The sequence below is a fragment of the Chiloscyllium punctatum genome, chromosome 6 (genome assembly GCF_047496795.1).
Source record: "Chiloscyllium punctatum isolate Juve2018m chromosome 6, sChiPun1.3, whole genome shotgun sequence".
Classification (NCBI taxonomy): Eukaryota; Metazoa; Chordata; class Chondrichthyes; order Orectolobiformes; family Hemiscylliidae; genus Chiloscyllium; species Chiloscyllium punctatum.
The window spans coordinates 32,098,802-32,387,159 of NC_092744.1; the positions used below are offsets into that span (position 1 = coordinate 32,098,802).

The 288,358-nt window shown below is 41.3% G+C and overlaps 2 protein-coding genes and 1 long non-coding RNA gene across 9 annotated transcripts; 1 reads left to right on the top strand and 2 right to left on the bottom strand.

Annotated features, from left to right (window-relative positions):
- Positions 1-868: 868 nt before the first annotated feature.
- On the bottom strand, positions 869-157,778 carry vwa5b2 (von Willebrand factor A domain containing 5B2). Of its 7 annotated transcripts, none has more exons than XM_072572310.1 (25): positions 157,080-157,778; positions 112,810-112,962; positions 98,229-98,390; positions 84,657-84,818; positions 78,123-78,339; positions 76,156-76,319; positions 59,438-59,569; positions 56,401-56,525; positions 51,609-51,785; positions 48,005-48,115; positions 43,758-43,960; positions 39,981-40,095; positions 38,392-38,577; positions 37,092-37,299; positions 34,201-34,496; positions 23,042-23,297; positions 21,760-22,095; positions 20,966-21,103; positions 17,728-17,856; positions 15,667-15,747; positions 10,968-11,051; positions 10,668-10,817; positions 3,528-3,597; positions 2,975-3,098; positions 869-1,943 (listed from the first exon to the last, which is right to left on the bottom strand). In XM_072572310.1, the coding sequence occupies exons 3-25, from the start codon at positions 98,365-98,367 to the stop codon at positions 1,176-1,178; spliced, it is 4,371 nt and encodes a 1,456-aa protein (XP_072428411.1). In that variant the 5' UTR covers positions 98,368-98,390; positions 112,810-112,962; positions 157,080-157,778; the 3' UTR covers positions 869-1,175. The 7 variants fall into 7 exon arrangements, with proteins under 7 accessions (XP_072428411.1, XP_072428407.1, XP_072428409.1 ...); XM_072572306.1 differs by having other exon boundaries at positions 37,086-37,299; XM_072572308.1 differs by lacking the exon at positions 157,080-157,778 and adding an exon at positions 156,383-156,664 and having other exon boundaries at positions 37,086-37,299.
- A 34,753-nt stretch (positions 157,779-192,531) lies between these two features.
- LOC140478645 (palmitoyltransferase ZDHHC19-like) lies at positions 192,532-209,517 on the top strand. The gene is made up of 7 exons (XM_072571861.1): positions 192,532-192,551; positions 199,646-199,767; positions 204,059-204,204; positions 206,089-206,261; positions 207,059-207,161; positions 208,113-208,201; positions 209,403-209,517. The coding sequence occupies exons 1-7, from the start codon at positions 192,532-192,534 to the stop codon at positions 209,515-209,517; spliced, it is 768 nt and encodes a 255-aa protein (XP_072427962.1).
- An 8,458-nt stretch (positions 209,518-217,975) lies between these two features.
- On the bottom strand, positions 217,976-228,993 carry LOC140478490 (uncharacterized). The gene is made up of 4 exons (XR_011960774.1): positions 228,903-228,993; positions 226,787-226,908; positions 225,250-225,378; positions 217,976-218,475 (listed from the first exon to the last, which is right to left on the bottom strand). It is a non-coding gene; the product is annotated as an uncharacterized lncRNA (long non-coding RNA).
- Positions 228,994-288,358: the final 59,365 nt, after the last annotated feature.

Below are 288,358 nucleotides of genomic sequence, written 5' to 3' on the forward strand. Positions count from 1 at the left end.
ATGTGTGAATGTCAAGCTTCCTGCCATCCTCGGAGAGTCGGCAGCATACACAAAAGGTGTGCTGTTTATCTTTACGTAAATGGGTCCGGGTGCTATCTGCTTGTCTCTCCGTGAGGGCTGGAGGCTAGCACCCCCCTTTGTTACTTCCAAAGTGTCTGTTAGGTTCATCCTGTTTGTTTGGTGTTTGCCTTTTGTGTAGGACTGTTTTGCATGATCAGGTTATGGGTGTGTGTCAGTTGGAACCTTGACGAGATTATAAGGTGGGTTTCGATCTGTGAGTCATGACCATTGTCTGGAGTCCTGACTAGTGTCTGGTCCGGTGTGTATTCGGATCTGTCTTTGGGCCCCCTTCTCCCGATCGCGTGGTCAGGCTGGCAGCTGCTGTCTTAAAATGAATACTGTTTGCTTTAAAATGGATACTGCTGGCTCTCCCGATGTGGGCCTTGTTCCACGGTAAACACGGGGCAGTTTATCATCCCCCTTCAACATGGTAATCAATAAAGGACTTGTGGTTCATCAGAAAATTTGGCTCATCTGTTTCATTGTCACCCAGAGTAAAGGTACGAATCCCAGCTTACAATCTCTGAGATCATCACATGTTTTCCTTTTAGAATTATAGGACCTCACTGAAAATCCCCTTCAGCTTGAGTTAAAATTAGTTTATAATGTCTGACATTACTGTTATGAAATATACCTCAGTTGGTCAATATGAAAACTGAAGCCTCAAAAGGTGAAGCTAGTAAATTATCAAAGTCAATCCTGAAAAATGAGAAGTGTTGATAACATTAAACTGACAAATGTCTCTAAACATTTTACAGTCGCATCAAAATATTTCCAACAAAAGCGATGTAAAATCAGTGTTGTCATTTATTTCAAGAATATTATATAAATCAAGGCCTGTTATGATATTTATAATTCAACAATCAGTATCAGAATCTTTTTCATATGTATGGTAGAAAGGAAGTATTTATTTTGAAATCTGCACCACATTTTTTTTAATTAATAGAATGCTACAGTCACAATGATCACTTAAATAGCAGATAGAGCTATAATTCATCCAAAGTCACAACATTTGTTTTTATGTATTTGCTTTTCAAGTCAGGCATTATAATTTAATTTTCTGTGCTGCAATTTAAATTTTTTATAAAGTACACATTTTCATTGAAGATGTATATTTACATATTATTGGGGTTATAACACAACATATTAAGCTTAATATTCTCATCCCAGTGACGAAGCAGGAGGAAAAGTTGTCGAGTTGCTCCCTTCAAACCATTGACAGTTTGATGTTCAGGAAGCTGCTGTGAGTGCAACCATGTGTCTGCCTTGGCAGCAATGAGCTCCCATTCCAGAAAGTAACCGGCACACTGATGTTCGAGCCAGCCCAGTGCCACAGCAGTTGCCCAGCTCATCCCTTCCACATCATAGCACTGCGTATTCAGATCACTTACCGACTCGTAAAAGGCACCACTGGTTTCTGAAGTGACAGGTGAGTTTTCGTATGGATCTGTTTCAGAGCCCCTGCCACTGTCATCTTGCTGAAGGCTGGTGCTCAGACCTTCAGTACTAGCACTGAATGAATTGTCGAGGCTTGCTGGAGAATTAGTACAATCTAAAACACCTTCAAGATGTGACCATGTAATTTTCTTTGAAATTTCTCTATTTCCTTCATTACTTCCTTGATCATTTTCAGACACTAACTGAAAGTTCTTACTAGCATTAGATTCAGTCTCATTTTGACTGTGGATAGAGGTCTCCATTTTGAGGGAAGTTTCAGTTTTGCTACTCGATGTATGTGATGATGTACATCGTGAAGTTGGGCTGAGACTTGCTCGGTGACATGGAAATGGTGAAGCTCTTCTCAGTCGATCCAGGGGAATCTGAACAGCTTCAGAAAAGGCTTCATTAAGAAGAAATGCTCCAGATGCCAATTGTAATTGCACCTGAAATATGAAAATCAAAATTAACTCTAGTCTTCTGCGTAAGTATTGTTTTTCGAAGCAGCCCTCTTGACCACACTTGTAGCAAGCAAGCAAAAAAGATTGTACGTAATTGGACCTTTGTAATGTTCATCTTTGAGAGATGAAACAATAAAAACAAATTACACCAAATTTAAATTCTTTCAGACAAAAGGAGAGCCATTTATCAGACACTCTTAAGAAAACCATGAATTTGGTCCAAATCCTAAATTCTATCACAGAAATTTCCTGAAGAAGGGTCACTGCAGCAATACTTCCAGCAATATTTGTTTTTATTTCTGATTTCCAGCATCCGCAGTTCTTTGTTTTATCCTATCTTCCGTCCGTAAGTGTTACAAAGGGATTTCTTTGGTGAGATGTTACTCCTGTCTTTAAATTCCCTTAATCAATCTGTCTCAAATCTATTCACAAGCAGTGTTCTAAGAAGATACAAATATAAAGCACTTCATGCATTACATAGCGTTTTCTGTAAATACATCATGTACATTTCCCATGTGGCAAATATTTGGAATAGTGTTATCAAAATCAGTTGAAGTTATGGTGTACAGTTATAAAGGGATTGATTACTATAGAGGTACTTGTACAATTTTGTGCTCAATGATCAATTCACAGACACATTGATCCCACAAGAATATCATCTATAAAAGAACATTTGATTATCAAACCAGTTTCACTTCCTGGAGTTTTCACTTGACTGTCTTCAGTGATCATGGTAAAATATCAGTTTTATTTGGATTAACTTTCTGGATATTGAATAAGAAACAATAAAATCCATGCTAAGGCAAATATGTGTGTTGTCTGATTTATGAAGCCGGAATCATTCTGATTGTCCTTACGTCAATAGAGAAATATACTTCAATCAGCAATGATGCAGTGATAATAACAGCATAAATTAATATTTGCTTTTGCAGCAACATCCCATGTTAAGCCTTAAATAAATTGTTACTTTAATTTATAAAAGTTAATCAAAGTAAAATATTCACAGTTTTTCTTACCAGTGGCAGATAATCACTAATCACTTCTTCAGGAGTGGTATCCAGTTTGGCAGACAAACAGTTGGGTTTTATTGGTATGTACTTCCCCGTCTGACTAGGGCTTCTGGATCTTCCCAGGTTAAATCTTGAGGAAAAAAAAAGGAGGGTTAGCAAGTTGAGTAAATCAGTGGATAGATTCAGGTCAAGGAAGTAGACATTATACATTACAGCCACGGTGTTTTAGCTTTAATTCTCTGGTGCTTGTATTTTTTGATAAAACCAAATCAATTGAGTCAATAAAGCCTAGACATATTTATAACACAACGTGCAGTCTTGCTTATCTATTTGATGGATTTTACCATTGACAAAGGAGTTGTTGTGGTTAGTTGTTGTGGTCAGTTTTCACTGAAAATTAGTACATGCTTTGCAATATTTTTTTCAGTGGAATGCCAAAAAATCATTCTCAATGAGGTGATATTTTATTCAGGTGGAAAGAATTCTGTATTTCAGTTTTTATAAAACATCTGACTGTCATTTGATTATAATCAGTTAAGAATAAGTTAAATTAGGATACCTGGATCCAAAGAAACTTTCAAATGATTTTTGTGATCGTACCAAGACTGTTGACGGACTTTGTGCATTACCTGGAAGAAGGCAGAAACTGTTGTTATTTTATTTACTGAAGTCAAACTGAAAATCAGTTAAATGTCAATAATTGGGATTTGTAGTTTTATACTCTTATTCAATGTAGAAAAGATGCTTTCCAATAATATTGCATAGAATAATGTATTAACTGGTTGTACTCAAAACAAAATGTAATCCTAATAAGACAAATCCTCATTGAAATTTTAATATTTTAGATTTAAATTAATAATCCATTTTGTTAGCCATATGCCTATGTCAAGATATCTCCACGACAAACGCTTGTGAAATTATGTGTCATTCAAATACAGTTCAAATGTCAGGCAGTGCAGTTTTTGGCTCAAAGATACAGATGTGTAACTGATCCGAGTCTTGAACACTACACATAGCTTGTTCCCCTGCCCTAATTATTGATTTTAAATAAAATATATCGGGATAAATGCTAACATAATTTGAAGATCTTATCTGGCATAATTTCAATGTTTGTGTATGTTTCTTAGTTGGGATGAATTGAATCTGTTGCTCAGTTGAGATACAGACAGTTCTTGGAGGAGGGAGATGGGCATAGATCGGGCCATAGAGAACAGAAGAAGACCCTTGGGCCCATCAAGTCTGCAGCAATCAAAGACAACCACCTAACTATCCTAATCCCATTTTCCAGCACTTGGCCTGTAGCTTTGTATATTTTGGTATCACAAGAGCATATGTAAATATTTCTTAAATGTCATGAGGTTTTCTGCCTGTAGCATCCTTATAGGTAGAGAGTTCCAGATTCACACCACTCTCTGGGTGAAGAAGTGTTTGCTCACATCCCTCCTAAACCTTCAGCCTCTGACTTTGAATCTATTCCCACCTCAGTCATTGATCTCTCCATCAAGGGGAAAAGTTTCTTCCTGTCTCCCCTAAGTGTGCTCCACATAATTTTACACATCTGAACCATGTCCCCTCTCAATCTCCACTGCCCGAAGGAAAACAATCCCAGTCTGTCCAATTTCTCTTCAGTAATTAAACTCTCTAGTTCAGGCAACATCCTGGTGAATCTCCTCTGCACCCTCACCAATGCTATCACATCCCTGTTGTCATGTGGATTCCAGATTTGCACACAATACTTCAGCTGTAGTTTAACTAATGTTTTATACAATTCCGCTACAACTTCCCTGCTCTTCAACACTAAGCCTCAGCAACAGTGGCAAGTATCCCATGTGCTTTCTTAACCATTTGATCCACCTGTTCTGACACTTTAAGGGACCAGTGGACAGGTGTACAAGGTTCCTCGGATCCTTGGTGCTTCCCAGGGTCCTACTGTTCTTCATGTATTCCTTTGCTTTGTTTGTCCTGCCCAAGTGCATCACTTCACACTTATTGGAATGAATTCTATTTACCATTTACCAGCCTATGTAAGCACCCTCTTGCAATCTAAAACAATCCTTCTCATTATTTACTACCTCACCAATTTTTGTTTCATCTGTGAACTTAACTGACCAATCTTCTTACATCCAAGTTTATATCATTTATGTAAGCCACAAACAGCAAGAGTCCCAAACTGAGACCTGTGCGGCTTCCAGTGGACATTTACCTCCAATCAGAAAAACACCTCGACCATCACACTCTGATTCTTGCCCCTCAGTTGATTGTGGATCCAATGTATCAAATTTTCTTGGATCCCATTGGCTTCTACCTTTGCTATGAGTCTCCCATGTAGGATTTGGTCAAAAGCCTTGCTGAAGTCCAAGCGGACTACAAAAGCATTGTTCTCATCTACACATCTGGCCAACTCTTCAAACAATTCAAACGGGTTGGTCCGACATGATATCCTCCAACATAACCGTACTGGCTGTTCTTGATTAATCCCTGCCTCTCCAAATGCAGAGTGATTTCTAAAACATCTGCAATCAACCTAGAGAAAATTGTAAAAGATCCATAAATATTTGTCCTGGATTTCCCTGAAACACTCAAGCCTCTAAATAAATCCACAAGCATGTTTAATAATGTATAACTGTACAAGAATTACGAAACAATGTTTGACCTGATAATATCAGATTGATCAAATGAAATTCAACAGTTTTGTTAAGGCAAGCACATATCTGATTAGTCTTAAGAGTAAAAACTTTAATTATTAACTTGATAATAGACATTGTGCTGATTGTGCTCCTTGTGTTGATCAAATCAGAGTTAACATTAGTTTTATGGAAAAAATCGCATTTCATTCACCTGGCCCACCAGTAGAGGGTGGTGAAAGCAACAAATGCTGGTGATCACAGCGGGTCAGGCTGCATCAATGGAGAGCGAGCAACCTAACGTTTCAACTCTAGATGTCTCTTGTTTTCAGTACAGATTCCAGCAGCTGTAGTAATTTGTTCAGACAGTAGAGGGTGGTGTTGTGCAAAAGCTTAGGGTTTGATGTTGGACTGAGGTATACAAAGTTAAAAATCACACCACACCAGGTTATAGTCCAACTGGTTTAATTAGAAGCACTAGCCTTCAGAGCGCCGTTCCTTCATCAGGTGGTTGTGGAGGACACAATTGTAAGACACAGTAAACTTTTGCTATAAATTATGTCTTACAATTGTGCACTTCACAACCATCTGATGAAGGAGCGGCGCTCCGAAAGCTAGTGCTTCCAATTAAACCTGTTGGACTATAACCTGGTGTTGTGTGATTTTTGACTTTATAATTCATTATTTTTATAATGTATAAAAATTGTAGTGTATAAGTTCTACAATTATGTGTTATCCAAGTTCACAATTCCACTGTACCAATTTAAAACCAAGATACTCCAAGTACTATTATATTAGCAGTTTCATCAAGGTCTTCGCCACACAGTATTTGATTCTTTCATTTTCCAATATTTTAAAAGGTTATATATTATCCCAAAATTGATATAAAGCTTCTCTAATGCCCTAGATTATACAGAACCAAGCAGTTTAATGGTAAGTGACATGTACAGTTGCATATAGTATATCCTGGCTAGAACGGAGAGAATTGAGTATTACCACAGTTGCATGTGACTGGGATTGATTTTACATGCATTATTCATGTGGAAAAATCCTCCAGTCACTGCAGTTAGCTGGAGAAATCACCTTGCTTTTAATAGGAGTTGTTGCTGATCATGTTCTGTTTATTGCAGCTTGTAAAAACACTCATTTGAAATAGCCTCGGCAGACAGCGTTAGGGTGTTGTTTAATCAGAGTCTGTTTATCGAATAAATGGATTTTATTTGCTGAGTTCAACTGTAAGTCCTGCTGCCTTTGAGTCAAATAAAATACTGCAATTTGAAAAACTGAAATAAAAACGGAAAATGCTACCAATACCGAGCAAGAGGGGCAGTAAGTGTGGAGAGAAACAAAGCTAAAGTGATGAAGAATCATTAACGTGAAGCATTAAAGTTGTTGTCTGACTTGCTCAGTACTTACAGTAGTTTCCATTTTTGTAAGTTGTTGGCTGATTAAGTGGTATCTATGGATACTATATGTAAACCAAAAGATCCCAATGTCAATACATGCTCAATCATAACTTAGCAGATTTCAGGTGAGCAGTACTTTCCTTTTAATTGCTCAGGGGGTATGGTTGTCACAGGCTAGGCCAGCATTAATTTCCCATCCCAAATTGTTAAGAGTTGACTACATTGTTGTGGGCTGAAAATGTGTTGCTGGAAAAGCGCAGCAGGTCAGGCAGCATCCAAGGAACAGGAGAATCGACGTTTCGGGCATAAGCCCTTCTTCAGGAATCATTGTTGTGGGTCTGGAATCACATGTGGGACAGACAAGGATGGCAGGTTTCCCCCAATAAGGGACTTTAGTGAACCAGACAGTTTTATGACAATCAACACAAATATCAGAGCACTAGCTTTTAATTCCCAATTTTTAATTGAAATAAAATTTCACCATCTATCATAGTGGGTCTTGAACCCATATTGCCCAAAATATGAGGCTGGGGCTTGGGATGACGAACCTAATGATTCCTGCTCCTCGGATGCTGTCTGACCTGCTGTGCTTTTCCAGCACCACTCTAATCTTGACTCTAATCTCCAGCATTTGCAGTACCACTTCTGCCGAACCTAATGATTATACTACCCCATGCCTAAGCAACCCTGCTTCAGAGACAGAGAAACATCAGTCAAAGATCTCAATACAGATCATATCCATTCACCCCTGTATTGTGCACATTCAGATTGTTAGTTGGTATTGTCCAGATTCACACATGCAGAATGGCTAACAAGGTGAGATATTGGAAAGATGTTAATGTATGTTGAAGTATATTATCATAAAGGTCACTAGAGAAAATCAGAAGAGGAAGGGGAGAAAATTGGCAACAACGTTCTTTTTTAAAAAGGTACAACCACCCGATGCGCACATTCCACACAAACGCATTTTATCTTCTGAGTTTTCCACAAATACTTCCTTAAATGATTATTGCTTCAGTGTAGTGCATTGTTTATTCTCATTAATAAAATGTTTTAAGAAATATCAATTAATTTAGTTATAAAAGTACAAATGCTTGACCACATAGAAATCTGTGAAACGTATCAATCAAAACAGTTCCAGTATACTGAAGAGCTGGAGACTGAAAACTGGGAGACAATGATCTTTTCTTCCCAGTTTCAGATGTTAGTTCCTGACCTCACTCATAAGACCATATAAGACACAGGAGCAGAAATAAGGCCATTCAGCTCATCAAGTCAGTTCCGTCATTCAATTATGGCTGATTCATTTCTCAATCCCATTCTCCCACTTTCTCCCCTTTGATCCCTTTGACAATCAAGAACCTATGTCTTAAATATATCTGTCTTAAATATACTCAATGAACTGGCCTCCAGAATTTCACAGATTCACCACCTGTGGCTGAAGAAGTTTCTCCTTATCTCTGTTCTAAAAGGTCTTCCCTTTACTCTAAGTCTCTGCCCATGGGTCCTAGTCTCTCCTACCAATGGAAACGTCTTTCCAACATCCAGTCTGTCCAGGCCATTCAGTATTCTATAAGTTTCTATTGAATCCTCCCTCATCCTTCTAACCTCCATCAAGTACAGTCCCAGAATCCTTAAACATTCCTCATATGTTAAGCTTTTCATTCCTGAGACCATTCTTGTGAACGCCCTCTGAACCCACTTCAGGGCCAATACATCCTTCCTGAGATATGGGGCCCAAAACCGTATAGAATACTGTAAATGTGGTCTGACTAGAGTCTTGTGGAGCTTCAGAGGTACATCCCTACTTTTATATATTCAAATAAATGCCAACATTGCATTTGCTTCCTAACTACGAACTTAACCTGCAAGTTTACCTTGAGAGAGTCCTGGACTAGAACTCACAAGTTTCTTTGCACTTCAGACTTCTGAATTTTCTTCCCATTTAGAAAACAGTCTATGCTTCCAATCTCCTTACGAAACGTTCCCACATTGTATTCCATCTGCCACTTTTTGCCCACTCTCCTTACCTGTCCAAATCCTTCTGCAGCCTCTTCACCTCAATACTATCAGAGAAACTAGCAGGAAACTTGCCAACAAGATACATGAACACCAACTGGGCACCAAAACCCACTATCATTAGTTTCCACACATACAGACAAAGAAGGACATCACTTTGACCAGGACAACACACACATCCGAGGACAGGCAAAACAAAGATATGCATGAGAATTCTTAGAGGCATGGCATTCTAACCAGAATTCCATCAATAAACACATCGATTTTGATCCTATCTGCCTTCCCTTGAAAACTAAGAACTAGAAATGACATCATCCACCGTAAGAAACCACGACCTATAAATAGAGAGGTGGGACATACCACAGTGCTTCTCCAGAGACTCTCACTGACAATGTTACCTAGTATGGTGACGAAACATCTGAAAACAAACCTTCAAGCTCAGTGCGCTAACTTACATACTATCTGTCCCTCTACCTATCATTGTATCATCTGCAAACTTAGCCAGAATGTCCTCAGTTCCTTCATCTAGATTGTTAGTATATAAAAAGTTGTGGTTCCAACATTAACTCTTGCGGAACATCACTTGTCACTGACTGCCATCCTGAGAAACACCCTTTTGTCCCAATTCTCTGCTTTCTGCCAGACAGCCAATCTTCTATCCATGTTAGCACTTTGCCTCTAACACCATGGGCTCTCATCTTACTCAGTAGCCTCCTGTGCAGCACCTTGTCAAAGGCCTTCTTGAAGTCCAGGCAGATAACATCCATTGGCTCTCCTTGGTCTAACCTGGTCATTACTTCCTCAAAGAATTCTTGCAGATTAGTCAGGCATGACCGCCCCTTGATGAAACCATGCTGACTTTGCTCTATTTTACCATGCACTTCCAAATATTCAGAAATCTCATCCTTCACAATGGACTCCAAAATCTTACCCATGAATGAGGTTAGGCTGACTGGCCTGCAATTTTTTGTCTTCTGCCTTACTCCCTTATTTAAGTGAATAGACTATTTCCCTATGACAAGTTCTGTGAATTCCTTTGTTGTCCCCAGTGTTTTAAAAACACATCAAGTTATACATTTTAAAATGTGAATATATGTCTCTTGGCTTACTCGAATAGAGTATCAGATTGTGCTTGCTACATGTGTGTCTGAGTTTAACCAAGCAAGATAGTAATTATGTCACTTGTTGATCAACTACAATTTGAAAGGCAGTGGCTGTTTGATATGTGCTAGGGGTGGAGATTGTAGCTAGTTGTAGAAATGGCAGCATTACTCAACCAGCTGACACAATGCCATATTGGAAGATAGCACACCTGTTCAATGTTGTACAAAGTTAACATTTATGAAGCAACACAGTCGGTTCGGCCATTAGCAAAGGTAAAGCTCACCATGAGCAAAAATGTTTTTATGCAACGCGTGGTTAGGGTCTGGAATGCACTTTCTTAGAGTTTGGTGGGGGCAGAAAAAAAATTGAAGGGCTACAGGGCAAAGGCAGGGGAAATGGACAAGGTGAATTGATCTTGTAGCAGGTCAGCATAAAATTGATGGCCCAATGGCTTTCATGCTGTTACCATTCTATGATTCTTAATAGCTGGTAGGTCTTCTTCAGCTACCACCTCTGTCCCTTCCTCAACCATAATGAATGACTCACACTGTGCCTCCCTCTTAAACTCAATAAAATTCTTTGAAGAATCTATAACCGGGATGATGTCTGGTTCAATTGTCATGGGAGGCTCAGAGAGTTGAGATAAGCCTTGCAGTGCACAGATACTTGATTCCTTTATCAGGGCATATGGGTATTCTGTAAACAAAAACAAAATAGCAGAGAATGACCGCACATGCATGTCATTGCATTGAAAGTACATGTATATTTTATGGAAGTGCAAAGAAACTAATCTAATCTTGACAAAATATAGATCATTGCTACATCAAAGTATATACTTGCACAAACCAGGATCATTGTTCTCTCCAAACACTTCAGCCTCCCAGTCAAGTATTTTCATGATGACCTCCTCACAGTGGGGATTAGCTGTGTCTTCATTAGCAAAGAAAAGAACAGTGTATCGTTTGAGAACATTTTTCACATAGAAAGAGCTACAGCAATGTATTGGTCACAGAGCAAAATGCACTGTTATGAACCACTACAGTTTGGAAGCAGGCCATTCAACCCTCCAAACAGCAACCCACCCAGACTTACCCCATCCCTGTAACCCTGCATTTCCCATGGCTAATCACCTAACCTGCACATGCTGGACACAATGGGTTAATTGAGCATGGCCAATCACCTAACATGCACACCTTTGGGCTGTGGGAAGAAATCGGAGTACCCAGAGGAAACCCCGCAGACACAGGGACAAATGCGCAAACTCCATGCAGACCCAAGGGTGGGATTGAACCAGGTCCCTGTCCCTGTGAACTACTGAACACCATACCACCCCTGGTATCTGACCAGGTGAAATTCAGAAAGGAGCATACAGAAATGTCCAAAGGTCCAAAGAAAAGTCACACTGGATTCTGCTTTAACTTCATTTCTCTCCACACATTCTGCCAGATCTGCTGCGCTTCTCCAGCACTTTCTACTTTTATGTCAGAAATGTCAGCGTGAGTAATGAAGTGACTTGTCAATTCTCTCCCATCATTATATCAGGGTCTGATAGTCTATTAGCTTACATTGCTCCAAATGGATACGGACAGAATTTTAGATGTCAACCATGTTTCTTGAATGCAGCTTTAAAAAGAAACGGTATTAACCTGAATTTATCTGGTCATTTTCTGCCAGTGGAGAACAGAGGAGGTAATGAAAAATATTCAGGAGTATTCAAACAGAATACAGCTAGAAATTACAGTCGTGAAATTGCAGTTGCAAAACACTGTTTGCTGACTGGTCTTATGCATGCTCTTCTTGACCACATTTCTATCCTACCATTCATGATAATTTGAAGACCCTGTTTTGTGGAACAGGCTTTTCTAGATTTCTACATCATTTCCATAATCTCCCATACTTTAAACATTCCACACCTTTCTTGATACACTGTTGCAAAATTACATGCTGATGAGATGCCAAAATGATGATTATCGGAAGCAAAGTAAAATAGCTGTGCATTTAAACCCCACACCTGTTCTTCAAAAAATTTTAAGTTAAGGTGAACTTGCAAGAATGCAGTAAAAATGGGAATAAAATGGATTCATCATTAACTCACCAAGTCTGATAAGCAGCTCATTAGATTCTGATATTCTGGTTTCTCATTATAGGTGAGACTCCTAACTTTCTGGTATCCAAAATCAGATGCTTTGTCATAAAATGGATACACCTCCCCAGTGGTTAATCTGATTGTCTGCTCTAACTTCAGAAAAGCTATACAAATCCTGGAAAATTTGTCTTTTAGAGACCAGACACCTTTTTGGCCATTCAGATTGTCTTTATCTAGTACCATCTAAGACTGTGGCAAAGTCCTGTAGGAATGTTTTACCCCCTCAACAGCTAGTAGCCCCCACCTGAATCACCCAGCTGATTCATATAAATGCACAAAATACAAGTGTGCTGATAGGGTGTAACTTGCCAGAGGCAAAGGTTCTATGTATGATTATTAGTGATAGATCGGGAATTAGTGCCAAAACCACTCAAGCTTACAGGCGTCTTAAACAAATTTGTTTCATTTCTATGTAGTCAAGCAGCTGTAACACCTTATTAAATCAGTTTCAAAACACATATTTCCATCAAAACTGCCTTTCCAGTCAAATGAAGAAATCGTTAAAAACATAATAGGACAAAATATATCCAATGCACAAAAATAGTCACTTTTAAGAAGGAATTCATAGATGGATGGGGTGCAAATGCATGAATAGAATTTCTATAGATGTGACTATATCAAACTTGCATTTGGTTGCTGGGCAGGTGACAAAACAAGCATCTCAAAAAACTGCTGGTTCCAGAAATGGAGTTGGGTAATCTCCTGCTACAGACAGTCTGCAACACAAGAAGGCAGGCAGCTGACAATATTACAGAGCTGACCAGTAAACAAGTTATCAGAAGTCTCTATTTCTCATCCTTCTAATAGTGCATCGGTGAGTGGATTAACTTGATTCCCCAGTATAGCTAATCTGAGGTGACAAAATGTTAAATATAATACAGGAAAATGTTTGCATTTCTAGAATACCTTTCACAATCACAGACATTCGAAAGCACTTTAAAATGATATAATTTTTGAAATGCAGTCACTGTTGTTTTGTAGAAACAGTAAGTTATATGATTAAAGCAATGCTCAACAATGGGAAGATATTTGTTGTCCTAATCAAAGATGTTATAACATACCTCCAGAGCAGGTAGGACTTGAATCCAGGTTGCTTTGTTCATAACCAGGGACACTCAATACCATTGTACCAACAAGAAGCCTAACAATGTTAATTAGCACTTTCTAATCAAGCTGTTCAGGGATGTTACTACACATCTGTAGAACAGGTGGGACTTGAACCCAGGCCTCCTGGCTCAGAGATAGGGACACCATATGGCCCCTAAAATTGGTTATATAAAATAGATGCATCATGGGAATGATGTGAAAATGTGGTATTTCCATTAATTGGTATTAAATAAGGATTTAATTAACCAACAATACCTTAACATACCTTCAATGTGACAAAAGCTCTTACACTTATACCCAAGTGTAATTTTAACAGTCTGGGCAATACTTTCAGACCTTTCACCTCAATGGGAAAAAATTCCATATCACAAAATTGGCAGCAGGAACACTAAAGCACACAAAATACTTTCACCCCAGATAGCAATTAGACATAGTTGTGCTTGAACACAAAACACACATTGTAGCCTGGTGGACCAGTGAAAGGAACAGCCCGATTTATATTTCAATTGATTTTCATACAAATGAAAATTTGGTGATTTGCATTTAGGTGGTTTATTCACAATCGGAATTTTGAAACTGAGTGGCAAGTTGAAAATTTAACCTGTTACTTTGTGCTATTTTTAACATGTTCAATGGTACATTCTCAGAAGCACATTTCAATAATACTGTGGCAAAAACAGAAAACATTAGAAAAATTTACTCTGCACATTAGGTAGCATCTGTGGAGAGATAAACAAAGTTAGGTCATTGATCTGAAATACCTAACTCTGTTTCTCTCTCCACAGATGCTGCCAGATCTGCTCAGAATTTTATGTTTCTATTTCAAATTTTCAACATTGACAACATTTTGTTTCAATCATGTTGTTATCCGACATGCTTAGTAGAATGAACATTTTACATTGCCATCTTCAATAATATATCACGGTTAATTATCTAATCTAGATGCATTCCTTTTATGTCAGTATTTTCCAAATATGTGCTGTTGATGAGGAAATTCATTGAGCAGCCTCTACAAAATAACAAAACGATTGTCAACACATACTCTGAAAGGTATTTCCATTGTAACAATGTAATAATTTAAACCATTGGTTTGCTTTCATTTCTACAGGTAGAAAAGCTGTCAAATGGAGTTCTGTAAGCAGAGGATGGTGCTTTATTTTATAATTCGTGTGAACCTTATGACTAACATTATTAAATACTTCACTTCAGCCTCTCTGGGCAATGGATGTCTGCACACACACTTTTACAGGCTGTTTCTTCACCACTCTTATTGATGGCCAACACTCCTGGTTTCATCTTCCATCCTGGAGTAAGGCTCTCTCACTTTCTGCAGTACTGTCGTTTTTTATTGATATTTATATATGACAGGTGATGAAACACAGCTCTCTAGTGATTAAGAGATCGCTGTTTGTGTGTTTCTCCTTGCCTTTCTGTTGTATCACCATCGTATGCATATTTTATGATATTACAACTCAGTTTCTGAATGCCCTTCTAAGTAAATGTATTTAAACTTTTATAAACTTGATCTTTCTTCACCTACTGGTGGGTTTTAAGTAAATCCTCAAACAAGTTCAGAGGAAGAACTTGGCTCTCACTAGGACAACATTGATGATTACATATAAATACTGAATTGATATAATCTTCAGGAACAGATAATCAAAATGATCAGTTACACTTACAGTTGGATGTATTTGTCTTGATTAGCCCTTCTTTAAATTCACTTGTGGGATGTGAGCATTGCTGGCTGGCCAGCATTTATTGGCAATCCCTCGTTGCCCTTGAAAAGGTGGCGAGCTATCTTCTTGACTTGCTGCAGTCCAAGTGCCTAGGTTGACCCACAATCTTCTTAGCAAAGGAATTTCAGGATTTTGACCCAGTAACAGTGAAGGAACAGCAATACATTTCCAAATTTAAGATTGTGAGTAGCTTGGAGGGGGATTTTCAGGTTGTGGTGTTCCCATGTATCTCCTTCTAGATGAAGTGGTCGCAGATTTGGAAGATGCTTCTATTTGGTGAATTTCTGCAGTACATCTTGTAGATAATACACACTGCTGTTACTGAGAGATGGTTGCTTTGTAATAACCTGCTCAGACTGAATCCTGCTAGGATCGTTCAATTCCTGACCTCATTATAGCATTAGTTCAAGTGTGGACAGAATAGCTAAATTCCAGAGGTGAGGTGAAAGGGACAGTCCTTGACATCAATGTCACATTCATCTAAGTTTGGCCTTAAGGAACCCTTGCAAAACTTGAATATGGCTAAAACATTCTTAAAGATAAACAGATTATATACCGTCTAAGACACTTTGTCTTTCCCAGCCGGAGGATGAGGAAGAGCCCATGCTGGTTGGTGAAGCTGGAATTTCCTCTTTTTCTGTAAAAAGCAGAAACATATCTTGTACTTTCAGTTTTGTTTCATTCAACAGATACTTACTTTTGTAATTTGCCCTACTTCATGCCTACCAAAAAAATTCTTGCAAGTTTTAGAAACTACTGGAATTAAAAATCCTTATATGCTAAAAATATAAGATTCCAAATTAAATCAACTTTTGTATCTTGCTACTCCTCAACAAATATCAAATATTAGTCAAGCACATATCACAGGAAAATCCTTGACTGGAAATCTAATAGAACTGATTTGGGTATCCTCTGAGCATGCTGCTGAATTTAGCTTTCACTTATAAATATTAGTACTTTACATTATTCTGTCTCCTTCATTGGCATTGTTGTTAAACTCATGATGATTATTTACCATCTGATAGAACTTATGGGACCTGATGTAAAATCATTAAGTCACTATTCCTTGTAAAGGCCAAGTTGGAGAGGAAACCTCTATCCCACTTTTACATTTTATAATAATATTGACTAAAGGAGATGGTAATTATTAGGACAAGATTACTTTACTGTTTGGATACTGACTCTTGTATAGATCTGATAACGTTTATTATCAGGAAGCAAACTGACATATTTTAGTCACTTCAGCCCACATTCTTGTGCTGCTATTATAAAATCTACCACAGAATGAAGAAAGTATTTATGACCTGAAAAGTACAGCAGTCTTCGTAAATTAATATCTGTTGATGGATAAGGAACAAAACAATGTGTTGCAATGAATGAATAAAAAAGACTTGCACTTAGACATGTATCTAGATCATGACAAAATGCTTATGAATCATTTCTTGAAGTGTAGTGATAGTTATAAGCTAACAACTGTAGCAGACAAATTGTGCTCTGGACAGTGTGAGAAATGAACGATTCACAGAAATGGGCAAGATTTTTCAAAGAGTGTCAGGCACACTCAGTTTGTCGCTGTGCTACTTTTTGACATTAAAAAGAGCTCCACATTACTGACAGAAGATTCTGATCAGGGATCCTTCAGAAATGTATAGTGCACTTAAATCTAACAGGTGCCTCATAGTGCAGAGGAGGCCAAACCATGCTTCCTTTCTCATAGCAGTCTGTTGTCTATTCTGTGACTTAAATGTCCAGAATCACCAACAGCCACTTTGACAGCCCCTGCAAATTTGGTAGGTATGCAAAGTAAGCATGATGTCAGGGTGTCGGGATGGGTCAGGTTCCAGGTGAGAAGGGTCCAGGTGAGTAAGAGATAGCATGCCAGCTAAGCAGCATACCAGGTAGGCAGAGTGCCACGATGCAAGGTGAAAAAGGGAGCCAGTTAAGGGGTGGTGTGTCACAGTGGACAAAGGACATCAAGTCTGGTGGTGGAGTGAGTATTGGGTCAAAGGAGGTGTGGTTGAGTGGGAGCACGGCAATTTGGAGGAGGGTCAGTTCAATAATTACCAAGGAGTTAGACTAGTTTTTAATTGCCTAGCTTTTCCAGGATAGCTCTCATTCAACTGCAGTAGAACCCTCAAGATTTTAATGGGTGCTTCTGCCTTCAATTTCCTGCTAACTTCCTTGGACCATGCAATGTTGGAGATTTTACAGAATCCTGAAGACCAACGCTGCTGCAGAAATGACTGTATGGCCATTGGAAAATACAGGCCACTGTATCTTAACTCATTTTCTGGTATCATCTCTAACTGTTTTTGGTCAATGCTGGAGCTGCTTACTAGATTCATACATACCTCACACCATTAGGGGAACTTGAAACAAACATACCCTTAAAGGAATTAACAAGTTAATGAAAAGGGAAATAAAGGCAAAACCACCTCTACAAATTCTGCATGGGTGCAAATGAAAGGGAACACTTGGATAGGTTGGCAAAAGTAGAACCAAAAATATAAAGCATAGCAGTAAGAAACTCTTTCTGTACTTTACCAACTTGAATAGAATTTGATTTGAGTTATAAAGAGTAGCTGATAGGATTATTTACCCATAGCAATAATAGTACCTGTTGATATGAGCAAATCATCCAAGTCCTCGGAATCTTGGCTTGAGTGCCTTCGGCCCAATCCAACAGAATAACTTCTCTGCCGCTTGGTTCCTGAGCAAAAGCCTCGAGTTTGGTTGAATTTACTTCCTTGATAAAACCAAGAGAGATTTGTGTGATCCATAGTGCACAGGAATGCAGCTCCATGTAGATATTCTACTGTTATGGTATAGTCCTAGCAGAAGCATTGTTACTAGAAAATTACTTGGTCACAGGGAAGTGCTTGTGAATATACATTTCTAACCTTGAGCATAAGCTTGAACTATAAAATCCATTGGGAAAACATGCACAATTTTGAAGATCATTTGTGGTTGGATTTGCTGACAGTCTTGCAAGTGACTGCCTCTATTGCTATTACTTTATTTTCCTCTTCTGTCTTTAAAGGTTGCCTAATGGCTCAGGATACATTCATTGCAAACACTTTCAAGTACCCTGGGACACTTTATTATACCAAAACTTGTTACATGGTATTTGCCTTGGTGCTGACGGCACTTCAAGCCAACATTTATCTTTCAATTGATAATATTAATCATACAATAATTCATCTATTGTTTTAATTTTTGTGATTCTGTTGTTCCCAAATTGGTAACCAAATTACCTAGATTACAACAGTGGTAATTCAAAGCTATTTAATTGGCTGTAAAGCACTTTTTAACATCTTGAGGTTATGAAAGGCACTATATAATTGCAAGCTCTTCATTTCCATAGATGCAAATTTTTGTCATTTGACAAGAAAACAATTGCAATATTAACAACTTTACATCAGTAGGTATTGACTTTCTGTAGATATAAATGGATAAATTAACAAACTATAATCATTTTTCTGTGAGCTCAAAAGTTACATTCAATCTTCACTGTCTCATGGGATTGAATGTGTTTTAAGAAGTGACATCCTCCGAGAAAATGCACTCGTCAAAAAATATTTTATTACCACAAAAAGAACAACGTGAATTGCAGTAAGTTTCATTTGAGTTGTCATGATGGTTGCAATGATGGACAACTGATCTTTTTTCCTTAACAAAGAGGTTTGCCAAAAAAGACATTGGTACATCAATCACATCATTATTACTGCTTCATCCTCTCATTCATAATTGGAAAAATTAAACAATTTTGATTCCAATTTCCATTTTTTTTTATTTTAACCCAGTTCATCTCTATCTCTTTCCTTCCTTGGACTTATTTGTTTTCATTTCTGGGGATAGACTGGCCACCAATGTCCACTACAAACCCACCAACTTCCTGTTACCTGACTACACATCGTCATACACTGCTTCCTTCAGAGACTCTGTTCCATTCTTCCCATTTCTCCATCATGATAACATCTGATTTAATGATGCCACCTTCCACAGCAGTGCCTCTGATATGTCCTCCTGTTCTCTCAAGAGGACTCCCCCAGAGTGGCTGACAGAGCCCTAAGGTGTCGGACCTATTTCCTGCAGCTCTCTTCTCAGCCTTTCCCCTCACTTCCAGAAAAAATAATAGGATTCCTCTTGTTAACATTATCCACCCCAGCAGCCTCCACATTCCATTGATCATCCTTCACTATTTCTGCCACTTCCAACAGGATGCCATGACCAACACATCATCCCTGCCCCCAAACCCCTCCCCACACCCCCACCTTCTTTGTCAGCATTCCACAGGGACCATTTTCATCCATGATATCCTGCTCAATTCTTCCATCATTCTGAACACTTGCTCACTATCCTTCACATGCAATCATGGGTGTAGTATTTACCCTTTTACCTCCTCCTTCCATACTTTTCAAACCTCCAAATATATGTTCCAGGTGAAGTAGCGGCTCACATATACTTCTTTCAATGTAGTCTACTGTATTTGCTATTCATAATACAGTCTCCTCTGCATGGTGAGACTAAACACAGACTGGGTGTTTGCTTTAAGGAACTCCACTCACACCTAAAGAATGACCTGACCTTCCAGTTGCATGCCATTTCAATATACCATCTCACCCTCACATTTATATGTCCAGCCTAGACCTGCAAAGTGCAAACAAACTGGAAGAGCAGCAACTCATTTTCTGATCAGGCACTTTCCAACCTTCAGGACTCAATATTGAGTACAACTTCACAGCATGAACAATATCCTCCATTTTTATTACGCTGCTCTCCCACCCCCTCACCCTGTCTTGTGTCTTGTTTGTATGGGTTAGCTCTCAGCAACACTGACCTATTCACACCTACCATTAACACCTAATTTGCTTCTGTAATTCTCCTCCACTACCAGTAGTACTCTCTTTCTCTTTTGCTTTGAGCACCTTTAACATTCATTCCACTTTGCCCTTTGTCAACAACATAAAAACAATTATTTTCTAGTTTCCTTCTGTTCTGAAAAAGTCATATTCAATCAAAATGTTCATTTTGTTTCTTTCTCCACAGATGATGCTAAATTGCTGTAGCACTTTCTGTGTTTTTTTAAATTCAGAGTCTCCAGTATCCACAATACTTAGCTTTTAAATGTATAACTGTTCTCTTTTGGATAATCTTTGCTATGATTGTGATGTATCTTTAACAGAATAAAACTTCTGTTAAAATGTGCTCCTAGTCCTAGCTTATCTTCAGTCATTTAAACACAGGAAGAAAACATCTCAACTTCTGTTGTACAGATCTTGATCGTAAAACTATATTCTGTTTCCTATTCGACAAATGCTGCCTGACTTGCTGTGTATTTTAAGCATTTTCTGGTTTTACTGAAGTGGATAATAAGTTTTTGCTTCAGAGTTTTAAATCCTACCTTTTTGAGGACTGCAAAGCATTGTTGTCATGGACAATGACCACACAGATAAATGCAACATGAAAAACAATTGTATTCAAACTGTTGAGTACTGGGCTTTTAGGCTTAAAGAACATCATTTGTGCCTAGAGTGATAATTAGTGGAAAACATCATTAGAGATTTTGGAATACTGACTTCTACATTTTTTTTCCATTCACCCGATCACAATGCACCATTGGCTTTTGGAAAATTGGAGGATGTGAGGACATAAAAGTGCACATACAAGAGCTCTAAGCTGCCCTGCATACTTCGCCTCCCTTAAAAAAATGGTGCAGAAGTTCAACAGTGAGCCAAATTCTCTGAACTATTGTCTGGTGTTATAATTCACTAAAAATTATTTTGGCATGCGAGCAACCAACACTTTAGGTGCAAGACTAGGAGACTTCAAAAGCGCTGGTACATTAACATTACCTGCGTTTCTCACTTCAACATACGACGGTAAAGATTTCTGTGTGACAGCATTTATCGGAATGATGGTTGTGTACTTGGACAGGCTATTACATGCTCTGCTTGTCTGAATGGTTTTCAGGCGGTATCTTCTAGATGATCCTCCAGAAAAGTAGACAACAAATTGTTTAGTTCAAATTTAAATCTGGTGCCTAATTTTAAGTCTATTATCCTATATAGTTCAGTTATTACCTTGCTTTAAATTGAAGTTTCTAGGAGATTCTAAAAGCAAAATCGTTTACTTCAGCATTCTTAATAAGTAACTGTTCATGTATAAAAAAGCCCATGTCCCTGCTTTATTTAAATTTCCAGGTTCAAAATACTGGAGCATTCGAGTATTTTACGAGTAAAAATAACTTTAGTTTGTATTGACCGTACTTTTTTTGTTTTCCAGGTTTCATTGTAGAAGATCACTTGGGTCCAGTAGATTGAGGAAGATTAGTCAGGAATATCACATTTCTATTGCAAAGATGGCCCACTCTTTCACCAACTAATGTCAAACCAAACTTAATTTAAGAATGTCAGAAAATAGAGATGGCAGACCCCTCAGAGCTATTCACAGCAGAATATTTAGTTTCTAGCAAGCATGAGAGCATTAACTATTTTTGTTGAGAGTTTGCACTCTGTATCCATTACTCTATAGGGGAAAGAAGTTTTCATCATTTATCCCTGACTTAGATCTTTCAAGGTGATAATTAATTATTAAAATTGTGGAGTCTAGTACAATCATTTTTACAAAGTTCTAGAAATGAATTTACCATATTCAATTTCACTCTCTTTCTCAGCCATATTTTCAAAGTCTCTGATAACCGATTGTGCAGTCAGCTGATGGAGGATCTCATCCCATGGATTTTCAGTAAGTTGTGTTGATTCCTGTTCTGACGGTGCATGGTAGAGGGAGGAAAGGTTAGCTGTTACCTCCCAGGTGACTGACTTCCCACAGATCAAGCCATGAATCACTGATTTACACTGCATTATGGGCACATCATTCACTTCACTTAAACCCGGATCCTCCGAGGCCACTGGGGAAAAAAGATTCTCAGGATCAAAGAAAGTGTCCCAGTCGGGAGTGGGCATTTGAAACAGCAGGTTGTCTGTAGAATAAGATAATCAGAAACAAGTTTAGACATCAAAAGTCATTTTATTAATTTAAATCAAATTAAACTTTTTTGATGCATTGAAATTTAGTGCTAACTTTATGATTGTACTAGGCACTCCTGTTGCTGGATGAGGTTATTACAATGTGTCATAGTCTCCTGCTAATTTTATGAATGGTGTTTCCTGTTTTTGCTGTTCCCTTCTCTTTATTCTGTCACAAAGGGAGATTTTGCAGGGTTGGGCAGTGCTGCAGGCTGGTATTTAAATGTCTCTCATGGCATTTTTAATTGAAATCACATGGATCTATGTTGTCCTCAATAGGTGTATTTCTTCACACATATACTTATAGGAATCACTGGATACCAAGAAGGAATAACAGAAGGCTTGACTGAATTTTTTTCTGTACACTAACCCAACTCAGAGTAATTTCATGCAGTGCTGCATGTACCTAAATTCATTCCGGAATTTAATCAGGAGACACCTGATCTTAAGAATCCATGTAACAGGTAATTATGCCAGACAGAGCCCATAATCGAAATATTCATCAAGTTGTTTATTTAGCATTTTCATCCAACTGGTTTTTCAAGTAGTTGTGTTGAGAAGTGAGATTTTGGCAGAACTTGCTAAATCTTCAAGATATGGAGGAGCCAATGTTGGACTGGGGTGGACAAAGTTCAAAATCACACAACACCAGGTTATAGTTCAACAGGTTTAGTTGGAAGCACTATCTTTCAGAGCACTGCTCCTTCACCAGCATCACCTGATGAAGGAGCAGCCATCCGGAAACAAGGGTTTCCAAATAAACCTGTTGGACTATAACCTGGTGTTGTGTGATTTTTAACTAAATCTTCAAGGCAACACTAAGGTTAACTCAGCATTTGAATGAGTCAATCAGATGACCAGATGTTTCATTTAAAAGACTGATTATCTGTGATCACTTACTGGAATCATTGAGGTTCCGCATGGAGGAACCATCAGCTTGAAATTGTTGGGATTCACAACCAATGTCATTCATTCTTCCCTCGACTGACCAATTTAGAATTTGGTCTGTGGAAACCTTCTCCAAGGCCTTGCGTAGATGACGCATATCCAGCTGACCATTTGGTGAAGAGAAACTCCGGCCAGACAAGGCTGCTTGTGCTATCAGTTTTCTTTTCCTGCTTGCTTCTTCTGAAGAATGGTCAATGCCTACTGCATCCTGAAATGAAGAAGAGAGTTTTTCTCACTGTAGTAGCTAAATGTATCAAGCAAATGGATTGATTTGTTTCTCTAAGTAGCATATGATATAACTGAACTTTGAGATATTATTTTCACAGGTAACCTATTACACAGTATGGTGCAAGAAATGGATTAGATAGGTGTTCTGAAGATTTTGTAAATATGGGCAGAAACTTCCTTCAGGATGTTAAATGAATTGGGTAGAAGTCATATTTGAGCACTTTGTTCATGGTCCATGGAAGGACTAAAGAAGGAGGCAACTTTTTCTTGTCACTTACATCCTTAGCATTTCATTTCTTTGTGACAGTTCTAATTTTTTGACTCCTACAACACCTCCTAAATAGAAACTTGAAATTATGTTTTTACATGAGAGTAAATTAGAACAGCTAGAATCCTTCAGTTCCCTTCATCAATAGTTGGCTATGGAATTTCTCCTTCCTTCCTTCAACCATGTTGAGAAGATTGGGAAACACAGAAAGTTTTTAAAAATCCAGAATCTCGATGTTGTTATCTTCCCCTCAAGCCTTAACCTCCCCTCAAGCCTCAATCGGCTGATTGGGCCATGTTCGAACAGTCCGCAGGTACCTTGGACGAGTACACCACCACTGTCGTAAATGTGTGAAGGACTACATACTGAGGAAGTCAATCTGGGTGTTCCCCAACAGGAAACCCTGGATGAATCAGGACTACAGAACCTGCTAAAAACCAGGCATGAGGGCTTCAGATCAGGAGACCCACTCACAAATGAAGAATCCAAATGTGACCTTCGCAGAGCCATTAAGACAGCCAAGGACCAATACCGATCCAAACTACAGACCCAGACAGACACCCGGCAACTTTGGCATGGACTGAATGACATCACAGGTTCTAAAACGATGACATATCCCTCCCAGATTATCTCAAAGCCTTCTATGCTCGCTTTGAGCAGCATTTCGGCAGAGAGGTAACACCTATTCCAACAAGTCCTGATGAACCTATCCCAACATCAGAGGTCAAATCAGTTTTCCATCGTGTGAATCCAAGGAAAGTAGTGGGACCAGACGGAGTACCAGGCCATTCTCTCAGAGTATGTGCAGATCAACAAGCAGAGGTCTTCTCAGACACCTTCAACCTCTCCCTGCAGCAGGCCACTGTCCCTGTCTGTATCAAGAGGGCCAACATCATCCCTGTGCTTAAGAAGACTCATGAAGCATGTCTCAATGACTACCGCCCAGTGGCCCTAACTTCGGTGGTCATAAAGTGCTTTGAAAGGCTGGTCATGGCATTAGTCAACCCTAGCCTCCCCACTACTCTTGACCCACTCCAATTTGCCTATCGGACCAACATGTCAGATGCCATATCACTTGCCCTTCACTCCTCCCTATAACATCTTGACGCCAAGAACAGCTACATAAGAATCCTACTCATTGGCTACAGTTCAGCCTTCAACACTATTATCCCCTCGACACTGATTACAAAGCTTAATGAGTTCGGACTAAGTCCCACTCTCTGCAACTGGATTGTCAGTTTCCTAACCCACAGGCCACAATCAGTGAAGATTGGGGACAATATTTTGTTGTCACCAACACTCAACACTGGAGCTCCCCAGTTATGTGTACTCAGCCCCCCACTGTACTCACTGTATAACCATGACTGTGTTGCCAAATACCAGACTAATGCCATTTACAAGTTCGCTGATGACACCATAGTCGGTGGAATCTTAGATGGTGACGAAACAGACTGCAGACAGGGGGTGGAAGACCAGGCAAAATGGTACACTGAGAACAACCTGGGCTCTCAATGCCAGCAAAACCAAGGAACTCATTACTGACTTTTGACTCATGCTCCCCTACACATTGACAGCACAGAGATGGAACGAGTGGAATATGTCAAGCCCCTGGGAGTGGTCATCCACAGCAAGCTTTCTTGGACCTCTTCATATAGATGCACTGGTTACAAAGGCCCAACAACACCTCTTCTTCCTCAGGCAGCTGAGGAAATTTGGCATGATGGCGAATACCCTTGCCAACTTTTATAAGCGCGCCATCAAGAGCATTCCGTCTGGATGTATCACTACCTCGTATGGCAACTGTACTATTCAAGATCAGAGATGGTTACAGAGAGTGGTGAACTCGGCCCGGACAATCACAAAGGCCAACCTCCCAACTACAGAATCCATCCACCAGGCCCGCTGTCAAGGAAAGGCCACCAGCATTCTCAAAGATCCATCCCACCCTGGCAATGTTTTTCTATAACATCTACCATTGGGGAGAAGGTACAGAAGCCTGAACACACGCACCAGCTGGTTTCGCAACAGTTTCTACTCTACTATTGTTAGAATACAGAATAGAATCACAAACGCTTAACAGTCGCCTGTCCCTGTGTTTTTGTTTTTGCAGCTGTTTACCTATTATTTACTATCTATGCTACTTAACTACGTGATCTGCCTGTATTGCTCACAAGTCAAAGCTTTTCACTTTCCCTCGGTACACGTGACAAGAAAATCAATTCAATTCAATTCAATACAATTCAAGTGATGACTTTAGAATCTTGTTATAATATGGTGACTATAATATTTTCATACATTTTAAAATTTTCCATACGCCTCTTTAATATCTGTACTGGCCTTATTTCTACTTGGCTTCCAATTCTTCTCATATTCCTGAGAAATTAGATGGAGCAAATTCCTAACACACAGGTTCGAGCGAGTGACTTGTATCCCTGGTGGCTGCAGCTTGCCAGTTACTTGTCCCAGTAATCATCCAACTCTGTCTTCAGCACAGTGTTTTGCTGGCATTGCTGGCATTGAGAGCCCAGGTTGTTCTCAGTGTACCATTTTGCCAGGTCTTCCACCCCCTGTCTGCAGTCTGTTTCGTCACCATCTAAGATTCCACCGACTATGGTGTCATCAGCGAACTTGTAAATGGCATTAGTCTGCATCAGCAAAACACCAGCATCAGCACATCATCACCCATTGAGACCAACTCTCACACCACCTCAACTCTTACAATACTTTACTTTGGAACTTAGCAAACCTTACAACTTGGCGAAAACAATGACTGCAGATGCTGGAAACCAGATTCTGGATTAGTGATCCTCTTGCAAGGATGCCTGCCTTGAAGAAGTTTTCCTTCTCTCTCTACAAGAATCTCAGGAAGTCCCTCTCCCACTGCAACTCCCAGGTCATTTATCACCTTCATCCCCTCCCCCACTCACCTACTGTACTCTATGCTACTTTCTCCCCACCCCATCCTCCTCTAGCTTATCTCTCCACCCTTCAGGCTCTCTGCCTTTATTCCTGATGAAGGGCTTTTGCCTGAAACGTCGATTTTAATGCTTCTCGAATGCTGTCTGAACTGCTGTACTCTTCCAGCACCACTAATCCAAAACCTTACATCTTGCAGACCCAGGTTATTTGCATAAGACCATAAGACCATAAGACATAGGAGTGGAAGTAAGGCCATTCGGCCCATCGAATCCACTCCGCCATTCAATCATGGCTGCTGGGCACTTCAACTCCACTTACCCGCATTCTCCCCGTAGCCCTTAATTCCTCGAGACAACAAGAATCTATCAATCTCTGCCTTGAAGACATTTAGCGTCCCGGCCTCCACTGCACTCTGCGGCAATGAATTCCACAGGCCCACCACTCTCTGGCTGAAGAAATGTCTCCGCATTTCTGTTCTGAATTTACCCCCTCTAATTCTAAGGCTGTGTCCATGGGTCCTAGTCTCCTCGCCTAACGGAAACAATTTCCTAGTATCCACCCTTTCCAAGCCATGTATTATCTTGTACGCCTCTATTAAGTCTCCCCTTAATCTTCTAAACTCCAATGAATACAATGAATACATGCAGCTACACACACAAATCTTATGCATCTACTCAGGATGGCTCTTCGTCTGATTTCTTAGTGCTTACTCATTTGATATTCACTTGCAGGTTGCCAGTGTCTGGATACTTTGTATTGTTTTCTTAGCTCACACTGACTTCAGCACTGACTTGTGAAGTATCAGACTCTGTCTGGGTCACACTGCCTTTTAGGAGACAATGTCTTCAGTGATCAGTTCCAGGCTGTCAGTCTCCATGATTTCCAATTCTTATAGCATGGAGGAACAGGCAGGCAGCTTGGCATTGTGAGGAACAATGAACAATCAAGGGGCAGACACGGCACTGGATGGCTCTGTGCTATACAATGTCACACTTGCAGGCTGTATTATCAGCTTAGACAGGAAACACTCTGCATGTACTTCAATCAAATGGCCACTATGGAAGTTACTTTGGCAGTTATGTAGTTAACTTAGTCTTGCAAATTATGCCCGGGATCTTTTACAGGGCTCCAGTAAAAGATAATGATGGTGCATTGTGATAGGTTAGTTAAATCACTGGGAGATGAACTAATGCTGAAGATGATGGTGTTGTAATGTTAAAAATCACACAACACCAGGTTATAGTCCAACAGGTTTAATTGGAAGCACACTAGCTTTCAGAGCGTCGCTCCTTCATCAGGCGGTAGTTGTAATGTGACAGGTTAAGTGTGATGGAAGGACCAGTGTGGCAGACAATGATTAGTTTAGAAAAATAAAGCAAGCCAGCATGATTGGTTATGCTAATGTTATCCAATAAACAGGGGACCAACAAATTGTATAAACTAGAGGAGAGGTGGGCGCCGCAGGGAGTGGAGTGCATCATTTCTCCCTCCAACTCTATTTTGATTTGATCCCTACCCTCCCCTTCACTGTTTTGCTCACACAGCATAAAAAAAAAGAAAAAAATAAGAAAAAATAAATAAATAAATAAACTAGAGGAGAACAAAGAAATTATGGGGAACCAGGGAAAGGCATTTTACTGGCTCTCACAGCCTTGATTTTGCAAGATTAAAGTTTAATTTCGTGAAGGATTTTCTGTGTCTCCTGGTAATTTTTTATAAAACGTAGAGTGATTCTTCCACAACATCACGTGTGCAAGTCAAAGGGAAGTAGTCCTTAGTGGGGTCAAGGGGGTCATCCAATTCCAGTCCAGGAGGGTTGGTCATGATCAGAATAGTATTTTGTCCTCTCAGAGCCCAGGGGAAGTATCCTTACTATTTGGGTATGTGCCATGGTCAGTCCTGCAGGTCAAGTACAACCAGTCTAAGGATTGCAGGTAGATCAGTTAGGGGCTGTTGAGACATGAAATAGTCAGGCCATCCCACCTTGAGCTTTGACAAAGGGTCAGTTCGATTCGAAATGTCAGCTCTTTTCTCTCCTTACAGATGCTGCCAGACCTGCTGAGATTTTCCAGCATTTTCTCTTTTGGATCCTACCTAGTCAATTTGGTTGAAGGCATCAAGGAACTTTCCAAGAGCAGACAATGAAGTCCTAAGGATAAGGTTCACTGCAGCATGATGCTGATTGGGCGCATCTAAATGAAGGGTGAGACATCATAGAGAAGAGTAAGGGACTGGGAGCTCTGGGGGGTGGTGGGGATGTGGGGGTGGGCTGGGTGAAGACAGAGCATCTATCACGTCCAGAGCATACTGACCTCTATATGAGGAGGGTAGAGGATCATCAAGAACATGGGAATTGCAAATTCATGACCTTTTGGAGTAACACAGATACATTCACGATATTATGAAGAGGCTCACAGCAGATGGAGGGAGGTTGAAAGTTCACAGTGAGACCAGCAAAGAAGGGAAAATGAAGAATGGGGTGGAAAAGTCTTGTGTAAAATGCACAGCCTGAAAATCACTCATAGAAAAGCATAGTTGGAACCTTGCCAGGTCTGTAGCAATGGATTGTAGATCGGTGTATGTATCTAACAAAGTGTGGGTCTCCATGGTGATTGTCATTCTCTCCATAGAGACAGCCAGATGCTACATGCCAAAGACAGCACAGCATTGACAATTTTGGTGGACTCCTGCCGAATGTTCCTGTGCCTGTCTGTGTATTTTTATAAAGACATTAATGGCTGTGAGAGTGGGGTTATCATGGGGAGTTTTAATCTACATGTTGTTCGGTCAAACCAGCTCAGTCAGGGTAGCCTTCAGGAGGAGTTTGTTCAGAGTATCCATGATAGTTTTCTTGAACAGTATGTAATGGAACCAATGAGGGAGCAAGCTATCCTCGATCTGGTCCTGTGTAATGGTGCAGGAATAGTTAATGACCTCATAGTTAGGGATCTACCTGGAAACAGCAATCACAGTATGGTTGAATTTAGAACACAGATGAAGAGGGTGAAGATAAAATCCAATACCAAGGTCCTGTGCTTAAACAAGGGAGTCTACAATAGGATGAGGGAGGACTTGGCTAAAGTAGATTGGAAACAAAGATTTGATGAATGGACAGTTGACAAGCAGTGGAGGACTTCCAAAGCAACTTTTCAAAGTGCTCAGCAAAAGTATATTCCAGTGAAAAAGAAGGACTGTAAGAAAAGGGGGAATCTGCCATGGGTGTCTAAGGAAATTGAAAGACAAAGCATATGAAGTGGCCAAAAATAGCATGAAACGACAAGATTGGGAAAACTTTAAAGGTCAACAGAAAGCCAGAAAACGAGCTGTAAAGAAAAGTAAGATAGAACATGAGAAAAAACTAACACAGACTATAAAGACAGATAGCAAAAGTTTCTATAAATATATAAAATGAAAAAGAGTGGTTAAAATAAACGTTGGTCCTTTAGAGGATGAGAAGGGGGATTTATTAATGGGATATGAGGAAATGGCCGAGGCATTGAACAGGTATTTTGTGTTGGTCTTCACAGTGGAGGACACTAATAACATGCCAGTAATTGACAAAGAGATGAAGGTAGGTGAGGACCTGGAGACAATCCTTGTTACAGAAGCTGTGGTGTTTGGCAAACTAATGGAGCTAAGGATAGAAAAGTGTTCTGGCCTTGATGGAAGACATCCCAGGATACGAAAAGAGATGGTGGGAGAAATAGAAAGTGCACTTATGTTAATTTTTCAAAGTTCACTGGACTCTGGGGCAGTCCCAGCAGATTAGAAAACAGCAAATGTGACGCCAGTGTTTAAAAAGGGAGGTAGACGAAAGATGTGAATTAGAGTGGTGCTGGAAAAGCACAGCTGGTCAGGCATCCTGCTCCTCGGATGTTGCCTGACCAGCTGTGCTTTTCCAGCACCACTCTAGTCTAGACTCTGATCTCCAGCATCTGCAGTCCTCACTTTTGCCTAAAAGATGGGGAATTATAGACCGGTTAGCTTAACCTATGTAGTGGAGAAGATTAGATTAGATTACTTACAGCATGGAAACAGGCCCTTCGGCCTAACAAGTCCACCCCGACCCTCTGAAAAGCAACCCACCCAGACGCATTTCCCTACATTTACCCCTTCACCTAACACTAGGGGCAATTTAGCATGGCCAATTCACCTGACCTGCACATCTTTGGACTGTGGGAGGAAACCGGAGCAAACCCACACAGACACAGGGAGAATGTGCAAACTCCTGGTGGGGTGCCTCAGGGATCAGTGTTGGGACTGCAATTATTCACAATTTATACAGATGATTTGGATTTGGAGACTACGTAGCGTGTCAAGGTTTGCAGGTGACACTAAGATGAGTAGCACAGCAAAGTGTGCAGAGAGTTATGAAACTTTGCAGAGGAACATAGATACTTTAAGTGAGTGGGAAAAGGTCGGGCAGATGGAAAATCATGTTAATAAATGTGAAGTCATCCATTTTGGTAGGGATAACAGTAAAAAGGATTATTACTTGTAAAACGGTAAAAAGTTACAGCATGCTGCTGTGCAGAGGGACCTGGGTGTCCTTGTGCATGAATCACAGAGGGTTGGTCTGTAGCTGCAACAGGTAATTAAGAAGGCAAATGGAATTCTGTCCTTCATAGCTAAAGGTATTGAGTTTAAAAGCAGGGAGGTTATGTTGCAGCTGTATAGGGTGCTGGTGAGGCCATGCCTGAAGTACTGTGTGCAGCTTTGGTCTCCCTACTTGAGAAAGGATGTACTGGTACTGGAGGGGGTGCAGAGGAGGTTCACTAGGTTGATTCTGGAGTTGAGGGGGGTGGCTTATGAGGAGAGACTATGCAGACTGGGATTACATTAATTGGAATTCAGAAGAATGGGGGAGAGATCTTGTAGAAACATATAAAGTCATGAAGGGAGTAGATAAGATAGAAGTGGAGAGGATGTTTCCACTGGCAGGTGAAACTAGGACAAAAGGGCATAGCCTCAAGATTAGAGAGGGCAGACTTAGGGCTGAATTGAGAAAGAACTTCTTCACCCAAAGGCTTGTGAATCTGTGGAATTCCCTGCCCAATGAAATAGTTGACACTATGAAAGTTGAGTCTACGAATAGATCAGCCATGGTCTTGTTGAATGGTGGAGCAGGTTCAAAGGGCCAGACGGCCTACTCATGCTCCTAGTTCCTATGTTCTTATGTTATTCTCTGTCTGAGGTTGAAAACATATGCTTAGTTTCTGGCAGTCCTCTGGGTGTCAGAGACCTTTGCTGCTTCTTCCTCCACCACCTGTGGAGACAATTCAATGATGCATTCACCAGATTGTGCTCCTGAGTCTAACTTGGAAAGAATGCCCACTGAGTTGAAGGCTCTGGGCTAGTGGAGAGTGCAGGTGAAAGCCTTGTTAGTGCATTCTCTCAGGTGGTGGTAGAGTTGAGGATCTCCAGCACTGGCTTATTCTTAGAGGAGGCTTTTTGTCACACAGCATATGAGAGGGAATTAGACATCTAACGAAAAGGAAGGCTTATGCAGATTAAGAATGAATTGGCATTGGTGGTAATAAGAGAGAGAAGGGCAGTATAGCACAATGAAGCTGGAGGGTTGGTAGGCCATTGTGGGCTCCCGGTCCATAGTTGAACAGTTGTGCTCTTCTCCAGCTCATTCTAATATTTTCTCCTCATAAGGAGTGAAGTGCCTAATGTCCACCACTGCCACAAAGAGAGGGGTTGAGCATGATGGAAATGAATGGAAGAGCAGTTAATGGTGACACAGAAATAGGAGAAGTGGTGAGATCTCCCCAGGGAGTTAGTAGGAAGTAGGGCAGGAAGGGTTAGTAGTTTGGGACAATGAGGTATTTGCGATCTGTTGAGTGCATGTGATGCATGCGATGAGGAGAATTGTAGTCAATGAGCCTTGGTGAGAGTTCTCCAGTGCTGAGAAAGAATGATCCTGTGAGTGTAAGGTAGCAGAGAGAAGATGGTGACATTACTCATGTCGAGTATTGAATATCATTGGCCATTCACCAGCTCTTCTGACTCAAGCAGCAGTACTGACCCAGGCTGCTATTTGGGTCCAGTTTGCTTTGGTCTGATGGTGTGGAGTCCTGTGGTAGTCACTTCTCCTCATCCACCAGCACCTTCAAGTCCCTGTCCATGAAGCAGGATGTGACCTTTCCTTTGTACGTGATAGTGGCCAAGTGCCGCAATGTGGGAGGCTGCACCTGGCTTGCAGCATCCGAGATAGTCTGCAGGTGGCGCTACCAGTAGGAACACTAGAATATCCCACAGTGATGAGAGCTCCTGCCATGTGGCTCCTTGAGAAGCCTGCAATTAAACTGAATGCATAACTAATAATGAGAAGAGCCAATTATTGTGTGATAATAGTATCTCACTCCACAAAACTCTTTAAATGAAAACAGGGAAATTTTGTCGATAATTTTATTTCAAAGCCCAGAAAATAAATCTTACCAGGCAGTCTTTTAACATGAACTTGGTCTTTCACGGACTCTGAACCATAATATTTGACCTTCATTTAATTGTAGCCCGATATGGAAATTAGTATTTTGCTTTGATTTTACCAATAGGAGATAGTGAACTTAAGGTAATGATGATCAATTAATCTTATCTCAAATTAATTCCACACTTCTTATCAGGCACATCTCCAACTTTTATCTAAAATCTCAAATCTGCATCTTCCTCAGAAAGTTATGAGCATGTTGACTTAGCTCTTTCTTCATCCTTCAGAAATACAGCAAAGCTTCTAATGCACAGATATACAGAAAGCTTCATGTTTGGGTGAAACCAACGAAACATATCAACCTTTTCATTTATAACTTGGAATCAAAATTATTAGGTACCACTGAATGTTCAATGTAATTATCACTATCCATACCCTGGAGGTAACCATTGAATAGAAATTTAACTATTTCACTCATATAACTACTGTGTCTATGTCTAAAGGAACAGGTCAGAGGAATTCTTCACAAGTTATTCACCTCCCAAACCTCCTAAACTGTCTGTCATTCATAAGGCACGAGTCAGGAGTATAATGCAATACTTCCCACTTGCCTAGATGAGTCCATATCCAAAAGCACTCAAACATCTCAACACTGACCATGAGAATGCAGTCTACTTGACTGACACCTCATCTACCAGTGTTAACATTCACTCCTCCCACCACTGGCTCCCGGCAGTAACACTGTGTTCCATCTATAAGATGCAGTGCAGCAACCTGCCACAATTCCTCTAGCAAAATCTTCCAACCTAAGAGCTTTGCCACCTGGAAGATCAAGGGCAGTAAGCTCATGGAATCACTGCAAATTCCTCTCCAAGTCATACACCACCTTGACATCAAATTATGTTGCTATTTCTTCACTGTTGCTTGGTCAAAATCCTGAAGTTCCATTCTTTAGAACCTACACCACACAGACTAGAGAGGATCAAGAGGGCAGTCTCCTGCCACTTCCTCAAAGGCAATTCCAGATAGATAATGAGTGCTAGACTTGTCAGTGATCCCATATATTTATTCCATAAATATAAAAAAGAAGCTACTGAGTGTTGAGGAGATGATTCCACTGTACAGAGAAGAGAGTGCAAGCTGGAGTGTAAAGGCTCAAAATTCATCTCACGTTTCAATTTAACAGAGCAACTTCATTGTTACTCATTGGGAGACCGTTCATCATGTAATAATATTAATTAAGAAAGCAGACAATTTACTTACTTTATCATCAACTAATTCAAAATTAGATGCTGCTTTTGTTGGTGATTCCCAGTGCAGCAAACCTTTCTGTACATGATGTGCAATGTTTTCCAAACCATACGGGAGGGATGTTGTTCCCCTGTCAATATCCTGAGGCTCTGTAGAGTCACTGCTATTTGAGCCACGGGTAGGTGTACTTTGCACCCCAATTCCTTTATCACTGCAGATGGAACAGTGTGTCAGTTTGTATTGCTCCTGGATGTATGAGGAATGGGATATACGCCTCCGTAAATCATTAAGTGGATCAGTCTCTGAGTCTGAAATTCCAAACAATAGATATGTATTAAAAAAATGATGTGTCTCTTAGCAATGGGCATACTTTTATTCCCCTCTCTCTTGTTCAGACAATGGCATTTTAATTTGGTAACTCTAAGCATTAACTACTTGGTGTGTAGTCAGGCATCTGGTGACAACCTGGTCATAGAGGTTTAGAACTAACACAATCATTAGCGGCAGAGTTGCCAATCTGATACCTGAACTAAGCAGATCTATATTCCAGTTTTGTGGGATACTGATGGCAATTTGCTGCTTAGAAACCGACTCATTGACTCATAGACACTTGCAGCACAGAAAGGACATTTAGCCGATTCCACACCAGTCAACAAAGATCTGACTACACTAAGCCCACTTTCCAGCTTTTGGCTCTGGAGGCTCAGCCTCCAAGCGAATATCTAAATATTGCTTAAATGGTGTGAGAGTTTCTGCCTCACTCTTTCAGGCAATGAGTTCCAGACTCCCACCAACCTCTGATAGAAAAAGATTCTCCTCAACTCTACCTCTTACTTTAAATCTATGCATCATGGTTATTGACGTTTCGGGTATAAGCCACAAGCCTCATTCCTGATGAAGGGCTTATGCCCGAATCGTCGATTCTCCTGCTCCTCGGATGCTGCCTGACCTGTTGTGCTTTTCGAGCACCACACTCTCGACTCTGATCTCCAGCATCTGCAGTCCTCATTTTCTCCTATCATGGTTATTGACCCCTCTGCTAATTGTAAAAGTAACTTCCTTCCCACAGTATCTCTGCCCTTCATAATACTACACTCCTCTGTCAGATCCCCTCTAAACCTTTGCTGCTCCAAGGAAGACAAGCCCAGCCTAATCAATCTTTCTTCATAGTACAGACCCTCCAGCCCAAGTCACATGCTTTTTTTTTCTAGCTACAATCACCATTGCTCAATGCAGGGTCACTTGGTGTCAAGGGAAGAATCTTAGTCACTAGTGTCAGATCCACCGCTCATTAACGAAGCATTAGCAGTCGTTCAACCCTCTGGTGCTTATCTATGGCCAGAAAGGATTTGAAAATTACTGCCAGGGCCTAAGATATCTCCTAATTGCAAATGTGTTGAAGGTTTTTGGATTTAACTTTTGCATTAGTAAATAATTTTAACCCCTCTGAAAATATTGCAAAAATGACTTGGTTGCACAGATTTCTCAGGAATGAACATGGCAATGGTTTCCATAAACTTCAAGCACCTAGGTGAAGAAGGAATTAATGGAGTCAGCAGGAGTATGAAACTAAACATGCGGTGTGACTTAATTGCGTCAGATGTGAAATTTTGATTTCCTGATCACAAGGTGAGATGCAGCAATAATGTCAGTGACACGTCTTTGGTATGTTGAGCCTTTTGTCAGCTTGCAGCCATTTCATACGCGGAATATATATGCATGCCATGGATACTGATTAATGTGACACCGAATTTTAAATAAAGCTTTACCCTCAAGATAAAACCAGCAGTGTGTGGAAATTTTGTGGCACTCAGTTCACAATCGTTTAAAGGTGGTGCAAACCACTCAGCTTTGTGCACTTGTTTGTAAGGTTTTCTTTATTTAACACTGGAACCAGTGCTGGGAGGTTATATGGAGGCTTGGGACTGACAAGAGTGTATCAGAGTGGTGCTGGAAAAGCACAGTGGGTCAGGCAGCATCCGAGGAGCAGGAAAATCGACGTGTCGGGAAGGAGCCCTTCATCAGGAATGAGGGTGGGAGCCTCTGGGTTGGAGAGATAAGTGGGAAGAGTGTATCAGAAGTTGGGGATTTGATGGATGGATGGATCTATAGTGGGTTTGAGGTATGGAGAAGTGGAAGAGGAATCTAGGGGAACAAAGCTGGCAGGGTCAGAGAAAGGAAGGAGTGAAGTGATGGACCTAGCATCTTGGGTTTGTGGGAGGGGATCAGTGGTCATGTGGAGATGGTGGGTCAACATAAGAAAGTAATCAACCTAAAAGGGAGTGTCAGTAGAATCTAAATGTGCACCTATCTCTTCTCAGTGTGTTGGCCAACAGGGCTATGAGCAAAATTGATCTATAAAAATATGGCCCATATCTTTAAATATTCTCCAACAATAGCTAAAAAAATCAGTGAGTCAAAGTACCAAAGCTTTGCTCTATTATTCCCCCAACAAACTCCTCGCTTCTTTTCACTTCAGTCCAACTTCAAGCTACCATGGGCTTGTGTCATGGAAATGTGCACCCACTATACACTCAAACTATAAGAAACACAAGAACACCAAAAATTCAGGGCAATTGCATTTGGGAGAAAATGCTATCGTTCCTGGACCAATTAGATAGACAATGGGATGTACCCATAAAATACAGGACAGTTGGTCATCCTGCTTTCAATGGTGGAGCTCTTCCTTCTCAGGAGATTGACAGCCACCATATAGTTTGACCTTTTGATAACAAAGCACCCATCGTGAATGAAGAGGAAATGACCCAGACCATTCTGTCCTTTGAATTCAAAAGACAACCTGAAATTGAGGAGCTTCTACTTGAAGGTAGGATAGAAAAAAAAATGAAGGATTAAAATTGGGTGAAAAAAGAATCTGATGTCCATATATACCTTACCCTTACATTTTTCATTCTCCTCAGCATTAGAACCTGAAAACTCTATTGAAATCTCACGAGAAATGTCCTTTAAGGCTTGCTCAATGTCATTCTTTTCAACCGGGAAAGATGGTTTGATTCCATCAGTCAAGATCGATGTAGAAGACTCATCTTGAGCCTGAAAAATTGAATTGGTTGACCCTTTTAGAGCTGTTTTCGAGATGTGCTGCTTCACCTAGAGTAGAGGGAAAATAGATTCACTTTTACTTCTCAGGGTTAATGTTACAGATTTACACATACATAGAACCAGTAAAGTTTCTCTTTGTTTTCATGTCGAATTGTTTTAGCACTGGCATTTTGTCTCTACTGAAGCATGGCAAAGAAAATCAACTTCAACAGAATATGTCTTTTGAATTAGAATCAGAAATTGCTGGAAAAACTCGTGGTTTGGCAGCATCTGTGGAGAGAAAGCAAAGTTAATAGTCCAGTATCTTTGTTCACAACTGATTGTAGCTAGGGAAAGGTCTTTTACTCAATCTAGTCTGCTATATTCGCTGCTCATAATGTGGTCTTCTCTACAATAGGGAGATGAAGCGCAGACTGGGTGACCACTTTGCAGAATACCTACGTTCTTTCTGCAAAAATGACCTTGAAGTTCAGGTTGCCTGCCATTTCAACACACTACTGTGTTTTCTGGTCAGCATCTCTGTCTCAGACTTGCTAGAGTGCTCCAGCAAAGCTCAGAGCAAGTTGGAAGAACAACACCTCATTTTCCACTTGAGAACTCTGCAATCTTTTGGACTCAATATCGAGTTCGATCCTTTCACCTGAGCACCTTCTCCCAAGTCCTTACCCCAATTCTCACACACCAGGCCTTGTCATCACATGGCCTGCTATCATGAACAACCCATTATCAACTACTAATGCCTCCATTTGCAGGTATTGATTCTCCCAGGCTGACCTTTACCCATTCTTATGTCTGCCAACTGTTTTTCTCTCTCTGCTCTCTGGGCTCTTTCTCCACCTATCATTTACTTCTTCCTCTAACCCATTACCACATGCCTAACTTCTCCTAGATACAATAAGTTATGAAAAAGTGTCACTAGACCTGAAATGTTAAGTCTGCTTTCTCTCCACAGATGCTGCCAGATCTGCTGAACTTTTCCAGCAATTTCTGATTTTATTTCTGACTTCCAGCATCTGCAATTCTTGTATTTTTTTATGTCTTATGAATTACACAGCCTTTCTGAGTCTCAATTACTGTCACAAACTGCCTCATATATACGTAAAGTTTCTTATGGACACACACACACACGACTTGACTTACCACGTTTTTCTTCCTCTGAAATCCAGAAAGATCATAAATGACACCATAGCCATTCAGATGGTCCCCTGGATACAAAGGTCCAATTTCATTTGGAGAAAGGAGAACTTCTAAAGTATCTGGGAGATACCATTCAATGGTAATGTCACTCAGAGCAGGCTCAATAGCTTTCTTTAATGATTTCATTAACTGTTGGAAAAAAGATTATAGAAGTAACATTCAATTATACCAGCCTAAACTCTTTACTGATACACAGCAGGCACATAGTCTGACCCACAGTGCATACCCAAAAACAGTCAATTTCAGTACGTTGGGATTTCATTCCTTGAAGAATTGGTCTAGTGGGGATTGAATGTGTAGCAAATTGTTGTACAATACAGCTAGTGCTCTCAGCCTATGAGTTAACAGCAGATATGTTTTATTAACAGTCTGTACAAACCCTCCCTTTTCCCAATAATACAAGTGTACTATTGAGGGTGATTTTGAAGAGCATAGTAATAAAAATGGTTGCTGAAAAACTTACGTCATTAGAATGAGAACAAATAAGCCAAAATGTCAACAGTAATTCCATGGTAACAGTTGCTTGTTATGACTATAATTTTGATTCAAGACCAGAATTATCTTATTGAAAAAAAAATCAGTTGCTAAATATTAAATACCTAACAAAAGAATGAGCATTTCATCAAATTTATTTTGAAATACTGCTGGAAACATATTATAATAAGTAGATATACCTTGTTCTTTGAATAAATATTGCACTAAAACAGCTGACAGCTGAGGAACGGCTTAAAGGAGAATGAAACCTTACCTGAGGACAGTGTGGATTTCATTATCTGTGTATTCATCTCTTTATTTTCTGATTCATCATTTTTAATTCATTTTATGGTTATGGAAAAGTTGTGAATAATAAAATAATTTCAATAAATTCAGTTGACAAAATGCTTATTCTTTTAGTTAGGTATTTAGTATTTAGCAACGCCATTCTGTTCTCATAACCAGGGTGAGAATATTTCAAATTGGAGATAAAGTTAAGTCAAATGGCTACATGCACAGGTGCTAGACTATTTAATCGAAATGTACAAGAAAGGAGGAGGAAGCTAATGAAGATTAATTGTCAGAGAACTGCAGGAGTAAGCTGTGAGGTTGCAACTGTAACTCTGCTTTTGAGCTGCATGATCGGCCATGATCATAAAGAATGACAGAGGATGCTTAAAGGAATGGGTGTCCTCAACCAGCTCCTATTTTCTATATTTCGATGAAATACAATTGCATTGTCAGATTAGACCAGTACAGTGAAATTCCAAGTACTATTAAATAAGATTTAAAACAAAATAACAAAACTTATTTGAAACTTTATTGTTAAATCGAGTTTCATTGCAGCAAACTGCATACTCAGAAAGTTATTCGACTTGATCTAGTACTTAGACAGCACAAGACTTATTAATTTGAAGAATTTGGTCTAAAGCAGGTGAAAAATACATGATGTAATGAAAACCAAAAGAGATATATACAGACTGATCCAAAATGGCCAATTGCAGAGTCAAAAGTGCCACAGTGCATGTGAACATTATTTATGACCATCAGCCACTTACCTTTGGTTGTAGTCGTTCACCTTCATTGAAAAATTCAACAGTTCCGCCCGTAGCCTTTGCAACACCATGCAACAACCGTTTGCAGGCATTAGGTCCCAGCCCATAACTGAAACATCTAATGAAATATTATGTTAAAATTCTGGCATTATAAATATATCCCTTGTTATACTTTATCTTTAAAATATTATAATGAAGCAAGATATCAATATTAGTCATGAGCTAGTTGAAACGTTTAGTTAATGTTTGAATGTGTAATGTGACTGACAATGAACTATGCCATCACTTTAACCTCTACAAATTAGCGTAACAGAACTAATTTTGCTAATAATGTTTTACTTGGAATCAGCAGCTAACGAATGACTGTTGGACCCCAACTTAATAAATATCCCTCCTGACAAGTTTTTGTTTAGCTTGTTGTGAAAGCACATGGTGAGGATGGTGAGTGCAGTATGACCTTCCCAGCACATCTCTCTCATATAACCAATTAATTAAAGGTACATTGTGAGCCAATAATACTAAACACTAATTGGATAAAGCTCCATGAATCATATTGAACTGCTTGGACCACTGCCAAACAGCAGGCAAACTGTAATAAAATACTTTACCACTACACAGTAAAAGAAATGTTTTGATTTTAAACAAATATTCTGAAGCAAAGGTTTGTATTTCCTCAGACACAAGCTGTTTTTATAACCTCTTTCAATCTGTGCTTTCTCTTCACTTTATTTTGATATTAGAATTATAGATGACAATTTGCTATTCATGCTTACATACACAAATACGTCATGTAAAAATAAAGTGATTTATTTTTTATAAGACCACAAGTAAACATTTTGACAAATCCAACTGAATGCATATATTAATCAGTATGAAATAATGGATTTTCTGATATCACTCAACTTTAATTAAGGAATGAGCTTTTTTCTTTAGTTTATGAAAATTATATAATAAGGAGAAGCTGGAAATGTTTGAGTGGAGCACTCAGTTACAATGTAATCTTTGTAATTTAATTTAATTTGCATTAGAAATTCACAAAATGGCCAACTTCATAAAGAAGAGATGATTGATCGTCTTGAGACTGTGTGTGTACTCCATAAGGAATACAGCGCAACTGTTCAGGGGTCCATCTCCTTTTTTTCTTTCCTCAACTTCACTCTCTACATTTCTAGAGGGTGAGATTCAATTTAAGGGTTGAATATTACGTGCCCCCACCAGGGATGTCTTTGACAAAACCTAGACAACTGCTTCCTCCCTACCCCACAGCCCACCTCCATAATACAGAGTGAATGTCAAAATCAGTACCAAATGTAGATAATTAAAGTTTAATCGAGCTTGCTAGAATTGATAGCAATAATATCTTCTCCAAGCCATAATATGATTGGCATGGGCAGGTGGTCACGGGTTGCCAGGCCTTATACTTTGTAAGTGTTTAAAATGGCAGTAAGAATGCCAGTATAATTTTGGATAGGATCTTTTGCCCATTGGGGTACCCATCTTCTCCTAAGAAGATAACACCCTCCATGCTTCCTAACCACCTGTACTTCAAAACCCCACCCAACTGCCCACCTCAATACTCTCCTGCGGTGGACAAACTCTTCGTGTCCACTACCACTTTCACTCTAGTATTGAAGGCTATTTTCTTCATGGGACTGCCTGTTTCCACTACCAGGTTCTGGCACTTCTAGGACCCTTGGCGAGCTACTACTAAGAGTGAGAATTACTGGGGAGAACTCCCACTTTCAATCTGTTATGTTGCCTGCACATTATTGACCAACTTGTAGTTGGGGTTGGGAGGGGGGATAGGTGATCCATCCTTTCTAAATCTCTGAATCTCATACCTACCTTCACAAAGTAGGTATAAACTTCCTTCCATTTCCTGTAAATACTCTGTTCCATTTTCCTAGCTTTTCTTTCTTCATCACATCTGTTCTAACAATTCTGCCTTTCTTTCCTGTGTTTCTATGTCTTTTCCCTCAACAGATGATTCTTTTCCAGCACAATTGACAGGTTTGTTCAGATTCCAATCTCATCCCTTACCCACTTTCCTAGTTCCACTTGTTCTAAAATTCTACTCAACCAGCTTTCACATTCTACATATCTGTTTCACCACTTCTATCACCACAAATGTATTGCTGTCACCAAATATGTTTTCCTATCTCCTTCCCTTTCAGCATTCCAAAAGAAGTATTCCCTCGATAATTTTTATCATTCCCCAAACAAACAGAAAACTCAATCCATGGCACCTTTCCATGCAAAAGCATGAAATGAACAACCTGATCTTAAATGTCTCGCATCTAACCGTTAAGGCCCTTAAAGAATCCTTCCAGGCGATTTACCTGTGAATTTTTCAAACAAGTAGATTGAATTCACTTCTCATAATCAGGCTCCTCTACTCTTGGAAGGCCAAATCCAGAATGAGCGACCACTTTGTTGGACACCACCATTCAGTGCAAAAGCACAACCCTGAGCTCCCAGTCAAATGACATTGTAATTCTCTGATATATTTTCACTCTGATCTCTCTGCCCTCTGCCTCCGATACTATTCCACTGAAGCATAAACATAACGTTTTGTAACAGCAGCTCACTTTTCGAGTTAGCATTTTACAGCTTTCCAGATACAACATTGTCTTCAACATTTACAGCACATGGCTTCCGCTATCTTGTTCAGCTAGCAGCTGTTAGTGATATCTCCGCTATTCTCAATTACACTTCTGCTAGACCCATCTATTGCTTCTTTTACTTGTCTGATTATCATTGCCTTTTCTCTTGTATTATCATCCCTCTGTTGCCCAATGTGTTTTGCTTCCTAGAGTCTCACAGATATTCCCTTTTATTCTTCTTCCATCATATCTATTTTCTCTCCTTCTGTATTTGCTTAAAACCCAGTTGCATATCAGAACTTTTCTTGTTATGATAAAAAGCCATCAATTGGAAATGTCAAGTTTATTTATTTCTTCACAGATTCTGCTGTATCTGCTGAGTTATTTACAGCATTTTCTGGTTTAACTTTTGATATTTTTATTTGCTTTTTCCCAAAAAAGAGCTTTAATGGGAAGAAAATAAGGTAGTCACCACTCAAGGGTGAAACTCTGATGTCTACATTGAAGGCTGGAGGGGAGCATTGAGAAAACATTCCTTGCCACCGCAAATCTGACTTTTTCATTTCAGCCACATTTTGTTGCATTACTCTCCATTATTCTCACCAAGCTCTCATAATTTTTTTCAGATTTGTTCATAAAAAATAAAACTAAAATATTTAAAATAAAAAGAATTGTAACAAATATGCTGGAGGATATCTTTGAGGTGTCACACTCTGAGTCACTGCAATGATATCTTTAGCCCTTCAGAAATAATCTATATCCCTTTTGCACTATATTTTCCTGCAATCTTCCTATAAGTTTATAGCATAAAGATAGCTTTTTGTTGTTAATTTTAATAGTTTCTGAAAAATGTGTTACTGGAAAAGCGCAGCAGGTCAGGCAGCATCTAAGGAGCAGGAGAATCGACGTTTCGGGCATAAGCCCTTCTTCGGGCTTATGCCCAAAACGTCGATTCTCCTGCTCCTTGGATGCTGCCTGACCTGCTGTGCTTTTCCAGCAACACATTTTTCAGCTCTGATCTCCAGCATCTGCAGTCCTCACTTTCTTCTAATTTTAATAGTTAGCCCAACACAGACACATGCTTAAGAAACGATTAATACAAATCAATCGGTGGTACAAAGAAGCTTAGTACTTCATCTGAAGTAACTTATACATAAAAGAAAGATGACAAAAGTACCTTGCAGAATTGGCATTTTTTCGCACCAGCTCGATAATCTTCCCAGCATGTCTGACTGTGGCATCCGTCAAAATAAAGAGCTGTCTTGGGTAGCCTCGACGCATTGGCTGCTTGAAAATCCAGGATAATGCGCCAAGAACATTAGTGCCACCCATGTCAGCCCTCATCCTCTGAATATATTCACAGGCCAAACATAAAGTCTCCTTCAAACAAGCAAAAGAAGTTGTTAACCAGAGAAGACAGAAAATTTGGGCAAGCTTATGGAAAAGGAATAAAAACACATAGTCCAGCACAGCAACAGTATTTTTATCGAGCAATTTTAAAACTGATCTTGTTGCACAGTGAAAATGCCCCTATCTCGGAGCCAGTTGGCACGGATTTAAATCCAGAGGTGTGTCCTAACATATCTGAACAGGTTGATTTAATTTATTTTTAGCACGTTTAATGTAATGAACTATTCTAAAGCACTTCAGCAGGGTCTTGCACAACAAAGAACAACATCAAGCCACAGAAATGGATATTAGGCCAGACAATCAAAAGTTTAACCAAATTAAGGTGTGCTGATCAGTGGTGAAGGAACTAAAACCCGGGAAGCTAATTTTGTGTGAGAAGGATATAATTTCTTCAGGTAGAGTTTGTGTGAATGAATGACTGGTGTGAATGTAACACGAGAATTGGACACTAGTGTAGAGCGATAGAATTTTGCCGCTACTTGATAACTGATCCTATTAATCTGCATCAATCTAAGGTTGACTTTTTTATATCGCTTCATTTTTTAAAAGATTGTTTTAACATAATATTTGCATTTCAGCGTTAGAATCGTTTCCAATATTGTCGATATTTTTGAAATAAATAAGATTGTATCCCTAAAAAAAACCTGGGAAGCTCATGGTATGTCAGATTTAGATGAGGGCAAATACTTTGGAGAGTTGTAGGGCTGGAGGAAAATACAGAGGTAGGGTGCAGCAAGATCATGGAGAGACCTGGAATTAAGCATGAGGATAGTGTCCAACAGTGTAATTTTTAAACATTTATTCATTGATGCGAGGTGGGAGTCTCTGGTTTGGTCACCATTAACTCCCCATCCCTAGTTGCCCTTGAGAATTTGATGGTGAGGTACCATCTTGAACTGCCGGAGGGAATTTCGGGATATTGACCCAGTAACAATAAAGGAACAGTGATATATTTCTTAGTCAAGATAGTGACATGCGTTGAAGGGAACTTGCAAATGGTGGTATTCCCATGTATCTGCTGCCATTGTCTTTCTATATGGAAGTGGTCATGAATTTGGAAGATGCTGTCTAAGGATCTTTGATGAACTTCTGCACTGCGTCTTGTACATAGTACACACTGCTGCTATTGAGTGTCAGTGGTGGGTGGAATGGATCTTTGTGGATATAGAGCCAACCAAGTGGACTGCTTTGTCCTGGATCTTGTCAAGCTTCTTGACTGTTGTTGGAACTGCACCTATCCAGGCAGTGGGAAGTATGTCATCACATTCCTGACTTGTATCTTCTAGATTTTGGACATGTTTTGGAGAGTCAGGAGGTGAATTCCTTGCCACAGTTTTCCCAGGCTCTGACCTGATTTTGAGTCACCATGTTTATGTGGCCAGTCCAGTCGAGTTTCTGGTCAATGATAACCCCAAGGATATCAGTAGTGGAGAATTCAGTGATGGTAACACCATTGAAAGTCAACAGGGAATTGCCTTTTATTGGAGATGGTCATTGCCTGGCATTTGAATCGTGCAAATGTTACTTGCCACTTGTTGCAGTTGAACATGGACTGCTTCAATACCTGAGATGTTGCAAATGGTGCTGAACTTGTGCAATCATTGGCGAATAATATTCCCACTTCTGACCTCATGATGGAGGCATGGTCATTGATGAAGCAGCTGAAAATGCTTGGGCCTTGGATATTGCTCTGAGGAACTCCTCCAGAGATATCCTGGAGCTGAGATGACTGACCTCCAACAAGCATGACCATTCTTCCAATGTGCCAAGTATGACACCAAGCAACAGAGATTTTTCCCCCCGATACCCAATGATTCCAGTTTTGCTAGGGCACTTTGATGTCACACTTGATCAAATGCACTCTCACCTCCTCTCTGGAATTCAGCTCTTTAGGTCATCTTTGAACCAAGGCTGTAATGAAGTCAGAAGCTGAGTGGCCCTGGTGGAACTCAAACAAGGCATCAGTAGGCAGGTTATTGCTGAGCAGGTGCTGCTTGATAGCACTGGTGATGACACCTTCCATCATTTTACTGAATATTCAGAGCAGATTGATGGCATGCTTGTTGGCTGAGTTGGATTTGTCCTGTATAGAGGACATACGTGGGGAATTTTCCACATTGTCAGGTAGGTGGTGGTGTTGTAACTGTATTGGAAGAGCTTGACACTAGGAGTAGCAAGTTTAGATGCACAAGACTTCAGTACTATTGTTGGAATGTCGTCAGGTCCCATAGCCTTTGCAGTATCCAGTGACTTCAACCGTTTCTTGAAATCGTATGAAATCAAATTGGCTAAAGACTGTTATCTGTAATGCTGGGCACCACAGGAGGAGGCTGCAATGGTGTTCAGACTTATCTTTTGCACTGATGTGCTGGATTCTTCCATCATTGAGGATGAGGATAATTGGAGACCCTCCTCCTCCAGTGAGTTGTTCACGCCATTTATGACTGGAAGTGGCAGAACTGCAGAGCTTAGATCTGATCTGTTGTTGGCTCCTTTGTCTATCACTTGCTGCTTATGCTTATTGGCATGTACCTAGTCCTGGTTCGTAGCTTCACCAGGTTGACACCTCATTTTTAGGTCAGCATCCGCAAGGGTATTTAGTGAATGGGGCTTAAAATGATTGGATATTTGATCCCAAGCCTAAAACTTCATGGGTACTGATCAGGTACTGAGCTAGATCTCAGGTGCAAGCAGTGCCTCAAATGACAATCAAACATTTCATTAAGCAGGGACCATAGTGGCCCTTCTTTGGCAGGCATTGAGGTAGAAAGATCAGACTCCATATTAGCTTCTCAGGTAACCAGGCAAAAAGTTTTAAAAATGTTTTTTTGAGAAAAGAAATGTTGTTTGCAAATGTCAACATTTTTACTATTCTCACCCGGACTGCAATTGTTCAAAGAAGAAGTTGGAATTTTTCCATTATGGACGAAGGGAAAAACAGGAAAATTCCTTTCCAAGCACATCACTGATCATGCTTGGATATGTCACTATTAAGTTTTATCACCCTTCAAGATAAGCTATGCTTTTTTGTCCAGTAGCTCATGTGTATGTGATAAATAAACTATTAATATTTGCTGGATAATTTTCAGATGGTGAGATTATTTTAATGAAAAATTAGAAAATGATTGATTATTTCATGTTGTGTAAATTAAAGGTTCTGAAGACACATAAGTTTAGTCAGCAGAACTTTTTTTACTTGTCTGCTTCATGATTTTGGAAAGGCTTTCTATTCAGAAATGTGTGTATTTTAAAGCTGCATTTTCCTATTCTTTAGATTAGATTAGATTAGATTAGATTAGGTTACTTACAGTGTGGAAACAGGCCCTTCGGCCCAACAAGTCCACACAGCCCCGCCGAAGCGTAACCCACCCATACCCCTACATGTACATCTACATCTACCCCTTACCTAACACTACGGGCAATTTAGCATGGCCAATTCACCTGACCTGCACATCTTTGGACTGTGGGAGGAAACCGGAGCACCCGGAGGAAACCCATGCAGACACGGGGAGAACGTGCAAACTCCACACAGTCAGTCGCCTTTGTTTAATATAATTTTACAACATTTTGTTAACGGATTAATTTTCTGAATAGTAACATTACAGTATAGTCAAATACTTTTGGTGTGCAAATACAACTACTCTGATATATGAAACCCACAACAATCTACCAGTTTGTATAGATTTTCAATAAGCCAACTGACATGTTTATCATAAATCTGAGGGTACACTGCGTTCATCTCCATACAGGGACAAATCAGACACTATCATTATTAAACAGAATAGGATTTTTGCAGTATATAAATCCAATAACTTCAGAGTGTCATAAAGCCTTTGCTATGCACTATGTTATCCTAAGACAAATAGGAAATCAAGGAAGCAAATAGCCTTTTATTATCACCAGGTTTATCACAAGTGTGCTGCTAAGTCCCCACATGACACTGACCAAAGATAATGGAAACTAAAGGTACTAATACCACTTCTGTACTCTCATCTGGTAACTGGAAAAGCTTACATCATTACACGGTCGGCTGGAAGAGAAGAGAGTCCGCACATTTGAGCCAAAGCCAATGATGTTCAATAATGTTCCAGGTGGTAAACTTTTAATGACAACTACCATGGCTTCCTGGAAATGAAGAAAATGGAAAGCAACAGAAATGAAATCATTGCCATGAAATGATCACTTCTCTAAAAATTGTACATTTAGACTTTAACCTATCAAGTAAAGATCAAATGGTTGATATACAATCAGTGGACACTGAAGTCTCTTATATTCTGTTAAAAATGTGATAACCTTGTAAACAGTTGAACAGAATGACTGTCCATGCCCCACAATGCAAACCATTGCCTTCCCCACTCCAGTATCTCTGCTTGCAACTTCAATGAGACTCTCATTATTCCAGCTACCCAGCTCCGAGCTGGCGGGTGGCAGTGTTCCCAGTCTTTCCCCGACCAGCAACCTCTTTATGTCCTCTTCCCAACAGGGGCATATGGACACTGGGGAGGGGAAGGTGGTCTAAGAATTAAGGGGTCACAGGGAATGAGGGGAGTCAGAAATTGCAGGGAGGTGTGGATTACAAGGGATGCAGGAATTGCTGGAAGAGATATTAGTTACAGAGCCATTAAACTGATGGGAGAAGAGTGGTGCATGAGATTAATGTAAATAATGAAAATAACAATAAGACAGTAGTTAAGGAAGTTAAAGTCTAATTATAGCTATTATATCATTGCCAAAAAGCCCATCTTGTTCACCAGTATCCTTAGAGAAAGAAAACTGTTGTCATTTTCTGGTTTGGCCCACATGTGACTCCAAACTCACAGCAATGTGACTGACTCTTAAATGCCCTCTCATATGGCCCAGCTAGCCATTCAAATATACCAAACCACTAAAATCTCAAAGCAATTAAACTAGACAGACTACTTTTCATTGACACAGACAATGGAAATAACAACAGCAAAACCAGCCCTATTGACCTTGCAAAGTATCTTTATTAACCTCTAGTGCTAAAATTGAGAAAGGTATCGTATGGATTAGTCAATCAACAGCTTGACATAGTCATATTCATGGCATAGTATCATACAATGTCCCAAATACCACCATCACCAGCTCTGGGTATGTTCTGTCCCACCGGCAGGGCAGACCCATCTGAGGACGTGGCAAAGTGCGTACAGTTAGGAAGCAGATGCTCTGGGAGGTCTCCAAACTGGCACTGGACCCCATGATGTACCTCATACCATCAGCTCAAACAGAGGTAAGAAACTTTCTACCAACACCTACTGGTCCACCACAGCTGATAAATCATCCTCATGATGAACACTACTGGGGTGTAGAATGATGTTCCCCAGCCAGAGCACAATGTGAGTACAAGAGTGGCTTGGCAGCACCACTATTGATAGAGTTGGTTAAGTCCTAAAAGACATAGCTGCAAGACTAAGTTTGTGGCACAGGGTGAGGGAACCAACATGATAAAAAAGCTTCGTTGACCTCATCTGCATAAACTGCCTGCCACAGTTGCATCTCTCCATGACAGTATTGGTGGTGACCACTGCACAGTCCTTGTGGAGATAAAGTCTCATTTTGACTTTGAGGATATCCTCCATTGTGTAGTGTGGCAGTACAGTGCTAAATAGGACAGATTCTGCAACTCAAGACTAGGCACCTAGTCCTGGGCAGCAGAGCATTATACTCAAAAACAGACTGTAACCTCATGCTTTATTCTTCCATTACCATTAAGCCAGGAGATCAATCACAGTTCAATAAACAGTGAAGGAAGGCCTGTCAGGAGCAGTGCCAGATATGAGGTATCAATCTGATGACACTACAAAACAGGACAACTGGCCTGAAAGCAGCATAAGTAGCAAGTAACAGACAAAACTAAGCAATTCTACAATCAACAGATCAGATCTAAGCTCTACAGTACTGATGCATCCAGTCATGAATGGTGGTGGATAACGAAACAACTCACAAGTGAAGGTGACTCCATAAATCCTCAATAATGGGGGAACCTAGCACATTTGTGCTAAAGATAAAGAAGCATTTGTAACAAACTTCAGGCATAAGTGCCTAATGGATGACCCATTTCAGCCTCCTCCTCATGTGGGCTTGAATCACATTCGCAAGTCACTCCAAATGTGGTATCAAGAAATGGCTGGAGGCACTGGATATTGTAAAGACTATGGGGTCTGAAAACATTCTGGCAACAAAACTGAAGACTTATTTTCCAGAACTTGACATGACCTTAGCTAAATTGTTCTAGTGCAGCCACAACACTGGCATCTACCCAACCATGTAGAAAAAAAAAATACACAGGTATTCCTTGTACATAAAATGCAGGACAAATTTAAGCCAGTCAGTTACCACCCCAACAGTTTATTATTGATCATCAGTAAAATGTTGGAGGGAGTCATCAATAATGCACTCAAGCAGCATTTGCTTTGTAATAACCTGCTCAGTCTGAGTTCTGCCAGGACCACTCAATTCCTGGCCTCATTACAACCTTAGTCCAAATGTGGATAAAAGAGCTGAACTCCAGAGGTGAAGTGAAAGTGACAGCCCTTGGCATCAAGGTTGCATTTGACCAAGTGGAGCTTTTAGGAGCGCAATCAAAACTGGAGTCAAATATCATGCTGATTGAAGTTATACCTACCACCAAGGGCTGGGACAGAAACGATCAGCCCCATGTCCCTCAATGCCCCAAACCCAGCACATCTGTCCCAGTTCCAGCCCTGCCCCCAAGCACAGTGGCCTCTCCTACAATCTGAGCACTTTGGGCCCCCCTAGAGTCCCAGACCTTGTAAATTGCACTCTGATCTACCCTACAATCAACATCATTTCCTCAGACAAATAGGCACAAGGGAACCACCAGCCACCTAGAAAACACATTTACCATCCTGGCTTAGAAATACATCACACGTCCTTTAGTGTCACTGGGTCAAAATCCTGGAACTCCCTTCCTAGTAGCATTGTGGATATACTTGCACCAAATGGACTGTAGCAGTTCAAGAAAGCAGCTCACCACCACCTTCTCAGGGGCAACTGGGAATGGGCAATAAATGCTAGTCCAGCCAACAATGTCTGCTTCCCATAAGTGAATAAATGAAAAAAAAATTAAGATGGAATTTCTCATCAGTTCAGTGACGTTGAATGGTTGCAGTTGTGGAGACTCCAACAGCACAGTTTGATTAGAGCAAAGAATCACTAACAGCAACTTCTAGAGCTCCATGTTTAGATTACCTACAGTGTGGAAACAAGTCCACACCAACCCTCCAAAGAGAAACACACCTAGACCCATTTCCCTCTAACTAATGCACCTAACACTAGGGGCAACTTAGCATGGCCTATTCACCTGACCTGCACTTCTTTGGAGCATGGGAGGAAACCCACACAGACATGGGAAGAATATGCAAACTCCACACAGTCGCCCAAGGCAGGAATCAAACCAGGGACCCTGGTGCGGTGAGGCAGCAGTGCTAACCACTGAACCACCATGCTGTACTGACTGCTGAAGCTGTTTTCAGTGTCAGAGGAGTAATGACAGTGAATATCACAAAATCTGGGCTATTACTAAAAGAAGTAGCTTGATTGATTCACAATTCATGCATATTTCTAAGTAACTCACTTTTATCTTCTCTATATTAATGCCACTCATGCTGCCACTTCTGTCGATAAGGAAGATGATTTCTCTGGTCACGTTTCCAAAATCCATTGGGACGCTTTGAAGGTCCGGGCAGAAGTTCAGCATCAGCACAGGATTAAATGTGATGTCTTTGTGAAAACGCTTCCGCACAAAATCAACCTGCAAGAAGACGGCACTCATTGTCATCAATATCAATACGGTTACTTTCATACTTGATAATAGGCAGCGTTATAAAGCAGTGTAATAAAATTTTAATAATGGCACTTACATTTATCTACCGATTTGGATCAAAGCATTTCAAAGCACACCACAAAATAAATTACAATTCAAATGTTAGTGTTTTGTCAAAAACAAATTCCACAAATTTAGGTGCCTTCCTACAAGTAGCAATAAAATGCCGAGTTAAGATGAAATTTTTATTGCATTATATATAAAGTCTTTGTCCTTATCCCCATAAACCCCTCTCTGTCTTTTCCTCAATCAGCTGTGTTATTTTCCTGAGCAGATCTTGAAACATGTAGATGATGGATGACAGAGAGTAGAGAAATGAACTTCAAGATCTATCCCCTGAGGTGCCTCCAGAATTTGAAGGTCCAAAAGCATCTCCATGTCTAAAGGCTCAAACACACAGTTTTAATGAGATTTCCATAGGAAACACAAGAGTTGTCTGTGCGCAACAAAAGTGGACATGTACTGCAATGATAATCACTGCGTGAACTTCAAGGGCCATCATTTAGGGACCCTTGACTCCATGGGGTCAAGATTGGTTCAATGAAAAAATGTGGGCAACCTTGAATCTACTGGAAGAGAATGATCACTCTTTAGGTTTAACCTCAATGATAAGTCATCAGCATTCAAGAAACATGTGTGGGATTGTCCATTGCAAGGTCTGAGAGCTGCAAGACACTTGCCTGAATTGCAAAGAAAACTCACGTCAGTCATATATTGACCACTAAGACTGGATGAGTTTCAATGATGTTTTGAAATCTGTCCACAGGAACCGGTCGACTGGTTCATTTCCATTTCTCGGTCTATCAGGCCAACAATCCTCACAGAAACAGCTCAAATTCCAAAAGCTGAGGAGAGCACTTTAAACTTATCCTTAACTGAGCTTCCTCTATCAATGAAACAGCATCAACAGGCTGCCTCATGTTGCAATCAACTGCTCCCAGCAGTGAAACGTATATCATTCTGGAGATCACTGTGTGGTTGAAAAGCTCACTGAACTCTTTCAGTCTAAATGGGTGATATGAACCAAAAAAACAAGAATTTTTGTTTTCTATATTCTTCCATGGGATATGAGCATTATGGCAAGGCCAGCATTATTGCTTGTGTTTACTTGCGTTTGAACTGATAATTTGCCAGTCCATCTCAAGTGTACTTACAAATAACTATATTACTGTAGGATGGAATAACTCTGCAGGCCTGACCAGGTAAGGGCAGGTAGGACATAGAACATAGAACAATACAGTGTAGAGCAGGCCCTTCAGCCCTCAATGTTGCGCTGACCTGTGAACTAAGCTCAGCTCATCCCCCTACACTATCCCATCATCATCCATGTGCTTGCCAAGGATTGTTTAAATCTCCCTACTGTGGCTGAGTGAACTACATTGGCAGGTAGGACATTCCAAATCCTTACCACTCTCTGAGTAAAGAACCTGCCTCTGACATCTATCTTAAATCTATCACCCCTCAGTTTGTAGCTATGCCCCCTCGTACAAGCTGACATCATCATCCTAGGAAAAAAACTTACACTGTCTACCCTATCTAATCCTCTGATCATCTTGTATGTCTCTATCAAATCCCCTCTTAGCCTTCTTCTTTTCAATGAGAACAGACCCAAGTCTCTCAGCCTTTCCTCATAAGAGTTTCCCTCGAGACCAGAAAACATCCTGGTAAATCTCCTCTGGACCTTTTCTAATTCCCGAAATATGGTGACCAGAACTGTACACAATATTTCAACTGCGGCCGCACTAGCGTTTTGTTTAGTTGCAGCATGATATTGCAGCTCCAGAACTCAATCCCTCTACCAATGAAACCTAACACACTGTATGCCTTCTTAACAGCACTATCAACCTAGGTGTCAACTTTCAGGGATCTATGTACATGGACTCCAAGATCCCTCAGCAAAGATGGTAGATTTCTTTCCCTAAACTCATTTGTGTACAAAATGTTTTCTATAATAAATATTCATAGTTTCATGGCCACTATTACTGAGATTAGCTTTATATTCCAGATCTATTATCTGAGATCAAACTCCACCATCAGACATAGTGGGATTTGAAACTATGGCCCTCGAGCATTAGCCTGAACCTCAGGGTTCCTCCTGGTGCTGTCTTATAGAGTGTAATAGGGCCAATGCAGTCAATTTGTTTCCCCTAGGTGGTGAGTGTAGAATTAGGGGACACAACCTCAGGATAAGGGGTAGGCGATTTAAGACTGAAAAGAGAAGGAACACCTTCACTCTGCAAGTGGTGAACATTTGGAATTCTAAACCCAGAGATTTTTGGAAGCTCAATAACTGAGAATTTGCAAGGCAGAAACTGATTGCTTTCTGAAGACAAATTATTGATACATTTTAAATCTGGGAAAGCACAGCCGGTCAGGCAGCATCCGAGGCGCAGGAGAATCGACATTTCGAACATAAGCTCTTCATCATCTTCATTCCTGATGAAGAGCTTACGTTTGAAACATCGAATCTCCTGCTCCTCAGATGCGGCCTGCCCAGCTGTGCTTTTCTAGCGCCACACTCTTTGACTCTGATCTCCTGCATCTGCAGTGCTCATGGCGGGGGGGTGGTGGGTGACAAGGTAGCTCAGTGGTTAGCACTGCTGCCTCACAGTGCCAGGGACTGGGTTTGATTCCAGCCTCAGTCCATACGGAGTTTGCACATTCTCCCCGTGTCTGTGTGGGTTTCCACCAGCTGCTCTGGTTTCCTCCCACAATCCAAACATGTGCAGGTTAGGTGGATTTGCCACGCTAAATTGCCCATAGTGTTCAGGGATGGGTTAGGTGCATTGTTTAGTAGTAAATATAGGGGAATGGTTCTGGGTGGGTTACTCTTTGGAGGGTTGGTGTGGACTTGTTGGGCTGAAGGGCCTGTTTCCACACTGTAGGGATTCTATTCCATGACGGAATTCTATGCACACTTTCTCCCACATTTTAAATCCAGTATGTGGATAACTAATATTTATGTTACAAAATAGAGGATTAAAGGTTGCATTGTTATACTGAGTTAAAATCTTTGTTATTATCTAATCTGTACATAATGTACTAAGTCAAGGCTGACATAAAACGTTCATACATTGCTTCTCTAGTGATTGGAACCAAGTGAGCCTCATTAACTGTGAGGTTCTTGATTGTTAACCTCTCTACGCGGTTATGTCCGAGCCTGGGTGTCCCTAGAGAAGGAGCACGCGGAGTCCATCAACACCCTTGAGATTTTCAGGGAGACATGGGCACTGCAGGAAGTGGAGTGAATTATTTCCTTCTCCAACTCTATTTTGATTAAATCCCTACCCTCCCCAACACTATTTGATCACTCTGAGAAGGGCACTGCTTGTCACTGGCCACCCGGGTGTTTCCTTTCTTCCTGGTAGTGGAAATAAAAAAACAAAAAAAAAATAAGCAGGTAATATAAGTACGACCACAGTTAGGCAGTATGTGGAGAAATAAAAGAAAAAAAACTGGAGATTTAGAGTCTCCTCAGTTAAGGGCACTAAAAAATATATAAGCAGGAGATAAACGGAAAAAAACTGCCCTTGAGGTGGCCAGAAGGTGTGTCAGAGAGGACTGAGAGCCGGAAGGTGTGTCTGAGAGGACCGAGAGTGGGAATGTGTGTCTGAGAGGACGGAGAGCCAGAAGGTGTGTCAGAGAGGACCGAGAGCTGGCAGGTGAGTCAGAGAGGACCGAAAGCCAGGAGGTGTGTAGGGATGGGCTGCCTTTCGGCTGGACGTGGGTAAGTGGTTTGCTGGGTTGCTGGGATGTCGGAGTTCTAGGCACTGTTTTATTGTTCATTTGATTAGACTGTCTTGTATGAGTTTGTTACTATTTCCTTTTGATAACCTAAGGCGGGATTTGAGGCCGGTCCACATTTCCCTGTTAACGGTGGGGTTTGGGGTTTGGCCTTGCTGACCTTTCCCCTGTAAATAGTAGCTTTATGTGAATGGCTGCTTATTGTTAACTGTTTGCATTTCACACTGTTTCATAAAATAAGAAAAAAATATAACCAGGAGGTTAATATCTCCTCAGTTGAGGACTGACTCTGAGCTGGCTGGACCAGAGGATGACTTGGTGATGGGAATGGGCCTCTGTGCAATTACTTCAGCTTCATTTGCATTATTTACTCTACATTTCAATATTAATGCTTGTTTAAGTTAACAGTTTGGACAAATGATACCTTCATAGTCCAGTCAATATCAAATTTATTTTGCTCTTCTATTTCTCTACTTTATCCATTAGCTGGAGACCTCAAGTTGTCCTTCACACAAGGGAAGCAATGATGATATAATTGGAACCATTAAGCTATCAATGTATTCTAGTGACATGGATTAAGTTTTCTCTGTCAAAGATCATTTTTCATACAGATGAATAGGGTAGACATAAAGTCTACTGCTTTGTGGATTTGTTGCAGTTGTAAAAGAGCAGCCATTTTTTTCAAGAAGTTTGGCCATGTTTCCAGAAAATGAGCTTACATCTCTTTGGAGTTAAAAAAACACAGACATGCTCACGGATTCCAATTTTGTCTAAGTTATTTTGAAAGGCTGGTTTTTACCTTTTTATCTGTGTTAGAGTCTTTCTTTATGACTCTGCTGAAGTCCCGTCTACTTTTAATATGCCGTTCATATTCCTCAAAACTCATGCTACCTTTCTCCAGCAAAATGTGTGGAACATGAGGCTCTGGTAAACCAAGAGAAAAACATTAAAAAAGTAAATTTCTACACCCACTTAAAAAAAATCTGTCTTGCATTCTAGGATTTCACAGCAATTAATGTTTGCCCTTTCCACAAGAATGTCAAATTCTGAAATGTCATTTTCTCCAGAAAAGTTCAGATAACTACCTCCGCATTTGTCCTACGATATTAAATGTGTATTTTAAACATACTACTCAAGAGATAGTTGAAGCTAAGAAAATTGGTGCCACTGCAATTAAAGAAAATGTTGCCCAATGTGTGAATTTTTCTAATGATCTTACTAATAGAAAATATTAGATTTAGTGATACTGATATTTCAAATGAAACATCACTAGAAAAATTAATTAAAACAACTTTCATCAGAGGAAGTTCTATACTAAACTCAACTTTTTGACTAATTCCCATTTATTCTCTTTTTCACCTCTCACCATCTCGAAATCTAATGTAATATAAATCAACAAATTAATGATATTTATTTCCTCAGATGATTCAGTGGGGAGATATTAGTGTAAGATTGAGTTACAGGCTAGTTTGAATACCAGAACAGTATTGAACTAGCTGATTTTAGTTGCGACAACAGCTGATATAGGGACATTTGAAATAAAAACTGAAAATGCTGGAGAAACTGAAGATGTTGGTCAAGTGGTTCTTGTGTGGAATGAACTTCCAGAGGAAGTGATGGGTGTGGGTACAGTTACAACATTTAAAATACATTTGGTACGTGCATGAATCCGAAATATTTGGAGAGATATAGGTCAAGTGCAGGCAGATGGGATTAGTTCAGTTTAAGATTATGGACAATTATGCACCAAAGGGTCTGTTCCCATGCTGTATGACTCTATGACTAAGTCATATTGGACTCAAAATATTAACTCTGTTTCACTCTCCACAGATGCTATCGCACCTGTTGAGTTTCTCCAACACTTTCTTATTTTAGTTAATATCTTTCAATTTGCCAGTATCCGGATGAAAACCTGATGCCCCAAATTATTTTCCCTACTTCACATAATTATTTACCAATTTATTTTATAGCAATATTGTTGAGTTAAGGAAGAGGAAAATCCAATACGATGATGAACGCATAAAGTGATCATGATGTGGAGGAACCGATGCTGTACTGGGGTTGGCAAAGTTAAAAATCACACACCAGGTTATAGTCCAACAGGTTTATCTGGTACCACTTCATGAAGGAGCAGCACGCTGAAAGTTAGTGCTTCCAAATAAACCTGTTGGACTGTAACCCGGTGTGTGATTTTTAACTGAACCCATAAATAACACTGGCATGTAAGGGAGCAATCCGAAACATAAACTATGCCTCACACTGCTGTAGTGATAATGTCACCAGGCTAATAATTGAGAGACCAGGAAAATGCTCTGCAGACATGGTTCAAATAGTGCAAAAAAAAATTGAATTCAACACAAAAGTGCTGGAACCTAAAGCTAGTCTCAATAATAGTCACCATGACGCTATGATCAACTGTTGCAAAATACTGTCTTGTTCACTAATGTCCTTTAGGGAGGGAAAGCTGCCAATCTTACCTGGTCTGACCTACATGCAGTTTCAGACACAAAACAACTGCCCCCTGAAAAGGCTAAGCAAGCCATTCAATTCAAAGGAGGTTAGGGATAGGTAACAAATGCAATCCTTACCAGCATCACAAATACATCATGAAAGGACTTTTTTTTCAAAGGTTTATTTGGATTTTCAAATGGATTTGAACAAAGTATGAAACAAATAGGAAAGTTTAAGGTTCTTGGAGCAGATAACAAATTTCCAAAATGAGCAGGCATCTGGTATGGCAAGAGAAAGGGAAATTGTTTCACTTGGTTGAAAAAGATTGGTGTGTGACAGAGATTTCCTTGGGACCACTGATATTTTCAATATTTGTGAGTGACATGAAAATGGGTAAATATCAGTGGAAAACATATTTTGATGCCACATATTACATGGTTAGATAGTAAGTAGACTGATTATATTCAAGGAGACTTTCGACTGCTAATTTATTAGTTGAATTTTGCAGACTAATTTGAAAGAAGCTATATAATAGTATGTGAATAAATATAGGCGAATATCATGTGCCATTGACTATTGACCACTAATGTTAAAATAATACTGATCTAAAAATGTGGCCTTAAATACGTAAGGCAAGAAGCATCTAATTCAGTAGTAGGCAAAACCCCACAAAATGTTTACATATTGGATTCACTGCTTTCAAGTTAATGAACCACACATGACTTGGGGAAGAAAGACCAATTCAAACTGACTTTGAAATATCGCAAAGCTAACTGAAAGAAACTTAAGTTACAAGATGTAATTTAAAAAGATAAATGCAAAAAGGGGTACAAGTCTCCCTGTAAATTTACACATTGATTCCAAGGGAAGATGCTGTCAAGGAAAATTTGGTGTATCTTGCAGATCTTGCACATTGCCGCTGTGAGCTGGTGGGGGAGGAGTGAATGTTGAAGATGGTGGATAGGATCATGTGCAAGTTGCTTTACATATTGACACAAACTAAAGTGTGAAACCTGTTCTGCTGACCTTATGTATGCAGTTCAGGTAGATATTGCCAGATTTATTTCTGAGGCAAAATGACAGAACTGCAGCGCTCAAAAGAATTCAGTCCCTCTTGAATGCATTGAGGGTTTGAATGGACATCTACGTTATACCTAGCCTGGTGCTGTGCTCCATTAAAATGATTGGAATGTAAAATTGAAAGGGGTGTGCAGTTAAATATCTATAACTCTGTTCTATCTGATCCAGCACAAACACTATGAAGAAAGTTAACTTTAAACTATTTCTTCAGTCTCAGAAACAGAAAGGAACATTGTGCACACAGCTGCAGGTGTTATTACAAGTATAATTAAATTGTGATTCCTGAAATAAAAGATAAAGCTTACCACATGGATGTAGAATAATTTTGAGGTTTCTATCGTACTGGTGTTTCTCTGCCAACGTGACATAAAGTGTTGAAGCTGACCTGGCAATAGGATCTGCACCAGCCCTCAGTGCATGTGTGGGACTCTCCACACCTACAAATCAAGACAAATTAAAAGTTCAGGACTTTGGGGGACATTCTGTGGCTTCCCATCAGAGGTAATACAGAAATGGGGGTGAATGACCATCCATCTCATTTCCCGTGTCATTGTTGCTGCTGCCAGAGCTTAGCAGCCTCAGTGTCTACCTGGACCAAGCAGCAAACTCTATTCATATACAAATCACAGAAGTCACACATAGGATATTGCTATGTATGAACAGTCATAGATGCTGCACAAGTTTTGCAGCCATTTTTAAAAGAGGTGGAGTCATGAGATCCAGGTGTCACTATTAAAATCAAAATTAATTGTTTACTGGCAGGTGCCCTCAAAAAGGTCATGATGAGCCACCATCTTGGATGGCAGCAGTCCAATGAGTAAAGAGCCACAGTGTGTTAAGGGAGAACTTTCAGGATTTTGACTCAGCAAAATATAAGTGATGGCAATCCATATGTCTAAGTAAGTTTGGTGTGTGACTGGAAAGGGAAATTGGAAATGGTGGCATTTCTATGCACTTGCAGCCCTTGTTCTTCTAAATGGTAAAGGTCACAGGTTTGGAAGATGCTGACAAAGGAAACTTGGTGCTTCTTGTTGATGTTGCACATTGCCACTGTGAGCTGGTGATGGAGGAGTGAATGTTGAAGATGGTGGTTAGGATCGTGTACAACTCCTCGAGTGTTATTGGAATTGCACTCGTCCAGGCGAGTGGAGAGTATTCTATCACACTCCTCACCCATGCCTTGTAATGTTGGATTGGCTTTGGAAAGCCAAAGTGAATTACTTGCTGCAGAATTCTCAGTCTCTGAATTGCAGTTGAAGGTTCAGTAATTTGGTGATTGATCAACTTAGGTTCTCATCAATGATTATCCCTAGGATGTGGAAGAGTTGAATGCAATTAAAGGAACAGTGCTTATACACTATGTTGGTTGAGACAGTCATTGCCTGCACTTGTGAGAGTGAATATTGCTTGCCACTTAGCCTAAGTCTGAAAGAGGGCCAGGGCTTGATGCATACAGACATGGAATACTTCAGTATTGAGATATGGAAGGAACTGAACACAATTCAATCATTAGAAAACATCCCAACTTCTGACATTAGGAAGCAGGAGCGGTCATTGCTGAAACAGTTGAAAATCATTGGGCCGGGACACTATTTTGAGAAACTGTAGTGATGTCCTAGGAGCAAGACCATTATTACCAACAGCTAATTCCTTTATGTTAGGTATGATTCCAAACGACAAAGGAGTTTCTCCAGGTTCCCACTGACTCTAGTTTTACTCAGGCACTTTGCTTAGGCAGGCTGTTGCTGAGTAACCACCTACTGGATAAAAGCAAATTACTGCGGATGCTGGAATCTGAAACCAAAAGAGAAAATGCTGGAAAATCTCAGCAGGTCTGGCAGCATCTGTAAGGAGAGAAAAGAGCTGACATTTTGAGTCTAACTGACCCTTTGTCAAAGCTATAAAAAGGGAGAAATAGGGAGGTATTTATACTAGGCTGAGAGAAGGTGTGACATAGCACTGGCTTCAGCCTTGGTCATTCACAGCTCCTAATCTCCCTATAACCTCTCTATGTACTGTCATTATCACCTCTTTATTGCTACCTTTGCTTCTGGAGCCATGACTCACCTTCTCTCAGCCTAGTATGAATACCTCCCTATTTCTCCCTTTTTTTAGCTTTGACAAAGGGTCAGTTAGACTCAAAACGTCAGCTCTTTTCTCTCCTTACAGATGCTGCCAGACCTGCTGAGATTTTCCAGCATTTTCTCTTTTGGTTTCGCCTACTGGATAACCCTGTTGATGACACTTTTCATTACTTCACTGGCATTTGAGTCTGGTGGGGCAGCAATTACTTAGATGGGATTGGTCCTGCTTTTCTGGGCAGGACTTATTTGGACACTTGGTTTGGGAGATGCAATAATAGGAGAAGGTTCCTCAAATTAAGCTGTATGGGTATAACTTAAAAACAAAAGAGCAATCGCATTGTTGGCAGTGTATTATAGGCCCCTTAACATCCAAGAGAAATAGTAAATTAGATCTGAAGGCACATTTCAGATAAGTGTAAATATAATAAGGCTATGATAGTAGAGGATTTCAATTTTCCCAACATTAGCTTGAGTAGTAATTGTGTGAGAAGTTTAGAGAGAGCTGAATTTTTAAAATACATCCAGGAGAGCTTTATAAACCAGTCATAGCAGGCCTGACTAGAGAGGAAGCAGTCCTCAGTTTAATTTTAGGTTATGAAGGCCAGGCAAGTGGTTAAAATATTAGTGGAGGAGCATTTTGTGGACAGTGCTTATGAACGAAGGAGCTGGTCATCAACTTCAGAAAGTCGAGTGGAGGACACACTTCTGTCTCTTTATCAATGGTGCTAAGATGGACATAGTCGAGAGCTTCAAGTTTCTATGAGTAAATATTACCAACGATCTGTCCTGCTCCATCCCTGTTGACGTTATAGTCAACAAGGCAGACCAACACCTCTACTTCCTCAGAAGGCTAAGGAAATTTGGCATGTCTACATGGCTCTTACTCATTTTTATCAATGCACCACAGAAAGCATCTATCTGGAGGCATCACAGCTTGGTATGGCAATTGCTCTGCCCAACACTGCAAGACTTTACAAACAGTTGGGAATGCAGCCCAGTCCATCAGAAAAAAAAAATCCTTCCTTCCATTGACTTCATCTTCAATCTCCACTTCTCAAAAAAGCAGCCAACATCATCAAAGGCCCCTCTCACCGTGGTTATATTCTTTTCCATCAGGCAAAAGAACCAAAAGTTTGAAAACATGTACCAATTGGGCAAACACTCCGCTGGTTAGTCATACCTGGCACAAAGGAAGATGGTTATGGTTGTGGAGAGTCAGTCATTTCAGCTCCAGGACATCTCTGCAGAAATCCCCCAGGTTAATGTCCTAGACCCAACAATCTTCAGCTGCTTCATCAATGACCTTCCCTCTGTCATAAGGTAAAATATGGGGATGTTCCCCAATGATTGCACAATGTTCAGCACCATTCGCAACGTCTCAGATACTGAAGCTGTCCGTGCTCAAATGCAGGATTGGGCCAACAAGTGGCAAGTAACATTCGTGCCACACAAATGCCAGACAATGACCATCATCAATAAGAAACACTCTAACCACTGGCCCTTGACATTCAACAGTATTACCATCACTGAATCCCCACTGTCAACATCCTTGTGATTACCATTGACCAGAAACTCAGCTGAACTCACCATATAAACACAGTGGCTACAAGAACAGGTCAGAGACTAGGGATACTGCAGCAAGTAACTCACCTCCTGACACTCCAAAGTCTACCCACCATCGACAAGGCATAAGTCAGGAGTCTGAGGGAATACTCCCCCGCTTGCCTGGATGGGTGCAGCTCCAACAATACTCAAGAAGCTTGACACCATCCAGGACAAAGCAACCCGCTTGATTGGCACCACATCTACAAACATTCAGTCCATCCACCACCGGCACTCAGTAGCAGCAGTGCGTACTATCTACGGCAGAAACTCACCAAAGATCCTTAGACAGCACCTTCCAAACCCACGGCCACTTCCACCTAGAAAGACAAGGGCAGCAGGTACTTGGGAACACCACCACCTCCAAATTCCCTTCCAAGCCACTCACCACCCTGACTTGGAAATATACCACCATACCTTCACAATCATTGGGCCAAAATCCTGGAATTCCCTCCCTACTGGCATTGTGAGTCAACGCACAGCAAGTGGACTGCAGCAATTCAAGAAGGCAGCTCACCACCACCTTCTGAAGGGCAATTAGGGATGGGCTATCGATGCTGGCCAGCTAGTGACACCCAAGTCCCCCAAAAGAATTTAAAAAACAGATTTAAGAACAACTTCTTTCCTGCTGTTATCAGGCTTATGAACGGGCATCTCATATTTTAGAATTAATTTTTTTCTGTACCTTCTCTGTAGCTGTAACACAATATTCTACATTCTGTTACCCTGCTGTACTTAGGTAAGGTGTGATTTGTCTGGTTAGCACATAAAACAATACATTTCACTGTATCTTGGTGCATGTGACAATAATAAATCAAATCAAATCAAGTCAACTGCATTGGATTCAAGATCATTATGGAAAAGGACAATGGTAGGCCTGAAGTCAAAGTGCTAAGCTGAGGAAAGGGAAATTTGAATAAGATCAGTTATGATTTGACCAGAGTAAACTGGAAGGAGATACTTTTCATAAATCTGTATCAGAGCATGGGATCTATTCAAGAAAAAAAAACAGGAAGAATACAGGGCCAATATGTTCTAGTCACGATAGAGGGTGGGACCACTGGATTCTGTGAACCATGAATATCAAGAGATATACAAGATTGGATAAAGAGTAAAAGGGAGGTTTATAGCAGATACTAAGTGCTCAAAGCAGCAGAAGCCCTAGAGGGGTATAGAATATGTAAGCAGACTCTTTAAAAGGAAATTAGGAGAGCAAAAAGGCGGTATGAAGGAATAATCTGAAAATGTGTTGCTGGAAAAGCGCAGCAGGTCAGGCAGCATCCAAGGAACAGGAGAATCGACGTTTCGGGCATCAGCCCTGAAGAAGGGCTGATGCTCGAAACGTCGATTCTCCTGTTCCTTGGATGCTGCCTGACCTGCTGCGCTTTTCCAGCAACACATTTTCAGCTCTGATCTCCAGCATCTGCAGTCCGCACTTTCTCCTATGAAGGAATAATGGCAGGTAAAATAAAGGAAATCCAGAGTTATTTTATGAGTATGTTAAAAGTTTAAAAAAAACTAATGTGGGAAAGAATCATGCACAATGCTAACTTAGGCATGGTATCGAAGGATTTAGGTGAGTTTCTAAATGAATACTGGCATCAGTTTTTTCTATTGAGAAGGTGATGGAGTTATTGATAGAGCAGAGGCTCTGAGTGGTCTGGGAGACTTGAAAGTTGATAACTCTCCATGGCAAAACAAAGTGTGGCCAAACACTTCAACACACCCTCACCAACCAACGCTACTTGCCCCGTGGCCAAACACTTCAACACACCCACACCAACCAACCCCACCACCCTGTGGCCAAACACTTCAACACACCAACACCAACCAACCTCACCGCCCTGTGGCTGAACACCTCAACACACCAACACCAACCAACCCCAGCGCCCATCGTCGAACATTTCAACACACCCGCACCAACCAACCCCACCGCCCCGTGGCCAAACACTTCAACACACCCGCACCAACCAACCCCACCACCCTGTGGCCGAACACTTCAAAACAACCACACCAACCAACCCCACCGACCCATGACCAAACTCTTCAACACACCCGCACCAACCAACCCCATCGCCCCATGGCCATCCAGTTCAACACACCAACACCAACCAACCTTACCGCCCCGTGACCAAACACTTCAACACACCCACACCAACCAACCCTACCGCCCCACGGCCAACCACTTCAACACACCAACACCAACCAATCCCACCGTCACATGGCCAAACACTTCAACACACCCACACTAACCAACCCGACCGCCCTGTGGCCAAACACTTCAACACACCAACACCAACCAACCCCACTGCCCTGTGGCCGAACACTTCAACACACCCATACCAACCAACCCTACCGCCCTGTGGCCAAACACTTCAACATACCCACACCAACCAACCCCACTGTCCCGTGGCCAAACTCTTCAACACACCCACACCAACCAACCCCACCACCATGGCCAAACACTTCAACACACCCACACCAACCAACCCCACCGCCCTGTGGTCGAACACTCCAACATACCCTCACCAACCAACCCCATGGCCCCATGGCCAAACACTTCTACACACCAACACTAACCAACCCCACTGCCCTGTGGCGGAACACTTCAACTCCCCCTCCCACTCCGCCAAGGACAAGCAGATATTTGGCCTCCTCCATTGCCACACCCTAACCATCAATGCCTGGTGGATGAATGCCTCATTTTCCACCTTGGGACCCTACATCCTCTGGCATCAATGTAAATTTTATTAGTTTCCTCATTTCTCCTCCCCCACCTTATCCTAGTTCCAACGTTCCAACTCGGCACCACCCTCATGACCTGAACATCTTCCTTCCCACGTATCCATTCCACCATTATCTTCGACCTATTACCATTACCCCCACCTCTGTATACTTATTGCACTCTCAGCTACCTACCTCTCCTCCACCCCCCTCTCCCATTTATCTCTCCACCTCCTCGGCTCACAAGCCTCATTCCTGATGAAGGGCTCTTGCCTGAAACGTCAATTCTCCTGCTCCTCGGATGCTGTCTGACTGGCTGTGCTTTTCCAGCATCACATTCTCAACCTCAAACAAGGAGCATGTCAGTCTATTCAGTAAGGAAATAGTTCTGCTGCTGGTGATAATTTTAAATTCCTCTCTGGTCACAGGAGAGATGCCTGAGGACTGGCGGACAGCCTATGTGGTACTGTTGTTCAGGAAAGGAGGAAGGGATAAACAAGGAAACTACAGCTTAAATCAGTTTAACTTGAGTGGTGGAGAAACTGTTGGAAGCAATTCTGAAAGGTAGAATTAACCTCCACTTGGAGAGGCAAGGTTTAATCAAGAACGGTCAGCATTGGTTTGTTATAGAAGTGTCATGACTGACCAACCTGATTTAATTGTTCAGAAGGCAATACGTTTAGTGTAGTCTTCTTGGATTTCAGCAAGGTTTTCGATCAGGTCCCGCATGCAGATTTATAGCAAAGGCAAAAACATATGGATTCCAAGGAAATTTGGCTAATTCGTTCCTGAATTGGCTGTGCGGCAGGAAGCAGAGTGATGGTTGAAGGATGTTCTTGTGACTAGAAGCCCATGTCCAGTCAAGTTCTGGAGGGATCACTGTTGGGACCCCTGTTGTTTGTATGTGTAAACAGTTTAGACTTGATTGTAGCAGGGTTTTCCACTACATTCATGGATAATACGAAAATCGGTGACATGGTAAATACTGAGGAGGAGAGCACTAAATTATAGGAGGATATGGACAGGCTGGTCAGATACGCTGATCAGTGGCAAATAGAATTCAACCCAGATAAGTGTGAGGTGATGCATTTGGGCAGGACAAATAAGGCAAGGGAAAACATGAAGAATAGCAGGACCTGGTAAACAACAACGATCAGATAGACATTGGTATGCGTGCCCACCAGCCTGTAAAGGTAGTAGGCAAAAGTAGGTACTGCAGATGCTGGAGATTAGAGTCAAGATTAGAGTACTGCTGGAAAAGCACAGCAGATCAGGCAGCATCTGAGGAGCAGGAAAATTGACATTTCGGGCAAAAGCCCTTCATCAAGGCTTTTGCCCGAAACATTGATTTTCCTCCTCTTCGAATGCTGCCTGACCTACAGGTAGTACGACAGGTAGGTGATGTGATTAAAATGGCATGTGGAATATTTGCCTCTATTAGGCAACTCATAGGATTTAAGAGCAGGGAAAGTATGCTGGAACTGTTTAAAAAATCAGGTAGGCCAGAGCTAGAGTACTGTACCCTGTCCTAAAATCCACATTATAGGAGGGATGCAATTGCACTGGAGAGGATGCAGAGAAGATTTCCCAGGATGAAGCCTGGGCTGCAGAGGTTTTGTTATGAGAGTGAACAGATTAGGATTTTTCCCTGAAGCAGAGGAGACTTATGAGGTACATAGACAGGGTAGATAGGAAGAAATCTTTCCCTTTACTGGAAGGATCAATGACCAGGGGACCTGGATTTAAGGTAAGGAGCAGCAAGCTTAAAGGCTATATGAGGAAGAATATTTCCATGCAGAGGGTGGGGGGAATCTGGAACTCATGGCCTGTCAGGGTGGTAGAGGCAGAACACGTCATAACATTTAACAAGTATTTATATGCACACTTGTGATGCCATGGCATACCAGGCTATGTGCCAAGTGCTGGAAAATGGGATTAGCATAATTAGGGTTGCTTTTGATCAGCCCAGACTCAGTGGGCCGACAGGTCTGTTTCTATACTGTTTTATGGTGTTATAACTCTGTGTTACTGAAAAGAAGCTCCAGGAAAATTTTGTTGCAGTTTTTAATGGCTAAAAAATCAGCTCCCCTCAACCCGCACCCAAAACCCCAAGCCACAGACCTACTTTAATATAACGCAGCCAGGCCACCCAATATTGCAATGGTTTGGAGTCAACTGCATGCCCTATTAGTCTTAATCTCCTCCTCCTGCCAGATTGCTAATGTTCACCCAGACTGTCTAAAATGAAACATTTTCTGAGGTAGTGTGATGAGCCATGAAGTATCTGTGCTACTTATATTTCCAGTCACATGCTCCTGCCATTTGTTTTTTTAATCATGAGTGTCTCCCTGACATTTTGCATGAAGTATTTAACCGGTCCTTTTACATTTCCCTTTACCACCACTACTCCCTCCATTAAAGTAATTGAGTTTTTCTGTAAAAGCAACCTCTTGTATATCCAATTAAATCTGCACTTCTAACGCCCAATACTTAAATTCATCGACAAAAACAACATTGCCCTTATTATTATGCAGAAGCATGTTGCACTCTGCTTAAACCCTGGGTGATTTATTGCATTATGCCTCAGATTGTCTGGAAACTCTTTCGATTCCTTCTGTCAGAAGCAATTCTGCTTAATACAGAAGCAGCAGAAATCAATCTGCAAGATTGACTTCAACTATTGATTATTTCTCCACTCATGTCTGTCTTGAATATTTAATAAAGATGATAAATAATTGCAGAACTGGGAAAAACAGAATTTCTTCCAGTTAAATTACGGTAAGTTTTTTTTTTCATGTTTTACAGTGACAGATCTTTAACTCTTCAACTTCTCTAACACACATTTTCATTAAAGTCCTAAAATAATTGGATGAGGGAAGGGAGCTGGAATAAAACACAAATTCATTTATTTATTCTGTAGCAGGGTAATTACCCATAGTATTTAATCCAAAACAGTTAACATACATTTCATTTGTGTCTAGGGTTATCAAGTCAAGTGCTACAAAGCAATGTATTTAACAAGGATTCTCTTTCAGTGATATAAAACATATATCATGGCATGTGTCCAAAGCTGCAAACCATAATCAACTATGTTGAGGGAGAGAAAAGAGGAACACAAGAGACAAGGCTCATCATAAACACCAAGTACAGGAAGAGTTGAGTTAGGTAGAAACAGCATGTTTTAATATAATGCTTTTCTTCTTCCTGTACTGTACCAAACGGAGCCGAGATAGTGGGTATGAAGCCAGATTGCACCCAGAAATTGTAGCAGTTGTAAAAACTATTATGGAGGCTATCTGTGTCTACAGTTGTAGGCTTTGAAAATTTATATCTGTTTCAGCCAGGTTACAAAGAAGTGAGAGCAGTCAAATCTATCAGTTGTATGCAAATAACAGCATGGCTTTTAGTTCAAGAGAAGCTGGTATGATTTCCCACTAACACAGCTGGCTTATCTGCTTCTAGCTTCACCATCTCCAATTCTACATAATTTCTCTTCCCCCTTTGCCACCACATTGTGTGGCATACTTTGAACTTGCCTTACCTATATTCACCTCTGTCTCTTCCCCGCACTCTCCAGCAGACCACAATTTGGTCCTCTGAACATCAGCCCTTTCATGCAAACAGTCTCTCATTTTCCCAACATTATCTGGTCCCACTGACTGTACCCTTTTATTACAGTGTCATCGGTCCCCCGACCACACTCACAGCTCCTCAGCTGCAGCCTTTATAACAGGGTGTAATCCCAAACTCCTTCACCCAAACCCTCCCCTTAAATATCAGCGTTAAAAGAGAAGGAATTCGCAATGGACAGCAAAACTTCTTTTCAAGTTTCAGATCAAAACTTCATTCATGACTTGATTTACACTTTAATATTTTCTTACTAAATTAAGAGCAGCTATCTAAAATACATGAGCTTGAATCATAATCTTTACCTCCTCAAAGTCTTTTAACCACCTAAATTAAATTAGAAGAACTTTTTTTCCTGCACACAGGTATCAATAGTTACTTTCAGCAGAATCCTGTTATTTTGGTAAAATCCGTGTCACATTGAGATAATTGTGAGGCCCAGCAACCTTTCTTGCCCATCTTACCAAACTCACCTCATTTAATGACTTACACCCCTTTATGGGTGTCTCACATACATTTCAGACCCGTTCCTAGACAACTCACCACTCAGCAGATATCCTCCAACACACAGCCCTTGTGACCATGCCATCTTTATAGAGTCATAGAGTTATACAGAATGGAAACATACCCTTCAGTCCAGCTCATCTGTGCCAACCAGATATCCAAAACCAATCTAGTCCTATTTTCCAGCATTTAGCCCACATCCCTCTTACCCTTCCTATTCATATAATCATCCAGTTGCCTTTTAAATTGTAATTGTACCAGCCTCCATTACCTCCTCCAGCAGCTCATTCCATACACACACACACCACCCTTTGTGTGAAAAAGTTGCCCTTAAGGTTCTTTTTGAATCTTTCCCCTCTCACCTAAAACTTATGCCCTCTAGTTTTGGACTCCCCTACCCTGGGACAAAAAACCTTGGCTACTCACCCCATCCATGTCTCTCATGATTTTATAAACCTCTATAAGGTCACCCCTCGGCATCCGACGCTCCAAAAATAAAACGCAGCCTATTCAGCCTCTCCCTATAGATCAAACTGTCCAATCTCAGCAACATCCTTGTAAATCTGAAACCTTTCAAATCTAGCAACATCTTTCCTTCAGTGGGGAGATCAGAATTCAATGCAATTCTAAAATTGTCCTCACCAATGTCCTTGTAAAGCCAGAACATGATGTCCCAGCTCATATACTCAATGTACTGACCAATAAAGGCAAACGTGCCCAATGTCTTCTTCACCATCCTGTCTACCTGTCACTCCACTTTCAAGTAACCATGCATCTGCAGCCTTACGTCTCTTTGTTGGGCAACATGCCCCAGGATGCTACCATTAAGTGTATAAGTACTGCCCTGATTTGCCTTACCAATATGCAACTCCTCACATTTATCTAAATTGAACTCTATCTGCCACTCTTCGGCCCATTGGCCCACACGATCAAAGTCCCATTGTACTCTGAAATAACCTTCCTTGTTGTCCACTACACCACTTACTTTGGTGTCATCTGCAAACATACTAATCACACCTCTTATATTAACTTACAAGTTATTTATATAAATGACAAAAGCAGTGGATCCAGCACCGATTCTCATGGCACACCACTGATCACAGGCCGCCAATCCAAAAAACAATCCTCTACCACTACCATCGGTCTCCTAACTTTAAGCCAATTTTGAATCCAATTGGCTAGCTCCCCCTGGATTCCATGTGATCAGTCCAATCTACCATGCAGAACCTTGTCGAACACCTTGCTGAAGTCTTCTGCTCTGCCTTCATCAAACTTCTTTGTTACCTCTTCAAAAACCTCAATCAAGTTTGTGAGACTTGATTTCCCATGCACAAAGCCAGGTTGACTATCCCTAATCAGTTGTTGCCTTTCCAAATACATGTACATCCTGTCCCTCAGAACCCCCTCCAACAACTTACCCACTACTGATGTCAGGGTCACCGGCATATAGTTTCCTGGCTTTTCCTTATCACCTTTCTTAAATAATGGCATCACATTATCCACCCCTCAATCTTCCAGCACCTCACCCATACCTTTTGATGTTACAAATATCTCAGCAAGGAGACCAGCAATCTCTTCACTAGGTTCCCACAAAGTTTTGAGTTACACCTGATCAGGTCCTGGGAATTTATCTACCTTTATGTGTTTAGCAATGTCCAGCATCTCCTCTTTTTTTAATATAGACACTCTTCAAGATATCATTGTTTATTTCCCCAAGTTCTCTATTTTCCATGTCCTTCTTCGCAGTAAATACAGAAAGAAAACTCACTTTGCCTGGGCAAACATTGTCAGTCTGGAGATGCCTGCACAATTTGTGACATATGCCCTGGAAATGACAGATTGGAGGACATGTACCTGGATGCCTGCTGGATATGATGTGCTAATCCTGGCCTTCCTCCTTGCCTAGGACTAACAGTAGAGACCATGAAACCAGACCATGACAGCATAGCCTGAGTTTAACATGCGGGCTATAGCAGCCTCAGCCATCTGCAGGAATGTTCAGCACAATGGGAAGAAGGTCAATGTCCCTGTCCACTAATTGAGTGTAAGACGGGAGGTTGGCAAACATGGTGCCACTGTTTAAGAAGGGCGATAAAGACAAGCCAGGGAACTATAGACCGGTGAGCCTGACCTCAGTGGTGGGCAAGTAGTCGGAGGGAATCCTGAGGGACAGGATGTACATGTATTTGGAAAGGCAAGGACTGATTTGGGACGGTCAACATGGCTTTGTGCGTGGGAAATCATGTCTCACAAACTTGATTGAGTTTTTGAAGAAGTAACAAAGAAGATTGGTGAGGGCAGAGCAGTAGATGTGATCTATATGGACTTCAGTAAAGCATTCGATAAGGTTCCCCATGGGAGACTGATTAGGAAGGTTAGATCTCATGGAATACAGGGAGTACTAGCTATTTGGATACAGAACTGTCTCAAAGGTAGAAGACAGAGGATGGTGGTGGAGGGTTGTTTCTCAGACTGGAGGCCTGTGACCAGTGGAGTGCCACAAGGATCGGTACTGGGCCCTCTACTTTTTGTCATTTACATAAATGATTTTGATGCGAGCATAAGAGGTACAGTTAGTAAGTTTGCAGATGACACCAAAATTGGAGGTGTAGTGGACAGCGAAGACGGTTACCTCAGATTACAACAGGATCTGGACCAGAGGTGCATATGGGCTGAGAAGTGGCAGATGGAGTTTAATTCAGATAACTGCGAGGTGCTGCATTTTATGAAAGCAAATCCTAGCAGGACTTATACATTTAATGGTAAGGTCCTAGGGAATGTTGCTGAACAAAGAGACCTTGGAGTGCAGGTTCATTGCTCCTTGAAAGTGGAGTCGCAGGTAGAGAGGATAGTAAAGAAGGCGTTTGGTATGCTTTCCTTTATTGGTCAGAGTATTGAGTGCAGGAGTTGGGAGGTCATGTTACAGCTGTACAGGACATTGGTTAGGTCACTGTTGGAATATTGCGTGTAATTCTGGTCTCCTTCCTATCGGAAAAATGTTGTGAAACTTGAAAGGGTTCAGAAAAGGATGTTGCCAGGGTTGGAGGATCTGAGCTACAGGGAGAGGCTGAACAGCCTGGGGCTGTTTTCCCTGGAGTGTCAGAAGCTGAGGTGACCTTATAGAGGCTTACAAAATTATGAGGGGCATGGATAGGATATATAGACAAAGTCTTTTCCGTGGGGTCGGGGAGTCCAGAACAAGAGGCCATAGGTTTGGTCTGAGAGGGGAAAGATATAAAAGAGACCTAAGGGGCAACCTTTTCACGCAGAGGGTGGTACATGTATGGAATGGGCTGCCAGAGGATGTGGTGGAGGCTGGTACAATTGCAACATTTAAGAGGCATTTGGATGGGTATATGAAAATAAAGGGTTTGGAGGGATATGGGCTGGGTGCTGGCAGGTGGGACTAGATTGGGTTGGGATATCTGGTCGGCATGGATGGGTTGGACTGAAGGGTCTGTTTCCATGCTGTACATCTCTATGACTCCATGACTCTAAGTGCAATGCTATCATCTTCTCTCTGATGCATCTCTATCTCTGTACCTCCCCCCCAAGGAACATTCACTCTCATTATTGCCTAGAGCATCTTCCCCACTCACTGTCACACATTCCCACCCCTGAAACCCCTAACCCTACATGCCCTCTGCACTGCTTACTCACACACTCAAGGCACTTCCACATCTACATTTACAGTAACAGCTGTGCCACCCACTTTCAGCTCCTATAATACCTGCTGCTCTTTCTATCCATGGGGGAAGCAGCCCACAATACACCAGAAATACTGAAACAGCTCACTGGCTGCCTGACATTCAACACTTCATCCCTAATGAGGAGAAGATCCTGACTCTAACTGCCTTGGGCAGGCCCCAGACTGGTATTGAATGCTATCCTTGACTTACTGTACAGGGACCCCCTGAGTGAAGGCTACCCCTTTGACTTGATTCAGTCTGCTGACAAATATGCCAAGTTTCCTGGCTATGAGTTCATGTAAACAGCAAAGTAAAACAGTAATACGATAAGTTTGGTAACAGTGGAAGTCAAGAACAGGTAATGCAAGTCATGGATGCTGAGACCATGTAGGTAGGCTCAGACTGGGTGAGGATCAATTAGGCGAAAGTGAGGACTGCAGATGCTGGAAACCAGAATTTTAGTTAGAGTGGTGCTGGAAAAGCACAGCAAGTCAGGCAGCATCCGAGGAGCAGGAAAATCGACATTTCAGGCAAAAGCACATAATCAGAAAAGGAGGCAGGAAGCCTCCTGGGTCGCGATATAAATGGGGGGGGCATGGGGCTGGGAGAAGGCAGCAAAGAGTACAATAGGTGAATGGGGGTGGGGATGGAGGTGATAGTTAATGCCTTAACCCAATCAACTGGCATCTTGCCACTGCCTAGCAAGAACCTCACCATGCCACCTGCAATAAAAGATGGAATAGGATGTTCTTAACAATAAGCTGGGCCTTGTCAGGCTCATTGCCCAATTCTATCCCTCATCTCACCAGATCCCAAGTCAATCAAACTGCTGTAAGATTCTGCCCATTATGTCCTTTGGTTGTAGAAGTCACATGAAGCAGCAATAAATGGGCAATTTTATGGGAAAAATTAGGAGATATTTCTAGTTTACTGGCTTTAATGGCTTTCTTTTCCAAACTCCATGTTTCCAAACCCACCCACACTTCCAAATTTCTTCACCTAAAATGTTTCCATATTAAATACTGCAGCTACTTTCACTCTCGCAACAAGGCAATGGATCTGCCAAGTGGATTCATCACAACCCTCAATATGCTCTGAAACTAACCTACCTTTTTCAACAGAGCAATAGTGAGTTTTAAAGCTGGATAAAAATGGGATGTGACAGTTGTGTGAACTCACCTCATACTCTGATTTTTCTTCATTTTTTTTCTCTCCACTTTTTTTATGTTCATGTTTTCTATATTGTGTAAAATTCAAATTCTCATTTCTGGTGATTTTGCATGGATGAGAAGGGTATTTGTTACAATCCCTGCAGGACCCATGAAGGAATCACTAATTAATCTCCCTCTAGAGGTAGTGAAGTATGAGTTCCCTTTGTAACAGGCAACGGCATGCTGGAACTCATCACCCAAGCACTTTTGGGCCCTTTTGTGGTGCAGTGGTAGTGTCCCTTCTCTGGACTGAGAGGACCAGGTTCAAGTCCCACCTGCACCAGTAGCATGTAATAATATCGCAGAACAGTTCGATTAGAAAATAAAAAAAAGCAGACATCTGGTCTGATTACTGAGGGTATTTAATAGCTTATAAAATAAACAAAAATGTCACAGTGATTTGATGGTGGCAACATCACTAAGTTGTGTGTGGTAACACTTCTGGGTATAAAAAATACCAGAGCCCCTACCTCTGAGCCAGGAGGTCAATGTTCGAGTCAATGTCATAGCATCCCTGAACAGGTTGAGTAACAAGGTAGCTCTTGTGGTGCAGTGGTAGTGCCCCTCCCTCTGAGCCTGAAGACTCAGTTTCATGTACTACCTACTCCAGAGCTATGCAATTGCATTTCTGAGAAAAGTTAATTAGGAAATATTTAAAAGTAAAGCAGAGCTAGAGTCATGGTGATTTGTTGGTGGAGGAAACTATTCCATTGTGTAAAAGAGCACTTCTCAATATAAAATGATAAAATCAATATAAAGCAGTAACAGTGGCTACATGAGTAGTGGCTAAAACAAAATGTCATGGTGATTTGGTAATAGGAGAAAAATGCCACTCTGTCACAGGCAAGAGCACTATAAGCTAAAAAAAAATCAGATTCACAGTATATTTAAAAAACAAACCGACGCAGTGGTGGCTCTATTTTCTTGTGGAACAGTAAATGACATTCCTTTTCAGTTGAGATTTCCCACTTATTACAATACTCTTCTATTATTCATTCATTCATGGGATGTATCACTGCTGGTTAGCCTAGCATTTGTTGCCCATCCCTCACTGTCCTGGAGAAATTGCTGGTGAGCTGCTTTTGTAAACCATTGCAGTACTTCCAGTGTAGGAATATCTACAGTGCTGTTAGGAAGAGTGTTGCATGAATTTGACTCAGTGATGGTGAAGAAATTATAAGTATTTAATCCTCCAATTAAAATTTCCTTGTGTATAATTAACTTTGAAATAAGCATGCCTTTTTTAAAATTATTTTCAATCAAGTAAAAGGCGTCATTACAAATTCAAAATCTGTTGATGCCCTTGAACACCAAATACTCAATAACTATTGAAACTAAACTATTTCAATTGATCGTGTATCCTATATTAGCTCCCATAAATAAAAGAATTACTATAAGAAAATGGCAATGTCCACTTAAAGGATTGTATCTATCAGACCATTTCTCTGTCATGTTATAGTTTCTGATGGAAAAAATGGATTTCTTCAGTGAGTATTCAATTAATGATTCTTTGCATCAGAAGAGAGTGATAAATATTGTTACTAAAAGGCTTTGATAGATTTAATACTGTGAAGTCTCTTACCTGCTAGGAGACAGGGACCTCGCACCAACATCTCAAAGCTAAATTCATATGGTACTGGGTTTAATACTTGTTCAGTTACAATCTCTGGTAAACTGCGGTGTCCACCAGTCGAGGACTTTTCTGTTTTCAATCCTCCTGCTCCAAAACAACCAGTTGAGCTAAAACTGTAAATTTATTTTAAAAATGTTAGTGGAGTGGTGGGGGAGAACACATACAAAAATTAAGTTGAACCTAACATTTAAAAAAAAAGTAGTTTTTCAAATAATCCTAATATATGCCTTTCCATGCATCGGCCTCCTGAATAAATGGTCAGAGAGCTGGCCATTGATTGTTAGCTCAAGGTTCTGGTTTGGAAACCTCAGGATTAATGATTGCTGTGTTGCCTGTATGATAAATAGTGGTCCCCAGATGAAACTAAACTGGGGCCTAAAGATTTAATGTGTCAGGTTCAGCATAAGAGGTAAAGCATAATATAGGAAAAGACAATTTTTAAAATTCTAAACTTACAATGGTCAAACTTTGTTACTTCAGCTAAGGCTCCCAATCTAGTCCCGACTTGAATATTTCTTTCTTTTAGTGTAGCAGAGATTATTTCCTGTTGGGCTTGCAGTGCTTTCAAATTCATGAACAAAACAAAATGTCTCCCATGCATTGTAATAATGTGGTCCAATATCAGAATCCCTACAGTGTGGAAACAGGCCCTCCATCCCATTAAATACACACTCAGACCCCCTTCTGAACAGCATCTCACCCAAACCCAACCCTGAACTTATGCATGTGACCCTACATTTCCCATGTTTAAGCCACTTAGCTTGCACATCCCTCGACACTATGGGCATAGCATGGCCAATCCATCTAACCTGTAGTGGCTCAGTGGTTAGCACTGCTGCCTCAAAGCACCAGGGACCCAAGTTTGATTCCATCCTCGGGTTTCCTCCCACAGTCCGAAGATGTGCAAGTTAGGTGGATTGACCATGCTAAATTACCCATAGTGTTCAGGGATGTGTTGGTTGGGTGCATTAGCTATGGTTACAGGGGTGGGATGCTCTTTGGAGGGTTGGTATAGACTCGTGGGGCCAAATTGCCTGTTTCCACACTGACTACTCCGAGGGAACCAATGCAGACAAGGGGAGAATGTGCAAACTCCACACAAACAGTTGGCCGAGGGTAGAATAAAACTTGAGTCCCTGATGCTGTGAGGCAGCAATACTAACCACAATGTCAGCCTATCAATGCAACAAAAAGTAAACACGTTTGAACAAGTGCATACTAAATGATATAATTCACCCAATTTCAGTTGCTTCCATCTAATGGAATCAAGGCAGTAGCGTTTACAGTGATGTTGGTTCATGTACCATTTGGTGAAACAAACACACAAACATACCAGCCATCCTCTTTTGGGTAGGACATTGAGTAGATTGGCTAAATCACCAAACTATTTCAAACAGGAAACCTTTTCCAAAATGCACACTGGGGCCCGATGCCACAGGATCCACATGACAACAGCATATGCCACTGGACAAAATGGGTTCCCAGGGATACTGCAAAGTCATGGGTGGTGGGGTTGGGTGGGGTGCACAAGAGTGGATTTGAACTCTCCTCAATCAAGGTGAAATGAACAGGGGAGTACTTAACACAGAATTCCTCTAATTCCGTTGGCTAATCTATCTCACAGAGATATGCATAGGACACCAAGCAGGCCTGAGCAGGCCACAAAACTATTAAAGTCTGAAAGATAAACGAGCTCTGTTCTCCTGAGCTCTTCCCGAACCCCAGCGACCACAATTTTCCAATTCTGTTGTTGGCAGCTTTATCTTGGTGCCAGTGAGTGATTTCCATACTGTCTAATCTTTATCCCTGATCTGCTTTTTGAGACCTCCATATGCCATTGAAAGGTTTTTCTGCATTAGATTCCAGGGATGAATCTGAAATCTGGGTATGAAACTTAAAAACGTTTTAAGACTTACTCTTGTTCATCACTTTTTGCAGACTCAATCTTCCCCTCATTGCTGCATACCAGAGGCATTAACACAGAAGAGAATACCACTTCCATTGTGCCATTTTGTTGTGTCTGAGGTTCCACTGTGGTACTGAGAAATATTGTCATGGTTTCCAGAGAGCCAATCATCCCAGTGCTAACGATGAAGGTTGTTCTCTGCATATCTTCATCCAATATCAGATGACCTATGCATTAACATGGTGAAGACTCAAGAATCCATAAACAAGTATTCATAAAATGTATTCATAAATAGGTTTTTTATGTCCAAGTCCTTAGAAAGTGAAACTAGGAATCTTAATTGGAAATAACCTGCTAAAAATATTTAGGACAGTGATTTGTTTTTGAAAGGAAGTGAAGGAAGAGTTAGATTGTTCACTCATATCACAAGCTGCTATGTTTGAATGCACATGTAAATCATAAAATCCCTCCAGTGTGGGAGTAGGCTATTTGGCTGATCAAGTTCACTACAACCCTGCAAAGAGCACCCCATGCAGACACACAGCATCTCTATAATCCTGCATTTCCCGTGGATGATCCACCTGACCCACATATCTTTGGACTGTGGAAGGAAATCCATACAAACACTGGAAGAATGCGCAACCCCCACACAAATAGTTGCCTGAGGCTGGAATTGAACTCAGATCCCTACTACTGTGAGGCAGCAGTGCTAATCACTTAGCCACCATACTGCCTAATGATGCCATACTCATTTTGGGCAACTGGCTTTGTATCTCCCTATGTTGCAAAGACCTTCAAATTCCAGGTACACATTACAGTGCATGTCAGAAGCTTGTGACTCACAGAAAATATATTTAAAAGACGGGAAAATGGTAAACTCAGACAAAAAGTTGGTTTGATTGATGCAATACATAAAGAAAATAAAATCAGACAATTCCTATCTGCTACATTAGGTTAATGCCCAACCAAGAAAATTAAAAAGATTCCACCTCCTCTATTCAGACAAACTGTCAGCTAAAGTTGGGCTCATAGAATTGAAAGCAAACTATTATCCTGGTTAAATAATTACCCAAGCAGGATACAGAGAGAAGGAATTATAAGCAGGTACTCCAACTAACAGAATCTATGTCTTGGGCCTCAACTATTCACCATACTTATTAATGACTGAGATGATGTGATAGAATGCCACATTTCCAAATTTACTGATGACACAAAGAATGCTGGCATTATAGGCAGTCTGGATGGAAAAGTAAAATGCAAAAAGACACTAATGGATTAAATGACTACATGAAACACGGCAAATGTATCTAAATGAGCTCATTCACTTTGGATCCAAAAAAATAGAACAGGGCACTTTCTAAATGATGGAAAGCTCATAGCAGTGGACATCTAAAGAGGTTGGGTTGAGGTATACAGATGATTAAGATGTGTTGACAAGGTGCAGAAAATTACCAACAAAGCTAATCAAATACTGCCTTTATAAGTAAAGGGAAATAAAATTGCACTGAAGACATACAAAGCCCTGGTAATACCAAATTAAGAGTACTGTTCTCAATTCTATGCATCACAACATTGGAAAGACATTTGGTCTTGGAGGGAGTACAGTATGGATTTATCAGGACAGCTGTGGACTCCCAGGTCAAATTATGATGAAATATTATTCAAACTAGGACTGTATTCCCTAAAATGTAAAAGGTCAGAGCATGGTTTAATTGAGGTTTTCAATATATTGTAATGTAAGAGGTTTCAGCCAACAATCGATAACAGACTTGTCTCTTCATAACAGAGAGACAATTGGTTATGTATAACTTGAAGGTGACCACTCCACAAGTATTGGATAAGGGAAGGAGGAAGGCCTCCATGACTACTACGGCCAGCATAGCAAGTGAACCCATACTGTTGGCTTTTACTCTGTTCCACACAATAGTTATCTCTATAAGTGAATTAAATGACACCCCCTTTCAAGGTCTCTCTGCCTTTAATAGACAATCCCTTATTTTGAAATGATCGCAGAAAGTGCAGGTTGTTGTTTATTCAGCCTTTAAAGGGACTATTCTACTAAGTACTGATGAATTATGTATTTTAAATTAGAGTGGTATGTTTTCTTTTCAGGCCGGTTTATTGCTGTATTTGCAACTGATCCATTACTGGATTAATATGTGCAAACACTTTAATTAACAATTCTAAGTATGCAAGATTGATTGTATACGGGAATTTCAGAACCTCAGGCAACTCCTTTAATAAATTTAGCATGAGATTTTAAACTGTAACCTAATGCAAATCTGTTTGAGATGAGAAACATAGTTTTGTACATGTTTCTTTAATGTTAATTGTTGAAGAAGGCAAAGTTCATAGGGGCTATGATTAATCAACAGAGATAAAGTGAAGTATGACATTTTGCCAAGAACAGAGAACAGGAAACTAAATGGAATAGATCATCAAAGGGATCTGGAGGTACAAGTCATTTAGCAGAGTGACACAGGTACACAAGGTCATGAAAGAAACCAAGATAAATCCTAGGGTTTATTGTGGAGAGATGGAATTAAAATGTGAAAAGACTATGCTACATTTATATCAACCTTGGGCCAGATCACACCTAGTATACCGCATACAATTCTGGTCAACATATTATATAAAATATTAAGGACCTGGAGAGGATGCAAAAAGGATTTACAAGAATGATACCAATAATGCAAGGTTATATCTAACAGGAGGGAGTGCACTGGTGGGGTGTCTTCTGGGAAAAAAAAGGATGATGGCTACATGAATTAAGCATCTTAGAGTTCTGAAAATCTTTGATACTTTGATTTTGCAGAATTTTCTCTACCTTAAAATTGATGAATCTTCACCAATGAATCTGACATTGTCTGGTGGATTTGATTTTCTTCATTCACAGAATGCGAGCATCATTGGCCAGGCTGGCATTTATCACCCAAAGGGCAGTTAAGAGTCAACAACATTGTTGTTGATCTTGAGTCAAATATATGCTAGACCAGGTAAGGACAGTAGTTTCCTTCCCTATAGGATATTAGTGAACCAGAATGGTTTTTCCCAACAGGCAACAATGATTTATGGTCAACATTAGTCTTTTCATCCCAGATTCTTTTTATTGAATTCAAAGTTTACCACGATAGGATTTGAATTTAGGCCCCCAGGATATTACCTGGGTCTCTGGATTAACAATCCAGTGACAATGCCACTAGTCCATCACCTCCCCATTTGCTATCACCATACTTTTTCAAGATAGGGATCTGTAGGGATTGGTAAGTCTAGTATGGGACAGGAAAACCACTTGGTAGTCTAATGTGAAGAGGCTCTTGTCTTAAACAAGATATGATTTATTGTATGATATCAGCGTCTGTTGAAGACGCATCAATGAACCCAAATGAACCAATGAACTCTCTTCAGTGTCGATAGCAGTGAAAACCATTTGTCTCCATCCAGTATAGTTTCCATCTTGCAGGCAGTATGAAACAAAGTTCTTCTGCTGATATTACTGATCTCAATGAATGCTGTCTTCTGTTTGGGTTCTGCCATGAGTCAAGAGAGCCCTATGAAATGTTTTATCTGTTGTCCTTTGACCAGTTGTTGCATAATCATTCAGTCACAAAATATTCATTGATCTGTTGCCTGTTCTACCTCATGAATCTCCTTATGTAAGTAGATGTTTGATTTCTTCTTGCTTTATGGCTGTGTCCTAATTGGCACGTTTTTACAAACCATTATTTTTAAACGCTGGGCCTTTCAGGTTTCCTTGTCTGACAGCTTTGACAATGACTGTTACCATCTGATGTCTGCTCTACTCACTGTACTAGCTTCTAATATGACTCTTTAGTGATTTTGAACTTCAGGAATACAATGGATTGACCTGTCTATTTCCAGACTTCTTCTTTGCTCATGAACCGTATGACTTACTCTTGAGTCAGTTCTTCTTTTGCCTATTGAAAGCTTCTGGACATCTTTCAGCGTTTTCATGCTTTGATGCCAATGACAGTTTATCGGACGACTACCCAACACTTTGAAATGGCATTTTGAGATATCAAGTAAGAATATTTGACATTTAAAAGAGCAGAAGAAGGGAAAAATGGTTCTGGTTGGAATTCCTCGCACTTTTCATTTTCACCAATGGTCATCTGAACCATGGGAACACCTCAGACTGAATCTTTTTATACTCAAGAATCAAATATTCCAAATCATAGTGAATTATTACTCTTGGTGAATCGTTGTCAAATGACTGCATGGCCCAGCCTCAGTAACATTTATTGTAATGCTCAAGGTAATTATTGCCAAACATGCATTGCTAATTTAGTTATATAGGATAACAGCAAAACGCTTGTAAATGACGGCTTAAATTACTTCACTGAGACCTCTCCATATCACCAGTTTGCCAGGTGCATACAGATCACTCTGAAGAGTTGAGGGGTAACCTTATAGAGATTTACAAAATCATGAGAGGCATGGATAGGATAAATAGACAAAGTCTCTTCCCTGGGGTGGGGGAGACCAGAACTAGAGGGTATAGGTTTAGGGTGAGAGGGGAAAGATATAAAAGAGACCTAAGGGGCAACTTTTTCACTCATTGGGTGGTATGCGTATGGAATGAGCTGCCAGAGGAAGTGGTGGAGGCTGGTACAATTACAGCATTTAAAAGGCATTTGGATGGTTTATGAATAGAAAGGATTTGGAGGGATACGAGCCAGGTGCTGGCAGGTGGGACTCGATTGGGTTGGGATATCTAGTCGGCATGGACAGGTTGGACCGAAGGGTCTGTTTCTGTGCTGTACATCTCCATGACTCTATGACTCTATAGCTCTATCAGTTAAATGGAGCTCTGCCCCACATAAGATAAAGAAGAATAATGACAACTCTTTAGCATCTGTTAAATTATCACTCTGAGCCATGGCAGAATGGTCTTATTCCAGCAGAAGTCTTGAAGGACATGAGTTTATGTACACCACCTGACCATTCCAATTGCCCTCAACCATGTCTTAAGGTGGTCACAAGAGCAAGGTTGCAGAATAAAGAACACCACCAAATGCCAACTAGATCATGAGTTATATTTATTCCCAAAAGGACAAGCCTTACCAGTATTTCAACTGGGGCTCACTGTGTGTCTGTGACCAGAAACTACAAGGTCACTAAGTTCATCAATTGGTCAAAGACAAGGCATTGTTTGTGCTGATGTAATGTAATTTGTTCCTCTAAATTACAGAATGTAAGGTACAAATTGTGAGTCAGTTGAGTTGGATAAAATCCCAATAAGCAAAATGAGACCATTTGAAGTCCTTATTTTTGCAGGTTAATTGAAATTATTTTGTCCTGTTGCACTTTTTGACAGTGATTTGCTTGTTGATGGACTTTCAGTACTCAGAGCGAGGGAATCTATTTTCTTTTTACTTGGAATGTGGGGATGTCTAATGGCTGTCCTCAAGCTTTGACCTTCACTGCAAACTACTCCACACCAGCACACAATGCCCACTGACAACCTCTTTTTCTGTATCTTCCTGCAAGGGTTAAATATAGTTCGATATATGAATAATTTGGGGCTCTGATCTGTCAGCATGACAACTGAGAGGGTTGACAAAATGAAGTGGCGATACTGATGCTACTGAAGGCCACAATCTGATTTCCACCATAAGCCATTTGATCCTCTTGCAGATGAACCATTTGCAAATGAAAGCATTCCCAGCAGGCAGGCTGTGAAGAATGATTTGATTCCTTTACTGTAACCTGAACACATGCTTGGCTTATTGCAGTGACCCCATCATATCATTCTTGCCTCATCTGAGCTGCAGACATAGTGGTGCTGAAGTGGTCAATGTGACATTTGGAAAGTAAGGCTATAGATGGGTAGCTGTTGCTCTCAATGGGAGCACATCTCTGGGAAAGGGGCATGGTGGTGAGACCAATTCCAAGGGATAATCTACCAAGTTTCTTTCAGAGTTTCCCCATACCTCTAAGCCCAACCCCACCTCCAAAGACATCTTACAGGGTCTGGGAAAAATTCCAGCCAGTATTTCCACATATGGAGAACAGGACTAGAGGCCATCAATATAGGATAATCAGCAAAAAAAAATCAAGCCGGATTCAGGAGAAACCTCAATCTAACGAATCATGAGAATGTGAAAACTGCTACCATAGGTAATAGCATTTAAGGAGAAATGGTTGAAAAAAAAAGGAATAGAGATTGATACTGAGGAAAGACAGATGCAGAGCAACAGAGCAATATAAACACTAGAACAGATGGCTTGGATAAAATGGCCTGCTTTTGTTCTGTATATCTATGTAAAACTGTGTTCTCCTGAGCTTGGCCCCTATCTAATGAGAATGATATAGAATAAGATTAATTAGACCAGTCTTGTACTCATGTTCTTACACAGGAACATCAATGAAGACACTCTGTACACATCCATACAAGCTTATTGTAATTATCAACGCACAAAAATATGCACTGCAATATATGAGCTTTGAATACATTTGTGGTCAAACATTCTATACAGCAGATGAGACTATGATTGGAATATAATCTCCCACCTTGACTTACCATTGTTACACTGTAGAGCTAGGTTTGCATGGCTGCAACAGTCAAAACAGCAATCTTCTGCTCTACCCCGATTCTTTATCTGAATCGTTACAGATTTTCCTGCTGTCAAAGCTTCAAAGGCAACCACTGTTTCGGATTCCTCCAGCAGGTAAACAAACACCCCTAAGAGAAAACAGGACATGGAACGAATAAGTATATGCTCATAGCTGCATTGTATCATCAGTCAGCTAACAGGTCACATGGAACTGGGGTCTGAGTGACGAAGGTTCTAGTGAAGTCCAGCTCAATCAGGCCTCTGTAAAACTGTAAATAGTCAATACATTTTCATCACTTTGCCCTAATATAGTGAGCAGTCCTTATCTCTTGAAGCCTCCCAGAACCTACTTGTGATATTTGAACACAGTGACAGTGGTCATGAAGATGTATGAGGGATGCCAGCAGATGCTGATAAAGGTGAGAGTGACCGAACCTTGCCCCAGCCCTGAGCAATGCCCACAGCAGTAATCAGCCTAACTCACAATTGCCAGATCCCCATGACAGCTGACTGGAAGTGCACAAAACGATGACAAACCCTTACTTTCATTCAAGCTCCTCGTGCATATGAAAAGCATCAACTGCATTACCTGCTGGAGAAAATGACATCATTGATTCAATCAGGATAGGGCCACATCCAGACTAGCTCAGAAGCCAGAAAGTGGGAATGTCATTATTCTCCAATTTACAATTGGCAACTGCTCTGCCAATATTTTAAGACAGCAAGTGATTAATGACAGATCCCCGAAATATCATAAAGTCCTCAAAGCCTTCGATTCCTATTGCTATTTTCAAAGGAAGGTTCCCATAAATCATAGAAAATTTGGCACAGATATTCAGTGCCCTGCAGCAAAATATTATTCCTACGCTAATAATCTCAACTGGGCCCCAGTTAAATGTGAGAGCCCTACAACAAATCAGAGTGAAAGGGCAGAGTGAAAAGGCACTGCCAATCATTGCCATTACTCCATGGCTGCACTTTGGCAAAGACCCTCACCCAGACATAAATGGAGACTGTCAACTTCTGCAGGGGGATTCTGTTGTAGCAGAAAACTTCCAGTACCAGCTCAAAGATTTAAAGGAACGCCCGTTTTATTGATCAGAGTCCATGAAATGGAAGGTGAATATGAAGTGCCCTTTCTGGATGAGGTCACAAAGTCTAAGCAGGATTTTTGGCATGTTGACATTATAATCAACCACGTAACAACTTGCAATTTAGACACTGAGCAGGGGTGGTAATTATTCCTGACACAGTACAGTGGCTGAAGCTTGATTTTCTCCAGACATCAACTATATAACACTTCAGTGCAGAGGGCCTTCAACTGAAGAAGTGGGAATGTTGACTGTTGCAATTCAATGTAATGAAGAGAAATTACAAAACTTGATTCAAAATCAGGAGTGCTTATTATTGAGCCAGGCAACTTGCTGAAACTTACAACTTGCCCAGAATGTGGAAGAACTAAACAATGGGGACAAATGGAAAAATTCAGGTGAGAATTTCCAAAATTATTTACTGGCCTGGGAAGCTGTATATGTCTTTCTATATTACACTAAGGCCAGATGCCAAAAGGTATGTCTATTCATTCCAAGAACGTTTACACACCTGTACTTAAAGGAGGGATAGAGGAAATTGATCCATTGCTACACCAAGAGGTAATGCCACTGGAAACTCAAACAGGCTTTGCTTATGACTCATTACGTTTGATGCATTGTGGAGTGTATCCAAGGTAAACAGCAAACCTCTGCAGACACATTTTCCCACATTCCCCTGGGGAAACCTACACAAAACAATGTACATTTCATTGAAGATGTGGAGTCATGTACTTCCTTGACTACCTTACTGGCCACAACCCAGAAACTAGAGGAAATATGAACAGCTCAGAAAGCTGATGCTAAGTATGCACAGTCACAGGAGTTTTTTTTAATTGCAGAATGGACAGCGCAAATTCCTAGCAACTATATTTGGAAAGAGTACTCATAACAACGTAGCTACCTCAACCTCCTACATGACTTGCTGGTCTACCACAAAAGATTTATAATTCCCAAAAATGTCTAGAAGTATATTAGTGACAATTTCAATGGAAATGGACTAGTGGTCAAATGTATATTGGCTATGGAGGACAAATTTGTGGACCTTTTTTTAATATTATGCGTCACAAAACTGACAAAAAATACTTTACGATCTCACAAACTTTGGTAGTTTATTTATTTTGTTATTATTCAGTAAAATTAGATCAGATGAGCTGGACCAAAGGTTCTGTTTCCATACTGTACATCTCTATGACTCGCTGACACAAGGATTTCTGCAAACCAGGCTGCACAGACAGTTCAACAATATGCAGGGTGGCCAAACTGTGGTAGAGGTGACTCTGATAACTCCTCAATAGGGGCTGGAGGCTGCTTCCTAACAAGTTTAACTTCCCTTGATATCTCCCACTCAATTCTAAATTCCTTCAGCTTGGGTTCCCCTTGATGTCTTCACCCATAACTATCACCCAGATTCATCTTAATCTCTCTCACTCTTGGTTGTCAACCAATATCTCTCTGTCATCTCCCTCTCTTTGTCCATCTCACCCTTGACCTCTCATTCTTGACCCCACACAGTCTCTTTATTGCTTTCCCTTAATTCATGCTTTTTCTTTCCCTCATCCTACATTCTCTATCTCCTGATATCTCGGCAGTGGAGGACCAGGAGATGGAAGTCAAGGAGGAGGAGGCTACAATGACAGAAGAGGAAGTCACAGTTGTGGAAGAAGAGATGGAAAGGAACACAAGGAACAGGAGAATGAGGTGAGGAGCAGGTGGAACCCAATGCAGAAGAGGAACAGGAGGACATTAACAAGAATGAGGAGATTTGGGAGCACAGGAGGAGGGTGAGGTGACATTGTAGAAGATGATTGTGGAAGTGCAGGAGAAGGAAGATATCGAGGTGGTGGAGAAGCTTGAGTTAGTTGAGGAGCAGATCAAGGGGCTGCAGAAGTGGGAGGAAGCTAAGGTGTGGCAGATAGCAGATGAAGGCTGAAGCAGTACAGTAGCAAGATGAGGTTGAAATGGCACAGAATCAAGTTGAAGTGACACCGGAAGAGTCAGTGTGCAGAAGGTATGAGTTGACCAAATCATTACATGCTATCTTTGCAGGGCTCATGAAAGAGTACCACTAAAAGAAGTGCCTGCAGAGCTCAAGCATATAATTAAAAGCACAATTAGGTTCAGATAACAGGAGGAATCCAGCTCATTAAAAACTGATGCTGATCTTGATTCAGATATTTTTTAGGGTTCTTATCACTTTTATGGTTTTCATTGTTTTAATTTATGGCCATTGGTGGTTTTATGAATCTCATCTTTTTTATTGAATAATGTATTTATCCTATTTGTTACCGATTTTATAGTTTATTTAATTCTCATTTTTATAATTTTTTTTTGGTTTTATAGATTTGCTGTAATAGGTCGTGGAGAGTGAAAAGTGTTTTTGTACTCAAAGGAAAATTCTTAATTGCTATTAATTTCCGTGCTGTGCTTTTACTATCGCCTATTTTCAACGTATAGGTAGCTGATTGCATTACATGTCAATTGATACCTTTGAGAGTTTTGACGATGCCTTTGAGAGCTTACCCAAGAACTTTGAAAGCTCCTGGATATCTTTCAGAGTTTTCATGCTTCAATACCAATGGCAGTTTATTGGACGCCTAACCAGCACTTTGAAATGGCACTTGAAAGTATCAAGCAAGTACATTTGTTAACTATGCTATTTACAAGGGCAGTAACAGCAAACATTTTTTGGTTGGGATGCCTTGCAATATTCATGAACAGGACCATAGGAAACCACTAATGGTGCCCTTGTTATCGTCTGAACATGGGGACATCTCAGACTGGATTGTTTTCATATTCAAGAATCAAACATTCTAAATCATAGTGAATTATTACCATCAGTGAATCATGATCAAATGGACAGGGTAAATCGACAAGGTCTTTGCCCCGGGTGGGACCCAGAACTAGAGTACATCGGTTTAAGGTGAGAGGAGAGAGATTTAAAAGGGACTTAAGGGGCAACTTTTTCACACAAAGGGTGGTGCGTGTATGGAATGAGCTGCCAGAGAAAATGGTGGAGGCTGGTACAATTACAACATTTAAAAGGCATTTGGATAGGTATATGAATAGGAAGGGTTTAGAGAGATATGGGCCAAATGCTGGCAAATGGGACTAGATTAATTTTGGATATCTGGTCGGCATGGACAAGTTGGACCAAAGGTCTGTTTCCATGCTGTAGATCTCTATAACTCTATGACTGCATTACCCCTGTACCAGTAACAGTTATTGCAATGCTTCAGGTAATTATTGCCAAACATACATTGCTAATTTAGTGATATAACAGCATGCAGTTGGTAAATGACAGTTTTAATTGCTTAACTGAGACCTCTAGCCTTCTCCACACAGGAGAAGGTACACACAGAGCACTCAGAAGAGCTAAGTTGGGGTCTACACCCCATAAAACAAAGAAAATGATGACAACTGTTTAGCATCTGTTAGATTATTACTCTGTGCCACTGCAGAATGGTCTTGAAGGAGTGGAGTTTATGTACAGAGCAACTGGCTATTCCAATTGGGCAATAGTGGACAATAGCAGTGGGCAATAGCAAGGTTGCAGAATAAAGAGGAACCCAAAATGCCAACCAGATTGCAAGCTATATTTATTACCACAAAGCAGAAGGCCCACCAGCACTTCAACTGGTGGGGGTGGGGGGGTGGTCACTGTGGGTCTTTGGCAGTGGTTGGCACTGCTGGCTCACAGCACCAGGGTCCCAGGTTCAATTCCAGCCTTGGGCAACTCTCTGTGTGAAGTTTGCACATTCTCCCCGTGTCTGCGTGGGTTTCCTCTGGGTGCTCCAGTTTCCTCCCACTGTCCAAAGATGTGCAGGTCAGGTGAATTGGCCATGCTAAATTGTCCATAATGTTAGGTGCATTAGTCAGAGGGAAATGGGTCTGGGTGGGTTACTCTTCGGAGGGTTGGTGTGGATTTGTTGGGTAGAAGGGCCTGTTTCCACACTGTGGGGAATCTAATCTAATCTAATCAATAAGGTCAGGTTTGTAGCCATGAAATTCATCAATTGGTCAAAGGCAAGGCATTGTTTGTGCTGATGTAATGCAATTTATTCCTCTAAAATAAAGTAAGGTACAAATTGTGAGTCAGTTGATTTGGATAAAATCATAATAAGCAATGTCAGGCCAACTGAAAGAGTTACTTTCATATTGCTTCAGTTTCACAGTAATTGCAGCATTACTAACAGATGTTAAAACCTACTTACAAAAGATTGCAAGCACTTGGTTGGACAGTCTGGGGACCTTTAAAATTCATTTTAAACTGCTTGATAAATGATATGATCTGACTTTGCTTCTTGGCTTTTATCAAATTTAATCAGATTATGGATAACAGTGACTGATGCACAATGCATTCAAAAATGCATATACAGAACTCTGATTTTCTTTATCAAAGAGCAGCACAGAGCTAGGATAATGCTCCACAGATACTGTGTAACCAGCTGAGGATTTCTAAAATCTTCTGGATTTATATTACTCAAGTTCACTGACTCAGAATCACTTTGAAGAGGTTTGAAATATCAATATTTGTAGCCAATTTGCACACAGCAAACTCCACAAACAGCAAAGAGATAATGAACAGATGATTTACTTCAGTGATTTTAATTGAGTCATTAATATTGGCAAATACACAGGGGACAGCGCACATTTTTGAGATAGCACATCAATTTTTTTAATGTCCAACTGAGAGAAGCGACACTGTTTTAGTTAAAAATCTCATTCAAAAGAGAACAGGCAGAATCTTATCGAGGCAAATGGGGTCTTGACCATGGGCCAATGTTGAAGAGTGGCCTTCATTTAAGTGGGTTCAGGGGTCAGCTGTGAGATTGAGGCCAGGAATATGGTAGAGAATTGCAGAGTCAGAGATTGGGAAGTCTAAGGAAGATGAAGCCATGGATAAGTGTCGGTGATGTGAGGGGACACCATGGATCAAGAGAATGGGGGTGGGGGCAGGCAGTAGAATAGGATGTTGAGGAGCATGAGATTGGGATGCATGAGAATCAAGAGCCAACATCAGGGGTCCAGGGATTGGAAGTCAAAAAACATCAAGGTTCAGGGACTGGGGATGAGGTTTCAGGGGGCAGAAATCTGCAAGATTACATGTGAAAGACAGAAATGGGGGATAACGGGGTTGGAACCAGGAATAACAGCAAAAGAGCAAGTGTGTTCTTCACATCATCAACTTCTTTGTTGGGCTGAGCAGGTGGATTGTAGGCATGGTCACCCTGAGAGAGAACTATACTGCTGTTGGCTGTCTCAGAGCAAATAAATCTTGGAAATCTTGGATAGGGTGTTGGTGTAAAGGCATGCCTAAAATATTTTGGATTCTAGAAAAATACCTCAAGGCACTCCATATATGCCAGATAAAAAAGAGACAGTATTAGAAAACATTTAATCAATATTGTGGATTTTGAGGAAGATCTTAAAAGATGAAACAAAATTGGAGAGGCAGAGAGCTATCGTTCTGAGGGTTGGTATGGACTTGGGCTGAATGACCTCCTTCCACACCGTATTCTATGATAACCTTACATTTTTCCACATTACATGTCATTTTCCATGTTCTTGTTTACCCAGTAAGCCTGTCGAAATTCTCTTGAGGAAGCATCTTTCTAACAACCCACATTCTGGCTTAGCTTTGCATTATCTACAATTTAAAAATATTACATTTGGTCCCCACAGCCAAGTTATTCCTATATTGTGAATAGCTACGACTTAAGTACTGATCCTTGTGGTACCACACTAGTTACAGCCTGCCGAAGTGGGAATGACCCATTTATTCCTACTCTCTGTTTTCTGTCTTTTAGCTGATCTGAATCCACGCCAGTGTCTTACCTCCTTTCACACGTGCATTAATTCTTCTGACCAACCTCCTGTAGACGTTACCAAAAAACCTTCTGAAAAATCCAGTATATTATGTCTATCAACAATTTTGTTAGTAGCATCATCAAAAGAACTCCAACATTTCATCAAACATGATTTCCCATTCCTAAATCAATGCTGACTGTACACAATCAGCTCATTATTATCCAGTTATCACTTCCTTTATATTAGATTCGAGCATTTTCCCTAGTACTGATGTGAGGCTAACAGGTTGAAGGTCATCCAAAATGTTATTAGAAAGCCACTGCTTTCATCCAGATTCAAGTAACCATCTTTTGTATGTAGTGAGATTTAGATTAGCGAACTAAAAGTAATATATCTACATTTGCCTTTTAAATGTTGTAATTGTACCAGCCTCCAACACTTCCTCTAATAGCACTTTCTATACACGCACCACCCTCTGCATAAAAAACCTCTGATACCAGGGCTTGGGATACCTGCTTTGAGCTGAAGAAGAACTTGTAGTGGGAAGGATGATCCAATCATTGTGGTCATGGAGTCACAGAGGTGTACAGCATGGAAACAGACCCTTCAGTCTAACTCATCCACGTCAACCAGATATTCTAATCTCATCCCAATTGCCAGCACTTTGGCCATATTCCTCTGAACATTTCCTATTCACATGCCTATCCAGATGCCTTTTAAATGTTGAAATTGTACCAGCATCAACCATTTCCAATAGTGTTTAACCTATGTTTAATTTAAAAGTTTATGTAATTACTGTCCTCGGTATAATTGTGTCAATTTCACCGTTTATTACAAAATATTTATTTCTAGTATTATACTTATATTTTGTATTTAAATAAACACAGAGTTTCTTTTACCCTAAGACACCTGACAACTGCTTTCTTCATTTCACATTCTGAAATAAGTCCAGGGTCAGAACCAGGGATCTAGGGGTGATTTGAACCACCTAAATATCAGAAAACTACTGATTGCAGAACCCTACACAGGTTAGATGCAGGAAAGATGTTCCCATGCCAGGGGTGTTTACACAGTCTGAGAATATGGGGCAAACCATTTAGATGCTTCTTCACTCAGAGAGTGGTGAGCCTATGGAATATGTTACCACAGAAAGCAATCAAAGCCAAAATATTGTACAATTTCAAGAAGGAGTTGGATATAATACTTGGGTCTTGAGGGATCAAAGTGTGGAGGAAAAGTGGGAAAAGGGCGACTGATAATCAGCCATGAAAACAAATTTCTCCTCTCTCAAGAGAATTGCTCTCGCTGCCGAATTGCTTATCTGAATGCAACCCCTCCATTAACTGGATCATCCTTCAGTGGTTCTAATTCACAGGATACATGAGTTGATATAATAAAATCACAAATTTATCAACAGGCTCTTTTCACCCTGGCCCCTAATTTTTAATACATATTGCCCATAAATTATATTCACTTAGGGTTAAAAGCACTCCATCAAGGCTTTCAGACTTTCTGCAGTCAGTTTTTCAGAGAGATTCAGGGTTAATCTACTTTGAAACAGTCTGTTCCCAACACTGATGGGAGTGAGACTACTCTTAGCTGCTCTGTCTTATTAATATTTTGTTATTTTGCCACTGTATGTAGAATAACTGCCAGTTTTGCTTCCTATCACCTGCATTAAAACCGGAGTTGGAAGAAAAGTTCCAGCCATTGTGTCTTATTCAATGTTTCAGCTCTGGTTCATTTTGTTTACTTTGTCAGTATCATTCAGTGACTTGCAGCAGCTTTCAGTGCTCTGAACATTCTGTGTCTTTCTAACAGTAGCTGTGCCTCTTCATTGCTCAATCTCAGCTCCACTTCTGTCACCATGATCTATGATCAACAAGGTAGCAGTCCGATCTGCAGTGTCTTGACAGAAGTGTTTATAAGATGGCTGCCTCCAGGATGGTTATCCCTGGTAGAGGTCACATGACTAAGGCAGAGCAGGAGGGGAATCTGACATGATTGCATTTAAATCCAAGAATAAAACTAATTTCACACTCAATACAGGTTTGCTTAGGTGATGGTTCAATACATAATACACAGCCCATTAGAAATGACACTATACTTACACATGTATATGTTGAAGGTCGCAGATTATTAAAACAATCTAGGTGAATGCACATGGTAATGAGCTCAGAATCATTCTTCCCCAAGAGACGGGGCAGATTAAAAGAAGAGTTCAGGGTGAGGTAGGTAGTCTTTGCAGGAGTTAAAAAAAGACTTGGGTTTGATTTCTTCCTTAGTTCAGCTTTTAGAAGCTCCAGTATGGCAGCTAATGATCTCAGGCAAGGAGGCCCATATGCACTATATGCATTCCCAGTTCCACATGTAGACCATACATTAACTTTGAGTGGCAAATGTCTAAACTGAACTTTGTCCTTGTGGGTGATGCAGAAAAAAGCAGGATAATGGAGATGGCATTTTCTTGCTGCCAGAAGCAAAATATATCCCCAGCGAATTTACTCTTGAAAGATGAGATCACAAACTGTGAAAATCTGTGCAATTAGCCCTAACACAACTTCCAAAACTGAAATAAAATAGCCCAATTAATTCACTGAGATGGCAGAATTTTCATGATTAGTATCACCCATCTTGAGGTTTACAAACCTGAATAATGAAAACGACTTTAGGTAGAATCTGCGCATTAAATGCAATCAGCAATCTGGGCAGAGTTTGCCTCTAAAACTGCACCAGTTTTGAAAAGCTTTCTTGATGTTCAAGTTTCTGCTCAAAATAATTTGCATATTGATGAATATAAAATCTGACATAAAGCAGTAAAATCAAGCAGTGGCTTAGAACATAACATAAAGTAAATGTTGCTTCTCAAGATATGCCTTGCTTTACTAAAGTGGGGCAACTTGTTTAATACAGTTAAAAAAGTTTTAACATTGAAATTATGCATTTTAATTAATGTGGCTAATTCACTACCTGTGAGTCATTCAATTAATATGATTGAAAGAGCAAGATGTTGCAAGATGAACACTCACCCCTGCTCATCATGTTATATGATCTATCTGGTATATTTGTTACTACCACCCTCTCTCTATTTAGGCTCATCGTATTAAATCAAGAGTGTTAGAGGAAACAAACAGTCTAATGAGGAAAGGTACTTCTTTTAAATATGACGTAGTTAATTGCATAATAGCAACAAAGTACAAGTTTTATTGATGTGATAGGCATTGATACAGAGACAATGAAGCAGACTCAACTGGTAGGTCTTATTCCTCTGAGATCCTGAGCTGGCGATAAGATGCCATCATAGAGGATGGTGCTTATGGCACTCCTCTGTATTCACACTTTCACACTTCTCACATTTATACAACAGAAGCTGTGGCTCAAGTCTTCCATAAAGCGGCATTCATCATCAGATTGCTGCTCCGCTCACATATTTACCATCTCAAAGCACTCCATATTTCCAGCCGGGTCTGTCAAGCTTGATTTCTTCAGAGTTGTGAAGTCCAGTATCTCAGAATCACTCCATCAAATTGTGTATGAAGGGGACACCAGCTGCCATTTTGTAAGTTTAAGTGTCCAGTGAATGTCAGCAAGTGGGTGAACAGCTAGGGTGGTACGTGACTATTTAGGAGATGCATAGGATAGAAAAGGTATGTATGATGACAGATGATGAGGTCATAGAGATGTACAGCATGGAAACAGACCCTTCGGTCCATGCTGACCAGATATCCCAACCCAATCTAGTCCCACCTGCCAGCACCCCGCCCATATCCCTCCAAACCCTTCCTATTCATATACCCATCCAAATGCCTCGTAAATGTTGCAATAGTACCAGCCTCCACCACATCCTTTGACAGCTCATTCCATACATGTACCACCCTCTGTGTGAAAAGGTTGCCCCTCAGGTCTCTTTTATTTCTTTCCCCTCTTACCCTAAACCTATGCCCTCCAGTTCTGGACTCCCCGACCCCAGGGAAAAGACTTTGTCTATTTATCCTGTCCATGCCCCTCATAATTTTGTAAGCCTCTATAAGGTCACCCCTCAGCCTCCGACGCTTCAAGGTAAACAGCCCCAGCCTGTTCAGCTTCTCCCTGTAGCTCAGATCCTCCAACCCTGGCAACATCCTTGTAAATCTTTTCTGAACCCTTTCAAGTTTCACAACATCTTTCTGATAGGAAGGAGACCAGAATTGCACGCTATATTCCAACAGTGGCCTAACCAATGTCCTGTACAGCCATAACATGACCTCCCAACTCCTGTATTCAAAACTCTGACCAATAAAGGAAAGCATACCAAACACCTTCTTCACTATCCTCTCTACCTGCAACTCCACTTTCAAGAAGCTATGAACCTGCACTCCAAGGTCTCTTTGTTCAGCAACACTCCCTAGGACCTTACCATTAAGTGTATAAGTCTTGCTAAGATTTGCTTTCCCAAAATGCCGCACCTCGCATTTATCTGAATTAAACTCCGTCTGCCACTTCTCAGTCCATTGTCCCATCTGGTCCAGATCCTGTTGTAATCTGTTGTAACTCTCTTCTCTGTCCACTACAGCTCCAATTTTGGTGTCATCTGCAAACTTACTAACTGTACCTCTTATGCTCACATCCAAATCATTTATATAAATGACGAAAAGTAGAGGGGCCAGCGCCAATCCTTGTGGCACTCCGCTGGTCACAGGCCTCCAGTCTGAAAAACAACTCTCCACCACCACCCTCTGTCTTCTACCTTTGAGCCAGTTCTGTATCCAAATAGCTAGTTCTCCCTGTATTCCATGAGATCTAACCTTGCTAATCAGTCCCCCATGGGGAACCTTGTCGAACGCCTTACTGAAGTCCATTTAGATCACATTTACTGCTCTGCCCTCATCAATCTTCTTTGTTACTTCTACAAAAAACAATCAAGTTTGTGAGACATGATTTCCAATGCACAAAGCCATGTTGACTATCCTAAATCAGTCCTTGCCCTTCCAAATGCATGTACATCCTGTCCCTCAGGATTCCCTCCAACAACTTGCCCACCACTGAAGTCAGGCTCACCGGTCTATAGTTCCCTGGCTTGTCTTTACTGCCCTTCTTAAACAGTGGCACCACGTTTGCCAACCTCCAGTCTTCCGGCACCTCACCTGTGATATCGATGATACAAATATCTCAGCAAGAGGCCCAGCAATCACTTCTCTAGCTTCCCACAGAGTTCTCGGGTACACCTGATCAGGTCCTGGGGATTTATCCACTTTTAACTGTTTCAAGACATCCAGCACTTTCTCCTCTGTAATCTGGACATTTTGCAAGATGTCACCATCTATTTCCCTACATCCTATATCTTCCATATCCTTTTCCACAGTAAATACTGATGCAAAATATTCATTTAGTATCTCCCCTATTTTCTGTGGCTCCACACGAAGGCCGCCTTGCTGATCTTTGAGGGGCCCTATTCTCTCCCTAGTTACCCTTTTGTCCTTAATATATTTGTAAAAACCCTTTGGATTCTCCTTAATTCTATTTGCCAAAGCTATCTCATGTCCCCGTTTTTCCCTCCTGATTTCCCTCTTAAGTATACTCCTACTTTCTTTATACTCTTCTAAGGATTCACTCGATCAATCCTGTCTATACCTGACATATGCTTCCTTCTTTTTCTTAAGCAAACCCTCAATTTCTTTAGTCATCCAGCATTCCCTATACCTACCAGCCTTCCCTTTCACCCTGACAGAAATATACTTTCTCTGGATTCTCGTTATCTCATTTCTGAAGGCTTCCCATTTTTCAGCCGTCCCTTTACCGGTGAACATCTGCCTCCAATCAGCTTTTGAAAGTTCTTGCCTAATACCGTCAAAATTGGCCTTTCTCCAACTTAGAACTTCAACTTCTAAATCTGGTCTATCCTTTTCCATCACTATTTTAAAACAAATAGAATTATGGTCGCTGGCCCCAAAGTGTTCCCCCACTGACACCTCAGTCACCTGCCCTGCCTTATTTCCCAAGATGGACAAGTGGGTGGTTGGATTGGGGTAGTCAGGTTGGGGAAAGGAGCGTCTGTTATTGGGTGATCAGATGGTCTTCGATTGAGAGCAGACGGTCAGATCAGAAGGGAAGTCAGGGTTTTGGTTTAGTTGGGTCGGGCTAGGCAGGTGTTTGAGGGACGGTTGGCGTGAAAGGTTGATTGAGGGTCAGGGGGTCTGCTTTAGTGATATGGGGGTGTCAGTTCTGTAGTTACCTGGAATTTAGACTAGGAATTTTCTCTCCATCATTTCCTGGATAACTATTCAGTTAAGTAAATTGAGTCTCTGACAGTGGCTCAAAGTGGAGTCTGAGGGTAAAGGGGCAAAGGGATTGCCCAATAGATGTTCAAACTTCCAAGGCAATTTTTACAGAAGTCAGCAGTCAAGAATTTGCCAGGGATTCAATCCACATCCGATGACCTGAGAACTGGAAGACCTGGATTATCATGTACACCAAACATTCTTTGCACTTGAAGCTATTTTACATTGGTTTGGCTGATTGTTGGAGAATTGACCAAGGTATCTCGCACAACCTTAGAAAAACTCTGGCCTTTCATCTATTACACAACAGTTTTATTAAATAACCATCTGATTTGAGATCTTACTTTGTCAGACCTCTTGCTCTTGTTGCTCAGTTGCTTACCTTCAATTGGTTCCGCTTCTGGGTTGGTGTAGGTGAGTCTTGCAGATACCCTGAGTGAGTAACCATTAATGCAGGCTTTGATGCAGGAAGCTTTCAAAGGGAGAGGTGCCCATGTGGATTGATTTAATAAGCCTGGCATTATGTTCCGTATGGATGGTAGTTCTGAAACATATAACCCCATAAAGTTAAACAAGCAGAGGATAAAATCAGAGATATTTGAAGATAGACATATGAAAACAAAAATTAGATTGGTCGTTCACATACGATAATTAACTCTATCTGCAAAGTAAATAACGCAACAGCATTTTGCCACGAATGTTCGAGATATTGTTCAGGCAGGTTACTTGTATAAGACAAATGCTAAAAATTATAATTTTTTGTTCTGTCGATATCTAAAATTGAAATTGTGTAACATGGCCTGGTTCTTTTTGTGCACAATTAATTTGAACAGAACATATTAAGTAAATATCATTTTATTTTTAACACATAAATATGAGAAAACCAACTGAAAGTGAAAATACCTTAGAATATAAAAATTTGATTTCTATCAATAAATTGATCAGTCACTGTTTCACAGTATTTAGGCACATAAACTCAATGTTCCAAACATTTTTTTTAGGAGACAAAGCTTTACAGTTCCCAGAAACTTTGAAGTAATATTCTATTTCAGCATTTGCCTCAGATATTCATTAGTTCAAAAAAGGCTATGTTACGCGGGAATGCAAAAATGTTAATTGTTGCTCCGTTAGTTTTTAGTTTTACACCATGACATTTGCAAATTGCTTTTTGAATTGCAGAAACATCATAAATTTACACAATAAATACAGGTATTTCCAATACTCAATCACAGAATGACATCTGCAACAGGGCTACATTGTTTACATGTCTGTGAATAATTAACAGTAACACCAACACTGACTTTCAGCTTTAGAGAAACCTGCATAACAATGACTATATATCCTTATTTTGTTGTTCCTCTTAGTATATTCATGATCATAGAATCCCAACAGTATGGAAACAGGCCCTTTGGCACAACAAATCCACACTGACCCTTCGAAGAGTAACCCACCCAGACCCATTCCTCTACATATACCTCTGACTAATGCACCTCACCTACACATCCCTGAACATTATGGGCAATCTAGCATGGCCAATTCACCTAACCTGCACATCTTTGGACAGTGGGAGGAAACCAGAGCACCCGGGGGGAAACCCATGCAGAAGGGGGTGGGAAAATGTGCAAACTCCACACAGTCGCCTGAGGCTGGAATTGAAACTGGATTCCTGGTGCTGTGAGCCACCATGCTGCTCTATATTGTATGCTAAAATCCAATTCTGAATGCCTAGATTATACATAAAGATAATAGTTCTTTTACTGGGAATTAAGTTGTGCAGTAGATTGGAAGGAAGATTTTCTGTTTCACTCTTTGCTGGAGACTGAATGGTAAAATGGTTTAACATATCTGAAGGAGTGTGGATGAAAGGATAGTAACGTTATAAAATCATTTTTATTTCCCAGACCCCTGATTCAAACATAGTCATATCTTTTAAAAACCATCTTTTTTTCTGTTAGCTGTTAAATTAAAATAGGTCTTTGCAAGCCAATTGAAACATGTATCCCGCCTTCCAAAAAATTAAATCTGCACTCAATGTAAAATGCTGCCTATTGCAAACGATATGTTTATCCTACAAGGGGCTGAAGTTTCAGGATGTGGATGGCGATAGATGCAGGAGAGAAGGGGCCTTAAAAATTACGAGGTAAAAACAATGCCACTAGATACGTGGCATTTCAATTTCAGAGTGCTGATTTGGCATCAGTAATAATAAGCAAGAAGACAGAGGGTAGGACAGGAATTTTGCTCTCTTTCCACTGAGAGCACGGACATTGTATAGCAGTTCATAAAGAGCCTGTCAGAGGCTAAAAGTTATCCTTCAGAAACTGGCCAGCTGAAGGTAATGTGGGTAAAAGTGACAAGCTGGACATCCCAGATGTCCTTTTTGCCAGAGATGGAGAGCACATTCTTTAATGACAGATAGAACCTAGCAGGGTCAAGGGCAGTTGGTTTTGCCTCAATCACTGGATTTCCAGTGTCATCAATTGTTTATAAGGCCATTAAGGCACTGACCAGACCGTGAGATCTACTAACTGAAAGAGACTCTATTCCACAGTCAACTGTCTGTGATAACACAGGAGATTCCACAATGTCTATACTCACTCACCTGGCAGCTGCTATGACCTCTTCATCCTCCAGCAGTCCAGAGAATTTCATATCATCCCCCATAAGGTATCACTGAACTCTAGGAGACAAGGTAGATCCCTTGAAGAAATGATACTCACCTTTCCATGGGAGTTCCAGTTTGGGACACAGAGGTGATACGGCCACTTATTTATCAGGACAACATTGAACAGGTCATCAGGCCTCTGAAGATATGAATCCAGTGACTACATTGTTCAGGTGGTGTCCTCCAATACTTTCCTGCATAGGTGTCAGTCATTATACTCACCTGTTGAACTTTTCATAACATGGCCCTCCATTGACATATGGACCTTGAGGACAGTAGTGTCCTGGAAGGAGTCAACACATCAGGGAAGGGGCAGAGCAGGAAGAGGGAAATAATGCTGAACAGAGAAGTGCCTCTGCTGCATGATGAGGTGATTTCCTTCCACCATGCTTCAGGAAGATGATCTCCCTTCTCTCCCTCATAGCCTCTCGCATTAAATCCAGCTCAGCATCATTGAACTGAGGATCTGCCCTGTCACAAGTGACAGGTTTCAGGCACCCCTCACAGTCCCACCTCCCTCTAATACAGTGGGAGACTTTGGTTGATATTGACTTCAAACCCACACTAATGTGGTTCTTACTTAACTGCCCCCGAAATGGCTTGGCAAGTCACTCAGTTGTAGGTGGCACATCACCTACCCAAGGGCAGTTTAGCCTTGCCAGTCATGCTCTCAACTCAAAAATTAATACAAAAGATGCAACAAACTGCTAGAACCAAAGTATTAACTAAACTGTTCCCTGACATCTTTAGAAAGCTGGACATAAGCACAGATAGTAAGATGAAGGCTCAATGTTCAGATCACAGATTTAAAAAAAGAGCCAAAGTCAACCATGGAGGAGATGTGCAACTGGCAGAAAATGACCAAAGCTAGTTTCTGCCAATGTTCCAGATACAAAAGATTGCCCTGATTATGCACTGAAATATGTTGGCAACAGTGAGATTTCACCTACCAAATGTTTATTATATTAGAAGTATGCACCTACAATTCTTCTGAGAAACAGTGACAATACGTGCAGGATATGGTTTTAATTCATATACAATAGACAGCTAAGGAAGGGAGAGGTAAGAGCCGGCAGATGTTTCCAACATCCTGCATCGGGTCAGACCTATAATGGTTCAGAAAGTGACCATTCAGCTCATCTTGCTGTGAGCTATCAAAATTGGCTCTGGCATTGGACTTCAATTAATGCATCCAAATTTCTCTGTCCCCCATTTGTTAATAAGAAAGGATGCAACATTTTTTGTTAAAAACTGACCTTCATGTTAGTGTGTAGAGACGAACTCCAGATTTCACATATTCCTTTCAAAGCCTTATTTGCTTCTACCATCTGCCGCTTGATCATGAGTTTCTTTTTGAACAAACGGAATAAAATACAAACACCTGATATCGCTGCCAGGTAATGTAAACCATATCTAATTTGAACCTGCCACTTGTGCATAATTAAAGTTCTATGAAAGGTCATCTATGATTGCCGTTCACAGATGTTTAGCCTTGATCATGGTACACAGCATCAGTTGCACCAGGAACAGTTAATCTCACTTTTTTCCATCTTCATATTTAAAACATGAGTAAGAGCAGTTTTGAACAGACAGTTGACCTAACTAGACCTCAAGTACAATAAATTCAAATTTATAATCAAAGCCATCCAAAAAGATGACATATGGCAGTTAATTAAAGTGAAAGCTATTTTTAAATGAGCCAATTTTTAAAAGTTTTTCACTTCAATTTATTGCTTTATATGCTTAAAAATGTTGAAAATGATTCCCTCTTTTAAAATGTAAAGAAGGTTAACACAAAGAGCACTCATCCTTAGAGTCTGTGCGGATGCATACTGTGAATGTACTACAGGCACAAATTGTGATTTGTGAAGATGGGAATGAACATGTTAAATGATAATTTAAATTAAATGCTTCTCTTTGAAGCTTAGGCTCCTTCCTATACTTAGAAAAGGTGAACAAAAAAACTATACAATTGAGTTGTAATTACGTTCCTCAATCTTCAGTGCTCAGACATGAGTGTTGAAATTCAAAGAATTTTTCATCAGGAGTCACAAATAATGTGAGTGCAAATTGGAGGGTCAGGTGTCTAGATCAACTGCTCAAACTGCAGTGCTCCACTTTTCTGGACAAAATCAGAGTCACCTGAAATTGGGCAAATTGAGCAAGGGCAAAGATCCCCAGTCATTTCTCAATTTCCCCTTCCTCAGGGCAAGGCTCCCTGCTCTAAGTGCACTTTTGTCTTTTCAGGAGCTTGATTACTGTCTGCATACTGTGAAAATTATTGTTTTTCTTCTTATTAAAATATGTTCTGATATTTTAATTAAAACAGTGCACAATGAAACAAACTGTAACATACCAATTTATACATCATTGTTTAAATTTGAAGGAATATTTAGTCAGGAATTAAAGTAAATAATAGAGTTATTTTCATTTCACAATTTAACTATATCTGATGCAATGTGTCAAGCACTGGCTTTTGATCTCTGGCACCTGGGTGAGATCTTCCCAGAAGGATTCCCTCTCTGCTATCAATGGATTTTTTTTACAAAGAGTTTAGATGGAGCCATTTCATTTTATATTAAACATAGGCTCACCACACAAGATTGGTAACCTATGCCCCTCCACTCATCCCCCTGCCCTCCCTTTACCATCTTGTCTACCCATCCACCATGGCCCTCCATACTCTCTTTTCTTACCTATCTCCTCTAGCCAACCCATGACTCTTTCTCCCCAATGTTGTATCAACTCATGCCAACATAGTACGAACATACCAACCTATGGCCCAATCTACCCCTTCTTCCCTCACATCTACCAAATCAACTCATCTAATCAACTAGAACCAATGCTGATATTAACTAAAGCTCTTAAATATCTACTGATTAATTCACTGTTTCCAAAATGCACTCTGGTTGTCAACAATCCATTCACTACGCTTAAACTCCTTTAATCTGTTATAAAAATAAGCAATGTAACTCACAGTTCCACTTCAAGGAGGCTTTAACCACTTGGAGCTTTCAAGCAAACTGTGAACTGAGAAGCTCCTAAAGTGACAACTGAAGTTTGGGAAATCAGTCATACACTAGTCCTGTATTCCTGATGAAGGGCTTTTGCCCGAAACGTCGATTTTACTGATCCTCGGATGCTGCTTGAACTGCTGTGCTTTTCCAGCACCTCTAATCCAGAATACACTAGTCCAGCAATGATAAAACTCAGGGCTATGTCACATAAGTGAAATATCAAGCATTGACTTTTGAAAAACACTGCAGGTAACTATTTGAATATTTAAAAGATAGGCATTTAAGTGCCTTGACAGCTTGACATGCACTTTTAATGCACATTTACAATCATTTTTAACAATAACAAAGGGCATTTTTCAAAAGTATTGTGGGACACTTTCCTAAAGGGTACCTTGCCTCTCCCATAGTGTAGCCTACCTAGCCAAACAAATCCACAAAGTTTATACGTGTTCCTACCAGGTCTAAATTGCACATATTGTGTTCCCCATGCCTGCCTAACCAAATTAAAACATGACTGGAGGCACCTACTGTTTTATATTGGCAGATGCTACCACAGTCCACAAATGTTCACTTTGAAATCCACCCCCAAATACCCTCTACGAAAATAGCAGGTGTCATATTGAGGGAGTAGGACTTCCAGAATTAGATCTTTGGAGCAACATTCACAATGAGGGAAATTAGGCTCACTATTACTGTGAAATGTAGGGCTTGATGTTTGCAATATTATTTATTATTTATTTTACAACAATCTAAGCGTGCCTCCAAATGTTGCATTAAATAACTACATTTTTGTTTTAATATATGAGCTAATGTAGGAATACTTTAAAACAGAAAATTTCAAATGAAAAACTTCAGATTTTACACTCTATTCAACATTGGATATAATTCGGCATAAATCTTTTGAACTGAAAGGATAAGATGGAAAAGGTCAGAACAAAACACAGAGTACAAGTTAGGAACCTGAAGCTGAGAATAAACCAGCCTTACTGAACCAAACAAGATGCTTTTAAAAACTGAACTGTCAATAGTTAACACTGAAACTCTGAAACATTAACAGTGTTGTTGCAGTTCCATCTGAGAGGTGGAGAATATAAATACAAAATAACTTCTAATTATGGAGAAAATGGAGCAAACTTCATATAACTGTTATCAGTCTAAATGCCCAACCAGTTGATTATGTTCCTTAGATCTATAAAGATAATTAATTGTCCTTCAATACAGCAGAGATTGATTGTACTTTGCACATAGAATGGAAAGGAACAAAGATTCAATTCTATTCAAAACAAATAAATTAAACATCAGGCTAATCACAGCCTCAACAGCAGACTCCAACCCTTCCAGAATCAAAGACAATCAAAGACCAGCACATCTGGGTCCTAAGGACTGTTGTTTGAGGCTTAGTCATCAGAAAATCCAACAGTGACAGGGTATGTCTTTTTTATTTACTTCTCATCGGGTAAGGACTGGGACAGGGATTTCATGAGCGGGAGCCACAGTCTGGTAGTGGATTTCAGTGCCAACCATTTGCTGTCCAACCTTGCCCCTCACTAGCCTCAGATTGGGTCAAATGGAAGTCACCAAGCCCAACCTGGAGGCAGGTCACTCCAGTTTTCCAGTCAGGAAACCAGTCACCTGCTTGTTGTGAGGCAGCTAGTCAGACTGGTAGTGAATTGAGATGTTAAGTAGCCATCAATTGACCATTTAGAGCTCTCAGTTGCTGATGAGTGAAGAAAATTCCATTGTGGACCTTCTCATCCAGCACCTAACTCTGAGGTGGCAAGAGAAGAGGGCAAAAATCTCACCAGGGCTATCTATCCCCAAATATTTTCCCTTTTTGGAACCTTTCTCACCACCAGTAAAACAAGCAAAATTGTGCCCCCGATCTATTTTACACTGAAGTAATGAGAATAAATTTATCTCTTCTTTAGGTCAAATATAGCCCAAGATATTCTGATGGTCATTTCTGCAAAATAGAGTTTTTTTGCTATGGCAGATATGGACACCAATCATTTGTTTGTTGGTAACTAACTGTTAGGCTACACTAACTACATGAATAATCAAAGGGACCATAACCTAATTGTTGACCAAACTTAAAAAGTAAATTGCTCCAGCTACAAATATTACACAATACACACAATATTTAATCCACAGAAATAGGCTGTTGGGCGCAAGACACTCTTTACCAGGCCTTATTCTCCACATATGTTTTCTACCATCCTCTTCATCGTCTCCCATCAGCATTTCCTTATATCTCCCACTCTAGTATGTATTTATCTAGCTTCCCCTTCAAAGATAGGTCATCTCAACTACCTCGTATGGTAGAATTTCACTTCTCAACATTCTCGTCTCCAGTGTCCCGACAGTCCATTGAGAATAGAGGTCAAAACTTAGACCTCTATTCTTTGTTCAGTCTGGATTTCAAACTAAAGGAATTAAGGGAAGGATATAAAGACAAAGACAAGGTCAGTGTATTCCTTCCAGATCAGTGACCTAATTCTCTGCGTACCAGGGAGCAAGGGACTACAAACCCCTGGAATGTTAATGGAAGATTGTTGATACAGTAAGGTTTATGACAGGAGAAGTAAACATTCACTTAATGAAGGAACAGTGCTCTGAAAGTTTGTGATTTCAAATAAACCTGTTGGACTATAATCTGGTGTCGTGTGACTTCTGACTTTGTCCACCCCTGTCCAACACTGGCACTTCCACATCTTGGTTTAGGATGATCAAGGTCTGATTTTAGCTTAGAGTTTGAAAGCATTTAGAGCAGTTTTGAAGGAGACTGGACTGGGGTCAGAAGCAAATACAATTTCTCTCCTAGTTAGGACTAAATGGCAGCTCCCGGAGCTTAGCTTCCTTGGTCTGAATGTTTAGATGATAAAACTTTGAGACCATTTGTGTTTGGTGAGAAATCTAAATGACTGAGAGTGTTTAAGATGTTGTTTTTGTATCCACCCACAGATTAGTTCACAGGGGAGCAGCAGTTGAGTCAAACCTGGAGATTTGATACAAAAGATAATTTTGTGGATTTGAGTGATTGGAACATGATGGTGTTGGAGATTAGATATGACTTCGTTTTGGTAGTGTTTAAAGATCTTTCAAATTATATTCTATATTTATTTGGCTTGTTTTATTTTGAAATGTTATAATTTGTTGACAAACCTTTACCTGTTTCTAATAAGGTAAACAGTATTATTTAAATGGAAAAAAAGTTGCAGAAATTTGTAACACAAAGGAACAGGGGGGTACTTGTACCTAAAACAGAGAAGCTTGCTTCATAGGTGCAGTAGGCAACGAAGAAGACTAATAGAATGCTGGTCCTTATTTCAAGGGAGTAGGAGCATAACAGTAGGGACGTCCTACTGCAATTGAACAAGGTGCTGTTGAGACCCATTATCTAAGGCAAGATATCATTTCATTAGAGTCAGTTCAGAGAAGATTCACTGGGATGATCCTGGTATGGAGAGATTGTCTTATGAGCAAAGGCGAAACAGCACTACTCACTGAAATTTAGAAGAATGAGAGGTGATCTCATTGAAACATAAAGGATTCTCAAGAGATGTGACACAGTAAATGCTGAGAGGACGTTTCCCCTCATGGGAAAGGGCGTATGATAAAGGGATGTCAATTAAGATGAGGAAGAATTTCTTCTTTCAGATGGTGCGAATCTTTGGAAGTCCTAGCCAAAGAGTACTGTAGAGGCAAAGTCCTTACGTGTACTTAAGGCTGAGGTAAACTCTCGATCAGCAGGGGAATCAAGGGTTATGGGAAAAACACAGGAAATTGGATGTGAGGAATGTCAGATGAGCCATAATCCTATTGAATGGCAGAGCAGGCTTGAGGGTCCAAAGGTAAAAACAATGACTGCAGATGCTGGAAATCAGATTCTGGATTAGTGGTGCTGGAAGAGCACAGCAGTTCAGGCAGCATTCAAATAGCTTCGAAATTGACGTTTCGGGCAAAAGCCCTTCATCAGGAATAAAGGCAGTGAGCCTGAAGCGTGGAGAGATAAGCTAGAGGAGGGTGGGGGTGGGGAGAAAGTAGCATAGAGTACAATGGGTGAGTGAGGGAGGGGATGGAGGTGATAGGTCAAGGAGGAGAGGGTGGAGTGCTTAGGTGGAAAAGGAGATAGGCAGGTAGGACAAGTCCGGACAAGTTATGAGGACAGTTACTGAGCTGGAAGTTTAGAACTAGGGTGAGGTGGGGGAAGGGGAAATGAGGAAATGGCATATTCCTGTTCCTATTTCTTATGGTCTGATGGTAAACTTCATTCTCTGAATGTACCAACTAAGAAAATTCTGCCCATTCTTATGAATACTATCAATAATGAAGTGTCTTCCAAGTTTACAATGTCAGCTTGATTAAAAAGCAGAATATTGGCATTGGAATCAGGAAGAGAATGGTCACTTGCAATCTGCAGCAGTTGCTCAAAACATTAACTCTGATTTTCTCTCTTCACAGATGCTGCCTGAACTACTGAATTTCTCCAGCATTTTTCGTTTCTATCTCCTTATTTGACAAGGTGTCAAATGCAGTCTCATAATGCTCCTGTGAAAGCTCTTTAGACATTTTTGCTGCATGAACAGTGTTATTAATTTTTTATTCTGATTGTTGTCAAGGCCAGCACTTGTTGTCAATCCCCAACTGCCTTGCTTTCTTGAATTCCTGAATTACTGCAGCTCATGTTGTAAAGGTATTCCCAAAGGCCTGTCAAATTGTTCCCAAAGTGGCCCAATAATAGTGGAAGAAATTGATGTAGTTCCATGTCAGGATGGTTTGTGGCTTCAAAGGAAAGATGCCCTCAACCTTCCAGAGTTTGGAAGGTGTTGACAAGTGTTAGTAGGAGTGTTAGTAGGTTACCACAATCCATCTTGTACATGAAGCACTCCAGTGAGCAGAAATTGAATATTTATCTTGGGAAGCAAATGTTTTGTCCTTGATGTTGTAGATGACACCACCAGAATATTCTTGAATATTGTAGGAGCTGCAAGTGGAGTGTATTCAATTACACTCTTTACTTTTGCCTTGTAGATGGTGGACAGGCTTTGCAGAGTCAGGAGGTGAGTTACTTCTTGAAGAGTTCACAACCTCTGAGCTGCTCCTGTAAACACAGTTTATTGCATTTTTTCACAGGAGGTCAGTTTTGCAGGTGAGGCAAATATTTGTTGCTCATTCTTAACTGTCCTTGAACTGAGTGTCTTGCTATTTCATAACAATGGACAGTTAGGGGTCAACCACACTGTCTGGGTCTGCAATCACAAGTAGGCCAGTCCAGAAAAGTTCTGGAGCACATGTAGAACATAGAACATAGAACAATACAGCACAGAACAGGCCCTTAGGCCCACGATATTGTGCCGAACTTCTATCCTAGATTAAGCATCCATCCATGTACCTATCCAAATGCTGCTTAAAGGTCGCCAATGATTCTGACTCTACCACTCCCACGGGCAGCGCATTCCATGCCCCCACCACTCTCTTGGTAAAGAACCCACCCCTGACATTTCCCCTATACCTTCCACCCTTCACCTTAAATTTATGTCCCCTTGTAACACTCTGTTGTACCCGGGGGAAAAGTTTCTGACTGTCTACTCTATCTATTCCTCTGATCATCTTATAAACCTCTATCAAGTCACCCCTCATCCTTCGCCGTTCCAAAGAGAAAAGGCCGAGAACTCTCAACCTATCCTCGTTCGACCTATTCTCCATTCCAGGCAACATCCTGGTAAATCTTCTCTGCATCCTCTCCAAAGCTTCCACATCTTTCCTAAAGTGAGGCGACCAGAACTGCACACAGTACTCCAAATGTGGCTTAACCAAAGTCCTGTACAGCTGCAACATCACTTCACGACTCTTGAATTCAATCTCTCTGCTAATGAACGATAATACACCATAGGCCTTCTTACAAACTCTATCCACCTGAGTGGCAACTTTCAAAGATCTATGTACATAGACCCCAAGATCCCTCTGTTCCTCCACCTGACAAAGAACCCTACCATTAACCCTGTATTCTGCATTCTTATTTGCTCTTCCAAAATGGACAACCTCACATTTGGCAGGGTTGAACTCCATCTGCCACTCCTCAGCCCAGCTCTGCATCATATCTAAGTCCCTTTGCAAATGACAAATGCCCTCCTCATTGTCCACAACTCCACCTATCTTCGTATCATCTGCAAATTTACTGACCCACCCTTCGACTCCCTCATCCAAGTCATTAATAAAAATTACAAACAGCAGAGGACCCAGAACTGATCCCTGCGGAACTCCACTTGTAACTGGGATCCAGGCTGAATATTTATATCTACCACCACTCTCTGACTTCGACCAGTTAGCCAGTTTTCTATCCAATTGGCCAAATTTCCCTCTATCCCATGCATGTATTCAATACCATGGCAGGAATGTTGGCAGGACCCATAGTCTGTGCAATATCAATGCCTTCAGCCATTGCATGATATCACATAGAGTGAACAGAATTGATAGCAGAGTGGCAACTGTGATGGTGGAGATCTCAGAAGGAGATCATTCTCAGATGGATCATTCACTTCTGCAAAAGATAATTGAATATATTTCAGCCTTATCTTTTGCACTGATGAACTTGACTCATCCCTCATGAAGGATGGATGTATTTGTGCAGCCTCCTCCTCCTGTGAGTTGATTAATTGCCCACCACCATTCACAACTGAATACAGCAGGACTGCAGGGCTCAGATCCATTGGTTGTAGAGATGTTTGGCTCTGTCTTTTGAGTGAAGCTTCTTTTGCTTGGCATGAAAACAGTCCTATGCTGCAGCTTCACCATGTTGACACCTCGTTTTGAGCATGTCTGGCATTGCTTTTAACATACTTTCCTTCCTTGAAGCAAGGTTAGTTACCAGTCTAATGGTCTTGAGGAATGCAAAATATTAGATCTTGGGATTCATGATCACAGCTACAAAACATAGATAGTTGACCATTTGCAAGCAATTTTCAGAGTGTTTTTTGAGTTAGTGAAGAAGCAACACTTTAAATATGATGCATTACTTAATTAGAAAAGAAAGGAAATATATGATCCTTGACAGATCAGAATGCCTTCCTAATCTCAAAACTGTTCTGTAGAATGCAGGAGCAGAATCATATCATTACAGGTGGCGTTTGAAATACAATTCTGTTTCTGGTGGCAGTCCATAGTGCTTAATGGTGACCAGTTCTGAGTTGCTCAGTCTGTTCTAACCCTATCCCATTTTGCACAGTGGTGAGTTTGCTTTAGTTGTTCATGAGATGAGGACATTGATGGCAATTCAGCAACATCCCATAAATTCTGGAATTAAAATCTAATTTAATGGTAATTGTTTTTCTCGTTCGAAGGACTCAGGTTCAATTTGTGTAGTGATACGGGTATCACATTTGGTGTCAGTCTCTCTGGATTAGAGGGAATATCTAGTAAGATTCCCATTCTGGAATATACAGAAATTTCTGATTGTTACCCAATAACCATTACTTAAAACAGTAGATGTCAAGCAAAGACAAAACTGTATTTGCTGTTCCCCACAACCAAATACACTGTTGCTGCCAGTGGTCCAAACTCATAATTGAATATTGGCCAGTCAGTGAAAGTACCAGAGGGAATGAGGTTCTCACAGAACAATATCTCTAGAGAAAGTCAATTGCCTGTGGAAAGAGAAGAGATTGGGGCAAATAATTGACAGAGATTAAGCTGGGAGTGGGTGGAAGAGGAAACAGAGGGGGAATCAAAATAACAAGGACTTAGTAAGGAAAATAAAAGATGCCTAAATTATCAATAGGATGGCATAAGGCCTAGTTGGTAGCAAATGCCTGGGCAATGGATTCGGTTTGGACAGTGATGTCCTTCCGTTGGATGCAGTAGATGCAGAGCCTTTAAATGATAGATGAAAGATTATCAGGGAGCATACAGAAAGGTAGAGCTGAGGTTAAATCAGATCAGCCATGATCTTGCAGAATGGTGGAACAGGCTGGAAATGCTGAATGGCCTACTGGTTTTCCTTGTTTGTGAATCACTCATTGATTTCCTGCCAATGCTCACTGCCTTGGTTATGAGGTGAAGAATTACCTATGGGGTGGCCATGGAAATAGGATCTTTTCTGAAATATTCTGTGTCTTATGATTCCACTAGCTACCTGATGAAGGAGTAGTGCTCTGAAAGCTTGTACTTCCAAAAAAACCTAGTGTTGTGGGATTTCTTACGGTGGAAATACAATGCCAGGTACAAATCTCACTTCAGGAGAAACATGTAAGGAGTGGACAGAGAAGGAGGGAGATGAATTATCAACAGTAATAAAGGAGGAATGGTGGCAATCATTTTGGATTCAGAATATTTTAATGAAGTGAATAACGCTTCATGCCAAGTTGGTTTCAGCTGGCAATGGTCAAATAAGCATTTGATCAGAAGGTAAATGAGTATTTAAATGAGTTAGAATATATTTTCACCTCTGGAGAATATGATAGACACTGTAAAAGTCAGATAATTAATTCAAGCAGACCCTGAAAAGTAAAGCGACAGTCAGGTAGTCTTTTTTTTGGAAGAAAGATTTCTCTCTCTCATGCACAGTCATTGATAACATCTGACGCTGTCAACGCTTTACGAAGGAAACTCGATGTCTTTTTTTTGTTCAAGGAAAATTCGGCCCTCAAATGAGGCAAATATTGATTGAATTGAGATTTGAGGACAGTTAAAGAGTTGTAACTCCAGATTAGGAAACAACTGTGCATACGTACATCCTGGCTGTAAACACGCACTGTTTGTAGAAAAGAAAACATCCTGAGCTGAAAGTGGCTCATGAATGCTTTATTTGCCCGGAGCTAACAAAAAAAATCTAAGCAATTAAGCCTTACGGGTGGGGGTTGGGGGGAGCGGAGTGGAACAAATCACATATACTGCATTATAAAGGTTCAAACAGTTCAAATAAAACAGCGAATATAAGAAAAGCAGAAATGGGTATTTAAGGGACTGGATTTGATGAGCAATGATATCAGAATGTATTAGTAATAAACTCATACTAGATTCCATCTGAGAATGTGTTGCTTACTCCTTATTGGGGAATATTCATCTCAGCAGCTGTCAGTGTTGAGATTCAGATTAAAAAGTAATATTCCATCAATTCAACAGTGTAACTAAAACCATTTTCAAAACAATTATTATTGTAGCTTTCTGTTGTTCCACTTGTATCATTTTCAAGGTTAGCTGTGGAAAGTTATGCAAAAAAAAATCACATCCGCTCTGTACCCGATTGTAGAAATGCCCAAACACGTCTAAAGGATGAGGTTTACCTTGCTGTTGATCAAATATTCCGCCTTTTATTTCCTTCTTTCAAAGAGTGATTCCAGCGTGGAAGGATGCTGCTCCTGTTGCTAACAACTGCCACGGATTTACATCCTCAATCGGACTCATTTGCTCCCATTGCAAGGACGTTTCCTGAGACTCTGGTGAGAGAGAGAAGGTTCTCTTTATTTGGACTCTGCACACGGCTGGGGGAGACACACGGTGCTGCTGGCCTTAAAGCCACAGCCACAAACTTTCGACAGAGAAGAGATATTTTTGGACCATGATAATTGTTCAAAGTATTCACAGGCAGACCATTCACCATCACCCCCACACTGACAGCTTCTTACCTTGCTCTTTACTCTCAACTTCCCAACCTTCCTCCCAGTTTGCCCACCTGCTCCAGAGGTGGCTCATACCATGCTAGAACAGGTTTAATTCGAAATATTTACCATCCCCTTATCCTTCCAATCATTTTGCAGTCTTTTCCACCCTTTGGTCTCCCATTCACATCTCTGCTCTTTAAAGCTTCTATTCTAGTTCATAATGACCTAGCTGGACATGCATCTCCCTTGCTAACTTCATCAATCTGAGTCTGTCACCCAGCACTGCCCATAGAAATGTGGGTGTAATTTTGATTTCACTTGCAGGGCACGTGACCCACAGGATCATGCAGAATGTCAGTCTGACTTCAGCAGACAGTAATTTTGGGAACAGTATAAACCCGTTTTTGCCCCAATCTCATCTGTCTTTCAAGGAATGGGTTAGGTGAAAATTGTCTCAGTCATCATTCCTTCTGAAGAAATCTACCCTTGCTCCTGGATCTCAAATCTCCCCTTTCTCTCCAGCACCTGGAGGAATGTAACTGCATTCCCAGCTTTCTCACCAGCCACTATGTGAGCCCCTCCAACTTGCCTTCTACCCTAACTGCATTCATTTCCCAGGTGCTGATTTGCCTGGTTGGTCTCTTATCTGCTTCAACGTTGCTTTACTTTGCTGTAAGTTACTTCTCTCCCTCTGCTTGTGAGATGCCCACAATAATTCTTTCAGGGAAGGCCCACTACATCTTGTACCACCCAGTTCCCAGCTCAGTAATGGACCTTCCCCTGGGATCAAGGTTACTGAGGGCTGCCTTTGGAATTGGAGGTTGTGTGCACACGTCAGAGTTACAGGGCAGCTGGTACATGCACTGAGGCCTTGGATTGAGGAGGGATCCAAGCACAGGAAAATAATGGTGCAAGGGGAATCAGCTGCATAGGGTCATGTCTGCAGTGGTAGGTGACGGGAGGACTTTCAGCAGCCCCATCTTTCCCATACTGGGAACCTTGATTCTGAGAGGCAAGCACACCAGGGTTTGTTTATTGAGTTCCCTTCATGGTAAGTCCCTTTAGAATAGGATGAGCATTTAACGGGAAATGAATGCCTAATGAAGGCTCTCACTTGGTGTCAGAATGGGAATGCTGCCAAGATTCCACATATCGTATGATTAACCAGAAAATAGAACCTTCAACATCCAAACACAGATTCTTCCTCACAAGTAATTTATCTCTCTCTGATGGGGTTAATGATGAGTCTAACTGATCCAAAATAAATGATTTTCACCTGGACTAAAATTCATAATCTATTCCTTTGTTCAACCTGTTGCCTTTGAATGGTATCCACCCATTCTCCCATACCTTGTGACTAAAGTACATTGTTTCAACATCATATTTTTAAAAATATTTCAAATTCCAATGCTCTCCATCTTGTTACATTGCGAGATTCACCACTTTTTAAATGTTTCAATATTTGTAGGTGGATATGCAGTGATGCATCATATTGGTCAGACCATCAGATGCACTTTTCTTCTGAAATAAAGTCACCTGAACTTACCAAACTGTTTAAGAAGGTTATACCGTCACACAAATCAGGAACATGTTTGTCACTGTGCTCAGGGATGACTAGGGATAGTTGGTTGCGCATTTTATTTTCTAAAAGACATTGCAAACAGATATAAAATAGAAAGGTTGCCTTATGTTTTAGGATTCAAACTGGAAATGAGAAGATATGGCAAAAAGCATAATCATTAAAAAAAATTTTGGTTATTTTCCAGTCAAGGAAATGAATCAGCAATGAATGTAACAAAAGAAAGTGCATGTGAAAATCAAAAACAGCAAAGACAAATTTTCAAGGACGGCTGCAAAAAAAGGCCATAGTTGGAAGAAAATGTAAAACAATGGATATTAGACCTGAGGGGAAATGGAATTTCTGTATCTAATGTAATGACTGTATGTGAAGCAAGAAGATTACAGACTTTGATGATGGAACATCTCAATGTGGATTCATTAGATTGTGTCCTGGAAATCAAACCCCACTTTTCACAGACATGTCATAAAATTTAAGGATGTTATAAAAGTAAGTAAAATTCCTCAACTTATGTGTCCTTTAGACCCAAATGTGCAGAAATCATCGACAATCTTTCTGTGCTTAATAAGAATGACTATTTATTACAAATAAGTATATTCTAGTTATAGATAAACAATTTTGATCTGTTGGCATATAACTGTAATAGTTAAAAATCAAATCCTTTTTAAACTCCTCCCTTGTACAAATATAGACAGATACTCACACAACACAACATGGACAGAGGGAAAGTATGGGAAGGGAGTTCAATGGTCTCTGTCACCATTTGCTGAGATCATCCTTTTGGTTTGTTAGGACTTGCTGCTCCCCAATCTTCCTTCTCCAGGTACTTTCACTTGCTTGCAGTAGGTGCAGGGTGACTGCCTGACACGCATAAAGTTTCTAATTTATTGATTAAGAGCAACAGCATACAGCCACTGATGAGGGAAAATAAATTGGCTATCTTCAGATTTGAAATGGTTTTCATTGCAGTTAAAGGACAGTTCTTTCTACAGTATTTTGGTCCAATGGCTTCGACCCAAATGTCATTCACTCCCATAAGTTGTTCAGCTTCCTAGGGATTACTCAATTGTTGGCAGGCAGAAGGCCTTTGTCATTACTGGTCACCACTCCACAGACCAATCAGCTACTTGTTGCCAGCTGAATCTTCTCTTCATGCGCAAACCACATCCCCCAATCCAACTGAGGGTCCAGCTCATCTAGCCCGCTTGGCAGACTTTCCTCATTGCTGAAGAAGGGCTCATGCCCGAAACGTTGATTCTCCTGCTCCTTGGATGCTGCCTGACCTGCTACGCTTTTCCAGCAACATATTTTCAGCTCCAGCTCATCTATGGTAATCTCCCCATTTCTTTAACAAAAACCACTATAAACAGCACTTACAATGAGTGTCAGATACTTTGCTTTTTAAAAGTGCAATAACCCTTTCCACAACCTTTGGTTTCTAAAACAGTCCTTTTCCCAAGTCAGTCCATAATTTAACCACGGTGGCACAGTGGTTAGCACTGCTGCCTCACAGCGCCAGAGATCCGGGTTCATTTCCCGCCTCAGGCGACTCTCTGTGTGGAGTTTGCACATTCTCCCCGTGTCTGCGTGAGTTTCCTCCGGGTGCTCCGGTTTCCTCCCACACTCCAAAGATGTGCAGGTCAGGTGAATTGGCCATACTAAATTGCCCGTAGTGTTAGGTAAGGGGTAGATGTAGGGGTATGGGTGGGTTGCGCTTCGGCGGGGCGGTGTGGACTTGTTGGGCCGAAGGGCCTGTTTCCACACTGTAAGTAATCTAATCGAATCTAATCTAATCTAAAAATATGGAAATATAAAAAGATAAGGTCTTTACAACACTACGAATATATAAAAAGGCGCAAGTAAAACCTGCCCACTAAAGCCAAGGCAGCACAGAAAATGTAGATTTTGATGACAAGTCATCGGCTTGAAAATTTATTCTGATCTCTGACCTCCTGACTCTTTATATCATCTTCCATTCTTATTTCGGATCTCAATCATCTGCAGTATTTTGGATTTAACTTCAGATAGAGTTTGTCTAAATTTTGTGTTGTGTTGAGATGGTACTATTTCACATGTGCGAAATGCTCACCTTGCTGCTAAAGTGTGATTCAAGTACTATCAATGCAGTACTGTGATCTGTCAATCCATTCTATAGCTATCAGGTTAATACAGTATAATCAAAATCCTTGCATCACATAGACATTGTTATTTACAGTCCATAGATATTATTCAGTAAGCATGCTCTGAAAGTATTTGATATGGCCATCAACACAAAAGACTATTGTTAACCAAGACAATATTTCTCACAAAAAATGTACTTACCCAAGATAAATCCAGCTTTGGAAATCTCCACATATCAGTAATGAGAGAATTATACTCATGCACACTGCACAAGCTCAGACAAAGGTACCTTTAGAACTCCAGGCACAGCAGATTGGTAACTCATTTTAGCTAATGAAGTAATCACTGAGAAAAATACCAGTGTTTAGTATTGGCGAATTCAAGAACAATATGCATGTCATTTTTCGTGATTGCCTTTCCTGTCTTTCACTTTTCAAACATAGCACTTCCTGTGCTACGCCTCAGATGTCAAGGACAAAAGATTTTACCAATGAACTATGGGAAGAATGTCACGAATCCAGTGCCAAAGAAGGCTTTTTGGCTGATTGTGCCTGTACGAGCTTGTTAAATAAGTATCATTACCTAGTACCAATATTTTGTTTTTCCCTCATGCAAATTATTGTTATCCAAATAATCATCCAACGTCTAAACTGAAAATGCTTCCAGCAAACACTGCATTGCATGCCCTAACTACATGCTGAGTGAAAAGAGTCTCCTTACTTCACCCTTGTTTCTTTTGTAGATCTATGTCCAATTGCTTCTTTAACAAATGGGAATACCTTTTACCTTTTTACTCTATCCAGCCTGCTCGTGATATTGAGAACCTCAATCACATTTTCTCTTAGCTTTCTTCTCCCTGAGAAGAACAGTTCCAACAATTTCAATCTGTCCTCATAATTGAATTTTGCTGTCCCTGGAACCATAGTTGTAAACTGCTTCTGCCTTCTCTAAAATGTGTTTGTATCCTTCTGGCAGCCTGAACTGTACCTAATACTCCAGCTGAGATCTAACAAGAGCCTCCACCTTCCTTACAATTGTACCACCTATTTTGTATCTTGTTTTAACACCACAAAACATCACACTTCTCTGCATTGAACCTCATCTGCCACCTTTCCATCTATTCTACCAATTTCCCTTTGTCTTCCTGTAATTCTACACTCTTCACAATTTACAGTTCCTCCAAGAATTCCAACATGTACCTAAACTTCCAAAATAAAGAACTAAATGGAAACAACCAAACCTGAGGCAGGATAATCTGCAAAGGAATGAAACAATAAATAACCACTAAAAGTTTTTTTCAGGTATTCTTGTCTGTTACTTGCATTACCTATTGCAATCAACTTAATCTTGCACATTGAAACATAACACTATTAAGAGAGTATATGTTTCCTTTACTTAATGAGCTGCTTCTTAGCAATTGGTGCAGTCTCAGAGGCAGAACTGCACACTGCTGCTTGGACCTTCTCGCACCACAGGCACCAGATTTCAGCATCAGCTATGGACCATTCAATAGCTGCAAGCCAGGAACTGACATCCAAAGTCTGCTGCTCAACTCTTATTATGGAGGAGTTGACCAAGAAAGGGAAGTTGGCATCCCAGTTTAGAGACATTTACATGGAAGTCCTGGTGAATGAAGTGCAGAGAAGAGGACATCCTCTTTCCTCTGCATTATGAAAGGAGGCCATGGCACCAGATACTACCAGCCCAGATCAAAATAGACAGAAAGGTCAGTGCAGTGTTATTGAAAAGAAGAAATACCAAGCAATGTGGAAAGAAAGGTCAGTGACCTCATGCTCCACAGGATAAGTACCACCACCTTCTCTCCACAAATCTGAGCACACCCATTACACATACCTTCCACTAAGGCCCACTCTCATTGCTGCACTAACACCTTCCCTCAAATGGCTCTCCCACTCTTATATTTGGAGTTGCCTCTGCCCTCCTCCACGCCTCACTTCACAATAATTATCCCTCTGTTTCCCAGAGTTTTCCACCACATAGTATAGATTGCCCGTTGATCATCCCTCTTGATAGTTACTGTCCAAACCGCCAGGTGTCACCATGTCCAAACCTTTGGACCAAGTGTGGTGGAATCCCTAACCACAATCCCCTTCACTAAAATAAGGGCTACTCTTCTCAGACTTTCCAAATAGGCCATTTGGTGAAGGACATACAGTCTGTTTGACATAGAACCTGCTATCACATGGACATTGTTAAAAATCACACAACACCAAGTTATAGTCCAACAGGTTTATTTGGAAGTGCAAGCTTTTGGAGCACAGCTCCTTTATCAGGGAGCTAGTGGGACACAGAATTTATAGTAAAAGATCAGGGTATCATACAACTGACGTGATAAATTGAACAAACCTAGATTGCTGTTAAGTCTTTAATTACTTGGAATGGGATTGCACGTTTCGATTCAGTAATATGTAAATCTCAGAAATTCTTTCAAGTCACATTCCCAAGATAACTTAAGGTTTTATGAAAAAAGGTGACATCTCATCTCAGACAATGCATTAAAGGTGTGAGATTAGAATCTGGCTATATTCAAACCTTGAGTCAGGCTGGCTCTATTTACAAAATAGGAATTTATAAAATGTCACATGGACTGACTGCCTACAGATTGTGTGCTTTTTGAATAAAATAGCACGTATCTGCAAATGCAAATTCACCCTTAGACTTATATAGAGTCAGAGAGTCAAAGAGATGTACAGCACGGAAACAGACCCTTTGGTCGAACTTGTCCATGCCAACCAGATATCCCAACCCAATCTAGTCCCACCTGCCAGCACCTGGACCATATCCCTCCGAACCCTTCCTGTTCATATACCCATCCAGATGCCTTTTAAATGTTGCAATTGTACCAGCTCCACCACTTCTTCTGGCAGCTCATTCCTTACACATACCACCTTCTGCATGAAAAAGGTGCCCCTTAGGTCTCTTTTATATCTGTCCCCTCTCATTCTAAACCTATGCCCTCACATTCTGGACTCCCCCAATCCAAGGAAAATACTTTGTCTATTTATCCTATCCATGCCCCTCATGATTTTATAAACCTCTATAAGGTCACCCCTCAGATTTGTTTATATGCACATACATGTGAGGAAGAGAGAGAGTGAGTGTGTGTGTGTGTTTGTGCGCGTGAGTGTGACAGTGTGTTTGCCTGTGAGAGGGTGTGTGCGTGAGTGTGAGTGTGTGGGTGTGTGGGTGTGTGTGTGCCTAAGAGAGCGCGTGTGTATGAGAGAGGGCCTGCATGAGTGTGACCGTGTGTAAGAGTATGTGTAATGTTGCAGGATAACCTGTAGTGTGACATGAACCTAAGATCCCAGTTGAGGCCATCCTCATGGTTTTTGAACTTGGCTATCAGCCTCTGCTCAATAATACTACACAGTGCCATGCAGCAACATGTCCACTGCTTGACTATCCAGCGCTGAAATCCGTGACCAGCTGCTGACCTCTCTATCTGTGCTAAAAGGCAAGCCAGGGCAGAGATGCTGTGAGTATCTAACTAAGTGCCATTGTGAGTGAGCTCTAAGAAAGCAAGTCACAGCCCTGCAATGCATTTTTTGCAGATGCATAAGATGGGTAAGGGCTCCTGCATGCACAGCAGCCTAGCAGGAACATTGCAACTTAAGATGTCATCAGAGTTCCATAGTGTAGTTGTGGTTTGCTGAAGAATCTTTGAATTAATTCAAGGTTGGCTGTAACAATGCGATGACTCTGATGTTTTACCGATGCCAGCTTCTGCTGACAAAGGTGAAGGCAGTCCCTGCCAGTGGACGTGAGATGTTGGTGAAAGGTGTTGAAAACATAGGCACAGAGAAGCAACCGGTGAGCTTCATCTGCCAAGTAACCACTCAGATTTTTAAGTTGGGAATTGGAGACATCTAGTTTCTTACCAGTGCCCAAGAGAATTATGAACTGCATAGAAATGAGATGAGATTAGCTAATTATGAGATACAACTGTAGGAACATATGACCCTCACTACTCACTAGTGAGATTCTGATCTGGATAATTATTTGGATCGAAATTATGTGAAAGATGATAGCGGGAAAACAGGGGCTTGGTAGCTAGTAATAATGTTCATTTGAGTAACTGGTGTAGACACGATGGGTCAAATAGCCTCCTTCTACATCATGCCATTTTATGATTCTGTGGCCAATGAAATCTTCAGGTGAAAATCATGTTTCCTTCTCCATGTCAAGAACCTCATCTTTTAATTTTCTCTTTGTCTTCCTAAATTTCTTATCATTATCCACATTAGTCAAGACCTGGGAAACTTCTGCTGGTTGCTTCCCTTTAGTTTGGTATTCTTGCAAATTATCAAAGACACTTGAAAAGCACAGCTGGTCAGGTCTGATTCGACTCTGATCCTCCAGCATCTGCAGTCCTTACTATCTCCTCATTGCAAATTGTTAAGATGACTACAAGACGAAAAGCATCAACAAAGTATTTCAGCCATACTCATGATTACTTTTGTTCTTTCATACCATTGTTTATGTTTACATTTGTTACATCTCAAATAGCTGAGGTCACAGTTGACTTTTTCTCACCCATCACTAGTTGAAACAGAGAGACTATGTGAGAGATTTAAAAGACAAAAAGAGCAAAATGCCTTTCTGATGTCTCTCTCGTAGGGAGAATCTTTCTTTGAATTAAGAGTTGACCAAGGGAAGAGATTGAAACTTATTGACAAGTGTGGAGGAAAGCGGGTTGGTGGGTAATCAAAATCAGTCTGGCAGTAAAAATCAATCAGGATATGTATAGCTAAAAAGTGGACAAGGTCCTATCACCCACAGTTTTAATCTGTGCACCTGCACAGATGTCTGGGGTCTTACAAGCATGGACACAATTCTAAATGCATGAAAATGATAAGCATCACTGGTTTATCAAGCTTGCCCAATACAGTCACAATGCCTGAATGGATAACTAAACACCTCCTCCCCACCAACAAAATGAATACACAGAGAAAGAAAACCTGGAAGATTTCTTTCTAACAGCCAAGATAGTTTCAGAACTATTTCCAAGGTAAATCTACCCATCTGAGCAGTAAATCTATTTAAATTGAAACTATTTCTGAGGCTTTCATCTGAACGTCATCCCAAGTCTCTTCACTGACCCACCAACAACCGAAACAGGACACAATTTTCCACAAGTGATTTAATGAAGATTATACTCAGAAAACGTGGTGTGCTTTGCTTTAGACTGAATAGTTCTGCTAATACCAATTTAAGACTCTTCTCAGCACTGGTCTTGAAACCTTTGAGAATTTTAATCCATAGTGCCACCACTAATTGGAAATCTATGTAAAATATTCTAAACTACAGAAAAAAATTTAAAACTGTGATTCTAATTTCTCTCAGCAACTTATTTAATTAAAAGCAAAGGCAGCATTTACACTTGCTGAACTCAGGTTAATCTTCGGCAGTTAGACAAATTAATTACTTGTTACTTGTATAGAGAGGAACTAACTACATTGCACAATGAAATACAGAGCCATTCGCAATAAAGGAGCATTAATATTCCATTAGGTTTGGAATTATATCTTGTAGATGGCAAATTGGTACAGTTATGTATAAAGCACTTCTAAATCCCTATTTATTGAATGTGCTACATTGCTATTGGTGGTATGTTTCTGCTGAAGCTATGCTGTGCCTACTATGTATCATGATCTTTACAATGTATTTTTTTTAAATTATGAAATTGTTTGAAGAAGATATTCTTTGTGGCATAATGCTCGTTGGATCCAATTTAAAATGTAATCATCTTTTTGTGGTTGAATTGTACACAGAAACGATTGTTTCTAAGTCAGTAGCATTTGAAGAAATTTGCCAACAAAATTTATGTATAAAATCCATGCTGTTTATGACAGGCTAAAACCATACATGAAGTTTCCCAAGAGAGGGATTTCAAATCTTTAGGATGGTGTTGTTTCCTCGATTAACATGCTTGGCTGGGTACTTTCACATCCCATACATTTAGTATCTTTACCTTGTTGCAAAGCAAGACTGAAAAGCTTGCTTCGTGGAATGGTGACAGAACAGAAGAGACCATTGGTTCATCATGAAATTACCAACTCTCTGAAAGAACAACTCTGCAATTTCTTTCCCTTCCAGATCATTAACTAATTCTCTTTCAAAGGCCGTGGTTAAATCTACCTGTACTAGCTCTATTGTTTTCTTGCTTTGTTTAAAATTAGGAAAACAACCAATATATGTTCTGATTTAGTGTGTATTTGCAAATTACATCAACTGTTTTATGTACTTTAATGTCCTTAGTAAGACATATTCACTTTAATGGTTTTAAGTTCAAACTCTGAAGAGTGCGCTGGATGTTAATATGACCATTTTTGAATAGGTCACCTGTAATTGAGTTGTTTAAATCAGGCAGAATCTTAATTAGGAGAAAGTGAGGACTGCAAATGCTGGAGGCCAGAGTCGAGAATGTAGTGCTGGAAAAGCACAGCAGGTCAGGCAGCATCCGAGGAGCAGGAGAATCGACGTTTCAGCATGAGCCCTTTGTCAGGATCCAGAATCTTAATTAAACATGTTCAACTTCCAACCCACCTTCCTTTTGTTTGAATATGTAAGAACGTAGGTCTAAGATGCAAAGGTATGTTACTAGAGTCTTCAAGCCTGTCTCCCTTATCTATCAAAAACCTTTCTAACTCTGCCTAGGATAAGTCATCTTAGTTGGCATTCCCAGCACATCTGAGGTGAGTGTTTTGAATGTAGGCGATCCAGCCTTCACTGCTTCCATAGACTAACAATTCTCTGGGGCAAAAAAAAATCTCATTTTACCTTAGAAGTTTGATCTCATTTGTAAAATTCTTTACTTCTATTCTCCACTATATGAAGAAACACCCTCCAGGAATCCACCCCATCAAGCACTCTCAGGAATGTATTGCTTTCGATAAGATCACCTCTCATTCTTCCTCTCTGAACAGTTTTTAAAGCAGTTATATCTTCTTTCAGATAAAGAGATCAAAACTGTTGAAGCCACAAACAGATCAGTCATGATCTTATCAAATTGAAGTTCAGGCTCCCAGGGCCAAATGACCTGTTCTTGCCTCTAATTTGCGTGTTCATATTTCCAAGTTAGGCTGACTAGGCTTTCACAACAACTTCATTTCTAGTTAGTGCAGTGTCAAAGCTACTGATGGCAAGTGCTCAATCAGCACCAAATAGTTGTTCGGCTAGGAATTGGATAGATGTCTGGTTGTAATGCAAAGTGACACCACAGCGCAGCTTCATATTTCTATACCAGCCGAGGTTACTATTAAGGTCCCACCTTCTCAATCTTGCTCTTTGCCTGAAATGTGGTAATCCTCAGATTAAATGACCACCAGCCACCCCTTTTAAATGAGGGACCTTAATTATGTCCTTTGGTACTATGATGACTTTAATTGATCTGCCATAGTCAATTCAGTTAGGTAGTGTCAATAGTCCTCAATCATAAACAGTGCAGTGCGGAACCGCATGAGGACTGCTGTCCAGTTCCTGTACGAACTTTCAGTGCTGGATACGCTAAATGTATATTAGTAAGAAAGAGCGAACTGTTTCTGGGCTTAAAGAGAGCAAGCAACTACATTCAAAACACCCATCTCAGATATACTGAGAATGCTAATTAATATGGAGCTATTACATCATAGCTGTTTTGAATTAGAAAGCAAGCCAAATTTAGATGGGGAGAAGAAGCTTCAAACCCTGTTTCATAGAGGCTGGCAAAAGCTTGCTTCAACTAAACATTTTTTTAGCTAGTACACAGTTACAATCTAAGTATGGTCAGAGTTTGTGCTATGATGTGTTCTTTCAGAGGATACTCCCATCTCTTTGATCCCGTTTAGATCAGACTTCCTCTTACAGAGCCAGCAGGATGTTATCCTAACTGTTCCAATCCATCTTTTTTTTCAAACTAACTTTTATTTTGAAAAGAGTAGATTATTTTAGATCTTCAAGATAAAGGGTCATTGGAGAATTCTGTTGGGGAATGTCATTACTGTTGGCACATATTTGCAGTGACATTATTGAGGTTAAGAACACTGAGAAATTCAAATTCCTCAAAAGAGGTCATACTGTTTCTAAATCTGCAGATGCAGATACAAAGACAACATCACATGTATGTTATCCTTAAGCCTGTTGAGAATACCAAGACTTGAACAACTAAAAGAAAAGGCTGAGTTCTCCCATACCCCAATGAATGCCTTCAGTAAATGCTGACTTTTCAAACCATGGTAATCTGTAATCTCAAAATGGTGATACCAGCATTTTATTTAAACTACCTTAAATTGTTGAAATATGCAGCAGCTCTTTACTTAACTGAGTAAATTTTCACAAACACACACACACACTACCACACACACACTACCACACATACCACCAACAACAACAACACCACAATTTCTGATGAGGGGTCACTGACCTCAATATGTAAACCCTATGTTTTTTTTCTCCACAGAGGCTGCCAGACCTGGTTAGTTTCCAACGCTTTCTGTTTTTGTTAGTTGCTTGTCAGGAAAAGTGAAATCAATTCCAAACCGTTCACGCTGCTAAATCCACAGCTCCTTCAAGAACAGCTTCCAAACTCACAACCTACATCACCTAGAACAGCAAAGGCAGCAGATGCCTGGGAATACTGCTCCCCTCCAAACTGTACACCATTCTGACTTAAGGTATATCACTATTCATTCAAGGTCACTGGGTTAAAATCTTGGAACTCCTTCACAGCACTGTAGGACTGCAGCAGCTCAAGAGATGGCTCACCAGCATTTAATCAAGTGCAATTAGGGTTGGGCATTCCTACATCCAAAAAAAAGATATTTTATAAAATACAGTACAACCTCTATATTACTCGTATTTCAACGTTTCTTAACCACCCTCAGCCCCTTACCCTACTGCTTTAACATTATGGAGAAAGTGAGGACTGCAGATGCTGGAGATTAGAGCTGAAAAATGTGTTGTTGGAAAAGCGCAGCAGGTCAGGCAGCATCCGAGGAGCAGGGGAATCGACGTTTCCTGAAGAAGGGCTTATGCCCGAAACATCATTTCCCCTGCTCCTTGGATGCTGCCTGACCTGCTGCGCTTTTCCAGCAACACATTTTTCTGCTTTAGCATTATATTTGTATTGTCAATTTAGTGTTAACCATCTGAAACATTTTGTTATCTTTCGCGGTATGGTTATCCAAACTACCTAAACCTTCATTTCTTCAAACCCTTCATTTTATTTGATATTCATTCCTGAAGCTCTCAAATAATAGATTCATGTAATTCAATTGAAATGTTTGATTGGGTGCGTGAATGAGGGGAGAGTGGAATGCCTTTCCTTTAACCTGCTCATCTGCCGAAAGATTTGAGCAAATGTCATTTAAAAAGTTTTTTTCTCAAAGGTGTTTCTAAAGTAGCGTCAAAGAATACTGTCAGTTGACGGTCTGTACTGATGACATGAGGCTGTACAACCGCGTAAAATTCTTAAATAAAATCAAGCACAAACCAATGTGTAAAGGTCTCATATTTATTTTGTGGTTATCTTGCATTTGCTGAAAACAATCTGGCTTACAGTCATCAAGTTGAATTTGTAGAGACCCTGACTAGGACAGGTGTGGAATTTTAATATGTGGTTTGGATTAAAAGCAATCATGAGGATATTTCAAAATTGTCTGCTTTGTTAATGGTAGATTTTGGCTTTTGCTTGTCATTGACTTATATTGTTTGTTTGAGTTTCCATAGAAACAATCTGTTGCACTTCTTGCTGTAAAGGAAATAATAATTAACAAAGAACTACTAATCCACATATAAAAGTTCAGAGAAAATGCAAGTGAAGCACATGTTGCTAAAGGTTTGGCATTTTATAGTATACTATGAAAATTAATTTCACACTCCTTTAGTTGAAGCGAGTGATTTTGGAAATTGTATAAAGCCATCAGTCCAACTTTATTTCCTAATTTTTAATTGTTTGCACAGATATTTAATCTTTTTTTCACCCTGTGGAAGGGAAAAAGGCTGTAACCTGATGATGTAAGTTATTGTTGAGCATGCACTTGTGTCTCTAAGTGATAAATACTTCTCCCAACTTAACAGATAATAAAGTAAGTATATTCCTCTTCTCATTTTCAGAGTTATACATTGAAATGACTCTTTCTCCATTTGCTTTTGCACATCTGGTTGATACCTGTAATTATATTGTCTAGGGAACCTAGAAGGGAGAATGATGTCGTGATATTTTGCATGACTAAATGGCCACCATCAGTGATACTCAGATGTTGTGGTTGGAATGAGTTTGTTCTGTCTGGCTCTGTTTTCTATTCATTCACAGAATATGGGAATCACTAGCTGGGCTAGCATTGATTACCCATCTTTAATTGTCTTGAAGAAGTTGGTAATGAGCTGGCTTCTTGAACTGCTCCAACCCATGAAGAGTAAAGATACCCAAAGTGCTGTTAGGAAGGGAAAAATTGACCCAGCAACAATGAAAGAACAGAGATATAGTTCCAAGTCAGGATGGTATGTGGCTTGAAGGGGAACTTGCAGGTGATGGTGTTTCTATATACCTGCTACTCCAGTCCTTATAGTGGAGAGGTTGTAGATTGGGGAGGTGGTGTTGGAGGAGCCTTAATGAGTTGTTGTAGTGTATCTTGCAGATGATACATACTGCTACTACTGTGTGTCAATGGTGAAGCAAGTCGATAGTGATGGTGGTGCACATGGTGCCAAACAAGTTTGCTGCTTTGTCCTGGATGGTGTCAAGCTTCTTGACTGTGTTAGCACGTTATTCATGTTTTACAAAGGGTAAAAGAGGAAAATCAAGGAATTTGGATCAGTTAGCCTAACATCTGTGGTACAGAAATTGTTGCAGTGCATCATCACAGATGGCATAACTGAACAATTTGAAATTTTTCAGTTAATCAGGGAGCGTCAGCATGAATACACGACAGGTAGATCATGCCTGACAAACCTAATTGAATATGTTGAAGAGGTGGCGAATGTTGTGGATAGGGGAATATTGATCCTATGGACTTTCAGAAGGCGTTTGATAGAGTCCCACATAAGACACAATTAACTAAAGTTGAAGCCCATGGAATTGAAGACAAATTACTGGCCTGGCTGGGAAATTGGTTGAGTGGCAGGTGACAGAAAGTTGAGATAATGGATAGGTACACAAATTGACAGGATGTGACCAGTGGTGTTCCTCAAGAATTTATGTTCGGACCTCAGCTATTCAGGTTATTGATTAATGACTTGGATAATGTCATAGAAATTCATCCATCCAAAGTAGCTGATGGCAAAAAGCTAGACAGCACTGTAGATAATGTAGTCAATAGAATAAAATTACAAGAAAATATTGATAGATTGAATAAACAGACAAAATTGTGGCAGATGGAGTTCAAAGTAAACAAATGTGAGGTTATACATTTTGGATTGAAATAGAATAAATCAGAGCATTTTCTAAATGGTATGAAGTTAAATACAGTGGACGTCCAAAGGGACTTGGGATTCAGGTGCATAGATCTGGTGGAGGGTTATTTTTCAGACTGGAGGCCTGTGATCAGTGGAGCGCCACAAGGATCAGTGCTGTGTCCTCTACTTTTTGTCATTTACATAAATGATTTGGATCCGAGCATAAGAGGTACAGTTAGTAAGTTTGCAGATGACACCAATATTGGGGGTGTAGTGGACAGCGAAGAGGGTTACCTCAGATTACAACAGGATCTTGACCAGATGGACCAATGGGCTGAGAAGTGGCAGATGGAGTTTAATTCAGATAAATGCGAGGTGCTGCATTTTGGGAAAGCAAATCTTAGCAGGATTTATATATTTAATGGTAAGGTCCAAGGGGGTGTTGCTGAACAAAGAGATCTTGGAGTGCAGGTTCATAGCTGTTTGAAAATGGAGTCGCAGGTAGATAGGATAGTGAAGAAGGCGTTTGGTATGCTTTCCTTTATTGGTCAGAGTATTGAATGCAGGAGTTGGGAGGTCATGTTGCAACTGTACATGACGTTGGCTGGGCCACTGTTGGAATATTGCATGCAATTCTGGTCTCCTTCCTATCGGAAAGATGTTGTGAAACTTGAAAGGGTTCAGAAAAGATTTATAAGGATATTGCCAGGGCTGGAGGATTTGAGCTACAGGGAGAGGCTGAACAGGTTGGGGCTGTTTTCCCTGGAGCGTCGGAGGCTGAGGGGTGACCTTATAGAGGTTTATAAAATTATGAGGGGCATGGATAGGGTAAATAGACAAAGTATTTTCCCTGGGGTCGGGGAGTCCAGAACTAGAGGGTTTAGGGTGAGGGGGGAAAGATATAAAAGAGACCTAAGGGGCAAACTTTTCATGAAGTGGGTGGTACATGTATGGAATGAGCTGCCAGAGGATGTGGTGGAGGCTGGTACAATTGCAACATTTAAGAGGCATTTGGATGGGTATATGAATAGGAAGGGTTTGGAGGGATATGGGCCAGGTGCTGGCAGGTGGAACTAGATTGGGTTGGGATATCTGGTTGGCATAAATGGGTTGGACCGAAGGGTCTGTTTCCAAGTAGTACATCTCTATGACTCTATGTCTCTATCTTTAAAATGTCACAGCCAGTGCAGAAATTAATTAAGAAAGCTAATGGAATGTTGGCCTTTATATTTAGAAGACTGGAATACAAGGATGCAGAAGTTATGTTGCAGTTATACAAAACCATGGTTAGCTTTGAAGTACTGTTCGCAGATCTGGGCACTAGCCTCTACAAAGGAGATATTGACCTTTAGGGAGTACAATATAATTTTACAAGAATGATACTTGGACTTCAGGCACTATGTTATGAGGAGAGGTTATACAAATTAGGTTATACAATTAGAAGGTTAAAGGAAGATCTGATCAAAGTCTTCAAGATATTAATAGAAATGGGGTAAATAAAGACAAACTGTTTCTATTGGGTTGGGGATTCTAGAACTAGAAGGCATAGTCTTAGAATTAGGGCCAGACCATTAACGAGAGATGTTAGGAAACATTTCTATACACAAACGGTGATACATGTTTGGGATTCTCTTCCTCAAATGATAATGGGTGGCGGATCAATTGCTGATTATAAATTTGAGATAGAATACTTTTTGTTAAGCAAAGGTTTTGTGGGACATGGGCCAAAAGACGTGGGATATGGAATATTAGGTGGGGATCGCAAAGTAAATTCCTGAGCGATATGTCGAATGCAAGGAGATTTCTAGCCTCTTTTTTTACGCTGAATTTGAATCCTGATACATTAAATTAATAATCCTCTCACTGAGATTAGTTATAGTCCAGTTCTCATTTATGTAAATAAATATGTAAGCCTCATCAATTACAGTTACAGTTTATAGCACATGGTTATTTCTATTTTAATATGGTTGAGATTGAAGTGATAAAATCTTGTAACATCCCAGAAGTCAGAAAGCATTAAAGTGGTTTATACTGCACAAATATTTATTTCTAAATCACAAGGTTAAATGTTGTTGGAATTCATGATCTCATATAATTGTATACATCTGACTATTTTTGATTCTTTTTAAAAATACTGTTAAATTAATGTGAGCATCAGGTAAATAAACAATTCTAAAGAGATGCTAATGAAAATCGTTTTTCTCATATATCATGCATGATCCTCTTAGTTTCCTTTGTAGCATTTTGGTATTATTGATAAAAAGATTTCCTCTCTAATTCCCTGTTGTCTTTAATTAACTAGTTCATTCATTCTGCTATGCACATTTAGCCTGAAATGGATTGAGTACAACAGAAGACAGGTCAATGATGTTAAGATTCCATTTATCAGTTCATAGGCTGGACCTGTGTGGAGAAATGGGGTGGACTTTTTTGCCAAAGTCTAATATAGATATTTATAACTCTGTGTTACTGATAATACAACAATATAGCAGCAGTTCATTTAATGAGCTCACAATATCTTGTTACAATTTAAGTAGAAAGTTTTACCGTCAAATAAATCCTGTTGCACTTTAATAGAACACCACCAGGTACAGCCTCAACTTTACATTATGTAGTGCATTGGGCACACAACATTTTGGCAAAGTTTCCAGGGGGTCCATACTGTGAGGGTAGTGTGCTTTCCTGTAATATGTGGTCATCCAGGAGATTTCAAAATCACTTACCTTTAAAGTAATTGAAAATACATGGGAAAGCCCTGTAGTCGAGTAGCACAGAACAGTAACATTAATATAAATGTAAAAGTAAAGACTTTTCAGGGAGGGAAATAAAAGAAGACATTCGGAAGACATAGCATCAGAAATAATGTTGACAGGAAGACTTAATTTCAAAGATAGACCCAATAGCAACAGATTTGCACATCTTGAAGCAAAAATTCATTAATACATAAACTAGCTTCTAATTTAGATACTCAATCAGAAGCTGGACAAGTAAATATATATTTGTATATAACCGTGAGTATAGATGATGACATTATAGCTGACAAGGTATAAAAGATAAACAGATACATTTGAAGAACTATTGTAAACTTCTGACAATGACTTCAAATAACAATGACCTCAGACAAGTCAAATTAAAGTAGAAGAGATGTTATGAATTAGTGGACCATGGATGAGAAAATACTGTTTATTGGACTCACCAAAAGCACAGTGGCTACAAAGTCATGTCAGAGGCTAGGAATATTGCAACAAGTAACCCCCCTCCTGACTCCCCAAAGCCTGTCCACGATCTACAAGGCATCAGTTCGGAGTGTGCTGGAATACTCCCCACCTGCCTGGATGAGTGCAGCTCCAACAACACTCAAGAAACGTGCCACCATTAAGCACAAAGTAGCCTGTTGATTGGCATTAATCCACAAGCATACACTCCTTCCATCACTGACATTCAATTGCAGCAGTACATACTATCTATAAGATGCACTGCAGAAATTCATCAAAGATCCTCAGATAGCACCTTACAGACCCACAAAACTTCTATCTAGAAGGAGAAGAGCAGCAGGTATATGGGAACATCATAATCTTCAAGTTCCCTTCCAAACTACTCACCATTCTGACTTGGAAATATATTTAGCTAAAAATCACATAACACCAGGTTATAGATCAACAGGTTTATTTAGAAACACTAACTTTCGGAGATTCCAAATAAACCTGTTGGACTATAACCTGGTGTTGTGTGATTTTTAACTTTGTCCACCCAGTCTGACAATGGGTCCTCCACATCATGGAAATATATTGCCGTTCCTTCAATATCGCTTGGTCAAAATCCTGGAATTCGTTCCCTGAGGGCATCAAGAGTCAACCCACAGCAGGTGGACTGCAGTCATTCAAGAAGGCAGCTCACCACCACCTTCCCAAGGGCAACTAGGGATGGGCAATAAATACTGGACAACCAGCGACACCCACATCCCAAAGATGAATTTTAAAATCACTTTTTCTTTCTCTACAGATGCTACCAGACTATTGAACTTCTCCAGCATTGTCTGTGTTTGTTTCAGATTTCCAGAATCTGCAGTGTTTTGCCTATATTATAGCAAGATATCATGTCCATCTTACACCAAGGACATATAAGTATTGAATGCACAAGACAGCTACAAAGTGACTTTGTGTACTGGCCATGGATGAATCAGTGCTGAAAAATGTGTTGCTGGAAAAGCGCAGCAGGTCAGGCAGCATCAAAGGAGCAGGAGAACCAACGTTTTGGGCATTAGCCCTTCTTCAGGAATGGGGAAGGTGTGCCAAGCAGGCTAAGATAAAAGGTAGGGAGGAGGGACTTGGGGAAGGGGCGTTGGGAATGCGATAGGTGGAAGGAGGTTAAGGTGAGGGTGATAGGCCAGAGAGGGGGTGGAGGCGGAGAGGTCGAGAAGAAGATTGTAGGTCAAGCAGGCGGTGCTGAGTCCGAGGGTTGGGACTGAGATAAGGTGGGGGGAGGGGAAATGAGGAAGCTAGAGAAATCTGCATTGTGTTTGGAGGGTTCCGAGGCGGAAGATGAGGCGCTCTTCCTCCAGGTGTCATGTTGCCATGGTCTGGTGATGGAGGAGGCCAAGGACCTGCATGTCCTTGGCGGAGTGGGAGGGGGAGTTAAAGTGTTCAGTCACGGGGCGATTGGGTTGGTTAGTGCGGGTGTCCCAGAGGTGTTCTCTGAAATGTTCCGCAAGTAGGCGGCCTGTCTCCCCAATGTATAGGAGGCCACATCGGGTGCAGCGGATGCAGTAAATGGTGTGTGTGGAGGCGCAGGTGAATTTGTGACGGATATGGAAGGATCCCTTGGGGCCTTGGAGGGAAGTGAAGGGGGGAGGTGTGGGCGCAGGTTTTGCCTGGTCCTTGGCCTCCTCCATCACCAGACCATGGCAACACGACGCCTGGAGGAAGAGCACCTCATCTTATGCCTTAGGAACCCTCCAACCACAAGGGATGAATGCAGATTTCTCCAGCTTCCTCATTTCCCCTTCCCCCTCCCTTATCTCAGTTCCAACCCTTGGACTCAGCACCGCCTTCTTGACCTGCAATCTTCTTCCCGACCTCTCTCTGCCCCCACCCCCTCTCCGGCCTATCACCCTTACCTTAACCTCCTTCCACCTATCACATTCCCAACACGCCTCCCCCAAGTCCCTCCTCCCTACCTTTTATCTTAGCCTGCTTGGCACACCCTCCTCATTCCTGAAGAAGGGCTTATCCCCGAAACGTCGATTCTCCTGTTCCTTTGACGCTGCCTGACCTGCTGCGCTTTTCCAGCAACACATTTTTCAGCTCTGATCTCCAGCATCTGCAGTCCTCACTTTCTCCATGGATGAATCAGTGACTTGTGAATGCATGTGAAACAGTGGAAGGGGCCTCTACATCCACACAATGTTCCATCATTTCTTGGGTGAAGATAGCAACAGACCAGTTCATGGTGTTTGGAGAAGATTGTACCCTTTTATTCCTGATGAAGGGCTCTTGCCCGAAACGTCGATTTCGCTGCTCATTGGATGCTGCCTGAACTGCTGTGCTCTTCCAGCACCACTAATCCAGAATTTGGTTTCCAGCGTCTGCAGTTATTGTTTTTACCTCTTTGTGGTGGATGACTCCTCCAAATTTCCCATTGTTTGATGATTTTGTAACTCAACAAGTACAATCATCACTGACAGAAAGACTGCTGTTTTCATTTTGTTCAGAGTCCTGCAATGTGTTCAGTCTGGCAACAGAACTCAGTTTGTTGACAAACTATTTAAAAAGTTTTATTTTAAGTGACCAGTGGCCTGTGTCATATTGTGAGCCCATTATCCATGCCTTAAACAGTCTAGCAGAATGCTTGGTACGTGCCATCAAATCAAAGTGTATCAAATGTCAAGCAACAAAGTAAGATTTCCACATTGCATTGTCCAACAACCATTCTGAGACATAACACATTCTTCGTCAAAGATGGAGGAGAACTAAAGAGAATGGATGAAGGGACAGAACAAGCAGAGAACTACCAAAACTGTTCATAAGACAGAATGTGTGACTTAGAAATACTAGCAAAATCCTGCAGGAAATGCAACCAGTCAGGCCATATGAAATCACTACTGATCATGATGTGACACTGTGATGAAATAGAAGTCAAAAGTGCAGCACACATATCACACACAAAGAAAATGAAGAAAAAAGCTCCAATTATGTCAACTGTGTGGTGATGCTGAATGACAGCAACTAGCACCAAGACAACCAGTGCAACAGAAAACAACACATGCTTCTCCAGATGGAAATGTGATCACTGGATCAGGATGAGTTGTCCAACCTCCAATGTGTTACAAGATGCTTGACTTGTTAATTTGGTCAACTCTCTTTTTTACCTGCTTATATAATTTTTAAATTGAAATGCCTATGAGTAGCCTTGCACATGCGTTTTTTAAAAATATTTGTAGAAAAGATGAACACTGTTGTGTCATGTCTCATTGTCATTAGTCAATGTAAGTTAAAGAGGCATGCCCGTGATATCATCACTGTTTCAAAGCATGTAACCTGAGGGCATAAAGGTCCAGCTCAAGCTACTTGAAGCATGAGAGATGTTCTCTCCAAAATGGGCTTTGGGGAGGGAATCTGCAATTGGATCAGACTGCTCTACACCAGCATTATTACTGCAGTCTCAATCAATGGGTGGGAATCAGATAGCTTCCCAGTCAGATCTGGAGTCAGGTAGGGCTGCCCTCTCTCTCCTGCCTTGTTTGTGTGCTGCATGGAGCCATTTGCCAAGTCCATCAGGAAGGATGCGAGCCTGAGAGGGGTGACTATTCCTGGCAGCGGGGGCCTGCAGGTTAAGGCCTCCCTGTACATGGATGACATTGCCGTTTTCTGCTCGGATCCGTTGTCTGTGCACAGAATCATGTGCATATGTGACCAGTTCGAACAGGCCTCGGGGGCCAAGGTAAACCGAGGCAAGAGCGAGGCCATGCTCTTTGGGAACTGGGCCGACCAATCCTCAATCCCCTTCACCGTAAGGACTGACCATCTGAAGGTGCTGGGTATTTGGCTCTGGGGGGCTGGGGCGTGCGCCAAGTCTTGGGAGGACCGTATCAGCAAAGTGAGGCAGAAACTGGGCAGATGGAAGCTACGGTCGCTCTCCATTGCGGGAAAAGACCTGGTCATCAGGTGTGAGGCACTGTCATTGCTGTTATACGTGGCACAGGTCTGGCCTATTCCCAGAACCTGTGCTGCTGCAGTCACCTGGGCCATCTTCCAATTTATATGGAGGTCAAAGATGGACCGGGTCCAAAGGGACTCGATGTATAAAGATCTGGGCAACGGGGGATAAAACATACCCAATGCCACCCTCACCCTGATGGCCACCCTTGTGTGTGGCTGCATCAAGCTGTGCGTGGATCCCCGGTACGCAAACACCAAGTGTCACTACGTACTGAGGTTCTACCTGTCCCTGGTGTTGCGAAGAATGGGCCTGGCCTCGCTGCCGCGAAACGCTCCGAGTAGTTGGACCGTTCCGTATCACCTGTCCTTCGTGGAGAAATATATGAAGAAAAACACCTTTGACCACAAGTCCATCAGGAAGTGGTCAGCACGTAGCGTCCTTGAGACCCTTCGGGAAAAGGAGAGGGCGGGTCCTATCGAGCGGTTCCCTGAGTAGACTATCCAAGTCATTTGGCAGAATGCCTCATTGCCAGAACTTTTCAACAAGCATCAAAACATGGCTTGGCTGGTGGTGAGAAGGGCTCTGCCTGTGGGATCCTTTATGCACGCCCGGACTCTCAGCCGCACCGCACGCTGCCCTCGAAGCGGCTGCGGGGGGGGACGAGACTGTCACATACCTCCTTCTGGAATGTGCCTATGCAGAAGAAGTCTGGAGAGGAATGCAGTGGTGTTTGTCGAGGTTCGTCCCGAGCAGCGCCGTGACATGAGACTCCGTGCTCTACGGCCTGTTCCCCGGGACGCACACCGAGCCGAACATCAACTGTACCTGGAGCATCATCAACTCGGTGAAGGACGCTCTCTGGGTGGTCCGAAACCTGTTGATCTTCCAACTGAAGGAGGTGACCCCAACTGAGTTTTGCAAACTGGCACATTGCAATGTCCAGGACTATGTGTTGAGGGACGCCCTGAAGCTTGGGGCAGCTGCTGCCAAGGTGCGGTGGGGAAAGACCACCGTGTAACATCTGCCTGCCTAAGAAGAACAGGGGGCCCACCCAGTCATTTGGACTCCGATGATGCCTCAGCTAAATATATGGATATATAATTGATAAACGTACAGACCTGTATATACAAATGATGAATTCTGATCTCTGAATGCAAAGAAATGGAATGTTTACATATGTATGGCATGACCAACTGTACAGACCATCAAAATATTTTATGAATAAAGTATATTTTTGAAATAAAAAAACACACCAATGAAAACATTCTACTCTTTATAACCAATAGCATCATGTTAGATTCCATCCTGGTGTGCTTGTGAAAGTTATACTTGTTTATATTTAGCAGCTATAGTAAATGATTCATCACTTCCTGGTGAAGGGCTTTTGCCCGAAATGTCGATTTTCCTGCTCCTCAGATGCTGCCTGATCTGCTGTGCTTTTCCAGCACCACTCTAAGCTTGAGCTATAGTAAATGTCTGTTGGGTCTTTCAATGCCATGCTAACCACATGCTAGTTTCTTATGTTAGGAGAGATATCTTAAGCATTGCCGCTTCAGGTACAGATACTCAGCTGGAGGCACAATCCAAATCAAACACTGACAAATGCATTCAGCAGACCTACTATAATATTAACACATGGACTTCTGAAGGAACAGCATAGGCGATTGACTGTGTGGAGTTTGCACATTCTCCCCGTGTCTACGTGGGTTTCTCCGGATGCTTCAGTTTCCTCCCACAGTCCAAAGATGTGCAGGTTAGGTGAATTGGCCATGCTAAATAGCCCGTAGTGTTAGGTGAAGGGGTAAATGTAGGGGAATGGGTCTGGGTGGGTTGCACTTCGGCGGGTCGGTGTGGACTTGTTGGGCCGAAGGGCCTGTTTCCACACTAAAAGTAATCTAATCTAATCTAGGTTCTTGAAGGCGTAAGAGCTGAAAATATGTTGCTGGAAAAGCGCAGCAGGTCAGGCAGCATCCAAGGAGCAGGAGAATCGACGTTTCGGGCATGAGCCCTTCTTCAGGAATGAAGGAGTAAGATCTAACACCTTCCTTATAGTCTCGGTAACACATTACATAAATGTAACTTGTAACTAGTTTCGAACAAGCAATAAACTACTTCTTTTTCAATACTAGAACCTCTTCTACTTAAACCAGTATGTAGTTTTGCTTTACCACACTGAACCAAACAAACTGTTTCGATCTCTTTCCTTTAAAAAGATGCAGACCTACCCCATTGTGAGGTGCAGTCTTAATTTGACTGCACATACCACAGTAGGGACTCAGCCAGAACTCAAGATAGCAGCTAATTGCCGCCAGATCCTTCTTTTCAGAAACTGACTCACAGACTGTTTGGTCTTCTAATTAATTGTTTTGATTCTGTGCCATTGACAACTCCGAAGTCCTAATTGTAGATTGCTAAATTATACAGAGTCACTACTTTCTTACAAGGTTTTATTTATGTAAAGAACAACCAGAGCTGATCACACAATGAAGGATGCAGTTTCCAATCATGATATCTTCCAGCAAACAACATCTCACTATGTAATCATATTGAGGGTATGAATTTAAGAATTGTTTTAGCCACAGTATGTAGTCAGAGAAGATTGCATTACTAAAATGAGATTGACAAGAAGAATCTTGACCTTTGTGATATGAAGACTGCATTTTTACTGATATGTTGTAGAAAAATTTGAATTCAGTACAAGTCACATTCATTAAATTTTACAATTCCCCAGCGATTAAGATACAGCAAAGTAGTCCTGTTTAGTCAAAGGAAAATAAATATAATGAACTCTGGATTTTTCAGAGACAGACTACTGCAATTGTAAAAAAAACATTTATGATGAATCTGTCAGTGCAATCAGTGAAAATGCTTTTACTATAATTTATGAAGGAATTATTTTTTACTCTTGGCTCAAGATTGTTCCTTGCACCAGCCTTTTGATTCTGGCTAAAGCCCAGTTTTAATGAAGTAGGTTTGTGTTAAATAATATTTCATTTCAACTATGTGCCCTGCCAGAATTAGTAAATGTGCAATCATCCCTTTCTGTTTGTTGCAACCCTATCCCCCAGGCTTGTTACATTTTGACTGTATAATTCTGTGATAACTGATTCAACACATTGCTGGAGTGCATGATGTACCATTCAATGCAGCTATGAAGCAGGATATGAGTCAATGCACAGGGAATAGTGTTGTAGTTACATTGAGCAATGGTTTGAAGAATGTGGGGTGGACTTACACTCGACTGTGTTGACTTCACCTAATAAAGCAACATCAGCTCATTAAAATAATTTTGGGCACTCATGACAGATTGTGTATGATGCACTGGAAGTGATGGAGTGAATGGAATGTCAGATGCTAGTAATTATGGGAAGATGTAGATTACCTTTAAAAAATCATTTTGATAAAATGTGGCTGCTCAATGTCAATAAGATGAAGGGGCATATCAGGCTCAAGTGCAGCAAAGGAGTACAAGGAAGACAAAAAAAGCACGCTGCTTCAACAAAAAAGCATGTTGGCTCAGTGGTTAGCACTGCTGCTTCACAGCACCAGGGACCTGGGTTCAATTCCCACCTTGGGCAACTGCCTGTGTGGAGTTTGCACATTCTCCCTGTGTCTGTGTGGGTTTCCTCCAGGTGCTCTGGTTTCCTCCCACAGTCCAAAGATGTGCAGGTTCGGTGAATTGGCCATGCTAAGTTGCCCATAGTGTTGGGGGAATGGGTTACTCCTTGTGGGTGGCACGGTGGCACAGTGGTTAGCACTGCTGCCTCACAGCACCAGAGACCCGGGTTCAATTCCCGCCTCAGGCGACTGACTGTGTGGAGTTTGCACGTTCTCCCCGTGTCTGCGTAGGTTTCCTCTGGGTGCTCCAGTTTTCTCCCACAGTCCAAAGATGTACAGGTCAGGTGAATTGGCCATGCTAAATTCCCCGTAGTGTTAGGTAAGGGTAAATGTAGGGGTATGGGTGGGTTGTGCTTCGGCGGGTCAGTGTGGACTTGTTGGGCCGAAGGGCCTGTTTCCACACTGTAATCTAATCTAAATGATTTTGTTTTACATTTGATGCCATTGTTGTTTGGTTCATTGTTGTCTATGTCAGAGAGTTACCATAAGGTTGGAATCAATAAAGGGAGGATCTTAGAACAGAACAATGTGTGGAATCTGTCGAATTACAAAATAGCAGGAGGTGGGATACATTGGTTGGAGTTACCTATATGCCACCAATTGGTAATTTTGGGTGACTTCAATCTATGTGTAGGCTGGGTAAAACAACCAAGCTTGAAAGCTGAAAAGGATGAGTTTCAGGAACATTTCTAAAACAGGATGTTGAAGACCCAAATGAAGGCTATTTATCATTTAATATTATGTAACAACAAATCGCTAATTAATAATCTTGTCATAAAATAACTTTTAGGGATGACTAATCCCAGATATTCACAATATCTACCAATGATTTGGACTGGGGACCAAATATAATATTTCCAAATTTGTGGAAGTACAAAGCTAAGTGGGAATGCGTGGGACAAACGTGCAGGTATTCCTTAAATGGTAAGAGGTTGGGAAGTGTAGATGTACAAAAAGACCGAGATGTCCTTGTTAGTAAGTCACTGAAGCTAATGCGCAGCAAGCTACTAGGAAGGCTAATGGAATGTTTGCTTTTATTACAAGAGGATTTGAAGACAGAAGTAATGAAGTCTTACTTCAATTGCGTAGAAGTTCGGTTAGTTTGCACTTGGAGTACTGTATGCAGTTTTGGTCTCTTTTAATGAGGAAATATCTTATTGGCACAGAGGGAGTGCAGTGAAGGTTCACAAGACTTTTTTTCCAGGAAGTTAGCACTGTCTTCTAAAGGTGAGATTGACCAAACGAGGCCTGTATTCTCTAGAATAATCTAATTGAAATGTACAAAATACTTAAAGAGATAGATGGGATAAATGTAGATAAAATGTTTTCCCTGGCTGACTCGTCTAGAACCAGGGGAATCATTTAATAATTAGAGAAATACAATTTTGGACTGTGAGTTTTTTTACTCAGAGGTTTATGGATCTTTGAAATTCTCAGTCTCAATTTGTGAGTATCTCAAAAGTCGAAGTTGACAGATTTCTGTTTGCTGAAAATGTGTTGCTGGAAAAGCGCAGCAGGTCAGGCAGCATCCAAGGAGCAGGAGAATCGACGTTTCGGGCATCAGCCCTTCTTCAGGAATCCTTGGATGCTGCCTGACCTGCTGCGCTTTTCCAGCAACACATTTTCAGCTCTGATCTCCAGCGTCTGCAGTCCTCACTTTCTCCTCGAAGATTTCTGTTTGCTAACAGCAGAAAGGAATTATTGGGATAATGTGTTAAAAGGTGTTGAAATATTTAATCAGACATGATTGTCTTAAATGGCAAAAATTAGTTCATGGACTCAGTGGACTACTGTGTTCTGACGTTCCAAAGTTAAGAAGAATAAAAGTGCGGAATCTCATCCCTTAGGTTGTGATTGCTGTTTTTGATTTTAAAATCTTAATTTTTATTTTTCTTACATTTTCTTTCTGTCTTTCTTTGCTCCTCTCTCCTAATCTAGTCTTTCAGACTCTTCAGGTTTCTTTCTGTACCCTACATGAAAATTCACCTTATTTCTCAATCCTCTTCCTGCTTAGTTCTCAGTCATTCAGTGCCATTAATTTCAGAGTTATGTTATTTATCCCATCGTTCACCAAATTCCCAGCTTCCCTGATGCTCTCAAATGTCCAGAACATTTGTGTGGAAAAAGGGAAAAAACCTAACAAAGAAGTCTAACTTCTAGGGCATTTCACAATTGAGCCGTCAAACTCTGGACTATCATGTTATGCTCAATCATCATGCCAAAGAAGCAATCTAAAACCTAAGCAGAATATCATATTACTTCCATAATTAGAGACGTAGAACTGTACAGTGTGGAAACAGATCCTTCGATCCAAACTCATCCATGCCGACCAGATATCCTAAATCTAGTCCCACTCACCAGCATTTGGCCTATTCCCCTCTAACCACTTCCTGTTTATATAATCTTCCAGATACCTTTTGAATGTTGTAATTGTACCAGCCTCCATCACTTCCTCTGGCAGATCATTCTATACACGCACCATGAAAAAGTTGCCCCGTAGGTCCCCTTTAAATCTTTCCCCTCTCACATTAAACCTATGTCCTCTAGTTTTGGACCCGCCCGACCTAGGCAAAAGATCTTGTCTATCCACCCTATCCATGCCCCTCATGATTTTATAAACCTCTATAAGGTCACCCCCAGCCTTCAACATTGGAGGGAAAATAGACCCAGCCTATTCAGCCTCAGGTTATAGCTCAAACCCTCCAAACCTGGCAACATTTTTGTAAATCTTCTCTATACTTTTTCAAGTTTCACAACATCCTTCCTATGGCAGGGGGGCCAGAATTGTATGCAATATTCCAGAAGTGGTTTGACAGTCTTTGGAATAAGCTGGCTTCCTTAAGATGGTAAAACCCAGTAACAATAACTGAATAACACTGCGGTGGCATGATGTGTTAAATTTGGGGCTATGGATCGCGCTGATACTTTCTTTCATGGCTGAGTAGGAATCTCTGTCACTGTTACCACCTGCTATTAACATGTGTGGAAGCATTTACAAGTTAATAATCAACTTTTTTAGCCATCAATTCCTTCAGTGTGATTCAAACCTGGAGTTTCTAGCTCTTATGGAAGGCAGCTGATATTATGCTGCAAAACTTCCTCCACAGAACTTTTGTCCATTATGTCAATAAGTTACATTTGTCAAAATTTTAGTAACGATGCCCTTGAGAGTTTGAGGAACTGATTTTAAAAAGTAGTTGAATATCTATCAAATAACGGAATGCTATGAATTAACTTTCCATCAATGGCAGCTAGTCCTTCAGCATGCTAACCCTTTATTCAGGATCTCTAGCTTTCTGCCTCTCCAATTTCCTTTTCTCTTTTAAGACCCTCTTCAAAACTCAGAATATTGACTACGTTTTGGTTACCTCTAATGCTGCCTACTTTATCTAGTTCGTATTAAGTACCTTGAGATATTTTCCTGGATCCAAAACATTTTAGCGCATACCTTTGCATCAACATCTCTATGATGTTCCCTCTTCAAGATTTATTTGGTCTGAGATAGTCAACAGCAGTGTGGTTCCCTCTCAGGGTACCCAAAGCTTACAAATAACCTGCTCAGCCCAACAAAGAGGCTGGTGATGTGAAGAGTATACTTGCTCCTTTCCAACATTCTTGGCTCCAATCCCTGAGATCCCCCATTCCCGACCTTCACACCCTCTCGTTGATTTCTATCCACTTACACCCCTCCTCGAGTCCCCAGACCTCAGTATTCTTCAACTCCCAACCCCAGGATCTCTGAAATTGGTCCATGATTCTCACCCCAATTCCTGGGCTCCCTATTATCCTACTCTAACACCTCCTGAAACCCAACCTCATGATCCATGATGTCCCCTCACCCATCAATACTGTTCCATGGCTTCATGTTCCTTGAAAATCCCAATCCATGATCTTGCAATTCCATATGAGATTCTTGGCCTTAATCTCAGAGCTGACCCCTGAATCCACTTACATGAGGACCACTGTTATACAGTCTAGACAATAACTGAGACCCCATTTGCTTCCGTATGATTCTGCCTGCTTTCTTTCAAATGAGATCTTTAGCTAAAATTCTTCTCTCAGTTGGCAATTAAAAGAACTTATGGTGCTATCCCAAAGATGTGTGTGGTCCCCCGTATCTTTGCCAACATTTATGATTCGAACTAAAAGCAAATCATCTGCTCATTATCCCTTTGTTGTTTATGGGGTTTGCTGTGTTTAAATTGACTACAGATATTTATATTTAAACCTCCTCAAAGTGATTCTGAGTCACTGAACCTGAGTAATATTAAATCAGAAACTGTTGGAAATACTAAGCTGCTGAGACAGTATCTGTGGAGTATTATACTAGCTCTGTGTTGCTCTTTGACAAAGAAAATAAGAGTTCTGTCTGTGAATTCTTGCACAAATGCAGAATGCATCACTCATTGGTATCCATGATCGGATTAAATTTGAGAACCAGAGTCAGATCTTATTTAGAATGAATATTAAAAGTCCCTAGACTGTTCAGCCAAGCACTTACAATCTTTTGTAAGTAGGTTTTGCATCAATTAGTAATGCTGCAGTTACTGTGAAACTGAAACAACATGAAAGTAACTCTTTCAATTGGCCTCTTATTATAATTTTATCCAACTCAACTGACTCACAACTTGTACCTTACATTCTGTATTTTGGAGGTGTAAATTGCTTTATATCAGCACAAACTATGCCTTGTGTCTGACCACTTAATCTATGAATGTTATTGGAATGCAAAAACATAGCATCGACAAGTGAAGACAAGTTCTTGGATCATGACACCCAGTTGTAGACAATCAACTTTGGATTCATCTCTAGGGCGGCCACTGTCATGTACTTGTATCGTCATGTAAAGTCAGTGCAACTGATGGGAGAGTTAAGTGAGCACTCCAAATTTTAAATTGCCTTCCCTCCCAGGGTAAAGCAATATTTCAATCTCAAAATTATTATGCCATTAGAGTTCAATATCATGACTACCTTCAGGGCTAGTTTTAAAATTGTTTGAGCTATATAACAAGCATATTTTATTAGATTCATGGCACACTATTTCTTAGTTCTAAGGCCTCATGGAGAATTAGATGGTTCTAAGTGTTGACAGGGTTACTCTGTACTGAAAAATGTGTTGCTGGAAAAGCGCAGCAAGTCAGGCAGCATCCAAGGAGCAGGAGAATCAACGTTTCGGGCGTAAGCCCTTCTTCAGGAATGAGGAGGGTGTGACAGCAGGCTAAGATAAAAGGTAGGGAGGAGGGACTTGGGGGAGGAGCGTTGGGAATGCAATAGGTGGAAGGAGGTTAAGGTGAGGGTGATAGACCAGAGAGGGTGTGGAGGCGGAGAGGTCAGGAAGAAGATTGCAGGTCAAGATGGCGGTGCTGAGTCCAAGGGTTGGAACTGAGATAAGGTAGGGGGAGGGGAAATGAGGAATCTGCATTCATCCCTTGTGGTTGGAGGGTTCCTAGGCGGGAAATGAGGCGCTCTTCCTCCAGGCGTTGTGTTGCCATGGTCTGGTGATGGAGGAGGCCAAGGACCTGCATGTCCTTGGCGGAGTGGGAGGGGGAGTTGAAGTGTTCAGCCACAGGGCAGTTGGGTTGGTTGGTGCGGGTGTCCCAGAGGTGTTCTCTGAAACGTTCCGCAAGTAGGCAGCCTGTCTCCCCAATGTAGAGGAGGCCACATCGGGTGCAGCGGATGTTGTAAATGATGTGTGTGGAGGTGCAGGTGAATTTGTGACAGATATGGAAGGATCACTTGGGGCCTTGGAGGGAAGTGAGGAGGGAGGTGTGGGCGCAAATTTTGCATTTCTTGCAGTTGCAGGGGAAGGTGCCGGGAGTGGAGGTTGCTCCTTGGATGCTGCCTGACCTGCTGCGCTTTTCCAGCAACACATTTTTCAGCTCTGATCTCCAGCACCTGCAGTCCTCACTTTCTCAGGGTTACTCTGTAATCTACAGTTTGGTACTCAAGCTTCAAGCTTTAAGATCTTGACAATCTTCATTGTCTGAGAGTACTGAAGAGCTGCTGGGTGTGAAACCAGTCAGAGGCTCAATTTACTGATAACTATTCCTGGTTTTCAAAAGTGTTTGAACTTAAACTTAAAACTTAGTTATTTTCTCACATTAATGTTCAACACAAAAGTGATTCTTTACAGAATTGATATTGAAAGAAATTCTGTTATCGTGGTGGTAGTTCCTAGAAGAGGTTATGACTTGGTGGAACCAAGAGAGACTACAAGAATCTAAACTGGTAAGATTATCTTTATTTAACATTCATCTAACTATTTCCCCTATTAAGCTTGGCATATTCTGTGTGCAGAATCATCTCTCTCCAAAGTCTGCTGTTCTGTGTTCCAATATATTTTCAGTGATGCCCGCTGACAATTTACCTATTTGAGTATTAACCCTTTACTCCCCACAAATCAAACAAGAAAATTCCAAATATATCCGTTTTATAAGTCGTGAGTATTTGATAATGCTTTATGAGAAATAAAAACTACTGCACAAGCTGAAATCAGTGAGGCTTAAAGATTAGAACCTGGGATTGAAGGACAATCAATTTGGGTCTGTTTTAGAGGATTTGATAGTGTGTTGGTTTGGTAGTGCTGCTGGAAGGAATATAAATGCATTCAGCAGGGAGAGGAGATACAGTGACAGTATAATCGGTACACAGCATATTTTAGTAAAGGAATCAAGACAGAGAGAATTCAGTCATGATTGAGTTTTGAGGGAGTAAGGCGAGTCTGGATGGCCTCTGCTTTAAAGCTAGGAGTATTATAGTTAACACAGATGAGGTAAGGGTGTGGACTGGCATGTAGAATTATGATATTGTTGCCATCACAGAGAAGTGCTTGAGGGAGAGGCAGGACTGGCAACACAACATTCCAGGGAACAGAATCTTCAGTTAGGACCAGAAAGGGTGTAAAAGAAGAGGGGGGGTGTTACATTATTCATTAAGTTGTCAGTTAATGCAGTAAAGAGAAATAATATCTTAGAAGGATCTTTAAATGAGGCTTTGTGGAGAGAGCATTGGATTATAAATGGGGGAGGGGGGAGTCACATTGCTGGAAGAGTCAGCCGATAAAAGAGGAATAAGTATGTAGGCAATTCACTGAGGGAGTAATTGAACACGTAATTACACTGGGGGATTTCAGCTTCCCAAAGATTAATTGGGATAGTCATAGTGTAAAGAGTTTAGGAGAACGTATTTAGATTAGATTCCCTACAGTATGGAAACACGCCCTTTGGTCCAACCAGTCCACACTGACCCTCCTAACACTATGGGCAACTTAGCATGGCCAATTCACCTAACCTGCACATTTTTGGACTGTGGGAGGAAACCAGAGTACCCGGAGGAAACCCACGCAGACACAGGGAGAATGTGCAAGCTCCACACAGACAGTCACTCAAGGTTGGAATCGAACTTGGGACCTTGGTGCTGTGGGGCAGCAGTCCTAACCACTGAGTCACTGTGTATTCAGGAGAGATTTTTACATCAACATGTAGAGCGTCATAATCATAGAGATGTACAGCACAGAAACAGACCCTTTGGACCAACCCACCAGATGTCCAAATCCAATCTAGTTCCACCTGCTAGCACCCGGCCCATATCCCTCCAAACCCTTCCTATTCATATACCCATCCAAATACCTCTTAAATGTTCCACCACTTCCTTGGCAGCCCATTTCATACATGTACCACCCTCTCTGTGGGAAGGTTGCCCCTTAGGTCTCTTTTATATCTTTCCCCTCTCACCCTAAACCTATGCCCTCCAGTTCTGGACTCCCCGACCCCAGGGAAAAGACTTTGTCTATTTATCACATTCATGCCATTCATAATTTTGAAACCCTCTATAAGGTCACCCCTCAACCTCTGACGCTCCAAGGAAAACAGCCCCAGCCTATTGAAACTCTCCCGATAGCTCAAATCCTCCAACCCTGGCAACATCATTGCAAATCTTTTCTGAACCCTTTCAGGTTTCAAACATCCTTCCAATTGGAAGGAGATCAGAATGACATGCAATATTCCAAAAGTGGCCTAACCAATGTCCTGTACAACCGCAACATGACCTCCCAAGTCCTGTACTCAATACTCTGACCAATAAAGGAAAGCATACCAAATGCCTTCTTCACTATCCTATCTACCTGCGACTCCACTTTCAAGGATCTATGAACCTGCACTCCAAGGTCTCTTTGTTTAGCAACACTCCCTAGGGCCTTGCCAGAAAGCATATAAGTCCTGCTAAGATTTGCTTTCCCAAAATGCAGCACCTCACATTTATCTGAATTAAACTCCATCTGTCACTTCTCAGCCCATTGGCCCATCTGATCAAGATCCTGTTGTGGTCTGAGGTAAACCTCTTCGCCGTCCACTATACCCCCAATTTTGGTATCATCTGCAAACTTACTAACTATACCTCTTATGCTCACATCCAAATCATTCATACAAATGACGAAAAGTAGTAGACCCAGCACCGAATCTTGTGGCACTCCACTGGTCACAGGCCTCCAGTCTGAAAAACAATCCTCCTCCACCATCCTCTGTCTTCTGCCTTTGAGCCAGTTCTGTATCCAAATGGCTAGTTCTCCCTGCATTCCATGAGATCTAACCTTGCTAACTAGTCTCCCATGGAGAACCTTGTCAAATGCCTTACTGAAATCCATATAGAATACGTCCACCACTCTGCCCTCAACAATCTTCTTTGTTACTTCTTCAAGAATCTCAATCAAATTTGTGAGACATGATTTCCCATGCACAAAGCCATGTTGACTATCTCTGATCAGTCCTTGCCTTTCCAAATACATGTACATCCTGTCCATCAGGATTCCCTGCAACACCTTGCCCACCACCGACATCAGGCTAACCGGCTTATAGTTCTCTGGCTTGTCTTTACCACCCTTCTTAAAGAGTAGCACCACACTAGCCAACCTCCAGTCTTCCGGCACCTCACCTGTGATATTGATGATATAAATGTCTCAGCAAGGGACCCAGCAATCATTTCTCTAGCTTCCCACAAAGTTCTCAGGTGCACTTGATTAGATCCTGGGGATTTATTCACTTTTATGCGTTTCAAGACATCCAGAACTTCCTCTTGTGTAATATGGACATTTTTCAAGATGTCACCATCTATTTCCCCACATTCTATATCTTCCATGTCCTTTTCTCCAATAAATACTGATGCAAAATACTTGTTTAGTTTCTCCCCCATCTCCTGCTGCTCCACACAAAGGCCATCTTGCTGATCATTGAGGGGCCCTATTCTCTCCCTAGTTACCCTTCTGTCCTTACTGTATTTATAAAAATCCTTTGGATTCTCCTTAACTCTGTTTGCCAAAGCTATCTCATGTCCTCTTTTTGCCCTCCTGGTTTCCAGAAGTTCCAACAGTGAAACAGTGTGGTGCTGAACCTCATTCTGAGCAATCAAGTTGGACAGGTGTTTGAGGTGGCAGTGGAACAGCATTTTAGTGATAGCAACCGCGGTTTAAGTTTGTTATGGAAACGGAAAAAGAAGGAATTTGTGTTGCAGTAAGGCAGATTTTATTAAAGTAAGGCAGTTCTGGCCAAAGTAGATGGGAATAGTTGTTTCTGGGTAAATCTATGGCAGAACAGTGGGGTAGGGTTGTGGAGAGAGGGTGGGTGTGCAGGCCCAACATGTTCTCTTTCAGATATAATGTAGGAGCAACAAGCCCAGAGAACCCTGGATGTCTGGGAACATTGAGTATTGGATAATAGGGAAAAGAGGGAGTTTTAGCAGATGCAAAGGGAGAAAATCAACAGAGGCCTTAGCGGAATGTAGAAAATGCAGGGGGATCTTAAGAAAGCAATTAGAAGAGCAAAGGGGATCCATGAAAAAGTAGTGCTAGATAAGATTAGGGTGAATCCCAAGATATTCTGCAATAATAATGGGAAGAGAATAAAGAGGTCCAAAGAGGGGGTATAATTTTAATATGAAGGTGAGGAGTTTTAAGGGAAATTAAGGAAACTTGATTTTACTCTGAGGGTGGTGGGATTCAGGAATGCACTACCTGGGGGGCTAGTTGTGATGGGAAACCTGACAAACTTGAAAAGGTACTTGGATGCAAATGTCATAACATTCAAGTCTATGGGCCAAGTGCTGGAAAGTGGGACTAGTATAGATTTAGAGGTGTTTGTCGATGCAGACTGGATGGGCCAAAGGGCCCCTTTTGCCCTGTGTGATTTGATAATCCTGTAATAGACCTGTGATTTACGTGAAGGTGGAAAGAATGAGCCATTGTCCATCTCTGATTTAAATCAATGACAGTGATTCCATCTATTATCCACAGAAAAGAGCAAAATAACAGAACAGGAGACTCTAAGGAAACAAATCAAAAAGGAAAAATAGCCTTCAACTTCTACAGCTGAAAATTTGAAACTGATGATTGAAAAAGTGATAAATCACTGACCAATATGAGCTTTGGAAACTCTATCATGTATTCACCCATCATGGAAGAACATTTGGCTCTTCTAAGATGTCACATCCAGAGGCATTAGGTCAGGTGACTGAAAGCTTGGTCAGGGAGGCAGGCGATAAGGAGTGTCTCAAGGAAAGGAAATGATGTAGAGAGGTGTGGGAAAGGAATTTCAGAGGCTGGTGAACGCACAGCCACCAATGATGGAGCAGTTAAAGTAAAAGATGCTCAAGAGACTCTCATTCGAAGAATGAAAACTCCTTTTATAATGCACCTGTGAAGCAGCTTAGGATGCTTATTGTACTAAAGATGCCATGTAAGTCTCAATTGTTCTTGTTTTAAAGACTACTATCAAGACTCCTTCCACCATCCTTTCAGTTAGTGACAACTCATTACGTTAAAGTTCTTTTACCAATTACGTTAAATCAGTGTAATCTCATGACCACCATCAATTCTGGCAGAAACAAGTTCTCTCTAATCAAGAAAGCGAATAAAGTTAGAGTAAAGTCCTCACAGTCCTGTCTAACCATAGGACTGCTCACATATCAGACAGAAAAGATTGCTGGCACCTCAATCTGAGGGTCACCATACGTCAGACAAGGGGGAGAGGTTGTGAAGGAGAGTCCTCCATAGCAACCTCAGCAAGTGAACACAGTTAAAAATCACACAACACCAGATTATAGTCCAACAGGTTTATTTGGAAGCACTAGCTTTCGGAGCACTGCTCCTTCATCAGGTAAGACACAGAATTTACAGCAAATGCTTACATTGTGATGTAACTGAAATTATATATTGAAAAAGACCTGGATTGTTTGTTAAGTCTCTCATCTTTTAGAATGACCATGTTGGTTTCAGTTCTTTCATATGTAAAGCCCAGAACTTTTTTAAAAGTTACATTCTCAAGTGAACATTAACAATAAGGTGCCATCTCAGCCCAGATAATGCATTGAAGGTGGGAGGTACCCTGTGTGAGGTTGTCTGTGTCCAATGTTCAGACTAATTCTATTTCTAAAAAAGGGATTTATGGAATCTTACATGGATTCATGCAGTTTTTGAGCAAAATAAAATGCAATTCTGCAAGTACAAATTTACCCGATAAATGTGTGTGTGTGTGTGTGAGTGAAGGGGTATAAATCTGTGAGGGGTCCATGTGTGCATGTGAATGTGGGAATCAAGATCAAAATCCTGATGAAGGGATTTTGCCTGAAACGTCGTTATTATTGCTCCTTGGATTCTTCCTGACCTGCTGTGCTTTTCCAGCACAACTCTAATCTTGACTCTAATCTCTAGCATCTGCAGACCCCACTTTTGTCTCGTGAGTGTGGGAGTGTATGTGTAAGCGTATCAGAGCTTGTGTATGACAGATGGTCTGCGTGAGTGTATGGATCTGTCGGAGTGTGTGTGTGTCTGCAGGAGTGTCTGTGCATGCGCGCGCGTGTATGTGTGAGTGTGTAGTGGAGTCACCTGTAGTTTGACATGAACCCAAGGTCCCGGTTGAGGCCATCCCCATGGGTACCGAACTTGACTATCAGCCTCTGCTTGGCCACTTTTCGTTGTTGCCTGTCCCGAAGTCTGCCTTGGAGGATGGTCAACCGAAGGTCTGAGGTCGAATGTCCTGAAATGCTGAAGTGTTCTCTGACTGGGAGGGAACATTCCTGAGTGTTGCTTGTTGTGCGGTGCCCATTCATCCGTTGCCTTTGCTTGGTCTCGCCAATGTACCATGCCTCCGGGCATCCTTGCCTGCAGCATATGAAATAGATAATATTGGCTGAGTCATATGAATACCACGTACACGATGGAAGGTTTCCCCACGTGTAATGGTGGTATCCGGCTTGCAGTGTCTATGGTGACAAGGTTATATGGTGTTGTCCTGAAAGCCAGGCAGTTTGCTGCGAATAATGATCTGTTTGAGGTTTGGTGGTTGTTTGAAGGTGAGACGTGGAGTGGTGGGGAAGGTCCTCATTGATAAAGTGTTGCAGTCTGCAAAGAGCATGGCCCAGGTTTTTGGCTCCCGGAAAGTACTGGACAACGAAGGGTACTCTGTCAGTTGCAGTTTTCGTGTCTGTCTCCTGAGGAGGTCATTACGGTTCCTGCTGTGGCACATCGAATCTGGCGGTCAATGAGTTGAGCATCGTACCCCGTTCTTATGAGGACATCCCTGAGTACTTCCAAGTGCCCGTCACGTTCCTCCTCATCTGAACAGATCCTGTGAATGCATAGGGCTTGTCCATAGTGGATGACTATTTTAATATGTTTCAGGTGGAAGCTGGAGAAGTGCAGCATCATGAGGTTATCCGTGGGTTTGTGGTAGAGTGAGGTGCTGAGGTGCCCATCCTTGATGGAGATGCATGTGTCCAAGAATGAGACAGATAAGAGAGTAGTCCGTGATGAGTTTGATAGTAGGATGAAACTCATTGATATCACTGTGTAGTTATTTCAATGACTCTTCGCCATGGGTCCAGAGGAAGAAAATGTCATTGAAATATCTGGTGTTGCATGTTGGTTGAAGGTCCTGCATAGAGAAGTCTTGTTTGAACCAGCGCATGAAAATATTGGCATATTGGGGTGTAAATCTGGTCCTCATGGCTGTTCTGTGTGTCTGGATGAAGAACTAGTTGTCAAAGGTGAAAACACTGTGGTCGAGGATAAAGCGGAAGAGCTCCAGGACGGTGCTCGGAGATTGGCAGTTGTTAGTGTTGAGTACTGAAGCTGTTGTCATGAGGACAACCAGTTCTTCATCCAGACACATGGAACAGCCACGGGGAACAAATCTGCACCCCAATATGCAAACATTTTAATGCACTGGTTCGGACAAGATTTCTTTTCTACGCAGGACCTCCAACCAACATTACACACCAGGTACATTGACGACATTTTCTTCCTCTGGACCCAAAGTGAGGAGTCGCTAAAACAACTACACATGATATCAATGAGTTTCATCCCATCATCATACTCACTGTGGACCACTCTCTAGTATCTGTCTCATTTTCGAATACATGCATCTCCATCAAGGATGGGCACCTCAGCACCTCACTCTACCACAAACCCACGGATAACCTCATGATGCTGCACTTCTCCAGGTTCCACCTGGTGGTATATTAAAACAGCCATCCCCTACGAACAAGCCCGATGCATACATAGGATCTGTTCAGATGAGGAGGAATATGAAGGCCACTTGGAAGTACTCAAGAATGCCCTCATAAGAATGGAGCTAGATGCTCAACTCATTGACTGCCAGTTCCGACGTGCCACAGCAAGAAACTGTAATGACCTCCTCAGGAGACAGACACGAACTGCAACCAAAAGAGTACCCTTCGTTGTCCAGTACATCCCAGGAGCCGAAAGACTACGCCATGTTCTTTGCAGCCTGCAACACATTATCAATGAGGATGAGCACCTCACCAAAACCTTTCCCATACCTCAACTTCTCACCTTTAAACAACAACCAAACCTCAAACAGCTCATTGTTCGCAGCAAACAGCCCGGCTTTCAGGACAACAACATGCAACCTTGTCATGGTAGATGGTGCAAGACGTGTCAGAGTGTGGACATGGATACCACCATTACACATGGGTACACCTCCCACCATGTACGTGGCAGGAACTCATGTGACTCTGCCAATATTGTCTATCTCATACGCTGAAGGCAAGGATGCCCTGAGGCATGGTACATTGGCGAGACCGAGCAGAGGCAGCGGCAACAGATGAATGGACATGACACAACAATCATCAGACAGGAGTGTTCCCTCCCAGTTGGCAAAGACTTCAGCGGTCCAGGACATTCGACCTCAGACCTTTGGGTGACCATCCTCCAAGGCAGACTTTGGGACAGACAACAACACAAAATCGGCCAGCAGAGGCTGATAACCAAGTTTGGTACCCATATGGATGGCCTCAACTGGGACCTTGGGTTCATGTCACATTACAGGTGACCCCATTTCACTATAAACAAACAAACACACACGCACACACACACACACACACTACAGACCCATACACTCATGTAGACCCTCTCTTGTACACAAGCTCTCTTTCATACACTCACACATACATTCTCACACACACACCTGCACACGAACCCTCTCACAGACCTATACCCCTTTACACTCATACTCTCACACAGACAATCATCCACCTCACACACACACACACACACACACACCCACACACACCCACGTGCACACACAGACATGAGTTTGTAGGGTGAATTTGTACTTGCAGAATTACATTTTATTTTGCTCAAAAACTGCATGAATCCACGTAAGATTCTGTAAATCTCTTTTTTAGAAATAGAATTAGTCTGAACGCTGGGGCACAGACAACCTCACACAGGGTACCTCCCACCTTCAATCCATTATCTGGGCTGAGATAGCACCTTATTATTAATGTTCACTTGAGAATGTAACTTTAAAAAATGTTCTGAGATTTACAGATGAAAGAACTGAAACCAACATGGTCATTCTAAAAGATGAGAGACTTAACAAACAAGCCAGGACTTTTTCAATACATCATTTCAGTTGCATCACACTGTAAACTTTTGCTATAAATTCTGTGTCTTACAATCTTATACTCCACAACCACCTGATGAAGGAGCAGTGCTCCGAAAACTAGTGCTTCCAAATATAACTTGGTGTTGTGTGATTTTTAACTTTGTACACCCCAGTCCAACACCAGCACCTCCAAATCAGCAAGTGAAGGAATTGAACCCATTGTGATGGTGACACGTGGTATTGCAAACCAGCCATCCAAACCACAGGACTGATTATCAACAGCCAATAATTAAATTGTGAAGAAAGACTGGAAACATTTTGTTGAAAGAATCCAGCAAGGCAATCTCATAGAACTTTGCAAGAAACGACCAATGTAACCAATAAACTGTGACAGTGATACAAGCAGCACAAATGGTTACATTTGTCCTGAGTGAGAATACAAAACTGATAATGAGGACATCAATAAAGAGAAACTCAAGCAACTATGAAGTGAGTTACGTAGATGCTTTTATCTAAACCATTCCCTGCAATAAAACTGATAGCTATTTGATAGCAGCATTTTTGTGGTTCATCCAAAATTTTCTCTTTCTTCAGTAGAAGCAAATCCGTACTGGGGTCCAGTTCATGGGAACATCAGCACTGGAGCAGGTCATTCAGCCCCTTGAGCCTGTTCTGGTATCCAACGAGATCATGGCTGATCTTGTGGTCTAACTCCATGTACCTGCCTTTGTCATGCATACTTTAATACCTTTGCTGAACAAAACTTTTGGTCCAAAATGAATAGCCTCACCTTTATGTTGGACTTTATCTCCCACAGTTTTGCCCATTCACTTTGTCTATCAATATCCTTTGGTAATTTTATATTGTCATCTACACTGTCTGCAATGAGTCATCAGCAAATTTGGATATATGACTTTCTATGCGATTATCCAAGTCTTTAGTAAATAATGTGAATAACTGAGGCACTAACACAGATCCTTGTGGAACACCACTGGTCACATCCTGCCTATTTGAGTACCATCTCATCATCTCTGCTTTCTGTTGGCCGCCACGCAATCAATTAGTAATTTGTCAATAATTTGTCCTTGTATCCTTGGGTTTCTATTTTAGTTAACAGTCTGTGATATGGGACTTTATCAAGTGCCTTCTGGAAGTCTATGTAAACAATATCCACAGACATTCCCCCATAGTGACCTCTTTAAAAAATTCAGTGAGATTTGTCAGGCTTGACCTACCTGTCATGAATTTATGCTGTGCCTGCCCCCCATGATTAAATGAAAATTTTCATTTTCAGTTGCCCTATCCTTGATTATAGACACTAACAATTCCCCACCACAGATGGTCTGTAATTCCCTAGCTTTCCTCTTTCATCTTCTTCAAAAGCAGAATGACATTTCAGATAAAACAGCAAGTACATACCTGAGATGACAGTTTAAGATCCTCTGACTCTGTCAGGTCCAGTTTTAATTTTGCTGTTGCAAGTAATGCCTTACAGGAAGCCTTATTGCGGGTAAGCTTCAGTATGTCATCCTATAAGAATGACTCAGGTTTCAGTGAGGTAGAAGTTTGGAATTCACACCACAGCCAAGGCCAAAGTTGTACAAATTTCCCTGATCACTCATTTGGTGAATGCACTGGCTAATCTTGACCTGAGCTGCACCAGACCAGGATTAGGGTCAATGCCCATTCTATGTTGAGTTGGCTAATCTCACTCCAGTAGTAGGCTCGTAGGAGGGTGACTCGAATTGTTTCTGGGCCAGGAACTGGAAATCAGCCAGTGAACTTGTTCTGATCCAGTAGTTCCTTCTGAAAAAGGAATTTCACTTGAGATCATTGGAGATATTTTCAAGTCAAGTAATGATTAGTTTTGTATTCCGTCTGATGTACAATATTAAAGGGGGAACTACTTAACATAGTAAAAGATCAAAGGATTTGAATAGGTTTGCAGAAAGAAATTTTAACAGGGCTGGGTGTTAAGTTGCAGAAAAGGGGTAATATCTTAATTGTCAAACCAGACCAATCAGGTCTGGCACCAAGAAACACTTCTTCACTGAAGCACCCTTGAAAATATCAGACAGTCACCCCAAAACTCCAAGCTGTTGAGGTGTAGTCAATTGAGAATTTTAATTTGAGTTTGATATGTTTTTGATAGGCAAAGTTATTAAGGCTTCCAGAACCAAGTAAATCAATGCTATTGTGCTCTAGATGAGCCATGATCTAACTGCATGATAAAATAACTTCGAGGGGCTGATTGGCCAACCCCTTTTTATATTCTGTGTCCGTGTCCCCCAGACAAGGCCAAGTGAATATCCAAAACATTCGAGTCTTGTGTAAATTTTGAGGGCAAGAAACCGGCAGCTTTAGTGCAGTGAAAAATTGGTTAACTGTTGCGTGGAGGTGGCTGGCTGATGATCAGTTGTGAGCTGAGAGGTGGAGAGCTGATCCATTGGGAAATCATAAAAATATTTTAAAGAAAGCAAAAGCTTACCTGCCCAAAATGGTGGTGGTGGTCCATTTAAAGCTGTTTCAGCTGTCCAACCCCATCATATCGATTTATCATCACTACTTTTCGAAGCCACAGCCTTACATATAAGTTGTCATATTTTGTAATACAAAAAATGAGCTCAGTGAGAAATGGAGATTCCCCCAAGGGTAGGAAGCAGTGCAAATCCCTTGGTAGTGATCAAGGATGGAGGTCCTGGCTATGTTTATCCTCCTCACAGGTCCCACTAGCTGAGATCAATTAGTTTTTGTATAGATCAGGTTTTCGATCATCCAGCTTCTAGTCTCTGTCTTTCACCCATTGACGCAACTCATGCCCTCTTAGCAACAATTTATTACAAGTGATAACCCTGCATGAGAGAGGAGGGAAATCTTAATGTCTCATTGACGTCTGAGTCTTCAGTGAAAGGAATCCTGCTTATCACATTCTGAGATCATATTTCAATATGTTTCTCAGCACAAAGTTACTCCATGAATGCAAAATCCACATAGCAAGCACCAAACATCAAAGTATTTTCTTTCCGCTTGTTCAACATTTTCCCTCAAGCATTTCAGGCGTTCTTATCAACCATAAAGGCCAAAGAGCTAGAAAACTATTGGGTTTGCCCAGCAAATCAGACAGCAACACCCAGACACGGCAAAACAAACACAAACAATTAAATACATTACTAAAAAATACCTACTTATAATCCAGGTCTTCTCTTTCTTTCATAAGCAGATACGATTTAAATTCCACAATACATAAAAGTTACAAGTCAAAGCTATTTTCTATTGTAGGTAAAGCTGTACATTTCTTCGGCAAATCTTTGGGCAAATGAATAATGTAGCTGCTGGTGCTGTCACAGAGACATGTGTTCAGACAAGATTTAATTGTTAAATGTGACGCAACGTTGTACTGAAATATTTTGGTCTTCCATGGTGCACCAGCACAATCTTTTGTACATTCCAATGTAGAAAACAGTCATATGCATGTCGCCAAAGTAAAGGTTTTGAGGTGGGGGTGGGGTAATACGATGAGAGAAGCAGAAGCGATATGAAAATGTCCTTGTAAATTGAACAGCTTTATGAATGGATTAGAAGTCTAGTTAAGTTTCAGATCTTAAGCATTCTTTTGATGTCCTGAAAAGGAATTGTGTGAATTCCAGAATCATTTTAAACTGATTGTCTTGGCCAGAGTGCATAAAGAGAAACCCCAAACAAAATGGTATTCTTTTTTATCGTTTTGTGCATATATGCTGTTTCTTCTAAAGATAGACAATCTCGCTGGACTCATAAAATGACCCAGACTAATTACACAATCAAAAGCTCCTGAATCCCCTATGTTGTACAGACATTCCGGCTAAAAGCTGGATTTGAAGACGGGCCGTCGACTTTCAGCCAGCATCAGCTGAAGGAAGCCCTCTAGACCCATTATGCAAAAATGAGCACTAATGCTTTTGTCGTTACCTCTTCACCTCGCAGTGAAAAGTGGTTGGGGGGAGGGGAGGGAGGAAGGAAAGCTACACTGTTCATTCAACATCCTCCAATTAGCTCATGAGGGTGGTTCCTCAGCAGCTGCAATGCCTCTCTGTCACATAACTGAAATTGAAGCTTGTTAAATTATTGAAACGCACAAATCTGGAGTTTGAAGTTAGTTGTTGCTTGACCACCTGAGGATGAGCAGGACTGAGTCAGCAGGACTGAGTCAGCAGAAGAACTTTCGCAGAGTCACTTTTATTTGGGAGAATCCACTAACCATTTACTCAGTTTTATTTGCACATAGGATGTGGGTGTTGCTCACGGAACAGCATTTATTGCCCATTTCTTCCTAGAGAAGTTAATGAAGAGCTACATTGGAATCCCTACATAGAAGATCATAGAATCCCTACAGTGTGGAAACAGGCTGTTTGACCCAACAAGTCCATACTGACCCTCCAAAGAGTATCCCATCCAGACCCATTCCCCTACTACTCTACATTTCCTCTGAATGATGCACCTAGCCTACACATCCCTGAACGCTATAGGCAATTCAGCATAGCCAATTCACCCCTAACTTGCACATCTTTGAACTGTGGGAGGAAACCGGAGCACCTGGAGGAGACCCATGCAGATGGGGAGAATGTACAAACTACACATACAGTTACCTGAGGCTGGAATTGAACCTGGGTCCCTAGCGCTGTGAAGCAGCAGTGCTAACCACTGAGCCACCATGCCACCCTAAATTCTTGAATTTCTGAAGTCCATTTGGGATGTAGGTACACCCACAGTGCTATCAGTATTGTTATTAGTAATGAAAAGATTTTGACCCAGTAACATTGAAGGAATAGTGATATAGTCAGGCCAGTGAGGAAAATGATGTTCCGAGAACAACAACATCAAATCCGACACCAAGATCATGAGCTGTGGTAGTTCCTGCCCTCCTATTTGGCTCTGAGCAATGGACTGTCTACAGCAGGCACCTCAAGTTGCTGGAGCAGTACGACCAACACTGCTTCTTCAAGATCCTGTGAAGCAGCTGGGAAGAAAGATTCACCAACACCAACACCCTTGACCAGGCCAACATCACCAGCATTGAGTCACTGAACCATACCTTGATCGGCTTCGATGGGCGGGGCATGCCATCTGCATGACCGACATGAGACTCCCCAAGCAGGTGCTCTATTCCCAGCTTTGAAATGGCAGGCGAGTCCAAAATGGACAGAGGAAGTGCTTCAGGGATACCCTCAAGGCCTCACTGGTGAAATGTGACAATCCCAAAGGTACCTGGGAATCACTGTCCCAAGACCATCCAAAGTAGAGGAGGAGCATCTGGGAAGGCATTGAGCATCTTGAGACATTCCGTCAGGAAAACATGGAAGCCAGGCAAAAACAGCGAAAGGAGCGCACTGCTGCACCAATGCCCCAACCACCCCCTTCCTATGCCTCAAGTGTAACAGCCTTATCAGTCTGTCTGGCCACTTACAGATTCACACCGAGAGTGGAAGAGAGTCATCCTCATTTACAAGGCACTGCTGATGATGAATTAAGACAGTATGTAATGTCATTGTTCAATGTGATGAACAAAGCAGAGATGGAATGAATTTAAATTCTGATTGATTTTCCTCTCTTAATTCCAGTACTCTGATGTACTATGGGTGATGGTGTTTGCATGCATTTGCTGCCCTTACCCTTTTCAGTGGTAAAGATCACAGATCTGGAAGGTGTTGTTGCTAATAAAACTATTTCTAATGTGCTTCACAGCACTAGGCAGAGTGGCCTTTACATTTTTAATTTCCTCAACACATCCTTCTGCAAGCATTTCTGATTTGCAGCATTATGAGAATGTGAACGATGGAAATGTATTGCCTGATTAGCCTATTATTTGAATATGAGTTGGTGTATTCAATTCTTGTCATCATTTTCAATAGAAAGTATCTAAGTGGGGAGTGCTCACTGACATGCCAGTGGCTTCCCAAACATATGCAATGCCTGAAAGCGAAAGAAAACAAACACGCAAAATCTATTCCCCAATTTACAATTAGCTCTGAAAATATGCTGATTCCTTCAATGAACAGAATCAACCAGTAATGTTCTCAGCCGAGTTAACAGATTTAAGAGTAAACATGGGATTCCTGCAGTGCAGATGTAGGCCAGTCAGCCCATTGAGTCCACAATGACCCTCTGAAGAGCATCCAGGGAAAACAGCCCCAGCCTGTTCAGCCTCTCCCTGTAGCTCAGATCCTCCAACCCTGGCAACATCCTTGTAAATCTTTTCTGAACCCTTTCAAGTTTCACAACATCTTTCCGATAGGAAGGAGACCAGAATTGCACGCAATATTCCAACAGTGGCCTAACCAATGTACAGCCGCAACATGACCTCCCAACACCTGTACTCAATACTCTGACCAATAAAGGAAAGCATACCAAATGCCTTCTTCACTATCCTATCTACCTGCGACTCCACTTTCAAGGAGTTATGAACCTGCACTCCAAGGTCTCTTTGTTCAGCAACACTCCCTAGGACCTTACCATTAAGTGTACAAATCCTGCTAAGATTTGCTTTCCCAAAATGCAGCACCTTGCATCTATCTGAATTAAACTCCATCTGCCACTTCTCAGCCCATTGGTCCATCTGGTTCAGAACCTGTTGTAATCTGAGGTAAACCTCTTCGCTGTCCACTACTATCTTTGGACGGTGGGAGGAAAGCCAGAGTGAACCCAGGCAGACATGGGGAGAACATGCAAACTCCACACAGTGAGTCACCCAAAGATGGAATTGAACCCAGGTCCCTCGAGCTGTGAAGCAGCAGTGCTAACCATTGTACCACTCCTAACATCAAGAGAGCAATATTGAAGCTATCATAGCTAATAGTCTCAAAATGTTGCCTCTTTCTGCAGAATGAGTCTGAGTGGTGACTTGATAGAGGTTTTTAAAATTCAGAAGGTGTTTGAGAGAGTATGCAGAGAGAAAATGTTTCCATTTGTAGAGAAGATCTAATCCCAAGGTCATAAATGTAATATAGTTATTAATAAGTACAGGAAGGAGAAACTTGTTTACTCAGTGAGTTGTGAGAATGTGAAATACATCACAACATGATGTAGTTAGGGTGATAGTGTTTTTGTATTTAAAAAATATTGGGCAATAAATGAAGGAGAAATGGATAGAGAGTTATGTTGTTGGGATGTCTTTATTATGAAGGGAGTGCAGCTAAGGTTTATCAGTCTGATTCCTGGGACTGCAGGCCTGATGTATAAGGAGAGGTTGAATCATTTGGGATTATATTCGCTGGACTTCAGAAGAATGACAGGTAGATGTGGTTCTCATGGGAATATATAATATATATAAAACTCTAACAGGACTAGACAGGGTCAAAGCAGGAAGGAAGTTCCTAATGAGGGGGAATCCAGGACCAGGATCACAGTCAACTGAGTAATATAGGGTGTTACAGCGTAATATAAGGCAAACTGAGTTAAGGAGAAATTTCTTCACCCAGACAGTGTTGAATCTGTGGAATTCATGACCACAGAGCAGAATATGTGAAGCATAAATATCTGTCAAGAGGTTTAATGCTAATTTGTAAAGTCTATGAAATTCATAACATCCATTGTTAAAGAGCAATAATATTTAGCTGAGACAACTAGAAAACCAGTATCACATTTATCCCAGAAGCTATCCGATTTTGAAGGATGCCCTCATAAGAATAGGATATGATGCTCAACTCACCAATTGCCAGTTCCAATGTGCCATAGCGATAAACTGTAACAACGTCCTCAGAAGATAGACACAGGATCTGACCAATAGAGTATCCTTCATCATCCAGTACTTCACCGGTGCAGAGAGACTATGCCATGTTCTTCACAGCCTTCAACATGTTATCGCTGACAATGAGCATCTCTCCAAGATCATCGCTAAGCCTCCATTTCTCACATTCAAGCAACTGCCAAACCTTCAACAGACCATGGTTCGCCAGGACAACTACCCAGCCTTCAGGACAACATCAACCACAGTATCACACAACCCTTCCACGGCAACCTCTGCAGGACATGTCAGAGTATCAACATGGATACTACCATCACACATGGGCAAACCACCTACCACATACATGGCAGATACTCATGTGACTGGGCCAAAGTTGTTGACCTCATTGACTGCAGGTAAGGATGCCCCAAGACATGGTATATTGGTGAGACCATGCAGATGCTATGACAATAGATGAATGGACACTGCAACAATCGCTAGACAGGAACATTCCCTCCCAGTTGGGGAACACTTCAGTGGTCAAAAACATTCTGATCTTTGAGTAAGTGGTTCTCCAAGGCAGCTTTCGAAATACACAACATTGCAGAATCGCCAAGCAGAAACTGATAGCCATGTTCCGCACTCATGAAGGCAGCCTCAACCATGATCTTGGGTTTATGTCATGCTACATGTAACCCCATGACGCTGGTCTGTATCTATAAGATATTCCTTACTGTCCTGTCTTAACACCATCACCTTGATAAATTGTTATGATCTCCCTACCTGAATTAGTTTGTACAGTTTTGGATCACTCGTTACTTTGGTTAGACTGTTGGCATGCAACTCTTATATCTATCATTGTTATTCCAGTCATTTGGTTTGTCTCCAGCACTACCTTATTTTTAATGTCTTTGTAATTATCTCTCTGCCTCATTTAATTGGAATAAGAGGTCATCCTTTCACTTGCTATTCAGCTGTTGACTTTAGTCACACCATCTGACACTTTTGATCACCGGCAAAGACTTATTATTCAACCATCCACTCACACCATTTGTATGATCTCTTGATCTCTCTGCCCTTGATCTCTCTGTCTATATACAGAGGAACCTTGATTATCCAAATATCAATTATCCGAATATCAGATTATCTGAAGGACATCTCGAGGTCCCAATGGAAACATGCATCAAAGAGCTGTTTCGGCCCCGAGCATGTCTTTTGTTTACGATGATTAAAAATGATCTCGGCTCACTGAAATGCTGCCGAGAACAGTCCTGGACATCAGTGGGAGCCCAGGCACCGTCTCCAAATGACTGACCTGCTCTCCCTCTCTCACCCCACACTTTCCCTGGAGTTCTGCATAGGAGTGAAGCCTAAAGCCCCCTTCCCCAGATATTCTCTCTAATGTTGTCTTGCACAGGGCAGAGGTGGAACTTACCAAAAAGTTGTGTCTGTGCGTGTGTGTGTGTGTGTGTGTGGCTATCTGTGTGTGACTGTCTATGTGTGGGTGTGTGCATGCATGTGTGTGTGTGGCTGTCTGTGTGTGTGTTTGTGTGTGTGGCTCTGTGTGTGTGTGGACGTGTGTGTGCGTGTGTGTGTGTATATGTGTGTGTGTGTGGCTCTGTGTGAATGTGTGTGTGTGTCTGTGTGTGTGTGTGTGGCTCTGTGTGTCTGTGTGTGAGGCTCTGTGTGTCTGTGTGTGCACGTGCGCGCGTGTGTGTGTGTGTGTGTGTGTGTGTGGGTGTGTGTGTCTGTGTGTGTGTGTGTGTGTGGGTGTGTTTGTGTGTGTGGCTCAGTGTATGTGTGTGTGTCTGTGTCTGTGTGTCTATGTGTGTCTGTTTGTGCGTGAGTGTGTGTGTGGCTCTGTGTGTGTGTCTGTGTCTGTGCGTGCGCTTGTGTGTGTGGCTCTGTGTGTCTGTTTGTGTGTGTGTGTGCACGTCTGTCTGTGTCTGTGTGTGAGTGTGTGTGACACCACGGAATTGCACACAATATTCCAATAGTGGCCTAATCAATGTCCTGTACAGCTGCAATGATTAGATTAGATTCCCTTCAGTGTGGAAACAAGCCCTTCAGCCCAACAACCCCACATCAACCCTCTGAACAGTAACCCACCTCTGACTAATGCACCTCCCACTACGGGCAATTTAGCATGGCCAATTCACCGAACCTGCACATCTTTGGATTGTGGGAGGAAACCGGAGCACCCAGAGGAAACCCACGCAGTCACGGGGAGAATGTGCAAACTCCACACAGAGAGTCGCCCAAGGCTGGAATTGAATTGGTGTCCCTGGTGCTGTGAGGCAGCAGTGCTAACCACTGAGCCACCGTGCTGCCTGAATGAAATATCCAAATGAAATAGTGCCCTCCCATCTTGTTCGGATAATCGAGGTTCCTCTGTATTCAGTGTCTGTGTGCTTCTCTTTCACTTCACCTGATGAAGAGGCTATGCTCCGAAAGCTTATGATTTCAAATAAACCTGTTGGACTATAACCTGGTGTTGTCTGACTTCGGACTATGTCCACTCCAGTCCAACACTGGCATCTCCACATCTTATGTTTTTTGAGTTCTGGCTGCTGAGATTACTATGCCAGTTATACAGAGATTTTATAAGCATGCGTTTTCAGGGAAATTCTAATCGATATCTCGTGCCTGACCTCAATTCCAACTTCAGGTATGGACTTGATTAGTTCTTCCATTGAATAAGACGAGGCTGATGACCTCTACTTTAAAGCAAGGAGTGTTATAGGTAAGGCAGATAGGTTTACAGCTTGGATTGACACACGGAATTGTGATGTTGCTGCCATCACAAAGAGGCAGTTGAGGGAGAGATGGAATTGACTGTAAAAGAGGAGTTAATGTTGTATTATTAAGAAGTCAGTTCCGGCAGTCAGGAAGGACAATATCTTGGAAGGGTCTTCAAATAAGGATAGAGCGTAGGATTAAAAGACGGGGCAGTCACATTGCTGGGAAGATATTATAACCTTCAAACAGTCAGTAGGTAATGGAGAAGCAAATGTGTAAACTGTTATTTGAGGTGTGTAATAATAACAATAGAGCAGTTATATTTGGAGATTTTCAACTTCCCCAAAATTAATTGGAATAATCATTGCATCGTGGTTAGCACTGCTGCCGCCTAGGAAACTGACTCTGTGGAGTTTGCACATTCTCCCCGTGTCTGCATGGGTTTCCTCCAGGTGCTCTTGTCTCCTCCCACAGTCCAAAACAATGTGCTGGTTAGGTGAATTGGCCATGCTAAATGTAAGGCAATGGGTCTGGGTGGGTTGCGCTTCTGCGGGTCAGTGTGGACTTGTTGGGCCAAAGGGCCTGTTCCACAATGTAAGTAATCTAATCTAATCTAATAGACAGTTTCAAGGGAGCATGTAAGGTAGATAGGATAGTGAAGAAGGCCTTTGGTATACTTTCCTTTATTGGTCAGAGTATTGAGTACAGGAGTTGGGAGGTCATGTTGCAGCTGTACAGGATATTGGTTAGGCCACCTTTGGAATATTGCATGCAATTCTGGGTCTCCTTCCTATTGGAAGGATGTTGTGAAACTTGAAAGGCTTCTGAAAAGATTTCCAAGGCTGAGGGGTGACCTTATAGAGATTTTAAAAATCATAAGGGACATGGATAGGATAAATAAACAAAGTTTATTCCCATGTGGTGGGGGAGTCCAGAACTAGAGGGCATAGGTTTAGGGTGAGAGGGGGAAGGTATAAAAGAGACCTAAGGGGCAACCTATTCATGCAGAGGGTGGTGCGTGTATGGAATGAGCTGCCAGAAGAAGTGGTGGAGGCTGGTACTATTGCAACATTTAAGAGACTCGGCGGTCTCAGGCTGGTCTCTCTGCAGTCTCAGGCTGGTCTCTCGGCAGTGTCTGGCTGGACTCTCGGCAGTCTCAGGCTGGTCTCTCGGCAGTGTCTGGCTGGACTCTCGGCAGTGTCAGGCTGGTCTCTCGGCAGTCTCAGGCTGGACTCTCGGCAGTGTCAGGCTGGTCTCTCGGCAGTCTCAGACTGGACTCTCGGTAGTTCATGGCGTTGTCTCAGCTTAGCGTGCAAGTGGATCCTGTCTGGGCATGTTCTCAAGGCACCGGAGAGAATGGAGAGGCAACAGTTTCACCATCAGCAACGGTGCCTGTGGTGGCTGCTTCGAGAACAGATAGCTGTGATCTCCCAGAGAGAGATAAATGGAGGACTCATCAAAGACAGTTGAAATTTTACCTTATTCCTTTATTTTACTAGTTGGAACTATGAAAGACTTTAAACTATAACACCTATCTCTTTATTTTTCTACTATTCTGTGAAATAATGCTTAATGTTTTAACTCTCATTTCTCTTACTACATTTTACCTAAGCTTTTTTTGTACCTAGGTGCTTTGGTATCTAAGATGGCATCATGTGTGCTGACATTATGTACTTTTCGCTGAATTCCTGTACTTGAGTACCACCAACAATAAGATCTAAAAGGATGAAGGGCTTATGCCTAAAATGTCGATTCTCCTGCTCCTCGGATGCTGCATGACCTGCTGTGCTTTTCCAGCCCCACACTCTCGACAATAAAATCTAAAAGCTAAATCTAAAAAATGAGACAGCTGGTTGAGGTTGCAGTGCAGAAACCTTTTAGCGAGAGTGACCACAACACAATATGTTTCAAATTTGTCACAGAAAAGTAAGAAGACGGCCTGGAGAAAAAGGCTTGAGACTGTGGTAAGAGTTGGTTTTATTTCTTGTTTCTGGATTAGTGGTGCTGGAAGAGCACAGCAGTTCAGGCAGCATCCAAGTAGCTTTGAAATCGACGTTTCGGGCAAAAGCCCTTCATCAGGAATAAAGGCAGTGAGCCTGAAGTGTGGAGAGATAAGCTAGAGCTCCTCTAGCTTATCTCTCCACGCTTCAGGCTCACTGCCTTTATTCCTGATGAAGGGCTTTTGCCCGAAACTTCGATTTCGAAGCTACTTGGATGCTGCCTGAACTGCTGTGCTCTTCCAGCATCACTAATCCAGAATCTGGTTTCCAGCATCTGCAGTCATTGTTTTTACCTCGTTTATTTCTTGTTTGTCCATAACATATCACTAACTCCTGATCAGGTTTAGCAGAAATATTTCATTTTATTAATTTATTATGAAAAATATATTAAATTTTTATGAATTTATTATATTAAAGTAAGGTAGGATCTGGCTAAAGTAGGATTAAGTGAGTTCTGCAGATGCTGGACAGTCAGAGTTGAAAAGAATGGCACTGGAAAAGCACAGCATCCAAGGAGCAGGAGAGTTGGCATTTCGGGCATAAGCCCTTCATCAGGAATGGGATTGATAAGTCTGATGAAGGGTGTACGCCAGAAATGTCGATTCTCCAACTGTTCGGATGCTGCCTCATCTGCTGTGTTTTTCCAGCACCATCCTTTTCAACTCTCGCCAAAGTCCTCTGGGAGTAGTCACCTCTGAGTAAATCACTGGCAGAACAGTGAGGGTCATTCAAAGTGGAATTGTTGAGTGTACGGACCCAATGTGTTATCTTTAAAGTGAAATGTAGGCGATCTTTGGTTGTCTGGGAATATTCTGATGAGGGGTCGGGAGACTCGAAACGATAACTCTGCTTTTTTCCCACAGAAGCTGCCAAATGTGCTTAATTTTGCCAGCAGTTTCTGTTTCTGTTATAAGAATATTCAGTCCTGGATTAAGAAGGAATGTTTTAAGAAGAAGAAAGCTGTAACATGTGTAAAGGAACAAATCAACACAGGTCCTAGCATAGAAAGTGCAGGAGAGAACTTCAGAAAGTAATTAGGAAAACAATGAGGGTGTGTGAAAAAAACACTGGGGGTTATGATTAGGCAGAATCCCAAAGTATTCTATAAATATAGCAAAGAAACAAGAATAACCAGAGAAAGAGCAAGGTGCAATAGGGATCAAGGGAGCAATCTACGCATGGATTGGAAGACATTGGGAGAGTATTAAGTGAATAATTCACTTCTGTCTTCACTTCAGGAGAAGGAAAGTATAGGTGTAGAATTTGGGGAGAGGGACTGTAAGGTTCGTGATTATTTTGAGCAAGGACTGGGGAGTTAATAGAGTTTCGGCAAACTTAAAAATGAACAAATTCCCATGAGTTGTGTCTCAGGCTGCTGTTGGAAATGAAAGAGGAAATTATAAGGGCTCTGACCCAAAATTTTATTTCCTCTGTGGCCGCAAGGGAGGTGCCAGATGACTACAGGACATCTAATGTGGTTCTACTTTTCAGAAGGTTGTTAGAGATAAACCAAGGAATTACAGACTAGTGTGTTTCACATCAGTGGTAGGGAAACTGTAGGAGAAAATTCTAAAGGAGAGAATTAATCTCCATTTGGAGAGGGTTTGATCAGTGTGGTTTTGTCAGAGGGAGGTCATGCGTAACAAAGTTAATTGAACTTTTCACAGAGGTGACCAGGTGTATTGATGATTTGAATAGTCAGGGAATAGATGTGAAGGCCAAAAGGATTTTAGGTTAGAAATACATCATGTGTCAGTGCAGTCTTGGTATGCCGAACGACCTTTCCTGTGCCATGCTGTTCTTCGTTCTTTGAGAGTAGTGCAGCTTCTCTAGTTTATATGGATTTAAGCAATGCCTATGTCAAGGTCCAACATGAGAGACCAATTAAGAAAAATTTATGGAATCCAGAGTAACTTGGCAAGATGAATTGAAAATTGGCTTGGTGGTTGGAAACAGGGGTGGGTGGTAGAAGGCTGTTTGTGTGACTGGAGGCCAGAGTGTAGTAGTGTACCATAGGGATCATGACAGTATCCTTTATTATTTGTGATATATAGAAGTGATACAGAGGAAAATGCAGAGATGGATGATAAGTGAGTTTACAGATGACATGAAGATTGATTGGGTGGATAATAGAGAGCAAACAGACTATATGAGGATATAAAGAATTTGGTCCGATAGGCAAATTGGTGGCATATGGATTTAACCTGCTGAATGGGAGATGATGCACTTTGGATGAAGCAAAAAGACCAGGGAGTGTTCAATAAATGGCAGGATGCTAGGAAGCTCAGGGGAACAGAGAGATCTTGGTGTGCTTGTCCATCGATCCTTGAAGGTGACAGGACAGGTTAATAGGATAGTTAAGAAAACATACAGAACACTTGCCTTGATCAGTCGTGGCACAGATTATAAGAGCAGGGAGGTTGTGTTGAAGCTGTAGCTGAAGTATTGTGTGTAGTCCTGGTCACCATACTATAGGAAGGATGTGATTATATTGGAGAGGGTACAGAGGAGGTTCACCAGGCTGGGATGCTGAGATGGAGCATTTTAGATATAAAGAGAGGTCGGAAAGGTTCAGGTTGTTTTCTTTGGAGCAGAGAAGACTGAGAGAGGATTCAGCTAGAGGTATATAAGATTTTGAGGTGCACCAACAGGATGGATTAGAAGCAGTTTTTCCCCTTCGGTGAAGGATCTATAATAAGGGGCTGTAATTTTAAGGTGAAAGGCAGGAGGTTTAGAGAGCATTTGACCAGAGGATAGTGAGAATCTGAAATGGATAATAGAGGCAAGAAAACTCACACCATTTAAAATGTACATGGATGAAGATTTGAAATGTCCTAACATTCAAGGCTATGGTCCAAGTACTAGAAATTGGGATTTATGTAGTTAGGTAAGTGCAGACTTGATAGGACCATAGAATCCCTATAGTGTGGAAGCAGGCCGTTCAGTCGATTGAGTCCATAGTGACCCTGTGAAAAGCATCCCACCCAGATCCAATCCATCCCTGTAACCGTACACTTCTTACAGTTAATCAAAGCAACTGACATCCTTGGACACTATGAGCAATTTAGTATGATCAATTTACCTAATCTACACATCTCTGAAACTAGAGCACCCAGGAGAACGTAAAAACATAAGAACTAGGAGCAGGATGAGGCCATTTGGCCCTTCGAGCCTGCTCCTATTCAATAAGATCATGGCTGATCTTTTTGTGGCCTCATCTCTACTTATCCACCCTCTCGCTACAACTCTTTATTCTTTCTCTGTTCAAAAAATTATCTATCTTAGCTTTGAAAGCATTTCCTGAGGAAGTCTTATCGACACCATTGAGCAGGGAATTCCATAGATTCAAATCCTCTGAGTGAAAGTGTTCCTCCTCAATTCAGTTCTATATCTGCTCTCCCTAACTTTGAGGTTATGCCCTCTTGTCCTAATTTCACCCACCGGTGAAAACATCCTCTACACTTTATCTTATCTATTCCCTTCATAATTTTATTTGCTTCTATAGGATCCCCCATATTCTTCTAAATTCCAATTAATATAATCCCAGTCTATTCAGTGTCTCCTCATAAGCCACGCGGATATGGGGAGAACACACAGACAGTTGCCCAAGGATGGAATTGAACCTGGGCCCATACCGCTATAAGGCAGCAGTGCTAGCCACTGATCCACCCTGCCATCCCCTTCATGGATTGAAGAACATCTTTTGTGCTATATGACTCTATAAGGAGCTGGAGTAGTCAGGAGCTCCTTGAGCCTGCTTGACCGTTCAATAAGATTATGACTGATCCCATCATGTTCCTACGCGATCCCATAACCCTTGATTCTCCTTTAGTTCAAAAGTCTATTTGATTCAGCCATTAATATATTCATTGCCTCCTCAGCCTCTATAGTAGTGTAATGCCATAACTAAATACACATCATGCAATATGACCTTATAAAACAACATCATAACCTTTGAAATTGATATATTCCTGAAAACAATCATACAATACACTAGGTATTTCTGATATGAGCTGCATGTTACAAGAGTAAGTATTCTCAAGCTGAACAGGACAGAAATATTAATTCTTCAGTCTAACACAAACTTGTTATATTATGGCCTGTACAGTCATCCGAATGAGTGTTGGATTTTGGTATTGACTTACATTTTCTCAAAACAGTTTTGGAGAGGATTGATTGTCGAATTGTCTCTGATTGGCTGAGCAATAGGGAACTGTATAAACAACAGGTTCAGGCAACAGGAAACTATAGGATTCTCAAGCTCCTCAAGCTCATAATGTGATTTATTTTCACTTGTTAGAAGTAATATTCATTCATACACAGGGACTCTGTTCTCTGTAAATAAAAGGAAGATGTTGAAGTCTTGTAACTTTTTGAATTACCTTGCTGCTTCCAGTTGATTCCTCCGTGACAATGTCACAGCCAATTACAGTTGACTTGCCACCAAACAGCAGCCTTTGTCCTGGAGAATAAATTGTCAGAGTTGTTTGACATTTGGCATCCTTCAGCTTTTCCTGGCAAGTGCAAAACAAAAAAGCTTTAGCAACATGTATTTTTTATTAGAAAATTAATCAATTGTTAGCATATTTCTTATTCAAACATCCACATGAATATATGGGGATAGGCCTCATAACATAGTGACCCATTCAGAGGACAATGATGAAAGCTGTCACCTCTCTTTTCCTTTCCCATTTGATAAAGCCATTTGATTTTGAAGCAAATGTTTGAGTCAATTTTGTCTTATTTATATTTGCATTGAGTACAAGAGTCAGGATGTCATATTGCAGCTTTCCAAGACTTTGTTAGGCCGTATTCAGAGTATTGTGTTGAATTCTTGTCACCACATTACAGGACAGATGTGGAGTCTTTGGAGAGGCTGCAGAAGAGGATTACCAGAATGCTGTCTGGGTTAGAGGGTGTGAGCTACAAGGAGAGGCTAGAACATCTGAGGTTGTTTTCTCTGGAGCGGCAGAAGCTGAGGGGACTGAAGAGGGGACAAAATTATGAGATGCATAGATATGATTGACAGTCAGAATCTTTTTTCCAGAGTTGAAATGTTTAATATTGGGAGCATGCATTTAAGGTGAGGGGTAAAGTTCATCAGAGGTGTGAGGGGCAGGTTTTTTACAGAGAGTCTGGAGGGAACATGTTGTCAGGGCCATGGTGGAGGCAAACACAATGGGGGCGTAGAAGGGGCTTTTAGATAGGCACATGAATGTGCAAGCTATGGACTAAGGGGAGGCAGAAGGGATTAGTTTAACTTAGCGTCATGTTTGGCACAATATCATGGTCCTAAGAGCCTGTTCCTGAGCTATTCTACATTCTATATCATGGAGGACAGGCAAAGTCCTTGTGGCTTTGGTTGTCATCCTGAATGCCAAAACTAAATACAAGATTTGATACACAGAACTGTTATCATGGAATGCAAGTGTTGAGAGATTAAAGCACAAATTTCAGACAAAATAAACTGCACGAGAAGGGCAAGACCACTCAAGGTAAATTTGTGAATGCTAGATTGACAAAAATGTTTGATTTGTGTTTATATGCTTTAAAGAAAATTATTGTTAAATTTCATCAGTTTTTCCAAGAAACAGTAAACCTGCTCGATCCAACACTGACATATTGCTTTCTTAACATTTGCTTATGACAATCAAAAGCTGAATCCATGTGTCCAGAAAATGTTTGTTTCCTGGTCATTTTATTTCCAATTAGACTTAAGCAAAAAGTTTGAAATGGCTCAGAGTGACAGCAGTTACCTTTGGCTTCTCACTAAACTATTGCAACATGGTATAAGTTGCTTGTTAGATTAGATTACTTACAGTGTGGAAACAGGCCCTTCAGCCCAACAAGTCCACTCCGCCCCGCCAAAGCACAACCCACCCATACCCCTACATTTACCCCTTACCTAACACTATGGGCAATTTAGCATGGCCAATTCACCTGACCTGCACATCTTTGGACTGTGGGAGGAAACCAGAGCACCCGGAGGAAACCCACGCAGACAAGGGGAGAACGTGCAAACTCCACACAGTCAGTTGCCTGTGGCGGGAATTGAACCTGGGTCTCTGGCGCTGTGAGGCAGCAGTGCTAACCACTGTGCCACCGTGCCGCCCACCGTGCTGCCCGCTTGTGTGACAGCTTCACTGCTGAAATCCAGATACAGTACGATACAAAATATCCGAAGTTTCCATGGAGCACGATCACTTCTAAAAATCATGATGAAGAGGTGCTAGTGTTGGGCTGTGATTGACAAAGTTAAAAATCGCACAACAGGTTATCGACAACAGGGTAATTTGGAAGTACTAGCTTTTGGATCGCTGCTCCTTCATCAGGTAGCTAGTGGGTCAGGAACATAAGACTTATGAACCTACCCCGCTAGCTATCTGTCAAAGGAGCTGTTGTCCATAACCTGGTATTGGGTGATTTGTAACTCAAAAACTCAGGCTACACTGCCCAGTAAATGCTAATTATGAGGAACAGAGCTATTGGGATTTCACAGAATTAGAAAATTAACATGTTTGCAGAATCAAATAGGATAGAACACTTAGCTGTGACTAAGGCAATTAATGTGGGCATAATAAAAGCACAGCCAGTACAATTAACTCTTTTCGTTGTCATCCTGGGATTTGTGCCAAAGTTGAGAGAGGTGTTTCATCGACTGCTCAAGGAACAGACTGACATAATCATATTCACCAAATCATATGTTTGGACAATATCTACACTGGCAGTGTGTCTGGACCTGACAGTACAGTAGTCTACAGTGGTGAGGGAGTAGCTGAGGGAGTCGTAATATTGACTCTAGGCTGAGGACTTCCTAAATACTCATGGCTTCAACCCATACTAGGACAAGGAAACCTCTTTAATTCAAATTGCCACTCTTCATTAGCTGATAAATAAGTATTTTTACTTGTTGAATAAGAGCTGGAGGAAGCACCAAATATACCAAAAAAGAAAAACAATGTATACCACCTTGAGTGAATCTTTCGGACAAAGCCTGATCAAACTGACTGGATACTGAAGGTCATTACTGTTACACTGGGCTAGCGCCAAAGTGGTGAAGAAACCAACATCTTGATCTTCCTCTCACCAATCTACCTGTTGCAGACATAAATATCATGGTATCAAGAGTTAAAATGACCATCACACATTCCTAATAGAATGTAAGTTATGACTTCACATGGAGGCCACTCAGAGTCACAGAGTCATAGAGATGTACAGAATGGAAACAGACCCTTTGGTCCAACTGGTCCATGCCGACCAGATATCCCAGCCCAAACTAGTCCCACCTGCCAGCACCCGCCCCATATCCCTCCAAACCCTTCCTATTCATAGACCTATCCAAATGCCTCTTAGATATTGCAATTGTACTAGCCTCCACCACATCCTCTGGCAGCTCATTCCATACACGTACTACCCTCTGCATGAAAATGTTGCCCCTTAGGTCTCTTTTATATCTTTCACCTCTCACCTTAAACCTATGCCCTCTAGTTCTGGACTCCCCGACCCCAGGGAAAAGACTTTGTCTATTTATTCTATTCATGCCCCTTATAATTTTGTAAAACTCTATAAGGTCACCCCTCAGCCTCCGACGCTCCAGGGAAAACAGCCCCAGCCAGTTCAGCATCTCCCTGTAGCTCAGATCCTCCAACCCTGGCAACATCCTTGTAAATCTTTTCTGAACCCTTTCAAGTTTCACAACATCTTTCTGATAGGAAGGAGACCAAAATTGCATGCAATATTCCAACAGTGGCCTAACCAATGTTCTGTACAGCCGCAACATGACCTCCCAACTCCTGTAACTCAATATTCTGACCAATAAAGGAAAGCATACCAAACGCCTTCTTCACTATCCTATCTACCTGCGACTCCACTTTCAAGGAGCTATGAACCTGCACTCCAAGGTCTCTTTGTTCAGCAACACTCCCTAGGACCTTACCTGATGAAGGGCCTTTGCCCGAAACGTCGATTTCGCTGCTCGTTGGATGCTACCTGAACTGCTGTGCTCTTTCGGCATCACTAATCCAGTACCTTATCATTAAGTGTATAAGTCCCGCTAAGATTTGCTATCACAAAATGCAGCACCTCACATTTATCTGAATTAAACTCCATCTGCCACTTCTCAGCCCATTGGCCCATCTGGTTCAGATCCTGTTGTAATCTGAGGTAACCCTCTTCGCTGTCCACTGCACCTCCAATTTTGGTGTCATCTGCAAACTTACTAACTGTAACTTTTGCCCTAGATGCCGACCTCTCTCACCCTTTCTGGAGTTAACCCATCTATGTGACTGTATCTGAAACATCCCCCCTTCCTATAGCTGCCCTATTTATACTGTTTATCACATACTGTTGCTGTTGCAATTTCCTCATCGCTTCTATCTGTCTCTCCAACCGATCCACTCAATCTGATAAGATTCGCATCCAACAGCATTTATGGCAGATATAATCCGTAGTAATTCCATAATGCTGTGTGATACTACCATTGTGGTAAATGAAACAGAGCAAGAACAGACTTAGTCGTGTAAATCTAGCTATCCATGACATTTGTGTATTATCATCTGCATTAGAACTGAGTACCAGCATTAACACTAGCCTCGTGACCCATACTCCTCCATCAGGGTCAAACTAAATGATCATTACAGATGCGCTGAACAATATAGAAAAGCATATCAGGAGCATCATCAGGTATACCCGATACCAGTCTGGTGGAGTCACTGTACAGAAATTACCATTCAAAAAGGCTTGGACTTCCATAAAACTGCTTAGAACCACAGGACATCTCAATGCCGCTGTCCTGCTGTCTCCTTACATCTCTTAATGTTATCATCCTCCAGGTAAAAACAAGGACTGCAGATGCTGGAAACCAGATTCTAGATTGGGGGTGCTGGAAAAGCACAGCAGTTCAGGCAGCATCCGAGGAGCAGGAAAATCTCGGATGCTGCCTGAGCTGCTGTGCTTTTCCAGCACCACTTTAATCTATTATCCTCCAGAAGCCTTGAACTTGGTGAATGATTGAGCTTCCACAGCCCTCGAGGGGATTCATCAACCATCAATCACTCATCAACCTCAGAGGGAAGGAATGCCTTCTCTTCTCAGTTTCAAACGGCCCGGCTTTATTCCGAGACTATGTTCCCTGGTTCTACTGTCACCAGCCCGGGGAAAGATCCTATTTGTATTCATCTTGTCACATTTTGTAAGTATTTTGTTAAGTTTCTATGAGATCACCTTTCATTCTAAAGAACGATCTTCTCCAAATCGAGTCATGGGATTATTAACACCTAACAAAGACAGAAGACAGGACCTTGATTTAAGACTTTATTTAAGAAATAATACCACTGACAATGCAGCACTTAAGAATACCCTTGGAATGAAGTTTGAACTTTTAGCCTTCGAACACAGCATTGAGAATACCCCAACTGACGCATACCAAACACATGCATATTAAATATTAAAAGCAATATGGTAATTTATTGAGATGTGTGCATGTCACTGTGTTGTATGACTGGCTTTTTCTTGTTTCACAACTGTTGTACTGCCATGCAACTTCCATTCAATCCTCAATATTCCTTACATTTGTTTACAGTGCAATAGCATCATCTTGTGGCTAATATGAAGATTACAGAAATAAATACACAACATGCACGCATACTACAGTATAATATTTTGCTAATGGGTCTGAATTTGTGATAAGAATAATAGTAACGCAGTACTCTTCCGCTGAAGAAAATCTGGAGCATTTTCTGGAGTACACACATTCACAGTTAAATATGGAAATCTGGGAGTTGTTCTCAGTGATACTTTCTTGTCCTTTATAGGCTGCACTGTTGGAGTCCTTGACTGTGGATTCAGCCTTGAGATAAATGCAGGGGTATTGTCCATTAGTTCCACTGTAAAAATAGCCAATAAAGTTAGGACTGCTGGAGTAAGCAATAAAAGAATTTAGCTTCTAGTCTCTCGTACTTGCAAAATGACCACAATATTTCTATCCATTTGTGGCGCAACTTACACTGAAGTGTCTGGCTGAAAGCATTAGCACAGGCTAATGTGCATGCATCAGATGTATGGAGAGTAGACAGATCATGATCATGGTTTCAGTGAGTGGCTAATGCCGACTTGATGCCAACAATGTTTCAAGTAATGCAGATTGCACCAAAAAACATTTACAGTAGAAAGGTAGAGATCACTTGATTATGGCAAACCAGCGAGCAATCTAGGGGAAGAGTTCTCAAAATATCCAGCTTTTCATTAAAAAATGCACATACATTATCACTTACAGTTAAAATCAACACGTTACCCAACACAGATAGTCACATAGAGTCATAGAGTCACAGAGATGTACAGCATGGAAACAGACCCTTCGGTCCAACCCACCCATGCTGACCAGATATCCCAATCCAATCTAGTCCCACCTGCCAGCACCTGGCCCATATCCCTCCACAAAGAAAATGATGATTCATTAACAAAACAGTATATTCAGTCCAGTCATTTCTACTTTTTTCAATCTCTGCATAGGCATTACATATGTAATCTTCATTTTGTCCACGTCTCCAAATGGTACTTGATAAATCTTTGTTGGCTGTTCCTCTGGTACCTGCTTGTTCCTAGAGTGATGATCTTTCTCTAGGCAGTACCATTCCTGTGGCAAGTGCGATTGCTGTGCCAACCCTTGCTGTTGATTCATTTATGTCATTGGGAACCAATAAACCTCTGGCACTGAATATTTTCTGTGTTCTATGCAAGTGGTGGATTCTTTCTGACCTGCTAGCTGCAGTAAAGGCACAGAATCATGAGCCATACGTGTGTGTCTGCATTTGTGTCAATTTGCCTCATTGCTTAGATTCACTGCATACAATTAAGGTGATAACTGAGCTATGCAGGTTTCAAGTTGCCATGTGAGTTGATTTCTGCCGATAGCATTGAATGTTTGCATTTTGTCTGGGAAGCCTCCTTCACCGCCGCTCCCTCACCACCAGACGCCTGGAGGAAGAAAGCCTCATCTTCCGCCTCGGAACACTTCAACCCCAGGGCATCAATGTGGATTTCAACAGCTTCTTCATTTCCCCTTCCTCCACCTCATCCTAGTTTCAAACTTCCAGCTCAGCACTGTCTCCTTGACTTGTCCGGACTTGTCCGACCTGCCTAGCTCCTTTTCCACCTATCCACTCCACCCTCTCCTCCTTTACCTATCACCTTCATCTCCTCGCCCACTCACCCATTGTACTCTATGCTACTCTCTCCCCACCCCCACCCTCCTCTAGCTTATCTCTCCACGCTTCAGGCTCACTGCCTTTATTCCTGATGAAGGGCTTTTGCCCAAAACGTCGATTTCGCTGCTCCTTGGATGCTGCTTGAACTGCTGTGCTCTTCCAGCACCACTAATCCAGTATTTGGTTTTCAGCATCTGCAGTCATTGTTTTTACCTCTTTGTTTTATCACTCTATTGTTTACTGGCTTTGCAACATGGCTAGAGCCATCCTTCTATTTTCTCCATGCTTTTGGGAAGCTCTACTTTGTATTGACTGATCTTGTCTATGGCCTTGCATTACCTTGCTATCTGTCAATTCAAAGCAGTACAAAAAGATTTAGGTAAAGGCAAGCAGCAACAAAGTTTGCAATTTATTTGTCATCAGAATGATTATTCATTGCTTAAATCTTGAAGGTGATCTTTTGCAATTTGCACATCTGGCAGAATATCAGCTAAATAGGAAGAATGTAATTGAAATGATGCCCAGCCTCAGCTTTACTCCACCCTGTTGGCATATTCAGTACATTCAAACACTTCCTGTAATTTCCACAGTTCTTTAAAAATCAAAACACACCTTGTGAAAGAGTGTGCATTGGTGGAACATAGAAACTCGTCAGATTCACAATTTATTGAGTGAAAGCTTCTGTTTCAAAATGTTCAGTGGAATGTTTCAGTGATTAGCAGGATAGTTATTGATGGTTTTGTAGCCCTATGACGCATAACCATCATTCGTACTTTTAAGACTTTTCCTGAGAAAGCAAATGATGCATTTATTCGTATATCTAATTTGAATTGACAGGCATAATAATTCTTTATTTGCAACCTTTGGTGAAGCTTCTATTTGAAACATCAATATATTAAAATGGTTCTGTTTGACAAACATACCCAGAAAGAGAAGTCACCAGTCATTACAATACAATGTTCAATGTTCATGGTGCATCGTGTGTGTGTGTGTGTGTGTGTGTGTGTGTGTGTGTGTGTGTGTGTGTGTGTGTGTGTGTGTGTGTGTCATTTAGTCAAATAGTATACAATGCTCATTTACTTCATACTTGCAGCAAATAGACTCTTATATTTTTAATTCTAAGTGAGATCAAGAGGACAGAGGCAGGGAAAAGTGAAAAATTGTCTTGACTTCATTAGTAGGACAGCCATGTTCAGTTCTGATGAAAGGCTTTTGCCTGACACGATTTCCCCGCTCCTTGGATGCTGCCTGACTGCTTTTCCAGCACCACTCTAATCTAGACTCTGATTTCCAGCATCTGCAGTCCTCACTTTTGCCTAGGAGATTTTAACTCTTAGGTTTCATCTTCTTGCCTTTCATCCTCCTGCCTGTAATCAGTGGGCAGCAGTTCTGGGTTTGACTGTGACGTTGGGTGCCAAGACATCATTGCTGTTCCTCCTCCCGGTGCCACAAGACAAGTGAACAAAAAAGTTTTAAAATTTGATGTGCTCAGCCACTTCTAGCTCCAGCTCTTCTTTGTACTTGGTGGGTCTGGCTGGAAAGATGCAACCAATTCTCCAAGGCCCTTGGGAAGTTTGTAATGCAGTGGTAATGACACCGAATGAGTGATCTAGAGGTAGGGATCCATCCTACCATCATGAATCATAAAATTTGAATTCGGCAAAAATCTGGGATAAAATAAAAGCCATCTTAATGGTTGCCTTGTAACTGCTGTTGATGACAGTAAAACTGAACTGGTTCCATAATTTCCTTTCGAGAAGTAAATCAGCCATCCTTACCTGGTCAAACCCAAGTATCTCCAGTCCCATAGCAATGTGAATACTCCTTAACTACCCTCTGGTGATTAGAAATGGGCAATAAATACTGGTCTAGCCAGCAATGCTCATGAGTGAGAAAAATTTGTTCAGGATCCCCTTTAAAAACCATTGGAATGCAGCACACATATGTAAAGAAGGATCTTCTCAGTTCCACAAATTGACCATCTCACTCTTAGAAGACATGATTTGGAGATGCTAGTGTTGGACTGGGGTGTACAAAGTTAAAAATCACACAACACCAGGTTATAGTCCAACAGGTTTAATTGGAAGCACACTAGCTTTCGGAGCGATGCTCCTTCATCAGGAGATAGCGGAGGACTCGATCGTAAGACAGAATTTATAGCAAAAATTTGCAGTGTGATGTAACTGAAATTAAACTGAAATTGTATAATTTCAGTTACATCACACTGCAAATTTTTGCTATAAATTCTGTGTTACGATCGAGCCCTCCACTATCACCTGATGAAGGAGCATCGCTCCGAAAGCTAGTGCTTCCAATTAAACCTGTTGGACTATAACCTGGTGTTGTGTGATTTTTAACTTTGTACTCTTGGAAGAGAATGATGTGGAGGTGCCGATGTTGGACTGGGGTGTACAAAATTAAAAATCACACAGCACCAGGTTATAGTCCAACAGGTTTATTTGGAAGCACTGGCTTTCGAAGTGATGTTGCTTCATCAGGTGGTTGTGACGCAGGACCATAAGATACAGAATTTGTAGCAAAAGATTACAATGATACATTGAACAAACCTAGATCGTTATGTCTTTCATCTTTTAGAATGTGTTTTCCGTTTAAGGTTCTTTAATATGTAAATCCCAGAAGATTAAATTCGTAGCCTGTGGCATTAGTGTGGGATGTTGGAGGGACATTTGTTTTTTATATGTGAATACGCAGCACAAAAGTAACAGGTCAAGTTACAACAGATTAAGTTTCTCAAAGTTTCTCACTATCTGGGAAAACTACTTCCACTAATGACACTGCCAAATTTCTAAAACGTCACCTCTTCCCATTTGAAATTCTATCGCATATAAAGCATTAATTAATATTCACTGAAACATGTATGCAGTCACATGTGCACACAACAACAAAAAAATTAAAATGTGTTGATGCTTCAATGCTTAAACTACCAAGAGAAATGAAGCCCAACAACAATCTGCAACAAATCAAGAGATACACTATAAAATCATGTTTTTTAAAGCCTATTTAATTGTTCAAAAACTTTGCAGATAATCGTTACCAACATGGAAAGGAATCCTTAATATGGTTTCCTTAACATCAAAGGTATTGTGGCCTTTCTCCAAGGTATTGATTTTAGCACATAGTTAAGGCTTTACATTGTGTGATACAACACTATGGTGTCGGATGATTGGGCCACTTGAATGGTTAAGGGCCATCATTGTGGTATGGATGGTTGTCTTATATTTCTGTTGTAATGTTAATTGAAAGAAGGGTCTTCAGCTGTTTTGATCCTGATAGTATCATTAAGATTTGTGCTATCTCTTCAGTAATAGGTGACAATGACAGACCAGCAGTATTGCTGACAATAGTAATTTCTATTCCTCCTCTGTAACATATTGTCTCATTTTCTACTTTTGAATTGTTGTGGTTGATTGTATGAAATCTGTGGGAAATCTCAATGAAACCGAAGCACCTTGACATAATGAGTTATTGTGACACACCTCTGCAGTGATGATGTTTGTAACGATCTCTTTGTTGGTAGTGATTGTGATGTACCATCAGTGTGTTGTATGAATCACTGCGGGTTCTATTTTACTAAGCACATGCTGGGGAAGAAGAGAAATAGCTTTCCTACCAATCCATGGCCTCAAAACCAGTGTATTCATCAGTAATGGAAAATGGATGAAGAACAATGGTGGAGAAATTCCTGCCACAAGAACCTGATGGTGTGTTTTACCACCTGCATGATCCTAGGAGGAAGCAGCTTGTTTTTTACTTTCCCGTAAGGTCCTCTACATACAGAGATGAACTGTACCATTTGCTTTGAATTAGTCATGAAATGTTTTAAATTTTTTATCATTTTTAAAGTAGTGCCAAATATTTTAAAATATTAGAAAATCATTCTTAACTTTGAAGCATTTTAGAGGGCTCCAAGAAAAATAAATATAATTAATAAGAAAGTGGAGTTGATCAAGTGGGAGCTTACATCGGTTCCACCATTCAATAAGATAATCAGTGCCCTTTGTTTATGACTCAATCATGGGATTTGGGTGTCTCTGTCTGGCCAGCATTTATTGTCTGTCTCTAGTTGCCTTTGAGAAGGTGGTTTCCTGATGAAGGGCTTTTGCCCGAAACGTCGATTTCGTTGCTCGTTGGATGCTGCCTGAACTGCTGTGCTCTTCCAGCACCACTAATCCAGTATTTGGTTTTCAGCATCTGCAGTCATTGTTTTTACCTTTGAGAAGGTGGTGGTGAGTTACCTTCTTGAACTGCTGCAGTCCATGTGCTGTACGTAGGCCCATATTGCCATTAGGGAGGGAATTCCAAGATTTTGATCCAGCAGCTGTGAAAGAATGATGATATATTTCCAAGTCAAGATTGTGAGTGGCTTGGAGGCAAATTTGCAGGTGGTGGTGCACCCATGTATCTGCTGCCCTTGTCCTTCAAGATGGGGGTGATCATGAGATGGGAAAGTGCCATCTAGCAATCTGTGGTGAACTTCTGCAATGCACCTTGTAGATAATATACACTAGTGCTACTGAGCATCAACAGTGAATGGAGTGGATGCTTGCAGATATGGTGCCATTCAAGTGAATTACTTTGTCCTGGATAATGTTGAGCTTCTTAAGTGTTGTTGGAGCTGCACCCATCCAGGCAAGTGGGAAATATTCCCTCACACTCCTGACTTGTGCCTTGGACAGACTTTGGGGAGTCAGGAGGTGAGTCATCAACAATGCTTTCCTGCCATAATCCCAAACCTCTTCATTTCTTGAATATCCAAATTCTATTGATCTCAGTCTTGAACACACTCAGTGACTGATCATCCACAGTTCTCTGTGGTAGAAAGCTTCAGATTCACAATCCACCCTTTGTGTGAAGGAATTCCTGCTTAGCTTGGTTCTAACTCAATCCATGATCAATGCTTTACTCTGAGACTATAGTCCCTGGGGATAGAATATGGCGGGATTGAAACATGAATCTTAATGACTCACTTTCATGAATGTGAAATGATAACCAGTCTTTGATGACTGGCCAAGGGCAAACATCTGATGGTATTTTTGGCTGGGCATTTAAAGAGGCCAGAAACCTGCTTCATATCCTAATGAAGAAATGATTGGAGCAACTAGCACACTGTTGAACATTCCACTTCACCCAGCCGCCCCCACATTCCCCAACCAACACCACCAGAATTTATATTGGAGCTGCTACCAGATCAAGTGGCATGACATTCAGGTATTTAACTATGTGCCAACTCCCTTAATGATGTAAAAATGACTCCAAGCTCAATCTCAGAATCTTATGGGAACTGCAGTTCAGGCAGGTATTTATGGTGCATGAATATTTATCACAGTGAATGTATCTTATTTTTTATTCATTTATCTCATGAATGTCATCGGTCAGCTCAATGTTTATTGCCCTAATTGAAAAGTGGTGGTGAGCTGTGTTCTCAAATAGGTGCAGTTCATCTGCTGTAGGTGCAGTCACAATGCTGAGACTATCTTGTGGCTAAGTGGTAATGGCCACACATAAAAGCTAGGAGGCCTGGCTTCAGGCTGCTTGAACTGCTGTGCTCTTCTAGCACCACTAATCCAGAATCTGGTTTCCAGCATCTGCAGTCATTGTTTTTACTTAGTTGATTTTAACCCTACTGCGAATCCTCTTGCAAAGATACCGGCCTTGAAGAAGTTTTCCTCCTCTCTCTACAAGAATCTCAGGGAGTGCCTCTCCCACTGCAACTCCCAGGTCATTTCCTCTGCCCTGAAACTCTTCCTATCTGCCTATCTCCTTTTCCACCTATCCACTCCACCCTCCCCCCCCCCGACCTATCACCTTCATCCCCTCCCCTACTCACCTATTGTACTCTATGCTACTTTCTCTCCACTCCCACCCTCCTCTCACTTATCTCTCCACCCTTCAGGCTCTCTGCCTGTATCATTGGTGAAGGGCTTTTGCCCGAAACATCGATTTTACTGCTCCTCGGATGCTGCCTGAACTGCTGTGCTCTTCCAGCACCACTAATCCAGGCCTGGCTTCAGGGCTCATCTCCCCTGAGATGTGTCATAACATGTCTGAGCACGTTGACTTCTTCAAAAAAAAAACTCTATAGTGCTGTTAGGGGTGAGGATCCAGGAATCTTGTCGAGCAACAAATGTTGTTTCTAAGTCACTTTGATACACGGCTTGGAGAGAAACGTCCAAGTAGTTGTGTCTGCCCATTCATTTCTTCTAGATAGTGTTCTGGTTTGGAAGTTGCAGTGAATGCATTTTGATGCATTGCTGCATTGCATCTTGGAGATGCCTCACACATAATGCAGTCACTATGTATTAGTAACAGAGGAACGCATGTTTCCGCATGCCAGATTTGGGTCCCATCAAGCCAGCTCCTGGATGGTTTTGAACCTCTTAAGAGTTGTGGGACAAGGACTCATTCAGGTAAATTGAGAATATTCCAGTGCACTGCCTTTGTCTAACTTGACATGGAGATAATGCGCAGGCTTTGAGGTGTCTTCTTTAATTGATTCACAGATGAGGGCATCACTCCCTGGGCTAGGATTGATTGCCCATCCCTAACTGCCCAGAGACCAGTTAAAGTCAACCATATTGCTCTTGGTCTGGAGTCACAATATAAACCAGGCCAGGTAAGGATGGCAGTTTCCTTCCCTAAAGTGTACTGGTAAAGTAAATGGGTTTTTCTGTCATTCAGCAACAGATTTGTGATCATCATAATTCCACGTACTTATTGAATTTAAATTCCACTATCTGCCACGGTGGGATTTGAACCCATTACCTGGGCCTCTCTATTAATAGTCTAGCAAGAATACCACTAGGCCATTGTCTCCCCAAGAGATGTGCTATTGGCCACAGAATTCCCAGCCTCTGGCATGCTTGCGATCGTGTTCCACTGGTTCAATTAAGCTCTGGTTAATGGTGACCCAGTACATTAGAGATGGTCATTGCCTGGCACTTAAGACCATAAGACCATAAGACATAGGTGTGGAAGTAAGGCCATTCGGCCCATCGAGTCCACTCCGCCATTCAATCATGGCTGATGCGCATTTCAGCTGCACTTACCAGCGTTCTCCCCGTAGCCCTTAATTCCTCTAGACAACAAGAATCTATCAATTTCGGCCTTGAAGACATTTAGTGTCCCGGCTTCCACTGCACTCCGTGGCAATGAATTCCACTTCTCTGTTCTCTGAAGCAAATGTTTTGATCCATATCACTTCAAGTCTGAATGTTTTTCCAGGCTTCTTGCATACTGGAATGACTTGCTTCAGTAACAGATGAGTCATGAATTGCACAGACACTTTGCATCATCAGTAAACATCACCACTTCCGACTGTATGATGGAAAGTACATATTGACTAAATAACTGAAAATAAGGGCACCATCAGAAAAACTAAACAGGGATGTCCTGAAACTGAGGCAACTGACCTCTAAAAACTAAAACCATCCTGCTTTGTGTTCGTTAGGATTCCAACTAGAAGAGAACTTTCTCTCCAATTCCCCTTGGTGTGAATTTTATTATTGTTCATAGGTCAAATGCTCTATTGATTTTGTGTTTAAGGCTCGTAACATATTAAGGTAACTTACAAACCTAGGAAAAATGGGGAAAAAAAACTGTAAGAACTGCGGATGCTGTAAATCAGAAACAAAAACAGAAATTGCTGGAAAAGCTCAGCAGGTCTGGCAGTATCTATGCAGAGAAATCAGAGTTAATGCTTCAAGTCCAGTGATTCTTCCTCAGAACTGAATGGTAGCTAGGAAAAAGTTTTTTTTTTATGTAGAAGATAGGATGGCGGTGGGGTAAGGAGTAAATGATAGGCGGAGATAGAACCCAAAGAGAGAGGAGGACATTTAGACAGATAACGGAGTAAGTAATGATCAGACTAGGAGGGTGAATAGCTATTAATAGGGACCGTTAGTGGCTAACAATGGATTGTATGTAATAACAAGACCTGATGTGTTGGGGTGAGGGTGAGGACATGGCAGAAGCTCAAGCCCTCAATATAGAGTTCAGAAAGCTGGAGAGTTCCCAAGCAGAAAATGAAGTGTTGCCCTTTCAGCTTGTACTGAGCTTCGCTGGCCAGGAAACAGGGTGGTGTGTTGAAGTGGCAGGCAAATGGGTCCTCAGGGTTTTTTCTGCAGATGTTCTGCAAAGTGGTCATCCGGTCTACACCTCGCTTCCCGAATGTAGGGGAGACCACATTGTGAGCAGCGACTGCATTAGACTAGATTGTGTGAAATGCAGGTAATGCGTTGCTTAATTTGGAAGCTGTGTGTGGGCTCTTGGATACTGAGGAGGGAGGTGTTACACCTTCTGTGGTTGCAGGGAAGGTGCCCTGAGGCTGTGGGGGTGTTGGGATATGACTTCTCCAGGACTACAATCAGCTGGGATCATAACAGTGTCTAGGACAGTCACTTTCATTCACCTTCATTGGAGCACGTCAAGTTGCTATGATGTTGTACAAGGAGGTTCAGGGCCAACAGCAAACTCTCAAGTGAATTAGGGTTATATAGCAGGTAGTTAATTGGACCGTAGAACATTGCAGTAACATTTTTAATAAAATAAAAGCAATGTTAGCAATCTGAAATAAAACATGTTTTTATTAAAACATTTGATTATGTAATAATCACCCAATGGAGTTGATGGAAAGTCAGAACAAGACCAATTTCCCTCAGAGTTAATTATTGTAGATATAATAATTATGCTTTACTTTGAGGATATAAAATATTGAAATATAACTTCAGGGCAACATTCAGTCAGTTGATAGTTGAATCCTCGTGTTTTGAAAATGTGCTGTCTGAAAGATTGAATGTAGTATAATTGAATGAGCGTATATCTATATTTTGTACTTTCTGGAAGGGCAGTTTACAAAGCAAAGAACACAAGTTTCTTGACTGGAGTCACTGAGTCTACAATATACTCTAAGAGCTTACAAGGCCCAGTTTTGTCCGGATGTATTAAAGATAATCTTTTCCCCGGGGTCGAGGAGTCCAGAACTAGAGGGCATAGGTTCAGGGTGAGAGGGGAAAGATATAAAAGAGACTTATGGGGCAACTTTTTCACACAGAGGGTGGTACGTGTATGGAATGAGCTGCCAGAGAAAGTGGTGGAGGCTGGTACAATCGCAACATTTAAGAGGTCTTTGAAGGGGTATATGAATAGGAAAGGTTTGGAGGGATATGGACCAAGTGCTGGCAGGTGGGACTAGACTGGGTTGGGATATCTGGTCTGCATGGACGGGTTGGACCGAAGGGTCTGTTTCCATGCTGTATATCTCTATGACTATTGAATTTGGAAAACAGAGATTCAGAGAAATAATTTAACTGGAGCAATAGACTCTACCCTTTCTCTCCCTTTCTTTGCAACCCCCTCATCAAAATTTGTGAGTTGAAAAACCACTTCTCACTGCAGATGAAGGGGCCCTAAAGGGAGATTCAGAATCTACAGCACTATGCTAAAAAAATCAAATTTAGCCAAACATACAAGATCAGGGAAGACACCCCACTATCAATGGTTTTTGTGCCAAGTCAATTTAAGTGCAAACTAGCATTTGAGACCGTCTCAGAATAATACATTTTCCTCTTTTTAACTACTACCTAGCCAAAATACTTTTAAGAGCTTTACATTTCTTTTTCCCAGACTTTAAGTTTTGTATAATAAATTACTTCTTTGTTACTAAAGGAACCTGGCTGAACTGCTTCTGATACTGAGATGTATACAATCATATACATAATTAGCAACACCGATTCCCTTTTTTAAAAATGCATTTTTATTGAAAAAGTAGATTTTTAAATATTATAACAAATACAAAACAATACAATTTGAAATAATACAAAGAAAGAATACAAAAAAAGTAAAAGACCCAACCCGCCCTCATATACAAATGTATAAATATATGTAGAAAAGTATATAATAAAAAAAACCAACTAACTATTTAACTAAATAAATAACAACCAACAATAAACTAACAGATAGCAATAACTCAACTCAGCCAAGCAAAATACTCATATGGTCGCAGTTCCTCTTCCCTGGATATTGGACTCATAAAACGCAATCGTCACAGTTATATAAAAGCCCTTATTAGTGAGGCAGATAAATCTGTGTCCAGGTATTCCAAAAAGACCTGCCATGTCTTGTAAAAATTCTCAGTTTTGTGATGTATTATACTTGTGAGAAAATCTAAGGGGAGGGATAATCTTCCATCAACCCGACAGACCCCGGGGGGGGATTTTTGGACACCCAACTTAGCATGATACTCTTTCTTGCGCATAAAGTGAGGACATTGCAAAGTTTTTTCTTATGCGCATCTGCAGGGAACACACTGGGCAGGCCAAAAAGAAAAGAGATCGGATCCTTCTTCACCCTTGTACCCAAAATTCTCTGCAATGCACCTGCCATAGCGCTCCAGTATATTTGAAGCCTGCCACAGGACCAGAGACAATGGGTAAAAGTGCCCGCACAGACCTTGCACTTGGGACATACTAAAGATACCCCTGGTTTAAATTTTGATAAACAGTCCAGAGCTAGGTGGACCCTGTGGAGAATCTGCAACTGTAAAGCCTGGGTGCTATTGCAAATTGATATTTTCTTGTGTTTTCCCAAATACCTTCCAATGCCTCTGAGGAGACCTCATGACTAGCTCTCTCTCCCACACTCTGCAGAATATTCCCTAACTTTCCTCATCTGAGGCATGCCCTCCCCCCAATTGATGATATAAAGTGCTGACCGAAAGTGTACTCTTAGCACTGAGCACCCTCCTCTCTGTCAGATTTGCAGGGATCAGTCAAAAGTGTTGTCCTTTTTTGAATAAAATCCCTAACTTGAAAAAAACAAAAGAGTTCCCTGTCAGATAGCTTGTATTTGTGTGCTAACTGATCAAAGGACATCTTTGTGTCTCCCTCAAATAAATCGCCCAAGCAAGACATGCCCAGAGCTGCCCAACGTTTGAATCCTGAATCTATCATCCCCGGTTGAAAACCCACCATACCCACTATGGGTATAAGAAAAGATGTTTTGCCGATATTGCCTTCCCTCTGCCAAATTGCCCTCCATGCTTTAACAGTATTGGGTTCTGGCAATATTCCCTAACTGCCCTCATTTTGTCCAGAAACAGCAAGCCAATAAGGGGGCACCCTGCCTGAGAGGTTTTGATATCTAACCATATTGAAAGAGGCTCCCCACAAACCCAGTCACTCACGTAGGATAAAAGCAAGCTGAGTTGGTAGCTTTTCATGTCCGAAAGGTCCACTCCCCCAAATCTGTAAGGCAATTGCAGTTTAGGTAATTTAATGAGGTGCCGCTTATGATGCCAAATAAAGGAGCTGAACCAGCCTTTCAGTCTGGTTTGATTATTGAAAATTGGGGGAGCATCTATACAGGGTACAACAAACCAGGGAGAATATTTATCTTAATAAGCGCTATCCGACCCAACCACGAAACTGGAAGCGCCTCCCATCTTTGAAGACCTTGTTTGATTTTGTTAAATAATTGAACAAAATTGGCTTTGAGCAGCTGATCCAGAACTGGAGTAATGAATATGCCCAAATACACAAAACCCCCCTCTGACTATGAGATAGCTTTGGCAAATAGAATTAAGGAGAATCTAAAGAGTTTTGACAAATACATCAAGGACAAAAGATTAACTAGGGAGAGAATAGGGCCCCTCCAAGATCAGCAATGCGGCCTTTGTGTGGAGCTGCAGAAAATGGGGGAGATACTAAACGAGTATTTTGCATCAGTATTTACTGTGGAAAAGGATATGGAAGATATAGGCTGTAGGGAAATAGATGGTGACACTTTGCAAAATGTCCATATTACAGAGGAGGAAGTGCTGGATGTCTTGAAACGCATAAAAGTGGATAAATCCCCAGGACCTGATCAGGTGTACCTGAGAACTCTGAGGGAAGCTAAGGAAACGATTGCTGGGCCTCTTGCTGAGATATTTATATCATCAATAGTCACAAGTGAGGTGCCGGAAGACTGGAGGTTGGTTAACGTGGTGCCACTGTTTTAGAAGGGTGGTATGGACAAGCCAGGGAACTATAGACCAGTGAGCCTGGACATTGGTGATGGGCAAGTTGTTGGAAGGAATCCGGAGGGACTGGATGTACATGTATTTGGAAAGGCAAGGATTGATTAGGGATAGTCAAAATGGTTTTGTGTGTGGGAAATCATGTCTCACAAACTTGATTGAGGTTTTGAAGAAGTAACAAAGAGGATTGATGAGGGCAGAGCAATAGATGTGATCAAAATGGACTTCAGTAAGGCGTTTGACAAGGTTCCCCATGGGAGACCGATTAGCAAGGTTAGATCTCATGGAATACAGGGAGAACTAGCCATTTGGATACAGAACTGGCTCAAAGGTAGAGAAGACAGAGGGTGGTGGTGGAGGGTTGTTTTTCAGACTGGAGGCCTGTGACCAGCGGAGTGCCACAAGGATCAGTGTTGGGCCCTCTACTTTTTGTAATTTACATAAATGATTTGGATGCGAGCATTAGAGGTACAGTCAGTAAGTTTGCAGATGACACCAAAATTGGAGGTGTAGTGGACAGCAAAGAGGGTTACCTCAGATTACAACAGGATCTTGATCAGATGGGCCAATGGGCTGAGAAGTGTGAGATGGAGTTTACTTCAGATAAATGCAAGGTGCTGCATTTTGGGAAAGCAAATCTTAGCAGGACTTATACACTTAATGTTAAGGTCCTAAGGAGTGTTGCTGAACAAAGAGACCTTGGAGTGCAGGTTCATAGCTCCTTGAAGGTGGAGTCGCAGGTAGATAGGATAGTGAAGAAGGCGTTTGGTATGCTTTCCTTTATTGGTCAGAGTATTGAGTACAGGAGTTGAGAGGTCATGTTGCAGCTGTACAGGATATTGGTAAGGCCACTGTTGGAATATTGCATGCAATTCTGGTCTCCTTCCTATCAGAAAGATGTTGTGAAACTTGAAAGGGTTCAGAAAAGATTTACAAGGATGTGGTCAGGGTTGGAGGATTTGAGCTATAGGGAAAGGCTGAACAGGCTGGGGCTGTTTTCCCTGGAGTGTCGGAGGCTGAGGGGTGACCTTATAGAGGTTTACAAAACTATGAGGGGTATGGATAGGGTAAGTAGGCAAAGTCTTTTCCCTAGGGCCGGGGAGTCCAGAACTAGAGGGCAAAGGTTTAGGGTGAGAGGAGAAAGATATAAAAGAGACCTACAGGGCAACGTTTTCATGCAGATGGTAGTACGTGTATGGAATGAGCTGCCAGAGGAAGTGATGGAGGCTGGTACTATTGCAACATTTAAGAGGTATCTGGATGGGTATATGAATAGGAAGGGTTTGGAGGGATATGGGCTGGGTGCTGGCAGGTGGGACTAGATTGGGTTGGGATATCTGGTCAGCATGGATGGATTGGACCGAAGGATCTGTTTCCATGCTATACAGCTCTATAACTCCATGACTATGACCACTTAACTGGGAATCGATATTCACCCTGAAGACCCGAGCACCTTCGTAAGACCACCCATAGGCATAGCCTTTAATTTTGCAAGATTAATCTTGTACCCCAAAAAGGTGCCAAACGCACTGATGCATTGTATCAGGCAAGCTACCAAAACTGCTGGATTTGACAAAAAATTAGGACATCGTGGCGTACAACGAAATCTTATGTAATTTTGACCTCACTTCTGGAGCTGATATATTTGGGTCCCTACAAATGGCTTCCGCCAATGGTTCAATCAATGGTTAAAGGGGACAGCCCTGCCCACTGATCCTAAAAATGTTAAAATATCTTGATCATATCCCATTGGTGATGACATCAGTGAAAGGGTCACTGTAGAGAACCTTTACCCATCTTATAAAGACTTCGCCCAAGCCAAACCACTCCAGAGTATAGTAAAGATACGGCTACTCAACTCAGTCAAATGCCTTCTCTGCACCGAGAGAAATCACCAGTCCCTGTATTGACTGTTGTTGGCATGCTTGAATTACATTAAGCAGCCTCCTAACAATTTTGGAGGATCTGCGGCCCTTTATGAAGCCTGTCTGGTCCTCTTTAACAATAGAAAGTAACACAGCCTTATGCAAAAGTCTTAGAGAGGATTTTAAAATTCACATTTAAGAGTGAGATGGGCCTGTACAAAACACAGTCCTCCAGGACCTTCCCGTTTTTAAGAATAAGTGAAATGTTGGCCTCTCTCAGAGATGGTGGGAGACAATCATGGCTGAATGAGTCATTAAACATATTGACCATTGGGCTTGACAATATGTTTATAAATTCCTTATAGAATTCGTTGGGAAGTCCATCAGGACTGGGCAGTCCATCAGGATTGGGCGCCTTTCCACTTTGAAGCTGCCTCACAGCTTCCTGCACTTCTTGCTTTGATCAGGGGGCATTGAGAAAAGACTCTTTTTTGGGGGTCATGCCCGGGAGCTCCAGATCCTTAAAAAAAACTCAATTTTGGCCCACCCCTCCTCACAACCCTCAGATTGATATAACTTAGAGTAAAATCTCTGGAATGTCACATTAGTCTTTTTGGAATCACATATAAGATTCCCAGACCATTCCCTAATCGCCATAATGGCTTAAGGGGGGCTCCTTTTCCTAGACTGTCACCATGCTCATATGATCTTTGCAAAACTAAGCTCCTTCTTTGCTGTCTGCGTGAGCACAGAATTCAATGCAGATCGCAGCGCTGTCATCCTCTGTAGCTTGACCAACAAGGGCCTGTCAATGTAAGCCTTCACGGCAGCCTTCAACCGTGCTCCAAGGAAACGTTGCTGTTCATTCTTCTGCCGCTTCCTCCTGGCAGAGTAGGAAATAACTAACCCCCTGGAATAGGCTTTGACACCTTCCCAAAGGACGGATGGGCTACTAACTGAGCTTGAGTTAATGTCTAGGAACATCTGAAATTCCCTGGAGAAGTACTCCACAAACTTATTATCCTTGAGGATAAAGGGATTCATTCACCAGTGCCTTGGGCCCACTGTAACGTCCTTAATCTTAACCAACAGGAACATGGGGCGTGATCAGAGATGGTAACGTTACCAATCGTAAAGATTCCATTGAGTCCAGAGTTGCCACGGGGGTCAGAAAAGAATCAATCCTAGTGTGATATCTGTGTGGATTGGAAAAAAACATAAATCCCTGTCAGTAGGGTGGAGATGCCTCCACACATTTACCAATCCTAACTCCATACACAGATCCACTAATTGTTTAGGTTATACTCAGGGTATCAGGGGGCCATTGGGTAACCTGTCTACTGTGGGATCCATGAGACAATTAAAATCTCCCCCTATAATGATATGCCGGAACTCAAGACTGATCAGTTTAGAAAACACATCTACTAGAAATTTGAGGGGATGGGCCAGAGGGCAATAAACATTGAAAACACCAGATTCTTCCCCATTTATCAGGGCTTTGAGAATTACAAACCTCCCGTGTGTGACTTTAACACACTCTAATAACTTAGCCTAACTAATATTGTGACTCCTCTACTGCTGGTATTAAAAGGTGGAAAGTAAACCCGATCAAAACCATTCTGCTATAGTTTCAAATGCTCCCTATCATCCAAATATTTCTCCTGTAACAAAGCAATATCCACCTTCTCCTTTCTAAGACTCAAAAGTACCTTCTTCCTCTTAATTGGTGAGTGACTCCCCTTGATATTCCATTTAATCAAGTCATTAGCCATAACCTTCTGCAGTAACATTGAGATTCCAGAGAGGAGCAACTCAAACCACAATTCGCCGAGCCTTTGTGTCACATGATCCATCGAACATAAAAACTATATAAACTAAAACCACTACAGTTAACAAACCTACAAAGCTATCAAAGATTATATACACCAAAAACCAAAAAACAAAACGACACATAAAGCGCCAGTGGCTCTGAATAGGTGAACTCACCTCCTGCCCAAAGGGGGCAACTACCCATCCCAAAACCCAATTACCCATCCCACTGCTAAGACTGCAGGCCAGACATTTAATTACCTAAACCGGGTATAAACTGCCCGTAAGTAGGCACCTAGTCATCCCAACCATTTTCCCTTCTCCTAGCTAGAGCTGCATCGCAAACACATGCAGAAAAAAAAGAAAATACACCATGGAGTAGCAATATGAATAAAGAAATTCTTTTCTTAACAAAAAAGGGGTAAATACCCCACCCATCGTTTGGTATAACTTAGAAATTGAAAGTACCATCTCAACTGCTGCCAAGCCGTTTAAACCAGATTATTACCAATAAAAAAGATAGGAAAAGAAAGCCCCAACTGGACTTCCTCTGTTTTTAACAAAATAAAAATAAAAAAGACATACCCAAACAACACTACTATTTGTACATACTAAATTGTTCAGATTAAGTTAATTTGACAACAAAGTCTCTTGCCTTCTCCTACGTGTCAAAGAAATGTACAGATCCATCTAAGGCAATTGAAGCACTGCCGGATACCTCAGAGAGTATTGGATCCCAAGCTCCCTCTGTCTTCTCTTGACGCCATCATAAGATTTTCTTTTCTAGATAACCGCCACTGAGAAGTCCTGGAAAAACATGATCTTAGAGCCCTCGTAAATTAGGGCCTTCGGATCTTTCCCCTGGATTCCACGATTCTCTCATCTCTATAATGATGAAACCGCAGCAAGGGAGGACGAGGACATTGACCCAGACCTGATCTCTGAACAGTGACCTGGTAAGCCCTCTCAATCTTCAAGCCTCTCATGCCAGCCTCCAAGTTAAGGAATTTCAGCAATCAGTCCTCAATAACTTCTGCCAGCTGCTCACCTTCCTTACCCTCCTGCAGACCGATGTTCCGAATATTTTTTCTCCTGCCCCTGTTCTCAAGATCATCCACTTGGTCACACCAATTACGGGCCTGTGTTTCCAGGGCTTGGATCCTAACCTTGGAGGAACAGGTATCAGCTTCCACCACTGTGACTCTGTGTTCTACCTCATCTGTCCTTTTCCCCAGGTCTCAAGGTTCATGTTTCTGCAACATGACAGAGATCGAGGCCAGCTTCTCCTCATCTTACCCAATATCTCGAGAGATAGGTATTCGAGTCCAAGGATCTTGCAGGCTGGGCCATGGGCCTGGCCTTGGACGCTTCTCCTCCCTTCTTCGGCATCTCCAGATGGCGAAAACGCAGCTAAGTTGATTTTTTACAGTTTCCTGGGACTGCACAACCTTTCCCAGAGTCCCAGGATATTACAATGGTCTGGGTAGGGTGGGTTAGAAGTTCGTCCTGCTTGTGCTGAGGTGCGGAGTTCTGTAACGCGATCGTCCTAGATCGCCGTCATCATGGATCCCCCCACCAATTCCCTTTTTAAATTTAAACTTTGCTGTTGTCAATGGAGGAGTTGGACTAGAAAAGGCATCAGTTCACCCCTCTTAATTCTGTTGTAGCACTAACTAATAAATATTTTTACAGAATGATATGGTCTGGTCTGGTTACTTGTCAGCACCATTAAAGTTGGTTTCTTATTTCTCAGTCCTGAAACGATAACTGTTTATGGCTATGCAGATGTTGACAGACCAGCCAGATATCTCGAGAACGTTTTGCTTTTGTTTCAAACCTTTATTTGTACACTGCCAGGATCCTTTGCTCTCCACACCTACTTCAGGAACTTCTCTCCTGCAATTAAATATTAATTGAAAGAATTTTTAGCCATGCAACTATGACAGTGTTAATAGAAGGTAGGAGATAGAGGATGGTGGTGGTGGGTCGTTTTATGGATTGGAGGCCTGTGACCAGTGGTGTACCACAAGGATATATGCTGGGTCCACTGCTTTTTGTCATATATATATAAATGATTTGGATGTGAATATTGGAGCTATGGTTAGTAAGTTTGCAGATGGCACCAAAATTGGTGGTGTAGTGAACAGCAAAGAAGATTACCTTAGAATACAACAAGACCTTGATCAGATAGCAAATGGGTGGAGGAGTGACAGATGGAGTATAATATACATAAATGAGAAGTCATGCCCGAAACGTCGATTCTCCTGCTCCTTGGATGCTGCCTGACCTGCTGCGCTTTTCCAGCAACACATTTTCAGCTCTGATCTCCAGCATCTGCAGTCCTCACTTTCTCCTCGAAGTGTTGCATTTTGGTAAGGTAAACCAGAGCAGGACTGATACAGTTAATGTTAGGGCCCTAAGGAGTGTTGCCAAACAAAGAGATGTTGGGGTGCAGATTCATAGTTCCTTGGAAGTGAAGTCACATGTAGACAGGATAGTGAAAAAGGAGTTTGATATGCTTGCTTTTGTTGGTAAGTGCACTGAATATCGGAGTTGGGAGGTCATGTTGCAGCTATATAGGACATTGGTGAGGCCACTTTTGGAATACTGCATGCAATTAGATCTCCCTGCTATAGGAAGGATGTTGTGAAACTTGTAAAGACTCAGAAAAGATTTACAAGGATGTTGTTAGGATTGGAGGATTTGAGCTATAGGAAACGGCTGAATAGATGGGGCGATTTTCCCTGGAATGTCGGAGGCTGAGGAGTGACCTTTTAGAGGTTTATAAAATCATGAGGGGCATGGGTAGGATAAATAGACAAAATCTTTTCCCCACGCTAGAGGAGTCCAAAACTAGAGGGCATAGGTTTAAGGTGAGTGGGGAAAGATTTAAAAGAGACCGTAAGAGGTAACTTTTTCATGCAGAGGGTGGAATGAACTGCCAGTGGAGGTGGTGGAGACTGGTACAATTACAACATTTGAAAAGCATCTGAATGGGCACATAAATGAGAAAGATTTAGATGGAAATAGGTCAAATCCTGTCAATTGGGACTAGATTAATTTAGGATAGCTGGTCGACATGGACAAGTTGGACTCAGTTTCTGTGCTGTACATCTCTATGACTCTACGACTCTGTATGGAGAAACGCCCAGGCAATTACAAATGCACCTGAATGGATCTAATTTGCAAAAATTTGCACATTCTCTCAGATACCGCTGCTGAGTAGTTGAGAAATAGAGTTTGCTACCATTTGCAAAATTGAGGCAACCATCATGTAAAGTAATTCAATATCTGTCCACCATAACTTTTCCAGCTGTTTCTATAATCTCACTAATTATAATTCTCAACCTATTGAACGACTGCCCTTCAAACACCATGTTACATTTTGCTATCCCACCTGGGAATGAAGAAAATTTCTTACACAGTGGGATACAAGAAAGGAAAGGAAAATCATCAAAAAAGATAGGAGAGACTGGAATAAAAACAAAATTCAAGGTCTTCTTTTACTTACTGTAAAATCTTACTGTTTCTGTTTGTGAATAAAAAGCAATGGATAGCTTTACTCAGTGGGAAATTCACCTATAATTGACAGCTCTAAAACAGTCCTCGATATCCGAAGCAAAAGTTCGCCTATTCCATTGTAAACAAAATAATTGTTTTTCTCATTTTGCACCTATTATAAGAATGGGCAGTGTTGCCAGGCTTTGGGTTTTCTGTGTTCATATTCCTAATGCACCACTTTAGTTTAGACAGAGGTTTACATTACAGCAACTCTCAGGATCAAAACACTAAAGAATTTGCCAAATAAATTCTGCTATTCAAAAACAATTTTTTGCAGCAGTTACTTTGCCATCCTGCCTTTTCACACTTGGACACTTGTTCACTAACTATCTGACTGAAGTTTTACAGGTTCACTTCAGAGAACCATTGGCAATCTCTAGAACATATCTGCCAAATTGTAGCATGAGATTCAGCAAGTCATAGATGCACTTTACAGGAGAGTTGGTCAATTCAGATTAGTTTTGCTATCATGGATAGCAGAATTAATATTTACAGGATTATTCGCTTTGCCAGAGTACAATAAATGTCATGTGCATCGATTTGTAGCTTTCCACAATTAGTAATCTGTCAAGTACTCAATGTGCAGATTTTGTTTGCATACATCCAGAGGTTACCATGTGATAACACTTGCTTAGTTGGAAGTTGTCATGATGTTTTAATTGTTTTCACTTCAACTCAATCCATTCTTGTGCTTTTTCTTTAAGTTTACAATGAAAACCTTAGCTCTATTATCTGGAGCCACTTCACTACATCTCCCTATTTTTCCATAAACCTCACAAAACTAATCTCATATGGTCATATCTTTTAATTTTCCCTTGTTAATCTTGGTTTCCATTACATCAATGTGCATCTTACAATATCCTGGTGTGATCTATACAACAAAAATAATTGCTCACAATACTCTAAATGTGTTCTGACCAGAATCTCAAAAACCTCAGAAGCACATCTCTGCTTTTATATTCTAGTCCTCTTGAAATACATTCGGAGAAAGTGAGGACTGCAGATGCTGGAAATCAGAGTTGAGAGTGTGAATCCTGCCCTCCTGACGAAGAGCTTATCCCCAAAATGCCGATTCTCCTGCTCCTCAAATGCTGCCTGGCCTGCTGTGCTTTTACAGCACCACATTCTCGACTCTTGAAATAAATGCCAACATTGTATTTGCCTTCCTAATTATTGTCTCAACCTGTAAGTTTAGCTCAAGCGAATCCTGGACTCAGGCTCTCAAGTCCCTTTGTACTTCTGATTTCCGATTTTTTTCCCCCATTTCTCCCCATGTCTCTATTCTTTCCACCACAGAGCATGACCTCACATTCCCACTTTGGACTCCATCTGTCACTTCTTTGCCCATTCTCCTAACCTGCCCAAATCCTTCTGCAGTCTCTCCACCTCCTCAATGTTACTTGTCCCTCCGCCTATCTTTGTATCCTCTTCAAACTTAGCTAGAATGCCCTCAGTTCCTTCATCTAAATCATTAATGTATAAAGTTAAAAGTTGTGGTCCAACACTGACCTTTGCAGAACATCACTAGTTACTGACGGTCATCTGAGAAAGACCTTTTTATCCCCACTTTTGGCTTTCTGCCAGACAGCCAACCTTTTATCCATGCTGGTTCTTGCCTCTAACATCATGGACCCTTAGCTAACTCAGCAGCCTCCTGTGCAGCACCTTGACAAAGGTCATCTGGAAGTTCAAGTAGATAACATCTATTGGCTCTCAATCTAACCTGTTTGTTATCTCCTCAAAGAATTCTGACAGATTTGTCAGGCATGACCTCCCTTTTATGAAACCATGCTGACTTTTTGCCCTGTTTTACCATACACTTTTGAGTATTTCTATGAAAATAAACATTGACATTCAATGGCACTACTGTTACTGAATCAACATTATGGGGATTATGATTGAGCAGAAATTGGACTGACCTAGCTATGTAAATGCTGTGGCCACAAGAACAGATCAGAGACAAGGAATCCTTCACCAAGTAACTTAACTGATCACTCTCCAAAGCCTATCCATTGTGTATAAGTCAGGAGTGTGATGAAATATTCCCTTTTTGCAGAATGTGTGCAACTCAATCATCAGTCAAGAATCTTAACTCCATCTGGGACAAAGCAACACACTTGATTGGCACCACACCCACAAATATGAATTCCCTCCACCATCAATGCCAATAGCAGCAGTGACTACCATCTACAAGCTACACTTTAGAAATTCACCAAAGCATCCTTCCATAGCACTTTCAAACCCCCAAAAAACTACCTTAGGAAGTCAGAAACATGGGGACACCAATATCTACAAATTCCCTTCCAAACCACTCACCATCCTAAAATGTATTCTTTTTTCCTTCAGGGTCACGAGGGTAAAATCCTGGAAGTCCCTCCCCAACAATCTTATGGGTGTCGGGAGACAAAATTGACCACAGCAGTTCAAGAAGGCAGCTCACCACTACTTTCTCACTACTTTCTCAAGTAGTGGTGCTCCTGCTCCTTGGATGCTGCCTGACCTGCTGAGCTTTTCCAGCAACACATTTTCAGCACTACTTTCTCAAGGGCAACTCGGGATGGGCAATAAATGTTGGCCCAAACTGTGAAACCCACATCCCACAAATGGTTTAAACAAAAGAGAGAAAGAGCTAAAAGAAGGAATTGGCTACTGCGGACAATTGCAAGAAGAAATAATGAGAGGATTGTTTTGTTGGTGAGCAGTTCAAAGTTTTTTTTTTAAATGGCAACCAGGATCTACTGACAGCAACTCTGACATTTTTCTGTGTATACAAGGCATACACTTGCTGTCTTTTTAACTCCAGATTACAAAATTCATAAAAAATTGCCTCTCTTTTTCAGTTGTGCTTTCTTGGCTGTTAAAGTTTCCTTGGTCTTCCCAATTACTACCGGAATCTTGTTCATACTGTGCTTTACAAGTTTCATTATCACCAGCTTCATGGATCCTGGAATTCTACAACAAGGTAAAGCAATTTAATTTTTCAAAGAAATGGACAAACCTTGTTCATTTGGAGTGAGATCCATTCACTTTGAAGTCTGTTTTGTATAATCTCAATCTTTACAATAAATCATTCCCCATTAACTACCGTGGAGCTCTGTATAGAACTTGCTTTTCAAGCAGTATAGAATACCCTTAAAAACCAAAAACCAAAAAAAAACATCATTCATCTGTGATGGAAGGAAGACAATTTACATATACTAATATCATTTTTGTAACTTCAGTCACAAAGCAGAGGTAAATCGATGTTGACTATTTCTGTGAAGGATTTTCTTTTTAAAAGCAAGGTCAAAGTTCCTTCTAGAACAGTCACCTAAATTCAGCACTTGTTACAAAGTTTACCTTACTGGTGCAGACCCTTGTGGTAATCGGAAATATGCTTATATTGATGGATTTACAATAGGCTAGGTAAACATTTAAGGCTATTAGCTTTGATTTCATTTAAGAAGAATCTCAGATTTTTAAATTCATTTCAGAAGACAAGATGCACCAAAATTGAACAAGTTCAGTCTATTATTTTGAAGGAATTCAGGGCAGTTCAGGGAAACAGTTACCTTGGCAGAAGGATTTAGGTTGTAAACTTTCCAAACCAGAAGAGTTTGGTTAGAAGTCTGCAGGCTATTAGACCTGAGAAAGGTTAGGTGCTCAGATTTATGAAAATTTCATGTCGGTAGACATAGAAAGGAATTAACTCCAGAGTCAATGGCAAAGAAATTATAAGAAGTCAAATGGTCTTAAATCTCTGTGACAGTCAGGACAGATTAACACTGTTTTCCTGTGTGTTTTAAATTTATTCTAACTGTTTTCTATGTTTAATAGCTTGATATTCTTTTGTTGTTAGTGAAATTGGCAATTTCATATGAATATACTTTAATGACTAGCCATTCACATTAACTAAATCAACAAAAAAAAGCATGATTTATCGAATGAGATTTCATTCTGGGAGTTGACTTGCCAGTATTATCATAAACTGGTACATTATTTTGATACAGGCAGTAGTGCTCGCAATCAGAAGTCAGACAACACCGGGTTATTGTCCAAGAGGTTTATTTTAAATCATAAGCTTTCTCCTGATGCTCAGAAAGCTTGTGATTTCATATAAATCTGTTCGACTATAACCTAGTGTCGTCTGACCTCAGACTTTGTCCACCCCAAGTCTAATACCAGCACCTCCAAATCATAATTGGATGCTGATAGCATTTAATGTAAAAGATAATTTATGCTGATCAGGGTTATCTGGTGCATGAGGGATGGACAAAGTTCTTGAAACCCACATGGATGACATCACACAGCAGAAAGGGACACAAATTGGTGCAAGTCTTTTTGGCAGCTAAATTAAAAGGGATCATTCAAATTTGCAGATTAGCTGCCAGCTCAGTAATTCTAGCTACTGTACCAAGTTTTGGCATTTTTAGTTGGTCTCTACCAGTCCTTAGATTTCATTTTCTCTGTACGGCAAGTGGCTTGACTACCTGGCACTGCTGTCAATGTCAGTAACAATTACACAAACTGTTAGTTTTCATCACTGATAAGTCAGATCTCATGCAGCTGGAATCTGTGATTCTGATGAAGGTCTCTGACTATCTACTTTGTCAGTAATGTCTATAGCCAATAAATAATTTGTACTTTATAAGAGTATGATTTCCAGTTCTCCCCTAATGAAAATCTGCAGACCCCAGTAGTGGTATTAGTGCAGCTCACAGATAGCTGGCCTGCAAAAATAAGTGGCCTGGTAGGGCTGGCTTTGGGAAGGAAGTGTGATTGAGAGCATCAAAGAAGCTCCACACAAGCTTCCAAAGAAGGAGGAGGAGACAGTAGGTTTCCGACAGGAACGACATCCACAGAAGCTTCTCCGGCAGCAGTTCTCCCCCTTCACTAACACTGTCAAGCAATGTCCAAGGAATCTTTACTTCATCAAGAAGCTTACTGGCTCAAATCAGCTTTTGCAACCAGAGTTGCTGCCTCAAACCTGGCCAAGAACATCATTGTCTTTGGTTGTTAATGTTACTCACACTCTGTTTCCATGCCACCCGGGTCCTTTCAGATAATAACTGATGACATCTTATAGTACATAGTTCACTGATGAAGTCAGTACGACACTGAGGCCTTCTACACCAAAAAAATCTTTAAAATTCCCTTCCCTATTAACACAAATAAACAAAGTGAAATAATACATGCCATTATTCATCTGTTAGATTTTCTATTGTCACTAACTGCCTGTATGTTGCCTTTGTGTTCTCTACAGTAATGCCCTGGGGTATTGTTAAATTGCATGGGATGTGGGTATTACTATCTGCAACAGTGTTTATTACCCATCCTTAATTATCTAGACAGCAGTTAAGAGTCAATCACATCATTTAAGAGTCAATCACATCACTGTGAATCTGCAGTTACTTGTGGGTCAGATCAGGTAAGGATGGCAGATTTCCTTCCCTAACTGACATTGATGAAGAAGATAATTTCTTACTACAATCAACATTGGTTACATGCTCATTATTAGATTGTCATTTTAATTACAGACCTTTTGTTTTATTGAATTCAAATATCACCATCTTTCATGGTCGGATTTGAGCACATTTACCCAACCCAGGGGTCTGCATTGCTTGTCTGGTGACATCACCACAACTTTACCCCTTCCACTCATAAGGAATTGCCTCAACCTATAACTGGTTAATGACCACAGGAAGCCCATCATTCATACTGAGGGAATGAACTTCCTGAGGAAGTGGTAAATGTGAGCATAGTTACAACTTGTAAAAGATACTTAGATAAGTACATGAATAGGCAAGGTTTGGAGGGTATGTGCCAGGAGCAGGCAAGTGGGACTAGCTTACTTTGGATTATGTTCGGCATGAACTGGTTGGACTGAAGAGTCTGTTTCTATGCTGTATTACTCTATGACTCTAAGGAGTCATGTACCTGTCATCCTGGTCACAATCTCAACTCTTTAATTCTCAACAAATTGTCTATTGCTTGAAAAGATTGTACTATGGGGATAAGGCTCCTGACTCCCTGTTAGAAGCTCATGCCATCTAAAATGTGGCCATGTTGCCATAAGGGAAATCACTGAGAATGCAGCTAATATACTAAAGTAACACTTCTGATCCCCCACCATTCAGGGCAGCTTTGTAATACGGCACTGAGCACTTATTCATATCTATGGTTATTTGCTACAGGCCTCATACGAGGGAGCAGCTCTAACTACTTTTTGCAAATTGACTTATTCAGGAGGAAAAATATGAAGAAGAGAGTGAGAAGGAGGAAGAGAACAAAGATAGGCAACAGGACATCAATTATGCTCAAATTATCAGCGCTCAGTCCACTGAGACATGCATTAAATAGATGTCTGACTACCCATTAATAATCAGCCTAATTATTCTCTCTTTTTACAAGCAGTATCACATCGCCTTCCATCATTTTATATTTACTATCTTACACCCACTTCAAAATAAACACTAATTCCATCTCCTGACTGAAATCTAAGACCAACCTTACCAAGTCAAGATGTTATAATTTACAAAAGTCTGCTCATCCTTGTGCACATCCTTACAACCTGCCCTTCATGTGTTCCATTGCCTAGGAAAGTTCTTTAAAATGTGCCCTGCATTCTGTCAAGATCTGAGTTGGTTGCTTTGAGGGTTAGATCAGTCATGGTGGCTCAGTGGTTAGCACTGTTGCTTCATAAGCACCAGGGTCCCAGGTTCAATTCCAGCCTTGGGTGACTGTCTGTGTAGGTTTCCTCCCACTGTCCAAAGATGTGCAGGCCAGGTGAATTGGCTATGCTAAACTGCCCATAGTGTTAGCTGCATTAGCCTGAGGGGGACTGGTTGGGCTGAAGGGCCTGTTTCCACACTGTAGGTAATCTAATCAAGGTGCATCTTCATTGTTCTTTTCTCCTTCCTCCACAATGAACTTTACAGTATAGAGAGCTAAACTGAAAAAGCAGCATGAGAAACTGTGTGATGTAGTGGGTAAGAAAAGGCAATATGTAAATGCAACATTTTCCTTCTTGAAAAAAAGATTATGAACAAGGATGTGGGTAGCCTATATTTATTACAGTATGAACAGGCCTCTCTTTCAATTGGTTAACTTGTAGTTTCTCCCCAACCCCCCAACTTCATGGAATTTTCCGACTCATCTCCAGAATTGTGAATATCACTGGAGGGCCTCACCGCTGTATCCCATAGGTACCCCCTATGAAATGTTTGCTTTTCAAATTCAATGCGATTCTAAATATTTACTCTTTCTAATGGCAGGCTCACATATATCAATGCATGAAAGTCTTGACCCTAAAGTTGTGAAAGTCAATGGCAAGATATTTTGTTTGAAATGGTGCAGAGTGTGTCAATTCTATCGCCCACCCCGCTGTTCACATTGCAGACTCTGCAACGTCTGTATAGAGGTGAGCAGTTCAAACAGATAGTCTGTAAATGGGCAGTTGATCTGGAACTGAGTCACAAAAAAGGCATAGAGTATTTTAAAAATCTTTCAGCTTTTCATTTAATTCTTTGTTTTGCTTAGCTCTTTGTTGCTTATTTCTGCATTCCTTTCTCTTCCATTTACAACAAATTTTGTGCTTAATTGAGAAGTCAGCTGAAATGTTCATTTCACAAGATATATGGCCGACATAATAAATTTGTTTGATTAAATCCAAAGAGGAAACTATGTAAATAAATAGATTATTAATACTTTGATTCAATAGATTGTTAATAGGTAGATTATTCCTGGTACTCTATGCATAAGGAATGGACATAACAAATCCAGCAGATTTAATCATCCATGCTTTCTCATGTTCCAATATTCTTGACAAAAATGTTACCTATAGACCCCAGGACATTACACATGTTAAAGATTTCCTGTGCATGCTGTGTGCACGGTGAATAATTAAATGTTTGATATGAATTTGTTACCTCCTGATTTACAGGGTTGTTGAAAATGTTAACTTTTAAATATATGCTGTAGAATATTGCTGATTTTGAGAAACTTATCATCGAGGCTCACTCCTAATTGCTATATGTTGGCATCTGCCGAATGTGAATGTGTAGATCCAATCCAGATGTACAAATACATGTATCATGGGATACACCCTTTCTATAGATACTATAAACAAATTACCTAAACTCACCTAAAAATACACTTAAGGGATTAGGCAGCCTGGTCATTTAATATACGTAATTTCACTTTCCATTTGGGAAGGACAAATGTAACACTGATAGTTAACGGTAAAAAGATAAAGGCACCATCATCCCATTCTCTCATTCAAGAGAGTCAGCTCGTGGTGGATGATGGCAAGGGGTAATGTTGAGAACTTCATGGTGATCACAGTTGATATAGGAATTGAACTGATGCTGTTAGTGTTACTCTATATCACAAACTAGTCATCCAGGCAACTGAGCTACCCAATCTCCTAAAGTAGTCAAAGCATAAGAAACACACATAGAGCTTATTGAGTGAATCTGCTGTATAATCACCTGAGAAAATGCCTTCAATTGGACCAGGGTCTCAAGTGCTACTCATACATTAATAATTATTTTCTTGACCCATGAATTTGAACAAACAGAGACTGTTAGCGTTAGAATCATAGTCAAGGAACCAGGGTCATTAATGAAATTGACTTTTGATTTTAAACTGTTGACACATTGAAATGGATAAAAATTTCCCATCAGTACAATAGCAACTTCTGGAATTTACTCCCAGAAGTTTCTACATGTTTACTAATCATATATTCATATTTAATCATAAAATTAATAGCAAATATTCCTAATTTATTGAATTAATCACAATTAATCAAAACATTAAATTAGCTCGAAGTGACATATAAACTGAAGATATCTTCTTCCCTGTTTTTAACTGTAAATTTTCACCATTAATTCATCCCCTGAAGACACGTAATCCTTACTGGTTTAACTTTCTAACCCTTTCTTTATTTCATTCATGTGCTTATTATTTGTGTATTGACCAAGAGCATTAGTTGAATCTGATTTCACCTTCCTCTGACATTTGCACTGATATCTCTTAAACAAGATAATTGGAAAACAATAAAGAACAAGAAACAGAGATTACTTTTTCTTCCCTTGACCCCAAGCCAATGAAACCCTTCTTTTTGGCCTAGTCACAATGGGATAATACAACTCAGATCAAGGGTCATGCCTGGAGTCTAATAACTTGGTTGAGTTACTAACTGAATGACTGTATTATTGTATACTGCGATCAATAGAGCATTTTTTTTAAGAAAAGAAGAAAGTACAGATTAATAACTGCCTTTAACTGCCTTCTCTTGTTCCAGGATTTCGATCATCATTGCAAATGGGTGAATAACTGTATTGGGAGAAGGAATTATCGCTTTTTTTTCCTCTTTGTCTTCTTTCTTGTCCTTTACATGCTGACTATTTTGGGATCCTGCATCACGTACCTTATTCTCAACCACCACGAGCCAATGACAACAGAGAAGGGCACCACGTATCCTTGCATTGTGACTTAGAGTTGTAGGTAGCATTTCTGCGACTGGGGATCCCACACTTGTTAGTGGTTGTTAGGCACAGAAAGCTTCCAAAGAATTCTCAAGGACCAGATCAGCACTGCTGAGGAAATGTGCAAATTTGCTCTCAGCCTAGTCAGAACCATGGATGGGAATCCTGTTGGAGACTCACATCCAATCAGTTGGTTTGCAACTTGACATCAAATATTAAGACTATTCTAGGTCGGCTGTTCAATATTGAAACCAGCACTGATGTAAAGGAAAATTAAAACTAGGGCTACTTCTATCACAAGTGCTTAATTCACAGCATGAACAATATGTTCAGATAGAGAACTGACACACTTAGGCACTCAAGACACACTTGAGCCTTCTGTGGGTATACCTTTAAATTTCAGTTGTTCATCTCAAACCAGTGAGAATAATTGCCATGTGTTGGGTTAATAACTAAGAAGGGAAAAAGTGAGGACTGCAGATGCTGGAGATCAGAGCTGAAAATGCATTGCTGGAAAAGCGCAGCAGGTCAGGCAGCATCGAAGGAACAGGAGAATCATTCCTGAAGAAGGGCTGATGCCCGAAACATCGATTCTCCTGTTCCTTGGATGCTGCCTGACCTGCTGCGCTTTTCCAGCAATACATTTTCAGCTCTTAATAACTAAGAATGCCAGTTCATGGTTTACAATAGTCTTTAAACTCTGCTGCTCAACATTTCAATTCATCAGCCAAATCGAGTTATAAAGCTTGTTTACAAAATTGAATTTTCCTTAAGAATAACTCTCAGTTATGCTGTTATTGTTCCAATTGCTTTTTTCCTCTTTCCAGTACTTTTCCTATTCGGAGCTCATATTGAACTCATTGCGCTGGGAGAAACTATGTCTGAAGAGGTAACACACAAAATACAATCGACAGAGGATGGTGTGAGCTAAATCTTTCCTTCAAACAAAAAAACAGTTGATCATTTGGTAGCTTTTTCTGTTTTCTTACCTAAGCCTTCTGGCCAAACTCCTTCACTGGTTCCAACTTAATCAAGGGATTTGCAAAACCTCAATGAAAACACAAAAGGAAAAGTACACTGACCCAGTTATGGACAGGCTGTCCTGGCAGTCAACTTTACACCTGCTTATTAAGACACAAAGGGAATTGGAACATGAACCAAAGAATTACATAGGGACTAAACAATGAACAGTATTAAATTGACTGTCCATTAAACACCACATAGTTTCCCTTTACATTGACTTTAATGGTCAAATTTATCTGTCCATTTGGTATTCTCATCAAGTTGACAATTCCAGCAAATGCTTTGGCAGAAGGAGTGGTCAAGGAAGAAGCCATTGTTTATTTTAACAGAAAATCAGATAAGTATTTGAAACAAGGAAAATCGCAGTCTTCTTGTACACAGGTAAGGTACAAGGAAAGTGTAGGCCAGTGCTGTTATTTACATTTATCTTGCAAAGAGTTGACACAAATACTTTTGTACTATAAACCTTTACAGTTCTGCACATCGTTTGTTCAGTTACAATATGCTGTTGATGATGTTTACATTCAATTCTGCCTATTGGCAGCTGTCTAGATACATTAAATCTGCTGGCAATGTTAGAAGTGGAGGAATGTATCAATAATTGTATGATGTTTCTGTTCAACAATACCATTTTGGTTGATAATGATTTGTTAGCGATGAACATTTGGTGCAGTGAACCAATTTTATTGTCATGCTAGCATCAGGTAATACTGGACAAATATTTGGAAAAAATCTGAATGCCAGTTTCTCTGCAAACATTTGTTAGCCTATTGTAATTGGATTCTGCTGCATAAAGCCATTTTTTTTCCCCTGACAGTACAATGATGAGGAAGAGAGAAAAAATCCCTTCACACAGGGCTGGAAAAAGAACTTTTTCAACATGCTGTGTGGACGCATTGTGCCAAGGTGAGTCTAAATTTAAAGAATGGTCATCCTCAAAATTGGTCCAGAAATGATTTCGTCATAAACCAGCTACTGGGTATTACAAAGATTTACATATAGATGGAAAGGTAAATCATGTGGTTGTCACCAACCGCATATTGGTAAAGTTGGGTGAAATTCATAGGAATTTTCCTGTTCATCCTCTGTAATTGAGATAAAGACCAAGTCAGACTTAGAGGCCAAATGTAACACATTCTATACAAACTTCATAAATTTCAACTGTTTCTAATGACCAAATTATATGATTAATCTTACTTCTGTGACCCTTCTGCTGTGCTTAGCATGAATTGCAAATGATCAGTATTAATTCGAAACATAGTACAAGTTATTAACACTCAGACAGTCAATGAAATGGATCAAAAATTACTGCACTGACTTCCTTGTTAGTTAAAGTACAGAGCTCTTAGAGTGACAATCTGTCCCTACCCTATTCCTGAAGGTATTGGTCCTTGCTTGACAATGTGCTTCAGTCAGTGAATTTAGACAATCATTCCAGCAGTGTATTTAAATGTAACGAACAATGCAGTCCCACTGAAGTTAAAGCCTAATCAATGCCCATAAAATACACATATTTGACTGGATGTCATTGGATAACAATGAGAAGCTGATGTTATCCTAGGAGCATCCTTTGGGAATTGCCAAGCATTCATTCAGAAATATCCCTAATTGGATTAAATATACAGAGAGAGTGTAAATAACATGACTGATTAAATGTGGTCTACAGAAGGAAACTATCTGGTATATTTTCAAGAGTTGCTCATGTTCTTAAAACGTATTTAGAAATAGGAACCTACATACAATTCCTTTTTTCACTATTGTACAAGTTCCTGATCTCAGTTTTCCTTGTGAGTAAATAAAAGAAGATATAGTGCCCTTCAGTTAGCATTTTGTTCAGTAATAAGTTTGAATTTCTATTATAGTAGTATTAATGCCCTTGAAACTACTTGGGACATAATCCAATAGATTGCAGTGTCATTGGGAGGATAGCTGATCATTATGAGAAGGCAGGTGGACGATAGCACCAATCTTATTCAGCTCTAGAGAGCATTTAACATTTGTTCTTCCATTTGCCTCAATTCTTTCCGATGTCAGTCATTTACAGCTCAATCCCTTAGCAAGTGACATGATCTGCAAATATGTTTAACCATTGCTTTTGCTTCTTCAGGGATTGCGTTTTTGTCCAGGACTTTTGGCGTCTGATCCAGATGCAAACCTCTGGAACCTGGTGTATTTCCATCTGTTCAGTATGCCAGCTTCCAAAACCCTCAAATAGCCAATGACATAGAGATTCATTGCTTAGGAAGTTGTAAAAATTTACTATACGTCCCGTTATCACTTAAGAGGGTTTGAGAAGATTCCTGGCAATGGCAGAGCATCCAGACAACTGGGTCTCTGCTGATTTCCTGCTGCTCCTTGTTGGAATTACAATAAGAGATCAATTAAATTCAGAAGGACTTACAGATCAGAATCATGTCAAAGGGTCTGTGCAATAACATCAGTGAGGAGTTTACAATAAACACTCAGCTCCTAATTTTAGTTGGGCTGAGAGATAGACACTGATTACATCTAGTGACCTCTAACAAGGGAAAGTGAAATGCACATGAAGCCCTGCTCCGATTTGCACTTTCACAATTGAACAATGTCAATATTGTCAGCCATGTTGTAGAGTCATAGAGATATACAGCATGGAGACAGACCCTTCGGTCCAACCTGTCCATGACGACCAGATATCCCAACCCAATCTAGTCCCACCTGCCAGCACCCGGCCCATATCCCTCCAAACCCTTCCTATGCATATACCCATCCAAATGCCTCTTAAATGTTGCAATTGTACCAGCCTCCTCCACATCCTCTGGCAGCTCATTCCATACACGTACCACCCTCTGTGTGAAAAGGTTGCCCCTTAGATCTCTTTCATATCTTTCCCCTCTTGCCCTAAACCTATGACCTCCAGTTCTGGACTCCCCAACCCTGGGGAAAAGACTTTGCCTATTTATCCTATCCATGCCCCTCATAATTTTGTAAACCTCTATAAGGTCACCCCTCAGCCTCTGACGCTCCAGGGAAAACAGCCCAAGCCTGTTCAGCCTCTCCCTGTAGCTCAGATCCTCCAACCCTGGCAACATCCTTCTAAATCTTTTCTGAACCCTTTCAAGTTTCACGACATCTTTCTGGTAGGAAGGAGACCAGAATTGCATGCAATATTCCAACAGTGGCCTAACCAATATCCTGTACCGCCGTAACATGACCTCCCAACTTCTGTACTCAAAACTCTGACCAATAAAGGAAAGCATACCAAACGCCTTCTTCACTATCCTATCTACCTGTGACTCCATTTTCAAGGAGCTATGAACCTGCACTCCAAGGTCTCTTTGTTCAGCAACACTTTGTGACCTTACAATTAAGTGTATAAGTCCTGCTAAGATTTGCTTTCCCAAAATGCAGCGCCTTGCATTTATCTGAATTAAATCCATCTGCCACTTCTCAGCCCATTGGCCCATCTGGTCCAGATCCTGTTGTAATCTGAGGTAACCCTCTTCGCTGTCCACTGCACCTCCAATTTTGGTGTCATCTGCAAACTTATTAACTGTACCTCTTATGCTCGCATCCAAATCATTTATGTAAATGACAAAAAGTAGAGGGCCCAGCACTGATTCTTGTGGCACTCCACTGGTCACAGGCCTCCAGTCTGAAAAACAACCCTCCACCACCACCCTCTGTCTTCTACCTTTGAGCCAGTTCTGTATCCAAATGGCTAGTTCTCCCTGCATTCCATGAGATCTAACCTTGCTAATCAGACTCCCATGGGGAACCTTGTCGAACGCCTTACTGAAGTCCACATAGGTCACATCTACTGCTCTGCCCTCATCAATCTTTTTTGTTACTTCTTCAAAAAACTCAATCAAGTTTGTGAGACATGATTTCCCATGCACAAAGCCATGTTGACTATCCCGAATCAGTCCTTGCCTTTCCAAATACATGTACATCCTGTCACTCAGGAATCCCCCCAACAACTTGCCCACCACCGAGGTCAGGCTCACCGGTCTATAATTTTTGTCTTTAAGACCATAAGATCATAAGACATAGGAGTGGAAGTAAGGCCATTCGGCCCATCGAGTCCACTCCGCCATTCAATCATGGCTGCTGGGCACTTCAACTCCACTTACCCGCATTCTCCCTGTAGCCCTTAATTCCCCGAGACAACATGAATCTATCAATCTCTGCCTTGAAGACATTTAGCGTCCCGGCCTCCACTGCACTCTGCGGCAATGAATTCCACAGGCCCACCACTCTCTGGCTGAAGAAATGTCTCCGCATTTCTGTTCTGAATTTACCCCCTCTAATTCTAAGGCTGTCTCCACGGGTCGTAGTCTCCTCACCTAACGGAAACAATTTCCTAGCATCCACCCTTTCCAAGCCATGTATTATCTTGTACGTCTCTATTAAGTCTCCCCTTAATCTTCTAAACTCCAATGAATACAATCCCAGGATCCTCAGCCATTCCTCGTATGTTAGACCTACCATTCCAGGGATCATCCGTGTGAATCTCCGCTGGACACGTTCCAGTGCCAGTACGTCCTGAGGTGTGGGGACCAAAACTGGACACAGTACTCCAAATAGGGCCTAACCAGAGCTTTATAAAGTCTCAGGAGCACAATGGTGCTTTTATATTCCAACCCTCTTGAGATAAGTGACAACATTGCATTCGCTTTCTTAATCACAGACTCAACCTGCATGTTGACCTTTACAGAATCCTCGACTAGCACTCCCAGATCTCTTTGTACTTTGGCTTTATGAATTTTCTCACCGTTTAGAAAGTGGTCTGTGCTTTTATTCTTTTTGCCAAAGTGCAAAACCTCGCATTTGTTCACGTTGAATTCCATCAGCCATTTCCTGGACCACTCTCCCAAACTGTCTAGATCCTTCTGCAGCCTCCCCACTTCCTCAGTACTACCTGTCTGTCCACCTAACTTCATATCATTTGCAAACTTCGCTAGAATGCCCCCAGTCCCTTCATCCAGATCATTAATATATAATGCAAACAGCTGTGGCCCCAGCACCGAACCCTGCGGGACACCGCTCGTCACCGGCTGCCATTCTGAAAAAGAACCTTTTATCCCAACTCTCTGCCTTCTGTCAGACAGCCAATCCTCAATCCATCCCAGTAGCTCACCTCGAACACCATGGGTCCTCACCTTGCTCAGCAGCCTCCCGTGTGGCACCTTATCAAAGGCCTTTTGGAAGTCTAGATAGACCACATCCACTGGGTTTCCCTGGTCCAACCTACTTGTCACCTCTTCAAAGAATACCAACAGGTTTGTCAGGCATGACCTCCCCTTAGTAAATCCATGTTGACTTGTTCTAATCAGACTCTGCTCTTCTAAGAATTTAGAAACCTCATCCTTAATGATGGATTCTAGAATTTTACCAACAACCGAGGTTAGGCTAATTGGCCTATAATTTTCCATCTTTCGTCTTGATCCTTTCTTGAACAATGGGGTTACAGCCGTGATCTTCCAATCATCCGGGACTTTCCGTGACTCCAGTGACTCTTGAAAGATCTCAGCCACCTCTCTCAGAACTCTAGGATGTATCCCATCGGGGCCAGGAGATTTATCAATTTTAAGACTTTTTAGCTTTTCTAGCACTATCTCTTTTGTCATGACAACCATACTCAACTCAGCCTCCTGACTCCCTTTAATTGTTGGGATATTACTCCGGTCTTCCACTGTGAAAACTGATGCAAAGTACTTGTTAAGTTCTCCTGCTATTTCCTTATCTCCCATCACTAGGCTTCCAGCATCAGTTTGAAGTGGCCCAATGTCTACTTTTGTCTGTCGTTTGTTTCTTAAGTATTGAAAGAAACTTTTACTATCACTTCTAATATTACTGGCTAGCCTACCTTCATATTTGATCCTCTCCTTTCTTATTACTCCCTTATCACCACCCTTCTTAAACAGTGGCACCACGTTTGCCAACCTCCAATCTTCCGGCACCTCACCTGTGACTATTGATGATACAAATATCTCAGCTAGAGGCCCAGCAATCACTTCCCTAGCTTCCCACATAGTTCTCGGGTACACCTGATCAGGTTCTGGGGATTTATCCACCTTTAACTGTTTCAAGACATCCAGCACTTTCTCCTCTGTAATCTGGACATTTTGCAAGATGTCACCATCTATTTCCCTACAGTCTATATCTTCCATATCCTTTTTCACAGTAAATACTGATGCAAAATATTCATTTAGTACCTCCCCCATTTTCTGTGGCTCCACACAAAGGCCACTATGCTGATCTTTGAGGGGCCCTATTCTCTCCCTAGTTACCCTTTTGTCCTTAATATATTTGTAAAAACCCTTTGGATTCTCCTTAATTCTATTTGCCAAAGCTATCTCATGTCCCTGTTTTTCCCTCCTGATTTCCCTCTTAAATATACTCCTACTTTCTTTATACTCTTCTAAGGATTCACTCGATCTGTCCTGTCTATACCTGACATATGCTTCCTTCTTTTTCTTAACCAAACCCCCAATGTCTTTAGTCATCCAGCATTCCCTGTACCTACCAGCTTTCTCTTTCACCATGACAGGAATATACTTTCTCTGGATTCTTGATATCTCATTTCTGAAGGCTTCCCATTTTCCAGCCATCCCTTTACCAGCGAACATCTGCCTCCAATCAGCTTTCAAAAGTTCTTGCCAGTACCATCAAAATTGGCCTTTCTCCAATTTAGAACTTCAACTTTTGGATCTGGTCTATCCTTTTCCATCACTATTTTAAAACGAATAGAATTATGGTTTCTGGCCCCAAAGTGCTCTCACACTGACACCTCAGTCACCTGCCCTGCCTTATTTCCCAAGAGTAGGTCAAGTTTTGCATCTCCTCTCGTAGGTACATCCACATACTGAATCAGAAAATTGTCTTGTACACACTTAAGAAATTCCTCTCCATCAAAACCTTTAACACTATGGCAGTCCCAGTCAATGGAAAGTTAAAATCCCCTACCATAAATACCCTATTATTCTTACAGATAGCTGAGATCCCCTTACAAGTCTGTTTCTCAAATTCCCTCTGACTATTGGGGGGTCTATAATACAATCACAATAATGTGATCATCCTTTTCTTATTTCTCAGTTCCACCTAAATAACTTCCCTGCATGTATTTCTGGGAATATCCTCCCTCCGCACAGCTGTAATACTATCCCTAATCAAAAATGCCACTCCCCCTCCTCTCTTGCCTCCCTTTCTATCCTTCCTGTAGCATTTGTATCCTGGAACATTAAGCTGCCAGTCCTGCCCATCCCTGAGCCATGTTTCTGTAATTGCTATGATATCCCAGTCCCATGTTCCTAACCATGCCCTGGGTTCTTCTGCCTTCCCTGTTAGGCCCCTTCCATTGAAATAAATGCAGTTCAATTTATTAGTCCTACCTTGTCCCTGCCTGCTCTGACTGTTTGACTCACTTCTGTTCTCAGCTGTACCCGTCTCAAATCGATCTCTTTCCTCGCTATCTCCCTGGGTCCCACACCCCCCCCTCCCCCCCACCTTACTAGTTTAAATCCTCCCAAGCAGTTCTAGCAAATTTCCCTGCCAGTATATTAGTCCCTTTCCAATTTAGGTGCAATCCGTCCTTCTTGTACAGGTCACTTCTACCCCAAAAGAGATTCCAATGGTCCAAAAATGTGAATCCTTCTCCCATACACCAGCTCCTCAGCCATGCATTCATCTGCTCTATCCTCCTATTCCTGCCCTCACTAGCTCGTAGCACTGGGAGTAATCCAGATATTACTACCCTTGATGAACTCCTTTTTAAATTTCTGCCTAACTCTCTGTAATCTCCCTTCAGAATCTCAACCTTATCCCTTCCAATGTCGTTGGTTCCAGTGTGGACAATGACCTCCTGCTGGCCCCTGTCCCCCGTGAGAACATTTTGCACCCTCTCTGAGACATCCTGGCACCAGGGAAACAACACACCATTCTGCTTTTTCTCTGCTGGCCACAGAAACATCTGTCTGTACCTCTGACTACAGAATCCTCTTACACAATTGATCTCTTGGAAGCAGACGTACCCCTCATTGCATTACAGCCAGTCTCAATACCAGAAACTTGGCTGTTCGTGCTACGTTCCCCTGAGAATCCATCACCCCCTACATTTTCTAAAACAGCATACCTGTTTGAAATGGGCATATCCACAAAAGACTGCTGCACTAGCTGCCTACCTCTCTTACCCTCCTGGAGTTAACCTATCTATGTGACTGTATCTGAGACTTCCCCCCTTCCTATAACTGCCATCTATCACATACTGTTGCGATTGCAAATTCCTCATTGCTTCTGTTTCTCCAACCGATCCACTCGATCTGATAAGATTCGCATCCAACAGCATTTATGGCAGATATAATCCACAGTAACCTTTAAACTCTCTTAAACTCCCACATCTGACAAGAAGTATATATCACTGCAAAGGCCATTTTTGCTCCTTCACAATCTACAGACCCAGAAAATAACACCGTTTTATTCCTCTACAAACATTGCCCCAGGTTAAATTAATAGCTATGGCTTTTATTTTAAGTTTAATCAAGAGACTTATCTCCAAAAACATATAATCAAGAAAGAATCCACTATACTCACTACTGCAGCCTTTCTCTTGGACAGATTTAAAACAACAATTAACTTATCTGATTCTGTGCTGTGAACTTCACCCAACAGTTCCTCCAAGATTAGTTGTGAATTTCACTGTTTGTTACTTTTCCCAGATGCACTCCGATGGCCAGCGATACACGATTTCAAACAGCAAAGGCGGTAACTGTGCAGGCTGTCTCTCTCTCTCTCTCTCTCTCTCTCTCTCACTCTTTCTCTCTCTCTCTCTCTCCTGCACTGTCCTCACCATATGCTTCCTTTGTCTGCTCTTCTCCCTTTTAAACTGCTGTTGTTTTGACTTTTTTTTCCCGAAGTTCCAAAACAATGCAACAGCATATAAAACAGTAATTGCTGCTCTTGGAATTCAAAGAAATCACCTCCAACACCTAAAATACCTCAAAAAAAAGGAGCAGCTCTTACAGCCAGAAATTGTTCCTGTCCTCCATCTTGGATTAACCAGAATCCTTTTCTGGGGGTGCCAGTGATGGACTGGGGTGGACAAGATCAGAAGTCACACGACACAAGGTTATAGTCCAACAGCTTGTGATTTCAAATAAACCTGTTGGACTATAACCTGGTGTCATGCGACTTTTGACAATATTGTCAGTGGTCATAGGGCTTGGGCTGTCCCTGCGACTTAGTTGTTGTGTGGAAGGAGAAGATCTGGAAGGGTTGGTAACAAACTCTGCTAAGCGAAGACAGTTGGATGGGAAGAAAAAAGGATGATGAAATTCTCAAAAGTGAACCAAAAACATTTACAAGCTGTGCTAATGGTCTTATGGTCTTATGGTCTTATGGTCTAATACAGACTATGCTAATTTTGAATCTATTTATTTAATCTCCTGAAAATGGTGTTGAACATTAGGCAAAAGAGAAAGCGTTTTAAAATTTGTTTCAATGTGGAATTATTTAATACCTTTATGGTAAAGGTTGACGAACAAGCAAGTCAATACTCAATGGAATAGATTGGAATGTGAACTTGAGGCCACAATCAGATCAGCCATTACCTTATTGCATGACAGAGCCAGCTATGGAGCTGAATGAACCACTCCCATTCCTACTTTGTACGCTAATGTGTTCATTAATCTCCAAAACAAAGATCAAACTCTCTAGTCAATGGATCTTAATACAGATTGGTTCCCAATGTATTATTGGGCTTTATTACTTTAACCAGTGGACTATGCAAGTGAGCCATCTGGCATCAAGAGCAGCAGAAACATGACTCTGGCCTCAAGCAGAAAAGTTTTGCCTTCCTCTACCCCTGGATTTCCCTGCTCCCCTGATCATGAGATGCAGAAATTAAAGTTTCCCCAACATTGTAGTGATCTGCTACCATGATGTATAATTGTTTTGTTGGTTTTTGTCTTCAACAAGTTATTTGTATCTGATGAGGCAATGAACTAGTCATGTGAAATGTAATATTGAAATGTTCAATAAATGTTTATTACAGCTCCTGGTATATACATGTATATGACAATCACAGTCACTTCAGTGTCGAGGCTAATAGTAAGGTATTCATTTGTAAGCAGTGATATGCATCCATCGGGGTGGCATGGTGGCTCAGTGGTTAGCACTGTTGCCTCACAGTGCCAGGGACCTGGTTCAATTCAAGCCTTGGGCAGCTGTCTGTATGGAGTTTGTCCATTCTCCCCGTGTTTGTGTGGGTTTCCTCCCACAATCCAAAAGATGTACAGGTCAGGTGAATTGTCCATAGTGTTAGGTGCACTAGTCAGAGGGAAATGAGTCTGGGTGAATTAGTCTTCAGAGGGTCGGTGTGGACTTGTTGGGCCAAAGGGCCTGTTTCCACACTGCAGGGAATCTAATCTAATCAAATCTACTTCAAATTACCCCAGTTAGGATGGAGACTGAGACCTTTATAATCTTGGGTTACATGCTGTCATGATAATATGAACATGTCATTTAAAGTTAAAAATCACACAACACCAGGTTATAGTCTAATAGGTTTAATTGGAAGTACACTAGCTTTCGGAGCGATGCTCCTTCAACACCTGATGAAGGAGCGTCGCTCCGAAAGCTAGTGCTTCCAATTAAACCTGTTGGACTATAACCTGGTGTTGTGTGATTTTTAACTATGTCATTTAAAGGTTGTCTGCATACTAGCTGTAAGACAAAACACAACATCCCTCTTTTTCACAGGAAAGAAAGGAATTCCTAACAGATATACTGGTTGTACATTGACACTTGTCAATATGATAGTTATACACTCAGATAAACACAGAATTATCAAAACTAACAATTGCAATCTCAATATAACATTTTAGAGGTTTGACAACTTGTCCTGATCTTGCAATTGTGTACCTGTCGTGAGAGCTACATGCTGTTTTCATTTGCTGTGAAATTGTAACTTTCCTGATCTCATAGTGTTGCAATAAATAGGATTTTGTTGACAGAACCAACTTGAGAGAATCAAAGATATTTTGGTGAGTGTCTTGCCATACATCCTTCTTGACCAAATCTCTCAGCAGAAATACCCAACTTCACATGAAGGTTTGATGAGGGAACGTTGAAAAAACTTCTGTCCTCTTTATCCTGCAGGAGCAGTATTTGTTCAGCATCCTTAATGTTTCCTGGATTGGGATCAACTGCATAGGTAGATTATGTGGACATGAGAATGTTTATCTATTTGACACTTACTGACAATTCATACCACTAAATACCAACCCATTTTATTGCACTTCTCCCATCAGTGAAAGTTGTGATCATGCTCTGCCTTTGTCTTACCATGACTGCTATCATCAGCTTTGCAAACATTGCCAGGCATATTTTGAATAAACCTGTCCACCTGCTGCTGGAAAATGCCTTGGCTAACTGAGAATCCAACACGTAACTTTCAGAAACAGTACCATTTAAATGGTGTCCTAAAGGTTATAGACTCTTGGGATTGTTCTGCTAGATGAACAAAGAAGTAACCTTGTTTCGAATTCAGTTTCAAGGAGAATCTGGCCCCACAAAATTTAGCATTTAACTCTTCCAGTATCATTATTTTATGTGAGCACCTTTTTCAAGAGAGGTTGGGGCATCTTGGAACTATCAAGGTGCCATTTTACTTCAAGACCCAAGTGGGGAAGCTGCACCAATCTGTGTGTTGGTCATCAACGAAGATGGAGGCTGAGACCTTTACAGATATCTTCTGACTAATCTATTCAGATTATTGTACACTTCGAAAAGAGGTGGGATTTGAACTCAAGTCTCCAGTGCAAAGGTAGGAACACTACCATTGTGCCACAGAAACCCCATCCTGAGATCATTATAGTTTTACATCACAAACTATGATATGGTAATGACATCATCAGCATGTCTCCTAAAGGTATGCCATGCTGGCAGTAAGGCATAACATACACACTGCTAAGATTGGGATACTTCTCCCAAACTAAAATCAGAATTGTAATGTTTACAAGAGCATTTAATCATTCTGCATGTAAATTTATTCCTATTAGCTTTAATCTCATTCTCAGTTGTAAGTATATATTATACTTTGCCAGAAATATGTTTGCTCTTATTATTTGAGTTTCTCGATATTCAAGTGCATAACAGCATTACAGCGCATGAATTGGAACTACAAATCAATGGATTGGAGGGACAAGAATGTGCAATCATATTGGCATTCAAAAAAAATTATAGGGATTGAATGTTTTCAATTTCATTAAGTTGTGGAACAATGTGGATCACAATTATTGTTCCTGCAGTGTGGTCTAACCTGAAAAAAACTGGGATAAATTAAAGAACACCAGAAAACCACAAAGCAACTTATAAAAGTGGCAAAAAATGATTATAAAGAAATGTTATAGTTCCATAAAGGGAAAGCAGCTGTTTAAGGGTACTAAGCCCATTGAAGGCTGAGAGTGGAGATATTGTCAATGACCAAGGGGAAATGGCAGACATGCTGAACAATTATTTTAACTCAATATTCAAAGCAGGGAAGGAGGATAACTTGTTGGAAGTCCCAAAGAAATCAACAGAGGATGAGGGATAGGGTCTAAATAAAATTAGCTTAAGTAAATCATCAATAATGGAGAAATTAATGGAACTGAAAGAAAAAACAAATCTTCACCAGGACTTAATGGTTTCCATCCATGGATGTTAAATAAGGTTGGAGAGCACATTGCCAATGCTCTAACCATAACCTTTCAGAATTGCCTGGATGCAGGAACTGTACCTTTGGATTGGAAATTTGTTCATCTCTCCACTCTTTATGAATGGTGACAGAGGGAAAGGAGGGAATTATAGACCAGTTGGCCTGACATCTGTGGTGGGGAAATTGTTGGAGTCTACCAGCAAGTAAGTGATCACCATGAAAAGTTTCAATTAATCAGGGAGCATCAGCATGAATTCATGAAGGGGAGGTCATGCCTGAAAAACCTCATGGGGTGTTTTTGAAGAGTTGACAAGGGTGGTGGGCAGAGGTAGGTCAAAAGCCGTATTTTGTATAGGCTTCTAGAAGGCTTTGATAAAATCCCACACAAGAAAATGTTAACTAAGGTGGAAGCCCATGGATTTGAAGGCAAATTACTGAGATGGATAGGAAATTGATTGCATGGCAGTATTCAAATTGGAATAATGGGTAAGTATTCAAATTGGCACAATGTGACTAATGGTGTCTGTATTGGGGCCTCAATTATTCACAATATTAATTAATGACTTGGATAATGAATAAAAAGTCAAATATCCAAATTTGCTAATGACACATTATTGGACAGCATTGTATTAAGTGTTAATGATGGCATAAAATTATAACAGGATATTGTTATATTAGGCTGTTTTTATGAAAGAAACAGGTCAGGAAATACAGGGTTAAAGGGGATGGGTCTGGGTGGGATGCTGTTACAAGGTTAGTGTAGACTCAGTGGGCTGACTGGCCTGCTTCCACACTGTGGGGATTCTATGAAAGGTGAATTGACAAGACTATGGTGGATGGATTTTAATATAAGCAAGTATGAGGATATCCATTTTGGATCATGAAACTATTGTCCTTGTTTAGAAGGCACAACATTAAATAGTGGATGTCAAATAAGATTTGGGGTTCAGGTGCATAGCTGTTTAAAATACCACACACATTTGAAGAAAATAATCAAGAAAGCTAACAGAATGCTGGCCTTCATATAGGGTTGCAGATGCTATGTACAAAACCCTAGATAAACCCTAGATAAACCCAGAGCAGATCTGGGCACCACACCTGAGGAAGGATGGTTTGGCCTTGAGGGAGTTAATCGCAGGTTTACATGGATAATACCTGGACTTCATGATTAATTTGTGAAGAGTGATTAGACAAATTAGGTCTTTAATCTCTAGAATTTAGGAGGTTAAGCGGTGATCAAATCAATGTCTTCAGGTTATTAACAGTGAAAGACAAGGTTGATATAAAGATAGACTATTTGCACTCGTTGAAGGTTCCAGAACTAGTCTAAGAATTAGGGCCAGGTCATTCAGGAGAGATGTTAGAAAGCACTTGTATATGCAAAGAGTCATGGAGGTTTGGAACTGTCTATATCCAATAGCAGTTAATGTGAATTCAAATGTTAAATTTAAATTTGAGATAGGCAATTTTTATTAAGCAAGGGTATCAAGGAATATGGACCCAAGGCAGGTACATATAGATAGCCACAGATCAGCCATGACGTTATTGAATGGTAGTGCAGGCTTAAGGTGTCAAGGTTTACTCCTGTTCCTATGTTCCTATTTACTTGGTTACTCTATGATCTAATCCTTAAGATACCTTGGATCACTTGACAAACTGGAAATGAAACGAACATCAAGAAAGAGAGATGCGCAACAGGTTAGTGAAATCTTACACATGTGTTGTTCAGTATGTGCATTTACATACTCCCAAAGACATTGATGAAAGAAATAAAAAATATAATGGCATCTTCGTCATCAAGGTCCACAGATCATATTAGTGTTTTTGAGGAGATATTTAATTTTTAGAAGATTAAATCTGTATGGGCAAGGTAATTAAAATGTTGGACATTATGTTATGTCAAATATCCTTCGATATGGCATTTCAAAGGATTCAATGATAAGGTCAAAACCAGGAGGGTGAAAGACATAAAGGCAGATGGCCTTTTCATCTGGAAAAATGCAGACCATATGTTTGGGAACAATTGCCTTGACTTATTAGAAGACTAATCAAGTAGATCCCAGCGTTAAGTGGCTTAGTGTTGAACCTATAAACCTGCCGATCATCTCAACCAACCTCTGCTGCCATCAGGATAAGCAATCCAGGATGGAGACATTATTGGAATTCTGAGATATTGTGAGATTTTTCCGCAGGAGTTTTGAGTTGGAATTGAAAGCACCTAAGTTGTTTGGGGTAAACCTTAAGCTCAGTAGACAGAGAAACAAACATGTCAGCTAATGGCAGTAAAGCAGCTGTTGACCAGAAGAAATAGGACTTTCTGAAATCGGTAGTAGTCCTGAAGTGGAGGCTGGTAGAGATTGTTCATATTTAAATAGAAATTTGGCCACCCATTGACTAGCTAAGGAATTATATCACAAGTCACTATGGTGTAAAAATAAGCACATTTTACTACATGAGAAAGAACTAAACCAATTACAATCAAATAAACACTGTCTTAAGCAATTCTTTACACATTACATTGAAAAGTATAATAAAGCACAATCATACATAGACTAAAATTCTCATGACTTCACTCCTTATGATAGCCTGCGCCTATTCCAAAAAAGTTCATTCCTTTTCTTTGGGACCAGCCCAAAAGGTATGCCAATGCTCTCAAAAGTTCATTTTGATTTCTCCTCGATGTTCCAGCTGTTCTCAAAGTTATGTAATTTTATTCAGACCTTTCCACTAGCTTTTGGCTAAGCGAACCTCCAATTTCTCTTTAAAACCTCATGATTGTGAATTCTTGGGACAAACTTCATTTTTACTTCATTCTTTCTGAGAAAGCCTTACCAAAGACACTTGCTGCCACAAATCAAATGTCTTGCCAGACTTTCTGAGGACAAAGCCTTCAGGACAAAAGAAGTTCCAGTTGACAATTTTGGTCTAAAGTGTATCTGACAGATATTGCAGGATGCAAGTTAGCACCAGTGTCACAGATGCTGGTATATCGTGGGATATACCAGAAGTGACAAGCACTTCTGGCTATGGCAAGTCCAAACATCGGGCTAGTATCAGCTGATACAGGAATGTGATGTAATTAATGAGCTGAGTTTGGGATGACAGCATAAGAAAACTCGCTAGGCTTCGGGGAGTGAAACCTGACAAAATCGGCACTTTGCCAAAATACGGCAGGATTCGTCCCATGATATGAAAAATATTTATTCTATTGTTTTCTATTGAATATGATAATTTGCTGTAAGTTCTACTCTGCCTCCAATTTATTCACCAATAGAAGAATGTCAAAAGGAACATGAGGAATCTGAATACAAGTCAATAATTCAGACCATCAAAACTGCTCTGGCAGTCAAAGCAATCACAGCTGGTCCCATCACTGCCTCAACCTTCACTTCCCTGCCTGCTCTCTGTAGCCCTTCCACACCATTACTATTTAAAAACTAATCTATCTCCCGCATAAATTTATTCAATGTCCTAGCATCCACTGTACTATGGAGTCATGAATTCCCATAGATTCATGACCCCATTGATAGGAGCAATTTCACTGTAGCTCTGTTTTTAATCTGCTACCCTATTTCCTCAATGTTCTCTTGTTCAAGATTGCCTCATGACAGGAAATATCCTCTTGCTGTCTGCTTTATTAATCCCCCTTAATATCTTATATACCTCAATTGGGTCTCCTCTATAATAATAACAAACACCCTGACTTTTTAACTGGTTCACATAAAAAAGGAACTATTCTGTGATAAAAAAGAATAGAAACATTCTCCAATAGCACAGAATAATAGGCAATGCCTGGAATTAATGCTGGTCTAAACACAATAAGTTCCCTGACCATAACTGACCCAAGTGGCTGACTGACTGTATCTAAGTCCCGGATTGAGATAGGATGCTGACCTTGATTGACCTTGACTGTGGTGGGACTCCCTCATTGATGAGAATCCCCATTTATTTAACAGAGGACTATTTCCTTTAGGCTTGAGACACGGCCCTTGATTCAATTTATGACATTGACAATAGCTGTACAAAAACATGTCTATCCCCTTGACTGATCACTGCTGGAAGATGTGAGAAGTTGCCTGACTTTGTGACTGCATTAAACTGCATTGGGTATATGAATAGGAAGGGTTTGGAGGGATATGGGCCGGGTGCTGGCAGGTGGGACTAGATTGGTTTGGGATATCTCGTCGGTGTGGACAAGTTGGGCCTGTTTCGGTGCTGTACATCTCTATGACTATATGACTCTAAGTACAGTGAGTATTGTTCTGAATGAGTAGTAAAGTGAAAAAAGGCAAGACACAGAAAAATAAAATTGTTGTGAGCATTCACGTAAGTGAGTGCTAAGATAGCAAGAGAAAATCTCTGGAATGCACTCTCCTCTGATGCATGAGATGGGTGTCTGTCGTGTAGTGACCTGATGGAGCATGGCAATGAAAGGTGTTGGTGCTCTCCTAACTGCAAACAAACATGAAGAATTGCATTCCCACTGAGTCAGAGACGTTCCATAATAATGTGGTGAGGCTTATCCGATGTCAACCTCCATAGACGGGTGCACCTGGTCATTGCTGGTGGAGTGTTCATGGAGATGTTGGGGATTGCTTACCAATATGGTGGCTCAGAAGAGCATGTGGCTGCAGCTGGGGCCTCCAGGTACATGCTCTGACTCTCATGTCAGGAATTGTTGCCATCTTGTTTTACTCCACCTTATGGGAGAATAAGCACTTGCATATACAAATAGCTGAGATTTGGTAAAATGACATGCGAGTGCATGCAAATTTGCCTTGTGGCACTCACTAAAGAGATTTTCATCCTGCTGTTAAAACCTTGGTGCAAAATTGAACCTCTTCTCAAAGTCAAGGATCTCATTTTTCTAATCTCACTATAGTTTCCCAGACCCAGGATTTTATTCCATTGATAAGCACATGTGGATGGTAATCTATTTTTTGCATTTATAGGCTAACATAGAAGCTGAAAATCGAATTACAAGTAAAAAGATTACGAAAAAGGAAACTACCACAAAGGCAATGCGAGGTACATCAGCCTTTTTGAAAACCATACTATTAAATTACTGTTTTTTCGTTATTTTTCTTACCTTCAGGTCACAATGACCAACAAAACTTCAGTTCCCCACAATACTTTGGGGCAGGTTTTAAAAGCAATGACCAAAATGAACAGTTCCAATATTTTAAAAGCTCATGATTTAAATCCATTTTTATCTTTCTAGGTATTAAAGCAGAAAGTTGGCTGCACTGAATTGAACTTGATAATTTTCTGTACTACTTACATTCCACGTGTCCCTCTCCACCATGATGGTCACAACATTATGCTGCATGGCAGGATATCTGAAAGGACGTCTGCCATTAATACAGGTCATGAGTTTGAGATTTCAGGCTTGATTTCTCAGAATGGGACTCTGTGACCAAGGCAGGAAGATTAGTTTTAAAGAATAAAACAAGTTACTACTGCAAATGAGCCTTAAACCTTTCTTTCTACAAAGGTTTACAAAAAAGAGAAAATAATATGTTCAAGTAAATCCAAAGTTTATTTTCTTGGTGACTGATGTTTCAATCTAAGTCCCCTTAAGGTATTTATGGAAAAAAGGCAAACTGCATTTTAAGACATAATTTATGCAGTGTTTTTTTAATTTGCCATGTATCAACAATCTATGAAGACCCTTGAGATTAACATTCAGGTTTGCAAGGTCTGTGCCCAGAGGCACCAATCAAATATCAGAATCCCAGTACAAGTCACTTTATCTCAGCAAAGCTGTGTACAGCTGTTAGATCAAAATATTCTCACATTTAAAATTGTGATTATGGTTTAATTTCTTATTAATGAGACATATTCATATTCTAAGAGTCTATTTTTGTATATCTTCTCCTATATGTGTTTTAGTGGTTTTAGCAGGGACTGTGTTGAGAGAATCTGAATGTTCTTTTGCCTGAAGCCATTCGAACAAATAGTGCCATGGATTTGCCCTGTTGGATAATAGTCATTCCTACTCATTTTAAATGGGCACACACTTCAAAAAGAAGGGAAATTTGAACAAAGATATCAGAAATGTTCGAGCAGTCAATGTGTTTCATGGTTCATGCAAGAATCGTATATAATTCCATTAAAATAGGTTTTTCAAGCTTTTTAGATGTTTTTCAGGTATAACCTTCCAAGTACTTAATTTATCACTTTCCGTGAATAGATTTTTAAAAGTTGTGGCTTCTTCCATAGAAAAATATAAGCAGATTATGATTCACAGTGAAACTTCTTTGGAAGGAATAAGGTTATGTCCAGCAGGAAGCTTCCATTTTTCAACTCAGAACTCCCAATGTGTCTGCAACTTCCAATTATGAACCAGTGCTTTCTAGTGCACTGCATCAGAAATTCCACTGAATAAGTCTTTGTAATAAAAATGCTATGAGAATGTCAAGATCAAATTAGAAAGGACTTAGAACCACATGAATTAGTCAAATGTTAGTATTAATGTGTAAATCTGATTTATTTTAAGAACTTTTTGATTAAATTGATAACAGGAATTCAGTACATGTAATGTTTATGGATTGTCAGAAGGTGCTGCTCATGTGTATAACAAGAAGCTCTTTAGAAAAACATAGTGGTATCATAAAAGAGAGAACCTAGTAGTATGGATAAATTTGACAGACAGGAAGCTTTTAGGTAAATTGTGCTGCCCAGCTTGGATAGTGACATGTCCCAGGGATCATTGCTGAGTCCATTAATTTTTCTGGTGTATATGGATCATTTGGATTTACATCAGCAATACAATATCAATATTTGTCGATTACTTAAAAAGTAAAAGCTTTACTAACCCTGAGCAGGACTATGAAAGATTTCTGTTGGTGACATGAGCCATCAGGTGGTCAGGTGACTTTCTACGAATTAGTGTGAAATAAGTTCTTTTTGTACACAGAAGAAGGAATGCAGGTAGATCCTGTAAGGAAAAACACAGAGATCTGAATAGTTGAAAAGAACTGAAACCTCAAATAACATTTCTCTGAAAGAATAAATGCAGATCAATCAAGATCCAAAAGAGGTCAAAGGAAGTGGGGTCTTATAAATCGAGCCACAGAGACCAAAAGTGCCACAACATTTGTGTATGGAGTCTGGGTTTTATGTTATTAAATCCATGTAGACTACACAAAGTGATGATGCTGCAGTTGTTATAAAGACAGACTTGACATGTCAACTATTTCTAATGGGGCAAAGGTAGCAGGAAAAGTATTTGAAGTTTTTGAACTTATAAGAATGTTGAGATAGTGATTGAAGCTATAGCTATTTTCTTTAGTGAGGAGATTAATGATAAGAGAACATCAACTTAAAATTAATATGAGAATGAGGAAAGAATTGAGGAAACAACATAGATAAAGGAGTGCCAGTTCATTGAACAGCTGCAGTGCAGTTTATTTTAAGGGCAACATGGATAAATATTTGATGCTGATAATAATGTAAGGCTAAGTGAAGAAAGCAAGGCAATGCAATTAATTTTCAATTGTTCCAGTAAAAAGCCTGCACAGATGTGATGGGCCAATTAACCACAAACATATGTGAAATGTCTAGCAACTTTATTTTACAACCAAAGGCTTCTGTAGGTCATTTTTGCCTCTACATCTATCTAATTACAGTGTGTCCACTGCCATCAGCAATTAAATGAACAATATATGAACAGGACAGAATATTTTTACAAAACTGTCAGATGCCAGCTTGTTTGTCATTTGTGTAGTGTTTATGTATTCAACATTGCTTTCTTTATTAACACAACTTCAGCAAAGGCATTATACAATAAAATTATAATTTTTATGATGATACCAAATTATATAATCTGAAAGTTCATATTTGCAAATGAAATATTTCTACACCATTGCTCCTTTTTGATCACATTATTTTTAGAAAAAACAACATATTTAACATCAAGTATCATCATTGCAGGTACTACAGGTCTTCAATTGAGATGAATGCTATAGAGCTTTAATGAAATAGTAAATATTGACTCATTCCCCTTTATCATCACAGTTTCCAAAAATGTCAAACAAAATGGGAATCATAATTGGGGTATAGGCAGAAGTATCACTAAAAGGAAAAACATCCAGTGTGCAAATGATAATACAAGACATGGTCCTTAATTTATGCACAAAATGGCACACAGTGCAACACTCAACACTCAGAGCAGAGTACAAGAACAATACAAAACTGACACTTTTAGAATGTATAAGCATGGGGAGGAAAATATCTTCTTTTAACTTGCAGAGGAATCTCACGTTTGGGGTTCAAGGTGTTTGCGGCTTTCAGGTCAAGAAACCAGGAAAAATGTGCTATAGCATTTAATTGCAAGGTTCCTTTAAATAAACAGGCTGGAGGCCTTTCAGGAGGGAAACCCGCTTCACAGGCCCAAGGCCTACAAAAACAGCTTTGAAGTTCTGACAAATATCGTGAGATAGAGGTTTATTATTTCTCAGTGGCGGGAGGGGGAGCTGTTAATTTGAAAAGTGGGCAGTCCTGATTGCAGGCTGGGGTGAAGGCTAGATTTCAAAGGTTGGTCTCAATTCTGTGATGGGGTAATGTCTGGAATGTAGGAAGTGGCCCTAAATTTGGGAGGGGATCAATGTTGATCTGCAGGAAGAGCCCTTATTGAAGGGGCTGTTCATGCTGTTTGGGGAGCACAGTTCAGTGGTGATCAAGGGTGGGGGCAGACGGATTGCTGTGACAAGGTCAGTGGCTTCCTGAGTAGAAGTTTGGGCCTGGAGGAAGTACTGCTGTTCCTTCTGTCCCATAACCGATGCTGTATAGACAACCCTCCTTGTCGTCTTGCAGCTACCAAGTTGCAAGAGGCCTAGGAAGCCCAGCTGACAGTAATTAAAACAGCATGGCTGTTAAAACTAAGGCACAAAGACGTCTTTATAACATTTAAATTATGAGTAGATCGCTCACCTTCATGTGGGCAGGTTCAAAGTGTGCTCAAGCTTCTGTTCCAGTGTTTTTACATTTTAACCTTTGACATGACTGCAACTGTCCCATCCCCATTTTGGGGAGTTATGATTCTGTTCTCTGAGTGTCCTTCAGAGATTAATAGTTTGCTTATCCCACCTTGGAATAAACAAGCACTGCAGCCCCTTATCTCTTACAGATGTACAGAAGGTCGATCCCAGTTCAGCCTTGGAGAACAGCAATTGGACTTTGAAGATGAATGAAAACAAGTTAACACCAGCCATCAGTTACATCCTTAATGAGAGTCATGTTTAAAAAAGCCATATTTAGCAAACCTCCAATCCGACTTCTTTTAAACTACTTTACTCAGCAAACATGTAACATTCATTTTACTACTACAGCTATAAGCCAACTACAATTCTTTCATCAAGTATTTATCCTGAAATAATCATCCCATTACTGATTTTAGTCCGGATTTAAATAATGATTTGATAGTTTGTCTTTTGATTGTACCTCAAACTTACAGAGAATTTTTCTGACAATGCGGCAAATGAAGTACTTTTTCCTATGTTCTTTTAAGTCTACTTATTCAATTATTACTTCCTAAGCATGAGTCCCAATCTTTTTAAATGTGTCAGACATGAGATGTGAAGGTGTGAAATGACATGACTTTCTCCTGTCATACACTTTGCACTTTGAGTTTTCTTTAAACTGTAAATATGTCATGACCACAGAGCCAACAGTAAGGTTAGACAATTCTGTCTTGTATCATTTCATGATTTCTATGATCTATGATATTACCCTGTTGAGAATCATAGAGACAAACCCACATCATATTATTCACTGTCCCAGTCTTCTGTTTTCAGGACAGTTTGTTGCACAGATTTACAAATCTTCATATTAATAAAGCCACGCGCAAAGAGTATAAGACTGATGTCACTAGTCAGCATAATGGTCGTTGCCATTAACATTCTGCAAGGTCAGCAGCTGTCACCTTGAGCTGCTAAAATATTTTACTTTCCAAAGAGCATCCCAGCAAGTTAGAAGAAGTCAAACCTTTTTCCAAAATATGTGACATTCTGATTGATATCGCAGAAGTAATTTTAGCTGGTCATACAGATTAGTTTGACAGCTCATGTGGCTTTAAAGTAAAGGGATTTTGTTCACCTTGATATTGCTCATCCATCACAAAATAAAAAATCAGAATAATAATTTCCATTTAACAATAACATTAATAAACAAAATATAAAATGCAAAACTCAGCATCCAATTTGAAAAGGATCCTATTACTGTGTGAAAATTGTTTGAATGATTGCAAGTTGTAATTGGTAAATGACACAAAGCTTGACTTCACATCCCCTCTGCATGATCTCATTTGGGCCAAATTTAATCATATGAAAACTTCCAGATGTTTCCTCTAAATATCCAAAATGCTATCTTTATATAAAGTGTATATAATTGAGTATATGTAAAGCTTTCCAGTAAAACAAGTTGTTCCAGCTCTGAAAATTTGCTAAGAATTATAATATGCACTTCTTTAGTGTAGATGAATTAATAATTGAATGAATAAATGCCTGTTTTGAGACATTTGTAACTTTTATGCTTAAACATTTGCTGTTATGTTAGCTGACAAAATGTTGATTGAAGCCAAAGAAAATGTTGTTTATTAGTATTTCCTGTACATTGACTGTTGATGTATCATTAGAAAATTACAATTTCTAAAACTCATGAGGCTAATTATGGATTTGGATTTTATTCTCTCATTTGTAAAAGAGAGAAGTAGCTAATTTATTATTATATAAAATATTTAACTTTCCTACCATTTGTAATTATGAAAGTGAAATATAGCATGTAGGTTTATAAACAAACTCTTTATGAACTATTATTCATTTAACATTACACCTCCATCCTCATTAATTCCATCTTGGAGGCTTTTGAAACAGTTTGCATTTATTCTTGGTGCATGACTTGCTTTTATTAGTTTTCGAAAGCTCCTTCTCTTCCTTGTTCAAGAACTTCACGGGGAGGCAAAAACAGCTTGCTTTTCAAGAGATATGTTAAATGGTTATTTCTTCTTCTCCTGTTAGAATATACTTGTCTTACATAACAGTTCCCTCCTCTTCCTGCCTTTGTCCGTAGGTGGGGATCAAATAAGCAGAGTCATGGTGAAAAAGCAAGAACTGAACATTTTGTTGCCAGTAGGTGTGAGCAATGAAGTGGCCTGCTTCTGATTGGCTCTTCAACTTTAATAGCCTATCCATTATTTAATTGGAAGGCAAGCCTGTCCCTGTGGCCCTTAATTGACCAATTTAGGGGAGATAGCAGCTAGGTGACATTCCCCATATAGTGCAGTCTCACCCTCCCATCTGCTATACATTTGACCCTGACATTAGGATCCCAAAATCCCAACAAATTTGAGGTGTCAGTTGAGCATCCAGAAGTAAATTCTCAGATGTTATAAATGATGAATTTTTACTTCTTCAATACATTTGACCCTGACATTAGGATCCCGAACTCCACATGGAAAATCCCAATAAATTTGAGGTGTTAGTTGAGCATCCAGAAGTAAATTCTCAATGTTATAAATTATGAATTTTTACTTCTTCAAACAATTGATTCACCACTACATTAGATAAGATGATGCAATAGATTATGCTCTGGCTTTTACCTGTGTCGTTCCAGTTCCAATTTAGCCTGACTTGGAGGAACATCTATTGTAATTAGCTTTCAATCTAACTGAAACTAGCTGGAGGTTGTTCAGGATGTTGTTAGCAGTAATGTGATTCCAGAAGTGGTTTACTACCCTAATCAGAGCAGTAAAGCTGAGACACATTCAACTATATTCTGAAGTGTGTATAAGTCCCAAGTTTCTTCCAACACATTACTCTCCACACATAATTAACCTTGAAGATATATCAACCCAAATGAGGAGGTGAGAGAAAACAGGAGAAAAGAGGAGAAAAGAGGTTAAAAGAGAAGAAAACAGGAGAAAACAGGAGAAAACAGGAGAAAAGAGGAGAAAACAAGAGAAAAGAGGAGAAAAGAGTAGAAAAGAGGAGAAAACAGGAGAAAAGAGGAGAAAACAAGAGAAAACAGGAGAAAAGAGGAGAAAAGAGGAGTAAAGTGGAGAAAAGAGGAGAAAAGAGTAGAAAAGAGGAGAAAACAGGAGAAAAGAGGAGAAAAGAAGAGAAAAGAGGAGAAAAGAGGAGAAAAGAGGTTAAAAGAGGAAAAAAGAGGTGAAAGGAGGAGAAAAGAGGTGAAAACAGGAGAAAAGCGGAGAAAACAGGAGAAAAGAGGAGAAAAGAGGTTAAAAGAGGAGAAAAGAGTTGAAAAGAGGTGAAAAGAGGAGAAAAGTGGAGAAAACAGGAGAAAAGTAGAGAAAAGTAGAGAAAAGAAGAGAAAAGAGTTGAAAAGAGGAGAAAACAGGAGAAAAGAGGAGAAAACAGGAGAAAACAGGAGAAAACAGTAGAAAAGAGGAGAAAACAGTAGAAAAGAGGAGGAAAGAGGAGAAAAGTAGAGAAAAGAAGAGAAAAGAGGAGAAAACAGGAGAAAAGTGGAGAAAACAGGAGAAAAGATGAGATAAGAGGAGTAAAGAGGAGAAAATAGGAGAAAAGAGGATAAAACAGGAGACAAGCGGAGAAAAGAGGAGAAAAGCAAAGAAAACCGGAGAAAACAGGAGAAAAGAGGCGAAAACAGGAGCAAAGAGGAGAATAGAGCAGAAAACAGTAGAAATGAGGAGAAAAGAGGACAAAAGAGGAGAAAACAGGAGAAAACAGGAGAAAAGAGGAGAAAAGAGGACAAAAGAGGACAAAAGAGGAGAAAAGAGGAGATAACAGGAGAAAAGAGGAGAAAACAGGAGAAAAGAGGAGAAAAGAGGCGAAAACAGGAGAAAAGCAGAGAAAACAGGAGAAAAGAGGAGAAAAGAGGTTGAAAAGAGGAGAAAACAGGAGAAAAGTGGAGAAAACAGGAGAAAAGTGGAGAAAACAGGAGAAAACAGTAGAAAAGAGGGAAAAAGAGGAGAAAAAAGGAGAAAAGAGGTGAAAAGAGGAGGAAAGAGGAGAAAACAGGAGAAAAGTAGAGAAAAGAGGAGAAAACAGTAGAAAAGAGGAGAAAACAGTAGAAAAGAGGAGGAAAGAGGAGAAAACAGGAGAAAAGTAGAGAAAAGAAGAGAAAAGAGGAGAAAACAGGAGAAAAGTGGAGAAAACAGTAGAAAAGAGGAGAAAAGTGGAGAAAACAGTAGAAAAGAGGAGAAAAGAGGAGAAAACAGTAGAAAAGAGGAGAAAAGAGGAGAAAAAAGGAGAAAAGAGGTGAAAAGTCGAGAAAACAGGAGAAAGAGGAGGAAAGAGGAGAAAACAGGAGAAAAGAAGAGAGGAGAAAACAGTAGAAATGAGGAGAAAAGAGGAGAAAACAGGAGAAAAGAGGCGATAAGAGGAGAAAACAGGAGAAAACAGGAGAAAAGAGGGGAAAAGAGGAGAAAAGTGGAGAAAACTGGAGAAAAGAGGAGAAAACTGGAGAAAAGAGGAGAAAAGAGGAGAAAAAAGGAGTAAAGAGGAGAAAATAGGAGAAAAGTGGAGAAAAAAAGGAGTAAAGAGGAGAAAAGTGGAGAAAAGAGGAAGAAACAGGAGAAAAGAGAAGAAAAGAGGAGAAAAGAGGGTAAAGGAGGAGAAAAAAGGAGAAACGAGGAGAAAATAGGAGAAAAGAGGAGATAAGAGGAGAAAAAAGGAGGAAAGAGGAGAAAAGAGGGTAAAGGAGGAGAAAAAAGGAGAAACGAGGAGAAAAGAGGTTTCTGACAGTCGTGATTTGACAGAGGTTTATCACAAGAAAATAATCCATTTCCATGGGTTTTGCGAAAAACAAAAAATGGTTTCTAAGCAGATGTAGTAAAGCATAGGTGTGAGCTCCCAGTCCAACTGTTTATTTCATGCTGCTGTGCAGTCCAGGGAGCATGTATATGTTGTTGTGGATGGTTACACTCCCTTTGTAGTTATTTTGTTTGCTCTTTAGCCCCCACTCCTGATGTTTGGGCACCTAGTACAGAAGGGCTAGGCAGATGGCCTCCTTGTGGGCCTGGTTTAAAAGAAACAATCAAAAGACTGGCAGTAGATCATGGAAAGGGTCATAATATCTGATGCCTGCCTCTTTTCTGTAGCTGCATTCATAGCTGGGAAACATTCGAGAAGGAACATGTGGTGTCCACCAATGTCCTCGAAGACTTTAGTGAGAATTGAGCACCTCAAGGTGTTCATTCTCTCCTTCTCTAATTCCATTCTAACTCAATCCCCTCCCTCTCTTCCTGCCCTTCCTTTACTTGTTGTTGCATTGCCCTTGGTGGGCAGTGCTTGTAACATGTTGTTTGCTTTAGTATGTTTACAAGGAAATTTGGAACAGCCGATCAAGGTAAGAAATAAGAGACGAGCCTCAACCAAATAATGGCCATGCACATATGCATAAATCAAAATGATGTAATGGGAAATATTTTCAAGTAAAATTTTAATTTTGAAACACACCTAAGCCAAATTTTTTGCTTTCAAGTATTATTTACTGACAATGGAGTTGGGCAGGAAAGTTTTAATTGTGATATAGTGAAGTGGTGCACATTTCCCAGTTACACTATCAGGGGCGGCATGCAGTTAGCAAAATCTCCTACCCCTCCCCTGAAGGGTCTGTACATTTGTTTCTTTCTGTAAGGTTTCTAAATAAACCTTAAGAATATGATAAATCATTAAATGGAAAAAAGTAATGTGACCTACCATACCACTATTTCTTATAAGCCACACACTCAATAAAGTTATGTACTTTTACGAGACAAATTTAATCTCATCATGGAAACAATATGATGAATGCTTAGTAATGCCCAAAGTTTTAGCATTGCTGAAGTTACCTAAGTAGTCAAATCTATGCTGAATCAATTTCGAGTTGTGTTTAATGTTTCTGGTTCTAAACTAGGAGAATCGCTGTGGTTGGGTAAGCTGCAGGTCAGGTCACCTTCAAGCTTTCTGTATCATCCGCCACAGAGGATATAGGAGCAGTGAGGAGAGGCAGCACTAAGCCAAGAAATATCTTGAGAATGCAATAAAAATAAGTTGCTAGGCAGGTCAATTCTCAGAGGCTGGACCTGAGCACTTAGCAACAGTACTGTGGGAATTTCAATGATATTACATGGATGGTCAAGAGCAGGGACACATTTTCCTAATGCATCCTCTATCAATCGCACCCTCACGTATTCACACTATGGAATTCATTGCCATTGTGTTGGAGGCCAAACTTCACTTTTTTTCCCATGTTAATTGTTTCTGCCTGCTACCTGAGCAACCTGCACAACATTCCTTCAGGACTATTCACCATGTTCCCATTGAACATGCAGCACTCTCTAGCATTCAGATATCCTTCCTACTATCTAGATATCCTATCTCAACGTTCTTACCACCGTTGTTAGATTCATATCCACCCTCACAGAACTACAGATATTCAGCTATCGAGATACATAACCCAAACTGTGGTGAATTGAAGGAAATGGTGACAGAGTGTTACTGTCACGTGCCTAGTAACTCAGAACACCAGGAAAATATTCTGGGGCAGTGGGTTTGAATTCCACCATGGCAAATGCTGTGACAGAAGTCAGAAAACTAATTGTGACCATGAAACCACTGTTGACAGTGAACCCTACTGTTCTTGAAGGAAGAAAATCTACCATCCTTATGTGGTCTACTCACATATGACCCCAGATTCACAGCAGTCTGCAAGGTCTGAACTTCCCTCTTAGTAATTGGGAATGTGTAATAAATGCTGGCATTACCGGTGACACCTGCATCCCCAAATGAGTAAATGAAAAAAAACACAATCAATGAAGTTATTTTCTCTCTCCTGCAGGACTGGATCACATTGTAAAAGGGAGCAGAACAATGCATTCAGAGGACAAAGGGCACCTTATGAACCTTACAGAGGAGGTGGCTCTGAATATCATAGAGTGACCGAGTTTGTACCATGCAGTAAAGTTGACAATGTTAAAGATGAGGTTATGTTTCCATATTATATCCCTTCTCAACTCCTACTAAACACTCATAATGCGACTGAATCGAATGAGCAAGTGTGACTATGGACCTCTCCCTTCCCACCCTATGCTGCTCCTTTCACCTGAACTTTCCTTCTGTGATTTTCTATTTTCAGGCACCATAACCGTAACAACCCAAGAAAGGAGAGATAAAATAGCAGTGCTCTTGAAGATGCTCCATCACTTGATGTGACACTTACAGTCACCAAGTCCGCGATTGACATTACACCTTACCTGGTAAATGGTACAGTTGGGATCATTGCTGGGTGTATCATCTGAGTACAAGTGAACTGTAGCCAGATCGGGTTGGGGGGGGGGGATGGCAGGGGGATAGTTTAATTGCCACCTCCATGAAGGTTAAAATTGCAGATGAATTCTGTTGTAGGGGGCTCAGATGAGAACTTTGATGAGATGGCACAGGGGAGAGCCCTGATGGGAATGTGCACAGTGTTATCTAGCCTGCCAAGCAGCCTCCTGTCACTGTCCATGGAGAAGTATGGACAAGTCCAGCTAACAGAGAGCATGCACAGACCTTCCACTCTCTGCAGCTTCTCCTCAATCATCCTGCCAAATTTATTGCTTGGATGAGCTGGGTGGTCCCAGTATGGAATCCTGGCATTAGTTGGTTGGACCATATGTCGTGAGGATGGTATGCATTCACAACTTCCCATGGACAGTGGGGGCACTCCACATGCTTTCCTGAGAAAACATTACATGGGCTGTTCAGGAAACAGGCAGAGGAGCCTCAAGCCACTAGCTTCTGGCCTCCCACATGATAGCAATGTATATCACACCCATGATAACTGATTTACTCTTGTACCATTACTGCACATACAGTTTCCTTTCAACAATAGAACATAGAAAAATACAGCGCAGTACAGGCCCTTCGGCCCTCGATGTTGCGCCGACCGAAGCCTACCTAACCTACACTAGCCCAATAACCTCCATATGCTTGTCCAATGCCTGCTTAAATGACCATAAAGAGGGAGAGTCCACCACTGCTACTGGCAGGGCATTCCATGAACTCACAACCCGCTGAGTAAAAAATCTATCCCTAACATCTGTCCTATACCTACCACCCCTTAATTTAAAGCTGTGTCCCCTAGTAACAGCTGACTTCATTAGCGGAAAAAGGTTCTCACTGTCAACCCTATCTAAACCCCTAATCATCTTGTACACCTCTATCAAATCTCCCCAAACCTTCTTTTCTCCAATGAGAAAAGTCCCAAGTGCCTCAGCCTTTCCTCATACGATGTTCCTACCATGCCAGGCAACATCCTGGTAAACCTCCTCTGCACTCGTTCCAATGCCTCCACATCCTTCCTATAGTATGGCAACCAAAACTGCACACAATACTCCAGATGAGGCCACACCAGAGTCTTATACAACTGCAACATGACCTCAGGACTCTGGAACTCAATTCCTCTACCAATAAAGCCCAGTACACCATATGCCTTCTTCACAGCACTATTTACCTGGGTGGCAACTTTCAAAGATCTGTGTACATGGACACCAAGATCCCTCTGCTTATCCACACTACCAAGTAGTCTACCATTAGCCCAGTAATCCATCTTCTTGTTACTCCTACCAAAGTGAATGACTTCACACTAAGCTACATTGAATTCCATTTGCCACCTTACTGCCCAGCTCTGCAGCTTATCTATATCCCGCTGTAACCTGCCACATCCTTCGCTGTCCACAACTCCACTGACTTTCGTGTCATCCGCAAACTTGCTCACCCAGCCTTCAAGCCCCTCCTCCAGGTCATTTATAAAAATGACAAACGGCAATGGTCCCAAAACAGATCCTTGTGGAACACCGCTAGTAACTGGGCTCCAAGATGAACCTATACCATCAACTACTACCCTCTGTCTCCTTCCAGCCAGCCAATTCCTAATCCAAACCTCTAATGCACCCTCAATGCCATACCTCCGTAGTTTTTGCATTAGCCTGCCATGGGGTACCTTATCGAACGCCTTGCTAAAATCCATATACACCACATCTACTGCTTTACCCTCGTCCACTTCCTTGGTCACCTTCTCAAAGAATTCAGTAAGGTTTGTGAGGCACGACCTGCCCTTCACAAAACCATGCTGACTATCCTTGATCACATTATTCCTATCCTGATGTTCATAAATCCTATCCCTTACAACTCTCTCTAAGACTTTGCCCACAACAGAAGTGCGACTCACTGGCCTATAGTTACTTGGGCTATCCCTGCTCCCCTTCTTGAACAAGGGGACCACATTCGCTATCCTCCAGTCTTCTGGCACTATTCCCGTAGACAACGACGACATAAAAATCAAGGCCAATGGCTCCGCTATCTCCTCCCTATCTTCCCAGAGGATCCGGGGATAAATGCCATCAGGCCCAGGGTACTTATCTATTTTCATCCTTTCCAGGAATTTCCAACACCTCTTCCCTACATACCTCAAAGCCGTCCATTCTAATTAATTGTGACTCAGTATTCACATCGGCAACAATGTCCTGTTCCTGAGTGAATACTGACGAAAAGTATTGATTTAGTGTCTCACCAATCTCCTCCGCCTCCACACACAACTTCCCACTACTATCCTTGACTGGACCGATACCTACCCTAGTCATCCTTTTCTTCCTGACATACCTATAGAAAGCCTTTGGGTTTTCCCCAATCCTACCAACTAAGGACTTTTCATGTCCCCTTCCCGCTGCTCTTAGCTCTCTCTTTAGATCCTTCCTGGCTACCTTATAACTCTCAATCACCCCAACTGAACCTTCACGCCTCATCTTTACATAGGCCGCCCTCTTCCCTTTCACAAAGGATTCCAATTCCTTGTTAAACCACGGCTCCCTCACAAGACCCTTTACTCCCTGCCTGACTGGTACATACTTATCAAGGACACCCATTAGCTGTTCCTTGAACAATCTCCACATATCATTTGTGTTCTTCCCTTGAAGCCTATTTTTCCAATCCACGCATCCTAAGTCATGCCTCACCGCATAATAATTTCCCTGCCCACAGCTATAACTGTCACCCTGCAGTGCACACTTATCCCTCTCCATCACTAGAGTAAAAGTCACCGAGTTATGGTCACTGCCCCTGAAGTGCTCACCTACCTCCAAGTCTAACACCTGGCCTGGTTCATTACCCAGAACCAAATCCAGTATAGCCTCACCTCTTGTTGGCCTGTCTACATATTGTGTCAGGAAACCCTCCTGCACACATTGGACAAACACCGACCCATCTAACGAACTCGAGCTATAGCTTTCCCAGTCAATATCTGGGAAGTTAAAGTCCTCCATAACAACCACCCTGCTACTTCCACTCTTCTCCTGAATCATCCTCACAATACTTTCCTCTACTTCTCTCGGACTATTAGGAGGCCTGTAGAAAACTCCTAACAGGGTGACCTCACCTTTCCTATTTCTAACCTCCGCCCAAACTACCTCAGATGGCAAGTCTTCCTCCATCACCCTTTCTACTGCTGTAATACTATCCTTGACAAGCAATGCAACACCTCCCCCTCTTTTACCCCCATCTCTGAACCTACTAAAACATTCAAACCCTGGAACCTGCAACAGCCATTCCTGTCCCTGTTCTACCCATGTCTCTGTAATGGACACAACATCAAAGTCCCAGGTACCAAACCATGCTGCACCTACCTTATTTCTTATACTTCTGGCATTGAAGTATACACACTTCAAGCCACCTTCCTGTTTACAGGCACCCTCCTTCGAGATCGATGCCATGTTCTTAACCTCCCTACACTCAAGGTCCTATACCCTAAAGCTACACTCCAGGTTCCCATGCCCCTGCAGAGTTAGTTTAAACCCCCCCAAAGAGTACTAGCAAACCTCCCCCCGAGGATACTGGTGCCCCTCAGGTTCAGATGTAGACCATCCTGTTTATAGAGGTCCCACCTTCCCCAGAAAGAACCCCAGTTATCCAAATACCGGAATCCCTCCCTACTGCACCATCCCTGTAGCCACGCATTTAACTCTTCTCTCTCCCTATTCCTCGACTCTCGATCACGTGGCACGGGTAACAAACCAGAGACAACAACTCTGTTCGTTCTAGCTCTGAGCTTCCAACCTAGCTCCCTGAAAGCCTGTCTAACATCCTCACCCCTCTTCCTATCTATGTCGTTGGTGCCAACGTGGACCACGATCTGGGGCTGCTCCCCCTCCCCCTTAAGGACCCGGAAAACACGATCAGAGACATCACGTACCCTTGCACCTGAGAGGCAACATACCAATCGTGAGTCTCTGTCGCCCCCGCAAAACTGCCTATCTGTGCCCCTCACTATTGAGTCCCCAATAACTATCGCTCTATCTTTCACCACCCTTCCCTTCTGAGCAACGGGGACAGGCTCCGTGCCAGAGGCCTGAACCTCGTTGCTTATACCTGGTAAGTCATCCCCCCCACAAGTATCCAAAACGGTATACTTGTTCTTGAGGGGAATGACCGCAGGGGGTCCCTGCACTGGCTGCTTCCTCCCACTCCCCCTCACTGTCACCCATCTCTCTATAACTTTCGGAGTAACTACTTCCCTAAAGCTCTGATCTATGACCACCTCTGCCTCCCGAATGATCCGCAGTTCATCCAACTCCAGCTCCAGTTCCCTAACACGGTCTTGGAGGAGCTGGAGATGGGTGCACTTCTTGCAAGTGTAATCAGGAGGGACGCTAATGGCTTCTCTCACCTCATACATGTTGCAAGAGGAACATTGCACTGCCTTCGCTGCCATCCCTCTAAAAGAGAAACTTTAAAAACTAGATCTAAAGAAACGAACAAGCAAAATGCAGCACTTACCTGCTTATCACAACGGGTCACACTCTGGGCGGAGCAGGTAACGGCTGTCTGTTGGTGTTTTTTTTAAGTTGCGGTATAGTCCAGTTATTGTTTTTTTAACGGCTAAAATTTAAAGTTTTTTTAAGCGCCTAGCGGACCCGGAAGTCGGTGTCGCGCTAGCTTACCTGGGAAGGTTTTTATTTCTTATAAAAGCGTGCAGCTCCAAGCCTTCGGCCTCACACTCTGGGCGGAGCAGGTAACGGCTGTGTGATGGTGTTTTTTAAAGTTGCGGTATAGTCCAGTTATTGTTTGGAACATCAAAAGTTTTATTATAGATAGACAGCACAACTAGAAGGTGGTCAGACTGATAAAGTAATCTGGTCCTGACTGAGTTTGCAGTGAGACTGTCCAGAATGGTTTCTGACCTCCCTTGAAGCACATCGTGGAATCAATCTAAAGGTTCAGCTCTGCAGGAAACAAGGGACAATGGTACGGCTAAATAAAAGCAATTGATACATTCTGCATTTTCTTTCATGGAGAAAGCGTTTTTTGAAAAGTGTTGAAATTCTTTTTGAGAAGTTTAAGCAGTCTGCTGCTACCGCTCTAATTTTTTTTAGGTTAACCTTTGTGTTCTGAGAGTCATGGGCATGTAACCCCTGGTAACGGCAAGTTATCTAAGCTTCTCATTAAGCATTGTACAAAATTGGCAAATTTTGCCAATCTTGCAAACAAAGAGAGACTCTATCTCGCGACATTTGGAAGTAACCCCTCTCCAGAGAGATTGTGTGGGAATGAGAGGGGGAGTTGGAGAGAATGATACATCAGAAAACAAGTACTATGGAGAGTAGCTGGATAGCTAAAATTGCCATGTCTACAGAACTAGAATCGTCCCTGTCCCTCAGAATCTGATGACCTTTCTGGATCCATCGGTATCCAAAAGGCCAGCTGTTCGATCTCAGAAGCCACTGTGCTATTTTATCTGATTTTATCACAGTGGTTCGCACTACTGCCTCACAGTGCCAAGAACCTGGGTTTGATCCCTGCCTTGGGCGAATGTCTCTGTGGAGTTTGCGCATTCTCCCTGTGTCTGCGTGGGTCTCCTTCCACAATCCAAAGATGTGCAGGTTAGGTGAATTAGCCATGCTAAATTGCCCACAGTGTTAGGGGCACTAGTCGGGGTAAATATAGGGTAGGGGAATGGGTCCAGGTGAGTTACTCTTTGGAGGGTCGGTGTGGACTTGTTGGGCTGAAGGGCTGTTTCCATACTGTAGGGAATCTAATTATCAAGGAACTCTAACAACAGATAGCAACAAAATGCCATAGAAAATTACTGATACTTTCTTCTCCAAAGTATTCCTTTAGTTTATCTGTATTTTTGTTTTTATCTTGGTTTTTAGTTAACAACTTTAACACTTTATTCTTAAAGAGCCTTCAGTAGTAACAGTAGTAGGTTAACCTCTAAGCTGCTTAAATAAAAAACTTGACTGCTTGTCTATTTTAATTGGAACCTTTACAAATTAAAAATGGGGCTAACCAAGCTTCGTTAAGACAGTTCACTGATGAGGTTGTGTATGTTGCTGGTAGCAATGAGATATATGAGGAGTAAAACTATGACAATCCAAAAATGTTGAACTGAGAAGGAACATTCCAATAGTAGTTACCATAGAAACACTGAGATTTATGGTGTAGAAGAAGGCAAATGGCCATGTACTTCTTTCTGAGCTTGTGGCTGAATGAATAAAAATGAATCCTACTGCTTAATCTTTTCTTGTAGCTCTGTGTCTCACTCTGCTTTTAGATATTTCTCAAATATATTTAGTCAGATAAAGTACACATGCAATTATGGTCAATGTGTTTACCTTGTTTTCTGCCGGTTTCATGTTTTGTGTCAGCTTAATATCTTATGCTCAGGTACAACTGGATCTTGGTGAACTGACCAGTTTTTCCTGCATTCACTGTTTGCCATGACGTAGCTAGTTTAAAAACAACTGGAGTTCCAACCTGTCCAGAATTGTTCTGGAGTCTTCAGAAAGTAAAGATTAAACTCCCAGGTGTTACTACAAACACTAAAATAAAACAAAGTACTGTGGATGCTGGACAGCTGAAACACACAAAAACAGATATTACTGGAGATACGCAGTAGGTCTGGCAGCATCTGTGGAGAGAAAAGAGTTGAAACCTATTAACATCCATTCCATTAGTGTCTAATTTCATCTCATTGATATGCTGTTTCTGATTGTCCCACATGTCAGAAAGAAACTAGAAGACAACAATTCCAGACATGAAAAGCAGGGCGTGGGTGATGTCTCAAACGTATGTGGGGAGTTTCTGGACTAGGGGGGATAGGACAGTGTCGAGGTAGGTAGAGATGAGTTCAGTGGGGCAGGGGCATGCTGAGACAATGGGTCGGCCAGGGTGGTCAGGCACCTCTATCCAAGGCCCTAAAGGAGCCTTCCACATCCATCAAAGTTTTACCTGCACATCCACTAATATCATTTATTGTATCCGTTGCTCCCGATGTGGTCTCCTCTACATTGGGGAGACTGGGCGCCTCCTAGCAGAGCGCTTTAGGGAATAACTCTGAGACACCCGCACCAATCAACCAAACCGCCCCATGGCCCAACATTTCAACTCCCCCTCCCACTCTGCCGAGGACTTGGAGGTCCTGGGCCTCCTTCACTGCCACTCCCTCACCACTAGACGCCTGGAGGAAGAACGCCTCATCTTCCGCCTCGGAACACATCAACCCCAGGGCATCAATGTGGATTTCAACAGCTTCCTCATTTCCCCTTCCCCCACCTCATCCTAGTTTCAAAGTTGCAGCTCAGTTACTGTCTCCTTGACTTGTCCGACCTGCCTATCTTCTTTTCCACCTATTCACTCCACCCTCTCCTCCTTGACCTATCACTTTCATCTCCTCCCCCACTCACCCATTGTACTCTATGCTACTCTCTCCCCACCCCCACCCTCCTCTAGCTTATCTCGCCATGCTTCAGGCTCACTGCCTTTATTCCTGATGAAGGGCTTTTGCCCGAAACGTTGATTTCACTGCTCGTTGGATGCTGCCTGAACTGCTGTGCTCTTCCAGCACCACTAATCCAGTATTTGATTTTCAGCATATGCAGTCATTGTTTTTACCCTATCTGTTCAAGATCCCATTTTACTCTATGCTAACCTTCTTAGCTCCAACTTTGATGTCATCTGCAAACTTACTAACTATACCTCCTATATTCACATCCAAATCACTTATATAAATGACAAGTGGACCCAGCACCGATCCTTGGGGCACTCTAATGGTCACTCCAGTCTGAAAAGCAATCCTCCACCACCACCTTCTGTCTTCTACCTTCAAGCCAGTGCTGTATCCAAATGGCTAATTCTCCCTGTATTCCATGAGATCTGACTTTGCCAAACAGACTCCCATGAGAAACCTTGTTGAACGCCTTACTGAAGTCCATACAGACTACCGCTCTGCCCCCATCAATCCTCGTTACTTCTTCAAAAAACCCAGTCAAATTCATGAGATATGATTTCCCAAGCACAAAGCCATGCTGACTATCCTAATCAGTCTTGCCTTTCCGAATACATGTAAATCCTGTCCCTCAGGATTCCCTCCAACAATCTTCCCACCACTGATGTCATGCTCACTAGTCTATTGTTCCCTGGCTTTCCTTACCACCTTTCTGAAATAATGAGCTGACCTCAAAAGACATATGTGAAAGGGGCTTCAGGAAGCAGATGCCATCCACCAATGTGACTTCCCAGAGGCTGCCTGGCCATGAGGGGACACTACTGACAGTACTTGATAATGTAATGGTATATCGGTCTCTCAGAATTGAATCCAATCATTTACTCATGGCATAGTTTAGACGCACTGTAATCATCCAGTTATCCTTGACTCCATATTGAAACAAAGGTACAACATTAACAGCCGTCCAATGAGGTATGGAAAACGATGGTCAGACCTTCCACTATTCCTGCCTGGCTGCTTTTAACACGTTTGATCCAGCCCTAGTGATTAATCACCATTCGAGGTTATTAATCCACTTAATACTTACTCTCTGCCAATGTTTATTAGATCCAACATCATACCCTCCTCTTCCTTAACTGCAATGCCTGATTGTCCCTCTCTTTTGTGAAGATCAACACAGTACATTGACTAAGATCTATACCCACACCTTCTGCCTCCATACAGAAGTTAACGTTTTGGTCTTTTGGCCCTACTCTTAACTTAGTTAACTTTTTACACCTAATGTATCAAGAAAACATTTTGTGTCACCATTTTTTACTTACCAACTACCTTTCATACCCTCTCTTTCCTTTCCTAATTTCCTTTATCATTCCACCTCTGCTCTGGCTTTCTGCAGTATTGAGTTCTCGGTAGTATTAATTTCTTCAGTGCTGGATTATGCAATGCAGCAGAACTGGCCATTCCCTTTAAGTAGCGGATGTGGATGAGGTCATGTGGAAATGTTTATGTATCCTCAAGAAAAACACCACGCAAACAAAGAAAATTAGAGGGAATATTGGTAAGTAACCACATGTAACTGTGTCCATTAAGTTTCACTGTGTAACTTTGTATATTTTGACAGAAATGTGACTAAAGAGTGAGAGGAAAGTGTGAGAGAAAACAAGAGAGGGGGGATAAAGGAAAAGGGCAGCACAAGAGGATGTGAGGACATGGTATTTAACACCACCTCACTATTTCTGGGAAACATCCCATTACACAATAACTTTTAACTTCTGTGGATTGTAACAGAAGCAAAATTAGCTCCATCATATGTTAAGATCTCAGCTATCTGTAAGAATAATACAATGGTTATGGTAGGGGATTTTAACTTTCCAAATATAGACTGGGACTGCCATAGTATTAAGGGTTTAGATGGAGAGGAATTTGTTAAGTGCGTACAAGAAAATTTTGTGATTCAGTACGTGGATATACCTACCAGAGAAGGTGCAAAACTTGACCTACTCTTGGCAAATAAGGCAGGGCAGATGACCGAGGTGTCAGTGGGGGAGCACTTTGGGGCCAGCATCAATAATTCTATTAGATTCAAAATAGTAATGGAAAAGGATTGACCAGATCCAAAAGTGGAAGTTCTAAATTGGAGAAAGGCCAATTTTGATGGTATTAGGCAAGAACTTTCAAAAGCTGATTGGAGGCAGATGTTCGCTGGTAAAGGGATGGATGGAAAATGGGAAGCCTTCAGAAATGAGATAACGAGAATCCAGAGAAAGTATATCCCTGTTAGGGTGAAAGGGAAGGCTGGTAGGCATAGGGAATGCTGGATGACTAAAGAAATTGAGGGTTTGGTTAAGAAAAAGAAGGAAGCATATGTCAGGTATAGACAGGATAGATCGAATGAATCCTTAGAAGAGTAAAAAGAAAGTAGGAGTACACTTAAGAGGGAAATCAGGAGGGCAAAAAGGGGACATGAGAGAGCTTTGGCAAGTAGAATTAAGGAGAATCCAAAGGGTTTTCACAAATACATTAAGGACAAAAGGGTAACTATGTAGAGAGTAGGGCCCCTCAAAGAGCAGGAAGGCTGCCTTTGTATGGCGCAGCAGAAATTGGGGGAGATACTAAACGAGTATTTTGCATCAGTATTTACTGTGGAAAAGGATATGGAAGATATAGACTGTAGGGAACTAGATGGTGACACCTTGAAAAATGTCCATATTACAGAGGAGGAAGTGCTGGATGTCTTGAAATGCATAAAAGTGGATAAATCCCCAGGACCTGATCAGGTGTACCCCAGAACTCTGTGGGAAGCTAGAGAAGTGATTGCTGGGCCTCTTGCTGAGATATTTGTATCATCGATAGTCACAGGTGAGGTGCCAGAAGAATGGAGGTTGGTTAACATGGTGCCAATGTTTAAAAAGGGTGATAGGACAAGCCAGGGAACTATAGACCGGTGAGCCTGACGTTGGTGGTGGGCAAGTTGTTGGAGGGAATCCTGAGGGACAGGATGTACATGTACTTGGAAAGGCAAGGACTGATTAGGGATAGTCAACATGGCTTTGTGCATGGGAAATCATGTCTCACAAACTTGATAGAGCTTTTTGAAGAAGAAACAAAGAGGATTGAAGAGGGCAGAGTGGTGGATTTGATCTATATGGACTTCAGTATGGTGTTCGACAAGGTTCCCCAAGGGACACTGGTTAGCAAGGTTAGATCTCACGGAATACAGGGAGAACTAGCCATTTGGATACAGAACTGGCTCAAAGGTGGTGGAGGGTTGTTTTTCAGACTGGAGGCCATAAGGATTGGTGCTGAGTCCTCTACTTTTTGTCATTTACATAAATGATTTGGACGCGAGCATAAGAGGTACAGTTAGTAAGTTTGCAGATGACACCAAAATTGGAGGTGTTGTGGACAGCAAAGAAGGTTACCTCAGATTACAACTGGATCTTGATCAGGTGGGTCAATGGGCTGAGAAGTGGCAGAAGGAATTTAATTAAGATAAATGCGAGATGCTACATTTTGGGAAAGCAAATCTCAGCAGGACTTATAAACTTAATGGTAAGGCCATAAGGAGTGTTGCTGAACAAAGAGAATTTGGAGTGCAGGTTCATAGTTCCTTTAAAGTGGAGTCGCAGGTAGATAGGATAGTGAAGAAGGCGTTTGGTATGCTTTCCTTTATTGGTCAGAGTATTGAGTACAGGAGTTGGGGGGTCATGTTGCAACTTTACAGAATGTTGGTTTGGCCACTGTGGGAATATTGTGTGCAATTCCGGTCTCCTTCCTATTGGAAGTATGTTGTGAATCTTTAAAGGGTTCAGAAAAGATTTGCAAAGACATTGCCAGAATTGGAGGATTTGAGCTATAGGGAGCAGCTGAACAGGCTGGGGCTGTTTTCCCTGGAGCATCAAAGGCTGAGGGGTGACCTTATGGAGGTTTACCAAATCATGAAGGGCATGGATAGGGTAAATAGACAAAGTCTTTTCTCTGGGTTGGGGGAGTCCAGAACTAGAGGGCATAAGTTTAGGGTGAGAGGGGAAAGATATAAAAGAGACCGAAGGGTCAACGTTTTCACACAGAGGGTGGTACGTGTATGGAATGAGCTGCCAGAGGAAGTGGTGGAGGCTGGTACAATTGCAACATTTAAGAGGCTTTTGGATGGGTATATGAATAGGAAGGGTTTGGAGGGATATGGGCCGGGTGTTAGCAGGTGGGACTAGATTGGGTTTGGATATCTGGTCAGCATGGACGGGTTGGATCGAAGGGTCTGTTTCCATGCTGTACATCTCTATGCTCTATGACTCTAAGAATTGAATTAATTTAATATCCTTTGGAATTAAAATAGTACTTGCTCATTTAATTTAATTTCACTAAACAAAATTAAGCTTTCAATTTTTACAGTGCATCAACAGTTTTAAATTACAAGTAAATTGTGGTTTCATTCACAGCAAACTACCCAGCCCTCAGGATAACATTGACCACAGTACTACACAACCCTGCCATGGCAACCTCTGCAGGACATGTCACATCATCAACAGGGATACTAACATCACATGTGAGAACACCATCCACCAAGTACAAGGCAGAGACTCATGTGAATCAGCCAATGTTGTCCACCTCATACGCTGCAGGCAAAGATACGCCAAGGCTGGTATATTGCTGAGACCATGCAGACGCTACAATAATGGATAAATGGACACCATGCAACAATCCCCAGACAAGGATGTTCCCTCCCCTCACGGTGAAAGACATGAGTAATATCCCAAAAATTCAAGGAGGCCATCACCGAGGACAAGTTGCTAGAAAAACTGAATGGCCTGAAGGTGGGTAAGTCACCTGGACCAAATGGACTACATTACAGAGTTCTAAGGGAAATAGCTGAAGTGATAGTGGAGGTGTTAGTGGTGATCTTTCAAGAATTGCTAGAATCAGGGAGTGTCCCAGAGGACTGGAAAATCACAAATGTGACACCCCTGTTTAAAAACGAGTAAAGAAAAAGATGGAAAATAGCAGACTGATTAGCCTAACCTCAGTCGTGGGTAAGATCCTGGAATCCATTGTAAAGGATGAGATATCTGAATACTTGGAAATGTATGGTAAAATAGGGCAAAGTCAGCAGGGTTTCATCAAGGGGAGGTCATGCCTGACAAATCTGCTAGAATTCTTTGAGAAAGTAATGAGCCAGGAGAGCCAATGGATGTTATCCACGTGGACTTCAAGAAGGCCTTGACAAAGTGCTGCACAAGAGGCTACTGAGTAAGATAATGGCCCATGGTGTTAGAGGCAAGGTGCTATCATGGGTAGAAGATTGGCTGTCTGGCAGAAAGCAGAAAGTAGGGATAAAAGGGTCTTTCTCAGGATGGCAGCCATGATAAGTGGTGTTCCGCAAGGCTCAGTGTTGAGACTACAACTTTTCACTTAATACATTAATGATCTAGATGAAGGAACTGACGGCGTTCTGGTTAAATTTGCAAACAATACAAAGATAGGTAGAGGGACAGGTAGCATTGAGGAGGTGGGGGTCTGCAGAAGGATTTGGACAGGTTAGAAGAGTGGGCAAAGAAGTGGTAGATGGAGTCTAAAGTGGAAAAGTGTAAGATCATGCACTTTGGTAGGAAGAATAGAGACATGGACTATTTTCTAAATTGGAGAAAATTCAGAAGTCTGAAGTGCAAAGACACTTCAGAGTTGTAGTCCAGGATTGTCTCAAGGTAAACTTGCAGATTGAGTCAGCAGTTATGAAGGTAAATGCAATGTTGGCATTTATTTTGAGAGGACTTGAATATAAAAGCATGTGCTTCTGAGGCTCTGTAAGGCTCTGGTCAGATCACATTTAGAGTATTGTGTCCAGTTTTGAACCCCATATCTCAGGAAGGATGTACTAGCCTTGGGGCATGTTCAGAGGAGATTCATGAGAATCATTCCAGAAATGAAAAACTTAACATATGAGCAATGTTTGAGGACTCTTAGTCTATACTTGATGGAATTTAAAAGGATGAGGGGGGATCTAATTGAAACTTAGAGAATACTGAATGACCTGGACAGAATAGATGTTGGGAACATATTTCCATTGGTAGGAGAGACTAGGACCTGAGGGCACAACCTTAGACTAAAGGAAAAACCTTTTAGAATGGAGATAAGGAAAACACTTTTTCAGCCAGAGAGTGGTGAATTTATGGAATTCATTGCCACAGAAGGCTGTGGAGGCCAAGTCATTGAGTATATTTAAGGTTGAGATAGATAGTTTCTTAAGTATCAAGGGAGAAAGCAGGAGAATGGGATTGAGAAACTTATCAGCCATATTTGAATGGCAGAGCAGACTCAAATGGGCTGAATGGCCTAATTTCTATTCCAATACCTTATTCTCTTATGATCTTATGGTCATTGGGGAACTCTTCAGCAGTCAAGGAGATTTGACCTCCTATCCTCAGGTCAGTGTCCTCCAAGGCAGCCTTTGAGATACACAAAAATGCAGAATCGCTGTGTAGAAACTGATATCCAAGTTCTGTACCCATGAAGGTGGCCTCAAACGTAATCTTGGGTTCATGTCACGCTACATGTAACCCCATCCTATTGTTCTGTATTTGTAAAATCTTCCTTACTGTCCTGTTTTAACACCATTACCTTTATAAATTATAATGATCTCTCTACTTTTAATTAGTTTGGACAGTTTTGGAGTCCTTATTACTTTGGTTAGACCCGCATTTTGTGACTCTTATATCTATCGTGATGTGGAGGTGTCGACATTGTATGGGGGTGGACAAGGTTAAAAATCATACAACATGCATTTGCAGAATTGTATTTGCAGATACGTTCTATCTTTGCTCAAAAAGGACACAACCTGCAGGCAGTCAATGCAGGATGTCAATCCATATAACAATTTATAAATTCCTATTTTGGAAATAGAACCAGTCTGATTCAAGATTGGGATACAGACAAACTCTAACCTTACACCTTTAATACATTGCCTGAGCTGAGATGGCACCTTTTTTTAAATAAAACCTTAAATTATCTCAAGAATGTGAATTAAAAGAAGTTCTGGGATTTACATATTAAAGAACCGAAACCTGCAACCCATTCTGAAAGATGAAAGACTTAACAGCAATCTAGGTTTGTTCAATATATCATTTCAGTTGCATGACATTGTGATCTTTTGCTATAAATTCTGTCTTATGATCCAACCTGATGAAAGAGCAGTGCTCTGAAAGCTAGTACTTCCAAATAAACCTAGAGAATGTGAGGACTGCAGATGCTGGAGGCCAGAGTCGAGAGTGTGTTGCTGGAAAAGCACAGAAGGTCAGGCAGCAACTGAGGAACAGGAGAATTGATGTTGAAGGGCTTATGCCCAAAATATCAATCCTCCTGCTCCTCAGATGCTGCCTGACCTACTGCACTTTTCCAGCAACACACTCTCAACTTCCAAAGAAACCTGTCGGACTTTAACCTGGTGTTCTGATCTTTAACTTTATACCTATTATGTTATTCTAGCCATTTGGTTTGACGCCAGCACCATCTTATTTTTAATTTTTTGCAATTAACTCTGCCTTAATTATTTGGGTTTTAGGTCATCACCTCTATTTATTATTTAGCTGTTTAAACTTTACTCACACCATCTGGCACTTTTGATCACCTGCAGAGAATTACCCAATATATACTTGTTGATCTCATGTATAAGCCGACCCCTTATTTTTGGCCAAGATTTCTTGGATTTTCCACGTATCTCGTGTATAAATCGACCCTAGTATATCGCATTATAAACCTGCTTAATGAAGAAAATAAGTCAATGTCCCCATTAACCCACTTAAACGAAATTACATTCATTCATTCATACCGGTAACGCTACTCTTCACTCTTTGTTTATTGCCCGGTGTATCGCATCTCTATTCATTCATTCACAACTCTACTTACCGCACTTGCTTTACTATAGCACATTTTGATTTATTGATTGATTCATTCAGACTAAGTCTATCGGTACTTATTGCACTTTGTTCACTATACATCCAAAAGTTAATATTGTTAAAAAGTTAATCATTTTAATTGTGCCATTATATCTGCATAAAAGTGAGATATATTAGCTACATATCAGTGTATCTTTAATTCTTTGACCTTTCATTATATGCTTTGTTCAGTTCCAAAACAATATGAGGAATAACATTAAATCCACTCATGTAGAGGATTTTAAGGGATACATTGTTCCTCTTTTAAAATCCAATTTTGTATTAATCAGTGTTGGTGTAATTATTCTAAGTTAATTTACAATTAGTATTCTTTTTAGAATAATATTATGGGTGTGTAGTGTATGTTTAATTTATTTAATTTGAGCACAGTTTGTTGAGTGAATCGCTATGTAACAAGGCCTTCCCCCCACACCCCCATTGCTATTCTCCCCCTCCCGTCTTCTCCTTCTCTTCCCTGCCCAACCACTTGGCACTAGGCTACGAACCTCCACCACCTTCCATCACATGGCCCCACTCAGGTGCACAGGGAAGCAGTGCCAGTCACCTGTCTCCAACGACATTACTGCCCGCCAATCAGAATGGCTGCCTGCTCAATGGCAGGTCGCAAGCCTATCAGAGATGTGGCCTATGGGCAAGGAACCCATCCACCTGACCGTTACAGAGAGATTGGAACTCCATGTACTGTATCAGAGAACGTACCAAAATGAGGAAAGTTTGTGTTCCTGACTCAGACCCGGCAAGAAGCTGGACAGTCAAAGATTAGGATTCAGTAACTATTTATGTTTCTTCTTTACCTGGGATTAGTTGTACGATCAAATCAACTTCTGTTGATAATACGGTATTTCGAACTACAGCATAAATTTTAGCCCCATGAAAACAATACCTGTTGACCTCCTAATTTCTGCTTTAAAAAACCATCTTCACAATGTGGCCTTTTATGAGTATTTGTGGTATTTTTCGACACTTCACTCACACTATTTGTATGATTTTTTGATCTCTCTGTCCATTGATCTCTTTGCCTATACATTCTGTGCCTGTTTGTATGCTTTTCTTGAGCACTTCACCCAATGAAGGGGCAGTGCTATGAAAGCCTGTGATTTCAAATAAACTTGTCAGATTATAACCTGTGTGACTTCTGACCTTGTCCATCCAGTCCAACACTGGCACCTTCACTTCGTTACACCACAGGAGAACCATGATATTTCAAGGAGAATATTCAACTTCCACTGTACTACCTTAAAATGATGAACATTCTGCATGGTCCATTTGGTTAAAAAAAATCAATCTATCCAAGTTAATGAGTGTCCAAATAGTTACACCGCATTTTGATTCTGTTTTGTTGCTTTCCACAGTGCAAGTTATTTTGAGGTGAAGCGTTGAGGCAGATTTTGGTCTCAGAAACAAAAGTCAAAACTTCTGGAAAACTCAGCAGGTTCTGAAGAAGGGTCACTGGACCTGAAATATTTTCTCTATTTTCTCTCCAAAGTCTCTGCCACATTGCTGAACTTTGCCAGCAATTTCTCTATTTGTCTCCGATTTCCAATATCCACAGCTGTTTGGTTTTGCTGTTTAGTTTTGGTATTAGACACAGGGAATGTAGGAGGGGAGCTGTAACAGGATGAATCCTAGTCCTTGGGAAGCTTTCCAGGGAATGGGGATAAGAAGCAGATCAGCTGCCTGTTCCAAGAGTACAGGCAGCCAAATTGTGTTATTAAGTCACCAATTAAAACAATTTTGCAGTCTCTGCACAATTTTGCCACTAGCAGAGCAGTCTTCCTGCAGCAGGCTGGGTAGCCATCAGAGCCCAAGGTATACAGCCATAGAGTCATAGAGATGTACGGCACAGAAACAGACCCCTCAGTCCAACTCCTCAGTGCTGACCAGACATCCCAATCTGACCTAGTGCCATTTGCCAGCGTTTGGCCTACATCCTTCTAAACACTTCCTATTTATGTACCCATCCAGATGCCTTTTAAATGTTGCAATTGTACCTTCCTCCACTACTTCCTTTGGCAGCTTGTTCCACGCATGCATCACCCTCTGCATGAAAAAGCTACTCCTCAGGTCCTTTACAAATTGATCCCCTATGACCTTAAACCTACACCCTCTACCACTCTCCCACACTAGGAAGAAGGCTTTTCACCCTTCCATGCACCTCTTGATTTTCTAAATCTCTATAAGGTTACCCCCTCAGTCTCCACACTCCAGGGAAAACAGCCCCAGTCCATTCAGCCTCTCCCTATACCTCAAACTATGCTAATCAGGGAACACCTACATGCTCAGACACTCACACAGACACTCTTTCATACACAAACTGTCTCTCAGACTCACACAAGTACACCCCATACCCATGCGCACACTATCTCACAGGCTTATACTCTGTCACATGTATGCTCTCACTCTACGAAACACACATGCACACATGGACTCACCCTTCCTTCCCCACCACCATCCCCTCCACCCAACCACACACACACACACACACACACACACAGACAGACACACACACACACACACACACACTCTCTCTCTCTCTCTCTCTCCTTCACATGCATGCACACACACATACTAGCCTATAGGGTGAATTTGCATTTGCAGATACATTCTATTTTGTTCAAAAAGCACACAATCTGCATGCATTCGATCCATGTGACATTTTATAAATTATTACTTTGGAAATAGAAGCAGTCTGACTCAACATTGGAATGCAGACAGACTCTAACCTCACCTCTTTAATGCATTGTCTGAGCTGAGATGTCACCTTTTTTTAATAAAACCTTAAGTTATCTCAAGAATGTGAATTAAAAGAAGTTCTGGGATTTACGTATTAAAGAACCGAAACCTGCAACCCACGAAAGACTTAACAACAATCGAGATGTGTTCAATATATTGCATCAGTTCCATGACACTATGATCTTCTGCTATAAATTCTGTGTCCTATGTTCCTGCACACTAGTTACCTGATGAAGGAGCATCACTCCGACAACTAGTACTTCCAACTAAACCTGTTGGACTGCAACCTGGTGTTGTGTGATCTCTCTCCATAGATATTGTCTGATCTTTGAATCTTTTCAGCATTTTGCTTCTTATTTCTGTGAAAGGGGAGTTTGAATTTTACATCACACTTGCTCCACATTCCTTTTCTGCCATCAGTGTATTTACTCAAGGGTTGAGATTATTAGAGATTCGCACTTAGCATTGTATGAAGCCAGAAACTATTTGAAACATCAAATAGGTTAGGTACTGGCATTGGATGGCTGATAATGTGAATAGTTTCACTTACTTCAACTCATCAACAACCTCAGCACAAGCTATATGGAATATACTACATTCTGCATGCTATATTTATCCTGTTGTTCTATCGTGTGGTATTGATGGAGTTAAAGCTATGAAGTCTTGGACATGCACGTAGACTTCAAATGCCATGCAGTTCAGAGAGTAAAACAATTATTAATAAACCTCTTGTGACAGCACACAAATGCTTAACAAGGTCACCCCTTTGCAACCTTTACTTTTACTTAATGAAGAGAAGGATTAATTTTCACCATTCTCAATTTATTTTCCATTTGACTATATTGAGACATAAGGCCTTTTTCTTGTTAAATAAAAATTTTGCATCTATACAGCATTTGTTCTGAAACACTCTTGAAACACAATCACTAATGTTACACAGATGAATGCATCAGCGATCTTAAGAACAGTAAATGCGAACAAGCAAACAGCTGACAATCTTTTCTTATTTTGGTATGTATTAAGACAGAACTCTGACCAGTACACTGGGACAACTCTCCTGACCTTCTTCAAATAGTGGCATGGAAGCTTGTTTGTTCAGATACGAGGTTCATCTGTTTTGAAAAAGGGACCCCCTAATAATGTAAATAATGTCCTGCAGGGAATCTCAAATCCATGACCTGCTGACACAGAAGTGAGCATGCTACCAATAGGTGACATTGCCCTGAGAATTAGTTTCCAGGGCATTTCTATTGAAAGGCGTAGGAATGTTCAAAATGCCATTTACTCTGTTTTTTACGTCTCTACACTTCTCGTGCTGTGAGTTACAATGGGTGAGAAGGAAAACTGCTATTGAGGTTCACCCTGAATGATTCCCTGGTCCAGTTAGGGTTTTCCAATTAGCCTCCCTAAGGCTGCAGTGTTTATTGATCCATATGATGTGGATGTCATTGCAAGGGCAACATTTATTGCCCATCCCTAATAGCCCTGGAAAAGGTGGTAGTGAGTCACCTTTCTTAACAAAACTGAATTGCTATTTCAGTGGGTATTTAAGAGTCAAATAAATAACTGTATGTGGTGTCAAATATAGGACCACCTGGTAAAGATGGCAGATTTACTTCAATATGCATTTTACCTGATGATTCTGTGACTAGCATTATTTATACTAACGTTATATTTTCAATTTGTTAGAAAAGTAAATTTCCTGAAATTAAATTCAGGTAGGTATTTGGATTTATAACAATGAATTGTTTGACCTGGAGCTTCTGAATTACTAATCCAGTAAAATAAAGGTTATGCAACCATATACACATTTAGTATTCAACATACAATCTGCATCCTTCCAACTGAATCGTAAAACATTTCCAGTTATCCAAGAACCCTCCTTGAAGCTGTTGTTTGAGTCCAAGTTTGTTGTTCTTTCTTTGAGGTCAGTTTAGTTGTGGTATTCTGGCAGCCAATGTTAACATTTCATGAACAAACAGCTGAGTATGTGCAGACACAATGTGACCTTCCTGATCAAAAACAGTAACATTGTGCCATAAGTCAAGTATTTGATTTAAGTATATTTAAACTTTCTAACTGGATGAGACATCAGACTTAATATAATCAGGACAGAAAATGCTGAAAATACTTAGTTGGTCTTTCTAGTATTTGCTGTTTTTGTTTCAGATTTCCAGCATCCATAGTATTTTGCTTTTATATCAGTAGCCACATGATAGGGGAGGCAATGGCCTTGTGGTATTATCATTGGACTAGGGGATGGTAGAATTTAAATTCAATAAAAATTTGGAATTAAGTGTCTCATGATAACCATTATTGATTATTGCAAAGACCCATGTTGTTCACTAATGTCATTTAGGGAGGGAAATTCCTAGTCTGTCTAACATTGACTTCAGACCCACAGCAATGTGGTCGAGTCTTACCTGCCCTCTGGGCAAATAGAGATTAGCAATAAATGCTGGCCTAGCTAGTGACACCATTATCCCATCAATTGAATTGAACTGAATTTATTGTCACGTGTACTGAGGCACAGTGAGAAGCTTTGTCATAGAGTCATAGAGATGTACAGCATGGAAACAGACCCTTTGTTCCAACCCGTCCATGCCGACCAGATATCCAAACCCAATCTAGTCCAACCTGCCAGTACCCGGCCCATATCCCTCCAAACCCTTCCTATTCATATACCCATCCAAATGCTTCTTAAATGTTGCAATTGTACCAGCCTCCACCACTTCCTCTGGCAGCTCATTCCATACATGTACCACCCTCTGTGTGAAAACGTTGCCCCTTAGGTCTCTTATATATCTTTCCCCTCTCACTCTAAACTTATGCCCTCTAGTTCTGGACTCCCCGACCTCAGGGAAAAGACTATCCATTTATCCTATCCATGCCCCTCATAATTTTGTCTTGCGAGCAAAACAGGCAGATGACAGAGTTAAGTAGCCTAGATAAGTAAATAATAAGTAAACAGCAGCAAAAACAAAAACACAGGGACAGGAGAATGTTTAAGGTTTGTGAGTCCATTCAGTATTCTAACAACAGTAAGGTAGAAACTGCCTCAAAACCGGCTAGAACGTGTGTTCAGGCTTCTGTACCTTCTCCCCAATGGTAGAGGTTGTAGAAAAACATTCCGGGGCTGGGGGTGGAGGGCTGGAGAGTGGGGATGGATCTTTAAGAATGCTGGCGGCCTTTCCTTGACAGTGAGACTGGTAGATGGATTCTAAAGATGGGAGGTTGGCCTTTGCAATTGTCCGGGCCGAGTTCACCACTCTCTGTAACCGTCTCTGATCTTGAATGATACAGATGCCATACCAGCTAGTGATACATCCAAATAGAATGCTCTCGATGGCACACCTATAAAAGTTGGCCAGGGTATTCTCTGTTATGCCAAATTTCCTCAGCTGCCTGAGGAAGAAGAGATTTAGTTGGGCCTTTGTAACCAGTGCGTCCACATGAAGAGGTCCAAGAAAGCTTGTTGTGGATGACCACTCCCAGGAGCTTGACACTCTCCACTCGTTCCACCTCTGTACTGTTAATGTGTAGGGGGGCATGAGTAACATCCCGCTGAAAGTCAGTAATGAGTTCCGTGGTTTTGCCATCATTGAGAGTTAGGTTGTTCTCAGTGCACCATTTTTCCAGGTTTTCCACTTCCTGTCTGTTGTCTGTTTCATCATCATCTGAGATTCGACCTACTATGGTGGTGTCATCGGCAAACATGTAAATGGGATTAGTCTGGTATTTGATGACAGTCACGGGTATACAGTAAGTACAAAAGGGGGCTGAGTATGCACCCCTGGGGTGCGCCAGTGTTGTTAGTGAGGATGAAATATTGCCCCAATCTTCACTGTTTGTGGCCTGTGAGTCAGGAAACTGATGATCCAGTTGCAGAGAGTGGGGCTTAGTCCAAGATTACTAAGTTTAGTTGAAGGCTGAACTGTAGACAATGAGTAGGATTCTTATGTAGCTGTTCTTGATGTCAAGATGTTCTAGGGAGGAGTGAAGGGCAAGTGATATGGCATCTCATATGGATCTGTTGGTCCAATACGCAAATTGGAGTGGGTCAAAAGTAGTGGGGAGGCTGGAGTTGATTAATGCCATGACCAGCCTTTCAAAGCACTTCATGACCACCAAAGTTAGGGCCACTAGGCGGTAGTCATTGAGACATGCTGCATGAGCCTTCTTAGGCACAGGGATGCTGTTTAGATTAGATTAGATTACTTACAGTGTGGAAACTCTTGGCCCTCTTGAAACAGGCAGGGACAGTGGCCTGCTGCAGGGAGAGGTTGAAGATGTCCGAGAAGACTTCTGCCAGTTGAGCTGCATATGCCCTGAGCGCATGGCCTGGTACTCCGTCTGGTCCCATTGCTTTCCTTATTAATTAAATAAATGATTTGTGCAGCCACTTTGATGTTCAAGGATGACAGGATTGATGTCTGAAGAGAGGTGGGATCAGTCAAGACTATATTAGCATTTAGAAGCATGAAAGGGGATCTCATAGATACCTATGAAATTCGAACAGGAAACCACAGGAAGATGGTGCCGATGACTGAGGAGCCCAGAACCAGAGTTCACAGTCGAAAAATTGTTAGAGTGAGAGGAAGTTATTCAGCCTATTGCATTTCCACTGGTTTTCTCTGCCAATCCCTGAAGTCACAGGTGAACCCCTTCATGTTTCTCCAAATTATTTTTGCACTAAAAATATGGGCTGGGCCATTTAGGACTGAGAGGAGGAGAAATTTCTTCACCCAGAAAGTGGTGAGCCTATGGAATTCTCTGCCACAAAAAGTGAAAATATTTAACATTTTCAAGAAAGATTTCGATATAATTGACAGCATCAAATATTATAATAGTTCTTAGGGTTAAAGAATCAAAAGGTAGACAGGACTCAAAATGTTTTGGACTTGCAATGTCAGTGGTGCTGTCTTTTAAATGAGTCATTAAACCGAGGTCTTATCTTCCCTTTCAGGTAGATGTAAAAGACTCCATGGCACATTACCAAGAAGATCAGATGACCAGCCAATATTTTTCTGCACAAGCTTGGGCAGAGCAAGAGAAGACATTGCAGCAATTTGCACTGAATTGATTGTATAGTATTTTCAACATAAGATCAAATCATCATATTTCCTGAAAGGTGTGTGTAAATATTCCACAATTCATTTTATCTTTATCATTATAAAACCATGGAGCCATTGAAATTCACAGTACAAAAAGACACTATTTGATCCATTGAGTCTTTGTGGGATGACAAAGAGCACTCCAAACTGATCCTACTTTCCAGAACTCACGCTATGGCTTTTAAAACAAATTTCACTCTCTTCTGAGCTTTCTCCCAAACTCTGTAAATAGAATCCCTGAGGTGCAAATGGAGGTCATTCAGTCCATCAAGCCATAACTAACCTGACTTCGGTGGTGGGCAAGTTGTTGGAGGGAATCCTGAGGGACAGGATGTACATGTATTTGGAAAGGCAAGGACTGATTAGGGATAGTCAACACGGCTTTGTACATGGGAAATAGTGTCTCACAAACTTGATTGAGTTTTTTGAGGAAGTATCAAAGAGGATTGATGAGGGCAGAGTGTTAGATGTGATCTATATGAACTTCAGGCACTTGACAAGGTTCATCACGGGAGACTGATTAGCAAGGTTAGATCTCACGGAATACAGGGAGAATTAGCCATTTGGATACAGAACTGGCTCAAAGGTAGAAGACAGAGGGTGGTGGTGGAGGGTTGTTTTTCAGATTGGAGGCCCGTGACCAGTAGAATGCCACAAAGATAGGTGTTGGGTCCTATACGTTTTGTCATTTACATAAATTATTTGGATGCGAGCATAAGAGGTACATTTAGTAAGTTTGCAGATGACACCAAAATTGGAGGTGTAGTGGACAGCGAAGACGGTTACCTCAGATTACAACAGGATCTTGACCAGATGGGCCAATGGGCTGAGAAGTGGCAGATGGAGTTTAATTCTGATAAATGCGAGATGCTGCATTTTGGAAAAGCAAATCTTAGCAGGACTTATACACTTAATGGTAAGGTCCTAGGGAGTGTTGCTGAACAAAGAGATCTTGGAGTGCAGGTTTATAGTTCCTTGAAAGTGGAGTCGCAGGTAGATAGGATAGTGAAGAAGGCATTTGGTATGCTTTCCTTTATTGGTCAGAGTATTGAGTACAGCAGTTGGGAGGTCATGTTACGACTGTACAGGACATTGGTTAGGCCACTGTGGGAATATTGCTTGCAATTCTGGTCTCCTTCCTATCAGAAAGATGTTGTGAAACTTGAAAGGGTTCAGAAAAGATTTGCAAGGATGTTGCCAGGGTTGGAGGATTTGAGCTATAGGGAGAAGCTGAACAGGCTGGGGCTGTTTTCCCTGGAGCGTCAGAAGTTGAGGGGTGACCTTATAGAGGTTTACATATTATGAGGGGCATGGATAGGATAAATAGGCAAAGTCTTTTCCCCGGGGTTGGGGAGTCCAGAACCAGAGGACATAGCTTTAGGGTGAGAGGGGAAAGATATAAAAGAGACCTAGGGGGCAACTTTTTCACACAGAGTGTGGTACGTGTATGGAATGAGCTGCCAGAGGAAGTGGTGGAGGCTGGTACAATTGTAACATTTAAGAGGCATTTGGATGGGTATATAACTAGGAAGGGTTTAGAGGGATATGGGCCGGGTGCTGGCAGGTTGGACTAAATTGGGTTGGGATATCTGGTCGGCATGGACAGGTTGGACCGAAGGGTTTGTTTCCATGCTGTACATGTCTATGACTCTACGACCCTCTGAACAACAACTTTCTCCGTGACCCCACATTTACTATAGCCTGCATGCGATGGGGCAATTTGGCGTGGTCAATTCATCTAACCTGCACATCTTTGGACTGTGGGAGGAAATTCACACAGACACAGGTAGAAATGTGTGATCTCTACACAGACAGACACCCAAGACTAGAATCAGACCCAGGTCTCTGGAGCTGTGAGGCAGCATGCTAACCACAATGCCATCATGCCACCCCAGTCTGAGGTCATACTCAATTTTAAATAGTGGAGAGCCAATATCAGAAAATAGCTTTATAATCAGTACTATAGGTCAATGGATGCATACCTCATCTAGAATCTCGTCTTCTCAGACTTCAGTTACAGATGTTAAGCAAAGGACATTAGTGAATCTCAAATCAGACATGACACCAACACTGCATTCACCTTACTTACCAAGTGATCAATGGGAATTAAAGTTATGCCTTATGTCAACTTTAAATTAAAACACAATTTTAGACTTATCCCACATACCTTCAGTTTTTACACAAAAATAAAATCCTTCCAGCCAATTCACCTTTTCTGAACCATCATCTCAGAACATAAATTCCTTTTTCATTTGCAGGACCCCTGTTCCAACTGCATGCATGATTTATGAAAAGGAGTAACTGAAGTTCAAAACAAGTCAAACGTTACATGAAGCGAAGAGAGAAGAGACTGAGCTATTGTGTACTATAAATCTCGGTTGTCACGGGATAACAAATTAAATGCAATATTTCCTTTCTCTCAAAACTTCAAAGCTTATGTATAAACAAATATTAATATGCAACCCAACACACTTGCTAGATTTTAAAGCATTAAGCTTTTTGAAGTGAATATAAGTGTCGATCACAGTTCTGACTGACACAAGAGACCTATGTTTATTTTCAAACACCCACTGGATGCTGGTGTTGCTATCTGGACCAGGATTTATTGCTTATCCCTTGTTACCCTTGAGAAATTGATGGTGAGCTGACTTCTCGAACCATTGAAAGCCATTTTGTGCAGGTTGACCTGTGAGAAATCTCTGAGCCTTGGTTATTTACCCCCTCACTGCTGAGAGAGATAGGTCCTTTCTTCCCACTCCAACTAGACCTTATAATTTTTGTTTCTTTATTCTTCCACAGGAGCTGCCCAGTTAGGTCAGCATTAAGTGCCAATTCCTAATTGCCTTGAGATGGTCAGCCATATCCTTCTACTGCTGCAAGCTACACAATTTGAGCTATAGGGAGAAGCTGAACAGGCTGGGGCTGTTTTCCCTGGAGCGTCAGAGGTTGAGGGGTGACCTTATAGAGGTTTACATATTATGAGGGGCATGGATAGGATAAATAGGCAAAGTTGCCCAGATTGTGTAGTTACACCCACAGTGCTGTTCGAAAGAAAGATTTTGAACCAGTGATATTAGAGGAATGGCGATTTATTTCCAAGTCAGGATGCTGTGAGGCTTGGAGGGGAGCTTCCCTGGTTCTGCTAACCTGTCCTTCTTGATGGTAGACGTTGCAGGTTTGGGAGGTTTGCTACCAAAGGAGCCATTACGAGTTGCTGCAGGGCATTTTGTAAACCTATACAATGCTGCACTCTGCATTGGTGGTGACGAAGTAAATGTTGAAAGGGTTATATATGGGGTGCCATTCAAGTGTTTTGTCCTGGATGATGTCCAGTTTCTTGAATGTTATTTGAGCTGCATTCATATAGGCACATGGAAGGTGTTCTGTTCCAGTGTTGACTTGTGGCCTGTAGATGGTGAACAGGCTTTGGAGAGTCAGGACAAGAGTTTATCATAAGAACATTAGAACATAAGCAATAGGAGGAGGAGGAAGTCATATGGCCCCTCAAGCCTGCTCCTCCATTCAATATGATCATGGCTGAACTTTTCATGGACTTATTTATTCATTTATCCACCTGCTTCATCCACTCTTAGTTCCTTTACTGTTCAAAAAGTACTCCACAAATAGTACATTCTGACCTGTTCTTGTAGCCACAATATTTATTTGGCTGGCCCTGTTCAGCTTCTAGTCAATGGTAACTTCCAAGATATCAACAGTGGAGGATTCAGCTATGGTAATATACATGAATATCAAGGGGGTTGGTTAGATTCTCTCTTGCTGGGAATGATCATTGTCTGGTGTTTAGATGGGTGAAATTCACTCACAATTTATAACATTGCCCAGATGAACAACCTGAGTTCCTGCTTAATGAACAGCTTTGGCTCTCTGATGTCTGCTGGCAATGCACAATATGTACTTAGGCAATGTTAAGAATCACAGAATATCTAAGTGCAGAAAGAGGTCATTTGGCCTATCAGGTCTGCATCAACCCTCTGAAAGGCATCCTACCCAGACCCAACTCCCCATCAATCCCTGTAACCCCACAATACCACGGTTAATCCACCCAGCCTGCACATCGCTGCTCATTACGGGCTAATTTAGCATGACCAATCCACTTAATCCACACATCTTTGGACTGTGGGAGGAAACTGGAGCACCCAGTGAAAACCCACACAAACATGGGGAAAACATACAAACTGCACACTGACAGTTGCCCAAGGTTGGAATTGAACCTGGATCCTTGGTGCTGTGAGGCAGCCGTGCTAAACCAAAAGTTCAAGTGTTTGTAGTTTCATGTATTGAAAGGGTCTAGATGCTTGGCACTTTTAATGGGTTATTGTGAAAAGGAGATTTTTTTTTAAAAGAATGTTGGAAGTTATCAATGAATTACTTTCCAGAACAAACATACTATTGTCATACCTGGAATATTGCGCGCAGTTTTGGTCTCCAAATTTGAAGAAAGACATTCCAGCTATTGAGGGAGTGCAGCGTAGGTTCACGAGGTCAATTCCCGAAATGGCGGTACTATCTTACGCTGAAAGATTGGAGCGACTGGACTTGTATACACTTGAGTTTAGAAGGCTGAGAGGGGATCTGTTTGAGATGTATAAGATTATTAAAGGACTGGACACTCTGGAGACAGGAAGCATGTTTCCACTGATGGGTGAGTCCCGAACCAGAGGACACAGTTTAAAAATAAGGGGTAGGCCACTTAGAACAGAGTTGAGGAGAAACCTCTTCACCCAGACAGTGGTGGGTGTATGGAATGCCCTGCTGCAGGAGGCTGTGGAGGCCAAGTCTCTGGATATTTTCAAGAAAGAGTTGGATAGAGTTCTTAAGGATAGTGGAATCAAGGGTTATAGGGATAAGGCAGGAACAGGAGGCTGATTGAGGATGATCAGCAATGATCATAATGAATGGTGGTGCTGGCTCAAAGGGCTGATTGGCCTACTTCTGCACCTATTGTCTATTGTCACTATCGCATATTTATTTGCTTCGATACAATGTACAGTTGGTGACTGGGCCTGTAAGTGGTTTATCATGTTCGGAATAGCGTGAAAGGGCATGGTGGGGAGTGGGTAGAGGACATAGTCTGCTATTAGAACATAGCACACGAGGAGGGGGGGAGCATGGTTCAGCATAGGAGGTTATGGGTGCTGCAGAGTTTGGGCAGGGGAATGGACTGGCATGGATGGGGCATTGGACATATGTAAAGGATGAGGGGTGAAGACTGGAGAACCTGCCTACTTTTATCATGACGGGGAAAAAGCTCTATAGCACTTACAAGGCTAAACCTTTTAAAAAGTCTGCCTGCACCCAGGTATTTGGCTGTCTTCAATCTTTTTCCAGCATTGCCTGGTCCAACTGCAGCCTGTATCTGCTCCATCCACAATGAGTACTCCATCCGTTTGGGCATTTCCACCTGAGGTGAGGTGAATGGGCCAAGATAGGGATCTTCCAACCTCCTAACACCTGCATCGTGGATGAAAATCCAACCTTCATTTCTCAACAGTAAGTTGAAAATTATGCCCACAAAATCATGCAGAGCCAGGGGCACAATAAGTTGATGAACAGACATGTCTCTCCACTGCAGTCTTTGTCAGCTGGTGTGTTGTAGTAGTTAGGGCTAGTCTCTCATTACAGAGAGACAACTGCTGGCGCATTAACCTGACAGTCACCACACCTCAGATGAGGGAAGAGTTTTTCATGTTACTCTCAGCCGATGTGGGAATTGAATTCACACTGTTGGTGTCATATTGCACCTGCAGGCCAGCTATCCAACCCAACTGAACTATCTGAACCCTCCAGCTTTATGGCCCAATCGGACTCTGGTGACTTGTTGTCACAGTTAATATGACAGTTTTTCATGTGTTTTCTCAAAAAGGGAACACATCTGCATGTTTTCTTTTGATAAATGTGTGTGGAAATGTAACCATCTGCTTTCCTTACTAAACTTCTAAAAATCTTTATAAATTAAAATTTATGGTAGAAAACAATATTGCTGATTAGTAGGTCAGCAGATTTGAGCTCTTACGGTGAATCAATCATATGTTTTTGGCATGGCATGATTATCAAACAGATAAGATATACATTCATGATCATATGAATATAGCTAGCCTCATACAGGGAAAAATGCTCCAAGTTGAGCACTTGCATGAGGTAAACACAATAACAGAAGTTTCATATGATATTGTTCCCAAATTACAAAAAGCAGAAATGTTTTTCTTGAGGTAAAACGCTTCTGCTTCTTATAGTTATTGTTACTGGAAGAATGAAGACGACCATTGCAGATAGTTAGTCCACCTTTTGCTCCAATTTGATATTCTAGAAATTGTTTGGACCTTGTTATGTCTTGTAGAAAATATCCTTGAGTTTATTGAAAGAATCTAAACAGGAGATAGCCATCCTCTTTCCTATCTATGAATAAATAAACACTATTACATGGTTTTAAGTCAAGCACAAGAGCTGTTACTCAATCAATATTTGTTTGAAATAAAAATCAAAAGAACAGTGGATGCTGGAAATCATAGAAAGTTTAGAATCTCTATAGTGTGGAAACAGGCCATTCGGCCCAAAAAGTCCACACCAACCCTCTGAAGATTAACCAATGCAGACCCCTTCCCCTACATTTAACCTGTGACGAATGCACACAACCTACATATTTCTAAACACTGTGGACAATTTAGCACAGCCAATTCACCTAACCTGCACATCTTTGGATTGTGGGAGGAAACCCACGTAGACACAGGGAGAATGTGCAAACTCCACATGGACAGCTGCCAGAGGCTAAAATCGAACCTGGGTCCCTGGCACTGTGAAGAAGCAGTGCTAACCACTGAGCCACCGTGCCACAAACAAAAACAGAAATTGCTGGAAGAGCTCAGCAGGCCTGTGAATTGAAATCAGAGTTAATGTTTTGGGTAGAGTGACCCTTCCGCAGAATATTTATTCTAACTTCAAATGAGTATTATATTTTAAAATGTGCATAAGACACAGATACTAAAAATACATGTGATATGTAACAACAACCCATAATGCATTAAAAACAGTAAGTGGGTCATTTCATTCTATTGCAAAATACTTTGAAAACTCTTCTGTCAACATTTCTTTCTAGAACATAGAACAATACAGCAGCAGCACAGAACAGGCCCTTCAGCCCACGATGTTGTGCCGAACTTTATCCTAGATTAAGCACCCATCCATGTACCTATCCAAATGCCGCTTAAAGGTCGCCAATGATTATGACTCTACCACTCCCACGGGCAGCGCATTCCATGCCCCCACCACTCTCTGGGTAAAGAACCCACCCCTGACATCTCCCCTATACCTTCCACCCTTCACCTTAAATTTATGTCCCCTTGTAACACTCTGTTGTACCCGGGGAAAAAGTTTCTGACTGTCTACTCTATCTATTCCTCTGATCATCTTATAAACCTCTATCAAGTTACCCCTCATCCTTCGCCGTTCCAACGAGAAAAGGCCGAGAACTCTCAACCTATCCTCATACGACCTATTCTCCATTCCAGGCAACATCCTGGTAAATCTTCCCTGCACCCTCTCCAAAGCTGCCACATCTTTCCTAAAGTGAGGCGCCCAGAACTGCACACAGTACTCCAAATGTGGCCTAACCAAAGTCCTGTACTGCTGCAACATCACTTCACAACTCTTGAATTCAATCCCTCTGCTAATGAACGATAATACACCATAGGCCTTCTTACAAACTCTATCCACCTGAGTGGCAACTTTCAAAGATCTATGTACATAGACCCCAAGATCCCTCTGTTCCTCCACCTTACTAAGAACCCTACCATTAACCCTGTATTCCGCATTCTTATTTGTTCTTCCAAAATGGACAACCTCATACTTGGCAGGGTTGAACTCCATCTGCCACTCCTCAGCCCAGCTCTGCATCATATCTAAGTCCCTTTGCAAATGACAAATGCCCTCCTCACTGTCCACAACTCCACCTATCTTTGTATCATCTGCAAATTTACTGACCCACCCTTCGACTCCCTCATCCAAGTCATTAATAAAAATTACAAACAGCAGAGGACCCAGAACTGATCCCTGCGGAACTCCACTTGTAACTGGGCTCCAGGCTGAATATTTACCATCTACCACCACTCTCTGACTTCGACCGGTTAGCCAGTTTTCTATCCAATTGGCCAAATTTCCCTCTATCCCATGCCTCCTGACTTTCCGCATAAGCCTACCATGGGGAACCTTATCAAATGCCTTACTAAAATCCATGTATACTACATCCACTGCTCTACCCTCATCCACATGCTTGGTCATCTCCTTGAAGAATTCAATAAGACTTGTAAGGCAAGACCTACCCTTCACAAATCCGTGCTGGCTGTCCCTAATCAAGCAGTGTCTTTCCAGATACTCATAAATCCTATCCCTCAGTACCCTTTCCATTACTTTGCCTACCACAGAAGTAAGACTAACTGGCCTGTAATTCCCGGGGTTATCCCTATGCCCTTTTTTGAACAGGGGCACAACATTCGCTACTCTCCAGTCCCCTGGTACCACCCCCGTTGACAGTGAAGACGAGAAGATCATTGCCAATGGTACTGCAATTTCCTCTCTTGCTTCCCACATAATCCTAGGATATATCCCGTCAGGCCCGGGGGACTTGTCTTTCCTCAAGTTGTTCAAAATGTCCAACACATCTTCCTTCCTAACAGGTATCTCTTCTAGCTTAACAGTCCGTTTCACACTCTCCTCTTCAACAATATGGTCCCTCTCGTTCGTAAATACTGAAGAGAAGTACTTGTTCAAGACCTCTCCTCTCTCTTCCGACTCAATACACAATCTCCCACTACTGTCCTTGATCGGACCTACCCTCGTTCTCGTCATTCTCAGGTTTCTCACATACGCATAAAATGCCTTGGGATTATCCTTGATCGTATCTGCCAAGGATTTTTCATGCCCACTCTTAGCTCTCCTAATCCCTTTCTTCAGGTCCCTTCTGGCTATCCTGTATCCCTCCACTGCTCTGTCTGAACCCTGTTTCCTCAACCTTATGTAAGCCTCCTTCTTCCTCTTTCCTAGACATTCAACCTCCCTCGTCAACCAAGGCTCCCTCACACGACCATTTCTTTCCTGCCTGATAGGTATATCAAGGACACGTCGTATCTGCTCCTTGAAAAGGTTCCACACTTCCACCACATCCTTCCCTGACAGCCTATGCTCCCAACTTATGCTCCTCAAATCCTGTCTTACAGCATCGTAATTTCCCTTCCCCCAATTGTAAAATCTACCTTGTTGTGCGCACCTATCTCTCTCCATAACCAAGGTGAAAGTCACAGAATTGTGGTCACCATCACCAAAATGTTCACCCACTAACAAGCCCGTCACTTGTCCCGGTTCATTACCGAGTACCAAATCCAATATGGCCTCCCCTCTGGTCGGACAATCTACATACTGAGTTAGAAAAGCTTCCTGGACACACTGCACAAACACCGCCCCATCCAATCTACTTGATCTAAAGAGCTTCCAATCAATATTCGGGAAGTTGAAGTCGCCCATGACTACGACCCTGTGGCTTCTGCACCTTTCCAAAATCTGTTTCCCAATCGGTTTCTCCACATCTCTGCTGCTATTGGGGGGCCTATAGTAAACACCCAACAAGGTGACTGCTCCTTTCCTATTACTGACTTCAGCCCATACTACCTCCAAAGGCAGATCCCCCTCAAACTTCCTCTCTGCAGCCGTTTTACCATTTCTAATTAGCAATGCCACCCCCCTCCTTTTTTACCACCCTCCCTAATCTTACTGAAACATCTGTAACCAGGAACCTCCAACAACCATTCCTGTCCCTCATCTATCCACGTTTCCGTGATGACCACAACATCGTAGTCCCAGGTACCAATCCACGCCTTAAGTTCACCCACCTTATTTCTGATACTCCTTGCGTTGAAGTATACGCACTTGAGCCCATCTCTGTGTCCGCAAGTATTCCCTGTCAGTGCTACCTTCTCCACAGCCTCTCTACAGTCTTGGACATCCTGACACACAGCTAGCTTACTTGCTGGACTACAAGTCCGGATCCCATTCCCCTGCCAAATTAGTTTAAATCCCCCCGAAGAGTGCTAGCAAACCTACCCCCCAGGATATTGGTGCCCTTCTGGTTCAGGTGCAACCTGTCCTGTTTGTACAGGTCCCACCTTCCCCAGAATGCAGTCCAATTGTCCAAATATCTGAAGCCCTCCCTCCTCCACCATCCTTGCAGCCACGTGTTCAACCGCACTCTCTCCCTATTCCTTGCCTCACTGTCACGTGGCACCGGCAACAACCCAGAGATGACGACTCTGTCTGTCCTAGCTTTTAGCTTCCAGCCTAACTCCCTGAGCTCTTGAATGACCTCCCCACCCCTCTTCCTACCTGTGTCGTTGGTGCCAATGTGTACCACGACTTCTGGCTGCACACCCTCCCCCTTAAGGATTCTGAAGACACGGTCCGAGACGTCACGGACCCTGACACCCGGGAGGCAACAAACCATCCGAGAGGCTCGCCCATGTCCACAGAACCGCCTGTCCGTCCCTCTAACTAGAGAGTCTGATGGACACTATTTTAGTTTGGCGTGCAATTTATCTTTTCAATGTTAATAAATTCAGCCTTTTGCATTATGTAGCCAAGAATTTGTCATAAAAGTAATTTTGAAGATACTAGTGCTCACTGTTATTAAAGAGGTAATTGGACAGCAACTTCTGGAGACCATGCTTGTACAGTTAAAAGCAGACATGCAACCCATGTTTTGTTGTTAAGTTACTGTGGACATCAAACAATCAGACCATCTATCCATGGGACTCTAGACTCAGTTGTTTTTTTTAGGTCAAGGCAAATCTAGGTGACTGGAAATGGATCCAGATGCAATTGGTGCCCAAGATGTGTCTCTATCTTGTGAAGCTTAATGTGTTCTATGAGCTGGGTGTAATACATCTTCAAAACTATTGGACTTTAGAATGGTCATAGCCACCTGGTCCATCCACCCATGCTACAGTAGACAAATTCCTAAAGTACTGAGAATAGAAGAACCAATGGCTGTCTTCATATGGGTTGGCCCTCCTGTTGAGTGATTTACTAGAATTTGGCTGGTGCTGCATGCCAGCAACTATTTGCATCTGTGGGTGGGAGCTGAATAAAGGTGAGGAGCAATATGGTAAAAGTGGAAGAATGAATTAGAGGCAGCCTCACCACACTCTTCAGAGTGGCTAATACTGTACTGGTTCTTACCTTCACCAGCTCTCACCCGTGGCTCACCTCATATTAAATGAACCTCTGCACTAAATTCCCGTGACAGTGGATAACTCAGAATGCATTTTAACCTCATTGCTTACTGCATTCGCCACAATCATATACTTCTGCTCTGCTCATATCAGCCTGCAGAAGAGAAAAGAGATCAATTACTCAACAGCTGCTTCATCATGCATCTGGCAGCACTTCAAATGTGATCAAATGGTTATAATATATGAATTAGCAACGTGTTCCAAGGAGTGCCGGCAATGTTGCGTGCAATCTAATGTTAGGAGGAAGAAGGAAGAGTTGATTTATAAAAATAATAACAAGGGCTGCAGATGTATCAACTACTTCCTCATCAGAATGTTTTGTGTTTCTATAGGTCCAGGTAAGAACACAATCAGAAAATCAAACTTTTTTTTTCATTGCTTTAGAGTTGCTAAAGCTTCCATTTACTGTACTTTGTCTGCATCATTTACAAATACTGGCCAGAATCGTGTAACATTGACAGAGTCTTGTCTGCTGGCTAAAGTGCTGGCAAGCCCATCTTTGCAGCTTTCCAACAAAGTGATCAGGCAGTTGATAGGTCAAAAGTGGAACTTTCCATAGAATCAGGACACTGATTCAGATGTCCTGTCTCCTGAAAGTTGCAGAGAAGCAAGAAATTGGTCTAAACTATAAATCAATACAACAGAGAAAAATAATCAACAGGAAAATAACCCCAGTTGACACATTAATCAAATAATCATTACAGATCAAGAAGGTCATATCAGTTCTCTCAATTCATTCATTTAGAATGAGACTACAATGTTCCCCATTTTATGTAACCATAAGTTTTAGTTATCTCTTATTTCTAATGATATAATTAAACATAATGCTTTAATGTACTAAATCAGATACTTTGCCTTTGAGACCATTTCATTCTAAAACATATCAAGCTTCTTTATTATTAAAGGATTCTGACATCATCAGAAGTTTATGACAGGAGTTTAAGTCCATCAGGTGTGGTGCTGGAAAAACACAGTTAGTCAGGTAGCATCTGAGGAGCAGGAGAATCAACGTTTCAGGAATCAGGAATTCCTGATGAAGGTCTTATGCCCAAAACATCAATTCTCCCGTACCTCAGATGCTCCTTGATCTGCTGTGCTTTTCCAGTGCCACACTTTTCAACTCCAATCTCCAGCATCTGCAGTCCTTGCTTCTCCCATTCAGTCCATCAACTTAACTGGGAAAACAGCATAGGAACTCTAGTATCTGAAGGAAGAAGGAAATATATTTATAAACATTGTATCAAGTATTGCACAGGTATCAGGTATTTCCTCAATAGACTGGTTTTATAAATATGTTAGAATGCAATCAGAAAACAAAATAAAACTTTATTTTCAGTGTTTGAGAGTTGCTATGGCTTATTTGTACTTTGTCTAGAACATTTACAAATATTACATTCAGATAAGCACTGTTTCTATCGACATCCCAATGTATAAATATTGTGACACATCCCAATATATAAATATTGTGGCAATAATTAATTCTGCTGACTCTAAACCACTTTCCAATCAACATTTGATCAGTTGCAGGTGTTCATTAATGTACCTTTCCTGTTCTTACATAATTTTTTAATGTTTTAACAGGACAAACTGTATTGTTTTGATTATCTTTAACTCATTAGATTTAAATTGGATTGTGTTAGATTACAGTTTATTTTCCAAAGAGGTTCTGTATTCAGCTTGCTTGAATTGAATTAGCTTCATTGTCACATGTACTCAGATGAGTACAGTGAAAAGTTTACAAGTCACCACTATGGCGCCATCTGAGGTACAAAGGTACCTAGATACAGATTCTTCAGTCCAACTACTTAGGAAAGATAAATTAGAAAATAAAGAAATAAAAATATCCAGCATTGCAGATCGTAGGAATAAATTTGAAAATAGGGAATTAAAATGTTCAGAACATCTCTCTTATCCTTAAAAAAAGGAAAGGATCCAGAAGATTGTACATTATACAGACCAATATCCTTGCTAAATGTAGACTTTAAAATCCTTTCTAAAACGTTAGCACAGAGACTAGAAAGGGTACTACCACATATTATAAAGGAAGGTCAGACGGGGTTTATTAAGGGCCGTAGATCATCCAATGATATTAGAAGGGTTTTGAATATGATTCAAGCCTGTCATCAGGGAAAGATACCAGGAGTAGTAGTTTCATTAGACGCAGAAAAGGCATTTGATAGGGTTGAATGGTCATATTTGTTTTACACATTGGAAAGGTTTGGCGTTGGACAGGTCTTTACCAAATGGGTCTTAACATTGTGTAGTGATCCCAAAGCAGTTGTGGTTACCAATGGATTAGGTTCGGATAGCTTCAGTGTGGGTAGGGGCTGCCGTCAGGGATGCCCTCTCTCGCCATTGTTATTTACGCTAATAATTGAACCACTAGCAGAAGCTATACGGGCTGATCCTAATATAACAGCCCCGAGGATCAGTACAGGTAAACATAAAATTACCCTTTATGCAGATGATGTTCTTCTATTCCTCAGTAATCCTCTGATGTCCGTGCCTCACCTAATCAAAGTTATTAATACATTTAGCGCATTCTCAGGCTATAAAATTAATTTTTCAAAATCGGAGGCTATGCCAATGGGTGGCCTTGCTATGATACCCCACTTAGTGGACGAATCCCTTTTTCCCTTTCGTTTGTCCCTGGAGGGTTTCTTATATTTAGGTATTTTTATTACCCCAGTATTTGGTCAGTTATACAAGGCTAACTTTGCGCATTTACTGGAAAGGATAAGGCAGGACCTCCAGCGATGGGGAGACCTTCCAATTTCCTGGTTGGGTAGAATAGCACTAATTAAAATGAATGTCCTGTCCCGTCTCCTATACCCTATGAGAATGCTTCCGGTGATGCTGCCGAGGCTGGCACTACATAAATTATGTGGCTGGTTGGGTTCCTTTATCTGGAATCATAGACGGCCCCTCATTAAGCTGAAGAAGCTACAGCTTCCACAGACAAGGGGAGGATTGGACTTCCCAGATTTTAGGAAATATCAGTTAAGCTCCCTATTAAGTTACATCGCTGATTGGGTCTTGTCTGATCCACAATCAATCTGGTTGGACATCGAGGCCTCTCAAGTAAAATACCCACTTATTAACCTCTTATTTTCAGACAAGAGGAAAATCATTACAGGTCACTGTAAAAACCCTATAATACTAAACACAATTAAGGCTTGGAATACAATACGGCAAAATGAGGGTAACTCACATAAAACATTCCCCTATGCACCAATAGTGGGAGCATGGGGATTCCAACCGGGGTTTACAGATGCCACTTTTAAACTCTGGAGATCCAGGGGTATCTCATGTCTAGGGGATCTATTTAAGGATGGGGTCCTGATGTCTTTTGAACAGCTGCGTCAGAAATTCGGTTTACCTAATGGAGACCTCTTTCGATATTTCCAAATTCGAGACTATATACAGAAGAAGACTACGTTATTAGATAGTCTTTATAAATCAGATAGAGAATGTAGTATCCTACGACCAGTGGGAGTATCCTCCGTCAGTACTATTTATCATTTACTACATGATGAAGTATCAGGAGATATGGACAATTGCTTAAAACATGGTATCAGGATTTGGGACTAGAAATCTCTATAGAAACATGGAATGATATTTGGGAAAATGCCAGAAGAATCACCATCTGTAACAGAACTCAGGTTAATCAGCTGAAGATATTTCATAGGGCCCATATAGCACCGGTTCGATTGGCAAAATTTAAGGCAGGAGCATCTCCAATGTGTCCCAAATGCAAAATAGAGGTGGGCACTCTTGGACATTGTCTATGGACCTGTCATAAGATCCGTAGATATTGGACTAAAGTAGCAAGTACCCTGACAGAAATTTTAGGAACGGAAATTAAAGTGGACCCCGTATCTCTCCTTTTGGGCTTTTCAAACTTTCCCTCCCTGGACATGCATGGGAAGAGATTATTTTCTATTCTCTCTTTGTGTGCAAGGAAAAATATTTTGGTGAACTGGGCGGCTGAGGGCCCCCCTGGACTTTCAAATTGGAACAGATTAATTATGGAATGTATTCCCCTTGACTTCCTTACAAATATTGTGCACCGAAAGACCGAATTATTTTATAAAATATGGCAGCCCTTCTTGAATTACATAAATACAGATATCCTAACAAGGGCTTTTATTTAATTGAGATTACAAACCTGGCTGGTCCGGGTCCCCTTAGGAGAGGAATCCCGTATGAATACGGGTTTTATTACATTTGATGTTAACACATTCCGAGCATGTAAGAGACTTAACTATACACTCTGGTTAGTTGTAGGTTAGATTAGTAGACAGTTGAGTTTTGTTTTTTTCTTCTTTTTCGGTATTTTTTTCTTTTGTTAAATTTTGGCTATTGTATTTTTATTTAATTGTATATCAATGTTTGTATTTGAGAGTTTTGTTTATTTTTGTAAACTTGTAAAAATGTTAATTTCTTAAAAATACCTTTAAAAAAATAAAATGTTCAGAACAATGGATCTTCCAATCCTGTCCACACTGTCACGTAACCTCCAGTCTGCCCCGGACTTCACCAAGGTTCTTGAGGCCAGGAGACCACTCTGGAATCATCTTGAGACCAGAATACACGCTGAGGTCATGTCAGGTTGAAAGACCACCACATCGAGCTGAAGGCCACCACACCGAGATACCCACCATGCTGGGCTGTTGAGAGGCCACCATGCCAGGACAGGAGATTTCCACGCTGGGCCAGGTAGCCGCCACGCCAGGTCAAGAGACCTCCATGCCAAGCAGAGATGACACCTCATCAGGTCTGCACTGAGGCCAGGTGTTTGAGGCCAGATATCCGAGCCCAAGAGTCCACACTGAGGCAGGGAGTCTCAGGCCAAGAAGAAAGAAGAGAGGAAAAGGAAATAAAACACAAAAGAGAAAGAATGTTAATGAAACTGACAGAGCAGATGAGCTCTGGCTGAAGTGTTTAGACTAGATTACTTACAGTGTGGAAACAGGCCCTTCGGCCCAACAAGTCCACACCGACCCGCAACCCACCCCAGATCCATTCCCCGACATTTACCTCTTCACCCAACACTATGGGCAATTTAGCTTGGCCAATTCACCTGACCTGTACATTTTTGGATTGTGGGAGGAAACCCACGCAGACACGGGGAGAATGTGCAAACTCCACACAGAGAGTCGCCAGAGGCGGGAATTGAACCCGGGTCTCTAGGGCTGTGAGGCAGCAGTGCTAACCACTGTGCCACCGTGCCATCCACCATGCCATGTTCTGCTCTACCACCATCTTGGACTAGTTTTGCCCACTGGATCAATTCCATGACCCTCCTCTTTTGTTTCTAACTTTTATAGTTATTATTCTCTCACAGCTTTCCTACAAAATTTAAACACCTGATTTCTATTTTTGTTTCATTCCTAACCTTTGATTTTAACCAAATTTCTGATAATCCGACTGTGCCAAGCACAGCACAGCGGCTCAGTGGTTAGCATTGCTGCCTCACAGTGCCAGAGACCCAGGTTTGATTCCATCTTCGGGCAACTGTCTGTGTGGAGTTTGCACATTCTCCTCATATCTGAATGGGTTTCCGCCCACAATCCAAAAGTGGACTTGTTGGGCTGAAGGGCCTGTTTCCATACTGTAGGGAATGTTGTCTATTGTCACAATTCTGGTATCTTATTTTTAGCATGTACAGCATTCAATAAAAACATCCTAGTATAGACTTGCATCTTCTAATGCTGTTTTTCCTGTATGTCCTTATGGATTAATACTTTCTGACTAATCTCTTCACCACATGGTGCCCAAGAATCATTTTTATAGGTGGATTCCTTCCTTGAGCACTAAAAATAAATTCAATCTAATGCAATATTTCTGACTGCATTCTTGTGTGTTTCTACACATAATCTTGCTTGTTTTGCAACCAGTCTGACAAGGAATACAGAGTATGTCCATAATTATCATTATTAATTTTACAGAAGCATTTCTCATTCTTCTTCCTGTTGCTACATTCCTAGTGAAAGGTTATAAGGCAATCTCATCATGATCCTCTGCTGATAAAATAAATTTGCTCATGTTTGTCAAATACTTTGATAGTCTGAATATGCTCACAGGGAATGAGGAACTTCGATCTACACTGCCGAAAGTGATTCTGAAGTGTTATCATTGATCGAGCTGATCAAGTCCCAACTGAAATAACTGGCAGATTTGGTCTGTGCTGACCAGTGGGGAAACCAATGCAAGGCACTACCATTTTGAGCACGTCCAAAGCAATCTGACTAACTTGACCAGTAACCAAACCGTTAGCCTCCTCAGACTTATCAGAAAATCAAGAACATGAATTACTTTTGGAGATCCCCGAGGACCTAGCCTTTACCACCCTCCTTGTTCTCACTTACCTATTAATCCTTACCCCTATCACCTGGAAATTCAACTGATTCCATATATATATTGATGTCTTTTAATTTTTTTATCACAAGCAGCTCTTCGGACCATTCCACAGTGAATTATCATGCACTGCAATTTTGACAATCGATATTTAGAGTCATAGAGTCATAGAGATGTACAGCATGGAAACAGACCCTTTGGTCCAACCCGTCCATGCCGACCAGATATCCCAACCCAATCTAGTCCCACCTGCCAGCACCCGGCCCATATCCGTCCAAACCCTTCCCATTCATACTTTCCTCCAACCAGCTTAAAACTATGACCCCTCATGTTAGCCATTTCTGCCCTGGGAAATAGTCTCTGGCTATCGACTCTATCTATGCCTCTCATTATCTTGTATACCTCAATTAGGTCCCCTCTCCTCCTCCTTTTCTCCAATGAAAAAAGTCCGAGCTCAGTCGACCTCTCTTCATAAGATAAGCCCTCCAGTCCAGGCAGCATCCTGGTAAACCTCCTCTGAACCCTCTCCAAAGCATCCACATCTTTCCTATAATAGGGCGACCAGAACTGGATGCAATATTCCAAGTGCGGTCTAACCAAAGTTTTGTAGATCTGCAACAAGATCTTATGACTCTTAAACTCAATCCCCCTGTTAATGAAAGCCAAAACACCATATGTTTTCTTAACAACCCTGACCACTTGGGTGGCCATTTTAAGGCATCTATGTACCTGCACACCAAGATCCCTCTGTTCCTCCACACTGCCAAGAATTCTATCCTTAAGCCTGTACTCAGCTTTCAAATACGACCTTCCAAAATGCATCACCTCACATTTATCCAGCTTGAACTCCATCTGCCACCTCTCAGCCCATCTCTGCATCCTGTCAATCTCCCGCTGCAGCCTACAACAGCCCTCTATACTGTCAATGACACCTCTAATCTTTGTGTCGTCTACAAAATTGCTGACCCATTCTTCAATCCCCTCATCCAAGTCATTAATAAAAATTACAAACAGTAGAGGCCCAACGACAGAGCCCTATGGAACACCACTCACCACTGACTTCCAGGCAGAATATTTTCCTTCTACTACCACTCACTGTCTTCTGTTGGCCAACCAATTCTGTATCCAGACAGCTAAGTTCCCCTGTATCCTATTCCTCCTGACCTTCTGAATGAGCCCACCATGGGGAACCTTATCAAATGCCTTGCTGAAGTCCATATACATCACATCCACAGCTCGACCCTCATCAACTTTTCTAGTCACATCCTCAAAGAACTCGATAAGGTTTGTGAGGCATGACCTGCTCCTCACAAAGCCGTGTTGACTGCATTTAATCAAGCCATGCTCTTCCAGATGGTCATAAATCCTATCCCTCAGAATCCTTTCTAACACCTTGCAGACAACAGACGTGAGACTAACTGATTGCTGGGGATTTCCCTATTCCTTTCTTAGAGAGGAATTACATTTGCCTCTCTCCAGTCCTCAGGTACCACCCTCTGCATGAAAAGGTTGCCTCTTAGGTCTCTTTTATATCTTTCCTCTCTCACCCTAAACCTATGCCCTCTAGTTCTGGACTCCCCGACCCCAGGGAAGATACTTTGCCTATTTATCCTTTCCATGCCCCTCATAATTTTGTAAACATCTATAAGGTCACCCATCAGCCTCTGACACTCCAGGGAAAGCAGCCCCAACCTGGTCAGCCTCTCCCTGTAGCTCAGATCCTCCAACCCTGGCAACATCCTTATAAATCTTTTCTGAACCCTTTCAAGTTTCACAACATCTTTCCGATAGGAAGGAGACCAGAATTGCAAGCAATATTCCAACAGTGGTCTAAGCAATGTCCTGTACAGCCACAACATGACCTCCCAACTCCTGTACTCAATACTCTGACCAATAAAGGAAAGCATACCAAAAGCCTTCTTCACTATCCGATCTACCTGTGACTCCACTTTCAAGGAGCTATGAACCTGCACTCCAAGGTCTCTTTGTTCAGCAACACTTTGTGACCTTACAATTAAGTGTATAAGTCCTCCTAAGATTTGCTTTCCCAAAATGCAGCATCTCGCATTTATCTGAATTAAACTCCGTCTGCCACTTCTCAGCCCATTGACTCGTCTGGTCAAGATCCTGATGTAATCTGAGGTAACCCTCTTCGCTGTCCACTTCACCTCCAATTTTGGTGTCATCTGCAAACTTACTAACTGTACCTCTTATGCTCGCATCCAAATCATTTTTGTAAATGACAAAAAGTAGATGGTCCAGCACGGATCTTTGTGGCACTCCACTGGCCACAGGCCTCCAGTCTGAAAAACAACCCTCCACCACCACTCTCTGTCTTCTACCTTTGAGCCAGTTCTGTATCCGAATGTCTAGTTCTCCCTGTACTCCATGAGATCTAACCTTGTTAATCAGTCTCCCTTGGGGAACCTTGTCGAACGCCTTACTGAAGTCCATATAGATCATGTTTACTGCTCTGCCCTCATCAATCTTCTTTGTTACTTCTTCAAAAAATTCAGTCAAGTTTGTGAGACATGATTTCCCATGCACGAAGCCATGTTGACGATCCTGAATCAGTCCTTGTCTTTTCAAATACATGTACATCCTGTCCCTCAGGATTCCCTCCAACAACTTGCCCACCACCAACGTCAGGCTCACCAGTCTATAGTTCCCTGGCTTGTCTTTACTGCCCTTCTTAAACAGTGGCACCAAGTTTGCCAACCTCCAGTCTTCCGGCAACTCACCTGTGACTATCGATGATACAAATATCTCAGCAAGAGACCCAGCAATCACTCCACTAGTTTCCCACAGAGTTCTAGGGTACACCTGATCAGGTCCTGGGAATTTATCCACTATTAACTGTTTCAAGACATCCAGCACTTCCTCCTCTGTAATCTGGACATTTTGCAAAATGTCACCATATATTTCCCTACAGTCTATATCTTCTATATCCTTTTCCACAGTAAATACTGATGCAAAATATTCATTTAGTATCTCCCCCATTTTCTGTGGCTCCACACAAAGGTCGCCTTGCTGATCTTTGAGGGGCCCTATTCTCTCCATAGTTACCCTTTTGTCCTTAATATATTTGTAAAAACCCTTTGGATTCTCCTTAATTCCATTTGCCAAAGCTATCTCATGTCCCCGTTTTGCCCTCCTGATTTCCCTCTTAAGTATACTCCTACTTTCTTTATACTCTTCTAAGGATTCACTCGATCTATCCTGTCCATACCTGACATATGCTTCCTTCTTTTTCTTAACCAAACCCTCAATTTCTTTAGTCATCCAGCATTCCCTATGCCTACCAGCCTTCCCTTTCACCCAGACAGGAATATACTTTCTCTGGGTTCTTGTTATCTCATTTCTGAAGGCTTCCCATTTTCCATCCGTCCCTTTACCAGCGAACATCTGCCTCCAATCAGCTTTCGAAAGTTAAGACAATAGACAATAGATGCAGGAGTAGGCCATTCAGCCCTTCGAGCCTGCACCGCCATTCAATATGATCATGGCTGATCATTCCCAATCAGTATCCTGTTCCAGCCTTATCTCCATAACCCTTGACTCCACTATCTTTAAGAGCTCTATCCAATTCTTTCTTAAATGAATCCAGAGACTGGGCTTCCACTGCCCTCTGGGGCAGAGCATTCCACACAGCCACCACTCTCTGGGTGAAGTAGTTTCTCCTCATCTCTGTCCTAAATGGTCTACCCCATATTTTTAAGTTGTGTCCTCTGGTTCGGCACTCCCCCATCAGCGGAAATATGTTTCCTCCTGCCAGAGTGTCCAATCCTTTCATAATCCTATACGTTTCAATCAGATCCCCTCTCAGTCTTCTAAACTCAAAGGTATACAAGCCCAGTCGCTTCAGTCTTTCCGTGTAAGGCAATCCTGCCATTCCAGGAATTGACCTCGTGAACCTACGCTGCACTCCCTCAATAGCCAGAATGTCTTTCCTCAAATTTGGAGACCAGAACTGCACACAGTACTCCAGGTGTGGTCTCACCAGGACCCTGTACAGCTGCAGAAGCACCTCTTTGCTTCTATACTCAATTCCTCTTGTTATGAAGGCCAGCATGCTATTATCCTTCTTCACAACCTGCTGTACCTGCATGCTTGCCTTCATTGACTGGTGGACAAGAACACCCAGATCTCTCTGAACAGCCCCTTTACCTAATTTGATACCATTGAGGTAGTAATCTGCCTTCCTGTTCTTGCCACCAAAGTGGATAACCAGACATTTATCCACAATAAACTGCATCTGCCATGCATCTGCCCACTCACCTAACTTGTCCAGGTCACCCTGTAATCTCCTAACATCCCATCACATTTCACCCTACCACCCAGCTTTGTATCATCAGTAAATTTCCTAATGTTATTGCTGATACCATCTTCTATATCATTTACATATATTGTAAAAAGCTGCGGTCCCAGCACGGATCCCTGCGGTACCCCACTGGTCACTGCCTGCCATTCCGAAATGGAGCCGTTAATCACTACCCTTTTTTTCCTATTAGCCAACCAATTCTCTATCCAATCTAGTACTTTGCCCCCAATACCGTGCGCCCTAATTTTACTCACTAACCTCTTGTGTGGGACTTTATCAAAAGCCTTCTGAAAGTCCAGGTACACTACATCCACTGGATCTCCCCCATCCATCTTCCGAGTTACATCCTCAAAAAATTCAAGAAGATTAGTCAAGCATGATTTTCCCTTCATAAATCCATGCTGACTCTGTCCTATCCTGTTACTATTATCCAGATGTGCCGTAATTTCATCCTTTATAATAGACTCCAGCATCTTTCCCACCACTGAGGTCAGACTAACTGGTCTATAATTTCCTGCTTTCTCCCGCCCACCCTTCTTAAAAAGTGGCACAACATTAGCCGCCCTCCAATCCTCAGGAACCGACCCCGATTCTATTGAACTCTGGAAAATAATCACCAGCGCATCCATGATTTCCCGAGCCACCTCCTTCAGTACCCTGGGATGCAGGCCATCAGGTCCCGGAGACTTATCAACCCTAAGACCTAACAGTCTCTCCAACACCAAATCCTGGCAAATATAAATTCCCTTAAGTTCAGGTCCTTCAGCCACTGTTACCTCAGGGAGATTGCTTGTGTCTTCCCCAGTGAACACAGATCTGAAGTACCCATTTAATTCCTCTGCCAATTCTTTGTTCCCAGTAATATATTCCCCTGTTTCTGTCTTCAAGGGCCCAATTTTTGTCCTAACCATTTTTTTGCCTTGGACATACCTAAAAAAGCTTTTACTATCCTCCTTTATATTCTTGGCCAGTTTACCTTCGTACCTCATTTTTTCTCTGCGTATTTCCTTCTTAGTAATCCTCTGTTGTTCTTTAAAAGCTTCCCAGTCCTCAGTTTTCCCACTTATCTTCGCTAAGTTATACTTTTTCTCTTTTAACTTTATATGTTTCTTTACTTCCCTCGTCAGCCACGGCCGCCCATGTCTCTTCCTGGGATCTTTCTTCCTTTTAGGAATGAACTGATCCTGCAACTTCTGCATTATACACAGAAATATCCGCCATTGTTCCTCCACGGTCTTCCCTGTTAAGGTATTGCACCATTGAACTTTGGCCAGTTGCTCCCTCATAGCTCCATATTTCCCTTTATTCAACTGAAATATTGTCACTTCTGATTGTACCCACTCCCTCTCAAATTGCAGATTGAAGCTTATTGTATTATGGTCACTACTTCCCAATGGCTCCTTCACTTCGAGGTCACTGACCAATTCTGGTTCGTTACACAATACCAGATCCAGAATCGCCTTATCCCTGGTCGGCTCCAGCACCAGCTGCTCTAAAAATCCATCTCTGAGGCACTCCACAAAGTCTCTTTCTTGAGGCCCGATACCATCCTGATTCTCCCAGTCTACCTGCATGTTAAAATCCCCCATAACAACTGTAGTAACATCTTTGCGACAAGCCAATTTCAGTTCCTGATTCAACTTACATCCGACATCCAGACTACTGTTTGGGGGCCTGTAGATGACTCCCATGAGGGTCTTTTTACCCTTAGTGTTTCGAAGCTCTATCCACACTGACTCTACATCCCCTGACTCTAGGTCCCCCTGCGCAAGGGACTGAATATCCTCCCTTACCAACAAGGCCACCCCACCCCCTCTGCCCGTCAGTCTGTCCTTACGATAGCACGTGTAGCCTTGAATATTCATTTCCCAGGCCCTGTCCCCATGAAGCCACGTCTCAGTTATCCCCACAATATCGTATCTGCCAATTTCCAAAAGAGCCTCAAGCTCATCCACCTTGTGTCTAATGCTTCGTGCATTCATATATAGAATTTTTAATTTGTTACTGCTCTCACCCTTCCCCTCGACCCTTATTTCACTCAACTTTACAGCATGATGCCTTTTCCAGTTTTCTGCCCCCTTGATACAGTTGTCTTTCTTGACTTCTCTTGTTCTAACTACCCCTTCAATTTCCTTTTTAAACATCCAGCTTGTCCCCTCTCCCCCGCTACTTAGTTTAAATGTAGCGGTGTTGCAGCAGAAAACCTACCTGCCAGAATGCTGATCCCTGATCTATTAAGGTGCAAGCCGTCTCTCTTGTGGAATTTATGGTTACCATAAAATATACCCCAGTGATCCAAGAACTTGAAACCTTGCTTCCTGCACCAGTTCCCCAACCACACGTTCAAGTCCATTATCTCCCGGTTTCTGGCCACACTAGCCCGAGGAACTGGAAGCAAACTGGAGATAACCACCTTGGACGTCCTGCTTTTTAGCCTTCTTCCTAGTTCTCCGAAGTCTCGCTGTAGTATGTTCCTCCTCTTCTTCCCGACATCATTTGTGCCGATGTGTACCACCACCTCGGGCTCTTCACCCTCGTCCTTGAGGATGTCCTGCACTCTGTCTTTCCTAAGTTCTTGCCTAATACCGTCAAAATTGGCCTTTCTCCAATTTAGAACTTCCACTTTTAGATCTGGTTTATGCTTTTCCATCACTATTTTAAAATGAATATAATTATGGTCGCTGGCCACAAAGTACTTCCCCACTGACACCTCAGTCACCTGCCTGCCTTATTTCCCAAGAGTAGGTCAAATTTTGCACCTTCTCTAGTAGGTACATCCACATATTGTTGAGCAAAAATTTCTTCCGAGTAAATACTGAAAGTTGGAAGTCATTGCCTTTAGTCCCTGACTCACAAACTCCTTTCCTGACTCATTGTTTCCACCTCTAGCTGCTGTCAGGAAGGAAAATGTGAAAACGCTCAGGCGATGGAAACCATACGAAAGAGCCATTTTCAGATGCTCTCTTCAAAGTATGCGACTTGGCTGCAAGTGGTCATCATCTCAGCTGGGAAGATGTGTCAATTGTGCACTACAGCATGGAATTCTCTTCTGTTCACCAGGATACAGATCTGGCATCTTGCAGCAGATTAATAGACAATAATAATAACAAATAAAGCAGAGCAAATAGGGTCAAAATTTGGCACTGCAGGGGTAAATGTAGAGTGGTAGGGTAGGGGAATGGGTCTGGGTGGGTTGTTCTTAACTGGGTTGGCATGGACTTGTTGGGCTGAAGGGCCTGTTTCCACACTGTAGTGGTTCTATGATTCTGTGCATCCCTGAGACACCAGTTCACAATCATAGATAAGACTGTATAATTCCTCTTTTACATTATGAGGAAGAAAAACTGCAACTCCTGCAAATAACCCTGCTTTCACTCAAGTCTTATACAGCCAGCAAGAATGCATTCCTTTTGACACACAGAATTTATGGCTGTCCAGTTTTGGCCTGCTAGATCTATCTATCATCTGTTTTATTTGGCATGGCTGTGTATCACAGTGGAATGGGAACTTCCTTCCTTGTGGAGGTGATCTTCACTGTTTTGTGCCTCTGATAATTCAACAACAACTTATAATTTATACTATGCATTTCTGGAAATAAAACATCCAGAGGATCTCAGCAGGAGTGCTTTTAGTAAGTGCTTCAATGGAAGCCTACAATACCAGCAGCGAGTCCAGAATTCAATGTAGCTGTATAAGATATTGTTCTAGATCAGGTGGGCTTGCATCTGACAATTACACATAGGGAATGGTATGTCTCATGCACAGAAGTCTTGACGTCACCAAAACGTGCAGACTTTCAGAAAATGCCAGCATTAACTCAAAGTTGGTGACAGACTATGTTTTTGCTCACTATTTCTCTTGTTTGGGCTCATGCTCCTCTGGCAACTACAATAAAAGTTAGGTTTACAATCATTAATGACAGTAAGAGACTGTTATCAGTGCTAACTTTTACTTCTGGAAATCTTTGCACTCTTCCAATTTTGCTCTCTTTCGCATCGTTAGTGTTTATCTTGCAGCTTTCAGTTGCCTTATTCTGAAGTTCTTGAATCCTTTCCTTTTGGCTTTCTGCCATTTTATATCACTTTCCTCTTTTATGATGCTCTAACTGATCAACCTTTTGACCACCAACCCTGATATCTCCTTCTGTGGCTCAGCATTTAACTGAAAGCACTCCTGCTGAGATCCTCTGGATGTTTTATTTCCAGAAATGCATAGTATAAATTATAAGTTGTTGTTGAATTATCAGTGGCACAAGACAGTGAAGATCACCTCCACAAGGAAAGAAGTTCCCATTCCACTGTGACACACAGCCATGCCAAATGAAACAGATGATAGATAGATCTAGCAGACCAAAACTGGACAGCCATAAATTCTGAGTGTCATTAACAGCAACAGAATTATCAACTGATGACAAGTAAGCACATACTTCAGGGAGACCAACCCTGAGTTTGACATTTTAAAAAGGTGCAGCGCCAGACATACCTTGGATGAAGCGGTGACAGCACAAGAATGTTTGCACGCAAAATACCAAAATATGGAGATGATAGGAAAAGCAGGAGGTCACAAAGTTCCTCAAGCTTGTTCTGTCATTTAAAAACAATCTTAACTATCTTAACTGTACCCAACTGCCTTGTTCCCACTTTCACAAGACAGAGCTAACCGGGTCTACAACTTATGGGCAGAATTATAATGGCCCACACAAAGCTGGAATATGGTGGTGGCGATGGTTGAGGTGGAGTTTTCTCAACAGTGAGAAGGACTTTGGGCAACCTTACGCGATAGGACCATAAAGATGGAAGCAGAGGAAGGCCATCAAGTCTGTTCTGCCATTGCAGAAATTCATTGCTGATCCGATAACCTCAACTCCAGTTTCCTGCTTTTCCCCATAACCCTCGATTCCCTTACTAATAAAAATACACATAGGTCAGCCGTGAGTATACTTAACTACCCAGCCTCAACAGTCTTCTATGGTAAAGAATTCCACACATTCATTATCATCAGAGATGAAGTTTCTCCTTATCTCTTTTTTATGTGGATGATCCCTTATTCTGAGATTATACCCTCTGGTCCTAGACTCTCCCATAAGGAGAAACAAGCTTTTCCCATATATCCCTAAGTCCCCTAAGAACCTTGTATGTTTCACCTTTCTTTCTTCTAAACCTCAATTAATACAGGCCCAACCTGCTCAACTTCTCTTCACAAGATAATCCTCACTGCTCAAAGTTTGTGAGAAGATTTGTAGCTCGGGTGCTCATTGTTGTGGTTCTGTTCGCCGAGCTGGGAATTTGTGTTGAAGACGTTTCATCCCCTGTCTAGGAGACATCCTCAGTGCTTGGGAGCCTCCTGTGAAGCGCTTCTGTGATCTTTCCTCTGGCATTTGTAGTGGTTTGAATACATTGTATAGGTGTTCTTCTTCCTCTTTTTGCAGTTCTGGTGTACTGCAGTGTGTTGTGGTGAAACCTTTGTGGTGTATTCTCCATTCGGTGTTCTCTGTACCATAGAACCATTCTCTACCACTACAAAGGTATACAGGAAAGCCATACACACAGACCAAGTCCTAAACTCCAAAAGGAACCACCCCAACACACACAAAAGTTACATCAAGACACTGTTCAAAAGGGCCACAACACACTGCAGTACACCAGAACTGCAAAAAGAGGAAGACGAACACCTATACAATGTATTCGCCAAAAACGGATACCCTCGCAATTTCATCAACAGATGCCTAAGGGAAAGACAACGGAACGAGGACATGCCACAACCCAAAGGACTAGCCAAACTACCATACATCAAGAGCATTTCCGAACTGACAGCCAGACTACTGCGACCACTAGGACTCATAACAGCACACAAACCAACAGCCACGCTCAGACAACATCTCACCAGAACGAAGGACCCGATACCCAGCATGAGCAAAACCAATGTAGTGTACAAAATCCCATGCAAGGACCGCACAAAACACTACATGGGACAAACAGGAAGACAGCTAATGATCCGCATCCATGAATACCAACTAGCCACGAAATGACACGACCAGCTATCCTTAATAGCCACACACTCAGATGACAAGCAACATGAATTCGACTGGGACAACAGTACTATTATAGGACAAGCCAAACAGAGAACAGCCAGGGAATTCCTAGAGGCATGGCACTCATCCACAGATTCAATCAATAAGCACATCGACCTGGACCCAATATACCGGCCACTGCAGCGGACAGCTGGAACTGACAACTGGAAGCGGCAGAGACGGGCCACTACAAATGTTGGAGGAAAGATCACAGAAGCGCTTCACAGGAGGCTCCCAAGCACTGAGGATGTCACCTAGACAGGGGATGAAATGTCTGCAACACAAATTCCCAGCGCGGCGAACAGAACCACAACAATCCTCAATGCACATATCAGCCCAGTGAACCTTCTATTCCAGGTGTGGTCTGTGTAGTGCCTTGTATATTTCTAGGAACCCCTTATTTTTATTTTTATACACCCTGCTGTAAAGAGGTGGAAGCTAGATTCAATAGGCACAGGCCCAAGGAGACACATTTTAACAGGCTACTGGCATTTTTCAGATAGTGGATGAATCCCTGGCAGGGCTGAGGAGGCTGATGCCAGTGGTCTCCCAATGGCAATCTACAGGGAGGTTATTTTGAATCAAAGAGGGGGCTGTGGGCAGGGAAAGGAGGCCTCCGGGTCCCAGAGGTTTGCTCGGATGGTTTTTCTCTTCCATCAGTTCACTTTTATTAAAATATAAAAATTATTGAGCCTACAGTCATTGCTGCAGGGCCCCCGCATGTGTTAGCAGTGGCCACTGCTCCTAGTGGCATAGCTGAGGCTACTGAGGTACCAGCTCTTTGATTGGATTGGCAGCTCCTGAGGGTTAATGCCTAACCAAACA

Coding starts and splice junctions, on each gene's coding strand:
- vwa5b2 (XM_072572306.1), bottom strand. CDS start 98,367: ATGCCAGGCTTATTAAATCAATCCACATGGGCACCTCTCCCTTTGAAA. Junction 48,116..51,608: donor TTAATATAGAGAAGATAAAA/GTGAGTTACTTA, acceptor CTTCATTTCCAG/GAAGCCATGGTAGTTGTCAT. Junction 23,298..34,200: donor TTGAATTAGTTGATGATAAA/GTAAGTAAATTG, acceptor TCTTCATTTCAG/GATGCAGTAGGCATTGACCA.
- LOC140478645 (XM_072571861.1), top strand. CDS start 192,532: ATGGGGCGTGATCAGAGATG. Junction 204,205..206,088: donor TCTGCAACGTCTGTATAGAG/GTGAGCAGTTCA, acceptor CTCTTGTTCCAG/GATTTCGATCATCATTGCAA. Junction 208,202..209,402: donor TGTGGACGCATTGTGCCAAG/GTGAGTCTAAAT, acceptor TTGCTTCTTCAG/GGATTGCGTTTTTGTCCAGG.